Source organism: Vanellus vanellus, assembly GCF_965231255.1.
Source record: "Vanellus vanellus genome assembly, chromosome: 1".
Classification (NCBI taxonomy): Eukaryota; Metazoa; Chordata; class Aves; order Charadriiformes; family Charadriidae; genus Vanellus; species Vanellus vanellus.
In genome coordinates, this window is record NC_138905.1 from 67,670,538 (window position 1) to 67,904,544 (window position 234,007).

General features: G+C 45.1%; 2 protein-coding genes across 2 annotated transcripts; both read left to right on the plus strand.

Moving 5' to 3' along the window:
* Nucleotides 1-11,889: 11,889 nt before the first annotated feature.
* TMTC1 (transmembrane O-mannosyltransferase targeting cadherins 1) lies at nt 11,890-155,413 on the plus strand (the record flags this gene model as incomplete). Its single annotated transcript, XM_082490141.1, has 20 exons — nt 11,890-12,230; nt 24,638-24,815; nt 26,536-26,609; nt 27,807-27,983; nt 30,033-30,239; nt 68,456-68,537; nt 69,544-69,647; nt 82,297-82,486; nt 95,833-95,954; nt 110,529-110,693; nt 118,833-118,946; nt 135,329-135,472; nt 142,744-142,852; nt 148,095-148,197; nt 151,218-151,353; nt 152,107-152,251; nt 152,662-152,799; nt 153,190-153,312; nt 154,406-154,483; nt 155,230-155,413. The coding sequence occupies 20 exons, from the start codon at nt 11,890-11,892 to the stop codon at nt 155,368-155,370; spliced, it is 2,871 nt and encodes a 956-aa protein (XP_082346267.1). The 3' UTR covers nt 155,371-155,413.
* A 6,947-nt stretch (nt 155,414-162,360) lies between these two features.
* OVCH1 (ovochymase 1) lies at nt 162,361-199,728 on the plus strand (the record flags this gene model as incomplete). The annotated part of the gene is given in 34 exon segments (XM_082479492.1): nt 162,361-162,412; nt 163,898-164,023; nt 164,985-165,083; nt 165,086-165,102; nt 168,692-168,776; nt 170,260-170,345; nt 174,379-174,494; nt 174,559-174,692; nt 175,867-175,994; nt 177,024-177,120; nt 179,129-179,178; nt 179,181-179,262; nt 180,290-180,470; nt 180,888-180,960; nt 181,631-181,747; nt 182,013-182,056; nt 182,058-182,088; nt 182,995-183,095; nt 186,910-186,974; nt 188,112-188,333; nt 191,458-191,554; nt 192,764-192,903; nt 193,864-193,998; nt 195,104-195,139; nt 195,685-195,722; nt 195,724-195,836; nt 195,838-195,863; nt 196,660-196,798; nt 198,356-198,371; nt 198,375-198,439; nt 198,572-198,630; nt 198,832-198,884; nt 199,196-199,355; nt 199,616-199,728. Coding segments are annotated over 34 exon segments (3,096 nt in total).
* Nucleotides 199,729-234,007: the final 34,279 nt, after the last annotated feature.

Consider the following 234,007-nt stretch of genomic DNA (forward strand, 5'->3'; position numbering starts at 1 on the left):
CGCGCACATCCTTGCCCCACAGACCAAGCAGGAGCCACATCATCGGTGCAGCCAAAGTTCCTTCAAAAAACTGATGGAGAAAGATAGGTGGGAATGAATGAGACCTCTGCGCTGTGCCTTAAAACTTCTGAGTGTGGTATTGGTTTGGGTGATGGTGATGTTTAAGTACCAATTTGCACATCACACATCAGCACCGAGTATCTAAAAGAAGAGACCTAGGTCTTCCATTTGCACATCTGTTTGATTAGGTTTTGTGCTCGTAGCATCTTCTTCCTGAGCTGCAGTATTACAACTGGACACTAGAGAGCTCCTTTTACCAAAGACAGCTCCCCGAGAGGTGTCTTCCAAGCATTCCCCCTTTTTTAGAGGATTTTTACTCATTTTTCATTTTTATGTTAAAAATTAATATTCTCAAGGGAAAGCTATCTTTGCCAGAGCTATGGCTGCAGCTGCAACTCCACATCTCCTACCCCCAACAAAGCAGAGATTTCGCCGGAGTTGTAACTTGGGAACTAATTATACAATTTCAGAGAGAGCAAAATGTAAATCAAATGCTGCCAGCTTGGAAATTATAATTAAGTTTTCCTCGTAATAACAAACACACTCAATATGTGATTTATTATGACTATTACTGTATTAATAATAGTAATAGCCTATGTCATGCACCTATGCAGAGTACATGTTTTCGTCTAAATTGCTGGATTACAGTCACAGATGCGGGATGAATTCTAACTAGCTCTCTGCAGTCACTCTGCTGATAACCTTAAGCCTTACAACACACAAGCTATTGCCAAACACTACTCTATTAGCGAGCGATATAACAGGATGACGAGTGGGTCTACTTTTTTCGTTAGCTGTGTTTGGCCTGTTCCCCCCAGTTGCCTTTACCCTATCAATCATTTATTCAAAACCAAACCAAAATCTCCTATGCTGTCACTGTAAGGTCATATGCATTTCTGCTTCCCAGACGCAAGCACCGGCCGCTGCAAGATGCTATAGCGGTGTGACGTCCTCTCGTATTCCCCGTTAGGGATTTTGCTCTAGGATTTGTTTACAGATAACCGTGTCCTGAGGTCAGTGGTGGGAGGGCATGGCATTTTGCCTCCTAAGCAAGGTCCCATCCCGGTCCTATCTCAAAATCCCAAAGTACCAAGACTGAAAAAATCTATACGACAACTTCAAAAATGTCGGGGAAAGCCTTGTTCCAACCTCTCCTGCGTACTGCAGCAGTGCTGGGCCAGGGCGGAGAAATAGCTGGCTCTGTGAAGGAAGACCTGTAACAACAGCTGCTACTGAAGCTCTTCCCAGAGGCACCAGCACGCTGATGCCCACTTTCCTCACTCCCACCTCCTCGTCCCGGTGTGAACCAGAGGCAGTGAAATCCAGAGCGGAGAGCCTTTGCGCTGTGTCCCTTCCCAGTCCTTGTGTGCCCTGAGGGGCAGAAGATGGCCTCGAAGTCAGTAGATGTGTTTCCACCTCCTGCCTGTATTTCCTGCCTGAATTCCTTTCTAGCTTTCGACACATCTGTTAGCCTTCCGATACCTCTGTTGCTTCAACGATGAAGCCAAGACTTGCTTACTTCCACCATTTTGCCTTGTTCCCCTGCCCGGATTGGGACTTGGGGGCTTTCACTGGGCAGGTCTGAGGGACCGCAGCTCTGTGGGCAGTTGTGGTAAGGGCCAGGCCTGGCAGTAGGTGCCTCTCGCATCCTGGCGGGAGGTCAGTGTCTGTGCGGCTGATGGCACTGCTGGGAGACCAGGCTGGCACAGCTGGCGGGGTGGTCCACAAAGTTGGAGGCTCGCTGTTGCAGTTGCTTAGTGACGCTTTCAGCTGGCTGGACCCATTCATTGTGAATCAAAATGTTCCGGATCTGATTAGATTACTTGCAGGCAGCCTGACAAGGTGAAAATATTTATTGTTGTCTTTGCCTGGATGTTGAGGAGGATATTCTGCAGGAGGGAGTCAGGTCTGATCAGGTTTACTTAGAAAAGCCAAGGAAAGAGTACTGAGTTTTGAGAAAGCTTCTCTTCCAGGACAGCCCAAATGTGTTAATGACAGCCAGCTGAAATGTGGCACGAACATCTCGTCACTTGGTTTCCAAAACCAGCATGCAACAGTGACAGCTGAAAGATGAACCCTAACGTTTCTTTCTTTCTTCTTTCCAACCCACAGTCCTCTGAAAATGTATGGATAGATGGAAAGAGAGAGGGGTTTCAGCGTAGGGTAGCTCCAAAGAAGGTCAGTGTGGGAGGGGAGAGGCCACCTTTTGATTCATCTGAAATTCTTCTCTCTTCCGAGCTGCTCCATGTGGCCGTGTCACTATGCGACCCATACACTGGCTCCCACACGTGCAGAGCAAGTCCCCAGCACGGCACTCAGCAACTCTCTTCGTAAAGGACCTTGAGCTATGCAGAAGGTCTTCTCCTACCTTTGAGAACGCAGGAGTCCTAATGATAGAGAATGTCCCAAAATCCAGCCATAACTTGCTGAGCTGCAGCTAGCAAAGTGAAAGGGTGTGGTGAAGTCAGGGCTAGCGTGTCCCTTTGGAAAACCCCGTTTCTCAGAAATTTGCGGTTTATTGTTTCCAGCCCTGGGAGCTCGCATTACACCCTGGCCCAACCTAGCAGGGCTCTGTCATTCATCAGTCAGTGTTACGGCACGACAGGAGTCTGCAAAGTTAGAAGCTGGTGAAACAAATTAAAAAAAAAAAAAATTTAATGGGATCCTCTGACCGCGTCTTGCAAAAGAAAAAAGGAAATGCCTTGGGATATCTTTTCCTCTTAGGGAGGATCGTATGGGCGCCCAAAAGGCAACAACAGCAAGGTGGCCACTGGAGACAGAGGAAAGCTTGCAAAATTTTATGAAGGAAATGAAAATGTGATTCCTGTCAAGTCACTCCTCATGAGCCCGTCTTTTCTCATCAACATTTCAGACCATGTGATATTCCGAAAAAATGAAAATGCTAGCTGTGGCTGTGAACTACTTTCCCCCTCTAATTTTATTTTGCTTCAACTGTCCAGAGAGCAAATCTTTTGGGAGGTATCCAAGACCTCAGTGTCTGAGGAACTCTTTCTAGCAACTAAATATAATAGCTCTGCCAATTTAGCTGACAGATGTGGTTATTTCAGTGACAAAGCACCCTGGGACCTTCTAATCCCCTTCTCAAAAAAAAAAAAAATTAAAAAAAAATCCCCCACTATCACTTTATTCATCTCCCCAAAATATTTTGGTATGTGGTCTTAGGAAAAATGGCTCATTTAATATAATTTTTATAAACCGTTATTGAATGGATGGTGATCCATGGGCTATTCTTTTCATCAAGTTGTCACCCACTGTCAAGTCTGACTAATAAGACTTTATAGACCAGCAGTGAGCATAAGCGGTCTCAGTGACACGAATACAAACTCCGCAGCTCAGCTTACTGCAGCTTAGCATGGATTAATTTCCCATGGCAGATGCCAACCTCATGCCAAAAAAGACTAACCCCATCTTTGTGATTTTTCTCTTCTTCACAATTGCCGATCCATGTAAATACAGCGATAACTAGAAATAGGCACAAATTACAAAGCGTGGATCTCTGCGGCACTTCTTTGAAGTAGGGCTGTGCCTGAGTTTTCCTTCAGGCTCCTCTCTAGTCCTTTCCTTTATAAAACTATTTGGAGCAAGCTTGGTATGTTTTTACGCTTTTTATCAACAGGTCTGTTTAAAGCAGTAGTGATATAAACGATGTTGACTCTCAGGTAATTAATTTTGTTCTCTCCATCTTTTCCCAAGGAAGGATTAAGAGCACAGAGGCGTATTGTGGTTTGATAGAGTGGTTTGTTTGCTACTATTATCCTTTTTGTTTATACTGGAGGGTATGGGCCTTTTTGCACTGAGAAGAAGATGATGAGGGTCACAAAAATCCTTGGGTCTCACGGAGAATCGCTCGCTATTCTTGAAGCAGCTTCCAGGGAAGCTCTGTCTCAGCCTACGTGACCTCTAATCTACAAAAGAAAAGGTTGCCTTGTGCCTGAGGAACAGAGCCGTGGCGTGAACTTGGTAATAGTTAAGATATGCTGGGCCATGGCGCATCTCTGAAAGCCTCTAGACAGCCCGCAGGAAAAGCTAAGGAGGACCAAGAACATGGCAGTGAGGTCAGATGAATCTCAAGCCAGGCCCCTGAATTTGATGTGATGTCCCAGGGACGGAAGAAATGGGCAGGTGCAATGTGCTGGGACTGGTCTACCAGAGGTTACAGAAAACTTCATGGAGAGGTGCTGCTCAGCAGGTTTAGTAACAGCGAGCGCACTAGGTTTGCTCCCAAACTGTGGTTTGTTTTGATTCCTGCACCTTCCACACTCCGAATGCTGTCCCAAAAGCTTCCAGACTCCTACTGCTGGGATCCTAGGAGTGTTTCAGCTGAACTGCAGATGACTTTTGGCTTTGGGCTGAAGCCATGGGAAATTTTGTAAGCTCCACACCAGGCAGAGCTCAGTAATTTGTTTTTTAAATTGTTTAACAATAGAAATTCAAAGGTTACAAGTTCCTACTGACTGAGAAGAAAGCTGGAGTGGAATCGGGCAGGAGAAATCAGCTGAAACCCATGAAGGGAGTGTGAGTGGGCATAAGAAAGCAAGAGAGACTCATCTCCTTGGAGAGAGACTCTGAAAGGAGGGAGTCCTGTGGTCCCCATTAGCAGAAGGAGCTGAAAATCCTGAGCTCATACGTGCGCACTCATCTTGGGGAAACCAGAGAAAAACACACATATGTCTCCCCAGAGCATTTCAGGCAAGCCAAGAGTTGATGAGCCAGGTGCCATCTGCACCTACCATTCTCACAGCATTTCTTCTACTGGTCCTTCCGGTGCTTCCACACCTCGATAATCACTTTCTTTCAGAATGGTCTTAATATTTTTATTAAAAGTTCCTCGAGTATTGTAACACATTTTACCTGACCACAACAGACTTACAGTAGTGCAGATGAGTGCTGCTCCCACTGGGGAGGGTGCAATTTATCCTGGCACCAGTTTGAGGGTCACTTAGACGCATGGTCTACGGAAACAATGGAAAGGGAAAAGGGAACACTGAAAAGCTACTCCAGTCATTCCCAGCTGCTTCCTTCTCCATCCCCCTTCCTCCTGACACTGCCCTTCCCAATTGGGCTTTCAAGTTGTTTCCTTTGAGAAGCTGCACAGGGTTTTATGCGTTTAATTTTTAACTCATCTATTAGCTGTCTGTGAATTTCTCCAACACTTTGGGAAAAGAGCGGCCGGCACGTGGTGATGTTTGCAGGTGACAAGCAGACCTGCGTGATAGCTTTCCCGCTAGCGTAGCACTGGTGTTGGCTTAGGTGGTTGTAATTGTGCTTGAAAACTTATTTTTGCTTTAACACGGTTAGAGCTGCTCAGTACAACTTGGTGTAAGAGGACTAGTGAGAAGAAGCAGCGCCCAGAGCGGCTGACTGACGCGGTGTTTTCTCTGGAGTGTTTGTTCAACATAAACACTAGAAAGTTAAGCACCGTAAAACAAAACTGTAGCTTGCTTGCAAAAAGAAAATCCAAAAAAGTCACCCCCCCAAAAATATGTCGTATTCCTTTCTCAGTAGCTTTTATGGAAACTTTCACCCTCCTCAAATTACAATGACTCCATGTGGCTTATCCTAAAATATACCTTTTAATATTTTTTGCTAAAATTTATTCCAGCTGTTGCTAATCATTGAGATATGAAAAATATTATTATATAGAGAAAACCTTGACTGAACTTGGTGCAGATTTATTCATTTGTAATTTTTCCATCTTGAACCCAAATATTAAAAAATAGATGAAAGGAAAGAAAAGTAATTGTAACCACTTCACCATGATGAAATTGAGCTTGCTCGGTAATCAGAGAATAAATGTAGAGATTTCCTGATTTTATCCAACTGTCTGATTTTATCAGACCATTTGCAGTGACTGCGATTCAATCGAAACTAGGGATGCCAGAAGATCTTATACACAAATCAGTTACTTTTCGGAGAGAACTGCTACTGAGTTCCAGCTCAAAGACGCCCAGAAAACAAAACCAACTGAATCTGAATAAGGAACAGACTCGGGGTCTTTAATCTCTGTTCTGATTTTGTCACATAAACTTCCAAGAGACAATTACACTGAGGAACGTACAGCCAACTCTGAAGGCTGAGTATAGGGTCAAATTAAGCTGATTCAGATCAGTCCAAGCTGAAAATGCCTCCTTAGTCTTGCCAAAATCAGATTCTTCTGCAGAACCCAATGCCTTCCTGCAGGAGCAATATGAATCCCAATCACTAAATATTGATCAGAGTGCTGTGCCCAAACCTGTTTCTCATGCTGTGTTTGACTCCGGTGCCCTCAGCACCTCGGCATCCAACTTTACAGCCCCACGACAATTTACACGTGTCCTTGCACAGCCTCGTAGGAAGCGTATGGTGTCTGAGTTACTAATGTCCATTTCTCGGGAAAGTTATGCTTTTAAAACAACTTCTCTCTAGCGAGATCCCCACTTTAAACAGCCTCACGCCCATTCTGACCTGCTTGTACTCAGAAGCAACGTTCCAGGCAGAGCTAAAACGCAGTCCAGGGCTTTGCGTTGCAAGTGAAAAAAACTGTTGGGTCATCTAAGTCACTCATTCGCTCACCCAGAAACGGCCCTATCTTGAGCTGGGTTTTCCCTTTTTAATTTCGGTGGTTCTGAGCCATTAGCTGATTTCCCTGAAGTACATAAAAATTCAACTTACCCTGTCTTGTACTTAATCAACATTAAATAGATGAATGTTGCAAGCGATAACTTATGACTCAAGCCCCATAGGCTGCACTTTTCCCTTGCTCCAATGCCATAAAAAAGATCTTTCAGGCAAGGGCAAGACTGAGAACTCTCTTTGGCTTTGGGAAACCTCTGCAGTGCTTCTCGAGGAGGAAAAGTGGAGATCCATGCTCAATAAGGAAAGAAAAATGCTTTTTTTTCTTCTAGTCCCCATTCCATCGTGGGGTTCTGCACACCCAAATCAAGCACGCGAAAATTGAAAGTACTAATGGCCTCAGCCCATGTGTGAATCCGCTGGAGTGGACAACTTCAGCAGCCTATGCTATAGTCTGCCTCTGCTCTGTACGTGAAGAATCCTGTTATTCTCATTACTGGGACTTGTCCCGCCTTTGTATTGTCCCCGACCTTTAAACTGCAGCTACCAAACCCAAGTCACTCCATGCAGTTTGCTGGATGTCTCTCCCCTGTCAATCACGGATGTTCCACCCACTACGGGGGTTCCAAGACAAACCCTGTACAATCCTGCACATAGACTAAGGCTTAACCTGGGTCTCTTCAAAGGCAGAAAATGCATTTGTTGTATGAGCTGAAAAAGAGATTCCCTCTAATCCAGTAACAACTATGGCAAGCCTTTTCGCAGCTTGAAATCTCTCATTTTACACAAGCATATGAAACAGGTGACAAATGGATCTAAAAATGGGTCATGGAGGATTCTGCATTACTTGCCATCTGTGTCAGGGATGGGAAATGTGCATCCATGGGGATCCACCAAGCAGCGCTTACCCTGTGATATCTTCTTGTTTATACAGCTTTGTAAAAACTGAGGGGTTTGAATTTTCAGGGCTAATATTTAACGCGCTCCGTGACTGCCACAGGGAGAAGGTTTATTAGGGGGCTGTGGACTGGACTTGAAGTACTACATCCCTATCGAAAAGGAGAGGTCTTCCTGGGGATACTGGATTGCTCTGTCTCTTAAGGATCACAGGACCAGGGTACTAAGGGCAAGAAGTTTTCCTCTTGTGCTTGCAGTACTTCTGGCACTTGGCCACAGTTGAAAGTGAAAGCAAAAGCATAGGAAATTTCACTCTGCTTTAGGAAGAATTCACCAACGAGAAATTTTCTGTAGCCTGCAAAGACTTAGAAGCAATTTCGTAACCAGCAAAAAGGATCGCAAATAAGATTTCTCCAGCCCAGTCCAGCGCAGTGATTTCACTGCATGGTTGCAGTGCTCCCTGTAACTCCAAAGTTCAAGTCCTACTTGGCTAAACAGAATGGCGCCTGAGCTGAACACCTTGGAGGGGGTCTGGACCACAATGATCGTTCTCTGTCTCTCCAAAGCTCTTCCAGCACAGACAGCACACTGGATTAAAGATGCCAAACTTGGTTCCAGGTTTTGCAACACTCCTTCATTTAAGATGGCAATTTCCTTCAATAGCTAGCAGAACCCGGTGGCTGGCTCATTCTTTAATTTTAGGTTTTTTTGCTTTTAACCATATGAACATAATCTGTATCGGCCAAAGATTATATGTGTGGCAGATACAGAGTTTCATCCTGGGGCTACTGAAATGAATTGCAAAACCATTGAGTAACTGACTACAAGCAGCAATCAATTGTACCAGTTACCAAGTGACTTACCAAGTTTAAATGTAAAATTATTTGTTCAGACAGCAAGAAACTATTTACATGTGCTACTTTTGAAATTTACCTCTAGCTATGACCATATGGTAATTTAACTTTTAAATTGTATTTACCGCATTCTTATACTTTAATCAGTCAATGCAAAGCTAAACTCTTCAGAACTCCACATTTAAGCTTGAAACTCCAAACTTTTGCAGTCTCTCTCTGCCTTTGAGCAGTTGCCATCTTCAGATAATAACAGATCAATCAGTGCACAACCCCTTGAAGTGTAACCGTTCAAATGCGTCTGCTGCCTCGCATACCCTGCCGTGTGTTTTATGCCAAGTGGAGGCTAAACTTTCCTACTTCAGAAGTAATGAGCTCTGCTCAATTAGCAGAGCAAGTTTTTTGGGTTTTTTTTTGTGGGTTTTGGGTGGTTTTTTTTGAGCATCGCATGTAATTAGTTCCAAGGTCTCCAGTTTTAACAGCCGTTTGTTAACAATCTGTTTCGTATAGCTGGCATGGAACTTGTGATTCAAATGCAAGTAGGCAGTCAAATAGCTGGGGTGCTTCAGCTGCGCACACGATTCCACGTGGTCAGGCTTTTCTGGGAAGCAATTTGGCTTTCCGTTTCAGGAGCGATGACATGGCTGCTTTAGGGAGAGAAAGAATCAAGGCTTGCAGGGGGAAGAAATACCTCTTGTTAGACCAGAGGTTTTTTGGAAGTGGCAAAGCAGCCTTGGAGCAAACCATCCCATCTCTGGATTCTATTCCTTCTCTCTGTCTTTCCTCTCCCTCTATTTATATGACTGTGTATGTGTGTGCAGACTTAAGACCCAACATACAGCTGTGTTCAATGTGTGTTCTCCTGCTCTCTGAATTCTGCCTTTTTGCCGTTAGTTTCTCTATAGGTGGTCAGGACTTCCAGCGATAGACAGCATCTCAAATTCAGTCTGTGATGGTCACTGCTGCACGACGAGGTAATGTTTCCCTTTGTGGATCAAAACGAGAAGACTATCTGCTTGTATTTCAGCAGGTTCTGACGTGAAGAACAGGAGGTCTTCCTTTGTGGCTGACTAGCGCATTGTTTTATCTCTTTCAGATGTTCACTCGAGGGAAGAAAGGAAAGATCTGGTCTATCTTGGAGAAGTGAGAATAGATTTTCTTCTCATAAAAGAAACTTGACAAATCAGCGTTAACTACACTTTGTGCAAAACATTTCAATCAGCGCGTAAGAAAACAGATGAGAAAGTAAATAAGGTTTTTGTCCCTTGCAAAATCTAGGTTTCCATGCCAGATGAAAACCAATGGCTGGTATTGGTGCCCTCCTAAGGAGAGTGAGGGCAGCAGGAGTCCTGAATGAGAAAGGCTGTGCAGACCATGGGTGGTGGACCAGGGGTACGGGGTTCTGGTTGGGAGGGACAACCTGCCAAGACCCAGCTGGGCTGCCGGGTGTGTTGGGTTTGTTGGGGTCACATCAGCAGTGCTGCTGACCCCCTTTTTAGTCTGTCTAGCTCACCCACCCACACGCGGTACATCTGCCCTGGAGAATAGTTAGACCCTCTGCTGCCCATTTCAGAACTACAGGGGATTGCAGATTTTGTTTGGTGGAGAAATTTGGGATTTCAGATATTACCTGGAGTCTACTGTAAGGCAATTTCAATCTTTAAATCTTACACATGTTGTTTTTGCTTTCACCAACATTACAGTCCATCCTTCCCCTCATCACTCCTCCCAGTAACTGTCACCAATTTAATTTATGTCAACAAAAAGTCCTGATTTCACCTTTTAGGCATGTCTGCAATAGTGACTTTGTTTCCAGAGCTGCTGGGCACTTCTGGGCTTCGCTACTGGGCTGTTTCTCTTTCTGTGCCCATGCACAGACATTGGAGTCCAGCTTTATGTGCCCAAGCTTTGAAACTTTGATGAAAACAAATACCAACGCACCACCGCAAACGATCTGCCATCCTGGGGAAAGCTCGGGGGAGCTGACCGCCAAAATGTCATCAGCCACTTAAAGGGAAAGTTTGAGTGATGGCCCTGCTTCTGGTGGAGTTTCCTTCTGTCCCGGATATAAACAGGCTGTCCTAGTTGGAGTTAACTGTTATTTTTAGCTGTGACAAAAGTGCATCTGAAAAGCCTGTTCTGTTGCGCTTGGAAAATACCAGATCACTCGAAGTGCCAAATATGCCGGGGGGGAAAAACATTCCTGGAGAGGGCTCGCCTCGCCCCGGACAGTCTGCATGAACTCTTCACGGTTTCCGCTCCCTTCTTTTTCCCACACGCAGGCAGGCATGCTCACACACACACACACACACACACACACACAGCAGCTTGGAACTGCACGGGCTGGTGGTGAACCATGCTCAGTGTACCTTTTTTTCAAGAATAAATTCAAAGTGTGACCAGTATGTTCGTTCACCTACTTGAATCTAAGCTTCTTTGCAAAGTGGAGTTATTTCTTTGTTTGGTTATGAGGGGGTGGTTTTATTTAAATGGTAAAAAACATTAATAGAGTCCTTGTTTTTTCTGTTTTCTGAAAAAGCCATGGCCACGTACCTTTTATACGTGGCTGAATAGATGATCTGAACATGGCCTTTCCTTAAGCGAAAGTTATTGGGAGTTGTCACAAGCACAAGAAAGGTCGTGTATGGGGGATGGGCACACTGCAGTCATCAAAAAAATGCTTTGGAGAAGGCAGCTCTCGGGTTATTTTGGAGGAGGGACAGGTGATGGACCAGAGTAGAGAAAACAAGTTCCACGGTACCAAACCGCTGTCGCTGCCCACAGGACACGGTGGAGACTGTTTGGCACAGGCAGTGCTGCAGCATGGATGGTGGGGACCAGTATCGATGGTGCGGAGCAGCGTGGATGCTGTGGATGCCGTGGAGCAGCATGGATGCTGCGGAGCCGGCCGGGACATTCCCAATCCCCAGGTGACCGCGGCCCACGGGGAGGCTGGTCCCGGCGCGACCGGCCGTGGAGGGAGATGCCCGCGGGGGGGCGGAGGAGGCCCTGGCAGCGGGCAGGGCAGCCTGGCACCTTCTCTCCCACGAGTGACAGCGACCACCCGCCGCACCAGGGCTCCGCTCCCAGCCCCCGGTCTGGCGTGGCTGCTGCCGCGCCGTGCCGCGGGGCTCTCCCTCCCCGGTGTGCGGGGGCCACCCCGGGGCAGAGCTCACCCCGGCGGGCTGAAGTGGCGGCGGGGGTGACAGCGCGGCAAGGAGCATGCGTGCGGGGGGGGGGAGGGAGGGAGGAGGAGAGGAGGAGGAGGAGGAGGAGGAGGAGGGATGGCGCGGGGAGGCGGCCGCTGTTTATTTGCAGCCGGGCAGGCTGCGCCTCGGCAGAGCGCGAGTGGCCGGCGGCGGCGGTCCCGCTGCCCGCCCCGCACCATGCGGCCGCCGCCGTCGCCGCTGCTGCTTCTCCGCGCCGCCGCGGCGGAGTCAGAGCCGGAGCCGGCGCCGAAACCGGGGCCGGTGGCGGGGCCGGGGCAGCCAGCGCGGCGCCCCGCACCATGGTGACGGGCTCGGCGCTGGGCTCCCGCAGCCGGGACCGAGCCGCGCCGCCCCCTTACCCGTCCCCGCCGCCGTCGCAGCCGCCGCCGTCGGCGGGCGGGCGGCGCGGCGGGGCGGCAGCGGTGGCGGCGGCGGTGCTGGCGGGGCTGTGCGCCCTCTGCTACGGCAACTCGCTGCGGGGCGAGTTCGTGCACGACGACGTTTGGGCCATCGTGAACAACCCCGACGTGCGGGCGGCCGCCCCCGTGGCTGCCGCCTTCGCCAACGACTTCTGGGGCAAGCGGATGGCCGAGAACACCAGCCACAAGTCCTACCGGCCCCTCTGCGTCCTCACCTTCAAGTAAGTGCCCGCCACCGGCGAGACGGCCGGTCACGGGTGGGGGTCAAGGGGAGCACTCCCCCCCCACCCACCCCCCGCCGCTTACCGGCACCGCCGGTCCCGCGGCTTCGTGATTCAGCATTTCCGCCCGGAGCGGTACGGGATGGGGTGAGCCCCGAGGGCGGCGGAGTGTGGGGGAGAGGCTTTACCGGCGGGCTGGTCCCGCGTCCCGGCCCGGTGGAAGTTCACGGGAAAAGAGGAATGATCGAGGAGGTGCCGCGCCGGGGCCGCCGGCCGCTCCCCCGACAGCCCCCCGCTTCCCCCCGCGGTTTGGGAACAGGTGGAGCCTCTTCCCCGGGCTGCCCTCGGGGAGAAAAGGGAAAACTGAAAGGTGTTCAGATGGAATTCCCGGTGAGTTCCTCCTTTTACTCATCCCCTCTGCCTTATCTCCGGTACTTTGCGATTGAACGGTCGTGTCGGAAACTTCCCCGGTGCTGTTTTGAAGCAGCCCCGCAGTCAGCCATCCCTCCCTGACTTTTTGTTTTTTAATTGTTGGGGTGGTTTTTTTTTTATTATTATTTATTTATTTATTTTAAATTACCGTCAAGCGGAGGGGTCTGTCGCACGGCTACCGGCAGCCGCCAACCTCTCGCGTCAGCCCCGGAGTTCCCCGCCAAACCCCGTCTGCTTCTAGACGTTCCCCGTGCACCGGGCGCAGTTGGTGAGGAGGAGTTTCGGTTTTACGGGAATAAAGAGGAGTCGGGTCGCAAAGTAACTGTCAGTTCCCATCGCTGAGCCTAGAAGGAAAACCCGGACGCCTCTCTCTCTCTCTCTCTCTCTCTCTTTTTCTCTGAGGAGAGTAATTTGTAGCAGCTCTGCTTAGTTACAGTTCGTGCAGTTTGCCATCCTTTCCCTTAGCTTGTTCTCCTCGTGTTGTGATGAAACATACGTGATAGCGCACGCTTGCCCCGTTTTAGGATTTAAAAACGATGCGGGTGTTATCGGGGAACTGCGCTGAATACCTGGTGGAGCTGGGTGGTGGTTAGCACGAGGGTCCTCTTTGCAGGTGATGGGTAGGTGCTTGTTACAAACCGATGGCAGGCATAAGGAACACGCTATATATGCCAGGAGGAGGTGTTACTGGAACCTTGTGACTGTGCTAATTGAGTAACTGTTCATTAAAATACCTGATTTATAACTAACACTTCACGAACTATGTGAAAATTGCCTGTTTCTGCGAGGCAAGAGCAGTTTTGGGGACTCTAGTGTAGTGGGAGGCGTCCCTGCCCATGGCAGGGAGGTTGGAACTAGTTGATCTGTAAAGTCCCTTCCAACCTAAACCATTTTATGATTCTATGAATGCAGCATCCTTTCAGCACTCCCACGGAGCAATTGCCGCCCTTCGGTTGCAAGGGTGGGCTTGGAGCCGAGAGCAGTCGGCATCAGCTCTCTGGGGAAGCAGGGCTGGATGGGCATGGGGTGGAGTATCCCCCATAAAGCAAAACCGTGAAGAGCACAGACCTATGTAGACTGGATTGCGTAGGACAGGTTTTCTACCTTCTCCTCAAAGGGGCTCTCGGCGGCTTTCTGTAGAGAGCAAAGGGGATGTAGGCAGCCACGGGCAGAGCCAGCTCTGTGCACGCAGAGTGCCTTCTCCATCGGGTGTCCGGCCAAACTGTTGCAGTTTGGGGAGTCATCTGATTAATCCATTCCTCCAGCAATGCATCTGCGGGTAATTTGAGAGATGAGTGAACCTGCATGTATTGCCACTGACCGCGTTGCGTGCGGTATCGGTGCCGGACTTGACCTCCTAGATCAGGTTGCAGGATTGAGGTTACATTATGCTAATTAGCAAAGGAATCTTAAACTTTAATAACGGAATGGAAACTACATGCTTTGGTTCCCATGTATATGTCTTGACTCTGAACTGGTTTTGCCTTTGCTACTTGAAGGGGGGGGGAGGGGTGGGTGGAAAAAGAAATAAAGAAAGAAAGAAAAGAAGGGCTGTTCCCATACAGTCCTTTTTGGAAATTAGTGAGACTAATTTTGTGAGCAAGATGTCATCCTGAAGTGCATATAATAACCATACAGCTAAGACATGGGGTCAAAAGCAGAGTCATTTGTTCACTGCTTGGCGTTGTGTTTGGAATGGGGAAGGAATCGTTTGTCTTCCCTGGCTGCGGAGAAAGATCATTTCCACCGCGTCCCAAATACCCTTCCCGCGCTCCAGTTTCCACATTCTTCCCATTTTGTTTCTACCAGTTGGAGGTCAGAGGAAGCTGTTAAGATCCAGATGGAGTGGATCTTCCAAACCCGGCGCTTCCGAAGAGGCTGCGGGGAGTTCTTGCCAGGCAGCACCGAGCCTGTGGTTGAGCCATGCTCTGCCTGCCCGAGCCACCCGCCCCTGCCTTGCCCAGCAGGAGGTTGCTGGTCGCCTTCTGTCCTCCTGCAGAAGGAAAAAGGATTTACCCTGGTGCTTGTAAAACGCTGAGCAGAAATGGACTTTTACCAGGATAGAAATGAATGTTGTTTGTTAATACTTTTGTTAGAATTTACTGCATCCGCTTAGGATAGCATCCACTTAGGATACTTGAGAAAACTGCACAATGTGTGCTTTGCAGGATCTTGCTGAAGAAAGGAAGGGAGGACCAAAGTATTCTGGTCTCTATTTTATTTTTTTATTTGCTTGTTTTATTTTATCTCCTTTCTTGAGCTAATTTAATCAAATCCGAGGTATTTTAATAGCAACATGATTCTTTATACCTGCCTGGTGGCTCTGCTTCTGTTGCATGAAACTTTCATCTGGAAAGGCTTGGTTTGAGTCTTGCTGTACTAAGATTAAAAATCTGGGAGATCTCCAAACTGCATGTACAGAACAGATGTGAAGGGTGGGCTGAAATTTATATCTACAGATCCATCAATCTACAGAAACTTTGTCTCAGTCTCTTTTCTGTCCTTCATGGCTGTGAAAGTAAGAGGAAGGACTCATGATGCCCTGTGGACTTTTCATTAGGCTGAACATGTCCTACATGTATGCTACATATTCCTGAAATGATCTCAATTAAAAAAATTTATCACCCGTCTGTCAGAAAAATCTTAAGCAGACACTGCTGAAATTTTGTAACAGTCCCTGATGAACGAAGTGACAGTCCTCATTCCAGTAGACTAATGCTCTGGAGCCAAACAGTGAAAAGAGCTCAAGTATTTGACACTATTCACAGCAGATCTGTCATTATGAATGATCGCAGGAAAATAAGAGTGGTCCATATTACTGGAACCATCAAGCAAAACTTAAAATATTCACAGAATTGCTGCATTGTTTTGTGTGGGTTAACATCAGAAGGGGGGGGGGGGAAGCCTGTGCGTGGACTGTTGAATTAAATAATGTTTGCTTTGCGTCTTTGAACTTCTCTCACCTTTTCTCTTGACTTCAATAAAGTAAAGGATTGTTAAAACTAGTTCATTCAGAAACATTCCTATTACATGTGGGTAACTGTTAGGTGAGAGGTATTGCACGACTCATCTGCACAGGAGTTGAGATGGTAGGCAATAGTTTTGCTTAGTCCTTGGGAAGAACTTACTTTGTGCGCTCTTCTGCAGTTGCTGTCACTCAGAGATGTTTACCTGCAGCTATTTTCTTCTCCAAGAAGTGATTCAATATACTTCTTTCTAAAAAAGGCGGCTTTTTGGACTCGGGATATACTATTTCTTGGTGTCTTCCCTATAAAATGTTAAGATGAAGGGGGGGGGGGGGGAAAAGAACTGCCAGTTCTGTAATTCACTCAGGATTTTATATTTAAACTGGGTGCTTTCTGTCTTACACCTTGTCTCCACTGACAGAAGTTTAGTGAATCATTTATTCCCTCAGTAGCACTTAAGTTATTCCCTGGTTCTGGTGGTTTTGCAAAAATGTTTCTCAACTGTTGAAGCAGAAAGTGCAATCCTCAGTGCTGTCTCCTTCCCTCTGTCTCTTCTTGTCTGCCAAATCCCCATTTAGATAGATTTTTCAGCCCAGAAATGAAGAGGTGATGGAGGTTTGATGTAGTCGGCAACACAGCAGACTTAGCCTGAAGGTGTGCAGTGTAGGAAACTGTGAGAATGAATCCTTTTGGAGGAAAAAAAAAAAACAAAAACAAACAAACAAAAAAAACAACCCAAAACCCGAATCCAAGATTTAAAGACTCTTAGTCAGAGATGAGCCTCCTGGCTTTGCAGGCGGTGAAGTGAAGGCCCTGCCTGCTCAGCCTCTTTGGTAGTGGGATGGAGGGCATGGCCAAGGCAGATGCTGGTGAGGGAGGTGCCTCAAGTTCACCAGGGCCAAAAGACTGGGTTGACAAGGAAAAGGTAGTGACAGGTCTAGGCAACACAGCCATGACGGAGACGCAGGAGGATGACACTGGGCAGAGAAGTGCAGGAGATAACCTGATCCTCCTTGAAGGAGGTGGCTGTTCACTGGGAACACGCCTGGCTCCCTGGGAAAGGTGTAAGAGCGTCCACTCCAGCTGCTGCTGGGTGGCCCGGGAGGAGAGGAGCTCAGGTGTGAAAAGGAATGCAGCTCTCCCACCAGAAAAGACATAGACGCATCCTGCTAGTACACTGGCTGGAAAAAATGGGGAAAAAAGATAAATTAAAAAGTCCGGGCTGTGCTCAGCTGCTGACTGCAGAACAGATGACCCACCAGCTCTGCCCACTGAGGCTGCGAGCCAGTGATGGCTTGGGTACCTACGTGCCTAGGAAGTAAATGGGACCCTTCAGCAACGGTTCAGTATTCTGTGTGGGCACTGAGAGCCTAATGCAAGACTACTGGTGGCTTTGGATCAAAGCCTTAAGTGACTGTGAGCTTGAGTTAGATGTAAATACATAGCCAAAGAGAGAATTAATTCAATAATTCACTGCCAACCTTCTGATCTATCTAGTTGCTTACAGCTGATCTTTCTATTTTTCCAGCTGTATCAGTGGTGTGAGTTTCAAGGACAGGGAGCTTAAGAAAACGAAAACAATCCAAGGAAGAAAAGAAAAAAAAAGCTTAGATTGTATTTGTTCTTGATTTAATGCTGTATTACAGTTTGACATCACAGGGTAATATAGTGGAGCTATAATGCGTCAGGTTAAATATACAATGCACAAGTATTTTCTTCACTCTGCACATCTATACTAGGGCAATATCACAATGTTTAAGATTGTGTCAGTATTTCTCCTGTACAGCTTAGTCTAATATTTCTACCCCAGCTATGGCAATCACTCTCCGTACTGATACTGTGATACCTGCCATGGAATTGATGTAGTACCGCTGTCGCCACACTGGGCGAGGTGGAGTTCGTGAAGAGAGGCAGTTGCTTTTATTAGAACCGGTTGTGTTATAGTTGGATTATTCGGACACGTTTCTAGGCATATGAACTTTTCTTCTGATCTGGAGCGGAGTGCCTTTGTGGCCATTTCAGGTCTGGGAGAGAGTGCATGTGCCTCAAAGCTTGTTTTTCGCCTCCCCCCCCCCCCAGTTCCAGGGGCACAGAAGTCCTGTCCTCCCCTCCTTGAATGTAATTTTTGCAGCGGGTGTCTGATGTTTTTTTGGTTGTAGGTCTGGGCTGTGTTTCTGTAGGGGGACCGGCAGGGTGGGGTGCCCTCGCTGGAGAGAGGACAGGGCTCCTGGGGAGGTTTGGGGGGAGGGAAGGTGCAGACCTGGCTGGGTTTGGGGTCCCTGCCACCACGCCGCTTGCAGCCAAGCCCGGAGGTGAGGATCTGCCCAGGAGGAGAGAGGTGTACAAAACATGTACGACTTCTGCCTAGTCGCAATTTTTTCTCAGTCCTTAATAAAATTTGTCTGTCTCTTGAATTAAAAGCCTTTTATCTTGAGGGGAAGAGTTCACTAAAAGGTCCAGGCAGATTCTCCTTGAAAGACTTGACTGACGTAAATCCAGTTGTGCCTGTGTTTCCTCCTTGCTTCAGTGGTGTTTTGTCTCTATTTAACACCTACCAATTCCTGGGGATTTTCTCTCATCTGGCATCCTATTCCTCTTGCACCAATGTCACCTTTAATTTTCTTTTGTCTTTTTTCACCTAAAAGGCTCAGCTTTGGACCAGCCTTCTTCCCCACAGGAGCATCCCTGTCAATACTCCTTAGAGTCCATGAAAAATAAAGTGCTCTGGCTGCTGCTGGTTAGCTAAAGGCATTTCTCTGCATTTACTCACTCTGTTCCTGACTGCTTTCCTAGGCTTTCTCATTTATTGTCTCTCAGATTTAAAAGGAAAAAAAAAAAAAGGCTGTTCTCTTTTCACTCACTATACTTGGGTTTTTTCTTTGCTTCTGTAGAGATTAAAATGACGCTTCCTCCGTGGTCTGCAGCTCGAGCTGAAGGATTACCAAACTTATTTTAAAGTGAAAAAACTCTTACTCCATTTGAAATATTCTCTTCGTTAGGTGTAATAACTTTAGACTAGATTTCAGTTAGTGTTGTTTTCTCTTCTTGATGCACTACTGTCCCAGCTTGGTTCTTGATCATGTCCCATCTCTTACTCTCTGCCCTCAGAATAGGACCGCTTGATGGCTGCTAAAAAGTTTTGCGAGATGTTCATTTCCTTTAGTGCACTGCTCTTGCCGAGACAATACTCAAGAATAATGCTGAAGACAAACTCTTTTCTTCAAAATCTGGGTAAAATGACACCTGCTTTGTCAGTTTGTAAATTGCCATTGTCTGGCTTTTTTTTTTTTTTTTTTAATTTTCCAAAGCCATTTGTGGAGGCAAATCTAAAGCCGCGCGAATGATGCTTTTGGTAGTCTTAACACAGGAATGATCATCAAACCACACTTTCTAGGGTTTCACGAGCAATTTCTGCCCTGGAGTATTTGCCGCTTCCAAGGTGCTGCCGCTTCCCAGTCTAACAGTGATTTCTGTTTTCTTTTCCTAACCGTGCTGGGAAGCAATAACCTGCTTTGAATGCCAACGCTTAACTAGCGCTCTTGTAAGCGATGACTGTGCTCGAAGGGAATTGCAGTAGCTTGGGAATTGATAACGGCCTCTGTCTTCTTGCCCATCCCCGTTATAGCAAATCACGTAACAAACCATTTAAGCCTCATTGTCCATTTAATTCTGAGGCATTGTACTGTACTATGAAAAGATTATCAGCACAAATCAGTGCAAAGCGCAGTTGGACTGTAGTGGAAACTCTGCCCTGCCTGTGCTGGCCATTGCACAAACACTGCTGCAAAGGCGGCTTTTTTCTTTTTTTTTTTTTTTTTTTTTTTTTTTTTTTGTACTGCTACAGGTTTTTCATTAATCTTGGGGTTGTTTCCACATAGAGCTTTAACCATTATTGCAACTGATGCAGCTGCACCATTTTTTTTGGAGTGCAAACGCTCATTTTCCTGGCACGCAGTAGATGCATCTGTGGAGTTTATACGCAGATTCCACCATGCGCTGGAATCGGGCATTAGCTTGCATAAAGTTTGCTATATATAGTACACAATTCCAAAAGGAAGGGAAGATCACAGGAAACTTAATCCATCCTTGTATGTTAGATTAATTTATATAAATCTGCATGTGAGCCTTCCTCCATAAAAACCGTGGGGGTTTTATGAGGTGTGGGATGCTCTGAGACTTTCCATTGAGTGTTACTTGCTATGACAAATTACCATTATTATCCTGTACATTTCTATTTCATAACATGTCGTGTTTTTTTGTTAGTCTTTTGAAAATAATAAAACAGATTAAACTAAACAAGAGCTGCCCAGGGATGATAATAAAGTCTATAAAAAGAGAAACTCTCCAATTATGGTTTACAATATTATTAAATCATAAGAGGCCTTAAAAAAGGTTGAATGAGTCTTCATGCATACAAGTGGATAAAAAGCTGGGTACATATGGGATTTGTCTGCGAGCCTGTACTCTTGCTGCATAGACCCCTCTGGTTTTGGGTCTGTGAGGATGAAGTCACTGAATCCCACTTGATTTCCGGGCCCTCTGTATGGGGAATTTCTTATCCAAGGAGATGTGTCCCTACCTGATGGCTTATCCAGAGGAGGAGTAAGTGCCCGTGGCTTGAGGGTAGCGTGGTGCACGGTTCCTGCTCTGCAAATGCCATTCTTCAAACGAGGCGGCTGTGTTGGGAGGAGGGAGGACGAGTGGTTAAGTGGCAGTGCTGATAGATCTTGCTTATTCTTTTAAGAGCAAGAGTGATTTGCTTTCTTCTGGAGAGCTCTCTTAGAAACTCTACTCAGTGGACCCTCAACAGCTGGTGCCTGTGAAAGTCTCTTTGTGAGAGTGGAGCTATGTAATTCCTTTTCCTAGAGTGGACGGTGGAGGAATGGAAAAGCTGCTGTAGGTGGTAAGGCAAGTCACACGGCTGTTCCTGGAAAACGTCCATTAACCTTAATAAAATAAAGGGATTTCTTTGTTAGTGCATATACCTCTTATTTTAGTATACCTCCTGCTTGGGCATGTAGTTTTGGCAGTGCTCTGCCTTGTGTGTGACACACTGAACCACACATGCTGCAACGCTTGGACACAAAGACCAATGTCGGGACAAGAGTCTTTGCTTGAATACATGTTTCAGGGCAGCCTTCTCCGCTCTGACAGGGCATGTGATCGATGCTCTGATTTCTATAATGAGTTTTTATTTTGGTACTAGCTTGGGTGATGCTGACCAGCTCTATTAGAAGATACCTGTCAATGTCACCTAGTATTGAGAGGCTGCTCCTTGGTATGTGTTCTTCCCCTCCTTTTCCCCTGGGCCTTTTGAGGGCCTTTGCACTTGAACTGCCGTTTTCCACTTCTCAGGAGACTTAGCACACTCTTTGCCTCCAGGGACTCTTCCAGCAGAGGTGTTGAAGCAATGCAAAACTCTTCTCTGTGTTTCACGGGCAGCTCCCCTGAGGAAAGACTTCCTTGTCTGAGATGGTGGTATCTCCTCCTTCAAGTGTCTCCGTTTCTAGGAGCATGGTCACTTGCTTTATTCAGCCCTAAATCTTTAGAATGCTATTTCCAAAAACCTCTCTGGTTTGATGAGCAGTCAGTTCAAAAAGCCTGGACAGCCCAAAGCATCTGCTCTCCTAGCTGTGTGCTCTACCAAGGCCGTAACACGTCTCTCACAAGTTGTGCTTTTGCTCAGACAGATGTTATGACCTTCATGCAGAAGCAGCTAAGGTCTTCCAGCCCACATGATGCTGCAAATTAGAACTGATGGTAGTATTGCTGTCTTTGGGGCTTGCAACTTAAAAAACGAAATATTTTCCCCACTTGTGGGCTAGTTTAGATATGGACTTATAAGCTCTCCCTGGAGTATGGTTGTTGTCTGCCAGAACTTCTGTTCACGAACATTATCTTGAAGAAACACCACTTCTTACTTAATTTTGAAATTCCTATGTCTGTTTTACTTCCTTTGATTGCTGAGCCGTCTACCATGTATAATTACTACATGACTCTGTGATAATGATGTTGCCAGTAAACAAAGACAAGACTGAATCTCTGTAAGGGTATTAAAGTTTAAGAAGGGAGAAGTCATTTTTGATTTACTCATCCCCTCCTGCTCTCTTGCCCAGAAGTTGTTCCATAGTTGCTGTGCAGTGGAGCAAATTTGGCTTTCCATAGTAGGCTGCCTTTTTTCCCCATGGGTGTATGAGCGTGCTGGGGAGCTTTGCAAAGTTCTTGTGACTTGGATCAGAGCTGTTTGGAGCCCCAGATTTGCTCACCCGTGTGACGTACAATAAATTCAACCACTGCTAACCTTTCAAAATAATTCTGCTGGGATTGTTTCAGGACAAAAGAATGTTTCCTTCATTGCCGTGTGGCCTAATTTCTTATGACAAAGAGGTTTAGCAGCAAAAAAAACACTGCTGTGAATATAGCACCTGCACACATTCACATTTAGTGTTCATGGACCACCAAAGATGGTATTTAAGGCATACACTGAGGCATGCTTGCAGTCAGATTTTGCTGTTTCATGGAAGGCTTATCTGAATGCTGTAGTGGTGTTATGTTTGTGTTTTGTTTTGCCCCCGCCCCTCCCCCCAGGCTTTTTTTTTTTTTTTAAGAATACCCAGGGGAGTAGCCAAGCTGTGAGGCTGATGCTTTTACATCACTGTTTTCAATAACTTACATCAGCTAACTCACAGCTTACAACCTTGTTGACTTGATGTTCGCCCCAAGAAGGGGCGTGAAGAGCACACCCTGCCTTTGGGATAGGTGACCTGATAGCAGGAAGATCCCTCCCCTACAAGGTTCTGCCTCTCTTGCCAGTAGATCTGTTTTGCAGGGCGGGAAGTGATCCGACATGATCCATGGAGACTAATGAGAGATTTTTTTGAGGGCATTGTCAAGTGTCGTGTTTTTAGTGATTGATCCTCCCAACTTGGCCAAATAAATAAATGAGAATCTCTCACATTTTGGTGCATGGGTTCATTATCACCTGACAGCCCGAGCACTTGTTGTCCTCACTGTCCTCACCTGCTGTGTCTGCTTTCTCCAGAAATCAGGTTGCCAGAGCACACTTTGGTGGTTGAGGGGGAGTGGTGATGACTGTGCTCCATCCAGCTGATTTACAGACAGAAATGATTCATTTGTATAAAGAATGGGTCCTGCAGGTGGTCCGTGCCGTTGCACACATCTGCAGGCACCTCTGAGCAGGACCTTCGGCTCCTTTGGGGCAGGGTGGCCCTGTGCTGCCCCTTGTTCCCCGCAGCGTGCTGAAAACAAGATTTAGGCCTGGGGGTTCCCATTGCTGCAGCGGATTTACAGCTGAAACTCTGGCTGGGTGTCTGTTACTGCCATTTGCTGTGGTTTGTCATTTGGTGCTGGTAGAAATGAAGGAGAGTGATGTACACCGCTGCCCTGAAGTGGCTTGCAGGAGAAATGGGGGGGAAAAAAAACCCAAAACCAAAAAAGAACAAGCCCCAACTCTTCATGTATTCTTGAATCACACAGACTGATGTCTTGTCAGAATGTAGCTGCATCAACCCATGCTTCAAAGGGAAAGGTCAAGTCATGCTAAAATCTCACTTTTCCCAGACTTTCAGGGTTTCAGCTCTTGCCTCTGCAAAAGCTCCAGTGGGAGCGGAGTAGGAATGCACAAGTAAGACTCCTGGTCTGGTAAAGTTAGACTGGCCTGGAAAATGCAGCCCGGGACAGATAGCACTCTGTTGCTTATGAGTAAGGAATGTAGAGAGTATTTATAAAAAGCATATGTTTTCTGGCCCTCACAGTCACACCGCACCTCCTCTGTCTTACAAAAAAACTAAGGTGTTTTGCAGAGTAGCAACAACTCGGTGGCTTTGCTGTTGCGTCATTTATGTCATGGGAGACCTGGAGTCTGTTAGGAACAACAGGAAGGAGTACTGACCCTTCAGCATGTTTACAGCTACATGCAAAATATTTAGATTGAGTCGTCTTTTCACTGGGTGTCTTGTTGTGTGTGTGGTTTTTTTTTTTTTTTTTTTAATGTCCTTTAACATCAGTGCTTCCAAATTCCTTGTTTATATATGGAGTCTTCCCTAGATAGTGACACCGTGTGTGTGTATATATATTTGTCCAAATGTACAGATGCAGTTAATTCTAAAGAGAATTGAGTTATCTTCAACTGCATGTAAGGCAAAGCCTGTCAGCAGCTGTTAAGCAAGCTGGCTGTAAAAAACAGTGACCAGAAAAATGTGTTAATAACACGCTGTCAAACAAATGTCATAACAGCTTGTTATATTTTATGTTTTTTATGATCAACACAAACAATGAACCCTAATTGTCTCATTGAGTCCGGGGGGATGTTAGCTAACTTATCTTTATCATCAATGTCTTTATGAAAATGGTGCTAACTATGGGACCAGCTTCTTAGTGTAGTCCTGGTGTTCAGTAAAGCATTTAAATAAATGCTTAACCTTCAATATGTGAAAGTATTTTGAAAGTTAAATGGGAATAAAAGGACCTGTAATGCCAAGCAGATGCTCCAGCGCCTTCCAAAGTCCTTGTCTTGGCTGTTCCCAAGCAAAAGCATCTATTCCATCGTAGAAAATAACTACGCACATTGTAAAGCTGCCGTGTGGCTGAGGCAACCGCAGAAGGTGCCAACAGGGAAACAGGACAAGTGGTGTACTTCTGATGTTGGCCGGGTGTTACTCGCTGCTAAGGAAGCACAGACATCCTCTCGCTGCAGTAAACTGTACTGGGAGGGCACAAGCCTCGCCCCCATCGGTGTCAAGAAGGTTGCCAAGTGCAACCGCATATTTTGAAAATTGGGGAAGTGGTTTCTCTTTAATCAGATAAGCCAGAAGTAAAGGTTGATTTTTTTTTTTTTTTTTTTTTTTTTTTTTCCACTGGTCAGTTTAATAGCACTTACATTAGAAGACTGCAAATCAGGCAAAAAGCGTAACTTAGAGTATTTGAAAGATGTCCTGCTATTACAAGACGTCTCCAGTCTAGTAATGGTTCTGTTTTGTTTCCCTACAGGTTAAACATATTGCTGGCTGGTATGAACCCCTTCTATTTCCATGCAGTGAATGTAATTTTACACTGTCTAGTGACTCTTGTGCTGATGTACACTTGTGACAAAGCTGTGTTCAAGGACTGTCGACTTGCTTTTGTCACGGCGCTGTTCTTTGCTGTGCATCCCATTCACACCGAGGCTGTAAGTATGCAACACAAAAAAGAACGGTGACACAAAAGCTAAAAATAAATGCATGCTTTAAATTTATTTTTTTTTCTTTAAAGAAAGCTCTGAGTCATACAGAATATGGTACTTGTGATTTTTGCTGTGGAGGAGCAAAGGTGAGAATATACTATATTTAAAATAATTTGCAGGAGTCATTAAGAAAAAAGTGTATTCATAGTTGCCGTCTTTCTGCTCCGGCACTAAATTCTAATTGATGGTCCTAATCAGCGATGCTGGGAATAAATGGACAGTCATTCAGCTGATGAAAATGTCGAGCCTTCTGAAACCAAAGACCTCGGTGAGGCCACGCTCTCCTGCTGGGACATTGTTGCATGCCTTCAGTCATCTCCCATAGTCATCAATTTAAGGGAGAAAAAGTGAAGGGAGCATTAGTGTGTATTCTGGAGGGGATCGCTAAGATAGAGGTGATGTGACCCGTAGATTAATTTATATTGATTTCAATTAAAAGCCGGGAGTATCATCGTCAGAAAAAAACTTGTTAGCTTAGTAAACATCATGGTAAGTTTACAGAGCAACAGCTCCTGGTGGACGTTTTTTCTGCTTGTTATAAGGAAACATTAAAGACGTAGTCACGCTAAAACTGCGTTCTGTTAGCGTGGAGAGAGGTACTTCTGTAGATAAAATGAGTCTTGCCGTCTTTGAGGGGGAAATGTAACGCCTAGCTATCCCTACTTAAAAGAAGAAATGCACTCCTTAGCTGAGATACCGTTGACATCACACGCTCTCCTTACGAGCCTTTGTAAACGAGCGAGGGAAATACGGGTGCTGCAGCTGAGAACTTTTAAGGAGAGATTACCTTAGTAACAAAAAGCCACGAGCTTTACAGTTACTCCCTGTGCTGTCTCGTGTGAACTAATCAGCCAGGCTCCTTTTGATAACACAGCTTTATATTATAAGGGAGCTTTCAGAAGAGGCACTCTTTGAATTTATTTTTGTCTGGGTCAGAACTTAAAAAGGTTAAAATAAATGCCAGAGTGCTGAATATAGCTTAATTATGTAATCTCAAAAGGGGTGAAATTTCAAAGGGCCTTTTATTTGCTTTATGGGCAATTTTTAGATCCTTATGAAATGGAATATTGAAATAGTTTGTAAGATGAGTGTTTATACATTCTTCTTGAGTATTTCCTTTCTTATAAAAAGATTTGGTTAATCAATATGTAGAAAAAGATCTCATAAACTCGGATTATTCGGAAAGAGAATAAATGACATACCACTGTATCACTTTTTGTTGATAAAGTTCATTCAAATATTAATTATTAACTCATTCCTATATAATAAATCATCTTCAAAGAGTTGCTCTTTCATTAGTCTTTTTCTTTAACAAATCTCAGTTCTGGGAGTTGGATGCGCTTCTCATTTGAGCCTTATTATACAAAGTTAAAACAGATCCCTAAAACTGGCATTTCTCTATGAAACTTTATTAATATTTTAATAAGAAAGTAAAGAGTGACTTAACTGTTGGCTTGCTCATGTGTTTTGCCAAGTGAGAAGTACAGCAGACAAAACTGAGCATATCCTACTCTAACCAAGTAGCATTTTGGTATATTGAGGAATGATAACACTGATAAAAAGGTTAAAATAGTAGCCAGTTACCATGGATTGTTGAAACAGTCACTGAATGCACGTGCCTTTTTATATATATGCTCTTACACCTGTCTGTCTCTTTTTCTTTTAGGTAACAGGTATAGTAGGCAGAGCAGACGTCCTCGCCTGTCTACTCTTTCTGTTGGCTTTTCTCTCCTATAATAGGTATGGATCCTTCCTATCAGTTGCGATAATATTGTGAGATGCTCTAGTCTGAGGAGGAGACAAAGGGGAAACCTGTCAGTTTTCGGTTGCTGTTGGCAGAGGTGGTTCCTCCAGCACTGCCGTGTGGAAGTGCCCTGGCCCCTGCTTTCAGCCCCGGTGCCAAGTGCATGATGCTTGTGAGAACAAATAAACATCAAAAGAGAAGTTGACATTTAAGGTCCCCTCTTGCATTGGCATTACAGCTGACCATACACTAGAGCAGGGCTTGGAGAGCTAAAAATTGTAAAGAAATGTTTTCAACTGAAGGCAAATTGTATGTATGTAGAGTGAAGGAAAGCCGGACGCATGCCTGCCTTTGAAATACCTGCTGTGACTCTGAAATACCTGGTCTGGGAGAGTTAAGGATTTTGTATAGACCCTTAGTCATCCTTTTCAGATGAAAGCTTGGCACCGTTTGCTAGTCTGTGCCCTAAAACTGTGACTGAACAAGTATAAATAAAGAAATAGCTTTACTTGGATGGGGTTTCTGCCCCTTTTGCATTATTTCATTTAGGAATAGCACCATGTCACTATGGCCATGTGCAAAAGCTGCTTATATCCATCCCTCTTGGGCTGTTTGCTACAAATCCGCACCGCTCTTTTTTTCATCAGAAGGTTTCAAAGGCATAAAACTGGTAGTGACCCCGCAGGAAAACCCTGCTTGTTTGATTTTTGGTTCTTTCTTACCTTCTTCCCTCTCATACCGGCTTCCTGCCCAGTCTAGTAATGATTAGGACACATCTTTGATTCCAAGGGAGTGTGGGTGGGATGGAGGAATTTTTGCTCGCATTGTGCATTTTGTCACATAAGGAGAATTAAGCATGTGTATTCGAGATGACGGAAAGCAGATGTTTTTCTGCCCTTTCTGTCTTTGTACTTACTCTGCCTTCCTCTGACTGTTTCAAGTCCACTTTATCTTGCTGCTTGTCTCTTCTCCCCATCTCTGCTCAGATTCTTGGTGCGCCTTTCAATATTTTCGTTTTCCCTTCCTGTCCTGTGTCTAAACCTTTCCTCATTTCAGTGAACAGTGTAGATGGTTCATGTCACTTATTACTGGCATCTTAAGAAATTATGTAAAAGCGTCTCAGTATTCGTGTGAAGTAGTAAACATGAAAATAAGTGAGAAGCTAAAATACTTACGTCAAATCTATTTTTCAGGAGTGTGGATCAGCTTTATGTTGGGGAACATTTCCCTCCCACTGCCTCCCCATTCTTTTTGCTGCTTAGTTTATTCCTTGGGACGTGTGCAATGCTGGTGAAAGAAACTGGAGTCACTGTGTTTGGTGTGTGCTTGGTTTATGACTTCTTTTCCCTCTCCTGCAACGGACTCAAACTGTAAGTAACTTGCTATGCTCGCTGTGCTTCTCAAGTGTTGCCACCTGTGTCTGTAAAATATATGTGATTATATACAGCACTGTGGGAGATGGACTTGCCCCACTGAATTAGATGGCACACATTTGACAGATTTGGAGGGCACCAAGGTTTAATTCTGTTTGTTGGTTGTTTTTTTTTTGTGTGTGTGTTTTTTGTTTCTTTGTTTGTTTGTTTGTTACTCTATTGCTGCCTGATAACTTTTCCTGGGTAGATAGACCAGACGTGAAGAACAGATCTCCAGAATGCTCTATTCACTCTGGCGAGACTAACATTTATTTTTTCTGTGGGAGTTCTGACTGAGGCGTCAACATCTTCAAATTTCTCTGGTGTAACTCCTCCCATTAGCAATGTCTGCTTGATTATTCAGTCACAATGTCATGGTTGTAGAAATACCATATGAAGCTTAGTAGTAAAATCGGGTTCAATCCTTTCTGTCCTTACAGAATGGAAAAAGATGGAAAATATCCAGCTGCTTCTGGAATAATTGGAATAATTAGCAGCTCTCAGCAGTCACTGGAGAAAAAATCAAAATACTTTGAAGTTTGTATGCCTCACCCACTTAGTGCCACAAATAACTACGCTATTCTGTATCTTCACTAAAAGGCAGTAGTCTTTTGTTTGATAGAAGCTGGTTTTTATCCATTTCTCTCCCAAACCATACCTGGTGCAGATCTATCGACGAGTGAGTGTAAGAGCTTACCGCCACTGAGAATGGGAGGTCTTGCTCCTGCCATTGCTTCTCTTCTTCCCACCCGTGCTGCCCTACAGGCTCCGGAGCCTGTCACACCCCTGCGTGAGCTAGTGTATTTAGGTTTAAAAAAGGACACCGAATTCACGTGTCTGCAGTCGTGAATTAAATCAGTTCCCAGAAGGGTTTAGGGAGTGCCAGAGCTGGCACAATGCAAGAGTGGCAAATGCAGGGAGGAGAAGAGGGATGCTCCTCTTTCAGGAGCATCCTGGCTTCCCTCCGGTTTCAGCCCTTCCTCTAGGCCCTGATGGGGGATGGACCACGTTTCAGGCCCACCTGCCCTCCCTCCGGCCCCTCTAGCCGCACTCGCAGTCAGAGGGAAGGTAGGATGGATTGGCAGAGAATTTGTCCTATTTTGACCAGATAAATGATTTTTAACAGTGTAACCGGTGGACAAGTAGCCAGTGAGGAGTTTTCTGGGGTCTGACAGCAAGCATGCTTGTTAACACTGGCGTTTACAGTCTGTCAGGCGTGTTCCAGGAGCTGCCTGGCTAAAGGTAACACAAATGTTAATTAATCAAGGGGAAATCTGTGCCCTTCTCCTTCCCCCTCCCCTATATCTCCCCATTCCTGTAGGTTCACATTCCAGTGGCCTCTTCAGGTTATTTCTTTGTCTCAGTGGCATCCAGTTGCCCAGATGCGGCAGTTATTTGGCTTGCAGGAATGAAGCTGTGTAGTCCAGATGTGCTGCATTTTCATATTTGGTCTGGCTGCATGTATTGTGCACTTTTCTGTCTGTTTGTGGCGCTCAGGATTTTATGACTGTATTTGCCTTTTTTAGGAGGCAGCAGATAAACAGCAGCCCTTCTACACGCTGCTGAAACTCATCTCCTCCTGCTCCTTCCTCCAACCTGCACAGATTTGTTTGCTGTTTAAACGAGGCAGAACACCAATTATTTTCTGCAGCAAAAAATTAGGAATGGCACCATATTCTTCCTCACAGTGCTTCCCATCTTACCAGAGGTCCAGAGAACACCTTGATACAGGAGTGCTCATCTTCTATTGCTGTTGGGTTTCTTCCTCTACATCTAGTTAGGAACTAATAAATCCCGTCCTCCCAGGACGTAAAGGCTTTGTATGTTGGATAAAATAAAATGTCGTCTCTTGTAGTTAGATATCATGTTGTGCTGTTTTCATAATGTTCAACCTTTTGATAAGTAAACATGAAAAATAAAAATCTTTAAATCCTTTTCTTTCCCCATTCACCTCTTTTTTTTTTTTTTTTTTCTTCTTCCCCCTTTTTTCTCTGCATGCGTAATCAGGAGAAATGGGGGGATCCACCCGAGACCTGCCCGGCAGCCTGCTGCTTCTCCCTCTGCCTCGCTGCATGTCCCTCCGGCTGGCCGGGAGAACGGGAAGCATCGCTTTCCTCACCGGGGCACCTGGAGCTCCTGCCACCCGGCGTCAGCCGAGCATCAGCGGAGCAGTGGCCTTTCTGTGCCCAGCAAAGCCATGTGGGCCATTCGGAGGTACTGCCGCTGTGCTGTGGTTTAGTTTGCAACTGGATCCTACCTTAAAATGTCAAGTCATTCACTTTGTTTTAGCCGTTTTTATCCTGAAATGTGCTGAGGGAAGAGAGAAGGTGGAAGGAGGGTTAAGGGAAGAAAGAGGAGGGAATCGAAAAGCACATTTCTTCCGCTTGGGAAGAGGAGAATATCTGAGGACTGTCCATGTCCTGAGACTTTCTATCCTAATATGGTATTGGTAGTCAGTGCTCTCCTTCACGGCTCCTCCATGGAGAAAGCTAAAACTGTAATGTTGGTTTGAATGGGACGAGGGGGAATATGTGCATGTATACAATAATGCCTGTAGTGAGGTGAGTGGAGCATGAGCAGGGCGTTATGTGATATTGCTATATACCTATATGTGCCTGTGTGTCTAACTTCTGCATGTGAGTATACACACAGAGGGGGGTGTGTGTGTATACATATTTATGTAAATATATGAAAGCAGGGGTGATGGCCGCTTTTGCTTTATGCCTAAGAATGTACATATAAAGGCGAGGGTTGGGCTCGGGCAGTAACAGAAGGATTTTTACTGGTTGCATCCGGTGTTCTCGGCATGTGCATCGTGCACCTCACTGGGGAAGGAAGGGCTCGGCAATAACTCAGGGCCACGCGCGGGCACGGCACCAGCGCTTGTCACCATTATTCCTGTGGAACAGCACGGAGTTACTAAGAGTGTTTAAGGGGGTGTCACTCAGCAGCCGCCCCAGGGGTCTGTGCCAGCGTGTGAGGTTTTCTTTATTCTCTTTAACCTTGACCTTTGTACAGCCTCCCTGGTAGGCCTTGCCCAGCTTGCCCTTTGTTGCTGACTTTTGGTTTTAACTGCAAAACACTCACAGCGTGATTTAATTTGGAGACCCGTAATAATGAATTGCCCCGCACTACCTATTCCTAAGGAGCGTTTTGCTCCTTAAATAGATCAGGAATTACCTGCTGCAGTTCTGCGATCATTTAATGGTTGGCACCTGAACAGGCCCCATGCAGCACTCCTGAAACCTCGGAGGGGGAGTGCTTTCCCATATAACACCCTTCATTAATCAGTTCAGTAGGAGCTGTTTGTTTGTTGTGGGTTTTTTTGTTGTTTGTTTGTTTTAAATAATCGTCTTGCATCCGTATTGATGGTATATAGGCATGACGTGAGATCTGTAACTTCTCAGATCAGAGTCTGTTGCCTTTACCTGTAGTTTAAATGCTTGAACCCACTTGAGAGCTTCTGCCCTGCAGGTGTTTTGTCCGATTGGTCTGACTTAAGGATGCTTGGGGTTTTGGTTTTGGTTTTAGCACGGAGGGGAGTGGGTTTAGTCGTGTTGCCGCTCCGTGTGGGACTCTGTGACACAAAACTGGTAAGGAAGTCAAGGCTTTTTGGAGTGGGTAAGTGCTAACTGCTGCAGCACGGAGACTTTTCTGGCTTGTGGGTACAGCTTCTAAGAATTTATTTCTTCTCCTGTATCCTCAAATGAATAGCACAGTTATAAAGTGTGGGTGACCCTGGTTCCTTCTGATACACCAGGCCAGAATGGGCTGTCCAAAAGCCTCATTTAACGTCTTGCCTCTAATGTTTAAGACCTGGTGGGGAGGAATAACCTGAGCACAAAGCTGGTGTAGCTGCTGTTCCTGGCCTTTGCTCTCTCCACGTTTCTTTCAATGCTTTAGTTCTCTTTTATGGCAGGGGGGTTGAAACTCGATGATCTTCAAGCTCCTTTCCAACTTAAACCATTCTATGATTCGTTTCCATTTTCCCTGATGGATACTATGGTGGAGGGTATCAATATAAAATATGTCTCCTGTCTTGCTGCATCTTCTTCTTCCTTGTTTCTTTTACCACTGTTTCTTTCTTTCTTCCTACTGCTCCTTTTCCCCCTCCTTTACTTTGTACTTTTTCCAGACACCCTCGCTCTGCCCCCGCTTTTGGGAACGTCCCTCGCTTACGCCGAGGGAAAGCCTCTTGTTTTCCAGCCTCTGCAGGAGAGGCTGCAGGAGTTGTGTTGGAGAGACCGTGCACGTGGGATGGCTTCAGAGGGAACTCGTCCACGCTGCCAACTGGCATTTGCTGTTCAGCAGCTGCCTCTTCAAGTGTTGTAAAGGATTTCTGTACGTGGCAAATCAAGCTCTGCGTGTACATAGCTGCTTTTTTTTTTTTTTTTTAAAAAAAAAAGGGATTCTCGTGGTGTAAGCTGCTCAGCTTCTCTTTTCAAGTGACTGACTGTGTGCAATGCACTTGCAACAGCCTGTTGTGTGTTGGTTCGCTGTGGGATGGCCAAAGTAGAGCTGGCTTGGTCCCAGTGGCTGAGAGGGAAGCCTGCTGCCGTACATCTGTGTGAGAGTTGTGCCCAAGAACCGTGGGGGAAAGCCTGGGATGGGTTAATGGATGCTGCTTTGAAAGAAACTTCTCTAAAACACCATTGGCAACCTTCTTTGCTAGCTTTTTCCTTGCTCTGAATTCCTGTTTCTTCGGAAGGTGGGATAAGGTTGGATAATTTCTTGTTGCATGGAATGACAGCCTCATACATAGAGCCTGGGCAATTTGACCATTGCCTGCTTGTCTAGTGTCAAAGTTTGCTAGTCACTGTAAAGAACTAATGTGCTGCTACAGTATTTGTAGTTTCAAGAGATCTCGGTTCTCAACCACGTGGAGCGTGCCTGCAGTAGTATGGAACAGCAAGATTAAATGTATAGCAGCTCACTGACTCTCAAAATGATGCTCGCATCACCTGGAAGTCTGTGGACCACTGCCTGATTGTATGACTGCAGTTTTACCCTTACTCCCATTTGCTGACTGCTCTCACAGGACAAATTAAAATAGTTAAAATACTTTCTGTACACAGTCCTTCTCTAGTGCTATTGGCATATTATATGATTTGAAGTAGGAAGAACTCAAGGCAATTTCTCTATTAAAATACAATCCATCTTTAAAAAAAAAAAGTAAATCCTTGCTGTAGCTGAAAAAAGTATGGAGAAAAAAAAATTGAAGTTGCTGTCAAATATACAAAATTAATTACACAATTTCTCCTCTGTAATCAGTGTTTCTCTGACTCATGTAGGTCTCTTCTATGGCAAAAGGGAGGGGAAAAGATTTTAAATATTCCAAAAACTCCAAAGTTGGAGGGCAGATTGGGCATAGTGAAGTAGCTTCAGGTACCTTATCTAGTGCACCAGGTTGCTAGTTGCAAGGTCTTCATTAGAATAGAATGCACTGCTTAATCTGTACTTTTAAGTGCTTGTAATGTGATTAATTAGGTTTCTATTTAATAATAATTTATTATGTACACTGTTACTAGAGCTAACTGGAAAATGCAGGAAAATGTAATGGAGGAGTTAAGGGAATCAGTCTAATTAGCAGTAACTGGAGCTAGTTATGTAAATTCTTGGTGCAGAGAGATTTCTGTTCTTTATTGGCACTTGCTCTTATCTTCAGCTATCCAGTGAGTGTGTGGGTTGCAGTCCTAGGTGCCTTCAGGAGTAAGGAATGAGTGAGTCTGTATAAAATTCTAGGTTTTATCACCACGATTTATTGCAAATTTGGGGCATGCTGGCATATACTACTGAAACAAAGTAACTAGGATCTCTTATGAGTTTGATCCATCTCCCTGAGTTTTAAGACCTGAAAGAGCCTTGTGACCGTATGTGCCCTCCCATGTGACACAAATGGAGAAAGGCAGACAGGAACTTTCATGTCAGGCCTGTACTTCTGTTTGGGGTAAGGCCAGAGCTTCAGTGCTTTCGCTATGATGACACATATACGTGTCCTATTAAAAAGCAATATCAGTGCCAACTCCTCATTGCTCACCACAGCAATACTCTGTTAAATCCATGAATACGTTTAACAAGGATGATAAATGTAAAACAAGTTGTCACAGACCCTCGTGCAAGCTGTGTCCATAGTTATTGTTGCTCATTCTCTTTTTCTTGATTTGCTGAACCCGCTGAAAACGGAGATCTATTGTTTTGATCTTTTTTTTTTAAATTCCAAAGCCACATAGAGTTGGAGTCATGCCACGTCATTCGTGCCTCACACTCAGCACTCAGCTAAATGCTGTCCAGCCTGTGACCTCCCCCTCATACCACCTTGTCACCCTGATGCTTTCGAGCTTTGTCAATGAGCCTGGGATGGGCCCACAGTCTAAGCTTTAGGCATTCTCGAAAAACAAGACTCCTCAATAGCTTGAATACTTTTGAAACTGAAATCTTTGTTCTCTTTGGTGACCTAGAAACTTATTTTTATTGCATCTGCTCTTGGTGGTTTAGCTGGTGAGACTCTTCCCTTAGAATGGACAACAGACCAGTGTTTAATGCTGCCATTTTTCCATCTACATGAACCATTGTATTAGTTGGTTTTGTGTGTGTGGTTTTTTGTTTTTTTTTTTTTTTATTTTTTTTGCCAAGTGACAGAATGAGAGAAGATGCAGGTGTACTTGGAGCTGTGCCCAACAGCATCGCTTTAAATCTCTGTGTACATGCAAAAGAGAGTGAGGGAGCTCACTACTTGTTACCGCTGTGGGATCCAGGCACAAAACCCCATTGATCCAAAATTCAATGAAATCCTCAAGGCTATAGCAGGGATAAATGTGATCTGATGACTAAAGCAGCAGCAACGTTGCTTCCTTTTGCAGGAGCAGTGGAGGGAAAATGGAAATGCTCTGCAGAACGCGGTGCATTCCAGGGATGGCTGTGCTGGCCCTAAGGCTGATATACTATGAAGGAAAGTATGTTGAGGTCATAACGTATCTTCCCTGTGTCCCCACACAGCATGCGTGCTCAGTGTTTGAGCTGAAACAGATGCTGTTCTCCAGCATGAAGGAAGAACAGAGGGAGGGGTGGGAGAAAAGCGCCGGAGCACGTAACCTGCAACGACGCAGCAATTGCTTGGGTGTTGATTTGGCTTTTTCTCACTACGTGCTTCTATTTCCCATTCTTGTGTAGCAATGATTTTTTTTTTTTTTTAACTAATTTGACAGTATAGCATATCTCTGCTTTAATGTGAAATTCCTGTTCAAAAAGCAGAAGTTTCAGCTGCGTTTCTAGCGCCTCCCCTCGCCACACAGTGTAACGCCACTTCTTAGATTCACAACTGACATAGGCAGAACAGTGTGACTGGTTTCCCAGATGTGGTATTTCATGCGTGCAAACTTTTCTTGAATTTGTTAGAGGGAGTTTTTTAGCAAGGCGTGGCTCAGAGTATGAAACTGCCTGGGTTATAGAAGGAGGAGGAAGGCATTTTCTATTAGATTTCGTACAGCTTAAACTTCTGTAAGTTGTTCTTAGTTGCACTAGCCCTGAAGGTCAGTGGTGGTGACGTTCATAGAGAGAGTACAGCAGTAAAAAGCACTGCATGCCTCTGAGAAAACACCAAGGTAACTATTATTAATGTATTATTTTGGTATGGAGCAAACATACAACAAAAGAAAAACATGGATACTTGACACAGGCCTAAAAGAGCATTAAGCAATGGAGCCAGCCTAGGCTTTGCCCGCCCTTCCTCTCTCACTGGTGATCTCCTGAGGGTTGTGGGGTTTTGAAAATAAAGGAGCGAGCTCCTAGCCTGTGATGCTCTGAGCAAAGATTGGTGTTGGATTGCCTCCCTGTGAAAGGAGAGAAAAGGAATTGTCACTAGCTGTAAGCTGATTTTTTGGGGAATTGATGTTTAAAGCTGAACTGATGACACAATTTCACCCCAAAAGACAAGTAGGACCCTGAGTCCCAAGGCCTAGGAAGGCACAGTGTGTGCTGAAAGATGATGGGTCAGATAAGTGTCATCCTGGTAACTGTGGGGTGCTGCTTCTATGGTGTTGCAAGCTTTATTTAATTGTGGCCTATTTGCTAAGGCTCTGCCATTCCTGCTCTTTAGTGAGCTTAAGTTATGAATGAAGTTCAGCCCTCTTTGGGATGGTGTATTGCAGAGGTGGTTTTGTCCTGTGGTTTTCTATTCTCTGAGCTAAGTTCTTTCGACCATTTTTCCATTGTGAGTCTGAGCAATAGCTCTAGCTACTGCTGTGTCAGTGTCCTGTCTTTTCAGGAAATGTTCACTAGCAGTAATGCATGAATCTTCTCCTTCGCCTGCCGTCAGTGATAATATTTATTGTCATGCTCAGATGGTACCTGAGGCTGCTAGAAGGCTCTGCTAGAGTCTACAAACACACGAGAGGTGGATGCCCCTGTGCTTAAAAAGCCTTGGATTCAGCCAAGGATTTATGCGCTCTGGCCTGTGACTGTCTTCCAGAGAACCCTTGTGTAATCTTGGGAAAATAATTACATCTCGCTGTTCCCACGGCGTGTGCTCAAAGAGGAAGCGCAGTAATGCATGCTTCTTTTCCACCTCCATTTGTGTGATGTGGTGGTGGTTTTAAGACTCCCCCCCCCCCCAAAAAAAAAACCAAACAAAAAAAAAAAAAAGCTGAGGACTGTCTCTCTTATGTGTGCTGGTGGTGTTATGTGTCTTAACCTTTGAAATCTGCGAGTTCTGTTTCAGTACAAGTAACTGAACTTACTGCTTGCTCACTAAAGTTTATTTAAAAACAGCACTGCTTTGGTATGGTGATGACTAATGTTGCATGCACACACAAAAAGACATGTTTAGACATCATTAGGTTGCAACATTATGCGCTCACCAGGTAAGAAAGGCCTGATTTAATTTTGGCCCTGTTGTGTGTTTGTGTTATGACAGTCTTTATTTACACTATCAGATACCATTTTTTCTGCATGATTCCTGCTCTCTTCATTACCCAGAATGGATGGTGGTCACTTGATGAGCAACTACTCTTTTTTTTTTTTTTTTTTTTTCCTTGTCCAGAGCATTGCCCCATGCCCTATTTACTTCAGTGTTCAGGTCCTGCTCTGAGACAGATTAACTTCTTCTCGATAATTTCTCTGTGTACAAACTACCAAGTGCTGGTATTTCCTTGCAGTTTGTTGCTTCAGTCTGTAATCTTCTAAAGTACTTTTGGCATAGTTTCTGGATGTGTAATTTCCTTGCTTTTCAAAACGAGGAAGGTGAATAGCCAGAAACTTCAGAGTGGGGAGCCACAGGGCTGTGAACTGTTGGAATGAAACGTTTGGATCCACCTTATTGACGTCTGCCGCATGAGGCAGCAGACTAGTTGGTGGCAGCAGTAGCCAGTGCTCTGTAGGAGTCAGTATTAAGAGACCGGGCACTTTCCCTTTAGATATTTGCTGACAGGGGAGGCATGATGACATGATGTTCCCTTCCAGGCTTGGAGAGGAATAAACCGCAGCCCGTGCAGCTTCTTCGGGCAGCCCCTTCCTTCCTCTCTCCCCAGTTTGTTGTCCTGCCCTGTCTACTCCAGCCTGCCCTCATGTCTTCTTCTGCTTGCTTCTCCTTAGGCATTTAATTGCTTCTAATCTTTGCTCCTCAGGCTTTGCCTTTTGCATCTTGTTGCTATCCCCAAAAGCGATAAACTCCTCCTCCCAGGGTCCCTCCTGTACTCCCAGCCCCAAAGTCCGTTCCCAGCCAGTTCAAGGGCCCCCACCTACATCCTTGTACTGTGTATGGCATTGTCCACGTGCTCTCCGCTCCTCCAGCTTCGCAGGTTCAGTCTCCTGCTGTGGGATCTGTGCCCAGCTAGGGTGCAGGTCCCTCCGGGGTTTTCCTCTTGGACCCCAGCTCTCAGCACTCGCTGTCTCTTTGTGCCCCTCTTCTTTCCTCCAGCTTTGTGGGTTCGGTTCTCCTCCGCCCCGTACTGACGTCGGGAGTCTTCCCTGTGCTTTGCTGCCTGGGTTTGGGGAGGAGGGAGCGTGGAGAGCCTGGCGGAAGGCAGGAGCCTGGTCTGCTCCGGTGCTCGGCGCGGCGCAGAGCCACGGTTGCCTGTGCTGTTGGCTTATCTGTGCATGGCAAAGCAGGTGCCTGTGCAGGCGGTTATTAGAACAGAAGAGGCTCAGGTTTAAATTTGACTTCCTTCGTTAGATTGGTTTAGCTGCTTTTCTGGGTAGTGTTTTTTTTTGGTCTTGAGGTACAGAAAAAAACACCTCTGTCCCTCTTTTGAAATCCTTCTAAAAAGGCAGTGGAAAGTAAATAATGTCCCCTGGACTATTAACGTGTGGCAGTATCAAGAGGACCTGTTTATTTCAGTAAGCAGCAAATAAACTTGAGTAGTTTGGCTTAATTTATATCAAATGTCAGAAAAAGGGGACAAAAATTAGTCTGATGTTGTTTTTCGTAGCTGATGATGACTTAACATGTTTTAGCTATTTTTTTGTTATTCTTTTTTTAGGGAAGACTTTTTAGTCTCTTAAAGATCCTTTAAACTTTCATTTAGACCATGACAATCCATTTTTGTGAATTCATAAGTGAAAACTATGCCTTGGACAATGAACCACACTGTGCAAAACAGAATCAGGAGGAAAAATTAACGCCTGTTTTTTGGTTTGTCTGATGATGACTTAACATGTTTTAGCTATTTTTTTGTTATTCTTTTTTTAGGGAAGACTTTTTAGTCTCTTAAAGATCCTTTAAACTTTCATTTAGACCATGACAATCCATTTTTGTGAATTCATAAGTGAAAACTATGCCTTGGACAATGAACCACACTGTGCAAAACAGAATCAGGAGGAAAAATTAACGCCTGTTTTTTGGTTTGTCTTCCCCCCTCGTCATCACCCCCCCATCTTGTGAAAGATGCTGATCGCTTATCCATTCATGTGCAGAGGAAGCGGGTTTTTTTTTCCTCTCATTATTAGGAGTTGTGTTTAAGCCTTGCAGTTGCCGTCACTTCATTGTACGTCTGCCTCTTCTGTTCCCTAAGTTGCTAATTGGAAATCCCTCATTTGTAGGTGAAGTCTGTGTGTCCCAGAGCTGACTCACAGGAGACTCTGTTCATTCCCTTTACTTCTCAGGACTGCCTTTCTATTCACAGTTCATGGCAGTCTCATTAAACCAGCGTTTGAAATAGCGGTGTGCCCGTGTTCATTGGCTTTCTCTGAAAGCCCTGTAAACCAGTGTCAAGGAATTAACTGTGGCTGAGAAACAGAAAAACTTCAGTGGCTTGCCAGGTCATTTTCCTTGCAGTAAATCTGGGTTGGTTTGACACAGAAGGGGATTTCAGTCACCCAGGAAATCAAAACGCAACAAAACACCTGAAGATAGATGATGCCCAGATTATTGCAGGTATTTCCCTGGAGCTAATCTAATTGAACAGTTTCGCTCTTACATCTTTGACTTCCAGGCACATTTTTGGACATCTAGCGGAAACCTTTAGACTGTGCTCAGGAGTGAAGGATTCAGCTGTAACTACCTACCTCATTAATGACTGATGCTTTCCGAGCTGGTCCATGTCTCCTTTGTGAACCTGGTAATCACAGCATGTATTAAGAGAAGGGCAACAGGCTCTCAGGACTAAGGTACATGGCTTTAGGTTTTCATAGGCTGATACAAGCAATCATTTGTTCAAAAACAGGAGGACGCTAACCTCAAATCAGGTTCAATCAAATACTACTTTAGGTGGATGGTTCCAGTTGTGTGATGAGTGTTACTTCGAATTTTTTTTTTTTTGATGTGAAGTAGCTGCTGAGATTTAATATTTGGTTTAAAAAAACAAAATCTGTTAGCATGTCTAATGCTTCTCCCATCCTTCCTGTATGCTTTCCAAGATGAATAGATCCTTCCCTGACTACAAACTTAATCTTCAACTTAATCTAAAGAAGAGGAGTAGTAAATCCACTTTCACATTTCTAATTCATTTATCCCAATATCCTTTTCCAACTAGTGCATTAGAAACCTTAATCCTCTACTTGGCTTGGAAATGCTGGAACGCACATTTCTCTCCCGCCTGCAGATCTTTGAAATGCAGATTTTTTTTGTTGCTATTCTTTTAAGCAATTTCCAGAATGTGAATGTCCAGGAAGCTGCAGCGCAGAAGGGACTCTTGTAAATGCATTCCATATTCCCAAACATCCGTGCTGAAATTCAGATACTGGCCGAAGCGAGCCTTGAAAGACAAGGGTTGCGCTTGGGCTGTTGGAACGCTGCTGTCGAGTGTTTGCTTCCCAGGTCTGACAGGTCTCGCAGCATCTGGCGACGCTCTGCTTTGCCTTATGAATTCTCATTACCTACTACAACTGACCGTGGAGCGGCTTAAATGAAAATCTTCTGCTGAAATATGTCGTGGTGGTGGTTGTTGTGTGGTGGGTTTTTTTTTTTGTGGTTTTTTTTTTTTTTTTTTAACCTCCTTTCTTAAAGTTAGGTTTGGTTGTCTTAAAGTATAGCTCTCCTGCTGTCTGGGTAACGCAGTTGTTGCCTCTGTTTAAAGCTTTGGTTGGCAGTGTGTTTGCCATAGGTCCTCTGTTTGGGCTGGGGGCTGAAAGCCTGTTCAAATCTCTCCTTTTGTGACCTACGAATCCCTTGTTTTTGCAAATCAGCTGTAGAATAAGGAAATATTGAGCGTAAAATTTGTACTTTGAAACTAACTAGGGTTGCACTTTAATTGTACTAGTACAGAAAATATGGAATAAAATACAGTTCCTGTTAATCTGTGAAAGATGCCAACAAACCTGCTGGGCATTCATTTTAGAAGAGGAGAATTAGAAGGAAAACAGCTCTCTTCTCTGTTTTCCATAGAGACTAGGACTTTATTGATTGTTCAAAATAAAGTCCAGGAAAAGAGTAATTATCAGTCAGGGGTGGAAAGGAGAGGGAACACTACATTTATTTCTCTCCCATAAAATGCAATTTCATCTGATCATACAAGACTGTTACAGGTATTGTTCTTGCAAGACCGTGCAAGGAACTTCTGCAGAGACAAAGCTGCTGTAAAATGATGGCTTTCCGTTCTCTTGCAGTATTTTGACATTGCTTGATTTAATTGCATTTACTGGAATCTCCGCCTAATCTCATGACAGCGGCTTGTAATCACTGCTGTGCCTGGGAGTTATCTGTAACTATTTGAAGCAGAGATGTTTCTTTTGTATTTTGGTAGTAAGCTCAATCAATTCAGTTGTTGTTGTTGGTCTCCCTCTTCTCCCCCTTCTCTCCGATGTTAATTATGTCCTGCCATTATTTCAGAAGATGAATTGCTTAGACTACAAACATTTTTGGTGGAAGCATCAGGAATTTTCATCTTAAGAAAGCTGTCACCTGGTCTGTGATCTAAATGGCTGCTAATGCCAGTCCTCTCTCCATTACAGATTAGCATTCCTTTGCTGATCTTGGCTGACTTGCTGTGGATTCACTATCATCACCCTGCTTATGATCCTGAATGGTATCTCCGTCATGGAATTACTCAGTATGGAAAACCAAATTCTTTCATTCATTGCCCATATAAACTTTTGGAGATGACGGATGACTTTCCACTCAGAAGGCGTTTGTTCATGCATTTGGTCTAATACTATGCATGAATATGAATATAGGAATTTCTGCATGATATTTCTTCAGGAGAAAAAAAAAAAAGAGCTCTTTTTACTTTATATTAGGATTTCTCTATTGAACTCATAACAGTATATCAATGTAATAGAAGAACACTGTGGGAACACTATCTCAAACCAGGGGTCCATCTAGTTCTAGTATCTGTTTTCTGACTGTGGTCATTACTAGATGCTTACAGAGAAGAAAAGAATGGGAACAGGGCCAGTACAGGGTTATCTTTCCTCACTGCGCATGCTGAATGTATGCCAGTCAGTGATTTAGAGTCTATGGATCTGGAAGCTTTATCTGGAGCACCGTGTTTAAGACTCTCCATGGACCTGTCCTCCATGGACTTGACTAATTCCCTTTTTAGAACCTTTCTCTCCTCCGACTTTGACAACATCTTGTTGCAATGAGTTCTGTGATTTAATTACACACCATAGGAAGAAGTCTTTGTCTTTGCTTGAAAACTGATAATTTCATTGGGAGCCCTTTGACTTTGTACGATAAGAGGCAGAAAGTAATTTTTCTGGTTTGCTTCCCTAAGCCCTTCATAATTTATCGTATCTTTATATGTATTCCTTTTTCAGGGTGGAGAGCCCTGTTCTGTTGAATATCTCCTCATGCAAAAGCTATTCCATGTGTCTGATGAGCCTTATTACCCTTTCCTGTACCTCTTCGATCTCCGTTAGATCCTTTGAAAACTGGGCAGAGGAAGGGGAGATCTCAGAATAACATGCAGTACTTGGATTTTTATTCAGTGTATTATTGCTTGTTGTTTCTGTTCTAAATGCGCTATTCAAAAGTTGTGTTTTTCCGTGGTGATTTATGGCATCACCCTTTTTTTAATAGTATTTATTCTGTTGTTCTGACTGCAGTCTGTGTAGGTAACTGAAATGTACAGTAAAAACCTGAATGGAATATCCGAGTATCTCTTATTAGTGTGTCTTGAATTGTGTGCACTAACTTTGGCTGAAGAGCATCCTGCGACTGCCTGGCCTGTTCCCTATTACAGGGGAAAGGCTGGAGCAAGATGCTGGACTCTAAGTTGGGCCAGGCTGATTTTGGGGCCAGAGAGGACACCATTAAACTCTGTATCTGCTGTTTCTGGGCCCCAGTTACTTAGATATGGGTTTACAATCTCTCCTCCCTTTCTTAAATGTTATGTGGGGGTGAGTAATAACTCCAAGTAACCTGGCTTGGGCAAAGCTTGTGGGCTTCCTCCGAAACCTGCTCATCAAACTGAGTCCTTCTCATTGCTTTTTCTCAACCTCAGCGGTTTTCTCTTCTCCTCTGCGCTGTGGTTACAGTGTGAAGGGGCTGCCCAGGACCCGCGGGGTGTGTGTGTCCTCTCTGTCTGAGTGTTTATGCTCCATCAGTGAGGAAGAAGCATTACCCCTCTAAACCAAAGGGTAGAAATTCCCAGTATTTGCCCAAATTCACAAACGAATTCTGACATAACGCAGAGACTTAATCCAGGATTTGCCAAATCTTAAGCAGATCGACCTCAGCACGCGTCTTCCTATTTTTGCCAGTAAGTTGACAATTTCTCTCTCAAAATTTGCTGAAAAGATAGAGCCCCCCTATCCTCCTCCCCTCTCCTACAAGCTGAAAGCGTCCAGATTTGTTGTTTTTAAGTATGAAGATGTAGACAGTGCAAGCCGTGATAGCTGCTGTCCCAGGGCATTCACGTCACTATTTGTTGCGTTATTTACTTTGATCTGATTTGGCCTCTTGACTCCATCAAAAGTGCCTTTTGATGTGAATTAATTAAGAGAACTATATTTTCTTCTTTCAATTGCCTTTAAAAGAGAAATGCTCCCAGATGGCATTGGGGAAGGAGGGAGTGTGGTGTAGGTTTTTTTTTTTTTTTTTTTTTTTTTTTTCTCTCTGCACAAGCCATGCTGCTGTTGTAGACCAAAGGCTTTCTCTGCCCTCCATTACTCTTTGGGAGTTTGCTGTTTTGATTGACTGAAGGTGCTTTCCCTGGGAATTTGGAGATGCCGGAACTGAATGAAACCCCCCAGTGTCATCCCAACCCAAATGAACAGCTTTCTAATAACGAAGATGAGTTTAATATTGCAGCATCCTGTCTCTGCAGAGCACTCAGTTAATTATGAGGTGTGAATAAGGAATATGTTTCACAGTGCCTTGGCAATTTTCTGAGTTCACTGATCCGTAAACAAGATTATTCCCTAATAGTCTTTCATCTCTGCCATTATTACACAAGGATGTTCAACTTTAAATTAAATTAAAAATGATCATCTTTAAAGTTTGTTGAGCCACGGCTAATCTTTAGAGAGTGTTTCTAGGATTAACTATTTTTAAATTGCTTAGTTATTTGGGGAGGTAGGAATTTTTTGTTGTTCCTGCTGTGCCATTTTTACAAAGACCACACAGTAGCACTCTCCGCAGGGACGTGGGAACTAGATCTGTTTTTCTTTCTTTCTTTTCAAAGTCCCTGACACTGTCAGGCAGCTGAAGTTTTGGGGGGAAAGCTGTTTCATCGAGGTACCTGGCATGTTTTTACAGTTCTTTCAGCTGCTGCCAACCCAGGAGCGAGGGACTAAATTCGGTACCTGAACGCCAGCTCTCCAGCCTGGCTCTGTCCCTGTCCCTCAGACAGTTTGTATGGGATGGAAATGACATGGGCTATTGGCACAAAACTGTTACACGGTATGCAGTCTTTCAGGGTTGTGCGGAGCTGCAACTCCGTGAAGATGGTTTTTGCCATTACAGGGAGCGTCACTGTAAATTTTTAAGGTCAAGAAGGACCATTTATGGTCATCTAATCTGAGCTGAAGCATGGCGCAAGAGACAGAGCTTCATCTAAGAATTACTGCACGAAGCCTGAACTTCTCTGAGCTGTGTCACACATCTGTCAGCCAGGCAGTGCAGCCCTGACTTTAAAGACTTGATGCGATGGAGTAGTTGAGGTATCCTTCGGTGGACAGCTGCCGTGATATGCTATTCTCCGGTTAAAAATGTGTGCCTATTTCTAGTCTGATTTATCTAATTTCAGCTTCCAAGCACTGCATCTCATTATGTCTTTTTTCCACTAGATTAAACGGGGCTCTCCTAGCTGAAAGTTTTGCAGTTTGTGATAGTCGTTTTATCTTTCTTCCAGACAGAGTGCAAGGCTGGGCTTCCACAGGGTATGTCTACCCAGCAATTGCTGTTGGGATGCAGTTTATGTGCTCGGATCTGAACAAGTCTCAGATTAGGTTTCTTGGGTCCTGCTAATAGTATGTCTGCAGTGGCATGAAGATCAGACTAGGTGAAGCAAGCTTTCTAAGCGTTCACCAATCTTTTTTTTTTATTTATTTATTTCCCTGTGTATGTCATGCTAAACTGTTTCAAAACAGTAAAATACAGGGTTTTTGTTTTTTTTTTTTTTTTCAGTGCAAAATTTACATATTGTAAAAGTCAGTACTTTGAGTAAAAACAAGTAGATTAGAGTAAAATTAGTGTGTCTTTGATAATAAATCCCTCTGGGGCAAGGATGAGATCTTCCCATGTGTTTGTTGTGTTTCCAGCACAACAGTGTTTCAATCTTAATTGGAAAATTAGTCATATGAGGAGGTGCACTTGATACTGCATCTGCACACACAGATGACATTTGGATAGCGCGTTGCTCTTGATCTTACAAGCATTGCCATGGAATCTTTAACAAACTGCAGTGTTCAGAGTCTGGAGTTGACATTTTGTCTGGAAGGGCTGTGAGTGAACACACTCGGTCTTGTAGATGCTGCACTGAGCCCTTGTCCACAGTAGTAAAGTTGGAGAAAAGAGGATGGAGAAAATTTGGATAGATCATCCTTTTTAACACAAGATTGTCCCTCACAATATAGTTCCTAGCAGGTTTTATATTGGATCTAACTTTGGAAACAAGAAAAGATAGAGATTGATGTCTTTATTTCACACTCAGTATGTTTTATAATCGGGAAGTATAATTTCAGAGGGGAAAAATGCCTTTGCTGAATTGCTGGCAGCCTCTCAGGGTGTGTGTGCAGGGACCTCTCAGGAAAGCAGGGATGTCACGTGTTGACCTACACTGATGATGCTTCATTTGTGAGATTTACTCAGATTAAAGCACAAAGTAATATGATTAATTTGGCTCCAGGTTCAGTGTTTAAGAATCCATAAGACAGAACATCATCATCATTCCTTTATACCAGCTGAGACTGTGACCCAGCCGGCAGACTACTCTCTGAGTCCCATTATCTTTTACGGAATAAGTTTCATATTCTCACATTTCATTTTTTTTTTTTTTTTTTTAAGCATCTGTCATTACCTCTTCAGAAACCCCTTACAAATCGGAGGTGCATCTTGCATAACTGAAGAGCAATTATTGTTCCATTACCAAGTAATGAAGTGCACACTTGTATGGAAAGAATGATGACTCCAAATATGATAAAGTTCAGCAAGATTCCCAAGGTAATTTCTAGAAGTGTTTTCTACCTTCAAAGCTTATATTTTTAATAGGTGGCAGATCTTATGTCCATTATCTTCTTTAAAAAACTATTAAGGAAGAAAACACATATCTGGGAGCTTGAAAAAGGGAGCTATTTCCACATCAAAGCCAAGGGAGATGTTTTGCATCATCATGAAAGATGCCTCCCTGCCGTGGCCCAGAGTTTGAGGTTACTGACTTTGATTTAGTGTGTTGGTTCATTGTGTTATTGGCCCTCAGGTAATTCTGCCAGGACACGGAGGAGGCTTCTGGGGAGGCAGGATTCCTGGGAATTCAGTATGGTGTGGTTATCACCCAAGTTATGTTTGAAGAAGACTTTTTGTTTTCTACAGGATAAAGTTGCAGGACTCTTGAGCGAGTCCAGGTGGTGGTGCTTCCAGGGCCTACTTTTGAGACATGGGATTCCCAACGCATTCACTTTAAGCAGTCATGCTCTCTACCAATTAGGACTTGTCTTCTCTTGGGCTCCCAAACATTGAGGTAGTTGAGCGGGAAATTATTTTGAACGTTTGGTCCTCACGTTTAATGCTTTTTTGAGTAAGGCTTAGTGTGATGATCATGACCTGCTAATCCCTCTAGCAGAGTCCTCCAGTAACTGGGACACATCATAATCATCATGATTACTGGGTCATTGCAGCCGAACAGCTGGTGTCGGTCGCTGTAGCTCTGTTTGTGTTTGGTACAGCTGAGGTTTCCACATCTCCGGTATCCTCATGGCAAGACCAGGGCCCCTGCAAGCTTAGTGAATGGGATGGCTAACAGTGCAGATCTGACCAGCTCGCTAAGCCTGCCTGTGGGATTCTTCTCACCTTCTTAAACTAGGCTTTGTGAATTTTAGACCATTAATTTTAAAAGCCTTTTCCAATCTGTTAATGCTTGTTTTTTTTAAATAGCTTCTCTCATGGGAGTTGCCATGGCTTTAGCAAGAAGAGAGAGATACTCTCCGATTCGGTAAAAGAAAAAAAAACAAACCCAAACCTAAAGAAATCAGCACAATCCAGAAGAGAGTCTGCAGGTGGTAACTTCTTAAGGTGCTCTTCTTCTGTCAAAAGGGACTACTCAAAGGTTCATCAGATGTAGTCCTCTATTACCACGCACAGCCAGTTATCTAATCCCTTTCACAGACTGGCTCACTGCTGCCTTTTGTCCGGTTGGATTGTCTCCATGGCTCTCCCTGGAAGGCTGCTCCACAGTCTGACAGCTTTGCCTGGAAAGCTTTGTTTTCCCAGCCTAAATGCCTCTATGGCCAGTTTATGCCCACTTAAACCCCAGTGTTTGTGCATTTCTTTTGTCTTCCTTCCTTTGTGTGCCTTCGGTGTTAATGTGTGAGCACACAAAACTAAAGAGACTGTTAAGTGAGGTACAGAACTGGTGTTAAAGTGGGAGAATCCAGCAGCAGTTCTTTATTTCTTAAGTGTTCCTGGGGAGGGGACACAGAGGATTGCCCTGGGTTGCTACTAAATAATGTAATAACCTTCTTACTGGCATTGTCTAGGCAAGCTTTGTGTAGTGACAGTGGTTAAGACTCTCCAAAGAAGCTGCCTTTACTTTTTCCAAGGAGAAGAGTATGTTTAGAGTGCTTGTTTTTATTTTTATTTATTTCCTTTGGTCAAGTGCCATGGAAATCTCAGCAGCTTGAGAAACTTACACTTCTCATTCTGACTCACAGCCATTTTGAGAAAGCACAGAAGAAAAAACATCAGCAACTGCAAATGTGTGGGATAACAAACATACCACCAGTATCCCCACCAAATATGTATTAGGTCCCTTTATAGGGGAATGAAGCAGTAGAGAACCTCCACCTTTGTCGTGGCAACTGGCAAACTGGAAAAATGAAGTTGAGTTATTGTGGATAGAGGCTCGTGCTTATGCCCTGATGTGCACTAGTGCAAAACAAGTCTAAGTGAGGTGAGAACTGAAACTCAAGCTGGACCTGAAACTCAAATATCAATGCTTTCTCGTCATGTTAGTCAAGAAACTTGCTGCTTCCTGTTTTCTTCTGGACTCCCAGAGGCATTAGTTCTCTTTTTATCAGGCCTTCTGGAGACCTCAGGTCCCTTTTCGTGAGCATGTTGGGTAGGCTTCCTTTGCCATGCTGGTGGGGTGCTTCTTGCCCGTTCTGTCAGTCTGAATGATTGTGTGAAAATGACGTAGCCTGTAAACAAAGAATACAAATCATAGTTTAAGAAAAGGATGATTGTCTCTTCTTTCCTGTATTTCCCAGAGGGATGTCTGTCTTTTTTGTTGCCTTTGCCATGGATTTCCATCCACGAAGTCCCCTAGAAAGAGTGCCTTTTACTGAGCAGGAGTGACTTGCTGCTTTTTGGGTAGACAGTCTAAAAGGGCTGCGGGATCTCTAGGGGAAGGGCGTGCACTTCTATAACCTCTGTTTCCCTTGGAAGGTGTGTAGGCATGGTCAGCCCCGCGCCTGGCACAACCCCAGGGCTGACTGGCCTTTCTTCAGCCACCGGGTGAAGTTGGGGGCTTTCCTTGGCTACAGCTGGCCTCCATGGCCATGTGAGACGATACTGTAGCTGCTGTTTGATCGGTTGTAGCTTAGCTTGCTGCTGGGTGAGGGAAGTCCTCTATCGGCTGGGTTGTTCATCAGCTGTGGAGCAATGGTTTTGGAGTAATGGCTCTCCAGCTCTGCACTAAGAAGCACCCATCACTCAGCAATGGCGCCAGATCCTTTTTAGCTAAAGGAAATAAAGCTAAAGAGGAAATAAGCTGGAGCTGCATATATTAGTGGTCTGAAGTGTTTCTGGTTCAGAGGAGACAAAATAAACTTTCTGCATGAGCTTGGATGTGTGGCGCTCTGCTCCCTCACCTGACGGGAGTGTGAGGTGAAGGCATTTGACACCTTTCAATATTGGCATCAGGAAGAGAGGGAGGCTTCTCAACACCTCCCAGCAGCCCGGTAACTTTAATTTCCTGAGAGCAGAGGAAGGAATGTTGTCCTCCCCTCTCCCTGGCAAGCTTTGGGAGGTGAATTCCTTTGTTTTGGAAACAAATTTGAACTGAAAACATTCTTTTCCATAACAAAAATAGACTGTGTGGTACAGTCCCTAGACCTGATGTGAAGGCTGAGTGTTTCTGTTGTGAGGAGGTGCCTTTGGTGTCGGGTAGTACATGGCTCCACGCATGGATGTCACGGTACCTCCTCTGGGTAGCAGCCACGGTATCAGTTATGTACTGGGGTCTAAAGAGCTGAAAATGTTCGAGCGTGAGGGGTTTCAGGTTTCCTTTTTAGTCTTCTGTTTTTCTGGTTCAGTAAAATCTCTTATATGGAGCTATTACAAAACTAGCAAATGATGTCTGGCGTGAACAAGTCCCCTTTATTTTACTTTCTAGCCCTGCCATGGTGGTAAGGATATATTAATGGCTTTCCTAACCTTAGTTCACTTTGATGGAATAGTGTTTATGTACTATAAAGTAATAAATGTATGCTATTCAGTAGAAATTAAATTGTTGCTTTAGTTCTACTTTTCTTTTGTCCACGAATTTGTTAAGCAAATGGATGTATATTTATGGAATAGGTACCTGATGTAGGAAAACGTTCCCAGAAGACAGTAAGAAATTAATACACATAGACCATGTTGGAAATCGGTTTAAATAGCTGTTGCCTTCATTTTCCCACACTTGAGTGGGAAATCATGCTGCAGAGAGAAATAATGACTCTGTGATAAATCTTGAAAGAAGTACAGATGAAGCATCTTTATAATGAGATGCGATAATTAGCAACTGCTTTGTTTTGTATTTGGATGCGGCAATTGTGTAGGTGTGGTGAGAAAGCAGAGGATGGCAGGGATTAAGAAAACTGGCTCCTAAATCTCCGTTTTCAATCTCAACTGATCTCATATTGCATAGTGGAAGCATAGTCTAGTAAAAACACTGCTGAGATATAAGATGCTGGGTTTTACTCTTCCTCCCCCACCTCTCTCCTCTCCCAGTATCACCTCTCTGCCCTCCTGTGCAGCGTGTTTTCTTTGAGATGGTTGGTATGTTGTCAAATCATTTTGTCTTTTTTTTTTTTTTTTTTTTTTTGTAGTGGTGTTTTCCTTGCTGTGAAACAAAAGATCCAGCCGTACTCCCTTCTTTCTGTGTGAGTTTTAATTAATGTTTTTGCAAAGCATGTTAAGATCCTTGGATAGCAGAATTGTTTTGGCAGTGGTTCAGTCTCCTGGAGAAAAGCATATGCCTTAGAGCCTAGGAATAAAAATAATCTGACAGGTTTTTAGGGTTAGAAATAGACAGGTAAAAAAACAACTTAGTGGGGTTAAAAAAATTGCTTTTCTTTGACTCCTGCAATCTGAAAGTCTAGTGTCATAACAATATATTTTTTAGTAAATGGGGTGGGTTTTTTTCATCCTGGAGCTGGGAGTGTCCCTGTTGAAATCTTAGGAACAATGTTCATTTTGCACTGGTTTATCTCAAACAGTATTTCCTTACGCAGTCTTAACCTTCGCTTCTCTGTTCTTGTGATAGAAATGAAAAGTCAACTTTGAAATGGGTCAGCTGTTGTCTTAAAAAAGATGGAGTGCATCTTTTTTTTTTTTTTTTTTTTTTTTTTTTTTTTTTTTTTAGCAGTCAAAGAAACGAAAACCACAAAACCCTCTGGATTGTTGTCAGTCCACAGTGATCCTGAACGTATCCCGTATAAAGTATTCCAGGGCTGTCCGGCTGTCCGTAGCAGCTCTCTTTCTCAGTTGCCGACATCAATGCTTTGAAACAGGTCTCCGTTTCAGGCTGTTACCGCAGTGCTGCGTCGTAAAGTCAGCAGTGGGACAAAACTGGTGAAGTGGTCACCCACTTCTCAGTCTTAAGCCCAAATGTAAGAGCGGAGTTTGTAGTGCATTACGGGGAGGCTGTTGTGGTGTCCCGGAGTCTCTGACAGCCCTGGCTCCTGCAGTGCCCCACGGGGTGGGCATGTACACAGCAGATGCTGCAGATGTTGCAGAGCTGTGAAATAGACTTGCAAATTCCCTGTAACAGCATGGCTAGAGAAGTCCTCAAGAAACCCAGGTTGGGCAGGTGTTTGTGGCTTTGTTGTTGTTGTTTGGGTGTTTGGGGTTTTTTTTGTTGTTTTATGGGTTTTTTTTTTAAAGCTATCATTCTCATAAGAGTGTTGGTTTGGGTGTGTGGGAATCTTTTTGGTTTTTTTTTTTTTTTTTTGCATGGTCAACTTGCATGAAGTGACTGCTTACAAAATACACTTAAGGAAACCAGTGTTTGTGTTAGGAATGTTAGGAGTCACATCTGCAGTTTCTGTACAATGGTTAGCTTCATTTCGGGAACAGATCTACATTTTCCACATGCTTGCTCTGAAAAGTGGCCGTGAAGCAGCTTGAGGACATCTGGAAGGCTAGATAACTGGTACTTCTGCAGAAAGCAGGGAAGTAATTTGGGATGGAAAGTTGTACGTTAGTTTGACAAAAATATTTACTTGCTGGTGAAGATGCATTGCACCAAGCACACTCACTACCTCCTTTTTTTGAGAGCGCAAAGAATTCCCCATCCTATGTCCTCCTGCTTCCTTTCCAGTGGTGGTGATGTCACAGTCTTCTCCGTGCTAGGCATTGCAATAGATTGTTTGGTTTAATTCACTCTGCCATTCTGGAGGTGAAGTCCTTGAAACTTCTGTTGGGAAGTATGACCATGGGTTATACATTTCTGGAGAGCCTGATAGGTGTTGTAGTAGACTGTAGGGTGGGCAGCTTGCTTGCATACAAAGACACATGGGTAATAATAGTTACCAAGATTTTGTCTCTGAGGAGAAGTCCAGCAGTGCAGCTCGTGCTTGGTTCAGTGCTGGTTGTTGAGAGATGGACTCTGGTGTGATGCCGTGGCTGTGGGGCAGCCAGGTACTCCCCTCTTGGACACGAGGTGAGTGTGTGGTCCCAAAGAGCCTGTCCAAGTCCAGCATCCTGGGAACTGTTTGGTCTCTGGGTCTCGGCTGAAGAGGATGAACGAGGTATGATTGCATTGACACAAACAATCTGCAAGCCGTAAAGCAAATATCCCCACCTTGTTTTTCCAGAGTTGCCTCTGCCAAAGTGCTGTAAGACTGGCTGGCACTTGGGGCTCTGGATAAGCTCTCCTCTGGCCTTCTCATTACTGATTTTAAACATGTGTTACCATATCAACATTATTTGTAGTCGTCTTTTATATTTTTTTTTTTTTTTTTTGGCGAGAGACAGTCTGTCTATGTGCTGCCATTGTGAGATGACAGAAGCTTTTCCATTTATGCATCTGTCTTTTTGATCGACCCACAGAGCAGCAAAGAAAAAGCTAGCCCCATGCTTTCTGAGGCTCAGCAACATATTTTTCCATCAAAGCTGGCATCAGTTGCTGGGAGCTCAAAGGCAGGGTTGCCAAGAGGGTGAAAGTATCCTGCACTCTTTTGCTCAATAAATATCAGACCTAAAAGGTGTTTTTTTTTTTTTTCTCCAGCGGTAATTCTAATTATTTTTGTCAGAGCCTGAGCTGTGTCTGGACAGTATGGGTTTTGAGGGAAGTGAGGAGGTGAGCTCCCTCTGTAGCTGATGGAGAGAAAGAGGGTCCCCAGAGGGTGACTCAGAGGGAAGGACGGCTCTGCATCAGCCCTTCCCTTTCACTGCTGATCAAAAAGGGCGCGTGGGGAGGCTCATTTCCCTTGGCAAAAGTTAGCCTTTCTGAGTACCCCTCTGCTGCTGCTACTCTTCTTGCAGGGGTTTCCGACAGCTTTCACCAGGATTTAGTACGTGGCTTGGGGTGGTTTGTTTCGGGAGCGCAGATCTGTCAGACTCCCGGTGCATACTGTCTGCTGATAGCTGGAGGGGCAGAGGAAAGAGCGCCGGAGAGGGAGCGTGCCCTCCCAGCTGTGAGCGCGGCGATGGGCTCGGACGAGCGTTGTAAATCCCAAGCGGTGGGTTGGTTAGCGCCAGGAATGCTTGGCAGGACACGGATGAACAGCACCCGGTGGGGATTGTCTCATTCTTCAAGTGCTGGCCCTCTACCAAAAGTTGTTTTTTAAAAAAAGTAATAATGAAGAAGTGGAAAGTAGTTATGATTCCTGGTGTGAAATCAGCAAGAGGCGGCTGTTGACAGAAGCAAAAGTGGGATGGAGTCCATAGGGTTTCAGCTTCCTTTTCGGTAACTTGGTGGATGCCGATATTATTTATATCGGATGTGGCCTTGCGGAGTCAGTAAGAGAGGAGAAGAAGAAATAAACGGAATATCTGGTATGTTTGAGTTTGAACGTGAGTTTGCATGCAGTTGGGGGATAGGTGGCTGAGGTGAGGGGTGTGATCTGGAAGAACAGAGTCATTATTCTAGAGATGTTACCGAAGAGGCATACACAGGATCCCAATTACAGGGTTGAAACGCTTCCACGCGCACCTCTGTTTGCATCAGGTCAAAAAAACCCCATGGAATCAGCTGTAAGCCTTGCTCTGTGCCCAGGAGATGGGCTGAAGAGCACGGAGAGCCTCTGTGCAGCCAGTGGTGCTGTAACGTGTGCGGGAGGCAGCCGCTGCTGCCTGGGAGCTGCCAAAATCAGCGTGCAGTCTGTGCCAGCAAGGAACCAAAGGAGAGTGTGGCCTGCTGACCTTGGAGGAAGGAGGGAACAAGCATGAGCTCCTGTTGAGCCCCAACAGCATGAAAATTAATTTTTTAGATTCATCCTAATGGAGAAAAAAAACCTCCACCACTGGACATCCTAAAAAGCTTTACTTAAACCAAACTGGTTTTTATTAACCCTAACTATCTGCAAAAAAAAAAAAAAAAGGGCAGCCCAAAACAAAAAGGAAAGAAAAAGTATTTCTCAGTGAAAGTGAACAGCATGTTTTGTTTCTGTTCTGGACTTTTAGTAAATAAGAAATGTAGAAAAAGAGTTAGATTCAATAACAGTCACGCTTTTCCCAGGGGTGGGATAGAAAGAGGAGGCTATTAAGATGCTGCTCCTTGTCCACACCGGCCTGGATTGCTGAAGGTTGGTGAATGCAGTGCCGCTTGTTTTTTCTCGTGGAGCTTGCAAAAGTGCAGTGTGGGGCTGGCGAAGTTGCAAATCTGAGTTGAAATAACCAAAAAGTTTCACCTGAAACAAACACTCCTTCCTCTCCAAGCGTTTTGGAGATTTTAGTGCTTCCCTGCGAAACTATCAGTATGGCACCCATAATAGCTCAGCCTGTGTAATAAAGAGGAAAAGCCAAATGAATAAGGAAAAGTATCAGCTCCTGTTCCCTTTGGGAAGTGGTATTTCACCCAGCAGTAAAAGCCGCCTTTTGAGCCATGGCGGAGTGGGGTCAGTTCAGCACTTTCTGGGGGAATCTGAATTTACACCTCACCTGAGTGCCTGCCCGCTGTGCTCAGCGGAGCTCGGGGTAAATGGTGTTGCTCTCTCATCCTCTCATCTCTCTTGTTATTACTCATTTGCATAAGAGATTGCAGGAGACGTTCTGCTCCCTTAATCTGTGTTTACATATGCATGCAGTAACTTCCATTACTGTATTCCTCCTTCTTCCCCCTGTTCCCATCTCTACATTAAATGTTTGCGATACCTATAACACTCATGGCTGACCTTCAGGAGTTTTTTTTTTTTTTGTTCTTTGCCCCCCCTTCACTACACTTGTAAGGAAGCCAAATCATTTAAACCAGCTGGAAGATCCCCAGACTGCTACAGTTCTATAATCATTTCCCTCCCAGCTTATAAAACTGGCTCTCTCCAGTTTACTGCCAGGCCCTTTCATTGCAGATTGAAAAAATAAAGGTCTCCGAGGACTGTGTGCTTCTCAGCTCTCGGGGAGATCGATCGGATCAATTTGCCTCTGTGCGTTTCGATGTCTCTGTCCTAATTTTGGAGACAGCCGCTCTGGGATGCTGTCAGGTGGCTGTTTGCAAAGGGAGAGACTCCTGGATCAGCTCAGGGCACTAAAACAAGCTCATTAGAGGTTAAAAAACCCCCAACAAACAAAAAAGGGATCAGTGGGCTATTGCTCTGTAATAGGTACTTGGTGAATTGGGCAGAAGTTTTCTTTTTACCTGAGGCGAGCAGCCTACGGGGTAGTGTAGCACGTATGGTTTGGTCAAGACTTTAAACTGATGCAGGTGATTTGTAGTGATTTTTGTAATGTGAGTTTTATTAAGTTGCCCGAAGCACAGTATGTTCATCAACACTTCTCCTTGGTTCGCTCCATCCATCTTGTAAAATCCGTTTCTTTCTGGCCCTTGTGAAAAGTGCCCTTTTCTGCCTTCTCCATCATAGCCCTGAGCTATCAATTCAAGGAAACAAAACTGAAGCAGACGTAATAGCTTTGCTCAAGTGAAGTGCACTTGGGCGAGCTCGTGCTCTCTGGAGGAGGATTTGACAGGCAGCAGTCACTTAGAGGTGTGGCTGTCCTCTTCCAAAACGCCTGGCCTCTTCTCTCCATGGGAGATGGCAGCGTGCGGGACACCTCTCGCTTGCTTGGGATGTGGGATCTCGCTGGAGCGGTCCCCGATGTCCCCCCTCCATGGCTTCTGCCTCTGGCTCTTCGCCCTTGGCGAGTCTGACGGCCTTTGGTGAGGTTGTTGCTCTCTGTAGAGGTTTCTGGTGATCAAACCGCAACTGCTGAATCAGTACATTTGTTTGGTATTATTCTCACGCTCTTTTTTTTCTCAGAATAACTCTTCTTTCTTCAGGGTCTGAGGGCGAGAGTTTTACATAGTTAATTCAAGAATGTTTTTCTTCCCATCCATTTCACGGCTTAAAAAAATTTCAAAAGTAAACCAGGAAGCATAAAAAAGAAAGACAGTTTTCTGGAATAAGTAAAGCATTACTGTTTCAGAAGATTCTTCCTACTGAGACGTATTTTAGAAAAAGACCCTTTTCCATGTGTATAAATAACACACATACATGTAATTTGAAAGTTTTTACAATGCCTTATGAACAAGAGCTTGTATTGGCACTTCTAAAGGGTGGGTTGAAGGAGGATGGAGCCAGGCTCTTTTCAATGGTTCCCAGTGACAGGACGAGGGGCAATGGGCACAAGTTAGAACGCAGGAAGTTCTGTTCAAATACACGGAAAAACTTCTTTACGGTGAGGGTGACAGAGCACTGGCACAGGCTGCCCAGGGAGGTTGTGGAGTCCCCTTCTCTGGAGATTTTCAAGACCCGCCTGGATGCAGTCCCGAGTCATGTGCTCTAGGCAATCCTGCTTTAGCAGGGGAGTTGGACTAGATGATCTCTAGAGGTCCCTTCCAACTCTGAAAATTCTGTGATTCTGTGATTTTCATTTTTGAATTATGTTTTAAAAATCTTGCCTCTCTTTTTGCTCCACAGTTCAGGTTTCTGTGATTTGTTTTTGTTTAGCTTGTGGGTATATTGGATGCTTTACTTGTTTAATTGCATTTTAACCACAAGAGTGTATGTGATTGGCACTTGGAACAAGTCTTTATTTCTCTGGGAATGTTTGCAGAATAGCAATTCTCATTGCTGCTTTACGGATGTTACATTTAATCAATAACTCAAACACAGAAATAGCGGCAGCTCTCTGTCTTCAGTCTTGGTTGGCAATATTACCCACACTGGCTGGTACTTTCTTCTTAATTATTCAGAAAGGTCCTATTCATTGTGTTTAATAATAGGATCAAACATATGCAGTGTAAATGTTGGTTTTTTTCCTCGTTCTCCTTTAACAAAGAATCTGTTGGTTTAATGAAAATATCTGTTTCCTGTGAGCAAAGTTATGCAAGAGGCTTTAGATGGTTTTTGTTGCAGCATTGCTTGTCCTGGGGCGTCTTTACAAGTGAATTTGGGAGAACTGGTTCTCCTGCTTTAGCTGCAATGGGACTGCCACCAGGCTGCAGAGCAGAGGCTGTGCTGCTGTTCTTCCATAGCGACCCTTTTGGTGGCTTTTGAGGCTGAGGTCCTGGCTGTGTCTGCGCACCTGTGCAGCAGTGGTCCTGCAAGAGCTGCCACTGTCCTTTAAGAATGAGCAGACGTGTTTGTGGTAGTTCTGATACTGCTTCTCACCTTTCTCCTCCTCCATCACGTGTGCTTTCATGCCTGGTCATCTGCATCATTTTTGACCAGATCCCATCCCTGTCTGTAGTCCAGACAAGCACTGACCATAGGAATATCCTCTGAGGGACCTACAACCCTTCCCATGATGTGTGGCTCCTTCTCCTTGCCCACCAGGGCCTGTCTGCTCACACCCTCCTTTTGGTTGGCTTGTGGGACAGGTGTGATGCCAGAGGATGCTCCACATGGTAGCCAGAGTGGGTCTCCCTTTGGCAGTGTGGAGACGCGTTGCACAGTGGGGCTGTGGAAAGGAGGAGATGACCTTGTTAAACTGGTCTTGGTCATGGCTTACCAGAGCAACCCAGGCCACGGCTACGTCGGAGGGTGACAAAGCCTCGAACAAACTTCACCATGCGTTTTCATGGGTTTCCCTCAAGCCAAACGGGCGATGTGCGTTCCAGCGTGGGGTGTCCGGGGAAGAGAGGCTATCAGTTGTGTGGGAAGGTTTCGTTGTCCCTGCAAATACGCATCTGAGCGTTACCGAGTGTCAGCCCCAGCCCCACGCTGTAAAAATGTGATGCGGTTGGGGGGTGCATTACAAGCTGCTGCAAAATCCTCAGGGCAGAAGCTGCTCGTATTTTTGGCTGAGTGCAACATCCCCTAAGCTTTCCTGTGAGCAACTGTGCAGGATCTTTCATGCTTGCCAGGCTTTTAAATATCAGCATTTAAACCCACTTCTATGGAGATGGAGACTACAAAATGATGTCGTTTTCTTGCTACTGCTTATTTTTGGAAGTTGCCAATGCAGTTCAAAGCAAATATCTTAGTGACTTAAGACTTGGAATATTTGTGGTTATATTTTTCTGGCGATAGATGAGACTGAATTGTGGTCAAAATAGGATAAAATATAATTATTTCTTCTAATTCTGCCAAGTTTCAGAATTACTCTTTTATTGATGTGCTTTTGGCTTTTACCATTTATTATCTGTTTAGATGAGATATAAAGAATAGCTTTGCAGAGGAAATCCATTTAAAGCAAGTCACTAATCTTTACTGGCTATTGCGGATTTTAATTTTAATTTTTCACAGATGAACCCTATCATAACCGAACCATGAGTGCCTGTGATGAAAGAACCGGTCCATTTTTAATTTGAAGAATTTAAGGATTTGTGTGTAGATGATTGTGTGGAAAAGCAACAGAGATAAAAGTAGTTGGAAGTATAGTGTTTAGTATTTCATGCCAACAGTAATAGCACAGGCACAATTTACTTACAGGGCTGCTGACAAAAGAAGTCATTTGCTGCCAATTTTTGAATTGTTTTCTTTCAGATTCTTTCTGTGTTGCAGTATAACTTTGGCATTGAGTTGCATTTGATTGCAAACATCAAAAAGTTTCTCTGAAAGGATACCAGCTCTGAAGAATGTTATTTTGCTTCTCCGCTATATTGCTAACAGACTCGTGTCATTCATATTTAAAAAGAACAAGCTATTTTTGAGGATGTTAAAAATAACAGACGGTTTCCTTAGAAGAAAAGAGTGAGGAAGGGTTGTTGTTTTTTGTTTTTTTTTTTTTTTACCATTTATTTTGTATTTAGAGATGGCTGTGACATATTTACGAATCGCTTTATTTAATCTGACAGAAGCAAAGGGACATGCCAGATCAAATGTCAGATTAAGAATTTTCCGGAAAGGAAATACCTTCTTCCTGAAGTATTTACCATTGACATCCAGTAAACTGGTTTTTAAGTAGCTGATGCATGGGTTTCATTTTGAACGAAAAGTTTGTGGAAAACAGGCCAAGCTTCAGTTTGAGGACACTAGAGCTGAATTTAGTGTCTCTGCCAGTGGTGGCTTTTGACAGACAGTCTGGATCCAAACGAGGACCATCCCTTTCCCTTGTGTGAATTTGGGAAAATTCTCAGTGTAGTTGAATAGGTTATAACCTCTTTTAATTTAGAGGGCATTTTCAGGAGAATCCACTCGAGCTTTTTTGGCCTCTATTACCAGCTCTTATAAGCAAACTGTTGCTATTGCAGTAGTGCTCTTGCTCCCTCCTTGCTCGCTACCTGCTCCCACGAAGTCTGTGCTAACGTGGTCCTTTCACCCAGCCCCAGCCCTTAGAGCTCGCTGTCCTAAGGCAGAGGCAGTCAGAGGAGGAGAGAAGATTATCAAATGCATGAATGCCCCTCCCTGAATTTTGCCAATCACTTGTTTTCACTTATTTTCTCATTATCACTTGCTGTTTCTTTCTGTCTGTCCGTAAATTGTTTCTTGGACATTAAGTCTGGTTACCTGCCCCTACACGCTCTGTTTTACTGTCCTGAAGGTCCACAGTCCCCCTGCCCCATCATAGCAGCGTGATAACTGCTCCTCTTTCCATCTTCGTATCTCAAAGTCAAGGATTCAAACTGTGAATGTGTCCGTTTCCCCCCTCTCCAGTTAAGTGAAAAATGTAGGTTTAAATTGAATTTGACAAGTAGTTTTGGATTACAAGTTAATCATAGCTGAATTAAAAAACATTCAAAACAAATAGGTTTTGAAATAAAGCAATATTCTTCAGGCTATGTTTACAGGGGGGTTCAGGCACTTATTTCTTCCCTGCATTTCTCTGCAAATTGTGCCCATGTCTCATTCTGAAACCAGACTTTCACTTACCACTTTCACTTGATCTACCAGAAATGCTCACAACTAAAACATGATGTGCCTCTCACAGCATTGCAAAATGTTTCTTTTTGGGCTGACCCCAAACGATGACTTAAAAAATATAATTCGGTTCAGCAAGCCTATTTAAGAGAGAAACCACAACTGAGCATTTGCCCTGATTGAGAGCAGGCTCAGCTCTAAAAGTTTGCTTTCTGCCCCTCCTTCCTCAAGTCAAACTCTGTACCAGTAAGTTATTTAAATTCCTTACAGACTTGTTTCAGGAGCTGGGATTTGGACCAGCTGGCCCTTACCTACCCCTATGCTTCTCATCAATGCCTATCACTTTTTTTTTTTTTTTTTTTTTTTTTTTTTTTAGGGCTGATGTATGGAGAAGGGAGGAGGTGATGGGCCTTTTCTGGAGGGGAGCTCTTTGCTGCTTCTGTGTCACCCGATGGATGTGGTAGGGGCGAGCGCATCCATCCCCGCTTTGGGGCTGGGTGCCTGGGCTCTTGCCTTCGCTGGGCATGTTTACAGCTGGACTGTGCTCCTCGCTGCGTTTTCTGGGGGCTGGTTGCCTGCGTGGTGCCGTGTGTTTTGTCTGGGAGAAGTAGTAGGTAGCGTGCCTGAATACGGTGGCTTCTGTTTTGTCCCGTTCTTCATGTTGGTTGTTCTTTTTCTCCATTCCTCACTTGATCTTTTCGGTGCTGTATTTGAATCCAGGATGGTCTGCTGTTGCTAGCAGTGGTGTGCATTTCCTGCTTTCAGGTGTGTATCTTTCCCCTCCTGTGCTGAGCGCAGGAAGCTCATCGGGAAGAGACTGACAATCTCACAGACACTGATTTCTGTGCTCTTTCTCTGTCATATTTTAGTGATGGAAGGGATTTATGCCTCGCCTTCTGTCCTGTTGTAATCTTTTAAATTTATCTTTTTTTTATTATTATTATTATTAAGTTTGCTTACTGGGATCCCGAGCAAAAAACCTGGAGCCTTAATTCCCTAATTGCCCATATAGAGTTTTAGAGCCACCATGGTTCCTTCTCTAAATAGCAGACTGTTTGGACCAGTGCGTGTTTACTGACATGAAACGCTTTATGGAGAGCATCAAAGCAACGCAGGAGGCCTCCCCATCTTTTATGGTGTGTTTGTAAATTTTTACTGGGACACTGGATTCCCAGGGACACCTCAATGATTTCCACTCACAATAACGGAGCCTTGTGCATGAACGGAGGATAACCTCCTCCTCTCTTCACATAAAAGCTGGTGAGCGAGCTAGTTTCTTTTTGTGATTAGGGAGCGCGTTTTAGATACCTCGCAGACCACACGCTCCCCGCCTGTGCGCCAGCAGACCCCGTTACCAAGCCTGGCCCTCTGCGGAGCAAGTGTTGGCCATGAGCGCTGTGCTGCCTTTTGGAGGAGTCTGTATTCCAGAGCTGCCGGCGATTTTCTGTGCAAAGACACAAAGGCAGCAGGCAGTCTGTCGGAGCCCTGGCTGTCCTCTGTGGTTTTGGGTCCATCTGCTCCTGCTAGATGGGTTCGTGGAAAGCACAGCTGCTTTCCTAAGCTGAGCGGCTCTGGGGAAGGCTGGCTCTTTCCTGCCTCTGGTGCCGCAATCCAGCTCCTGAGTGCTCACTGGGGACACAAGCGAATGGAGCTCCAGTGGCAGCAGATTTCTTGGATACTGCCGCTGGATCTTTGAAAGCAGCAGAGGTCTGAGTATCTCCCTGTATCTCCCATCTTTCCCTTCCTTTCTCTCCAGTTGTGGCTCTTCTTTGCTCCCATCCCTTGGCTCCTTGTGCCTACCTTCCTTTCTTTCTCTTCTATGCCCTCTCCTCTTTGTAATACATACTCACGTAGCCTCTTCTTCAGCCACGAATTTTCAGTCCTCTGCAGTCCAAGCAAACGATCTCCTCCAGGTTGGACACAGGCATTGCAGGAGAGAGAATTGAGTATCTCAAAGGCTTTGCAGGAGTAATGCAAGGAGAGTCTGATGCTGTTCCTGCAGGTCCCTGCTAGATGGTGTTCGGTAGGGCTGGAGACCTTGGGGAATTGATTCAAAACTCTCATGAGCACTGCAAATGGAGACTTTTTTTCCCCGCAGTGGCTTGTCACGTGCCCAGAAGCAGAGTGAGTTGTTGCTGAAAGCAGCAACAGTTGCATCTCTGCAGTGCTTCTGCTAAATTTCAAATCCCTGCTCTGAAGTATGGAACCATCGAAGTTTTCCCAATAAAGTGGTTGCACAACTTTGTGGGTATGGGCAAATCCCTCTAATTGCATTTTCAGGGACAGCCTAACTGTTTAACCTGAGACTTTCAAGGAAGAAAACAGTAATTTCAGCTTGACACAAGCTCCTGGTAGGGAAAACTTTCAGCCTGAATGCAAAAATAAAGCTTGTCAAAAGAAAAAGCAGCTGAAAACAGGAGTTTGTAGTTGAATGTGTGGAGCAGCCAAAGCTATTATCAGTGCTGCTTTATAATGCAGTGACTTGAAACACCTCTATACCAGCCCTTAACTGGTATAGGACAAGGAATAATGAGCCTAACTGTGGATTTCAATGCCTCAGGTGTGTGATGCAGAGGAAATAAAATGGCTGAAATCGATGGAAGCTTTAAATTGCAGGCTTGGTACTTTGGTTTCCTGAGATCTGGTGGAAGGTGGCTGTGCTTTGATGAGGTCTTATTTTTCCTGTTAGCCCTGCTCCACCTTGTCTCCTTGTCGCGCCGGTGGAATGTCTGGTATGAAGGGAAGCCCTTTTTCATCTTCTTGGTCACATCTTTGATCCGTTAAGTGCATTTTGCTACTTTCCTTTTTTCTCTTTCTATTCCTGATCTCTTACTGTGCCTCTCTCTCCTCCTTTCCCTGTTCCTCCCAGTTTTCTTCCTCCACTTTCATCCCACACAGGATGAGGTATGTATTGCCTAAAAGAATAAGGAAAAGTCACGAGTGGGATCGCCTTCTCTGCCCTATATGGCAATGCAGTTATGCTGTGCTCTCCTTTTCCTGAAAAATCCAGTAAAGAGCAAGAACCCCCAAATTTGACATCACATCTGAAAATGCACGCAGAGAATACGTGCTGTTATCAGTGCGAATATGTTAAACCAGTTGTGACTTTCATAAAATCTCTCTATGGTCCCCTAAATAGTCTGTAAAACTGTTTCTGTTTGTGTGTGTTTATGCATCTGGGTCTGTGTGGGTAGTGGTGGCTGGGGTTTAGGGCTCTCCAGGGAGATAAGGAGCAAGGATGCCACACATGCTGCTGGAAATGTCAAGACTACTCATAAAGAGGGAAGACGGAGGGCTTGTCTTTCTCCCTTGCAAAACCTGCAGCTATGACTTACATTTTATTTCCCTGCATTGACAGGAATTTTAAGCAAGTTAAAAATCCAGACATGGCTGTAATATATTGGTTTTTCTTTTTTTATTCATTTTATTTTACTCCACGATGGATTTTTTACTCCTCTTTTCTCCCTGGGATACCACGTACACTTGGCCCTCAGTGGTTGTCCTCAAGGAGGAATATAGGCTGAGCTAGGTTGAAATGATACTTCTCCAATATAAGATATAGCTGGCTGGACAGATTATAAGGAGGTTATCTTTAGGTAGAAAAGGTGTGGTGGTCTCTATAGACAAAATATGGCTCCTGTCAGACTTGTGCATCCTCAGCAGGGGAGTCTGTCTAACTGGTTTGGAATAAGTTTTGCACCTACCAATGATCTGAAACTCTTGACATTGCTTAAAATAGCCCCTTCTAAGTTGAAAAATGTCTTGATTCGAGGTGTCTTAGTGTTATCAATAATTAAGAAGTTGTTAACAGTGTTGCTTTTATACTCATCCTTGTAATGTCGTCCTTTAGTATTAGGGTTTTGAATGTGTTAGTTCAAAACACTGGCGGTTGCTGGGAGTTGGATCTGTTTCCTGAGAAGAATACAAATGGGAGCAATGATCTTCTCACAGTGGAGGGACCTGGCCAAAACGGGCTCTTGAAATACCCAAGCTTGTTCTTCTGTGTACTTATCTTGGTCTTTTAGATGTCCCCAATGGGGAGCATCCATCATACATCTTAATTGTTTGTTTGCTTCCCTTGAGAAAGCCTTCAAAGAGAACACAAGAGTGAGTTCACGTTTTACAGCAAAGCTGAGTCAGCTGCAGCGTGGGATAAATGCGTTGCCGATACGCGTCTGCGATAGCTCACACAGCCGTGGCGATGAACGGCAGCTGAGGAGCTGCCCCGCTCCTTTCTGTAAACTCTAGATGCCTCCAATGGAACAGCCAAATTGAAAAAGCTGCCTGCTTCTCAGAGAAGTTTGTTTTGATTAACACAGAGTCCATCTGGTACCAGCGAAGTTTACATTCCTGTAAACTGCAGGGTATTGAGTTTTACTAGGCCACCTACCCTGCTGTCTTCAATTATGAAACCTCCGAGTGCCCTGATGATGTAATTGATTTCAGGATGAGCCGTGCTTTTCAGGAAGCCGGAGCTGCCAAATATCTGTCTTGGCCTCCGCTCGAACTCTGCGAGAGAAGTCCCTGCGTTATTAAGCATTTCTTGGATTTATTGTTTGTTGTGATTCTGGTTGCTTTAGGGAGTATTCCTGAAAGTCTTTTAAAAGATAGCAAGTAGGCAATTACATGCTGGTTTGCTTTGTGGGAAAGCTGGCACGAAGCAGAGGTGGAACCTCTGCCCAAATGGACTCTCTTCACACTCGTTTAGCAAACCAACCTGGCGATCTGGATTTCCTCCTCTAATTTCATTATGAAAAATTTTGTAATGAAAGTTTAGTTATGAAAATCTGGGAGACCCACACCTTGAAATGTTTGCCTGCTCCGGAGGTAGCGTTGTGCTGTGCAGAGCTGCCATCAAGTACAGTTTTCCTACATACGTCCCACGCCTGCTCTCATGTGGGAATGAGAGCGAGTGTGTTTTTTGGCATGGGGAGCCACATTACGCTGGTCGGGGTGGAGCAGGTGATAGGGAGTGGTTCCCATGAACAGTGGGATGTTTGGCAGCCTGGTGTGGTTGGCAAATGCATGGAAATCTGACCTGTAAATGACTTATACAAGGCAGCCCTTTAAAACAGGTATAAAGCAGTTAAACTGTTGTAATCGAAATTTCTTTGATTGTCCTAGCTAAAGACAAAATAAAGAGCTTTGGCTGATCTTAAGGTTATCTGAGCAAAGTTCAGCATAACTTTAGATGTGTTTGCAAGCTGCAATTTTACATGTAAAAAATGCTACTACATTTTACATGCCGTCTGTCACTGACATTTAGCAAACTTCCTTATCCAGCTTCATTTGATTTTAATACGTAAATTGTGTATTGTCCTTTGCCTGCACCAGATATGAGATGTTTTACTAGTCACCTTCCCTGAAAGAAGCAGTAGCCTGAGTAAGGTACTCTGGAAAACCACACGGTTCTTGTAAAGCTTTGATGCATTGAGCATAACCCATACGTGTCTGCCAGTCCCACAGGCTGATCTGATGGGCAGACAGCTGGATTACCAAGCAACAAACCATGTTATCTTTTGTGGTGTCCAGAGAGACATCATGACAGCACCTTTCTCAAAATGGAAAAGCTTTGCTTCTCCATTGAACTGTGGTGGAAAGAAACATTTCTTAACTGAAGCTGCGTAGTAGCAAAAGCATTTGAAGGAAGGATCGGACAGCTCAGGACCCTCTGAACTCTCTTGCTTCATCCATTCCCAGTTACCCACTGGGTTCGTTCTGGTTCCTTCTTGCTTGCTGCCCATCCTCCCTCCAACACAGGGTGGTGATTTGCAGTTGGTGTCAATGCAGGGGTTTCTGGGTTTTGTTTGTTTTTCTCCTGTATATGTTACTGCTCCACAACATAAACTGTGAGGGGCATGGCAGGATTTTCTGAAATGCTTTCCAAAGGCCTGCTCTGCAGTGGCCAGAGCTACCCCACAATTCGGTGGAGCACTTCAAGTTGACTTTGGCTTGTGGATAAACCCGTGCCGTGAAACTGTGTTTGGTAGCTTGCGTGGTGTTACGCTTGCCGCAAGGAAGGTGCGATGTGTGGGCAGCATTTTAGTTACTCGTAGGCAGACAAAAAAGTCAAAATCAAGATGCTTAAAGAGTAAGCATTCCTGCGCTGTACTGCCAAGGATGAAAAAGCAACTTACTGCCTTCCATTTACATCAATTTTCTGGCTTTAATTTTCTCTTCAGGCCAGGCTTGAGAGGGAACAGAGAGATGGTAATAATGAGGGTTCCTCTATGTTGGTCTCCATACCTAGATCAGTGTTTGTGAGGCCCTGAAGCACAGACGTGCTTTCCTGAGAGTCAGCAGCCTTAAAATGAAGTTTACCCTTCTTGCTGAAGGGCTGCCTTCACGAACAGCATGTTGTCCCTCGCAGTTGTTCCAGCTGGAACGTCTTTGACGCAAACTTGGTCTGTTAAAAGCCAGATCCCTGCCGAGCATGGCAAAGCAGCGGGCTCTGCATGCTCCCACCTCCCTGCAGGTGCTGCCCCCCCTGAGCTTGTAGCTTGCCTGACCACGGGTGGTTTGTTCTGGAGGGTGGCAAACACGTGGCCTGGAGATGATGGCCGCCTCCAGAGTTTTAGGTCACTGGTGTGAGGTGATGCAGTTTCTCAAGGATGAAGTTGGCAGACTTCTTGACACCGATAAAAGTGCTCCTCTGTCTCCAATTGAAGTCTGGGAGAAAAAGCTGTACTGTTCTGGCTGTTATTTTCCCCAAATAATTCCACCTAAAGCAAACATTTGTAATGGAAAATTTCTGCCCGGAGTGTTGCAGTTAGTTAAAACTACAATGGAGTGAAAACAGGTTCTTGAAAAGAGTCAGGCAGCGTGATTAATAGAGGGCTCTCCTCCCTCCACCCATAAAAATATAAACAAAATGCAACCCAACACTTCTGTTCCTGCTGCAAATCACGAGGGGTTTGAGTTTCATAAAAGGTTCCAGTAGGGAACAAAAGACGGGGGCTTGATCCAAATGCTGTTAAAGTCACCGAGAGTCTTCCCCTTTGGCTCTGGTGGGCTTTGGAGCAGGGCCATGGTGAACACTTGAAGGCCAACCTGACCTTTCATGGAGAGAGAAAGCTGAAGGCTTAGTTTCATCTCACTTGTACTTGCCGAAGCCTGATTAAAATCAGTGGGAGCTCAAAAAACTTTGCACTTTGCGGAGTTCAGCCCTTTAAGACTAGTCTGACATTTAATTCCGATTCGGTACTTAAATGTCAACATTTGTAAATAAGTAGACGCCGAAGACCGAAAGTCATCTGGCTTGCTTTACAATGTATGGTTTGGTTCCTAAGTTTTAGGCATGACACTTAGAGAAAGTTTTTTGTAGATGCGTTATTTTGTAGAGAGCACCCAGATGTACTTTTTTCTTTTTGTTAAATGCCGCCTCTGTTTCTCACTGGCTTTGCCCCTAGTGCTTTTGTCTGCAGTGTAATCTTTTTTTTCTCCATCTTGCCATGGTGACCAGGCTTGCAAACTTCCTACTATAGAAAATTTGAACAAAAAGCCAGATATTAAAGACTCTTGGCAACATTAGGAAGTGCTGCAATCCTGTTTTGAAAAAACTTGAAGGGTGGAAGCAGTCAGATGATAGACTGTCTTGAGGAATTTGGAGAGGAAATAAGATGCGTTTTATATGCTAGGTGTTCACAGGAGAAACGTGTGATGCTTTCATGCTTGGAAAGGTATCTTGCATGCAGGTGTTGTGATTCATGCTGCAGTTTTTGTAAATCATTTAAATAGAGTATCCTGATACTGATTGAATGTTGCACAGAGGAATCTGGAAATGCTTTCCTTCTGAATTTATTTTGTTTACTTGATATTAATAATGTCTTAAAATTATTGGTCATTTTTTCAATAGTTTGCTAGCTCCCATATGCTTAAAATATTCATGTTGTCTCTTCTGTATTTCTTGTTGTTCCTCATCGCTTTATTACAATGACGAAGCCTCTGTAAGTTCAATAGAAATTGAATTATCATTGAATTAATGCTATAGGTATGGCACCGTTTGTTACATTAAGAAAGCTCCTTAGAATTTGGCAAATGCTTCTACTCTATGTTAAAATAAATGTGTAGCTTTGGCTCCAGATACAGTTTAATTTTACTCATTGAGAAACAGGAAGGTTTTTATGAACGTTTCTACAACAATAAGCCACCTGTGTGTTTGTCTCTGCAGTTAATTATCATAACACCTTGTCAGCAGACTTGTAATGAAACTTAAGTGTGCAGAATGCACTTAAAAAAAAAAAAGTGCTTGAAATAAGTTCAGTTCTGCTAGACAGTTATTCCCATCTCTAGAGACTGAGTAGAGAGCTGGGAACAAGGAGTTTTTGCATTTTAATCACGGCCTAAAATTAAATTGCTCTGTTTGGGTGACCTTTTAAAAATGCATCTCGATGTAGTCTTCTGGGAGTCTGAAGGCAGCGATCTTAGTGAGACACACATGGGGGTTTTCTGAGGATTAAGGAGTTAATTGATGATTTGAAAAAAAACCCCACACCCTAAACCCAAAACACAACCAGATATTGATGGGGAAACTGCAATGTATTATAGTGTGTATTATTTGAAGTGGTCTCAACATTTTACTTAACTCATACGGAAAGAGCTTTGAAGGGTAAGAGTGATGTCATCAATTACTGCACATTAGGGTGGTTAAAACAACGTACAGCTTTTTTTCCAGTCTGAAAAATGAGTTAGTGCTTCAAAGTATTTCAACAAATACTTGTTTCCTTATATTTCAGCTACCTGACAGCAAATAACAACCAGAATTTCTTGTATACTGCAAGGCCTTTTTTGAAGAGAGCTGCTTTGGTGATAAGCTACGTAAGTACAAATGGATTTGCCCATGTATTTCTGTGTATGTGACGAGAATGAACATTGTGTGGTGGTATTCCAAAAGACCCGGAAAGCTTAGACGGTAGATCTTATACAAAGTTAGTCTTGGAAAATTGTCTAGAAAACTTCAGCTGGGCAGAGACAAGAATATTGCTGTGTTCTCAGCTCAAATTTTCTTTTAATTTATAGCAGTTGCCCTTAAAACTGTGTAATCATCTGCAAGTATTTCCTGCCCTAAATACAGGGGGGACCTCTCTGGCGCTGGGCTGACTTTTCGGTGGCACGCAGTTAGTTTCAGCGCGGGGCTCGCAAAGAGTCACAAGAAAAGCTCTGACTGCAAAGACGTGCGGCTTGGTGCGCTCCAAGCAGGACTTGGCGTGTTGAGAGAAAACCAGCAGCTCCACGGGGGTGTGCCGGCTGTGCCATTCCCGGTGCTGCTCTGGGAGCCAGATTCCCTCGCTCGTCCCTTGACAAGTGGCTCCCGGAAAGGTGGAGGAGTGCCAGCCCGCAGAAGTCCTTCCAGGGATTAGGATTACACAGCATGAGAAACGCTGATGGAACTTGTCCTTACACCTATGCCAGCATGAGTGAACAATAATAGCTTTTAAGACATCAGCCATGTTTTTCCCCTCTGTATTTAAGTAGAGGTCAATAGCCAAACTCTGCAGTCTGAGCCGCAGCAGGGTGATGGATTTGTCCTTCAAAATGCTGCCTTCGTTGTGGGTAGCAGAGATAAAGCCAGTGGCTGTCAGTAATGCACACATGGAAGTGTGTGTGTGGGGGGGGGGCACAACAACAGAGCGTGCTGTCTGTGCTGAGGGTTGGCACGTTTGTCAACCAGCACAGGGTGGCAAAATTGAATTTTGCCTAAACCGCTGAGCTGACTCACTTCTAGGCACAGAGCAGAGCACGGAGAGCTATCACAACAAAATATTTGCTGGAGGCTTAGTTCTTTTTAGTAGCGCCTTGCTAACCAAGATGTTCTTCTTTGAAGGTGATTCTCGTGTTGTATTTCCGCCTCTGGATAATGGGAGGATCCATGCCGATGTTTTCAGAGCAGGACAATCCAGCTTCATTCTCACCGTATTTGCTGACGAGGTACAATGCCACTAATCAAACAAAAGTTTTCAAAAGTGTAGTCTTGACGTTATTTTTTCCCTGCACTGAAATGTTTTACAGATGTCAAATGAGAAAACTTGTTTCGTGGTCTTAACTTAATTGCTTCTCCTTATTGCTTTGTGTAGAATAGAAAGCAACCAGGATTATTTGAACCCCCAAAGCATGTTCTGGGTCCTGTAGAGTTATCTTACAGATGCTTTCTTACCAAAAAATGTGAGCTTATTTTTACACAAAGCCCAAAGAATATAGTTCAACTGCCTGAGCACAGGACCAGACAGCCCAGTGACTGAAGCCTAACCCTAAACCTTAAAACTTGCTTCTCCTGAGGTATGGGATGCAAGGATTCAGAGTTTCAGCTTCAGCTGAAGTTTGTATAAAAAGGGGATGACCATGCCTGTTGGTGGAATATTGGTGGCTGATCAGTGAAGGTGGAAGGCAGGACCACAGTGGCACAGAGTACTGCACAGCTCTGGCTAGCCATAGGATGAGCTGCCATGGATTAATTAAAAACAATGAACCTGTAATTTGTGTTAACAGATTTTTGTTATTTTATCACTTTTAAAAAAAAAATATATGTAAATGCCTAAGTTTGGTAAAAGTGTTTTGTTTTTGTTTTGGTTTTTTCCTTACTTCGGACCTGGTGTGTGTTTAGGTGGGCTGATACCACGTCCCTCTGGCTCTGCTGGGCCAGACCAGCAAGGCAGTGGCAGTGGCAGTGGCAGCTGCAGCTTATCTCTTCCCTGCAGACCTAACCAGACCAGTAGTCCGAGAAGGTGGTAGAGAGTTGGTTTCCTATTAAGTCAGGACTGTGTGTATAACTGCTCTGGTTAGCTACTGAACTGGGGAAAGACACTTTGGAGGCTTCTGGAGGAATTTCGTGATGTCTCAAATGAAAATGGGAACAGTCCTCCTCTGTGTCGCTTTCTGGCCTTGCTGGCTCCTCATTCCAACAGTGGAATTGCAGCTGAAACACAGGTTAAGATCACGCAATCCTTATTCAACATCTGCTGCAGAGTCGGACTGGATCTCATTTGGGAGACCTTTATGATAATGCGACAACAGCTCCTATTACCATCAAGGCTAAAAGTGCTTCCAGGAAGCACGTTGTCTGACTTGGAAAGCTCTGATCTGTTCACAGCATTTCTGGCAGAGTCATTAATACCAGACTCCATGCGGCATGGCGTGAAGGATTTGCTGCTGTCCCTTTTTGATATGTTTATGCTGAGATGGGGGTCATCAAGTCATAAATGATCCCGGCCTGATTCCAATTATGTATTCTGTGCTGCAAATGTCTTTCTTGTGTTTGTCTCTTTACATCTTGTAATGACAGGGGAAGGTTTGTTTTAAACCTAAAAGCGAAGTCATTCTTGGAGTTTGAAACAGTGACTATTTTTACCATCGGCACTATGGATTTTAACAGCCTTATGAAAGACAAGTGAGAGTGCTGCTGGCTGAGGTCCTCCTTGGCCCCGGCACCAGCCCGGGCTTTACCTGCAGTCCAGCAACACCTACCTGCTCCAAACCAAATAAAGAAACCCTTGCCAGTAAAAACCAGTATTATTGTTCTAGGGGGATTCTAAAACCCTGTTGTTAGCCCAGCTCTTTCGCTTCTTCTGAACTTGATCTTAATCCTTACTTTAGCCAATTTACCCAGGAGCCTGTATCTTCCATCCGGAAAACCCATCCCTTCAGCAAGCCTGGATGCCAGCCGTTACATGGGTTTCTAATATGCGGAGTTAAATTTAGTTGGTTGGTTCCTTCTCTGCCGATCTAGCAGCCACCTCCCATGGATGATGCTCAGGCATGAGTCTTGACAACAGAAGCTGAAAAGTAGGTTTGTTGCTGAATCCTGGTCAAGATTCAGTCAGGAGACAGAACTGGAGGCAAGGCTGCAACACTGGCTCAGAGTCCATCCAGGAGAAAGGGCAAGAGACAGGAGTAGGGGGAAACAAGAGCATGTGTCTGAGGGCGTCCATCCAGCAGACAGGCTACCTACAGCCTGTTGAACCTACAAGTTGAATGTCCATCCAGGAGCCAGGGATGCGCTGAAATGAGGCTCCTAGAGCAATGGGCATTAGGTGTGGGGCCAGTTGAGGCTCGTCAGGGCCCTGACAGCATGTTTCCATAGTTCAGTACCTACCTCCCTGACGTGGATCTTGTTGCTGACCTGTGATAATCCTTGTCCTCACCCTTTGGGCATGGTAGGATATAGAAAGAAGCTCGGTCCTGAGCTTCTGTTAACCTTAACCGTAGTCTCCTGGCATGGGCTTTCATCTTAGATGTGAAGTGCCTGGAGAATATGTCTGTAAATTATTCTCTGCAATTCTAGTTTCTCTGAACTCAAACCTTAAGCTGACCACTACCTTCAACTTGCAACCAAACAACCTGAAAGAGGCCAAAACATGGCTATCCTGATCCCAGGCACCACCCTAAGCCTGCAGGATCCACCTCCCAGCATGTTAGGCTTGCTCAGCAACGCCTTCTTTCCTGACCCCAGACCCTAACCCTTCTCTTCAAATAGTCAGTGACCCCCGGACCACCTCAGAGCAAGCTATAGGCCCAGCTGCGCTGCTGGCAGTAGTCTTCATGTTAGACCTGTGGGATCCACCTACAAACAAGAAATTGGAGTTGAGTGCTGTTTTTTTAATTGTCGTATCTTGCCAGTCTCGCAGAGCTGTGGCAAGACTAATTAGTCAAAGTGGATGATATCTTAGCGTAAGTTTCTGGAGAGCTGGGGTGGCAAATTTTTGCTGAATGGGTGAGTGGTTGATCCTGCAAGGTAGGCAGAGACCTGATGACTGTCTCTGAACTGACAGCCCATGATGCACCCACTGACCACAGCCCTTATCTTGGCAACAAACCTTTTCCTTCCTCACCTCCTCTTTCCAGCTTGGACTTACAACTCTCACCTGAGACTTTATCTTACTATGGTCAGAGCTGAAGCTCTTGCTTTAGAACTGACATTGTGCCGGTTGTCATGTGCACAGGACTGGGATGTCGGATGGAGCCAGCAAGGTTGAGTGGCGTTGGCGGGGTTTCCTAGGAAGATCTGTGTGTCTGGCCAGCAGGAAGGCTAGACTGAGATGCAGGGCTCAGGTGCAAGAAAGAGGGAGGCTGAAGAGATAAGCCTGACATTTCCACAGGGTGGAAATAAGAAGTGGTATTAGCTGAGTAAATTGCTTGAGGGTGGATTTGGAGGTGATGCAAGTTGCTGGCTCCGGTGTTAGGGGTGACGTTAGGTTAGGGTCTAGGACATCAAGGCTAGAGGATATTCAACATCCAAGTAAGTGCTGGTGTGTGTGGATGCTTGCCCAACTGGTGGATGTCCAGTCACATGGGAGAGGTTGTGGTTATGGCCCAGCCTCAGAGAAGCTGCTAAGCAGTGTGTGTTCCTCAGCTGTGGACACCTACAGCAGCAGTGTATGAAGAGTTGGTGTGAGAAGCTTTTAACAAGGTTTTGAAGGCAGTAATTAGGTCACAGCACTGAATGTAAAGCCAATTTGCAATTTTGGGTTGAGTTGGGAGGAAGGGAGTGGAAGAGCTAAGTTTGGTGTGAAGACCAGAAGGGAGAAGCCCCATGAAACTAAAAGAAAGGCCAGTGTTGGGTGGTGGTCTTGAGGTGGTTACTAACACCTTAACGATGGCTGAAGCAAGGGTTAATGCTCAGGCAGTGGGCAAGTTGTTTTGTAACTCTCTGAAGATCATGCAGGGCACAAGTGGGAGTTTCTGTTTGCAAGCAGTCCTCTTTATTTGCACTGAGCTGGAAATGTGGTTATTGTGCATGTCTCACCAGGGTAAACGTTACAGTTTTCAACAGAGTTGAAAGTTATTGTAAGACTTGGCCAACTCTGTGGGGCTAGGAGGATGGCTGATGACAACAAGTGGAATGAAAAAAGAAAAACAGTAGCTTGGAAATGTGTGACAGTCTTTGTGCAATGCATAACGTTAGATCTGGAGTTTGAGTTCATCCTATGTCAGCCAAGACCCCAAGGAGTATTGCTAACTCTCACGAGGTTTCTGTGTCAGCTGGTGAGCTGTACGGGTGCAGTTTGTCTCGAGGCTGGTAAGCGTTATTGGAGTGTGGCTAAGATTAGGGGTAGGTGCAAGATAGGGATTTGAAAAAGTATTGAGTAATGAGGTGAGATTTTGTCAGCCCTTACAATGCTTGTAGTGTAAATTAGATGACTGAGGGAGTGAGAGAGGTCTGTGCATCCGTGATTGTGTGGAGGAGGGAAGTGTGTAGAAATTAAGGTGTATCAAATGAATCTAAGAGGAGACAGGTTCAAAGCAAGCCAAGGAGGTGGCTTGCAACAGGTAGTTGAGCCGCGGAGCTCCTTCCTGCAGGATGCTGTGGGTGTGCTGAAAGCTTATGCAGGCTTAAAGAGAGATTTGGCAAGTTAAAAAAAGAAATCCAGGCTACTAAATATGCAGAAATCACATCCAACTCTGGGACATCATGCTAGCTAGAAACTGGAAAAAATTATCATGTTCTTACGTGCTTTGCTTGGTATTAATTCTTGGTCACTGCTGGAGAGAGGATCCTGATCTAGACAGACCTTTGGTGTGGCTGTTTGGCCTTAGAACATGACTATCTGTTCTGTGTAACCTGTCTCCAATCCTGGACAACAAAAACTTACAAATTAAAATAGACAGATAATGATTTATTTAACCATTGGAAGATGAAATATGCTGAAATAGTGACAGTTTTTCAATCTTAAAAAAAAAAAAAAAATCATCTGTTCAGTACGCTTACTAAATTACTGTCCTTAAAATTACAAGTGAATGGGGATGCAAATAAATGCTTTGGAAGTCAGAATATGAATGCTTCAGTCCCTGCAAGATACTGGATTTTTCTAATATTCCCAAATACCTTAAAACTTACAGTGACATAAATGAAAGCCATGTTTCCACATCCTTCAGTGTGTTGCTTGGTAAGGGTGATCTGAGAAGATGAAATCTGTCCATCATTCCCTTTCTCAATGGAGGCAGAAGTGGAGGTGTTGGGAATCCTGCTATTCATAAGTCTTCCCATTAGAGCCTGTCCATATAGGCTGTTGTACACTGCAGAAAGGACGTACCTTCTCCCGTGACCTACCTTGAAGAACAGTTGTTGTGACAGATTTCCAGTTGTTGTGACTTGCCATCCCAAAATCTGCTATGGGTAAGCTGTTGCAATAGAAAAACCAATCGCAGACCTCTGTTAAAAACATTTTTGCCTTGTATTAGGTGAAAGTTGAGGAAGAATGCAATTGGAAAGGCTTGGAGAGCTACCCAGCTTTAGGTGAACAGCGTACTGAAGTGCAGCTGGAGTGTCAGCAGGACGCTGAGTGGTGGGCTGTCATGCTTCAGACGCTTTGCACAATGTTTCTTTCTTCTGCCTTTCTTGAGGGTAAAGAAGTAGGAGGCCTCTGGATAAACAGATTGTATTACTAACACCATGGTAAGACAAGGGAAAAGTCCATTGTACAGCATGTCTCAAGGTGTGTGAAACATTAAATCCTACCCGTAATTTCAAACTAAGAAAATGTTTTCGTAAACTCTATCTTCAGGAGTCAATTGATATTAAGTTCTGCTGGCATTTGGCTTGTGACGTCTCTTGGCTAATCATTCTTGGCGTGAAGCAGGCTTATTTGTGTTGTTGCATTAAATAGTTAATGCATTTCTGCTAAGACTGCCTTGAGATAACATTGTCCTGTGGTTGAACTGCGAGCTCTGTAAGCCGGCTTTCTGCCTTTCTTTGCAGTTTCAATCAGGTAAATGAGAATTCAGTGCCGCAGAAAGCTGAAGAAATGCTTACACGTAAAAAATGGCACATACTCCTTTTCATAGAGATTTGTGACTGTTTTCTGAGCAATGCATTTAATCATCCCAGTTGTGACTTCAAAGGGAATGAACTACCGAGAGGCACAGGACGGACCTGTGCTGGAGAAGTGGGTCCCCGTACCAGGCAGTTCTGCCAAGGCAATAGAAATCAACTGCAGCAACTACTCTGGTATGGGATTTTCACTGACCTCAGGGTAGGAAATGGCATTAAAATGGACCCCTATCACATATTGGTTCTTAACTAGCCAGGTTTGCACGTGGTTCCTGAGTGGAAAAGTTCTGCCTGTTTTGTCAGTGCCTTCTATTGTGTGCCTAAAGGTGCTTAACTTCAGCTCTACGTGTAATCTCTGTAGGCTCCCAGGATTCGGGACTCACTTCTAAACAAAAGAGTGAACAACATGTCGGTAAGAATTGCTATCGTGCCCACCTAGAGGCCGGACAGCCCATACATTAAATGTAAAATGTATTTTTTTTTTTATTCCAAGGGCTCCAGGTGTCAGGGGGAAGCTTATCTGGACGATGGTGCTACAAGGCCATCCTACAGCAGCAGGTTCCCAGAGGAAACTGCTTTCCCAGAACCATGTGAAAGATTTCAGCATCTCTCTCTGTTAAGTTTTCTTGGTTTAATGAGCAACCCAGGTAGGTAGCGCTGCTCTGGAAATCAGCTTGATAGGCATTTTTAACGGGTCATGGCGCTTGCTGCAAGCGCTGGTTACACAACAAGCCTTCCTGGCCAAAAGCCTACATATGGAGTGGAGGGGTGCAGCCAAAGCAGAGGCCATAAGCAATGCATTTTGCTTTTCAAAATACTTCCATGCAGTAGGGCCAGACCATGGCCAGTCTCTGAGGCAAAGCAGCGTGCCCAGGACATCCCTTTGGCTCCTGCCGGCGTGGGGTAGGTAACACTCTAGGGTACAATGGATCGTTTCTAGAAACGTTATCACAGCAGGTTTATGAGGTCTGTTTTTTTTAACTTCCTGAGGATCAACCACCAGTATCTCAGCAGCTGTCTAGAGGACCCTCCATCCCCTGCCGCCTCAGTGAGCCACTTCCGAAGCAATTGCCCACCGGTGGCTGGGAGGGTTTTGGCTGCATGACTTCTGGAGCGTGCGGCTGTCAGTGGCGAACGGAGGATCACGTTTGATCACAAGGCACGCTCTCACCCACAGCATGCAGGGGTTCGCGGACAGAAAACAGTACGACATCAATCTCAGTTTTTTTATCACTGAGGCTTTGGCAGCAGGCTTGGATTTCACTGGAAATTCACAGGCTCTTTGAAAGTCTTTACTCTCCAAGAATTGGATATTTTTCAGATCCTTAGCTACAGAGTTGAAACAACTGAGAGCGCGCCGTTCACTAGATCAAAGCTCTTCAGGCTGTGAAGCTATAGAGGACAATATAGTCTGCCTTTCCTCCCGTGCCCCTAGTGCACACAAACCCACCTTCCAGAGGAGTTACCTCGCTGTTCATCAATTTACAGCCGCCTGTTTATCCATATCTTGGTCTTTCCTACTCCTATCCTCTACTGACTGGCAGCTCTTTCCCCCAGATGCAAAAGTTTTGATGAAAGGGAATACACAGGCGCTTTTTCCAGTTAGAGTGTTTTCCGTCTAGCTGATACTTGCATTTGGATGTTAAATTGGAATTTGTTTGTCTGTTGCTTGTTTGTGTAGTCTTACTCCACCATCACCGAATGTGCTGGGTAGAGAGAGTGTGATTTTTCTTCTAAGCCTATGAAAAGAAAATGTTTAGGCTGACAATATACAGAGCAGGAAAATAAACTCATGTGGGAAGATATGACTGGACTGGCAGTCACCCAGGGGAAGCACAAATACATACAATTTTAAGACAATATCCTTAAATATCACCACCTGGTTATAATTGCAGCCACATGTGTCCTAGGAGGACATTATTGTGAAGTGTCTCATCAAACACATTTGGTTTTAGGGCTTTGTAGAGGATGAAGAGAGCCTTGAGCTGAAAGTAGTTCAGCTGTTAATGCAAGTGAGAAGCTCTTTTCCCTAATAAAGGAACCCTTTTCACCCTTACAGTGAACTGAAACCTCCCTGAGTCCCTGGTAGGGCACAGGTCATCATCTCAGAAGACCATTAAAAAGGTCTGTGACTTCTGAAAGGGCAACAACTATCTTCCTGTTTCTGTTTCAGATCCCCTTCTTCGAAGACCCCCTTCTTTTCCCAAATACCAGTTAAGTGCACTGTTATCACCTGTCTTCTAGAAAAGTCCCTTTTTTTCCCCAACCAGGGAATATTTTGCCTTTGCCTTGCTAAAATCGCCGGTGCAGGACAATCTTCCAGTTGCAGGTGGATACCCCGCTGGATCTTTGGGGGTAAGGTTGTTTGTCAGGAACAGGATGGGTTGTCCCAGGACTCTGTAGGTGGTAGGTTACACCACCGTGTGCAGCTGGAGAGAATAGGGTCACTGGCCCCCACTTTTCCATGCAGCTTTGGTGGGGCATGCTCCGAGTCTTGTGATCACTCGTGTAGCACAGTTTTAGAAAGAAATCTATAATCTCAGTCCCTGGAAGTTGGAGAAAAAAGCTTAAAATGCTCCAAAACCAGAAAGCAAATGAAATTCTTCATGCTTTTCTATAAATCTTGCATTTTTTTTTTAGCTAACCTCACAACCCTTATGTGCTTTGATTGCCTGGGTTTGGCAGAACTGAGATTAGGGGTTTTCCAAGCTTGTTAGTCTCTCTTACAACAAAGTGTAACAGACAATCCCTCAAGTATTTTTTCTGTTGTATTGTTTATGGCTTTAAGTAGCACCCTGTACTTTCATTTTTGCAGCAGAAGTAATCGGTTCAGATGGTTGTTTTCTGCAACAGGTTCTAGATATGAGTCATCCTGTATTTATCTCAAACAAAGGACGCAAGAGTACATTTAAACTAAAAAATTTAAACCTAAACAAACTGGATTGCCATGACAACACCTGCTACCTACTGGAGGAGCTGTGTTTTTCTGAACATGCCAGAGATGCTGAGAAGTGTAAAGAAACACTTGATACCAGCTGAAACTTGCATTTCCGTGTTCAATTTGCAAATAATAATAATAAAAAAGACTACTGTAATGCAAATGCTGTTAACCAGCCTGGGGGAAAACTGATTGCCAATTAAGAGCCAGATTCTTCCAATCACCTCACCAGTAATACTCTGTCATCCCTAGGATTAACTGATAGATAGGGAGATGTTACAGGCAGGGATTTTTCTCCCTTGGAATTCCAGCAGACGTGAACAGCAATATAGAGAAGATCATTAATTTAAAATGTAATTCACTTAGTCAACTAATTAATAGAAAATACTTTTGTTGCCATTTGCAGGTAGGCTGCTGAAATGTAATTAGCTCCTGGAATGATTCCATGAATCTTCAAGTCTTTTAAAAATTTGCAAATTATTTCCTTGCCATGTCAGCTTTGGTGAGAGGGTCCTTCCAAAGTTTTTCCTGCATGTAGCTTTCTTCCTGGTTAGGGACATGAGAGCCACGTGGATGTAAAAGAATATCGTGTGCTTTCAAGACCTATAAGTAAAAAGCAGCGCTGACTTGTCAGTGACTATTCTTAGCATCCTGTTATTTTTCTGCTCCCAGTACCTAGAATAGCGATAGTTTGTAATGCTTTACTTTATACAGCCATCCGTCACGTTCACAGAGAGGTTACCAATGCTGAGAGCATATCCAAACTTTTGCTTGGATCAGAGCTTGCTCAAGGCTTTCTTGCAGCTTACAAATGCCTCCTAAAATCAGGCAGTGCTCTCCTGCATCTCGCTTCTGTGCCCGCTGGTGGCACATGCATGTTCAATGAGGGCGTTCAGCCTTGGTGATGAGAGACGTGGCCAAGGGTTCTCCAATAGGGTGTCTGGAGAGGCGTCTGGTTAGTCGACCATACATAGATGGTAATGACTGTCACAGGCTTTAAAATAGTTTGCTGATGTTGGCAGAGCATATTTAAGACACTAATTATTGCCGTAATGGGACGGAGTGATCGTCCGTCTCCTCTGGGATCTGCCTCTGGCAGCGAGTTGTGCATGTGGCTCCCAAGGAAGATGGAAGCCCCACAAGCGCATGGAAGGAGAGACTTGTTTACAAAGTGCTCCTGATCAGTGCGTGTCCTGGAGCGTGTCTTCTCGTCTTCAACAGCAGTTTGCCCTAACCTTCCAGCAGAAATGCATGAACGCACACTAGTCTGGCTACCCTGAATTCCTCTTAAAATTTGTTAAACGGATTCAGTTTGTTGTGGCAGCAAGCTGTGTTTGTTTATTCTGTGCTGCATAATGATTTATCAGCTCCTGCCTTATCAGTGAAGATGCAGAAAAGCAACTAGTCCATCTTTAAGTGCAATGTTGCAGTTTGCAAAGATCCCAAATGTTAGCTCGTTCTTTCCTACCCGGCAATCCAGTCTGAGTAAGGGGGGGAGGGTTTCTGGTGTGTGTTGTAGTTTGCATACAAAATTCTGTGAATATTGTGATGCTTACTGAAAATTTTAATATGCCAGGGCATAAAAGGGGGCACTCCCTCCGAAAACTGGGCTCTCCTAAGGCATCAAGTGCAAAACTAACTCAACGCTTCTGGAAAATCCTGTCTAATACGCAGTCTCGTAATGATACCATATGTGATGACATTATTCAGATTGACATAAATGGACATGCTTTTACTTTTAGTAAAAGTAAAGCTAGAAATGGGTCTCAGTTTGGCTTTTAAGTCAGTAGCTGTAAATAAACGCTGGCAGCCTTTTCTGAGCTGATGCTGTATTGAGGCTGATAGAGAAGTCCGGTTTGTACTGCAGCCAAGCAGAGGTGGGGGCCGGGCCAGACGTAACATCACGAGTGAGCGCCTTGGCGTGACTGAGCTCCACCAGATTTTGCGTTGCTCTGTTCCTCTGTGATGTGGGCCAGAAAAGATTGGCTTGGTGACTAGAAAAGATGTGTTTGTTTCTTTAGAAATAGTGAACAATCAAAATTGTAAGAAGAGTTTGAGTAAAATTAGATTACGTTTTTGAGGGATGCTTTCTTAAATAGAGACTGGCTTTTTAATCACTGCCTCTGTTAAGAGAGAAGATGGATTTTTCTCTCACTTTCCCCCTTCTTTACTCCCTCAGGGTGGGGAAGGGGGGGAAAATGGGGGGATGAAAGATAAATGTACCAAATGGCTGGAAATCTTAAAAATGTGGGAATATTCCATTTTCCATTAAAATTGGGAGCTTAGAAAGATTAGTGGGGAAAAGAGAATGTGCCTTTTTCACTGTTTACAATGAAACATGATTCCAGCTCTGTAAGCCTCCCTGCTTTTGGGTTGCTGTGTTGCTGGAGACGTTTGTTTTTTGGATGAGAAAAGAACCTGATATCTTAACTGTTTGTGGTTATTTAAAAATGTTTTCACAAAAATTGAGGTCTGTTTCATCCCCGTGTCTTGGCCCAACACCCATCTGGGAACTTCCGTCCTGCCTGCCTGGAGTCACATTTAGCTTCAGTATCTTACCCCTTCTGCCACAAATAAAATATGATGTTGTAAGTGCTGTTGTGAGGGGTGGCATTTTGACCCCAAAGAGGTATATTTGTAAGTGGCAAGTGAAACAATCCTCTGTCTACATGGCTTGACATCTCTTGGGCATCCTTTGTTATCATTTTAATAAACCTGCGAAGGTACCATGGCAACTGGGTGTGATAACAACCGCCAAAGCAGGCTCAGATAGAAGAAATGCTATGCAGGATGGAATATAACTTCATTTCTTTTTGAGTATTTGCTGTCTTTGATGCTGTGTACAATGTGGGTTTTTCCATTTGCGATCCAAGGACAGGTTTGTCTGTCCTAAGGCTGTCACAGTTTTGCTTGGTTGACTTCATGATTGCCGGAATAATCTCCGGCCCCTTGCATACAAAAATATTCAAACTTCGGTAAATGTGGTTTGAGGGGGATGCCCTTTTGGGCAAGTAGGTGCCAAGCAGCAAAAGGCTGGCAGGCAGAGCGGATGGTGGTTTGATTTTTAGTTTTTCTCTGGTGGTTTATTTTTCCCTCTCTTGTCTTCTTTAGCCCAGTCGCACACATGCTGTTCTTGTTCAGTCTTCTAAAAGCCCTGCATACTTCCCAGAGGGCAGCATGGTTCCCCATTTCCATTCCCCATTAATTTCCTCTCTATTGAGAATACCAATTAATGAAGATTACAACAATTTGAAAGGCTCCCTACTTCTCTATCACTTCTGTGGCCATCTCATGCAAGCTGTCACCAGCCCTAATAAGCTGTGATGGGATCAGCTGAGAATCACCTTGTGCTTCTTTTCTTCTGTATTTTCTCTCTGTGCCGGGATGCAAAGAGAAAAGACAGAGACGTCTGACTTTAATTGCTGAATATTGTGCACATAGGAGAAATCCTAAATTGTAAGTTAAACCCAGCTAGAAGGATATTTTGTGTTGCAGGAGTGAAGCAGTGAACTGTGAAACAGTTCAATATAGGTATGTACCTGCTTAGTTATTATGCGTTTATTGTTGAAGCTGGTAGAAAGTCACTTCAAAAATTTAACATTCAAATGGGAGATGAAGATTTCTTAGTTTTTCCAAAGGCTGATGCATAGAAACCACATAAACATTATTGATGTTATGTTATTTCTTTAAACGACCTGTTGAATTGCCCCTCACCTATGTTAGTATCTTTTTATTGACAGAGGTATACTATTGCCTGTGAGTGCAGAGCTAATTTTTTTTTCCTCCTCCCATATAGTATGTGGTAATTGCCAAAGGAAAATGTTTCATGTGTTGGCAGTCATTCCATGCGTTACGTTGCTTGTTTTCTTTCGCAGGTTTCTGACTTATTCCTACCTCCTGGCCTTCAATGCATGGCTTCTGCTGGCACCGATCACCCTGTGCTACGACTGGCAAGTCGGCAGCATCCCTTTGATCGAGTCCATCTGGGATGCAAGGAACTTAGCCACAGTGTTTCTGGTGCTGGTGATGACGTTACTCAGCCTGCACTGCATAGCTGCATTCAAGGTAACACCAAAAGACACAGAATACAATGGGTTTTTTTATAATTTTTTTGTGTCCTAATCTTCAGATGAAATGGTCAGTAAGCGCAAGTTTTCCTCTCAAATGCATTGGATTGAGGTGAAAAAAACATACTGCTATGTAGGTAATGCAGGCAAGCTTAACAGATGAAAATGTCCCTCTAGTTGAATGTCGGTCTCTAATTGGTCTGATTTGAGGGCAAAACTTGGCCTGGAGTCCTACATTCAATTACTGTTAATGATCCAAACCCCGCTGAAGTTGTTAAGTGTTTCTGCCTCTCCTATAGTCATTAGGCTCTTTGTCACTGCTTCAAACAGGACTGGGAACTGTCGTCTGCAGAGCCATTTGAAAATGAAATCAATTATTGTATTCATACCTTTACTGTGCTTCTAAAACCTACGTGTTGGATGTGGAAGATTTCCCATCAGCAAAGTAATGGAACGCAGGAAATTTGAAATGACTTGCAAATTGTTGTTTAGTGTAAATAACATAGTGGCAAGGCAAGCTTCACAATTCAGCATTTCACATCTACCACTAATCATACAGCAGAAATGAAAGTGAGGTTGTACTAGACTTGTCAGAGATCAGATATAAACTTAGACGGAAGAGGTGTCTTTGTGGATCATAGGGAGTTACAGGCAATTCCTTCTGCAGTTGTGTTGTGGAAGCTTCTTTAGGAAAGGTGTCGGTAATAATGTTTGAAATAGTACAAAAGTTTTTCTTCTTTAAACAGACATCTCACTCAAAAACATAGTAGGGGAGCAACAGGCTTTTAGTACTTCTGTTATGCTAAAATGTGCAGGTCATGTACATGTTTCAGTCTACCCTGGCAGTATTCTCAGCACTCCTCATAAGGAGATGGAAAACGAACCAGGTAGATACTGCAGAATCATTAATTTGGATTATGCATTGACAGATGCTATATGGGAAAATGCCCTATTAGATATTCACTAGTTCTACCTGCAGGTTGTACATCATCTTGTATTCCTCCTGCTTTCATTACTCACTGCTAGAGATATTCAGAAGTGTTTGTATTAGACCTAATCCTGTTCCCAGGGAAGCTAATGATAAAATTCTCATTAGCCCAGTACTGAACGCTTCTGAGAAAATTTATCCCATGTTCTTTGAAGTTTCGGTTGCTTTTTATTTCTTCTCCTGTTGTCGGAATTGGTACTATGTGTAAGAGTAATGTTGTTGGTTTGCTAGGAAAAAAAATCTTTCAGGATTATCTGAAGACATTTTGTGTTATTTTATTTTGGGTAAAATGGTAATCCAGAAGGATTCCTTTGGGTAACTGAATTGTGTGTCTTCCGTCAAACTGCAAAACAAAATGTTTCAAAACACTTTGTGCATTAAATTTCTAGATTTTATCACATTTTTATTCCTTCTGTTTTTTTCTTTAAGGTAAAACAATTCAGTCTGGGTTTATGAATACCACTGTTTGATTTGAAACTGCAGCTTCTATTTTTTTTGTGAGTAACTTCACTGCTTTGCCGTTAACCACTGTTGCGTTAAGCAACATGAATTTTGATCTCCAGGCATTTACTTACTGGCTGCTTTGAAGTTCATCTTGTACGTTCCCTTGTGTTTATTCTTCAAAACCCCAAACACGGAATAAGTTGTATCCTAAGTGAGCTGCTTTTGTGTCTAACCCAAGTAAAACCAGAACCATCATGTATTCTTCACAAAGTGCTGTAATCGGCCTCAGCTCACCAGCCTCCCAGCACACCCACTGTGAGCATGGAACCGGTAATGGTTCCTGGGGGTCAACTTGACGCGCTTTCCTCAGCCCTAGGTATTATTCGAGATGATAGCTGAAATATTCTGCTTTTCATGAAATTCTAAATTTCTGAAACTGTTTTCGATTTTCTTTTTAGCAACTCTCACAACCCAACTGCGATACTGCTGTTAAGTGGTACGGGGATGATTGTGTTGTGCTGAGTAATATGGATTATTGAGGAAAGCAAACAGTAGGAAGAGGCACATTTCCTGGAAATAAATTATCCTGTTTGGCTTTGTACACTGTCAGGAATGTCTTCTACAGTGAGGAGAGGGAAGTTCAGAACACACGAACTACAGGCACAATTCATTATATCAGGCTCTTAAGAAAGCTTCTTTCCAAATGCAACAGCGGTGGTCTTTCATATGACATTGCTCCGCCACCACATCCCCCCCCCAGGGAGGACCATCCTTCAGTCAAGCCCCAGACAGGTCACTTCTTGTTTTGCAGCTTGTAGGCAGCATGAGATGCGTCAGCTTATTTTTCTCATTTCATAAAGTGTAAGATGTTCTGCTTTCTTTTTGAAGCAGACACACAAAACTGTCTTAGCAGCCATTTTTCCCTCCTTGTTTGTTGCAAAGTCTGACCTGGATAGCTTGCAATTTTCGAAGGAATGGTTTTAGGGTGAACAGGCATGCAGTTTGTGCGCCTTACGTTTGAATGTGTAGGTGTGCAGGGGTAAGAGAGGACAAAACCTCGTATTCATTCTCATTGGCACTAACGCTTTCTGTGGCATGGAGAATGGAAATGCTGGAAAAGACTTTTGGCAGAGGTGACGACATTTGTGCAGTGAACAGTGAACCGATTTTCAGTGGAAGAGGCGATGAGTGTGCATCCACAAAACAAGCTCACAGGAGACTCACAGCATATATTACACGGACTGTAATTAGAGAATGCATGTATTGGATTTCTGCCTTTGTTGCCATTGAATTTTAAACAGGGCTAATTTGTTGTTGACGTTTGCGATTAGGGTAATAACCCTTTTGGCATGTATGTGTAGTGCTGATAAAGGACATCTAAGGCATGAAGCTTTCTTGTTCCATTTCATTTTGTGAACGTTGTTGTACCTCAGAAGGATAAGAATCAGTGCAAGATTTCTACCCGTAAGTGCTTTGCTTGGAACTTGCCTGTTACTAGAAGTGCTTTGCTTGGAACTTGCCTGTTACTAGAGGGTTGTTTTTTTTTTTTTTTTTTATGCTGAAAACTGCAGAAACAGAGAAAACAGCTCTCCAGTTTGTTATTGTTTGGAGAGAGAAGCCTCCCTCCTCGTGCACTTTCACTGTTTTCCTCCTTCTTACATAATGAGGAAGTCGCTTGAAAAATTGCTTCGTTAATTCCTTGTGTATAACTTCCATTAGCCGAGGTGTTTTATGTGCGTAGCGCTCATCCCTCTTGCTTGTCAGCCAAAGAGCTCCCGATGAGCAGCTCCCCAAGAAGGACTCATTGCTCTCCACGGTGTTTAGGTGCACAGCCATGCTTGTCTCTTGCTGCAGCCATCCCTATCACACGTGACAATTAATGCTGGTCTTCGGGAGGCCTGACGGGAGTAACAAAAAGTCCTGCTCCTTGGCGCACCTCCCACTGTGGGAGTAAAGGACCTTGTTGTCTCTGGTCAAGATTTTTTCATAGCGACTGAAGCGGCAAAGTTGCAGTCCATCGTTAAGCAGCTCTTTGAAGCCTTTTGAGACTTGATTTCTCACCACGCAGATGCCCAGTGTGCTCTGCAAATCGGCCTCTATTGAGCTGTTTTAGCCAAGGCACCAGGAGTCACCGGCAGGTCTTGAAATCCTCAGGTTCTCTTAGCAGTGAACTTCCTTGCCCAGTCTGGCTGGGCTTCGAGCAGCGTGCTGGGGGATGTGGCGGAGGCTGGGGATGCTATTGCAAATGTCTGCATCCCAGAGAAATAATGGCAGTTGGGAAAAGAGGATGAGATTTGTTTATTGTTTGTTTTCAAAGACAGCCTCGGCTGCAAGGAATGCATGCGGTCTGTCTTCCGGCTTTGGGACTGGGTAGATTATGAAGGTGCCAATGAAATAGCTGAAGCACTCTTTTTGGTTGCCAAGCATGCCTGTTACAAGGCCAGAGAGATAATCTGTCTGATGCTTCAAGTGGTCACTAGCATAGCCAAGGGCCCGTAGTGCTGTCTTTCTACGGTGACCACCTGGTGAACTAGAGAGAGGACAACAATTCTGGGTGTATTGTCAGGATGGCAGTTATTTCTTTGACATGTCATAATAATTCAATGAGCATGAAAGGAAAACCCTTCAGATGTTTGAAACGCCACTCTGCATGGCGTTTTTAGGTCACTGCTTAATTAGCAGCGTGATTAAAATGCAGCTGGTCCTGTAGTTGTAAACTTATGTACAGAGCACATGATGGATCAAATTCTACTTTCTATGTGGTACCTGATATATGGAGGGCTGATAGTGGGAAAACTCATGTGTGTGCGATGGGGTAATTCAGAGCAAGGTGATCCGGAAAACTAATTTAAAACAGTAGATTTTGTACCTGACCAGGCTGGGGGAACTACTGCACCTCATACTGCTTGGCCCTCGTCTTGCATTTATACTCATGACCAACGCTGTGGAGGTACCTTATGGTGGTTCATAGCATCTTCTTCTTGTTCAGCAGGAATACATAATGATATGCAACAGTTTGCTCGCGTCTGAAGAGGGAGTGCTACTTATAGAATCATAGAATGGTTTAGAGTTGGAAAGGACCTTGAAGATCATCGAGTTCCAACCCCGCTGCCATGGGCAGGGACACCTCCCACTAGACCAGGTTACCCAAGGCCACGTCCAGCCTGGCCTTGAACACCTCCAGGGGTAGGGTCTCAACAACCTCTCTGGGCAACCTGTTCCAGTGCCTTACCACCCTCAAAGTAAAAAAATTCTTCCCAATGTTTAATCTAAACCTCTCTAGTGTCCTCTAGGAGATATATCTTGCTACTGTGAGTGACGTGGCTACCTATGGTACAGGAAATAGTGATGATTTTCAGGTTATATTCATTACGTGCCACTGAGATGCATATTATTATCCTGTTCTTTCATATGCTACAATTGATTGGTTTTTACTTCAGGTCTAATTTTAAGGTACTGCTGCCTCTACATTTCTCTGCATACTGCTTCTTAGCCAAGACAAGGCATTTTATACCAAAATATTATGGCTTTAATTAGTGCTGTAATTGGCATCATATTGCCGTTTTTCCGGTGGTTTATATGTATGAATATCATCTAAACATATTCCTCAGTCATTCGCAGATTATATTTCTTAGCTGACAATGTTTAATACCATCAAGCAGAGGAACGCATTTGCATCTTCTCTTTTGTGTGCGTGTTTCTGTTGTTTTTGCTAGCACTCATTATGAGTATTCTGTCATGCTATGCACTCCTGAGACCTTTGCCTCGTTTCCCCAGGTTTGGCGTTTCATTAATAAATCACAGCTTATGGACCTTTCTGGGGAACAATTGCCTTTTATAACATTCTACAGTAGTATCAGCACAGTTAGAAAGTATGCCTAGCAAAATTCATATGCCACAACACTTCCAGAACAATACCTGCTTCAAAGGCACGGCAAGGTGAATAAGGCTATTTATCGACGGAGTCTATCTGACAGGCTGGAAACCACAGTCATTTTCATAAAAGGTCCATTTAAAATAAATCCTGCTTTCATTTTCCTGAGGGCCCACTTGAATTCCTTCCACACAGAGAGAAGGTCAGGACTGATGTTCTTAATCCTTAGCAGCGAGGTTTTTCTGTGCTGCTTCTGTTGTTAATGTTTGCTGTGGGGAGAGAGTAATAAGCCAGAAAGACTCTGTTTAGTGAAGGCTGGAGGGATGGGAGGGGGGGACCCCCTTGCGGGCGGCCAGCGTGCCTCGCTGGCTGTGTTTCTGCTCCGTTGAGTGCTGCAAGTGGATCAGCGGTGGGTCCCTGGTGGGGCTGGAAGAAACACAAAAGCCTTCCCAAGGTGATTGCTGTGCCAGCCAACAAACAAGCGAAAGAAGAAACCTCTCTCGGTCTGTCTGTATGCGATTGCCATTCTGAATTAAACAAGCAAACATGAGAACTGTCTAAATACTTTTTGCACCAGATTTTTCTTTTTTGTTTTTTTCTTGGTAGATGTTTGAAATAACAGGTTTGGAGTGTGGTACTCTGAGTAAATGCAGCCATAGCTGATGTAGTTCTGATTTGGCTCACCATGAATATATTCAGCATCTTGCCAAACAGGCTCTTAACTCCTGCAGGAATTTGTCACGCTAGGTAGGTAGTTTTCATAGGGGTAGGTAGTTCTGCCATTTTGAGCATATTAACACTGAATTACTATATTTTTCAAAGGTACTCTTTTTGTTTGCTACCATTTTCTTCTTTTGATTTGAGTTAATATTTCAAGGCTCACTCAGAACTGAAAGGTTTTGGCTTGCCCCAACGGTAGGGTGAGAAGGAGAGGGTAGGTGGAATGAGGACCAAGAAATTTGTAGCTGAGGGAGATGATGATGCTCATTGTTCCTAGCTGGTCTGAGTTAAACATTAGGGTGCCAAACTACTGCATGATTTTTATTAGGTTCCTCTTGTTCAGTGTTACCTCTTAAGAGCAAACTCGCCATGGATAGAGTTGCTTTTACAAAGACTGTGCTGGTACATACCACAAACAGTGCGTATGTGTTTGAATGTTACCTTTTTATCCCCCCCCCCCCGCCTTTTTTTTTTTTAACTCTCCATGTAGTGAAGCAGCCTTCAGTCACAAAATGAAAGGGAAGAGGGGAAAAACAACCTGAAGGTCAAAAGCATTTTTCTAATTCCTGGAGCGATTTGTTAACTTTCCTATTTCCTTTTGGAATGTTGCACTTCTCTTTTCAAAGACTCGTGTGATCCTGCATCCTGTTCAAATCGGCTCATCGGGCAGAATTAGAGGCTGCAGAGATTAAGGATTGGGAAAATTAATTTATATCTTCAGGGAACTTTAGAAACCTGGATAAGAAAGACCATAGATGCACAGCTGAATAGATGGGTAGCTGAGGTCTGCAGGGAAAAAGAAAATAGTCGATATAAATTTTTTACTTTAAGATACTAAAATAAAAAGGGAAATGTCAGTAGAATACACTTCTGTGCCCTGATGTGGGTTATGGGATTGGGAAAGGACTACTTTTTGCTTTTATTCTGTAATTTAGAGCTTGATTTCCAGAATGTTTGAGCATCTGCAGTTCCCATTGATGTAAACAGTGTTTTTAGGCACTTTCAGCATTCTGAAAAATAGGCTGTTTTACCTAGTGGTACAGACCAGGATGTGCTTCATTCTGGAAATGGAAAGTGAACAATTTCATTAAGGCAGTCTGAGATATGTGCCAAGGATTTATCTTCAGATAATCCCAGGTTAGGAAGCCAATGATGCTTTCAGAGGTTTTGACTCAGTTTCTGACTGGTGCATGTTTGCCTATACACCAGTTTCTGACTAGGTGGTGCTGCTGGTGAACTGCAAAGTAGTTTTTGTTGTTGCTGAATGCTGGAAATAGGATCAACGTGTCAGTTAATAAGCAGCAAGCGGTGGTGGTCAAAATAGTATTATACATCTCCATGGCTTTGGACTATCTGTGAGTATAAAATTTGCTTAATTCTAGCGAGTAGTAACTGTGGGTGATTATCTCAGAACTAGATGATCACCAAGGAAAACCGAGTTATTTTAGGAAGACAGTGAGTTGCTAAGCCTGGCTTTCAAGCAGCTGGTGCTACTGAAGATGCTGATTTTTTTTTTTTTTTTTTTTTTAATGAGATGAAAGAATAAAATGGATAAATTGTAGTGATTACAGAATTTGTGGCTCTTTTTGTAGGAGCAAGCTGATTGAGCCTGGTGTCTGAGCCAGATTTGAAGCTGGGCAGTTACCTTTCCCTTACCAAATGTTTGAGTTTTTCAGACCATCTGTTGACACCTGACTTCTGGCACTGTTTGCTCAGTTGTGGTGGCGCAGGCAGCAGAGAGAAACAGCCATAGCTCCACAGGGCCCTCCTGTTTGGCCACAGAAGATAAAGATGTATGTGTCCCATCCTGATTTCCACTGGTGACCTAAAGGAGACCATGCTGATGGTACATGGAGCAGGGCACAGCTCTGCCATGGCCTGTCTGTGCCTGCACCAGTGAGGTGGGACTGGGGGAGCACCCAGTGCTCGTTTCTGCAAGCTTTACATCAACAGAATTTTTTTTTTTTTTTTCCTGTGAAGGAATGAATGCTTAGGGTTGATTCCTAATTGGCTTAAGTTTGCTTTTTATCACCTTATGTGTGAATGCAGAGTGAATTTGACATGGTTCTACATTGTCCCTTTTATCTTTAATACTGCATATGTTGGAAGTGCAAGAGTGGGTGTTTGCAGATCCTGACCTCTTGTCAGGTGAGGTGCTGCCAGTGGTTTGGTGCAGGCCGGTGAGGAGTCATGTTGCCAAGCTGCTCGTGGCTTCGTGAGTGAATGTTTAAACAGGAATACGTGAACTAAGTTTGTCTAATTAAGTCTGCACTAAGGCCTTGCACAAATGGATGTTAGGAATAAACTGAAGATGTGTAATCCTCTGTCTGTGGTCTACAGTCGTGTAGCTTCTTTGAATCTCTGTGTCTCTTTTGATGGATAATGATGCACTTAACTCCTAGGCCTGCAAGCATTTGAAAATGTGTAATAGCATTCATGGCTTTTATACAGCCATGCAGTACCAACTTCCCTGGATACCAGCTTTTCCCTGCTTGCGGTCAGATGTTCCAAGCATAACATCTCACTGGCTGCAATGGACCATCCAGAGCTCACTTGCAGAGGGTGATTTATGCTTTTGGTAGGAAGGAAGTCTTTACTCCATGGAGCTGTTGGTTCTAAATGGTGGAGAGGTGACACTTGCCTCATTCTCAAAATAAACAGTTAGAGGAAGAAATTAAACCCATTTGATTGCCACCTTCCCATCAAACAGGCAAGCACGTATAAACACCTTCAGAAACATTCCAAGGTAGAACAGAATGGAATTTGCTTGGACTTATTTGCCCAGCTGCTGTCTTCCCCAAGGTGCAACTTTGTCCAGCTGGGAGGAAGGCTGTCCTCACGGCTCCACTTTCCAACACCTCAGCCCTTGGAGGTGCCAGGGGATGTGAACAGAAGTCCTGCCGTCACAGAGTGAGACTTAATGGATCTGGCACCTCAGACGATGCTTTCTCAATGGGAAAGATAGGGAATTTACAGTGGGCTTATGTAAATCCACAGTTTATGACAGATATGTTGAAGTAATCTGCATACCTCCTGCACTTGTACTTTGGGGGCTCTGGCTTGTAGAAGACTTGTGATTTAACAGTAGTCAGCAAATATTTATTTCTGGCTCAGGAATATGTCTTGTATGTAATATGGGAAGATCTCTTTCAGTTGTAAACTCAAGACTTTCTTCTTTTTCCCTCAAATTGCCAAGGAAACAATTTTTGAGATTTATTGCTGTGTTAATGGTTTTTGGCCTTGGAGTGATTCTTAGCTATTTTGTTTGAGACAGTGTGACAATTTTTTGCCTTGCCTTTGGGAGTTCTTTAGTTCTTTGGTGAGTCTATGAGACGTACCAGGTTAAAAAAATGTCTTTATTGGGTTTTGGTTTGTTGGTTTGTTTTGATTTTTTTTTTTTGTTATAATATAATGAAGTCCAAAGTGTAATTTGAGGTAGGTGTGAATTTTAAAACCCTCACCAAACTACCTGCTATAAGGAATACTATTTTGATTTAAAGTCGGCTTGTCTTTAACAAAAGGAATCATCTAAGGTTAATTCAAAGGTGCTCCCCCCGCACCCCGAGAGACCTCTGTGACCGATAGGAAGAGAAGTTTTATCGTTCCAAAAGAAAGCTCTGTCTTTGAGAGGAAAGGACCTGGCTCTCTGTAAAAGAAATTATAGGTCACTTCATTCCTAGTCCTAGCTTTTTTTATTTTAAGGAAAAAGGAAGACAAATAAAATTGCCTACTGCTCTTTAAAAGCTTTTACTACTGCTCCAGGCACCTGGAAGAAGCTGGTTCTGCCACCTTTAGCTCAGCTATCTCTTAAGTGGGCTCATTCGACCAGAGTAGTTGAACCGAATAAATGGTCTCAATATTTCCTTCCCCCCCACCTTGAAACTGTAACAAGCTAAAGGTTGGTTTTTGTTTTTGTGGGGTGTTTTTTTTTTTTTTTTTTTTTTTTTTTTTATTGGGCATCTCCTATGGCTTGTGTTGGATGGAAAATCCCACTGCCCTCTGTTCCTGCAGCCCTACAGTACGAGTCCCTGACGTTCTTGCACCATTCTGTCCTGCTTATCTACTCATTCATAAATCTGTCAGCCGCTCCTCCAGGGGAAGGAGGAATAAAAGATGAATCTACTAAGTAAATTTTGATAGGGAAAAAGATAAAGGACAATATGGTGTCGTATGAGACTTGTGCTGTTAGCTTTTAGCTGTCCACGGTTATCACCTGCACATGATCCTTTCAACACATCGTGGCTGCCTTTCTGTCCTTTTTTCTGTTTTCTCTGAGCTGTATAGCTGGGCAGATGTTAGCCCTTGCTGGGAAGGCAAGGACCGATAGTGCTGCTGTGCCTCCAGCTGCCGCAAGGCTGGGATAGAAGAATATTCAGTTCTTGGGTCAGGACAAAGCCAGGTTAGCTCAGAAGCTAAGTGGTCAGTAGAAATTACTTAGGGAAGTGGGAAATAAGATGTGAACAGAGTAACTTTTTCCTCCAGTAAAAATCCCAAATACGGGCAGCCAGTGATTTAGGAATTGCTTGCACCAGAGGCCTCATCCAGGTGGTCTCATTAATGGCCCCAGATGAGTTTCAGATGACCAGCAACCTCACCTGCTCTTCCTGCCCAGGGGCTTTCCCCAGCCTCTCCTCCCAGGCAGGACCCAGCTGCAGGGCCAGGGTGTCAAATACACAAAGTGCCTGTACAAATTTTGGAAAAGTTAATGGCTGGGTAGAGGAGAAGAAACCCAAACTGAGCTCTGGAGTGACCGCAGCACGAGCTCAGCAATTTGACCTGCCGGCTCGCAGGCAGGGACCACGCGTGGCAGAAAATCAGCCAAAGCCTGGCCTTCAAGGACCAGCTCTTCACAAAAGCCTCTGCCTGAACTGGATGCTTTAAAAACGGTGCTGCCAGATGTTTCTTGTTTCTGAAATACGTAGGACTGTGGAGGGCTCTGCTGCTCTGTGAGGCTGGTTTGTGAGTGATGGGCTCCCATCTCTGAGCCCTGCCCAAGGGACTGAGCTGGCAGCCCTCAATGGCATTAGTCTAGAGCTGTGACTTGTGGAGGGAGAAAGGGCACACAATACCATTTTCTCATTCAGCCAAGCTAATTCCTGCATTTTCCTCTTTCCCATTTTATGTACAGGTTTTATTTGTCTTTCTCCAGCATTGTTTCCTTTGCTTATCTGCAATGCTGCAGCCTTGAATAATGCTGTGTCCTTCCTAGAGATGTTAACTAGAGGTTGCTTTCCCAATTATTGCCTTAATGAACAACAACTGGAGAAATACTTGATGGTTGGTTCATTTGAAAGCAGGAGTGTGTCTTGGGGACAGAGAACATTTTATGCATTAGCAGTGCACTCCCTTTGGCCCAACATACCTTCTTGTGCCTCCAGGTCTCTGTTGTTAAAGCCCTGGCGTAGAGCGGTGGCAGCAAATGGGCACCATAGTTAGGCCAGACAAGGTGGGAAGGGAGTGTAAAATGGTAGGAGAGAAATGGAGTATATGTCCAGAGCTGGGTGAGAGGGAAGTTGGAGTTGAGCTAGGACTGATAATTTGCATTCAAAGTTGAGAAATCAGTTTTAATCCTTTCCCCTCCACCCCCCACCTATTCAGTTTTCTATTGTAATTACAAGCCAAAATGACCATTACTGGGGCACCTCTGCTCATCAGCTTTACGGATTGGTGTCAGCTTCAGCTCTGGGAATCATGTGGTTTAGGTGCTGCTGTTACTGCAAGAAGGTACTAGTAATTGTGATTCCAAGACACTGAAGAAGTGAATAATAGAAGCAAGTAACTGTAGTGCTGGTTAAAGCAGATATTGATAAAGTCTGGAGACATGAATTTGCCCTGCACTGCCTTGTGTTTCCTCTTTGAGCCAGGGGAAACCGGTGCACTTTTTTGTGATCCTGTAGTTCAGCTCCTCTAAAGCAACGTCAGAGCCTCCTGACACATACCCGTGCATTTGGTACCCATAGAAAATGTTCGTTGCCTTTCCCACGGAATAGGATGAATATACTTTAATACTGGGACTTCTGAATTTCAGCCACTGACTAGGCCCGTGGTAACTGACGTCGTGGTCTGTAGCTGTGCAAGAGCAAGACAGGTTGTACTGCTTGGCCCCGCATCATCGATTGGGCTCTGTTGCTCCACTCAAAAATCTTGTTCAACGTTTCTAAATTTAGATCCCTGCAGTAAAGAGAAGTCAATTTTCTCTCCAAAGTTGAGAAATCGCCCACGACAATTACCAAGTGCTGCAACCATTAAGTGATTCTGGTTGCATCTGTTTCTAAGCATGACAAAGCTTCTCCCAATGGCTGCAGAGGGGCACTGCAGCAGCTGATGAGGCAGCCGTATCACAGGGCAGGAAAGCACAGATGTCTGCCTGGGTGATTCAACAGACCTAATGCTACGCTTCTGCTAGCCTGATGTCATTCTTTGAGATCATCACTGGAAAGCAGGAGCTGATTCACCCTCTTGGGGTGGAGATAAATCTGAAACTCAACTTGCCTGAGGAGGCGTGGGTCTCTCCATGGCAGGAACGGTGGCTGCTGCTGATCAGAGCATCCTGAGATGCTCCTGTCGGCCGTGCGGATCACAGTTGTTTTGAATTTGCATGTGGCAATTCGATTTCTCCTCAAAGAGCGAGCCAAATTTAAAGGGGGCTCAAGTGAAGGGCATTAACTGAGCTCAAGTGAAAGACATTAATTCTAACATATAGCATGTCTCAGATTTCCAACTCTGTGTGAGCACGGAGACCTTGTGTGCAAAAGTATCGTTTCAAGTTAGATGTTGTCTCAAAAGGGATAAAATAACTGCATTAATGTGCCATTTGGGCCTAGTTTTCTTCACACAAAATGTGACTGACTGAACAGCTTTTTCCCAGTTATAAACATTTAGGATTGAACACAGCAGTCTATGTGTATGTGATATGCGTTTGTGTATTTACATGCAGCCACACTGTGGTAGACGTGCTAATATATACATTCACACTATTCTGTACACTTACGTATTACCAATATGAGGTATGTCTTAAGTACTACCTATGCCACCTCAAGAGAGCTGCGTACAATAGAGCTGACCTTGGAAAAGATACAAAAGGGTGGAAATACGTGCTGTGGTTAGTGTTTGTGCACTTTCTGGGCATATCAGAAGCACAAACAGTGCGTAAATATGGAAGCACAGTGTCTTGGAATAATTTCTTTTAAATGCAAAACATCAAACAATCTAAGTTGCTTTTTTTATGAATGAGAATCTCAAAAGGAAAGGGGACAGTTAGTGGTGAATTAAGTTGGATTTTTTTAGTTGATATTTGTTTAATTTTGTGTTATTGCAGAAACTGGAACACAAAGAAGTTTTGGTTGGCTTGTTGTTCCTGGTTTTCCCATTCATCCCAGCCAGCAACCTCTTCTTCAGGGTGGGATTTGTGGTGGCAGAGCGAGTCCTTTACATGCCGAGGTAACTATTGCAATTGAATTCCTTTCTAATGAGACCACCATCCCATTTTCTAAAAGCAGGCATGATTGCTTCTTCCCTTTTATAATACTTCAAACATTATATTGCTAGCCAGTCTGTTCTCTGCCTTTGAGTTTTGGTGTGATAGCATGAGAGATTTTATAGTTTGTTGAGAGCAGATTGTTTGGCAGGAGCAAAGATACCCAAAATCCCCCCCCCCCCCCTTTTTTTTTTTTTAACACAGATTTTTTTGGTGTGCTTGAAACAGCTCAATACAGAGATGAGGTGTTGTTTCTTGATGGTTGTCCTCCAAGACTCTTTTTCTTGGTAGCATTATCAACTTAAATAGTCCAATATTCCAATTTTCCAACCTAAACCATTCTATGATTCTATGTCCTTACTTTAATGACAGCAGCTGAAAAGTTAACCTGTCATATTTTATTGTGGTGTTGCTCAGCTTTCCCACTAGATTTGGTGGTCAGTAAAAACAGAGGTGGCTATTGCTGTCTTAAAAGGCTGCTGGCTTCACTTGTGGAATATACACGTGACCTCCTGCCTGTAAGCTATTGACTGCATACCCATCTGAAAGTGGAGGATATACAGTTGTTAAAGAGGATGAGGAAAATCCAGCCACTTCATCCTTCAGCCAATGCCCTTGGATTTCCCTCAGCTTCCAGCCTCTAATAATTGTCGCTTCAGCAGTCTGGATGCTTCCAATTGCATTTGTTCACTTCAGCAGTCTGGGTGCTTCCAGTTGCATTTATTCAAGGACAACGTTGAAGTGTTACTTTTGACATCTTCACAGTATCCAGACCAGAGGCTGCAGTGGTAATAGAGGACATTCATCCAAGATGTACCAGACCATTGCCTATTTCACAGAATCATAGGATGATTGAGATTGGAAAGGACCTCTGGAGGTCATCTGGTCCACACCACCTGCTCAGGCAGGGCCACCTACAGCCAGTTGTCTGGGACAGACAGCTTTTGAATATCTCCAAGGAGGGAGACTCCATAACCTCTCTGGGCAACCTGTGCAAGTGCAGTTTGTTCCAGCCATGAGCATAAATGGTCATTCTTGGATCCTGCGAGTCAGAAAGCCCGGTTCTACCCTTGGGTATGGAGGGTCAGCATCTGTTATCTCTAATGGCAGCTGCCATTGTGGAGCTGTTGACAAAGCACAAGTCCTCAATTTCACTCTGGATTACTTTGTGATAGCTGAAACAATAGTTCTATTCCACAAAATGTTTAAATTGTATTCCTCAGAAAATATGGATCCAAAAATCATAAGAAAAACACATGTAGGTGGTCTTTTGCAAAGCTGTATACATATTCTGATAGTCATTTGTATAAGCACTATCACAAAAGGGCTGCTCATTGGTGTAAAACAGGCTGTGTAGCAAAAGTTGCATTTATTACAAGCTTCTTACACAGTTAGGCTATGTCTCTGTGCTCTGCTATATACTGGCTTGCTTTTTGGGTCAAATCCTGCTGACTGTATTCACACTACTAGCCCTGCTTTGGTTTGCTGAGAGTATACCTGAAAGTATAGTGAGTGAAAGTTGTCCCTCTGAGTTATTTTGCAAATAATAACTCAACTCATGGATCTTGCATCATTTCAAATTAACTTGGAAATCAGATTGCTTTAAATTCATGTAACAGAAAATGAGGAAACACATGAAAGCGCAAAGCTATTAAGGAAACAGTCAGCTGAACACAGGGCTGTGTTGAGTGGTTGCATTTCTGAATCTCAAAAGAACAACTGTGGAAAATACTTCAGCCGTCAGCAGTTCCTCGTCCTCCTCCAGATGAGACTGCTGATATAATGAGAGGAGGGGCAATGAAGAAGAAAAAAAGGATGTGTTTGCGCAGAGAAAATTAATCAGCGTTAACATGTGTGCATATAGTTTGTATAATGCTTTTCATCTCCCCGAGGGCTTTGCAAATATGTGACCTACAAAGTAGGTAATTGATAGTTGCTGCTTTTTTTCAGGCAGGAAAACTGAGGCAGAAGGATTAAACGATTTCTCTGGAGTAAGTCTGTGTCGGAGTACCTGGATCTCATGCTTTGCTCAGATCACTCATGTCACGCTTAATGCAATATTTGGTTTTTGCACTTACCCCAGGCTGGCAGGCAGCTGGCGTGAAAAGGGAAGGCAAACCCTGGCACTTTGTGGGAGAGGTGGGCAGTTTCCAGCCAAAGGATCTGGAGAGAGTTGAGCTCTTGGCTTCAAGTTACCAAGAAATGAGCTCTCTTACATCCTCCGGGTGCAAAATGACATGAGTGGTGAGAGGGACTTCTGTGAACATTCATGACTATGGCAGAACCAAAATAACGTGGGGTTGTTTGTTTGGTTTTGTTTTTTTTTTTTTTTTTGTTTTTTTTTTTTTTTCCTTGGGAGCGTGGCAGTTTAATAACGATGGCTTTAGGAAGGGCTCGCGTTCTTTATTTAGAACAGCCTTTAGCAATTTTCTTACGTTACACCTTGAAAAGGGCTTTTCCTATCCTTTGCCATTCCTTCTCTAAAACTCAGCAACTCAGAGGTTGTCGTTCAGCTTTATTTAGACAAAAGTCCTCAATCAAATGGTGAGAACTCAATGATCTATATTTTTGGGCTTATGCTGGAAGGTGCTTTTTTATCTCTGTTTCAAGTAATAGCATTTTATTAATAGTTATGGATGTGGCAGTTGCATATGTGTATCACTGCCTGAAGTCCTAATTCAGTGTTGCTCAGTAGTTACCTGGGCAAAATGTCAAGCATTTTATTTTCAATAAAAGTTAAGCAAAGACCCAAGGGTTTATGTAAAAGATGTTGGAAATAGAAAGGAACAAGGAATAAGCCTTTTGCTCGGTGTCTAATTATATGGCTGGGCCTTGCCTTCTGGGGATTGATGGGTATTTGGAACAATTCCTCTTCTGTCTGCAGCCATGCCTCAGGGGAGAGGCATATAAGCTAAGTCAAAATGGTTGAATGTTTTCTTTAATTGGCTTTAGCAAACCAGAAATATTTGGAGAAAATATTTCTTGTATTTAGTTTTCCGTTGAGAGTCACAAGCACTTATTTGTTTAAATCAGGAATTTTTAATAATAGTATTACTTTAGCCTGAAAAATTTCATAGGAAAACAATTTATTGTCTTTCGACTTTTAATTTTAATTTTGTTGTTGTCGTCTTATCCTTATGAGGGGAAAACTTGTTTTAAGGAGGGCTAGGGGTATGAAATACTTATCTTAGGAGTGGTGGACAGGATACAACTCTGTAGACCACGGTTTTCAAATAGGCATCACAATAAATAGCTGGATCAGTGAAAGACTTAAACCAGTGCAGGTTTTTCCTTCATCAAAATGTAGATGTTATTATGCTTACTGCATATCTGCTAGTGCTGCTCTGAACATCAGACGGCCTAATTGTTTGAAAATCAAGAACAATGATGTGCATCCAGTTATTCTGAGCCATGAGCAATTTGTCTGAACTTAAACGGGAGCACTAGCTCTTGCTCTGTGTTGCCGTTCACATGGAGAAACTGGAGAGGCAATGCGAACTCTTGTGCTATCCAGGAGCTGCTTGCCCTACTGATGTACCAGCAGAGCTGGGGTTGCTCTCACATCTTAGAATCATAGAATGGCTTAGGTTGGAAGTGACCTTAAAGATCATCTGGTTCCAACCCCCCTGCCATGGGCAGGGACACCTCCCACTAGACCTTATCAGATGGGACGTTTCCTACCAGAGTATTTACCATTTTCCTCATCTTTCACTGCTACCCTGGTAGCAGTGGCTCCTGTCTGAGCTGCTGTATTATAGCTGGACAACTCCAGCTGTTTTCACAACTTCATATGAACCAACAAATCAACCAAAATGTTGCTACATGGCTTATTTCCAATTTGCTGAAAGCGATAGGCAATCCAGTGGTACCTGTGCCATTTTAATGGCAACTTGTTTGCGGTGGATATTGCAATGAGTGGGTCGCAGAGTGCACAGTTACTCTTTCCCAGCATAGGCAATTATGGGTGGCCGTCACTTTTTTTCACCAGCTCCTCACTATATCAAAAGTTGATGCTGCAACCCTAATTGTCAATACTAGAATTGAGATCACTGCTATATACAGGATGGCATTTGCTTCAGTGTCTATCTAAAAAGCTGCAAGAAAGCCAGCACCCAGAAAAAAGTGCACTTGTATTTTTTGGGAACTAAACACATCATGTTAAAGCTTTCCCCGTGCCATAGCAAAGCAGGGACCGTATGGAAGTTTTGCCTTTGCATAGAGCATGTTTTTGATCCTTCGTGGTAATGCATTCATTTCAATTAGTGTAATTCCATACATTACTAAATTTTGTAATTGAAAAAGAAAAATAACCTGGTAGGTAGTGGAATAAACTGTAATCTTTATGAACCTGAATATCCCTGAGCAGATGTCCCCTTTACTTACAAAGCAGCCACTTGAGGATGGGACTTAATGGTGCTTCTCTTTTTGGGGAGCATGTTATGCTCTCCACATTATCTTCATTTTCTTAAAGACCAGTTCTGAAAAGACAACACCATCCCTTTACATTTTACTTTCCCATCCCTTTCTTTAAGGTTATTTGAAGCTACAAGTTCACCAGGAGCTGAATTCCTATTTACCTTTTCAGTGTTCCTTCAGTATTAGATCAGATCCAGTAAGGGGTCACCTGATTTACAGAAGAAGCTTCTCTTTCCAGTTGGAGTGAAACCCCAACCCCAGTCAAGACAGCAGTGAAAATCCCATTGACTCTGTAGAACCAGTTTATCTGCTCCCTCAACTCAGTTCAGCAACATAATTAAGCTTTTTGCCTGCTTTCAAGTTATATCCACAATTTAGTTGGGATATGGAATCCAAATCACAGCTCTTCCATTTACTGAAATAAAGCATGATTTTAATGCCTTACTCTATTGCTGCTGTTCTTGCAAGGGCCATGGAGCACCCGAAATTCAGATAAGGAGTGAACTGGATTATGTCCACTGTTATTCAGCCGTGGACTTGAAAGCACTGGAAGGGGACTGGGAGGGCATTAGGAGATGGCAGTGGACCAGACCCCAGCCCCAGCCTGATCCCTTTTTACCTTGAGGGTTGCCTGTTCCTGCTCCAGGCTGTCAATTCGAGCAGTAGTCTGGCTCGTGGGTGGAGGCGAGGAGGTTGGAACCTTGGCTGAGGCGAGGGGCTTTGATTCTGCTTCCCCATCCCAGAGATAACGACTCCACTCTGCCCTTTGGAAGGGGGCAGAGAAAGTTCTCATCAGTTAATGAGAATTAACTCATTAACATCACTAATTAATTCTCATTAACATCAGTTTATGAGAATTAACTGATTGTAGAAAGGCTAAACTCTGCAAGCATCTACCTTTCAGATGCGTATCCAAACCTAAGCTCCTAGCTTTTGAAGGCTTGCCCACCCGTATTAAACACTTCTACGGAGAAATCAAAGCAGCCATCCTCTGTTAATGCGGTCAAGCAGTGCTGAGATGCTAGTGCCAGATATTTTGGCAAAAGGCAGTAAAAACATAAGAATAAAAGCCGAAATGATTCTGCAAAGCTGAAAAAGATTAGCTCATGGCGCGTTTGGTCTAGACTGCAGTCTTGCGTTATTTTAACTAAATTTAAAACATGCTTTTGAGAAACGTTGTGTTTTGGCCATGCACAATCGATTCACGAAAAAGCTAAATTTGTGTTGAGTGCGAGCATTAATGGCTACACCGGAAAGATTTTTGGTTTCATTGTGATATATTAGGTTAAAGGAAAATCTTCAAATGCATTTATTCCACTCCTGAAAATAATACAGATATGTAAGGATATTGCTTTTAGAAAACAGACATTAACTTAATTTATTACATCTTGTGCAAATAATCTACCTGGTCATGTTGATAAAAAGAGGCATTCTTATTTACAAGGGAATATGGTGCCCTTAGGAAGATGCCTCATGAAATTTAATAGAAAATAGTTTCTTACATGAAGTTTTTGGAGACTTCTGATGGAATTGAATGGGAAATTATATACCTACTATCATATTCCAGAAGTTATTACAATATTTTAATTAAAACTGTAGCATATAGACCCTTCCCCAGTAAAGTATGTAAGATTTAAGGAAATTTCTGTGGAATCCCTGTGGAATTATATCAGATTTTTCATTTACAAAATGTTCTCTTTCTCTAAGGCATATAGTAAGCAAAAGCCTGAAAAGTTTCTGTATTACCTGGAAATATTTCAGATAGGAATCTGCTGGAAGGAAAATCTTGGACTCAAACACTCTAATGAAGTGGATTTGTTTATCACGTGAGTTAATGGAAGGAAGGGAAGGGAAATGTGTCCAAATGTTAAATAGCCATTCAGAGGTTAGCGAAATCATTCATTTCTAGTCCATATTTTCTCTCTAATAAGGAAAATAAGAGTTCCTGCATTTTCTCTAATTACATCATGTTCTGACTAGAGGACCACATTGCTAGTGGAGGTAAATCATTTTGATGACTTAGTTGATCATGTCTAAGTGTCTTTAATATTGGCCTGCATAGCTTTTAATTTAGAGCCAAGGACAAAGTCTAACACTAACTCATACGGTAACTTTCCAAATTAGATGTATTCTGCCAGTGTTTATGTATTATGACTTGCAGACCTTATTCCAGGAAAAGGCCTCTTAATTCTCGTGAAAATCTGACATTTCATTCAGCAGACTTACTATTAAGTTAAGTACGCTGCCAGTTACTTGGTTGTCACACTGATATTTCTGAGCTGTGAGGTTTGTTTTTTTCCAATGGGATTTATTTTATTTGCTAAATATTATACCTTGATGGTAGTCCTGAAGTCTATTAAAACCTCTAGTAACCAAGGAAAAAAAAATAAGTATTAGTTCCATGTCATCATTACTGGGAGATGGGCAATTTAAATAACAGTTTTTCCTTTGTCCCCAAAACTCGGTATCAGTGAAGAAGCAGAGATGCATCTAGTGAATGCTGCTGGCTGTCCATGTGTGACAGAAACACATCCCACATCCTCCTTGCCTTTGGACATTTAGTCCAAAAACGTCACTGTTCCAACAGTTTTTTTTCCTCATAGTCCTGACTGGTTGAGAAACTTTTGATACAATATTTTCCCATGGGAAACACAAAATTTTAGTTAACCCAAAACTTTTTGCCAAGGTGTGCTGACTATGGTGAACCTTTAGATAGAAAGGTTGGAAACAAAAGACTTCTCCAACCCAAGATGGAGTTCATGGTGAAAAGGACACGGACAAGAGAAGTGGACAGTTGGATGGATGTGGCCCAGAACTGCCTCTTTGTGGAGGACGCTCATCTAAGAGTTGGGACATCAAGGTCCATCTGCCACACACCAGCATTTTTCCAGGATCATTGGTGCTGGATCTACACCCTATTGGATCACTCGGTGGTGGCAGCTTGATCCAGACCTGATGTAGGCCTGTGCTTGCACTCCTGTCAAATTGGCCGGCCTGTAACTTGCTGAATTTAGCCTGCCTTATACCCGCAGCGAGAGAAAATCTTGATCCAGCAGAAAGCTCGGCAGTACAAAGTAAACTTCTCAAAATTTCTGGAATACAGCGGAGTGTGGTTATTGCAGATCAGCACTTGGGCTTTGGTGGCTGGAGCATTTTGGGGACCCCAAACTCCAAGCCCTACAAGTGCTCTCACTTACTGCGTTCCCAGCTCTCAGCCTGGCCAGGTGCAGGGGTTTGAATCTGGTTGATCCGGGTCACAGGGAGCGCTCTGACTTCTGAGTTTCTGGCTGTTCTGGGTGACCTGGGTGCAAACGAGCATGCACATATGAATATACTGTTTTCCCAGATTAAAACATTTTTTAAAAGTCCAGATTTTATCCCGGCCCAGAACAGCTCCAGCCTCGGAAAACGTGACCTTTTTCATAAAACAGCATCTTTACTACACTTCCAGCACTGCTTGTCCCTGGGGCTCCATGCCTGAGAAAGCTTTTGGGGGCAGAAAGAGCCACCCTGGCCATGCTTGTTTTCGACAGCACTCCCTTCTGCATCGACTGCTGCGTAGTGAGGCAGGAGCAGCCCACGGTGCATGCCAAGCACACTTTTTGCAATCAATTACTCCCCATTAGAGAAGTGTGAGCAGAACCGATGAGTTTAACAGGGATGAACTGCCTTTTCTCCCCCTGCAGCAACAGCCCTGCCTGCAAGCTGCATTTCAGCTGACTTTTTTGGCTCTTCCTCTCGGCGTGTTTCCTCAGCTCAGGCCGCAGAGCTGGAGCGGCTTGAACCGGGAACGCGCAAAGCGTGTCATGCCAGGTAACGTGTGGAACTGGGGCTAGGAAGCTTGTGGGGAACTTAAAAAACAGAGAGAATCAAATATTTGTGTGCATTCAAACCTGGCAGCAGACATAGTCTTTCTCAGGGCTGCCCTCCCCTCTCTCTGAAGGGCAGCAGCGGAGTGTGCACTTAATTTGTCATGCACGCAAGGGTTAAACTTGTTTTAGAGGAGCTTGAAAGTGAGGGTTAGTTTTTATGGAGGGAAAGGGAGTCATCTTAAATAAGTGCTGGAAATCAAGAAGGAGGTTTGCAGCCCAGAAAGAGCCTCCGGGGTGAAATGTCAAAGCCAAGTGCGTTTTCTGGTCTCAGTATAGTTTTGAGATAATCCCTTTTGTTGTGTTAGCAGCCCCTGAACTGGGCAGTATTTCTTCCATCCTTTGACAGACTGCTTGTAGGCAGCTCTTTTCTTAACTGATATGCATGTATGTATGTATGCATGCATCTAGATTCTTATCTAGGCTGAGCTCTTAAATCTAGAGTAACTGCTTTGATGAAATCGATGGATTTACTCCAAGTTTATGTGCATGTAGTTGAGATTAAATCAATTTAAAAAAAAACCAAAACCCTAACTACTTCACAAGATTTGACATCCCCAAAATAACCATTACAAAGTGTGAGGAAGGCATCTTTTCTGCATAGTTTTTCCACCCTTTTTAACTCTTGACTTTACAGCCCTACCTGGGTGGATTAAAAAGGCTGGGGCTGCAGCGCTGGTGTCCGGGCTGGTTCCCTCTTGCGTGGTGCCTCCAAACTGCAGCACCCAGCCTGCTCTGCCCACGCACTCCTCCATGGAGCGGAAACCTGCGCTGTGCAGTCGCAACTTGGAAAATACAGTAAGATGCATGACTTGGAACATGCCTGGGTTTTCAGGAGCTTTCTGCAGCAGTAGGTCTCCAAGCAGTTTCTGGAGGAGGTAAGATAGTTTTTGATGCAGGCAGATTGCTGTAGCAGAACATCCTGATTATCTTGGGCTGTGGTACTAACCACATGTGTCTTTGATTAGATGCCATTGCCAAGAACATAATGCAGCGAAGCCATTCCTGACTTTTACTGAAAAGCGATAAACCTGATCCACAGAGGGAGAGAGGAGCTGTGTGTAAGCATTGTCAGCAACAGCCTCACCTCAGGAAAGGAGCCATAATGGCCAAAGGAAAAGTTGAAATTGTGACCTAATTACAGAAAAAGTGTTTGCAAATATTAAGTATCTGCTGTCTTGGCTCTTTTTTTCAATCAGGCGATATGTGGGAAATGGGGTCTGTGTGCCACCTCATTCCCATCTGCTTGTGCCTCCTCTCGCTTCACTTCCTTGCAGGTGGAACGTTATTAACAAACCATAGAAATTATAGATGAAAATTGTACAGCTCCCTGCATGCGATCTGCCAGAAACACATGGCAAGGGTGCAGGGTTTTGCCTGCTGGGTGCAGCCCTGCCCTTGCTGCAATTCAGGACATACCTGAGGTACCACTTTAATACTGCAGGAGTCTGAAACGTGAGGAATCGTGAAACCGTGGGCCTGTTGGTCCGTTTGCTGAGCTCTCCTGCAGCATCATTGAATTTCTGAAGCCACGGGTTGTCCTGTAATAAGCGCGCTCACTGTGAGACCACAGAAAAACTATTACCACGTTAACCTGTCAGGCTGTTCCTCAGGTTCTGCTTTGCATCTGACCCTGGGGGCCAAGCTGGCATGGACTTTCCACAGTGGGGAACAGTTGCTGCAGCAGGCTGTTGCTTATCCTGCTGAAGAAATAAAAAAAGCTTAGCAGTTTCACAGTAATTCAGTGGAAAATGGACTTTTAAAAAAATAATAGTGGGTTGGGGATTTTGCTTGTTTCCCGTTGTTTTATTTTGGCTGTTATAGAAAAGTGCTTGCAAGACTGGGGATGACAATGCCAAGAGAAAAGGCCTTCAGGAGAAGTGGTCCCCTCTCTCCCTCCGCTCCCTAGGAAGTTCTAGAGTTAACAAAAAACTTACACAAACCCTAAACCCACAACCCTGCAGCCTCCATACATATGCAGCTAGCTATGGAGATGTCTGGAATGTAGTATTTACAGTATTTTTTTCAAATGGCAAATGGGTTTTTGATGAAAGGTGCTTTTGAGACATTTTCATTTATTTTTCCTCTCAATGCGTGTGAGTAAAATCTGATTTCCTGGCGAATCTGATTTCCTGGTGAGCCAGCGCTTACGATTGATATGGAGTTGAGTCCCCCGGCACTCTGAGAAGGAAAGCTAACACATTTGAAACGTTCTCTGTGTTTGTAGGAAATGGCAGGGTCGCAGCAAAGGTAACCACAAAGGAAGTCTCTTAGAGTTACCTGGCAAGTTACTTTAATTAGATAAGTGCAGCCTCACCTGTGTGGGCTCTTCCCACCACAGTACCAGTCCTTGAGCTGCTCCTGACTCTCTGAAACTCAGCGCAGCATCAGGCAGCTTATCTGAAGCCTGGTGAGGTCGGGATCAAGGGGAAGGGGTTGAACTTGCATCTTGCAGGTGAAGCGCTGAGGGGGGGGGGTTTCTCCAGGTCCAGTGACTGTCGGGGCATGTTGCTGCTGCAGCAACTCCGTCTTAGCAAGCGTGGTGCTTTACTTGTTCCAAACTTCATGGTCTTGGTACTAAAGCTAATTTCTGTACTGGGACTGTTGAGTCTACTGTGAAGCAAGTGTATTGTAAGGTATGAGGGATTATACATTTTTGGGACTAGGAAACGACAGTAATATAATTATGTTTTTTTTCACAGGTGCTTAGTACATTGGTGTGGACACTTTTTTGTTTTGTTTAGAGCAGACCACAGGATCTGGAAGAGGGGTCTGGATTTACCTTGATTTCACCGTAATTATTTGGCCTTAGGTTAGAAATGTAAAGAGAGTTGCAAAAATTACTGAGGGTAATAGCTTTGGGGATGTTGCAGGGAGTTGTTGTTTTGCAAACAATTTGTGGCGTGAAATCACAAATGCACATGCTTTCCTGGCGGCAAAGGACATGTGAGTGCTTTCTGTGCTTTGGGAGTCCTTGGCCTGCAGAAGACCTGCAGCCAGGAATGTAACATCCGCCCTCAGCCAGGGGATGGGCTTGAAACGACCATGCAAAAAGATGTGGCTCCACCTGACATCTGTACGGAATGGTCCCTGACAAGATAACGCAGGCGTGTCCTCCCCACCCTTTCCTTGATGATCTCTGCGGCAGCAAACTGTCTGAAGTTTTAAGCCAAACTTACCAGGTTCTGAAAATAAAAGTAAAAGTACTCGCCTACTTCATGCTTTCTGATCCTTTTCCTTCTTTTCCTTTCTTTTGGGTTCCCGTGCTCTTTGTAGTGCAGGTACTTTGACTGCAGGCTAGTTAGGCTATAATTGTGACACAACTACAACTCAGTCCTAGCGTTGTCACAATTATCTTCTATCTTATTAAAGTGTAAATCATGCTTCAACCCTGCCCTCTTTAGCATCGCTCCTTTAACCTTGCCCTTAGCAGCTTTGCAGTTTGGGATTCTGGTATGTTCGCTACACGATTCCCTCCCAGCAGCCATTTGGGAGCCCGTTCCCCTCTGTATTCGTGCCTGCTGCTGAATCCTGTAGTCTTGCTGCCTCGCTGAGTGTGGGTGTAGAGCCTGCCTTTGGGTTACTTGCCTGTTTTATCTCTCGGGGAGTCCTGTGGGCTTTTCCGCAAGATACCTTGGTTTCCATTGCGCGCTCCCCTGTGTTGTGGGTAGAGCCCTGGACTGCGGCTTCGTTACCTACAAGTCCCCTGTCAGCAGCGCAAATCTCTTTATTGCCATATTTCAGGTTCGTGCTCTGCAAGAGGAAAATTGCAGCAGAGCTCCCTCAACAAAGGGCTTTGGGAGCCCTCAATGGAAAGTGCCACGCGGAGTTGAGCCCTGCTACCTACCCGCGCTGGGCCATTGCCAGTGCAGCTGGGGTGGGAGCTGCGGTCCTGAGACCAACCCTTACTCCTCTGTAGCACCCAGCGTCTCCCTGTAACCGTCCTGGCGATGCACTGCAGATGTTAGAGAATAACCCCTGGAAGCAGCACCTTTCCAGCGGCTGTGTAAGCTGTAATGCGGTGCTCTGGAGAAGCAGAGCGAGGGCTGCTGCTAAGGCAGAAATTCCCAACAGCTGGGGCAGGGTTTGACATAAATACCAAGACATTGACGTTTGCATTTTTTTTATTTTCTGGACACATTCACGATTCTGTTAGAAAAGGCCTGTTCTTGAAAGTGTGGAGGTGTAAGGAAATTCCTTTGAAAATGGCCTTGTGCTAAAGCAATTAAATAATGTTTATGTCAGATAATTAATTCCAAGGGAAGGGTGAAATTGCTGAAAGGCAAAATAACAGAGTGAAAACCGTCTGCAGGTTTTTGAGGCATTTCTTATTGGAAAGGGAGGGCTTATTACCAAGATTGGCTTTTCAGAGGTTTTAAAGTAGGGTTCAATAGCTATAAAGGCTGGATTGTTTGGCACCAGCATCTCAGTTTGTAGCTCTAAATGTCTGCTTGCAGTTAATGTAGGTGCAATAAATGTATGTGTGCGAAAGAATTCATGGAAAAAAACAGTGCAAGTGCCATAAGAAATGTGTTGCAGCAAAATGCGAGCATAGTTAAGTGAAAAAAAAAAAAAATACTGGTACCCACTTTTGAAAAATGGGAGAACTCTAAAACAGCAATGCAGAAGTTTTGAATGATCTCCAGATCTGATGTTGTCTCTGGATTTGCCCCCTATGTTGATACCTCTCTGTGTCATATACAGCACCCGTACTGTGCCACAGACACCACCACTGCCTGCTGCTGCCCCATACGTACAACAGAGGCTCTTTTTTCCTCAGTAAAAGCAAGAATTATTGTCCCTCTCCGCCCTTAGGAAGCCCAGACAATAGCAGTGTGCCCGGCCCTCCAAGAGGGCAGACAAACTGTACCAAGAAGCACACTCACAGCTCCTCGAAGATGGGGCATTTTTCTTTTTCTGATTTCCAGATTGACTTTCACCACGTCTTGTGTTTGTTTGCAAGGTCACCTCTGACAGGGGAATTGTGTTCTTAGTGTTTCTTATCTCATAGGAGTCTCATCGGGAAGTTGCTCGGATATCTTGGTACAGACCAGGAAAGCTGTAGATCTCTGGCTGGAGTGCCGGCAAGTGCGATAAGCTCTCTGCCTCCAGCCTGCCTGCGTTCAAGTGAGGGATTCAGCTGGGGTTCAAGGTGGGCCAGTGTCTGGGGAGGGCTCCTCTTTTGTCCCTGTGTGCTGGTCGTCTCCAAGTGTTATTCCAGATTCTTCTGCTCCCTTTTTTCTTCAGGCAGAGCTGCCTGGACTAAGATAGCTTTTAAGTCTAAAACTAAATCAGGTGCTAAGTAACTGCATAGGAGAGTTATAGATAAGCTAATGAAATTCCTCAGGCGATAGGAATTTAAATTCCTTTCTAAAAATGCCAAGAAGAATTAGCGGTGTACTAAGTACAGCAACCTAAAGCACTCCGTTTCCAACTCAGAGGGGCACCATTGGAAGAATTAACATAGCACTTGAATTAAGGTAAATAATTACTGAATTGATTGAAAGTTATACAGGAATAAGACCAGTTCAAAATGCGGTTTGCTTCACAGAAAATGCCTCAGTAGTTACGCGTGGAGAGCCATGGAAGCGCGTGGAGGCTGGACACTGGAGAAGACCGTGTGTGGTTTCATGGAAGGGCAATGAGGAAGCTCTGCTACTGCATCTCAGCTGTTCTGGACTGGGCAGTAGATGGGACAGGCTGGCCCCGATGTAGACATGCAAGACCAGAGCAGGGACTACTGCCTTTTGACGTGGCCTCTGCCACTCACTCCTGCTGTGCTGTTGGCTACAACACTTGCTCTCCAACCTCAGCTTCGCAATTTGTAAACTGGAATTAATAGCGGCCACCACTGCGGTTGTTTAGAGACTTCCCTGTGTTATAACGCTTTTCGCTTCCATTCTGCTCCAGGAGTGCTCAGTATTACTGTTATTACATGATAGTTTCTTAGCTTGCTGTTCAGAAAAGCAGCTGCCTTCTGCAGGCTGGTGTAAGCTACCATTATGCTGGGTGGTATTATGTACGCTACTGTACTTCTGGCGTCCCGGTCTATCATTTAGATTAATTTGGAAATTGTGTAGTGACTTGAGGAAAACTGCTGTTGAATTGGAGTTTGTTAGGCTGGAAAATGTAATTAGTCCCAAAACCCTATAATTGTGTAATAAATGCAATACTGAATGGTCTTGCATTATAAACCAGAGTACTGGAATATAACTTTTGGTACCTTTCCCTTTTCTTTTATTTTTTTTCCAGTATGGGGTACTGCATCCTTTTTGTCCATGGTCTACAAAAGCTGTCTACATGGTTAAATAAGTGGAGAATTACTGTTCTGACCCTCTTTGCTTTCCTGCTGCTGCTCTTCTCTTGGAAGACCGTGAAACAAAATGAAATCTGGCTGTCACGAGAATCCCTTTTCAGGTATGAGTGACCACAGAAGAATACTTGCAGTTTTGTATTGTTTAAAATAATTTTGTTACATGGAATAGTTTTGTTTAGCATGAGACCAGTTATTGATGCATTGCTGTGATTAGCATTTTGATTATTATAAAATAACACCTACTTTCTGTTTTCTGGCAACTGTGCAAAAACTGGTAACAGCACGTGATCTGCTTGTGCACAAACTTTGGTTTTGGCAATCACATTTTTAAGACACATTGTTTTTAACTAACTTCGGTTCTGTAGATTTACCAATAATGTAACACTTTCCTTTTTAAAGACATAGCGAAAGTTCATTGCAACCCTCCAGAACACCATAGTAACGCTATTGAATATATTGAATTTTCTTTAGCGATGTTCTTAATAACAAAAATGAAATGCCATGAAGTGCCAAGCTTAATGTATCATATTTCATTTTATTTGATTACTCTTTGCCAAACAGCTCTCTTTACAACCTCATTTATGTATTTTTTTTTGCACTGAAACAGACTGTTTCATTTTGTGTTTTGCTAGCAAATGTATTGCATTTGCCTCCAGCTGCTTTCAGCAGTTGTCTAATTGTGAAGTAATTGCAGAAACACAGGTGATCTGCACACGGGTTGCTTAGCTTTATTTTCTAACTTATTGGCCAGAGCAAAGATTAATTTACATAGCACTAAAGAGTATGAAATTATTTTTTATGTGTACCCTTTGGCCTTCAGGAAACACTATGGAAGTGGTCAGAGCTCTGTTAGTGGGATTTTTTAAAAAAAAATCTGGAATAGGGGTTTCTTCGCTCTGACATGATGCATTGTCCGTCTCCCTGAAACACTGTTTGCCATTCAAACAATGGCAGCCATGGTGACCGGTCTGGGCTCACGCAGTGATCCCTGTGAAGCGCACCTCCAGTCCAAACCCTTCTGGCTAATGGTGGCCGCTCGGAGGAAAGCTGGATGCTGTTCCAAGTTGGATGACTCTCTTGTTGAGAGAGGGGATGGGAAGATGGCAATTCCATACATCAAGTTGCAGGCATGATCTGGTATCGCTTTGTGTACAGTTGTGGTCACCCATGTTTAAGAACAATGAAGTTAAACTGCAGTGGATGACAGGAGGACATCTCCTCCCACTAAGGAGCACTCTTGGGATGATATGGAGTGCCAGTGGGTCTGTTGGAGAAGAAAAGGCTAAGGTTATGTCTGCTTAGTTGGACGCAAATGCACTTCTGTCCATCCTACTTCGGTTCAAAGCATGTTGGCCATCTACAAACCAGCTCACATTCAGAAACAATGCCACTGCTTCAGAGAAGCACTGAGCTGGAGCTAATGCACCTTGCCTCAAGGCAGGGATTTGGTGTTGCCCAGGTTAGTATGCAGGGCTTAATGGTTTGGGTCAAGCTGGCTTGCTCTTCAGCTCAGGTCTTTTGGGGACAATTCCAAGAGAGGGATCTGCCCTGGGGTTCTGAGGAGAAGACAAGAGCGTTCCTGCTGGGTCACCTTGTGTCATGGCCTGCCCCTGAGAGCAGTCGGCAGCAGATACCTAGAAAAGCAATGTAAGAACAGGGCCAGCAACAGTGATGCTTTCCCAGCTTGCAGTAATCTGCAGTTTAAAGACTTCCTGAGTCAGGAGTTAGTTGCTGTTTTTGCTTTTAACAGCCCCTGATGGACTTTTCTTCCATTAATGTCTCTGACTGCTTTTTCGAATCTATTTATAGTTTTGGCTTCCGCAGCATCCTGTGCGCTGGGCTCTGTTGTTAAATTACACAGTGCGCACACAAAGATTTCCCTTCTGTGTGCTGTGAGCCTTCTGCCTGATCATCTTGTTTGGTGTGCTGAATGAGTAGCGAGTAATCATCAGCTCATCACTTGTCTTCTGTCTTCCGTGCTTTTGCCCCCATGCCCTCACCCAAGGCTGTCTCTTTACACCGGCGTCTGCTGGTTTTGAACTCTCCTCATACGGAAACTGTTCTACATTTCTGATCCTGCTTGTCAGTCTTCCCTGGATGCTTTCAAACTCTAATCTCTCCTTTTGAGAAGGAGACCAAAATCACCTTTCAAGAGAGATGTGCAGCACATAGGACTGCTTTCTGGTTTTTGTTCTCTTCTCCTACTAATTCCTGAACTTCCACTTGCCCTCTGTGACCACTCCTAAGGACTGGGTGATATTTTCACAGAACTGTCCACACGAGCTCCAAGATATCTATTGTAAGTGGAAGTGTCTGATTTATAGACATCGGTCTGTGTGCTGATTTATGCAGATTTAAAGTATGTGTATACACAGTCCCTGATAGTTGTGCCTGTACCAGAATTGCATTTCATCTGCCATCTTCTTGCCCATGAGATCCTTCTGTAAATCTTTGTAGTTAGCTTTAATTCCTCAAGTGGGATTCACGTCGGTGTCATCAGGAAATGTGTTGCCTCCCTGCTTGCTCCCTTTTCAAGAACCTTTGTGAACACGTGAAGCAACTCAGACACCAGTGCATGTCTCTTGGGAACCCCGCCTGCAGTCTTCTCCAATTGTAAAAACCGTTCACATGCTTGTGCTCTTTGCTTGCTGTCTTTCAACTAGGTATTGATTCACAGGAGGACCTTCCCTCTTACTCCATGATGCCTTTAAGAAATTGGAAGCCTTTAGTGAGGGATTTTATCAAAAGCCTTTTTGAACGCTTAAGTGCACAACATTGATGTATGTAATTCAGACTGACTGGCCTATATTTGGATTTTCATAAAACCTTTACATAGTTTCGGTACCATGTACCTGTTGAGTCCATGAAAAAACAACAGATCTGTCTACCTAACTTCTTTCTGCAAAATACAAGGTTAATTCTTCTCTGTTGCATTATAGTTATCCAGAATTTTGCTAGAACTAGTCTTTATTACTGTTTTTTAACAAATTACCTGGAGTGGAACTCAGGCTTGCTGGTCTGGTGCCTCCCAGATCCCTCCCCTGAAGCCAAATGATGTCATGTTCATAGCCTCCCATTGCTCTAGTGCCGAGCCACATTTAAATGGTAGGTTACACACCGAAGCTAATAGCAGCTTCACGTTTGATTTCCTTTGGATGCATACTACCAGGCCCAATGGATTTATAACTGTTCTTGGTGTTGATTTGTTTTAAAGCCTCTTTTACTGCCACTTCATTTTGAGACAGTGCTCCGAACTTGCCTCTGTAAGGAAAGGCTCCCATGTGGCAACCTCCTTCAGTTCCCCAGTAGTGAGCACTGGTGCAGATAATCCATTTAGCTTTTCTGCCATGGCCTTTTCTTCTTCAAGCACTACTTTTAGACCTCCATCATCTATTTGCCTTAGGGGATCTTTGGCAGGTTTCCTATATCTGATGTACTCCATTATTAGCTTTGATGGCTTTAACAAGTTTTTCCTTAAATCTCTTTCAGTCTGCCTAATTACGGTTTATGTTTAACTTGCTGAAGTTTATACTCTGTTCCTTTTTCCTTCTGCAGCTGTGACGTTCACTTTTTAAAGTGTGTTTTTCGTTTCTCATAGCCTTCTTTACTGTACTGTTTAACCATTTGGCCTTTTTGTTGTCCTTTTAAGATCTTCTTTGATAGGTGTTATACATCAATTGTGAGTCTGTAATATGGTAGGGCTCTTCTTGTTGATGGGAAGGAGATGCAAAAGAAGAATAGTATAGCAAGAAGATAATGTCATCCAAGGAGTTGGGAGATCTCTTTGGGGCAGAAGGAGGAGGCTATATATAGGCTGATGAGGAGAGGAGGGAGAAGTGGATGGAGGCATGTGCAACAGCAATAAATTAGAAAGGACAGAGCAGGAGGAGATAAGGAACAGTAAAGAAGTATGAGGGAAAATAATAAGGACACAAAGCAAATCTATAGATGTGGGAAAGGAGACATAAATCAACCTACTTGGGATTCTTGTGTTTAATTTTTATATTTTTAAGAAGTATGTGCTGAGAGAATCTTTACTTCCATTCCTAGGTCTTCATTGTTCTTTCTCCAGTTGCTGCTTTAATTAATTACTGTTTTTTCCCTGCTCTTGCTTTTTCCCCCTTCACCTCTACTTTGCATCCCTCCATTTGCTTGGATGTGTTTCTTCAGGGCGATCTGTCTCAATTCCCTTGGCTAAGACCTGTTCTGCTATACAAGCTTGCTCTGCGCTGGTCCAGGAGATGTTTGTATGCTCAGTATGTTACCAGTTTTGTGCTTGTACCCCATTGTGTCCCATTCTGGAGGCTTACCCTGCTTTGGCATTGTGCAGTAGCAGTGTTGCTATCTCTGGGCCATCCTGACTCTTGGTCTCCTGTCCAGGGGCCAAATTTTCTGCATGTAGAAATCCCACCAGATCCTGGCTGAAAGGAGCGGTGTGCGGGAAGATGCTGCTGTCTGAGGAAATGATGCATCTCCACGTAGGTGCACAAGCATGTGTGCGAGAAGCAAATGAACCACAAGTAGAAGAAGTGGCCAAACATATAGAGATCTAGATATTTGAGGCATATTATTTCAACAGATCTCTAGAAGCCCCAAGCAGTTTGTCTTACTGTATTGGCAGGCGGGCAGGGAGGGCTTATATGTTAAATATTTAAGGAACTACCGTATAGAGCGAATGCACAGGCCAGGAGGTCGGGTTCCAAGCACAGTCAGTGTTAATGTCTGAAGCCAGGGAGAAGGAGGTGAGGGCTGTGGGCTAACCTCTGCATCCGCTGTACCAGCCTTTTCAAGGTTTGTGAAGCTGCCACGTTTCCTGTTGCTGCTGGAAAGTATCTGCATGCTCTGCCCAAGTTTGTGACAGTGCCTGGAAACAGTTGTAACCGGCAAAGGAACTGTATAAAAGTGACATTTTCTTTGTCAGCAGTTTTCCCTCCCAAGCCAGGTCTGCTGACTTCAGTAATTTGCAAAAACCAGCCCAGCCCCAAAGGTGGCATTTGCTGCTGCGTGCTTTTGTTAATTCTGAAAGCTGGCTCAGCTGAGGAGGGCAAGCCCTATTGCACTTGGTGCACCTTCTACAGAATAGCTTAATATGGCCCAACATTGATATCTGTGAAAATCAATACAAGGGTAGGAGGCCAAGGAAAGCGGTTGTTTGTATCATCCAGAGAATAATTTGCTGTAGAGAACCTTTATTGATGATAATGATTCCCAAAGCAGAGGAGACCCCATCGGTCTCCCAGGGCTCCTGCTGAGACAGGAGCGGCCTCATTTCCTTGTGAACTGAGCACTTTTCATACGGAACTCACAGAAAATCAGTGAAGCCCCTGCCCTGCACCCAGTCACTTTACAGAGCAGAACGAGCACTTAGGAAAAAGCAGAGGGGGTCACAAGAGACCTTTCCTAACTGCAGCGGGATTTGAGTAATGCTGGTATTTGAGGTTGGAAAATACCAGTGGTATTTTATTTCTCTGATTTACAGCTAATAGGCTTTTGCCTTTCCACGGAGAGGAAGTGTTACGTAAAAGGGTTTGCCTATTGTTTATTTTCCATTTATGTCACTTACTGCTGTCGTAGAAGTCAAAAGGGAAGGAAATCCTCTGAAGAAGTGACGTCCAATTTCGGGTGGGCTTGTTTCTGGCTGGAGCCAGATCGGTGCCATAGGTGTTCAGAAAGGCACGTGTGTGCCGGCCTGGGGAAGAGGGAAATAGGAGAGTTTGGAAAAGCACGTTGGAAAATTAGATTGAAATTGTGAGTGGCTGGGGCCTTGCGGGAAGCAGGAATGGAAGAACATTGTGTTCTGCTTTGTTATTTATACTCCACCCTTTCCTGCTTGGCTCTCATTGTGGACATTATTGTTTCCCTTGTTAACGAGCAAACAGCCTTCTGGGCTGGTCAAGAATCAATTAGCAGAAGTGTTTGCCTAAACTCTCCTAAAATATCCCCCCTGCCCTGTGTCCAGCGGGGTGTTTGCCACTACCTCCCATAGCACCGAGGCTCCAGGCAGCCTCAGTCATTGCTATGTGCATCTGCAAAATGAAACACCCCCTCCCTGCCCGTGCAAGGAGGATAAATGGGTCAGGGAGTGCGAGCGGGGTGATGCAGAAGAGAGCATCACAAGAGCCCGAACCGATTTCTGTCTTCCCTATGTCACCCCCACCCGAAGCACGCGGATGAAAGCAGCTTTATTCGTGACGTTTTAATAAATGGAACCAGCAGGATTAATAATAAATTCTACTTAAAGGGAAACAGTCCAGAATTAAAATATTTAAATATATGCATCTTACTTTTAAAACTGTATCTCATTAGAACTGAAGTACTTGTGCATGTATAATGTACTCCTCACCATTAACTCAGTTTGCTCTGTTTCAGCAGGGGCTGTAGCAGAGCCAGCAACTCATTGCACGTAGCTCTGAGATAGCAGCACTTTTGAGTGCCTGTCCATGTCTCCGCCTGTAACGCTGGCGCTGGTGTAATGAAACCCTCTCTGTATAAGAATTAATATTCCAGTAATGCCCAGAGGTTGTAAGTGTGTAGTTAATAGCTCCCAAGGCCAATGGAAATTAACACAGCCATAGCAGTCACACATTACTTGCTGCTGGTGCAGTATATCTTTGTGAAAACTAATATAGAAAATCATTCTCTTAAGAATAGCATCAATTAACTGATTTAATTCAGCGATTAGTCACAAAATGTCTTATTCCTGTAGTGCTCCCAGTAAGTAATTTGGAAATACCTGATGATTAGGAAGCCAAATGCAAGGTGTATTTTTAATTTCAGTAGGCAATCCGTGGCTGTGTTGTGCTGAACTCTGTAAGGCAGCCGTGGGCGAAGCTTTGGAAGCTCTCACAAGTAGGCATTAGTGACGCTTGATACCACTGGCTGCAGATAACCAAAAAGATATTGTATTTGCCACTACGATTCTCCAGCACTGTTTTACAATGAAATCCCCGACAAAGGGTTTCTGCAGCTGTGGGTGCATCCTCCCCACGGGAGAGGGTGTGCACCCCACTGTAGGGGCTGTGTGCAACCCCGTCTCGTTATGATTAACTTCCATGCCCTCCAAAGTTAAACAGGAGAGACAGACAAGGCAAAGCAATAAGACTTGGGAATTTCCTAATCCTTGCTTTTCCTACCTGAGGTAGGAGGGTCAGAGATGATGGGGGGAGAAAAGAGAACGGCTGGCAGGAATCTGCTTGTAGTCAAGAAACAGCGCTTTGTCTGGTTTTAAGTGAACAGTTTGATCCATCCTTATTTCCCATTACCTCAGAGAGCCCCTATTTATGTGCTGGAAAGGATTTTCCCATTAAACGGACTACCAACTTCTCTGGATTCTTGCAGGGGAAATGTTTCCGTGGTGTACGTGCTCCTGTCATTTCTTTCTCTCCTTAACCTTGAAACGGCATTTCCTCTAGCTGTGCAAGGTGTACCTTGCTTTCTGTGCTCTCAATTAAGTAAATAAGCATATGCTTGTTCTTCTCCTTTTGTCTGTGTGCCCTCATTATTAATTCCAAATGTTGAGTCCACTCTGCGCGGTGGGGGAGATGAAGGGGAGGGATGGGGTGGCTGTGCAGCCACATGCCCGCAGTCGTATGTTATAACGCGGGAGGGTACAACTTGCCAGCTAAGGGCGAGAGTCGCATTAGCCCTCACCTCCTGGCCAGACTCTGCCCAGCGCTGAGCGGTGCGTACATGCTGCCTGGGTACTCTGAGTATGCTGCACATCCCCTCTAGTGGCTGATGCGTACTGAAAAGATACCTTCAGTCTGGTACCTCCAGCCGACAGATTGAAATCCAGATTTTCATAAGGTGCTTTGTGACACTCGTGTTTAAGCAGGGAGCCTGTTATGGCTATATTACAGAAAGTACTACATACTTTCCCCTCTGAATATTAGCCTTTTTAGGGTCTTCCAATTTAATAATTCAGGTTTTGAAATAAAACAGCACCTGGCCACAGGGAGTGTTGCCGTGTTGGTGCTTGAGGTGCCCATGGTGACAGCAGCCAGGATGAGTTGAATTGCTGCCATGTGTTTATGTCCACCTGGGGCACATGGTGTGCTGGTGCGTGGGGCAAGCTTGGGGTTGTAACACGAGTTGTGTTGGCATGAGTGCACAGGAGGTGACAAAGCGCTCAAAATCCAAGTAAACTTTTCAGAAAAGGGACCATGAGAAGAAGGCAGACCTCGGGGAAGGTGGGGTAACACCACCGGCTAACAGCGTCCTGCTTCTGTTCCTCTTTGCAGCTCGGGAGTGAAGACCCTGCCCCACAATGCCAAGGTGCACTACAACTACGCCAATTTTCTGAAAGACCAGGGCCGTAACGTTGAAGCGATCTACCACTACAAAACTGCTCTCAAGTAAGTCCCTTGAGGGCCTGGTGTGGTTCAGGTTGTGTGGTGCAGCCTGCCATTAGCCCAGCCCTTCCCCACCAGGCATGGGGTGGGCTGCCTGCTCCTCAACCCCCGGCTGCTGTGGGACAGCTCAGCTTTCGGAGGCTGGGAAAGTTCCCTGGCTTGGTGTTTGCATGACATTAAATGAAGTAGCCTGGCTTCCCTCCAGCTCCGTGTGTGTGTGTTTGTGTGCACACTTCAGTATATGGGATAGAAATGTTACCATAGCTACACATTGAGCAATGAGGTGTCATTTACTTGGCTGAATGTATGCTGGTAAGCAGGAGGTAGTTGTCATAAATGCATTTTCAGGTTCCTGGGCCATTTATCTTAGTAAATTGTTAATGGTGCGTGCCTGGAAAATGCCAGTGCTGTAGCCATCTGAAGTGGAGTAATAATAATAGTACTTACTACTTGTATTGAGGCTTCTGTCCACAGAGCTTTGCATGAACACTAAACTAATTGATCCTGAAAATGCTCCTGTGCAGTAAGAGGGTAAATATCATTACTGTGGTTCTGTGCAAGGGGAAGCTGAAGCAGGAGGGTGAATTACCTTGCCCATAGATACATGGTAAATCCGGGCCTTAGGGTTGGGCTGTAATATGGGATGTCTCCTGTGGTATTTCTGAAGGACCCTCCTGAGCACATGCGGATGGGGTCACTCCCTGCGAGCAGCATCCCTCTGTTTGCCATTCCTGCCAGTGCTGTTAGTGCAGCTCAGATGGGCCCTTGGCTGCTCCCCACTGCCTGGGCAGCGCTCGCTGCAGCAAGCGGGTCACACCAGTTCCCAAAACCTCTCCCCTCTGGTCCTGGGGGCTTGGGAGAAGGGACAAACCCCTCAGGGGAATAAGTGCAGGGAAAAGGTGGGGAGTGGGGGTGGCAAGGGAAACCAGGCATAGAGGGTACAGATAATATCTTTGGGGGGAGAAAAAGCAAGTGTTTGAAGGACAGACAAGGAGTGGCTCTGCTGCACAGCAAGGGCAGAGCTGGCTCCATAGGGCATGTCAGGAGGTGCAAGAAATGTTCTTTCCTGACATGTCATGTGGCAGGAAGCTCCAGAAATTACATCTATGTTTTGTCCTCTGGCTAGCTGGCAGGGTTATACCAAAGGCTCTCCAAGGGCTCCTAACCCACCTGGGTTAAGCTGGGAGGACAGGAGTTTATTGTCACTAAGGAGGGCCTGAACCTGGATGAAGGTGATTTGTAGCTTTTTTGAGCAGCATCCTGTTCTGTTTTACCACACTGGGCATTTAGAAAGTCATTTAGAAAAACCTCCATCCTATTTTTTAACGTTTCCAGGAATGGAAAATCCAGCACAACCATTAATAAATTGTACTGAAGGTTAATTACCTTGGCTGTTGAAAATGTTCTCCTTTATTTTTAGTCCGATTTGTTTAACATCAGCTTCCACTCATTGGATTTGTTTACATCTTTAAACGCCACACTGCAGAGCCCATTACCAAAAGTCTGTTTTCTGTAGAGTGATCAGCTCCTCCCTTAACCTGCTGCTTGATACCACCCGCTGATGTAGCTACTGGTGTTTTCAGTGTTATGCGAGTTTTTGCAGTATTCCAATCATTCCTGTAGCTAGTCTCTGAACTTTCTTCAATTTACCGGAGAAGGCCATTGCAAGTTAAAAAGCAGAGAGACTAACAAATATTACCCAAGCCCTGCAAGTGAATGCGCAGGTACCAGTACACAGAGTAATGTAACTGCTTCCTGCTCCTACCGACATTGCCTCCGCTTGTGTAAATGAGATTTGCTGACAAAAGATTTTGCTCTTCTCTAACTCAGCAGTTCCCATTTATTATAATTATAATGCTGTCTTCTGCTCTGCAGTATTTCAATTATGGAAGAGTCTGTTTTGAGAACTGATTGCAAACATTTCCTCAACTTTATTACATAGCACAATTTGTGCTGATGGTATTATTATTTATAGAGCATCCAAAGCCTCTTCAGGGCTTGGAGCCACACAGAACCAACCAAGCTCTTCCCTGGGTGCTCAGTGTCTCAGTGGCACTGGTGCTAGTGCTCGAATTACTTCAGTAATTTCAGGATTAGTTGGCACTTTTGGAAAGCAAGGCCCTGTCCCCACCTTGCACATTCGCTATGTGACCCAGCAGTGCAGACCAAGAGTCAGGAGTCTCCTGCTGGCTCCATCACTAGGAAGCTGCATTACTGGGTCCCACCACCTCATCTCTCTGCACTTAAGCTTTCCTTATTTTTACCCCTTCTTCCCACTCCTGTCACAGGGAAATCATTTGGGGCCTGTGTATTAAGCAATAAACCAGTGTAACTAAAAAGTGTAGTGTGTACTCCTGTTGAGACATTCTGTGTTTTCCCCTCAGACGTACCCCTACTGAAATGGCTGAGGCTGTGTGTAGGCCTTGCAGCCTCCGTGAGGTGCCTGAGCATGATGGCTGTGTTGAAGCGGTGGAGAAGGTGATGGATGCGGGACAGGCAACATGATGGTGGGTGTAGTGAAAGACCTTAGATGGGTATTACAGACAAGAACAGATTTCATGTCCAAGCTGTTTACCCATCCTCACAGACTACAGCTGTGCAATTGCTGCTCGGATTGTAGACCAATTACTTTACAATTAGAGAGAACAAGGTAGTAGCTGTAATATCCTGACCAGATTTTGATGGTTCAGGGTATTTTTGGCCACTGGCCTGATCTGAAAATGGAAGAACAGCTGGGAAGCGGAAGCAGTGCTCATTCCGTGAATTTCCTCATCGGGGAGTATGCAGACCAGCAGCTCAGGTGCTAACACGACCAGCTTCCCTGACTTTCCCCCAGGTACCCCTCACCAGGTGTCTGCTCTCCGGGTGAGTCCGGGTGGATCCACGCTCCCCAAGTTCCGGAAAACATAAGCCCCTCAAGAGGCTTCACAGTCCAGCGGCAGCACCGTCAGAAGTAATGGGAGATCAAAATATCATATCTGTCTAGTGTGTACTGAGCAGATCAATAAGAAAATGGAGTCAATAAGGACACAGACTACCGCCACCTGGGAGCTCCTGGGAGGTAGGAGAGGGAGAGCAGCAGCACCCCGTACCGGCTCTGTCTGAGGCATGTGGGTGATGGCTCATCCATCATTCCAGCTCACTTCTAAAACTTGTGCCAAATTACAATGTAGGTCTGCTTGATCTCTGGTGAACGAGCCTAACTGTTTGCTAAACAAAAGCGATCCTGTCAGTCCGCACTCGGCTGCTTGAACTGCTCGCAATTACCATTCCACCAACGTAATGATGCGTTTCCAGTCCCTGCTTCTCTGCCAGAAGTGTCGGTTGCCATGTAGCTGTTCAGCGAAGCAACCCACTGCTCCTGTGAAGTAGGCAGGTGATGTTGTCTCTGTAGCTGTGGTAAAAGATGTTGAACTGCGTGCAGGTTACGTAGTGAAATAATAGCAATTGAGATTAAATCCTGGGAAAGTCAGTGCCTGGTGCTTTAGTCGCTTGCTCCCATTCCCGCATTGAAAGGCAGGTAGGATCCTCTGCTGGCACGTGTTGGTGTATCTCTTAACTTCAGGGCAGATAGATGGTGGAGTAGAAAAATGTGTTTTCTCTGACAGCAAAACTGCAGGGCAGGTTTCCAAGGCAAACTTGGCAATTGATCCCAACAACCACCTGTTGATGTCATTGCAGGTGGCCCATCAAAAAACTCATTCCTCACCCAGCCCAGGGGCCAATGACACAACATCCCTGATTTAGGCTTAGGTAATTAGTGCAATCTAACCATGCTGTCCGAGAGCGGGAGCAATGAAAACTGAAACGAAATGCAAAAATGGAGAACAACATTTGAATTGGAGAGGGGGAGAATGAAAAGAAAAAAAAGTTCTGTGTAGGTAGGAAAAGCTCCTGCTGTACGTTGGGTTCCTAAAAAGCGGAATGGAAGCAGAGCCCTTCAGAGATGCGAGATGAGTTACCCGTAACGCAGACCTGATGAACAGCTGGCATTCTGCAATTGTAGCAGTGGGTTATAAACCTTTCAGCTTACCTTCAATAACACAAGAAAAACACACTGCAGGAACAGACTACTTCACTGGTTTGCCTGACATATGGTAGTGACCCCAGGAGATACTTGTTAAGTTTTTTCCTGCAAAAAGTAAAGGCCAGAAATACTCCATCTGAGATGTGGGTTGACCATGGCTACTCTGAAAGCTGGCCTAATATTCTTGCTGCTGCTTCTGCTGCAGGTTTGTGGCTGTTGCGAGGAACTTCGGATACCCCCCTGCTGCTGGAGATCAAACACTGCTGGTCTTATCTGAAATAAAACTTGTCTCGCCACTCTCGTGTTTGTGAGTGAGAATATGAGGTCGTGCAACCTCATGCAAATATGAAGAACGACTCCGACGTGCTAACGAAGACACTTTTGCTGTTGTTGATAGTTACCAAGCTTTTGTCCTGCTTCTCCCCAGCCTTGTTTGCTTGATGTTGCTGTTGAGATTGTCTTATCGCTCCTCAGGAACGCGCATGAGCTGACATGCAGAGGGAGGAAAAACAGCAGAGCCTTAAAACCCATTTGATGAACATTCATTATGTCTTCAATAACCCTTTTAACAGTGAAGGGGAAAAAAAATTCACCTTCCCTGCTACAATCGCACTCAGTCAAAATTTTAATTCCCAGAGCAGCTCTGTCTTACCCTCTGTATCTCTGTGTTTGTTGCCAGGGCCATGCTTCCCATGGACGGCAGATCGATGTGAGCAGCAGCAGGTGGGGCTGAAGGAGGTTGCTGGGTTTCTTGCTGGAGTTGGGTGAATAAATGTGCTAATAATAATTCTGTGCTATTCAAGCTACATTTCTGTGTCCAGCAAAAGGTCAACATCTAAAATTTCATGTTTGCACTTTTGGACACAAAAACATATGGTGAGACCGCATCTGGAATATTGTGTCCAGTTCTGGGCCCCTCAGTTCAAGAAGGACAGAGAGCTGCTGGAGAGAGTCCAGCGTAGGGCAACTAAGATGATTAAGGGAGTGGAGCATCTCCCTTATGAGGAAAGACTGAGGGAGCTGGGTCTCTTTAGTTTGGAGAAGAGGAGACTGAGGGGTGATCTTATTAGCGTTTATAAATATATAAAGGGGGAATGTCATGAGGATGGAGCCAGGCTCTTCTCAGTAGCGACCAATGATAGGACAAGGGGTAATGGATTCAAGCTGGAACACAAGAGGTTCCACTTAAATTTGAGAAGAAACTTCTTCTCAGTGAGGGTGACAGAGCACTGGAACAGGCTGCCCAGGGAGGTTGTGGAGTCTCCTTCTCTGGAGACATTCAAAACTCGCCTGGACGCCTTCCTGTGCAACCTCATCTAGGTGTTCCTGCTCCGACAGGGAGATTGGACTAGATGATCTTTTGAGGTCCCTTCCAATCCCTAGCATACTGTGATACTGTGATACTGTGATATAAATTTGACCTTAATTAAAAAAATGTGAGTAGAGTATTCAGTTGAAAGATGCAGAAATGAAATGAGATTGGGGGACTAAAAAAGGAAAAGTTGCTGGAAAGAAAGAAATACCGGCAGTAAGACCAGGGGGGAGAGGGGTGGAGAGGGAGAGAGAGCGAGACTCAGGCTGGCCCTGCAAGCATCAGGCACCCTGGGGCAACCCGGAGCTGCTCCCTGCAGTGCTGCTCTTTCCAAAGGCAAGCATGGGCAAGTGTGGGAACGGACTCTTACCATCAGTGGAATATCCCATAGTGTAGAGTCCTACAGGAGGTGTCCACAATATGTGTAATACTGTGAGTTTATGCACATAAACGCACCAGTGGGTGTGTGTGAGAGTGCACACACCTTTGTAGTATGGCTGTATGTGGCTGTATGTGTCCATCAACAGGTTCATAGCCACAAGCTCCCCTTGGACTTTGCCTGCCAAATGCTGCTGACTGAACAGAGTGAGAAGGGGGGGGGCAACCTGCCATGAGCAGATCCATGCAGAAACCTCCGTTATCCCTTCTGGCAGCCTCCAGGCAGCGAGCAGGAACCCGCGGGCTGGCTTGCTTTGTGGCTGAGGGAGCTGCTCTGATGTTCAGCCTTGAGAGAGAGGAGAGAGTGGGCCAGGAGGCAGATGAACCAGTATGAAAACACTTGGTGCAGCAGTGTGTGCGGTCTGGCTCTTGCAGTTTGCAAATAATATGGCTTAGGGCATTGCTCACAGCACGGAAACTGGGAATACTGGTTTGAGGCATCAGAAAGTGTCATGAGATCATACTTATGTATACTTGGTACTCCAATGCAGGCTAGATGGGGGGGAGTGAGGAGGAAGCAGTGGGTGCCATATCCATATCCCTCACTGAGGGAATAAAATCAGTGTGTAACATCACTGGAATGGGTAGAAAAGGCGCAAGCGAGGCTGCTCTTTCTCCTCACTCCACTTTAGAAATAAAGCCCTAATGCTGTAAGGGAGACTCAGGTTTCTTCCTAAGCTTTCCCACACACCTTCCCACTGGGTTTTTATATATCTTAAATCAACATTATCTGGGGTTGTTTAAGTTCGGTTAAATTGCACTCTCCGTGCAGTAAAAAAATTGTGTTCATACAGCCCCTTTATGTGCGTGTGTGACTGTGTGTGTGCCTTGAAAATGGCTCTCAGCGTGGACTGCAGGTGGCCTTGGATACCATCTGTGATTTATTTCTGGAAAGAATTAAAATACCAGCACCATTTGTTAGCCTGTTTTTACAGTGAGTCAAAAATGTGCAGCACTTCTTTGCTGTGACTGCTAGGGCTGCATTTGCTCCCAAAACTGTGAGTGCCCTTCTGACACTTAATGTTACTTAGGTCGGGCCCTTGGAGCAAGCCCTCTGGTTAGGCATTTGATGAAACATCTTCGTAGAGACTTCACATAATACCCTGTGTTAGTGGATGCTACAGAGTCGAGGCAGATCACGTCGGAGCAGTCGGAAACATCTTCATGCGGTGCTCTTCTGAATTGCACTTTGACAATAGGCTTTTGGGGTAACTGGTGTTCTCATGTACCTATAAGGTGGCTGTCCTGAAGCTAGACAAAATTGTTGAGTGATTTAATAGTAATTGATGGCTGAAAAGGCTGCCTGATAATTTGAATCAGAGACTTAATGGCCTTTACAACACAGTGCATGGGATGATGGCCGAATTACTTCAACCAGTGTAATTTATTTTTGAACCTGTTCTCTATAAAGCACCAATCCCTGCCTGGTTTGGGGTGTACTCCACCTCTGCTCGGTTTTTCTGCTTTTTAGTGATCAAATATCAATCAGTCAAGGCACAGACTTTTATTTACTTAAAACCCGAAGTGGTGTAAGTGCAACTGCGAGCTCTGATATAGAGGCAGTGTGTGTGCAGTTTTAACTGCGTTGACAGTGATGGAAGCTGGATGTCCCTGCTGGGATGGACAGATATATGTATAACTCACCCCTGGACACTGGTATTTACAGGCAGGGTCGCTTCCTAGAGTATGGCTTCTGTCATGGGTGCAGGTCCTTCTACACTATCCTTCAGGGACTTGCTGGCTTTTCAAACACATCATCTTGGAGAAGAGCCCCCATCAGCTATGAGAATGACTGCTCCATAGCCTTCCTCAGACACTGCGTCCCTGCTCTGACTACTTACGTATTGGGGACTGATGCTAAAAATCTGAGGAATGGAAAATGCTTCCTTAATGAAGCTGCAAAGTTGCCTTATTGGAACAAGACATCTAATTTGATTTTTATGTGGGCTATGCAGAGAGAAACTTATGGCTGTATTTTGCTCGTGTTCAAGTCTGCTTTTCACTTTTGGCTAATGAGAACTTTAATTGAAGAGTTAATTACTTCTTCTGACAGCCATTTCTTTTTCTTTAGCATGCTGTCCTTTTCTTTGTGAAAACCTTGCTCAAAGAATGACCAGGTAGCGCTGATTATTGTTGCATTAAATCATCAGAGACTTGCCTTCACAGGTCCTTACCTACCGAGGGGCAGCAGAAAAATTGGTTCCCAGCACGCATCTGTCAAGGATAACCTTGAGAGTTTCTGTGAAGGCTTGGCAGGAGAAGCTGTGGAGCTCTGCTTACCCACAGACATTTGAATGGCCCCTTTGAGCAATTTGGGTGGTGCTGGATTGGAGTTGCTCTGATTTACACTGAAGATTGAGGCAACTCCCAGACATCTCGGAGACAGCCGTGATCACGGGTGGCAGTGTGGGGCTGTACAGCTTCCTCCAGCAACTGTTAACCCTGGGAGATGACAGGTGTGATTTCACCCCATCTGCTTAGACGAGATATATGTTGTTATTTCATCCCCTCATGTAATTTTGGTTGAAGAACTCACCCGATGGTCTCCTGTTTGCTGTGGTGTCCCTCTAGTTTCTGTGGGCTCTACGGAGGTGCCTGCACTGTTCATGCTGTCTGTAAGTCAGGTGTGTCATGAATTATTAGTCCTTTGTTGGGCTTGAGTGGTTTCTGGGATTTTCAGGACTTACATGGAACCTGCATAAATTCTTTATATGAGAGTATAAGCAGGCAGCCCAGTTTGATAACCTCATGTTGCCTCAGCATTGCAGGGAACATGTCAGCTTAGCAGGAGAGGGTTTATTTATTTATGTTTAGCTACGACATTGTTTGACTTAAAATCCTTTTTTTAACTCCTGAGTTCTAAATCTTAAGCTACTACCCCTGCCCAAGTTTGAAAATTTAATGAAAATTAATAAACTGTAATATTGTTTAAAGTGTTACAGGTTTGTTTTTCAATTGGCATGCTTCTGGATATGGTTTGTTTGGGTTTTTTAATGGATGCCAGGCCCAAAGAATTCATGGGGCTTTAGTCAATTTACAGATTAAATATATTCAGATTTTTTTTTTTTTCCCCCCACATTTCTGTCCTGGAGAAGTTTCCCTCGATATTAGGGTACAGCCTGGCTCCCATTCCCTGTGCTCTGCGCATCAGCCTCGGAGGCTTACCCTGCTGAAAGGGTTTGCCAGTGGCAGCTGGGCTGCCGGGCAGGAGGAGAAGCCGAACAGCCAGGACCTTTCTTCCTTCCACCGATCCCTGGCTGCAATTCAGCACTTACTGTTTATACTGAATTGGCCTCTGGAGGTCCCAGCTGAGATCAAGATCCTGCTGTGCTGGCCGCTGAACGTAGCTGGAGGTTGTCATCACTGCAGAGAGCTTGTGCTGTGAGCAGAGAGGCCGTACTATGAGGAAGTGAAGTTTTATTATTGTCCCTTTAGGGACAGGGCATGGAGATCCTGAGAGACAGACTTGTCCCAGGCCACATGTGAAATGTGGCAGAAGTGAGCACTGTCTTTCAGTGTCCACATTGTAGGTGCCCAGTGCCAAAACGTGGGTGATTTCTGCCCGCTAGAAGGTAGACGACATTTGAGGTGGGCTGGGGTACCCAAAGCATCTGGGGTACCTGCCCTTCAGCAGCAGCAGAGGGAAGGACACCCTGGGTGAGTGTCTGAAATAGTTGTAGGCACTGGTGATCAGGCACCCCCCATCCCCACTGACTTCTTCAGCGGGACCTCCATCAGGACCTGAGCTGATCCATGTAGCGCCAGTGAGGACCCTAACAGGACCTGCAGAGCTGCTCAGGGATGCTCTGAGAGCCCCTGGCACCATGCTGGGGTGGGACAGCTCACTCTCTTATTCCTAGCATTGTGTCAGGCCCTGAGCTGGACCACCTCATAGCTGAGTACGTGGAAATGGGCATGATGTAATAATACCCAGTGCTGGGCTGTGCTGCTTACAGCCATGAGACTGGCTGCTTTGTCATGCTTTCACTAAAGATTATGCCTGAGGCTTTCAAAGGAACCCAGAAGCGTTAGATCTCTCACTTGTCTGACTTTTAATAGGATTTCCATTAAAAAAAAAAAAAAAAAAGTAAAAAATCCCAGCCTGCCACAAACCTTCTGCCAAGCTGAAGGGTGTTACCTTTGAGGAAATATTGATGCAACTACTAAAATTCTTCAAGAGAAACCAGCTGCTGCTTAATATTGCAGGATCATCTCTCCTTCTATAAAAGGAATTCAAATGCTGCAAATTGAAAGTCTTTTTAAGAAGGACATAGGATCTGGTTCCGTGACCTACACATCTCCACATCATGTAGAGCAGCTCTCAGAACAAGGTGCCACGCTATTGTGAGGTCATGGCCTGAGTTGTTGCCAGCGCAGGATTGTTCCCAGTAGGATGACTGATCTCTGAATTACATCAAGTCAAGTTTTAATTCAACCTGACATAGAGCTTTATTGAGAACTTACGTAAATAAATACATGAAAATGAGTGTGATGTAATATTGAAATTGGAAAATTGGCTTGAAATAGTATACCAGAGTAAATACAGAACGGCAGTATAGAAATGAATGAAACATTATTCACGTAGCATTCTTACTTTTGTTGGCAAAATGATGCCAATAAAATATTATGGTATGTGTTGGAATGGGGCAAAACATGCGTTAAAAACAAGTTGCTGTGCTGCCAGCAAGTAATTGGGCTTGGGTAATTAAGGCCTGACTGTGTGTGCTTAATCTGGCTGAAGTGAACCTCGTGGCTGCTGAGCGTTGCGGCAGGGTTGAGCAGGCGCCAGGAGAACCAAGAGTGGGTGGCAGGGAGGCATCCTGCGGTACGGAGGACCGGTGAGGGGAGGTCTGTCCCAGAGCTCTTCAGCCCCTCTTCTCCTTCTACCACGAGAGAGGCAACACAACCTGTTTTCTCATGGTGGTGTGGCAGTGGTAATTAATCACAGCTGCTTCAAAGGTGGAACATTCCCTGTGATTGCTAAGCTTAAACGCATTCTTTAATCAAAAGGTGCATTAACAAAAAAGAGGCCTGCTAGGTCTCCCCAGCTGAACCAGTTGCTGAATTTTCTCTCTAGCAGAAATGAATACGCTTGGAGCTCCTTCAAATATGGTGCAAGATGATGCTGGCAGGTTTTTGCTTTCTGCTGCTGCTGCCATGGCATGGCTGTTAGGTTAATGATGGCCAGCGTTGCTTACAGCTTTTACAATGGCTTCAACGTCTGTTGCTTTAAGTCACTGAGAACGTGCTTTCAACAGGTTTATTATCAGTGCTTGGAGGGTGGCGAGGGGCTGAGTGCTGGGCTGGGGCATCAGGGAGAGTCACCCCAGTGCGTGACATCTCAGGGCTGTCCCAGCTCTGGGACAGCTGGTGGCTCTGGACTGCTTTCAGTAACCTCTTTTACCATGTGGTGGCTGCAGGGGGTTGCCCGGACCCCTGAAAGCCAACGTCGCAGCCTTTTCCCTGCTGTTTGGGGCAGTTTCCCAGGCTAATTGCATGTTAGTCTGGCCCCATCCCCTGTTGCTCTCTGCCCACCGCACGGGGATGGCTGAGCAAAAACCGCGTAACGCTCTTAAAAGCGAGTGGGGAGTTGTCACACTAATGCCTTTTGCCCCCTGAATACCACTGGCGCCAGCCCAAGGGCCATTTAAAGGCAGGACTGCGAGCAGAGCTTGCCAGTTAAGTGGTCTCTCTCTCGATCTGAATTAAAAGAATTAAAATTCTTGGTGGATTATAGGTTGTAGCCATGACAACAAATTCCCTCCCTTTCTCTTTTTTTCTGGAATTGTCTTGTAGTTCAGATATGTTGCCAAACAAAATTCCCTGATATTTTTTTTAAAAAAAGAAATGTTTCAGGTAATAGCAGCATTAAATTAAAAAGCAAAACAAATGGTCATCAGTGTTTTGACGACTGCATATGTTTTATGCCTGGTATCTTCTTGTGAAGCTGGAAATCTCTCGACTGTGCAAGTCAATAAGGCTTTTGTTCAGTAGTATTAGAGGGAATTTTGCTAGCCTAAAATAAGTGGGGATAATTACTAACAGGAGTTCTTGTGCAGTGTATACCTGTAATAGTTAAAGGGAAAGCTGCTTAAATTTATTCTGACAATTGCAGATACAGCACTGGAGGAATCATTTGAATTATTCATTCTGCAACAAGGAAACATCCCACTTGTCTTCTCTTTAGAAATTAAATCCCAGGCTGATTTAAAATATACTTTTATGGGTCGGTTTCCTTTTTTTTAAAGTAATTTTGCCATTTGAAGACTTGTATTATAATTACCTGTGAATGTAGGTTTTTAAAGAAATTTATTCTGATTTCTAAAAGAAAGGGGAAACTGATTTTTTTCCACCAACTGCTTCTTGCAGAATAAGTTTAATGAAATTCAGCTTTCTTTCATAAATAATGCAGCACTTGCATTTGATTAGGTGAAGCCTAGAGGAATTTCTACCTAATCAGATGCATAGCAAGAAGGATATTGCCTGCAGACTGTTAGCATTATCAGTGGTGGTGGCAAGGAAAATACAACTCGGTGTGTGTCCAGATAGAAGGCTTTGTTTCTTAAGAGAAGTTGCAAAACAAGGTATATATGTTCCAACAACTGATTCCTTGCATCTCAGAGTGTCCTGGCTATTTGTAAAACAAGGTCTGGGTACTGACTATTATCCTTATTGTGGCATGAAGAGACTTCAGGTTAACTGGAGACCTCCTTGTCCTGGTAATGGGTTTCTGAAATAAATACGTGTTGGGAAGAGACCGTCTTTGCTTCAGAGATCTTACAGTCAAAATAAGAAAGGTAGGCATCGGGAATCATTGGGACCAATTCCCAAAGTCTTGAAAAACAGTACAAACCTCCTGATAACATAAAAATGGAAGAAAAAAAAAAAAGTACGTGTGCCACCATTCATTAAAATAGTAGATAACATACAGCAAAAAGCAAATCAGTTTGCAAATGGTGTATCTGTAAGTTTTGCAGAAACATTTTGAAAGCTCTTGAGTAAATGTTGCTTTAATTACTCACCTGTGGTCAAGTTTTATGATGGTCTGTAAATCTGGCCACGAGACTTTGTTCTGCTTTGGTTTTATCCCCAGGAAGCTGCTATTAACAGCAGTGGGTATGCATGAGCAGAGAGAGGTTTGATTAGCGCCATTAGTCCTTTACTCATCATTCATATTAATAATAAAAAAGGGCCTGAGCCCCCTTCTCTGGCTCTAAGGCCAACTGGCGTAAATTGACCTGCAAGCATTCAGTAAGTGCTTGTATCCTCCGAGAGACAGTGGCTGAGCCCAAGCGGGTTTTGGGAGCAGACCCTGGTCTTGGGAGCTATTTGAGGGTGGTGTAAAACAGTTAGGGATCATGTTAGCAGTATAACAGCGTGGATGGTTGTGGCCTCAGGCTGTGGTTCTGGTTACTTTATTAGAAGTGATGCTCTCTTAGGGCTAGGTTTTGCTCGGGGCCGAACTCAGTTGAGTGGCGTCTTACTCTACCGCCATAATGAAGTAATATGCCAAATAAAAGCATAAAGAACTGAGCCCTAATGGCAAAGCTCAACAGCACTGCCTTATCTCACTGTGCTCAGATATTTCTGTTAACGTTTTTTCAGATACGTAAAATTGCAAACGTCGGAAATTCTTTGGGCCAGATGCTAAGCAGGTTTAAGCTCACAATTTGTGCTAGCTGAGGTTCTGGTTTTTCACTTACATTTCTTGGAAAGGGCAATGAGATGTAATGAATAAATGTAAAACACAAGAAATAGAGCCCAGGATACATGGGAGATGTGCTTGCATCCTGCGATAGGTTTTAGTGCTGATATCAGAAGTGTATTTATGGCACTGCTGGTCCGAACTGTGCAATTTAAAGGTGAAATCAGTTCTCTTTTTTTAATCTTGCATTTTCATGCCTCTCCAAATCGGTGCAAGCAAATCTCTTAGGCCTGAAATGTCATGGGGGCACTAGAGGCCAAGAACAGAATTAATTTCTGAAAGTTGGAGAGCAAAACCATCAGGTTTAGGGCTGTAAAATGTTAATCTGTTTCTGACTTTCCTGAGAATCGTCTGAAATACTTTTGCCCACTCATAACTCAGGCGACTTCTTGTCAGATATTAGAGCTGGTTTTATGTGTGAGTACTGACAGAAGTAGTGCACAGCTTTTGTCATAGCCAACTGGAAAAAAGCCTCAAAAATATAACTCCCAAACCTTTTTTTTTGGTCCAAAACAATGTCAAAATCCCATGGAAGAAATGGGAGACAAGGCCGAGCCCTTGGTCATTTGCCCTAAGGTAGATAGGACATTCTTCACTGAAGATGCTGGTCAAGGTGTTACACAGAACCGCATCCCAAGTGCTGAGGAACAAGCAAGCTTGGTCCTTTCCACTGCTCCCCTGCTGTTGCTGTGGAAAACATTTCTCCCAGCCTGCTTCAGATGGGAAGGCTTAGCCTTGATGACCAGTGGATTTTAGGGCCATGGTCAAGGCCTCAACACCATACCCTCATCACCCTCTTGTCCTTCGCTGATGCTTCTCCAAGCACAGGCATCCTCTCGCATCCCAAGACATGCAGGCTCACTGGATAGCTTCAGTGATGGAAAGTGATGCTGTTTCTGTGCCAACTGCAGCGTAGCCTTGGATTTCCTACTCTTTGCTCCTCTGTGACAAGATCAATGAGGGGACTCTTCAAAAATCAGTTGATCGGGGAGTGTAAGTAGCCGTGGGTGAAAGGACACTGGGCAACGCAGATGCCTGAGACACGTAAACTGCACCTGAGAGCTTGCAGTGGGAGAAGTGGTTACCTCTGAGAGACGGGAGCCTTATCTGTAGGTGAGGGATGTTGACAGAGACTGCAGTCATTAGTTACTGTGAGTGGTGGTCACTACATTCATCTTTTGTCAGTGTAATAGGTGAAGTTTTAAAAAACACATGTGGCTGCATCTTTGAACGCTCTCACCTCGACTTAGGTGGCTCTGCAATCGTTGTCCGCTCAGCTTGGTGTTGGGTGGAAAAAGGATTTGGGGGGCCTTCTGTTACTTAGTTGTAGGAAGCATCCTGCGTTTGTTACCGGTGCGTGTCCACTGCTCCTGGAGTTCCCTCCTGCGTTCCCAGCTTCACCCCCAAGTACGACTCTGCCAGAATCACTTATGTGCGGTGGAGCGAAAATGTGACTGATACAAATGTTGCAGCAGTGTATAAAATGCTAAATTATTCATGCGGCTTAAACCCAGAAAATCCCAGGGCTGAACTGACATAATGAAAAACTCCAGGCAAAGAAAACCCCACCATGGAAAGTCGTAGATTAAAAACAGTTGCAAACTTTAGGGTCAGACTGTATTATAGACTCTTGATCCCTTCTTCCTTTAAATGCCCCTCCTCGTGCTGTACCCTGGGCTATCATAGCCAACTACTTTTAAAGTCATTATCCACATCACTTTCCCATGGACGGGGACCTAAGGCAGAGAAATGTCAGATGACTTGTCCTGGTCGGAAACAGAAAATCTGTCGTGGCAGCAGGATTTGCAACTAGAGCTTCTCAAAACGAAGCCTTGCCTATCTTAACCTGCTTCCTCCCTATGAGGAATGAAGTGATCATCTGGAGGAGTTTGGTGGGCAAGCACAGGTGTGCACCATTTCATACCAGAGCATCGGACGTACTCACACAGCTGGTCACCCAGCTCACCTGGGACCTCTGTGGGCTACTGTCACAGATTTATTTCTTTATCATAATGAACCTCAGTTTTCACCCATCTATGACACAGAAGGCTCTGGGTGCTGAATCTTGCCCTGGATCGCTTTCACCTCTGGAGATTTCTGGTGAAAGACCTACAAACCAAAATATTCATGCAGGAGCACAACTTTGTCTGAGAATTTAGGCAGCTGAATGGACCACGATGTGCTTCTTAATTCATGGAGGATTTTAACAGAGATGCGCTGGGCCCGATATGTAGTGTTATAACTGAAACAGGTAGTTGTAAAGATCAACAGATCAGTTAAAAGGAGAAGTGAAACAAGTGGTAAAAAAAATACAACTAGAAGCTTAGGGAATTCAGACTGTTAGGCAGTCTGTTTCCAGATTTTTCTATCATTTTGCTTGGTCCTGAAAACATTGCTCAACAGCTGATTTCAGGTTTCCTTTTGCACTTTATTATCACTTTTATTGGGGAAAACTGATTTTAAAAAAAATCAAAAGAGAACAATTTAAACAGTGTTGTGTTGGGTTTTGTATATGTCAAAACATATTTCCATTGGAAACATGTTTTTGACAAAGCAGTTCTTGCTTGTTTGAAAAACATTTTGAATAAAGACGTTCGAGCTGCTTTAGTCACTTTGCCTTTTGCTTGGAGGGTAAAGTAGGCTTTCAAAGCTGTTGGGTGTTCCCTTTTGCCCTGGAGGCATACAGGAACTGCAGGAGAAGGATCTGATTTGCAATCTCATTGGGAGTTGAAAAGGTTCCTCAGGATCCCATCAGGACCTGCAGCAAATGAAGGAAAACCGTGTTTCCTAGCTGATATCCTTTGCTTTACAGACTGCTAAACAGCCGTGGTGGCAGCAGTAGGGACCCCAGCTTTATTTGTCAATTAATGAGTGTCTGCAACTTGATATTTCATTTTTCCTAGACTGTACCCTCGTCATGCAAGTGCTCTCAACAACTTGGGGACGTTGACCAAAGACGTGATGGAGGCAAAGGACTACTACAGACGGGCCCTTCAGTTAAACCCTCAGCACAATCGAGCTCTCTTCAATCTCGGCAACCTGCTCAAGTAAGTTGAATGCAGAACTGGCATCAAGGAAATTCACATTCTCCCTACATACATCACTGAAGTACTGTTTTCTGCCTGCTGGTGAAGGAATGGCGTTATTTCTTATTGCTAGCCAAGTGTGCCGGCACAAAGGTGAGGCTTGATTTGGATATACTTATGATGCTGTCTGCCACATCACTTCAGGTGCTGTTTACAATTGTGTTTCAGCTGGAGGGGATCCACTTGTTCCAAACCAGGCCTCAAAGCATGAGGTCCCTAAACCCAATTAGTGACGAGAGACTCCCATCTCAATGGAGAGGTGTAAGCCTTTTCAGTGGAGCAAGTTGTTCAAAGGCAGGCATCTGATGCAGATCTAATAAATAACACAGACCCAGCACATTCCTCACTGCAAGTTCCCGCTTCTCCTCATTAGCTGTATGGGAGGTCAATGCATAGTTTAGGCATAAGCATCTGAGGCGCTCAGAGCAGCAGAAGCTTCATCCCATTGCAGAGGGGTGGGTCTGGATTTGAGGGAAAGCTGGCTTACATCCCTATATGGTTACTCTGCTGAAAAAGAGAACAAGTTAATCAGCTCGTAATTTCACTCATTGTTATTTAAAGTGTCAGCCTTTAGCAAGGAGAATAGCAGACGATCATAAGAATGCAAATTAATTTGACTAACCGTATCTAAAGACTGAATGTAAATCTACACAAGAAGCTTTGCCAGTATGGTAAGATCTGCCAGGAGTAGAATTAAAAAAAAAAAAAAAAAAAAATCTCTATTCCTGCATTACTGTTTTACACCAGAAAAAAAAAAAAAAAACCAACTCGTTTTTGTGATGATAGCATGTTATTTGCTGACAGAACTGCATAAACTGCAGCAGTTAAAGTACATTTTTGCTGATATAAACTGCACCTATTTTGCTAGTAATAGGTCTCTGGTAAATCTTTTAGAGCAGATTGGGCTTTAGTGTTGGGCTGGTTTTAAAGTGGCACTGTCTCATCAAAATAGACTTTATCTCTATGGTTCTGAAATGTTACTTTGAGTGTGAGTTTATATGACAGATATTAAGTGTATTGATGAAGTTCTGCCTGGTCCATTCAGTAGTGGAGAAATTATCAGAATAGCATTACAAGTAAACCTGATGGTTTGGGGTTAGAATGTGGCAGCTGAGCAACTGTTAAATAGAAAGTAAGTGACTGCTTTACTGGAAATACTCACAAGAAAGGAAAATGGTAAAGACAGTCTTACTACAAAAGAAATGGAAGGTCTTTCTATTATTCATCAGATTTGGTTGATTGAAATTAATCTTAGGTGGCAATGCTGTTTAAAAATACATATTGTCCTTTTAATCCATCATGTTTGCCTTAGTTATTATTCTCTGTGATTTTTTTTTAAATATAAAATATTAATACAAAAAGATGTAAGCCACAAGCAGCACCAGGACATCCCATGTCAATGACACTTAAATCTGGCCTGTTGATGGGCTCTTATGACCCAGCAGATGGGTAGAAACCAGTTTTGTTGCACTGGCAAAGCACAAAGGAGACATGAGAAAATCTCTTAGAACTGCTGTTTGTTTTGTGTGTATGTCATGTTTTTTCTAATGTGATAGTTAAGATATTGTGTGTCCTTTTTGACTGTATGTGCTCTGCATCCTTCTGTGTTGCTCTATATTTGCAGTATGTTAAAGGTGGGTGATAGTTGTGCTAAACTCGTTAAAAGAAAGTGCTCAGGTTCCACCTTTCCTTTTCCCACATCCATTTGCTCCCATTTTCGAGACTTTTTTTAGGCTTCCAAAACAACCTGGTGCATCTGGACACACAAATAGCATTAATTATAATGGAAACTGGGTGTCCTCATCTCCCTATTCAGCTTTAAAAAACCTGCTAAAAAATAGGTATAGTTCATGGTGGAGGGATTAGCACAGGCAGATCCTATATGAATGTCTCCCCTAAAACACTAGCACAAACCCCTTTGTGAGGACCTTTCCTGGATCATCCATCAACTTAGCAGAGATCGTCAGCCATGCTGGAGCGTGAGGTGACTTGTGAGGTGACCAGACTGGAACAAGGTAGAGAATGCAAGCTCCCCCTTCCTACAACTTTGTCTCTATTTATGTTTCCTACCCGGCTCTCCAAATTATCCTTTCATATATATATATGTATATAGGGCAACCAGTGTTATGCAGACACTAAATGCTAGTATAATCTAGGTAATAAATGAAAATCTGCAGAATATTACAGGCAGATATTACTTTCTGGCTGTGCTATGAGACATTATGAAGAGTGTTTTGATTTTTAAACATACGGCAGAGAGAGGATAAATGGTCAAGCCATAAAAGCACTTTCTGTCCTCTTTGCAGAGGCTTCAGTGCGTGGTGCAGATCAGGAAGAGCCAGATCTGAGACACTTGAGGCATGTCCAGTGACAGCACTACTTGTACTGTGACACGTAACAAAACCGTCTGGCATGGAGAACTCCCAGTTGAATTCTGCCAAGTTCCTTATACCCACCCCTGCTCACAGTGTGGAAATCTGATAGCGGATATTAGATTTCACCACCTCTGGAGTGCTGAGAAAGGGTAACTCCAGGATTTTGGAAGGATGGGTTTGCTCTTCCCATAAGGGAATCTGCCTCTCGTTATTCCCTGTAAATAAGCTCTCTATTTAAGCATCCATTGCTTGTGATTTAAGCTTGAATGAAAATCTGTTTTGAGGACCACAGGGTGGAATTCTTAAGTTTTTTTTCCGTGGAAGTCCTAGAAGAAAAAAAATGTTTCCATTTTCTGTTTGCACATAATGAAGACAGCTATGTGCCAGAAGATGAATGTTCTCAGGAAGCATTGCAGAGTAATGGCTGAATAAGCCTCTGGTTTTGTTTACATATCCTAAAATAAAGTTGTATGTCATCATTTTCTTGCCTAATATAAATATTGGAGAGTAGATAATTAAACAATGCGAACAGATTTCTTAGTTAAAGTAGACCCAAAAGATGGCCTACCTAAAAGTGAGAAATCTCTTTCTTGGCTTTCGTGGTCCGTGATCAGTGACACAGATCAGCTAGATATGGCTTTCTTTTGTTTTGAAGTTTCCCATTATATAAATACTTAACTCCTCTATAGAGATTCAGTTTTATTGAGATACAGCTTGAAAAACTGAGCTAAATATCATTCAGAATATCTCACAAATTTATAGCCTTTGGGATATTCTGTAAAGAGACAAGAAGTAAAATATTAAGAACATTTGAAGTAAATATTTATCTCGGCTTTCTGTTGCAGGAAGAATGGGAGAGAACTTACTTGTGGTACCTAAAGCACTCCAATATTCAGTACACGATTTCTTAGGAAGAAAAGCCTCATAACTCTTATGTACTTTGAGAGTGTCATGGCTGCATTTTAAAGGGGAAAGTGAAATGCCTAGAAACAACACCCACTCAAATCTTGAGTTTATTCAAAGGACGGATTGTCTTCTGAATGTAGAGTAGCACAAAAGGTATCCTGTGTGTCTGTTACCATGATTTAGTCCACGTTTAGCAAACCCATCTATTCAGAGGAAGGAGGACTGTCTGCCCTCTCCGATACAGACTCCTGGATATGTGTGTACGTGAATGTGCTGACACAGGCTTGTGTAACTGTCTGAAGATGCTGAAAAACATCAGATAGATATTACGTATATTGAGATTTAAGATCTTTCAGAGCATGAAACGTTCCTCCCTTCCATTCAAAGAAGCAAACTGAGTGATAAATGCTCAGTGATACTGCATCTGGCTTTCTGGATGGTCTCTGATTAGGATACTCTGCATTGCATGAAGTGCTGTAGTTATCTGTCGGTATCACATAAACATTGTAGCCTGTTTATAAAAAAGACCCAGCCTCTGGCAGTGCCAAATTTACGGTAGATTAAAAAAGTAACGAGTTGGAACAGACCTCTGGAGATCATTTGGCCAAGCCTGCTGCTCAGAGCAAGTCTAATTGGATCAGGTTGCTCAGGGCTGCGTCCAGCTGAATCTTGAACACCTCCAGCACAGAGATGCCACCATCTCTCTGTGAAACCTATTCCAGTGTTTGATCACCCTCGTGGTGAAAAATATTTCTCCTTATATCTAATCAGAATTTCCCATGATGCAACTTGCATCTGTTGCCTCTTGTCCTGTCACCATGCACCTCTGAGAAGAGTTTGGCTATGGCTTCTCTGTGTCCTCCAACCAGGTAGATGCAGGCAGCACTGAAGTCACCCCTGAGCCTTCTCTTCTCCAGGCTCCACAGACACAGCTCACTCAGCTTCTCCTCAATGCAATGGGTGCTCTAGCCCTGATGTTCTTTAGTGGCCCTCTGTTGGGCTTCCTCCAGTAAGTCCATGCCTTCCTTGCACTGGGGAGCCCAACTCTGGACAGACGTTGCTCCAGATGTGGTCTCACAAGTATTGTATAAAGGAGAAGGATCACTTCCCTGAACCCACTGTTGGCTGCCTTTGCCACATAGGGTACATTGCTGACCCATGGTCAACTTGTTGTCAACCAGGACCCCAGTCATCCCCCAGTCTATGCTTGTGAGTGGGGTTATCCCACTGTGGGCGCAGGCGCAGGACTTGCATGTTCTTTTGTTGAACTTCATGAGGTTCCCATCAGACCTGGTCCCTCTGAAGAGCAGCCCTGCCTTGCAGTGTATTGCCCACTCCCCCACTTTGGTGTCATCCACGTAGTACAGCTAAATGGCAAAGGAGTGCATCTAAGTTATCTGAATCAGTTTTAAACCAGGGAGTCGAACAAGTTTAGAGGCTTCCTTTCAGACAGGCAGAGTTCGACAATGCAAGGTCCCCTTGGGTTACGGTGTGAAACCAAGATGAGATGTTCAGAACAGTTGTGGAGCCCTTGCTGAGTTCTGTGTTTCTGGCTTCAATGCAGTCAAACTACCTTCACAAAATAAAACAGATCTTGAAAGTTAAAAAGTCCTCTGGAGCACTAATTCCTAGGGTACTCTCTCTGTTGCAAATGAAATTTGCTCCAGCGCTAACAGCCCACACACGGCTCTGTGCATCGCCAGACTTTTGTGGGGTGGTTTAAGCTGCTGCTTCTCCAACTGTGGGGCACTTGCAAAAACATGGAAGAGATGCTCCTGGTGGAAAGAGCTGTTCTTTGTTCTGGGCTTGAGCACGCCGATTGTAGAGGGGAGGCTGGGAGCTTGAGAGGAAGAGAGAGTCAGAGGAGGGCATTGTAAGGCAAGGTAATTTGGGGAAAAATTGGATTAAGTGATCACAGACTTCTCGTGTCAGTTGAATTTGTTCCTCTCTCTGTCACAGCGAAGGTATACATTACCTAACTTTTCCTGCTCCAGATCCCCAGTTTATGGTAAATTAGTGTATCGGACAGTTCTTCCAATGCTCTGTGCTCTCCCAAATTGCAGGACATTTATATAAGCAACGATCTCGATCCTGCAAAGTGTTGGCCTTGATCCAGGAAAGCACTTCAGCCAGTAATTAATTTTCAACTTGCATACATAAAAGTTAAGTACGCGTTTAAGTGCTTGGCCAGAGTGCTTGGTATCTTGCAGGCCTGAGCCCTCTGAGAAACTACTGGATCTGCCTTTTTTAATGTAATTCGGTCTGTCACATAAAAAGATGCCATAATCTTTCCCTCTTTACACCCTCTTTCAGGAGACAAACATCGTTCTTGGATCAAACGAAAAAAAAAAGCCATTTTGAAAAAAAAAAAGAGTAATTAAGAGAGCTGCCCCATGTTCAGAGTGCATGCTTGTGGTTAATGGGAACTTTTATTGCTGCTGAGTGGATCACTTAATCCTTTTATTTCTGTAGCTGGCATTTCCTACATTTTTTTGCCAAACATCAATACCTTTATAAAGTAGTCATCTGTTTTTGATTTATAAAAATGTGTCATGGAACTCCAGCCAAGGGATCCAAAAGTTTTATAAATTGACAAGCTAGCTAGTCTTTAATTAGTGTAGGAGAAAAGTGGTTCTTTATTTGTTTTTGCTTCATTCGTGTAATTTATATGGAATACCACTGGAAGAAGAAAAAGACTAGCACAACTGGTTTTACTTAGCTTAATGCACAGGCAAAATATTCTTCCAGTTACACAACTAGAAAGGGAAAAAATCTGCAAAGCCACATACATTATCAGCTGAAATTTGCACCTTATAAACAAGATCCGGTTACTAGACCATGTCACTCAGATGAAATCTAAGGCCAAAGCAGCAAGGTGTTCACATATTTTCTGTGTCCAAGAGCCCTTTGTTTCTTTTTGTAAGCCCTGCTATTTGTATTCTTTGTACAGGCAGCACAAGGACAATGTTCTTCCAGTCCAGCTAAACATCCTTAGATGTTTGTTCAGGAAACCTTCTCAGTTTTCCAAGGAAAGCAATACAGAACGATACTGGAGAAATTGTAGCAGTATTTTAATTTCAAAGTATTAATTTAACTAAGTCATAAGTGGATCTGTAACAGCACTCGTTGGCTAGGAACATGCAAAGACTCTGTGGTTATTTTTAAGGAAATGCAAATGCTTTGGTGTCTCCAACCTACTGATGTGAGAGCAGGGTTGGTGAGAGCAAATGTCCTGTTCCCAGGTCAGTCAGTGCCTCAGTGATGTGACTGGGGACACATCTCCAGAAAGGACTGCAAATCCAGTGTTACCCCAACAGCATCCCGTCCCATAGGGCATGCGACTTCCTAAGGACATCTCTGGGAGGGTCTTGTACAGTACTTCATGCCTGCGGACACTTTTGCTGTCTTGGCCTTCATGTGTCTTCAACTCCTGATGGAATGAATGGGGCAGAATTTGATGTATTTGCCATAAAGAGAAATATTGAGAGGAGATGTACAGTAGGACGGGGGAAGTTTACAAAATCTATGACTCAACAGACAGAGCATGTGGCCTGTACTGCTTGCCTGATAGCCAAAATAAAGCTTTTTTGCTCTTCAGTGTGTGGGGTTGAGGGATGCACTGTTTTGGGGGTGTTTTGTCTTCTCTGGGATCATTGGTAGTGCTCCATATGACAGTCACCAGAATAGCAGACCAAACAGCAGATTCATTAAAGCCTATGTTCTCCCAGCTCCTGAGAATAACATATGGAAACGGTCACGGGCCGAGGAGATAGATGCTGGGTACACACACTGCGGAGAGGAGGCACGAGTGAATCATTTAGTCTTTGTTGAAAAGGTCAAGCCGGGGACTTTCACATCTCTTTAAAGCAGTTAATAGGTGGGATGACCTCAACATATGCTTACAGGAACGTTTCTTTTTTTTTTTTTTTCCCATCCTTCCCCATCCTGCAGATCCCAAGGGAAGAAGGAGGAAGCTGTAATCTTACTGCGGGACTCCATTAAGTATGGTCCAGAGTTCGCAGATGCTTACTCAAGCCTGGCCTCGCTGCTAGCCGAACAGGTAATGGGCATCGCTTGAGCTCTCGTGCCTTCTGTGTGTGTGCAAGCACCGCTGCTGCAGCCGCAACATCTCCTGCGCATCCCAATGGAGCACCCTCACCTCGCACGCATGCGGTGGCAGGCGTGGGTCAGTTGCTGTCTGCAGAGAGCTGTTGGGCTGCTTTAGAGATTACTTTTTCAAGATAGGAGGCAACTCATTTGCAGTGAGTAATTACACCCACATGATGGGGCTCTGAATTAAATCACTGTTGAAAGTTGTGAGTAAATATCCTCTCTGCAGCTCCCTGCATCTATGGCGAAGTCTTAATCCGTCGCACCTTGAATGTTGTGACAGCAGAATAGGCGAGTGCTTCCCCCTCAGACACACACGCCTACCTAGATGAGATTATACCTATTATGAGATTTCATAATAAATCACCCCAAAGCTAGGAAATGTCAGAAACCAGGTGGCCTCTGCAGCCCAAATTCTGCCCCTTGCTTGCACGCATCAGAATATGGCCCTTAATTACCATGGTAGGTGATCACGTATAGGAGGTGGGAAGGCTCGCTAGCTTTATGTTGCTCTTAATGAGCAGCTGTTCAATATTTTATTTAACCTCCTTGTTCAATATGTGCCCCCAGGCCTTATTTACTGCGCATGGCCCAGGCTGCTCTGGAGGCAGGATTACTCATTTCCTCTCGGGCTTGTTCCCCATGCTCATTACTCGGGGCTCTCCCTACTCTCTGTAGTTAGGTAATTTATTTCTACAAGGTCCCTGTGAGGTGGAATATTGTCCCCATGGAAGAAGAGGGAAATTAAGGCACAAAATGCTTGAGTTCAGAAGAAGCCACAGAGGGTAGGTGCCCACGTGGAGAACACCAAGCCCTGCTTTTCACCGTGTCTGCAGCAGCAGATGAGGGATGCTGTGCTTCAGGCGTTGCTCCCATCGACTGTGGCCACAACCAGTGGCCCCAGTCTGGGGCTACAGGGGTGGGTAACGAGGTCTTCATAACTGCACAGCTTCAGCACACCTCTGCAAACCTTTCGAAAACTGTTTTTTTTCTCCCCCAAGTTTCAGATCTAACTGTGCCGTAGCATGGGGTGCTAAAGCTTTTTTAAAAATGTTGCCAAATGCAAATACAGACAAAGCCAAAAAGTATCATCTTTCACTGTTTTCCGTTAATCTGGTTACTGAAATCTTCTCTCCGTACAGGAAGTGGATTAATTTCAGCAAAACTATAAGCAAAGGTCCTGTTCTGGTTTAGGCTTCTTTAGTGATGTAGGCACTCTGCAAAATTCACCTATGGTGTATATATGGGTTACTGAAAGGTGTGCTATTTTATTTTCCCTTTTAACTGACTGTAAAACATTAGAATATTATCAATATCAGCTGGAGGAACCTAGAAATATAGCATATGAATTAAAAGAAGAACCTTATTGAATGAGAACTGTGTTTTGAATAAGCCCATCAATGAAGTTTCCTGCAAGTATAGGAAATGAGTCCTCTGCAGTAATACCTGCTTTTAATATTAATTGAAATTATTAATTAGAACCATTGATTGTAAGGTCAACAGAGCAATAAAACCATTATAGAGTCCCGGGACCTTCTGCCCAAAGCAAATGCCATTAGTAAGTCCAGCAATAATTCATCTGCTTTTACATATAGATTATTCATCGTTTTGTGACTTGACTAAGTGGTAGGGAAAATAGATAGTTAATACAATTTCCTCAGACAACAGTGATTTCCTGCAGGCTTTTAACACCTTCTCATGTTCAGCCACAGCGGATAACAACCTGATCGTGCAGCTCCTGCCTCGCACACCCATCCTAGTGACCGCGATAGGGGCTGTCCTACAAATATGTGCTGCTGCCTGTGGCTGCGGGCTGCAGAATCACAGCCTAATGCTGTGTGCTTCCTGGAAGGGTATGGGCAGCAATTTTGGCATCTTCAGCCCAAAGGATGATGACAGGACCCCATTTTTCACTTTGGAGTTTTCCTTGTTGTCCAAGCAATAGTTTCCAGAATGGCTAAAAGTTACAAACCTGTTTTCCTGTCTACTTGTGGCCCACAGATGTTGAGGTATCTGTGATGCCAGGCAGTATGTGGTGGACTGCATGGACAGCATCGCTGTGGAGCTTTGGGGAAGGGAGCATGAACTGGTTTCTTCTCAATGGGATGTGATAGAAAGGGGCTGAAGTGCCAGAAGGGTCGCATTGAAATAACTTGCAGGAGGTGACCGTGCCCATGGCAAACTGCTGCTCCTCCAGCTTTGCGCTAAGGCTAAGGAGGAGGGAAACGTGTGGAAGCGGCTCAGTGAAATATTATGGGGGTTGCCTTGGTCAGTCCCACCCAGCCTGTTTCCCACTATCTTAAAGGCAGTGAATCCGACACAGGGCTTACGGGTCCTTTCGTCCCACAGCTGTAAAAAAATGCTCCTGAGAGGAATGTCTCATGTGCAGGGGAATTGGCCTGTAACTCAGTGTAATTGCTCTTTTCTCTCCTTGATAGTTGGTTCCAAAGCCAGAGCTGACATGGAAAAAACCACCGCCACGTTGTGTAAAACAGTTTGGCTTGTTTGTGCCTTTTATAAATGCTTGCCCTTCTTACTGCTCTTTCTGCATGGTATCATAACTTGTTCGCAATGGATTGTTTTCCATGATCACTGCAGTGGTGCTAATATCAGAAATAAAACATTTTTGTTTGCCATTCCCACACCACTCCTGTAGCACTGCTTCCCTGGGATTTGCTCTGATGCCCTCGAGCAGCACCTTCTTCCCAGCTCTTGCAGTTTCATCAGCCATCCTGTGTACTTGATGGCTCTTTTCAGGCCCTAGTTTCTGGATTCAAGTGATTTTGGGGGGGGGGGGGGGGGGGGGGGGGGGGTAATAATATCAGCCTACACTAAGAAGCAGAAGAAACTTTTTTAACCCGCATAGCTGCAGAGGAGAGCCTACTCAGGCATAACCGACTGAAAAACTGAGCCATAACAAAAACAGACTTAAAAACCCTAGAGTTCAACTGAGAGGTTCTCACATGCATAATTTTTTTAATATCCTAAAAATCTCATACATTTTTTAAGACAATCTTCTGAATTTTGTGAGGTTGATGAATGTTTCATGAAGGTCTGGGAGTGGCATTATTAACTGTTAATGAGAATCAAGCCTTGATGAACTTACAGCATTTCTCCCAGGAAGAGGAGAGGCTGTGAGGGAGAAAGCTCTGGCACAAAAAGCTGGGCCCACCCTTCCCAATTTCTGACTGTGCTTAATGCAAACACTTCGTTAGCGAAATCATCCCAGACTCTGCGCTAAACCTGAGGCATGCAGGGTCAGGATGTTAGGTGCCAAAAAAGCAGTGCAACCATGATAAAAATGCTAAAAGTGCTCAATGTTGGTGAGTGAGAATGTTTTGACATGGGACGCTGCTAATCCAGTTTAACACAGTCCTTCCTGGCTCTAAAGATCAGGTTTGTGATCAGTAAATAAAATGAAAAAACTGACATACGTGCACACAAAGCCACATTCCTTGGCTGAAATTTAAACTTAGAGGAAAAGAAATTAATACAGAAAGCTTTGAAAATGTGCTTGTTAATGTCTTGGTGACACAGATGCTTTCTCAAAAAAAATTGATCTTCGTTTTAGTCAGTTCTGACAGTCACTATACTTTTCCTGACCCTGCAGAATAATGATGTCAAATTCACATAAATATATCCAAAATGTCCGAAGTCGAGCGCTTTTTAAAAACGTGTTTCTGTGTTTTATCGCACGCTATCTTTACTGCTGGCTGACCTTTATCATGTAAATGTGAAAGCACTTAACCACAACAAACCTTGTGCTTTCATCAAGTCATAGTCTTCCAATGCGATTAATTCCAGCTCTCTAGCTCTGAAATAGGAGGTGAGAAAGAAGTCCACACATTTAAGCAGCTACAGAACAAAAGCTGCCATCAGGTGCACCCTTTAAATCCAGATAGAGCCCCGGAGTGTCCAGGATTTGCAGGACTTGGCGGAGAGGAGGGTCCCCAGCTGGGAATGGAGACACCTCTCATTTCAACGTGGATTCAACCCCCAAGCAGGAGGTCGGCATTGGTGGCTCCAGGCCTTCCTCAGTGGAGACCCAGGCAGCTGATTTCCCTTAGGAATGTGGTTAGGAGGCCGTGGGGTTTGTTGCCGTAGGGCTGTGGCGCTTCACGGAAGAGGAGGAGTTGGAAGAAGCGTCTTTGGTGCTTGAGGCTTGCCTGACACCCCTCTGCTCCGTGCTTGTCTCTGCTGTGCACAGCTTCCGTCCATAAATGCACCCAACAGCGAGGCTCTGAGGTTAGGGGGGAAGGATGACAGCGATACCCCGTGCTAGCGAGCGTGCAGGCAGTGGGCACACGCTGTCTGACTGCAGAGAAATGGAAACCTTATTAAGTCTCTATTTGATCCAAAAAAGACACCTTATTTTAATTTCAGGACCGGGCTGCCTGTAGCTCAGGCTAGACAGAGCTCAGCCAGTGGGGACACTTTCCATAGGCAGGGTGTTCCCAAAGAAAACATCTGTATTTTCTAGGAACGCTCAGCACCAACAAACCTCCTTGAAATCTGTGCAGAACGTAAGAGCTCAGCACAGCTGGGAATCAGTGCTGTGGCACGTCCCGTCAATCCCAGTGAGCTACATCTCGCATGTTGACAATGCCTGCTTTTTATCTGTATCTGTGAGATTTTCCCCACTCTTTCATTGCCCCCATCCTCCTCCAGCTTCCCCTCATGCCCCTACACGAGCTTCCCGCCCCCCAGCTGTCACGCACACCAAGCTTTCGTTCCTTGTATTTTTCCTGCTGCTTAGGAAACGAGTAGCAGAGCTCCAGAGGGGAAAAGTTAGCCAGCGAGATGCTCATTAAACAAATAAATTAAAATATATCAGCTCCCAGATGACAGATACTTCTCAATAGAACCACCACAACCCCCGGCGCTCTGGCTTCCCGACTGTATGCGTGCCCAGCTGGGGCTCGCTGATGTTGCACACAAGCCACCTTTTCCAGCTGTTATTTTTGTTTCATAGGTAGATCCAATTGGGAAGGTATGGGGGAAAGCTCTCTGAATTGCTGTGGGGTACCAGACAGCAGCTATATTGCATCCATGCCATGGGGTAAAATTTTGGCCTCCTAGAAGGCAGGGTGGGCTGATGCCCCGAGCTCCCCGTGTGTCACAAAATGCAGGTATGCGGCAAATGGTGCTGACACCCTTTCTGCCATGGCTAAGAAATCTCCTTCTCTTTTCAGGAACGGCTTAAGGAAGCAGAGGAGGTCTATAAGGCTGGCATAGAGAATTGTCCGGAGAGCTCCGATCTGCATAACAACTACGGTGTTTTCTTGGTTGATACTGGTAAGTGAGAAGGAGCCAGGGCTTTTCCCTCTATGCCTTATCTGCTTTGATTTGTTTTATTCACCAGTACGCATCTAAAAGGGTGTCAAAAGCTTCCAAAGCAATAGATGTGCCTCCTCCACTGTAGCTTGGAAGTAAATATCCCCACGCTGCTGAGATGGCACAGCATACTGAAATTTGTAATCACCGCAGGCAATATGTGGCAGTGGCATTTGGCCTGGCTGGCTCCTTCAGTGTTTCTCACCATCTTCGCACAGGCAGTTGTCCTCTTCAATTTGAGCTGGGCAGCACCCTGGCAATTCTCTGGGAAAGCATGGCCATGTCAAACCAAATCCGAGGCACACGAGTGGATCATCATGGTCTTTGGAGCACTTGCAGCTCTACTTGGTGATAAAGCAGCTCTTTGACTGTAAAGGTTGAGTGCCACCACTATAAAAACAAACATGGCTTTTAAACCACAATCATCTGTGAAAACAAATCCTAAGATACTGTGGGGTGAATTGATTTCTCAGGAGCTCCATAATTGCATCCAAAGCCTTTATTTTATGGGCTCCTGGTTCCCATCCAACTTCCCTGGACTCAGGCACTTCCTGGCATCCACATAACAACAACAAAAAAATGCCACTGCAATCGCTGCCTTTTATTGACAGCTTTATAAGCAAGGCCAAGTTTGACAAATGACTAGTGGAAACCAAAGTACTGTCACAGTCCAGTCCCTCCAGAACAGAGCTGAGACTCAGCAATGAAATATTGTAGGCTTAAAGCGTGTGGTTGCTACCCTTTCTGCCCCTGTCACACTGTGCCTAGCTCAGTGGTGCTTGGGATGAAAGGACGATGGTGTCCATCAGTCTGCAGCTGGCTGTCCTACCTCTGAGCTGATGCTCAGCCATCGCTGTTCTGTAGTACCAGTGCAAAATACATATGAAGCCAAAATGAGTGTTCATAATCAAAAAAAGGCATCGTGGCATTAGCAACAGAGGTTGACGTTCTGAATTTGTGCCCTGGCAAAATTCAAGCTTGCAAATAATAAAAATTCCCAGTAATTTCACTCTGACGTTGTACTCATCTTTGCTTCCCAACCCAGATAACTGCCCTATTCCTGCCAAAAACTGTGGTTCAAATGCAGTGCTGTGCCCTTTCTATTTTTTGCACTTGTGTATTCTGCCAAAGCCAAAACTAACTTTTCCTAGTTTACTCCGACACTGCCCTGCACACAAACAACAGGAAAAAAAAAAACACTGACTTTTGATACTTCAGGCATGATGTGCAAATAATCCTCCAGGAGAAATGACGAGGCGTGAAGGAAGCGGCTGGTAGCGAGCCCGTCGCAGGCTGCGCTCTTCCCCGGCGGACACAGGGAAATGCTGTGAAGCACCACTCCAATTAACTTGCAGGATTTCGTGTAACAAGCCTCCAGCAAGTGTCAGCTCTGGGGAGCCATAACTCTAGACAGCTCTGCAGTGGTCATAGACGCTCAGCGTTGCCTCCCTTAATGATGCGCATTACCCCCGTGTGTTGAGCAGGAAAGACACTGGTTGACTTACAGACTGAGGTGCGTGCCCAGCTGCTTCCCAGGATGGTTTGTAGATACGATTTCCAAAAACATCTGCCTGCTCAGTGGTGGGAGAAAGTCAAGGCTGCTGCTGGATGTTTTGAAAAAGTCCTGCCCCAAAACATACAGTCGTGAATCTTAAGTACTTCTGAATCTCCTGTCCCTCCTCTCTCCTGTAAAGGAGACGCCAACACGTGTCAGTGTTACTTTTATGTTGCACAGATAGTCTCAGGAAAACCAAACTAGAACTGAAAAGCTATGCAAAGAAAATTCCCACGACAGCATGTTCAGTGCCCCAACACGTGCAGGCTGTTTTCAAGGTCTGCTTTCTGGCTAGAAATGGAATTAAATACATTGTGAAGTGATTTGGCTTAAAAAATGCCAATACTCAAAAGCTTTGTTGGTGGACAAAGCTCCCTGAGTATTGGTTTTCATCAGGAGATTATCTGGTCCAGAGCGTGCAAACCAATTAAATGAGCACTGGCATTAAAAATATGATTTCACGTTGCTGAAATGTTGGAACTTTATAGCTGTGCCCCATTAACTTATTTAGTAGGTAGTCAGGAGGCCCTGCCTGAGGAAAGCACTGCAAGATGCTTGTTGGGGAAAGCCATTGTTTAGCTAAATAAAAATATACTATTGGAAATAGAGCTTTAGGCTTTGGGGCCTGTGGTCTGGCACCTTTGTTTTTGCACGGTGTTGTATTTTGTTGCGGTGCTCGGTGATGTCATGGACTGCGGGACCTTGCACGGGTAGACGTTTTCGCACAGCGGAGCAGTGCCACCCAATGGCTCCTCTGCAACACAGAGACGGTGCTTATGTGCTCCAAAATCGGCACCTCGACACCTCTGGTCTGGGATTTATTGCCCCGAGGTGGGAGTTAACTGGTCATTGGCAGCTACTCCCATTCCTCTTGAGCGACGCACGGCGACTGAGCCGGCCCAGTGTGACAGAGGTGGAGGGGACAGTCTCTGTCTGGAAAAAGCTAAAACTGTTTGCAGCTCTGGTGGGGTTGTGGGGAATACTGGGTGGCTTCTTCTCCGTTTCTCCGTTGCCCATGTCTCCAGCGGGCCAGGGTGGAAAGATGCTCTCCCGGGAGGTGAGACACACGCTGCAGCCCCCTCTCTGGGGTGACCTCTGTCCTCAGCATGGGGGTGCAGCCCCCACCCCGCAGCATGATAGGAGGGTGCTTTCAGTTGGCAGTTGTCTTCTGGCGACTGTACCCTTGACTTGCAAACCGCCCCCCTAGAAAAAACTGTTTCTGAGGATCGTGTCTGGATACTGGAGCTTAAATCTTAATTTGGATGGCAATTTTTTAATCTCTAGAAAGGCTGAGGTGGGATTTCTTTCTCAAGGTGGTTCCCACACACAGAGCAATGGCTAAAGGAACACCCAGAGCATTACTGCTCACTGAATTTGCAACGGGATTTTTCTGAGGCGACAGTCTAATGGTTGTTCTCCTCTCTAGGGGCTCCCGAGCGAGCCGCGTCCCACTACAGGCAGGCCATCCGCCTGAGTCCCGCTCACCATGTGGCCATGGTGAACCTGGGCAGGCTTCACCGCTCACTGGGACAAAACAAGGAGGCTGAAGTGTGGTACAAGCGGTAAGAATTTGGGATGGGAGACAGAGGTTTCCCTCCTCCCCCTGTACAGCTTGTGTCTCTAAAGCACCTCTGATACATGAATCTGTCAGTGCATGTTTGGGATTTCCCCCATTCCTTCTCCATCTTTTTGAAACCAGATTTACCATTGTTTATCTGGCTAGTTTTGGGGAATGCCCGGAGAGGCTGCATGGACTCAGGCAGTGTTGACTTCCCAAGCCCCCAGGATGGACACACTGCTGCTTTTGGCTAGGGCATACTCTAACAACAAAGCCAGAGGTTTCTCGGTGGCATGAGCAGGTTGTTAGCACTGATAGCGGCCATAACTGCTGCGCAGCCTAGCACCAAACCCTTGGCACCGTCAGGAACTCAAGCCCTTCCCAGTGATGTGCCAGCAGGCAGGCTCTGATTCACAATATGTAGTAGGGTGGACCGTCAAATTTTTTTTTGCCTCGTTTTTGGCATACTGATTTGCACTCACACTCCTGGGGGCTCTGCCGCCGTCAGCCATCCCCACCCCTGCTGCATGCTCACGTGCACTTTGGAGGTGGCCCTCTCTCCTCAGGTGGCCAGTGGGACTGCTGCTGTGGGCACATTCATCCCTCCCCAGGACGTTAAATTTGTGCTCCCCGGGGTGGGATGAACGTGCCATGCACAGGTCAGCGCTTCGCTGCGCCATCCCAGCACAAGCCACACCTCAGTCTTCTGCTTTGATCCCCGCATCACCTGGAAGCATCTCTTTTTCCCAAATTCCAGGGCACTGAAGGTATCCCGAAAGGCTGAAATCCTGTCCCCGCTGGGGGCTCTGTATTACAACACGGGGCGGTATGAAGAAGCGTTGCAGGTTTACAGAGAAGCGGCATCACTGCAGCCTTCAAACAAAGAGATCCGACTGGCGCTGGTGAGTGTGAAGCGAGCTCGGCCAGGGCAGGGCAGGACCTCAAAAGTGCAGCGGGATGGCTATGTTAGTGTGAATGTTGCCCAAGGCTCAGAGCTTGGTTCTATCTCTGCCCTGGCCATCCAGCAACCGTCTCTCCCATCCTCCTTGTTTCCTCCTCACCTCTCCTGACCTCAGACCTATGTCTCAGCCACTGCCTTCCCAGCGAAGCAGGACTTGGCGTAGAGAAAATCTGACCTGCCCCTTACTTGCTAGGAAGGGTGAGTCCTTCTGCCTTGTCTTGAGGTGCCTCTTAACACCACCAGCAGGAGAAGCAGGAGCCCAGCACCAGCTGAGCTGCTGGGTGCAGCATCATGTATTAAAAGAGGGCTGAGCTTTTTAAGATCATAACCCTTTATAACGTGGTTCTATAGGCTCAGGTTTTAGCGATGATGGGGCGGACGAAGGAAGCTGAAAAGATGACAAACCATATACTCAACGAGGATGCAGAGTGTCTGGAGTGCTACCGTCTTCTGTCAGCCATCTACAGCAAGCAGGAGCACTATCCCAAGGTACTGTGGCCATGGGTTACCCTTGTCCCAAGGACTTACACTCAGAGCTCAGGTTGAATTTTACATTCTGTCTCTCCAGAGACATGTCACATGCCTTAGTGCACATCCAGTAGATTTATTTTTTCACTAAACCCTTCTGTTTATTTAGGTACTGGGACTGAAACTAAGCAATGTGGTTTTCTTACCACTTAGTGCTCCTTCTGCTGTCAGACCCACTGCCCATCAGCCACAGGCATCTAAAATATGCATTTCCACAGGTGTTAACAATGTGGGACAGGCAAGGGTAGGAGAAAGATGACTGTTACGCTGGGAGGCCCTAGTGGTGAGGAGAGCATAAGAAGTGGAAAGGCGCAGAATACAGTAACGTGATGTCCTCTTGCTTTTTCACAGGCACTTGAAGCTATAGAAAAAGCTCTTCAGCTAAAACCAAAGGATCCAAAAGTCATATCAGAGCTCTTTTTCACTAAAGGAAACCAGCTAAGAGAACAGAATCTCCTTGACAAGGCTTTCGAGGTATGACTGCTCTAAGCCCTAGGGATAGTTTTGTAGGTATAAAGATAGCATTAGCTCATTGCATCTAACACTCCCTGATGCGTGCACCCTGGCTGTTGGCCTTGAGAGATCAGCAGTTCACCAGTGGTACAGCTTAAGCTATGGGGCAGCTAAGTCTGCCAGACGTAGTTGCAAGTTTTTTCCCTATTCTTGTATGGAAATACAGCTCCCTGCTCTGAGAGGTTAAGTACAGAGTCGTGGTGGGATTATGGAGGAGCCTAGGCCTCTTCTCATCGACCAGACCCTTGGTCCATCCAGCCCCAGCCCCTCTTCCTGGTGATGGCCAACTCCAGGTGGCTCAGCTGCAAGCTTGGGGACCTGTGAGAGCCCACCACATTGTTACATCTCACCTCATTACCTAATAGCTGAGAGATTAGCTTATCCTATGGAGCAGGAGGCTTGATAGCTCAGAAATTATGTTAGCGTTAAATAATCGCACAGAATATTGTTGTTGGGACAGGTCTGAATATTCTCAATAGCTCTAGAGGTGTCTAATCCTGGATTGAATCCTTTCCTGTCGTGCCAGCCTAAAAACGGTGCTGTTTGGCATAGTCCAGAGCATCCTCATTGCTGCTTCTCCCATGCACAGTGTCAGAAGCAGTGGGGAGGGATGGCACTGTCCTCAGGTCGTTGAAAAACCTCCACGCCGGTGGCTGTAGCAGCGCCAAATGAAAGCCTTGCAGATAAGGAGCTTCACAGCCCACACGTGGCTTGTGGGTGGCAGGCACCTGCCCAGGGAAATGACCCTGGTGTGCAGGAGACCTCAGTGGTGCAGGGTGGCAGGGATAGGGTCACAGGGGTTGGTGTGGCTCCTCGTTCCTCGCCGTGGGCAGGGAAAACCTGCGAGACGAGCTCAGCAGTGAAGCAGTATGTTATGTCACCTCTGCTGTAAAAAAAATGAAATTCAGTTTGTGCATTGTACATGAGAGGAATTGGAAAATATATTTTAAATGGATTCAGGGGGAGAGGGAAACTTAGTTTCTCTTTCCCCTCCAGCAGTGCTTTTGTTTGAAGATTCAGACACTTAACCTAAGAACGTTTCATATTTGTGTAGAGCTATAAACGGGCTGTGGAGCTCAACCCAGACCAAGCGCAGGCCTGGATGAATATGGGAGGCATTGAGCACATCAAGGTAAAGGCAATTTTGCTTTCCTTAAGCTGTCAACTGCAGAGACTGCTACTCAGGGCAGAAAGCTAGATTTGTTTCAGACTGCCAAGAGCTGCATGTTTGTGAACAGTGAGTGTCCCCGACATACTTTGTCCAAAAAGGAGGAATGTCTGTCCACCCCAACTAGAATTTCCCAGCCAGGTGTCTTGGGAATATGTATCCTGTAATGCAAATCCCGTATTTGTAAGAGGGCAGGCTGCAAGGAGCAACCTGTCCATCTCTAAAGTTTTCCTGCTTCAATTGTTGACCTACCTTAAAAAATGTCACCGTGTCACTTTTAAGATTCCTCTCTACCTAATTAATTTAATAAAGATGTCTAATGCAGAATACTGGCATGAAAATATGGAAATAGACAGCCCACCCTGTGTTTGCTTATCTTCTTGAATACTTTAGCATATCATTATGATTGGGGTCTTAAAGAGTCACATTGTGTGTGATATCCTCAAGCTATCCTATCACTGAGTAAAATTAACTCCTCTGTTACAACATAACAGAAAAATGTAAATCTATTTATTGCTGTGTGTGTTTGATCAAGTTTAGGCTAATGGCACTCAGAGATCCATCCCATAATGAAGAAATATTCCTGTTACCTAACAGTATCAAGGTTTATAAACTCTTTTTCCTTTGTATTACGGTCTTCACCGTTCCCAAGTAATTAACTTTCTATGTCAGGGAATGCGAATGAGATCTGTTACAAATTTTCTTTGCAGGGAAGCTACATCACTGCCCGTGGCTACTATGAGAAAGCCTTACAGCTGGTTCCAAACAGCAAGTTGCTGAAGGAGAATCTGGCCAAACTGGATCGCTTGGAGAAACGGTTTCAGGAAGTCCAGGAGAAAGACCAAACATAGCATTCAGTCACCAGTGGAAAGAAACTCATGCCCCTTGGAGAAAAGTATGGTGGAAGCCTATAGCTTGAAGCGATGCTGAAGGAACTTTGATAGGACCCGGAATTATGGAAGGCAGCTTATGAATGCATGCTTATGTTTGACCCAAGTTACAGGAGAAACTCGGCTCCTGTGGGACATGCTGGAGAGTGAATGAAAACCTTCCTTTAATCAAGATTTATGTTTAGGCTGAACCCATTTTAATCACACCAGGAGTGTGGGTGGGACACGTACCTTCAATATCTTGGTTATCACTGGGGAAACCATGGAGACAAAGCACTCATCCGTTGCGGTGAGGATGAAGTAGCACCTCCTGTTACTCAACACGCCCTCACCTCGTCCACGTAAAGTACCACTGAATGGGCTTCATTGCAAGTGCTGCCAGATCCTTCTGAGCTGGGAAAGATGATCATAGTGATCGCATAAGAAAGTTTCAAGTGGTTAATGCTGAGGAAATGGTGGCCACTTTTACAACTCTAAATGTGACTTGAAAAGTATTCTAAAGAAAAGGAAAACAGTATCTAAATATCAACCTAGAAAGATGATTCTACAAGTAGGACAAACGATCCTTTGAGGGAAAACCTCACCTGAATGTTTTGCTAATAAGATAGTAATTTTGTAATAATTCAGGTTCATGATGTCAGTATTGCCAAATATCATATGGCTTTACCCTTTGCCCTCTCCCTCTGGGCCAAATAATTATTACTCTGAAAAAAAATGGAAGCATCCAAAGGCAATGGGAAGCTCTAGGATTACTTGTCCTCTTGTCCAGTCCCTGGTAAAAAAAACTCAAACAACCGATCTGATCAATATAGGAGGTAAAGTAAAGCCACAGAGAGATTAGGGAAGATTTCCTAGGCTGGAAAGGTACTAAAGAGGCTTTTTTATTGTTGTACAGGGACAAAGCCCATTTATCATGGTGATAACACTGACAAAACTCTTTGTCAAAGTGTTCTCATCCCCTCCCCCAGAAGATACAGAAAATGACCTATAGATGATCAGTAATAAATCTATATTTTTAAATACTGAAGTGGGAAAAAAAAATCTCTTCAGAATTGGGGCTTTTATTTTTGAGCTTTATTTATTTAACTTATAGTAATCAAATAATTAATATATTTTCTCTGTTTTATACGAATTGGGCAGTATTCTTCACAGCTGGCCACATGGCTGGGCATTGTGATTTGTATGGTCTGAAGTTAGCAGGACCACTGAGGCGTGCTTGAATAACCCCCTAAGGATGCTCCTAAAGCAAATGGCTGCAGAGCAATTTGGACCAAACTGCCACTGCAGTAACAGCACTTCTGCTGCTTCCACCAGGGTTTGTACCAGCTCACAGAGAGCATTGGTGGGATCGTGCTTGGTGCCGCTGCCTTTGGGTTTGGACATAAGGGTACGTCATCAGTTTGTTCTTATTGCAGCAGGAAACTGCTGTAAAAGTTGTGATATTTGAGCTTGGTTGTGGCCAGTCCCCGCAGAAGGGCAGCCCGGGATTTGGCGTTATCAGTAAAGGACAATTCAGATGAGGTATGCGATGCCTTGATACACGTCTGTCAGGAAAAGCCTGTGTGGCAGCGACCCACATGGCACCCAGGCTCTGTTGGTGCTGGCCCTGGCACCTCAGCAAGCTCCAAATTTTTTCAGTGTGATGGGACAGCTGTGCGCTGGTGGCTCTGGTGGCTTTATTTAAAAAGCTCGCTGTCTAGCCATTACTGGTGGTCAAATTACCGACAAATTGTTAACATGACTCCAACTGCCTTTGGAGCTCAGAGGGAGTCCAGGCTGGTGCAGGTGTCTTCCCTGCCAGAGCTTCTGGACCCACTGGAGCCATGGCTGTGTGCCCACCAAGACAAGGCTGGACTTGGGAGATGCTGGTCCCCACTGGCCAAGGAGACCAGCCAGTGCCTACAGCTGGGCAGAGACTGGCTCCTAAGGTTGGTGACAGGGAGAGACCATTGGGAGGAGAAGGTGGTGACACACATTTCTGGGCTTTCTCCCTTCAAACCAGCTTCACTAGTCCCAAGGGAGCAGCAGGGACCAAGACCAAGCAAGTCTTTGGCGGGTGAATTTTCCCCTTTTCCCCCAGCCCAAGCAGCCCACTTTCCTCTCTGGGGCCAAGGATGGGTTTGAGGGCCTGGGGCTGGATCAGCAACCATTGTCTTGTCACACAACTTTTACGGCCATGGACATGCTGGCCTGATGTTTCTGCAGGTCCCCAGTGCAGGCGCTCTGCTGGATGCCATGCATGGAGGGAGTAGCTTTGCACAGCCCTGGCGCTGCCAGGATAGCTGGAAGGAGATTGGTTTGCACCAGCAGAGTCCCATGGGATGGGGAAACCTAAGCTTAAATGGCCTCTTGAGAGCAGTCGGTTCCCCACCACGTGTCGCGGAGTTGTAGATGGGTAGTCAGAGGTACCTGGACCATAAAGCTCTCTGGCTCTCCCCGAGGAGACCCTGTCTTGGGGGCACCTTCACCAAAGCCCCGTATGCCCAGGCTGGCTGCCTGCCTGCAGTTACCGCTGGGTGGTGGCAGGTTTGGGGGCAGGCAGAGCGGTGTTTGGTGCAGCCCCTGGCAGCGGCACTGTGCAAAGCCCACCAAAGCAGGGGTCTGCAGAGTGCTCCGACGGCGAGCCAGAGGGTGGGGGATAGGGGTGGGGTGGGGGAGACACGTCTCACTAAAAAATGTGTATCAGCTACAAACTTCGTCTCATAAAGATATATGAAATAAATACACTATATTCTACAAGCCCCACAGCAGTGTGGCTTTAAATTGTGGCCAACAAAACATATTTTTTCAAATATAAAAGAAGTTGTATTTTTTATAGCAGTGCTTTGTGAGGGGGATGACTTGGTTATGTGTTTTTAACTTAAAGCTTAGTTTGTCTTTCCTGAGAGACCCGATAGAAATGATTGTCTCGTTCTTGTCCTAGAACCTGATCAAAGTCATCTCGACCTCCTAAAACTGGTGCGCGTGTAAAAGTGCATATAGCTCTGGGTGCCCCCCCTCCCAGCTCCTGGAGAAGGATTGCCCTTTTGGCACCACTGCCTTACTTGCAGAATATCGTAGAAAGATGAGACCGTCCTCCCGGTGAGGGAGGCGATTTGGTTGGAAGGCACGGCGTATGTTCATCCGTTCGCCTTAATTAGGCAGGTAACATATCCACGGAGTTTAATCCCAGCTGAACCGGATGACATTTATATGCCGAAAGGCCGACTCTCTGCATTTTGGAGCTGGCTTTATGGTCGTTACAGAGAGAGGAGGGCTCAGTCACAAACCCCCCTTTCCTGAACCAGCATTTTACACCCCACCTGTGCAGGATGACGGTCTGCGAACTGGCAGCGTTTTTGGAGGACGATTCGGACCCTGAGCTACCAAAGCAGTTAGACCCTTGTGAAGTTTTGAGCTGACTCCCTGTCTCGTTGGCGTCCATGCTGAAACGCTGTGTTTGTTCAGGACATTAATCTTGTGAAAGGTTTATTGCAGGCGAAGAAGAAGAAGAATGGAGTATGATATGAAATGGGTTACCTCCACCAAAATGGAATGCTATTGTGGAAGATAAATAGAGCGACTTACCTTGTGATAAACTGGATATTATCCTAATTAATCATAGGAAATGTCCTCTTCCTCTAGCATTGCACAGCTTCTAAAATAATGAGTTATAAATACATTGCTTTCTGCCAACTCCAGTGCTCAGCATGGTTAGCAGAGATTACAAATTAATAAATGGCTGAAGCTCTACCTGGTAGGGGAGAGTTCACTCTCTCTCTGCAAGTTGCATTGGCAAAACCTCAGTGCTCGCCAATATTCAAGTGGAGAATTAACGGAAAGCTGGTTAGACAGGACTCTTGGGTACTCACTGTGCATTCTAATCCTAAATGAAAAACATAATAATTGTGTTGCTTTTTCCTTTCCCCATGAATAATATTTTCAGCTGATGGATTTTGGTTTATTTTATTGCTTATTTAAAGGCCAGCATTCTTGGCTTCCATTCCTTTTCCAGCCCCCGGGATAAATGATGGGGGTGGGGGTGGGGGTGTGCATTTTTTCTCTCTCAGAGACACCTTGGACTAGATTTTCCTATAAATGTGCAGGCAACTTGTTTTGGCCAAACAGTAAGTGAATGCAGCAGTGCAAATAGCCTTCATTTCAGAGATCTCGACGAGGACGGGGCAGGGGGGTGTGCATGTATGCACATGGGTGGAAGAAGTCTAAGTCAAAAAAATCCAAAATAAAGAGCCTAACTTGCAGGGGAGGCTGGACACACCTAAAATTATCTAAAAACTATGAAAGCTTCTCAACAGTTATAGAAACCAGGTCAGATATGGTGAAAGAAGATAATTATTCTAATTTTAATAATTTGGCAATTTAGAATATAGTTGTATGGTCTTTTGCCCACTTGTCCTCCAACTCAGTGAAACAGTTGGTATATGCTTAAGTCTCCTCAATCTGTATGTGATTAAGTTGACCAAGTGCTCAATTTCTATCTTTCATATATGCAATTATGCACAATCTTTGGAAAAAATTAGCCCTTAGAGGGTTTTTTTCCCCAACCTTCAGTCTTTTGCAGCAATTTTAAAATGCGCCATTTTGCTTTTATGTACACTTAAACCCAGCAGCAAAAAAAAAAAAAAAAAAAGAAAGAAAAAAGAAAAAAAAAAGAAAGAAAAAAGAAAAAAAAAGCGCTTGGCATTCACTAGTGTTTCAATGTGGCAAAGTTGCTTCAGGTAATCTTGATAACTTTGTGCAAAAGTTCATTGCCATGTTTGTACTGACTTGCTGAAAATTTTTTTCTTCTGGAAAATACCCCCAGTGGTATCCTCTGTAAAAGTTATGGCTTCTACAATTGTATTACTGTAGAAATCTTTGCCTGAAGTGGATGTCACGCTGCGTGTTCCTCTCATGCGGGAGTTGTTTGCATTGCCTGTTGTTCATATGGTTCTTATTTCTGTATCTTTTTTTAATCAGTTGTGCATATCTTAAAAAAAAAAAAAAAACCACAAAAACAAACAAGAAAACAGCCCATGGATCAGAAATCTTTAAAAAATAAATTCACACTTAGCAGCAGCTGGATGTATGTCAGTGGTACAGGAATTTGCAAAGTCTTTGCTTTTTTCACTGCGGGATTTATGGCTAGATTTCACATAAAGGAGTTATGCTCAAAGTCTTGCAAAAGAAAATGTATGTAAATGTCTATTTTATATAAAAAGTAAGAAAAGTAAGTGCTGTGTCTGGTTTTGTTCTCTTGGCTATGGAGTCAGTCTGTTCCTTAGGACCAACCATGAACAAGTTCTTCTGGAGCTGGAAGGGCCAAAGTTTCTTACTCCACTTGACTTAGGTTTTACTGCCCGAGGAGTCCCAGTTATTGGTCATGTAGGAGCAACTATGCAGCAGCACGTGTATTTGAGCCTGGCCATATAAAAATATTGGAGCAGGCATTTTTTGGAGCCCGAGCATGAGAAAGGATAAGGGCTGGTGCTTACACGGTCTTGATGATTGGACATGTTATACTGGCATAAGCTCTTCCTGTTCGGCTTTATACATGTCAGGAACGTGTCAGTTCTACAGAGTGCAAAGAGAAAAGCAGAACAGAAATTGAGAAAAAACTAATTTTGTTCTAATACCCTTCTTCCTGGCAGACATTCCCAGATGCTCCTGTGTGCTCCCAGGGCTTGGGTTCACTCAAGGGATCGTGATGGTGATAAACGCTTCCATTGAAAATGGGCCTCAAAGAGAATCAAAAGCCCTGAACACAAGCCACAGAGTTTGGTGTGTGCAAAACCCTCTGTAGCATGAAGGGGAATTGCACGCTCACTTTGAAGCCAGCCCGGACACCCTGAAGTTCTCCCGGATCCCAACAGTGCAGGGTTTCTTAATGGAGCTTGCTACCAATGTCCCCCTGCCCAGGTCCTCATTTGTACTTATGGAGAAGTAACATGCACAGCCAGATGACAGCCCGGATCCTGCCTCATGGAACAGCGTGCTGGTTTTGCACTTTCAGCTGAACAAGGAACACAGCATGGTGGTCTTGCCTCCCTCCATTGCCTACAGATATCGTTGGCATTGTTGTTATCCCAGGAGAGGGGCCTTCTCGCTGCCAGCTGGCCAACATGTTGGGCAGGCAGCGCCCATGGGGCTGGGTAGTGGCATGGCAAAAGGGGACAGGCTGGGCAGCGCTTGCCTCCTCCGGGCCACGCAGCCACCAGGCTGCTGAGCACCTCCCGAAGTGGGCTGGAGATGCCTGCTCTGCTGTGGGTGACACTGGAGCCCCATGTGCCTGGAACCACCGCAGCACCAGGGGGGCTTTGCAGTTCCTGGCCCCAAAGAAAAGGCAGTTCTGTGCCTTAGCTGCTCTAGCAGGGGGTGGATAGCAGCTCTCCCTGTAAAAAAGGTCAAATAATTCTCCTCCTTAGGGCAGCTACTTAAGCCTCTCCATAAACCCTATGTATTGCTTCAGAAATGAAAAGCTGCTAGAGGTGTCCAACTGTCTTGGTGTCCTGTGGGAAGGAAGAGGCAAACACCACCATGCCCCACAAACATGCTCCTCCCAGCTGGTCTGGGCAAGGAGAGACCACAGGGCGAGGAACTTGGCCGGACTCACCTTCGCCTGTGCTAACCCTCCTCTGCACGAGCAAGGAGATTTGTTTCAAACTTCAAGGGCTGAGGCAGCTCAGGGCTGGTAGGAATGGTGAGGAGGAACATAAGCTTCTGCTGCTGTCTCTGCACAAAGCAGGCAGAAAGCAACAAACAGGAAAACCCAGGGAGCTAATGGCCCCCAACAAGAGCTGGCTGGAGAGCCTCCAAACCCACCTGATTTATAGCTCTGGAGCCTCACCCGCCCAAACTAATTGGCCCCCTCATCTATTAAAGGTGTTCATTAGGTGGGGTGGAGGAGAGTTGTTTCTCTTGTGTCTAACACAGGCTAGGCCAGGCTCTGGCACTGGGTACTTTCCCAGGGCCATGGTGAATGCAGGGCTCTTCTTGATGCTGCTGTCCCATCTTGATCCATGTGGTGAGTCCTGTGCAGGGGCTGTGGGGAGATGTGCCCCGGTGTGGGGGTTACAGCAGTGAGCACTGGAGTTATCTGCTCTTTTAGGGAATCAAACAGGTGAATATAACCAGTCAGTTTTCATAAATTATGCTGGAATTTGATGCTCTTGCCTCAGTAAGTGACTTTGGGCTGCCCTTGCTGCAGCTCTGCTGGGACTGTAAGCCTTTCTTACCCTCTCCATCGAAGTGCTGCTTGCCACAGCCCTCTCCTGGCTGCTGTGGCAAGTCAGCCATTCTCCGTGCAGGCTGCTCAGCTGTGGTGTGGTCCCTTGGCTGCACAAGAAAGAGAAATGGCTTGGTCCTGCTGAGTTTGCTAGCTGGTGACCCTGGGGCAGTCAGGTCAGAAAAGTGTCTAGGAGAGCAATAAATGGGACCATGTTCTCAAATCTTTCTTATGCATCCTCCTGCGGTGGCTAATGTATTTATAACTCCCTGTCTGGCCTGCTCCCCCATCCATGTAAAAATTTCTTTCTTAGGGATGCCTATAGGTAAGAGAAGGAAATGGTAATGAAACTAGTGCTAAAAAGATCTGCCCAGGTGGGGTAAGAGATGGGATAACCATCTAACTGCCATCCCTCCTATCCTGCTCGAATATGATACCGGTCCTTCTGCTGTTCTTAATGCTATTTCTTTCCCCACCTAAGGGAACGGTGTTTTCTCCATCATTTACCTCTCTGATAAAGTCTATTTATTTTCTACTTCACTAGCAGACTTGCTGCTATAGCAATAATCACCACAGCCTCTTGTTGGAAAAGCTGGTGAGCAGCATGGGCTAGGGAGAGCTTGGTCCTGGTCAATGGCTTAGAAAATTGTGCCTGATTTTGTGACTGAGCTTTCTGCAGTAGTCAAATGCTTTGAGGCCAGAGGGTCTCCTGGGAATATGATAAAATTGTATTAGAAAAGGGAGGGAGAGAGATGCTGGGCTGAATGGGGCAGCAAGGAATGCAGCCCCTCTGCAGCCAGGAGTGCTGCAAGGATCCCCACAACCTTGTGGGGTGAGTCCCACTTTTGTTGCTGCTGAAGTCTTGGGGTGGTTGGCTGTCCGGGTAGAGGAGAAAGATATGGGCTCCTCAGCTCACTGGCACTTGGTGTAAGAGATTGGCGAGCTTTCTAATGCCTGCCAACCTGATGGGAAGGTTAAAACAGTAACATTGCCTTCAAGCCTACACAGAGGACATAGGACCCAAAGTTAGAGACGGCTGGAGGGGGTGTCGTTGTGGCAGTTGGTAACATTTTGGATCCACTGGTGATGCCAGTGAGTTGTTCCAGGCTCTCGCCAGGGCAAACACGATGCAAGTACCTCCTAAATCATGAGCATGGTATTGCTTATGTTTGCATGGCTGGGAACTGAACTCTTATCCCAGCCTTGGCTTGGGAGAGGCAGGGGACCCCTCCTATTGGCATGAGAGACGCATCGGACAGGAGTGATTAACAAAGTGATTTTTAGCTGGTGCAGGCACAGGCCAGCTGAAGGGAGTGGAGGAAGAGCTGCTGTCCTCTTCTCAGCAAAGCAGCCAGAATCTTGATGCTACCCCTCTCCTGAAACCACCCAGCCTAGAGAAGAAGACCTCCAGTATGAGGAGTTGCAATCGGTTCCTTTTCTTTGCGTCCCCGGTATTTGAGATCACCCCTCCTGTGTGAACTTTGCTGTGATGATCACGTTTTGGTGCTGACCCAGGGGAGCAGCACACCCTTTCCTTTTCCACCCAGCATGTGGTCCAGCAGGCCTGTCAGTGTGTGCATCCCTCCCTGCTGGATGAGGGCTGGCCGGCAGGGGGGAAGGGAGGTGTTCCCCGAGAACATAGATGTGATTGCCATGAATTTATCTCAAACTGCATAGTTCAGTGAAGCATCTAAAACTTAATCAGAGCCAGCCATCCCTGGCTGGACCCTGCTCCAAGTCAAACTTTCCCCGTGCTCGTTGTCCACGTTTCTGAGCCAAAATCGATGCCAAAAGTGATGTGAGAAAGCTCTGTCTCCTTCCGATGTATTTCAGACCAAAGCCAAGACGAAGTGCTGGGCCAGCAGAACTCTGTCAGTTCAGGGACAAGGTCTTTCATGACTTTACTTGCTCAGGTTAAGTGCCCCAGGGCGCTGAAGGTGTGGAAGCTTTGAAACAATAAACATTGAGTAAAGTCTGGTGGCATCATTGTAACCTGTCACACTTGTTACTTAACTTTGTAAGTCCCAGTTGCATTTCATTAAGAATAATTAGACTACTGGTTTAAGTCTAAATTTGCCTTTTTTTTTTTTTTTTTTTATAATGACTGTGCACACACATCATGAAAGTACCTCACAGGAGACCTCAGCTTTGCACACATCAGCTTCTTATCAAGAAATGCAATTTCTGTGTGTTTTCATTTACCCCCATATAATTGCCTTCAGCTTGGAGCTCAGGCTGGAGCCAGGAAAGCTGTGACACCTGGGATTTGTCCCATTAACTCCCTACCTGCCAGAAGAGCCAGAGGTGATGTGTTTGAGCATGTGGGGGGTTGTCTCACTGCAAAACACTCTTGTTTCTGTCTTCTGCGTAGGCCTGAAGCGTGGAGTTCATCCCATTGACCTGAAGAGCCCAGAGAATGCTCTGCCGCTGGGATTCTTCTCTCAGATCATTTCTGGGAGAGAATCAGTGCCTGGGGACAGCCCTGGCAGGTCTGTGTTGCAGTGTGCTGCCTTCCCCCTGGTGAAGGGGGAGAAGAGACAGGAGCATCTCTCTTTCACCCTCAAGTCATTGAACACTGCTCGCTCAGGAGTGGAAGTTGGACAAAAGGTCCTTCTCGCCCAGCTTCCCCGGCTGCCTCCCCTCCCACAGTGGGAGGGAATGAGCTGATCTAATAGTTGAGATGAGATCTCTGGCTGGTGTGAGCTAATGCAGCTGCAGAGCTTTTGTGGTGTGCACCATATGAGGATTTGCTGGGGTTTATGGTATAGAAAGAGGCTGTAGAGGTAGGAAAGGAGGGTGCTTAGCTGGTTTCCTGCTGCAGAGGAAAGTTACCTTGCCTGGTGGTTTGTGTTCACATAAGGAAAAGCACAGAGCAATGACTGATGATGCTTTATGAGTAACTGAGCAGGGCACGGTTCTATTTAGGAAAGTACTACTCGTTTGCATGTTGCCTGAGCAAACACTGGCACCTGTGGCAAACAGAATTTGCCACCTCCCTCTGCCCAAAACCCAGTCCCTGTGCATGCAGCAGCTTGAAAATGTATGCAGGTAGTAGCATGAAGGGCAGGAAGGCAAAGGAGAGGGTGGTGTAGGGAGAGGGTAGGATGCTGGGATCAGGGAGGTGGATCCTCTGGACCCCTGGCTAGCATCAAGCCCTAGAAGGTTGGGAAAGCAAGGAAGAGGAATGAGATTTGGCGTGCTCTGGGGTCTCGTTCCTCTCATGCACTACTGGGGCTGAAGGTGGCTGCCAAGGGTCAGCCAAGGCTTGGAAATTACTCCTCTGGGCTCCAGGCAGCTGGGCATCCCGCACACTAATACTGGAAGGAAAAAGTTGTTTTCCGGACTGGGCTGATCTTTGTTATTTCACATTTTGGGAGGAAACAGGAGTCACTTCATCTTAAAACGTACCTGACCCTTTCTTTGAAGGTGTCCTTCAAACCGGGCCATTTCTATTTCTGGGTGGTGGTCTGGTCTGAGAAGATGTGGTTATTACCACTGCTCAGAGTGTGGTCAACCTGGAGCAGTAAGTCAGCCTGACCTCCTCAATCACTCTTGACAGCTCTTTCAGCAGAAGTTCCTCTTGGGACAAGAGGTGCTCCTGGGCCCAGGTGTGAGGTCAGGGAGGGAAATGACCCCTCCCCCCCTCCCCAGGGCTGAGTGGGGCCAGCGCTCTGCCACAGCCAGATCTGCCATGGGTCCTCTAGCAACTCACGCACCCCCAGCACTCTGCTTGCTCCTGCTGGGTCTCCACGTGTTTCTCCTCATAGCCTGGGGAGGGGGCTCCTCCACACAGGGAGATTGCAAATCAAATTTAAATGTCCTGTTTGGCGCAAAGAGTGTTTCTGAAGCAGGAGGAGAAGCACTGCCGCTTCCTGGTAAAAACAGCCCGGGCAACTGTCCCATTACTCCTAGCAGTCACATTGGCCTTTGTACTTTTAATGCAATCCAGCTTTACAGGTCATGCTACAGACCTCTTAATGGGCAGGGAGAATGATATAAGTGGCCCCTTTGCCAGCCCTTTTATAATCCATTATAATGTAATTGCAGACCCGTCAGCTTCACATCCGTTTCTTGCTCAACTTGAGCATCATTTTTGAGGACTGATGTTGAATAATGAGAAAGTTGCTATGGTATAAAAATTTCAATGTGCAAGATTAACCTTGATAATGAGGCACCTCCTTGTTTCTCTATTCAGTGCAAAACTAGCTGGTGCTTTTACTCTCCAGCATTACGCTGCCAGTGCTGTTCCTATGTTGCCATTGCTGCAGTGTTTGCATTGTCAGGCAATCCTGGTGGCAGACATTGCTGGGAAGTGCGGGAACTTTCCAGGTCCAGTAAAGAGCCTCCTGGGATTAAAACTGAGCTGTGCCATTAGTGGGTCTGTTACTTATGGCTGACAGTGATTAGAAAATGAGAGGAAGGGTTTCCCTTAGTGGAAAAGAAATAATCTTAATTTACTAGAAAGCACTGTAGCAAAGGCTCAGGTTGAACCTCCCATACTTTTGAATCAAAACACTTGGGGCTGCACTTCAGGGCTGGCAGCCATGATAAAGTGTGTGCCTACCAGCTCCCTCGAGCCAGGCTGCCTGGACTCATCGCTCCCCAAGGCTGCATGGGTGAAATAGTGTGGTGGTAATTCCCAGCAGCCGGCCTTTCGTGAAGGGGTGCAGTCCCCCAGAGGATAGAGAAGACATTGATGGCAGGGGTTTAAAAAAAAGAAAAATCTATAAATCTACTGCAAATCAGTGCTAAATAGACCCCAAAGCTCTTGTCTGAGCACTGGGGTTTCTTGGACTGTCAAATGAACATATTCTGGAGTGAAAAGGCAGTTGCTTCAGGTCTGGGTTTTGTCCCATTTTGATAATAGTTCAGGCAGACCTTTAATCAGTCCTAATTGCGAAGATCTTGAGATGAGCTCGCTGCTGTGTTGCGCCCTGTGCTGTGAGAGTTGGTGACAGGAAACACTGACAGCCGAAACACAGATGAGTTGTGCAGCTGCTGTGGGTGGCTCTCACAGTGCCCGGTACCAGGCGGATCAATGAACGCAATTCACGTCTCCCATTGAGTGCAAAACTGTCCCACCCCACACCCCAGTGCGCTGGCTGGGTCTCTAGAGGAGAGTAAACTCCTTTGCAAAAAATCTGGTTTGCTGAAGATGGGATCTACTGCCCAACTATTTACTGGGCTGCTCTGATGGCACAGCTATCTACCTAGTCGCTAAAAGAAATACCGAAAGGGGTTTTGACTGTTGGAGTTGACTGCTCCAAGTTTAACTGTGATATTATATTGCTTATAAAAGATGCAGAAAAAAGATAATGGGCATACACTTGCCTAGCATTAATTTAAACTACACGTAGCTGCTTAAAATAATCGCAAAGCTCTCAAATGTGGGCCTCTGCTCATCTCCTAAATGCACTGATAACAACATTAGAAAGGAGGATTTATGGGGCCAAAATGACTCAGGCAGTCAGTTCCCGTTGCTTTTAAGGCTTCTCACGTGCCTTTTAGGATCCCAGACTGCAGGTAACAAAGGCTGAGCTTGATGTTTCAAGGCCAAAAATGGCATAGGGGTTCTGTGAGTCCCAAGGTGAAAGATAAACTGTCCTTTTCCCTGTACCAAGCTGGAGGCAATGAAATCTGCTGGCACCTTCCCTGGCCTTCTGGCAGCTCTGCGCTGCCCAGGTAAGAACAATGGCTTGATGGGTAACAGATGAAACAAGAAGCCTATTTATCCATTTAAAAGTGAGTCTTTCCAGCTGGAGCTCAGGGGATCCTCTGCATTGTTGTGATGTGAAATCAGCCCTGTTGAAAGTCCTGTTAGTGAAGGCCAGCCCCAGTTCCCGGGGCGGGAGCACGTTGTGGGGTTGCAGCCTCAGTGTCAGGGTGGGAACTCGCAGGAGAAGGTTTGCTTTGTGGCAGCAGCCCCTTCCCTCGTCAACCTGGCATTGTTTTTTTTCCATCACAAAACTCCTGAAGATCCCGGTGGTGACAGCGTGGGACAGTCATCTCCAGCATGCAGACAGGCAGGAGCAAAGCATCCCCTTCTCACATGTCATCGTCCGCTCCGCATTCGACCAGCTACACTACATGGATTGCGACGTGGCCCTGCTGCGCCCAGCCCAGTACGGTAAGCGGGACCCCAAGGGGATGAGCTGCTACTGTGGTAGGGTGCTTTACGCAGGCAAAGCCCTCATCTGATGTGCTGGTCCAGCAAAAACACTCTTCTTCCTTCCATTCTCATGTTCTCCGTGCTAAAGAAACGTCCCCTCAGTTATGCCTTTATTTGTTACTGAAGTAACACAATTGGGTTAATTCTTGTCCTAGGCTGTGATTAATTGTCGCAGAAGTTTGTCCCTCGGTCCAGTGTCTGTGCTCTGGCTATGCCCATGCTTTCTTCGTGCACCGGATTCCTGTGTGCCCTTGTGTTCCCCTCGTACACGTCGTACCAGCGGAGTTTCCTTCAGCCCCATTGTGCCAACGCTAGCTCCCAGCTAGCTGCTGGAGAACCATCGGCTTCCTGCTGGCCATAGCCCTGGGCTATCAGCTGGCAATGGGCTGCAAGGGTCCTGCTCACTGAGAAGCAGGCTGGGTTAAAACCTGCTCGCTCCCAGTACTTTGGCAGGCAAAGGCAAATCCTCTGGAGGTAATTTTAGGGTGGCGGAGTCGGGGAAGTGGCACAAGTCCCTAACTTCCTAGGATTTTCAAAGGCAGTTCCCCAAGTTGTATAGAGCTACGATGGGTTACAGCCAACTGGCCATGACTGCCTGTCACCATCAGATGGCAGATCAGCCAACATAAAATAACCTTCTGTCACTGTCGTGTCTCAAATCGCTGGTTCAGGCAGTGATAGCCTTATGGTTTGCCCATAATGGCAGGAATAAGGGAAATAAGGCCCAAGAAATGTTCATTTTGGGGCTCAGACATCCTGGCAGGCAGTGTAAGGAAAGCTGCTTGAGGGCTGCCTGTGTACCCGTACCCTGGGGCTAAACAGATGGGTCTCTAGCCATGAACCGGGCTTGACAGCATCTGAGCTGTATGGACAACCCTTGAGGAAACTCCAGAGCTCCCTGCTCAGCCCTTCTGAAGCCTGGGCACCGCCAACACCCCATCAAGGCAGCCAAGGAGAAGTGTGATCTGTTTTTTCCCCAATATCAAAGAAAAACTAACCAACATGAGTCTGGGTTGAACTGAGCCGAACCTTTTGAGTTTTTCATGTCCTGCATAACTCCTCCGGTCTGATTTGCACTGGTCTTTGGGGAGAATGACATAAAGACTTTCTCATGAGCACCAGCCTGTTCCCACACTATATGAGACCGACACAGAGGCAACCTGGTCTTCTCATCTCTGCCATGCTGTTCCTCCTCTTCTTTTGTCCCCTTCCCAAGTATCCTGCTTAAGTTAACAGTCACAGCTAGCTAACAATCTTCCTGATCTCTCTCTCCAAATTTGCCTCATGTAAAAATTCAATTACATGCGACTACCTTCAGATTGTATGTCACTTTATAGATACCCACATGTGACTGGTGTTTTGGGAAGGAGAGAAATGGAACGGTGTGATTTGAAGGACGCTGTTTGTACCTGTAAATCAGACGTGCTCCTGGAAGCATGGGGTTCATGTGCTCATTTGTGGACCCTTTCCTCTGCAGGGGATGAGGTTCAGCCCACCTGCCTTCCCCTCAGGGATGAAGACTTCCAGGCTGTGTGGCTAGTGGTTGGGGCAAGGTGTCTGAGGGTGAGTCAAATGGCAGGGCCTTCTGGTCACGGCTGCAGGAATAAAGGGTGACGGATAAGGGAAAGGAGCCACTTTCTTTCAGAAATAGAAATGTAAGAAAAGGTGACTCCTGCCAGGTGGAAAATTCAAGTACCCCTTTGCTCGTCAGGTCTCCTCTGTTTGTCAGAGAACCAGCCCCTGTAGGGATGTGCAGATCAGCATTTTCCTGCAGCGTGGGACCTTGGAGCACATTAGGGAAGGTTGCACTTCGCAGTGCTGCTGTGCATATTCATGTGTGCGTATCGGACTCCTGCCAGCACAGCCGTCCTTACAAGGTCTTACAAAAGTGGGAACAGTTCCTTTGTACGTAAAAACGTATACTCTTTTATACTCTCTCCTCTAGATATCACAAAACTGTGAATGTTGCTTTTGATTTTTACATCCCCGGTGGTTTGGGGCTCATTCACAGTAGAGGAGACAGAGAAGATTTCCCTGTCTCTCAACTCCCCAGCAGATCTCCCAGGAAAGAGCGCGCTGTCTCCCAGCCAGGGCTGGTCTCACGCTTGCAGCTCACTGGGAGCTTTGTTGTGGCCCCTGAAATTCTCCAGCCCTGTAGATAGGGTGCTTGAGAGAAGAAAGCAATATCTGTTGTCCAACCTGCAGGAGAATGACCTGGTCTGACCCTGTTTTGAGGCATCTTTCTCTGAGCTGGCTGAGGGCAAACCAATGCATCACCTGCCTAGCTGGCTGTGCTCTGTGATCCCAAACTGCCTCAAAATCAGGCAGGAAAATGGTGTGGGACCCCCTGGCCGCTCGTGGTGGGGAAGCGGTGGATGCGGCTCCCAGGCAACGGAGCTGTTGGCTATCATTCGGACAGAGGGTCGAGCTGTCTTGCAGATGCTGGACATGGGCTGGCTGATCCCACGGTGGCTGGGATGCTGGCTCCTGTCCTGCGGGAGGTGGAACTGCCCCTCATCAACAGCCAGACCTGCAGTGTGCTGATGAGGGGCAGGAACCTGCTACCTCTGCGGGGCTCCATGCTGTGCGCTGGCTTTCCCAACAGCGGGAGGGAACACGTGCAAGGTAACTGCTTGTCCACCCTGGCTCCTGCTGGGTAGCAGGCTTGTCCTGTCCACCCGAAAACCTCCTCTCCTGGGGAGAAAGGGAAGCACCATCACTGAGTGCTGTTGGTACTCTGCTGAGCAACAGCGTTACAAAGAACTTCAGGATAATGAAGGCCGGAGGAGTCTTTTGTGGGTGGGAGTATGGGTGCGGGCAGCAGATTGAAACATGATTGCCCCATTGCCTAGACCTGCCCTGGGCATTTGCTAACAGCAGGACCTCCATCTCTGCAGGCAAGTGCCACCACCTCTGCTAACAACAGGAGGCACCTTCAGTGGTGGGACCCCCGGCAATGGGCAAGGGAGCCTGGCATGGGCAATGCTACCAGGAGGTTGGCAAGAAGGCAGTTCCCACCTCTCCTTTGGTGTCCCCTCACACACACTCAAGCCTTCTGACACCTTCACTCAGACCCACTGGGCAATGGACTGCCATAGAGGAGTTTGCTCAGTGCCAAACTCTTCTCTGCTGGTCCTAACAATGTGAGTGGGCCCAGTCTTGCCCTGCCCTAGGGAAGGCTGCTGACCGAGCCATCACTAGTCTCCTTGGGGTGTACTTAAATGAGTATTTTTTTTTTTTTTTTTCAACCAAGCAGCAGCTGGGGAAGAAGGTCCCTGCCCTCTCTCAGACCTTGTGTGAAGATTTTCAAAGCAGAGCTGCAGCTGATGTTAGTGAAATGGCTCTCATTTTTACATTTTTCATGGGGAAAAAAAGGGGGTTGTGTACAGGGAGCAGCAGGTTGCCAAACTGCAAGTCAGATCAGGGGAGGGAAACAACAGATTGGTGTGTTTTAGATGAAACAAGCACAGCTGAATGAGCAGGGACGGTGCCAGGCCCCCGTGACTGGGGAGAAGCAAGCCAGGCTGTGTTGGCTTCTGTGGTAAAGCTGGCCAGTCATGCAACACCGTCAAAGGTCGATGCTGCTGGCACAGGAACAAATGGCACCTTTCCCTCCTAATGGAGTTCGGACAGGGTGACTCTGGAGGCCCTCTTGCTTGCCTGAGCACCGGCAGCACCTGGGCTCTGGCTGGTGGGATGTCCTGGGGGGTGGGTTGTGCCAGAGGATGGGATACCCTCAAGAGAAGCACCGTGGCCTAGGGCTCACCAGGCATCTTTTCCTGGGTGGCTGTGTTCGTGGACTTCATTGCCCAGCACGTGACACCCGGTAGGTGTGACTACTGGGAGGTTTTTTTCCCTCTCTCTTGTCTGTTTAGCACGATAGGGATCCAAACACTGCCCTGCTTTTGCTGTCCCCCCCCTCCCCTCCACCCACAGCAGTTCTGTTGAATTTCCTGCTGCTGCATCAGCAGCGAGGTACGTTATCTTATAATGTGGGATGGCAAAACCAAAAGTTTAAACAGATAAGTCCCCCTTCAGAAACCCAGTTATAATAGCAGGTCCGACCCTGAAGGAAAAGCAGAAGGCCACTCAAGTGGCCCTCTTTCTGGCTGAATGCAGCCCTTCTGGCTTGGCGAGGTGTCCCTCGAGCGCTGCCTACCAGCCCTGCTCTAATAAAAGCCTGCTTTGAGCGCTCGCCAGCTCGAGATCTGAACCGCTGTTGTGCTCCTGAAACGGCATGCAGGATTGATCGGGGGTTATCTCCTCATCAAAACCAACTGTGAGCGCATATGGGAAGAGGGGCACGGTATTAAGTGCTGAGGTTTTAGTGGCTTATCAGAAGTGCCTTTTGTAGCTAGGCGCAGGTCTAGCGACTCCCCGCCAGCCACTTGTATTTTTCTGTACAGATGATTAGAGGGCTAATACGAGTTATAAAGGAGACGGTGTTATTTCTGTCATAGCCATCAAAGTTGAGGTGTTGGTACTAACTAATACCCAACCTATTATGGCTTTGCTAGGGATCCTTAATGATTATGCTTTCAAAAGGGGACTGTCTGCAGCTAAGAAGGTGGCTCTTAATTGGGAGCAGTAACTGCAAGGAGCAGAAGCCACGTGGCTACAAAGTGGGTGCATTACCCTTTGTAAATCAGAGCTATCGGGATTCACACAGACAAAATGCCCATAGAAGATGAAGGGAAGGCCAAGATAAAAGTGGTGCTTCATTAAAAATGAGCTTGGAGTAGCCACGTCAGCTCTTAGCAGGCTGAGTGGATGTGAGCCCACTGTGTTGTTGGGACAACTCCTGAAAGTTTGGGGATTTTTAAGCAGGACTTTGGGAAAGAAATTCTGTGCTCTCATCTGAGGCTTCTCTCAGCTGCGTGTCAAGCGCTTTGTGTTTGAAACAACTGCAGTGCCGTAGCCTGTGCCTTGACCGATAGTACCTATACTGCAATATCCCATACAACCCTTTTCTCTCCATAGCTGCTGTGCCAAGCCCTCTCCCTGCGCCAGCGGAGTGTGCTTCCCAAGGCATCCTGCTCTTTGGAGAAAGCAGCCACATTCAGTACCCCCAGGCTTTGGAGGATAATTACCCTGACAACAGGTAACTGTAGTTTGGTTGTAGAAGTCAAAGACCGAATTTTCCTTGGGGCACCCACTGAAGTGTTTACCAGGGCTCAGAAGCCCCAACCACCGCTGGCCCAGGCACCACTCTCAGCAGCGTCCGGATGACAGCGGCTGTGTGTTCCCTGCAACAGCAGTCCCCAGCTACACTTGCTGGGCAGGATAACGCTGCGGGGGAAGGCAGGAAGGCACAAAGTCTATTTGTAATACAGATTCTGTACAAGCCGTGCTCACCAAACGGCTGTGGCTGGCTAGAGATCTGTTGTACCCTTTATCCTTTGGTCTGGCCGTATTGATGCCAGCTCACACAAAGAGGCTTTCAGCTCCTGCAGGAGGCAGGGAAATGTGATGGACCGGGCTGGTGGTGTGTCCGTTGTGCAACACAAAGCTATCGTTGCTGTAAGGAAGAGTCAGTCCCCACCTAGTGCTGAGCAAGTTCACAGCAGTCCTCTGCTATTGGTAACTCTCTTCCCAGATGGCTTATGCCAAAGGGGAAGATGGTAAAGTTTACCAGGTGGAGCTGGTGACCTCAGTTGTCAGCTTCTGGTGCATGCTTGCAAGAAAGCAGTCTCTGGAGACTCTCAGCCCATGGTGGGACTGACAAGGGCTAAGCTCAGCCATGCAGATACATGCCTTTACTATTGCTTACTTCTAGCCTGGGCACCTGGAATATAACACTGCCGGAGGACAAAATCATGTTGATGCACTTCATCAAATTAGGTGCAGAGTACCAAATGGGATGTGACCATGACTATATGGCCCTCTATTTGAACAAAAGAGAGCTGATCAGTAAGTCTGGGTACCTTCAAGTGAGGGTTACTGGGTGTAACTTCTTGTCATTCATTGTCATGAAGAACAGCAATTCTAGCTGACTTTTGAGAAGCCTTTTGTATTTTGCACTATGAATCTAAAGAGCTAGAGACAACACCCAAATGGAGCAGAGCAGGTGCGACTGAGGGACACGTTCCTATTTGTGCTGGCATCTAGTGCAGTGTGGCGGGCACTTCAAAAATGTCTGTCAGCTGTACATAATTCTGTGCCCCCTCTGCCTTGTCTCCAATATGCCTATTTTTACTCTTTACGGATCCTGGGTATCAAAGTAAACTGAGTGTTTAGCCTTGCTTAGCTGGTGCATGTCCAGACGAGTTTCCGATGTGTTAGCAAGGCCAGCGTCACGTGCGTTGGAAACACAGCTCAAAGGCTGGCTCTTCCTTGGTTCAAAATTGGTTCTGCAGTGCAACTCAGATTACTGAGTTGTACAGATGAGACTAAAAGAAAGGTGGCTTGTTGTTGTCCCTCTGTAAAGTGTGCTTAATACTGACTCGAGAGAGAACAAACATTTCCTGCAAATACTGGCTGCCTCTCCACTCTAACTTAGTACTAATGAGAGTGTGTTGATAATAATGTTAATCCTTAGTCCACACAATTCATCCTCTAGGAATATTTGGTTGTTTTGGATGAAGTCCCATCTCCTTAATTTCCCTGCACCGCCTCTAAATATTTTATAGGCAATGAAAGCCAAATAGTCTCTCCACTCAGCGCGAGAAGACACCTTCCCGATGGGATCTTGCCTAGTGAACCACTGCAAGATTTGCCTGAATAAATGTATGTTCAGCCTGCCCTTACCACCAACTCCTTGTCTCCCTCAGGTAAATCCTGTGGGGGTGTCTTCCCAGCCTCTCTGCTGCCAGTTGGACCAGGTCACCATTATATTTGTTTCTGACTGGAGCAACACTGGCCGCAGCTTCAAGCTCACTTTCATGGCTGCCTATAAGGACTCTGAAGGAGGTGACTGTGTTGATGCTGTAGAAACACCTTTTCTCTCCTTTCTGACCTCCTTAAAACAACAACTGTCCTTAGTGTGCCTGGGTTCCTTAAAAATCAAGTTGTTGATTTGGATTTATTAAAAGTACCGTATAATCCCATCTGTTAAATTGTCTCCTTTCTCGTTTGCGCGTTGTAGGTTCGGGCTGTGGGAGAGTCGCAATGTTAGTGGAAGAGAAGACTGATACCGCTAATTACCCTGGCTTGTATCCCAGGAACACGAAGTGCCACTGGCTCATTGAGGCTCCAGCAGAGTATGTTGTAAAGGTAATAAAAGGAGAAACTGCACTTAAACCTCTGCACTAAGAATTGTTCAGGTGAGCGATTCAATAAAATCTTGTCAGAAACATCTGTGACACGCAAGACTAAATTACAAGGTTTCCAGGTCACCGATTCTTTGCAGGGCATATTTTGTCAATTAGACATCACCTCCGAACTTATGTATGGAGGGGCTGTGACTGTCATAAGCGCTTGAAGTCTGTAGGCACCAATCTCATTTCAAGATAGCTTTACCTTGAAGTCCATCACAGGTTTGAGGGTAAAGGGAAGGTAGAGACTGTGTTGCAAACAATATAGTCAGCCTTTTCCTCAAGGCAGTGTCAAAACCACCCAAGCTACTCCTTATAAGAAAGTGTCTGCTTCTCATTGTGCATGGGCTGCCTGATAATAGTTCTCACTCGTAGCACCTGCATCTCTATTTTTATTGCCTGTTGCTGCTTGTGTGCAGCAAGCATCCCACCGAGCTCATCCCAGTCCACGAGGAGTCACGTTGCCATTTACATTGTTCAAAGCAGGAACATCTCTTCTCTCCCGCAGCCTTGGCTAACGGATGGACAACCAGCGTTAAACCGAGGGATGCTCGAGGGGATGCAGACCTATTGCTTGGGTTGCTGCTGCTCTTTTGGTCTGAGAACTTGCAGTCTGGTTTAAAAACAAAACAAAGGAAAAATCACCCGCTCTTCACGCTTGAAGGAAAAGCTCTTGGAAGGGCACTCCATGTGGGACGCTGACCGTTCAGAAGTACAAGGCGTTAAGTGTTGCAGTAAAGATGACAGTTGACATGCCTGAAGGCAAAGCTTAGGCCAGTCTCATCCTCTGCAGACCTCTCCGGAGCCCTGCACAGGAGGGAGCAGTCAGGCCAAGATTGCCAATGGATTGTTTTGATGCAAAATGCGACACATTCACGAAGAGAAGCTGCGCCCATATTCTTCTGAAATCTAGCTTTTCTCCAGCTCATGGTTAAGAGGGCTAAGTGTTTCAGTCTTGATGATTCCCTCTTGCTTGTCTGCTTTGCAGCTGGAGTTCGAAGACTTTGCTACGGAACTCAGCCCAGGCTGCAGTCATGATGCAGTTACTCTTTGCTGTGATGAAGAAGAAGAAAAAAAACAGTTGGGTGAGCACTAATTGTTTCAGACTTAAATTAGAAATCTCTGTGGAAACAGGCATATTTTATCACTGAAATATGCCCTCTCTGGTAACACGTAACAGGGTAGGTTTAGACTGAACTTTAGGAAAGAATTTTTCACAGAAAGAGTGGCCGGGCATTGGAATAGACTGCCCAGGGAGGTGGTTGAGTCACCCTCCCTGGATGTGTTTGAGACGTTTAGACGTGGTGTTGGGGGATATGGTGTAGGGGAGAACTTTGTAGGGCAGGGTAGATGGTTGGACTCGATGATCCCAAGGGTATCTTCCAACCTAGACAATTCTATGATTCTATGTTACTCGGTACCACTGAAAGGGCAATGTAAGGGCTTCTGCTGAAGCCTTGATTCTTGCCCAACATGGTGTGGCCAAGTGCACCATTGGCACAAGAGATACCACGTCCTGGCCCAAGGCCATGCTTTTTTTTTTTATGGAGGGCCAGCTGGCGTTGCAGGGCTGCATGTAGGACTGTGGCTCATGTTCTGCTTCAGAGCCAGCAGCTCACACAAGTGTATGCTGCTGGATCCGGCCTCTGCCCTATCAAAGGAAAGAGCAAAAGCAATTTTGCTCTAAGTGTCACTAAAGACAACAAATGTTCAAAGCAAGGCAGAGTGAAAGAGCAGTTGTTGATGGCTGTCTCATTCCACTGAAATGGATATGAATTCTTTATGAATTGAACTAATTCTGTTGGAATTTCATTAATGAAAAATTGCTAACCTGAGGCATTGCTTTCCCACGCTTTCAAAAGGAAATATTTTTTAATTCCTCACTTTAAATCTGTTTCAGTTTTATCAATATAAAAATCTTTAACTTTAGTGAAATAGACATTCTTAAATTTCCTTTTTTAAACATCTATATTTCCAGATGTTCCTTCTGCTTGGACAAAGTGAAAGCATGCTTTAACACCCCAGCTTTTTTTAAAAAACCACTTCCAGGCACCACACTCACTTTAGCCGAGCTTGATATCTGTTCTTAAGGTGAAAAGCAATCTGGTGCTCAGAAGCGAAGATACTTGAATTGAATTCTGGCTACCTCTCTACAGGCTCGTATGTGAACCAAAAGACAGAGTAGAGTGGTGAGGGGCTGGTGCTGCTCTTTACACCAAATAAGTTGGGTAGGAGACTTGAATTGTCCTGGGTTTGCCATTGACGAGTGATCTTTGGCAAACCACTTCCCCCTTCTCCCCCCGTCTATTTTGTGGTGATAATTTACTTGCATGTTTACCAAATGCTGAATAAGTATTAACACTAGTTTCCTTGAAAAGAAATCTGGTTTCCATTGGAAAGGAGTATTTAAGTGGGGGGAAGAAGGCTGACAAATTTGGATCTGGAATCTTTCAGGGGAGAGCTTTCAGCATCCCAGATGTTTCACTCGATGCTTTCCAGCACAGCTTTGCCATCACAAATTCAGACTCCTACAGGAAAGTTCCTCTGGAATAAAGTGCAAGCTTCCTATCCAGCTGCAATTATGGGACTTGCAGATGCTCCGCAAACTGAGTGCTCTCAACAGGAAGAAAAAGTCTAACAGCTGTTCTCTCGGTCCTCAACCTGTACATGTAAACCATTCAAGAGAGACTTTGCTTGCCCCCCTCAGTGGTGGCAAATACAATTCTCGAGTGTGGTTTGGGTTTGGTTTTTTTTTTTTTTTTTGTGCAATGAAGGGCATTCACATTGTCTGTTGAAGGTTACTTGTAATTCCACTATGAGAAAATTAAGATTACTTTTGTGTACCTGTAGCATAACTGTAGTAGATTAATTCTGGCTGCTATTGCTTACTGATGTCACTGATTAAAGTTGCTTTGCAGGTGCCTCTTCTGCAAAAGTTCTTATTTTAGTCAGAAAGCCACCAAAAGTCTATGGCTTTGGGTTTGGTTTTTTTTTTTTTTTTTTTTTTTAGAAACCTAGATTAGCTAAAGCCACAAGTGCTTACAGGATGACATTTCTCATCTTAGAAATACAGCTTCTTGTTCATTTCCACAGCTAATCTCTGTGGATTCTCAACTCCCAAACCAGTGCTGAGTCCAGGGAATGCTGTACCGTGCTGGTACATTTTGAAAGTGATGGGGAGAACAGCTTTAGAGGGTTCAAAGCCCGGTTCATTTTTGTTCTTTCAGGTTAGTAGAGATATGCTTGATGTGTCTAAAAGTGTCTGCATCATCTGCAGCTATTCTTAGACAACTGGGCTTATTTTTTAGGCTAATCCTGCTGCATTCTGTCAAGGTAACTTCAAAACAGAGTAGTTACTTGTGGCAGAGCTCTCTTCCCTGAATAAGGGAGATGAATCAATCAAGGGTGGGTTGGTTGTTTTTTTTCCTTGCTGAGAAATGAGATGAATAACTTCTGTTACCTGAAACAAGCAGCCTTGTTAATTCTGCCAGTCTGATATTCCCCTTGAAAATCTCATTATAGAGGAGAGTCTTGGTTCTGGGGTCTAGTCTGTTATTGTTGCTTTCTACTTTCATGAATGTGCGTGCCAGCTGCTGCTTGAGGGGACGAATAACTTCTCCCTTCCAGAGTGGAGACTCTTAGACTTTTTTTTTTTTTTTTTTGAGGAGACAAGCCAGAGCTATTGATGCAAGCCAGAGCTAACTCTTATTTCCTCTCCTGCAGAGGAGGAAGAGAAGGTTCAGGATTAACTACCACATCGATGCTGCCTCTGAAGGATGTCCCCTTAGGTAAAGAAACTAAATTCTCCTCTGTTGATCTCATCTGAGGAGCTTTCCTCCAACATTTAAGAGGATTATGCAGTGAGGCAGATGTTTTCTGACCTCAGGTCCCCTTTTGTGCACTTTTTGCCAGGATGAAATGATAGGCAGGTGCCCTATCTCCCATTTTCCATAGGTGTGGTACGTCCTCTCCACTCTGGTTGCGTGCACTGTCTATTGGGAGTGGGGATAGAGGGTAGAGGATGGGAGAAACCTACTTTCGGTGCCAGACCCTCATTTGCTCTCTGAAGGGCTCACCTCCTTAGGATTCAAGCTTTCATGTACCTGTTTTTCCTTCCCCCACCACTTCCAGACAGAACAGATGAGTTTGATGTCTCCTGAGTCTTTGGCCTTGCTGTATCCACTGTGTGAGGTTATCTAGGAAAAGAAGAAACTGGTCTGTGAAAGTATGACTAGTTTTCTGGCTCTTTTGCAGACACCGGTGGCTTTCCCCTGGTTACTCCCCAGTGGTTGCTCAAGTGTGTTAGTGGGGCTGAGGAGGCCTGTCCTCGCTGTTGGCCATGGCATGCCACCCCAAAGCTCCTTGGAGACTACCAGTGTGATGAGGCTGTCATCAGCCCCACGTGGCTGCTGACAGCCACTAACTGTGTGCAGCTGTGAGTGTGACCAGCACATCCCCGGGCCACCTCTGCTCCTCTCTCCATGCTGTGGGCTCCTCCTGCTCCTCCAGGCTGAGGCACAAACAGCTGGAGAGCTATAAACTATATTCACACCTTCATGTCCTCTATGCAACCTTCCTTCTGCCCTTCCTCCATGATCGTTGATTTTAGAGATGGCAACAGTTTGGTCTTGCTTGTAGGAGATCCGTTAAAGTTAATTGGACTATCTGCTATCAGAACTGTAGCAAAGCCAGAACTGATGCAACACATTTGTCGCGGTGAGAAGCTCTTGCTCAGCAGTCCTGGGAATAAGTGACTAATTAGAGAAGAGCCAGAAGGAATGTATGACTGCTGAATAAGGAAGCTGTATGGCTGACTGTAAGTAGCTCCAATATGTTTGCTTTCATTATACAGATCCAATAAACTCTTGCACTGGACTGTGACAAGAGGAGACCATGATAGAGCCCTGAGAGATTCAACAGAACAGGTGAAAACCAAGCAATGTAATTAAAAACGTTGACTTTGGTGTATTCGCCCCTACAGCACTTCTCAAAACAGATCTATCCGCACAGATAGAACAGTATTGACAGCAAGGCAAAATGACTGATATGTAGCACGGGTTGAGGAATGAGAAAGGGAATCCAGTAACTCTGGTGTCATTCAGCTAACTTGCAGTTTATAGAAGTATGTTTTATATCTGGTTCTTATTACTAGCAGTAAAAAGTCTTAAAATCTAACAGAGATGACTGAGTGTCCTCACCATCTTGCTCTCTTGGTGTTGAGCAATATATCTGTCTATAAAAAGCTTGCCGACTCTTCCTTCCTAATGGGGAGGAGGAAGAAATTCATGTGGAAAAGAAGCACAAGTGACACAGACTAGTCTTCTGCAAAACCTTAGTGGCTCGTGTTTGCACAGTGAAGCTGTCAGCCTTCACTCTGGGCTCAGGAGATCTACGTAATCTGTCCCAGCAATCTGCTCAACTGAAAAATGGAGAAGTGGGCAATTTGTCTTCCAAGTCCTTGCATCTTGTTTGTTTCTTTTCATGACTTATTTTGAGCTTGGTCATGGCTTGTGGGATTTTTGCCCTCTTCCTTTACAAGTATGCTTTCAGGATGCGCTTAGACAGCAGTTTGTTACTTTTCTGCCCTGGTCACAGGTGAGACAGATGAAAACCATTGTGGTGCATCCACACTTTGACATGCTGAGCTATGACTCTGATGTTGCCCTGATGCAGCTAGACATCCCTCTGGAGTACAACGCTGCTGGGAGGCAAGTGCGTCTGTCCAACAGCACAGAGATGTTCTCCTCCTCTTCCCTCTGCACTGCATCTGGACGGGGGAGTCATTGAAGAAGGTGGCTGTTCTGATTTTGCATGTTTGCCTATTATGAGCAGAACTTACATTTCCATCTCGTATTTTGTTCTTCTGCCCAGACCTAACTTCAAATTTATTTCCCAAGCAGATGAGAGCCGAGCTAGGCGGTTGCAGCAGACACAAGTGCTTGCACTTGAGAATGAAACCTATGAGAGAAGTTAGTAGTTTAGTCACCCTGGAGGGATCACAGCCAGGATGCTTTCTGTTGGCTGTTTCTGTGGGAAGCCAGGACTCCTGTCAGGTGAGGTAAAACTAAAGGTGGGTGCTCTTGAAGGTATTCTGCATATAGATGTCAGCAAACCATCTAGGGGAAGGGACTGGGGAGGACAGAGGGGAGAAGAGCATGTAGCAAGTCACATTTAAAAGCTCCAACAACTTGTTGTCCCTGGAGTGGACAGTACTTATAAGAGCAATAGACGCAGTCGATCTGTCTGGGATATACATGCAATGTGCAGTGTTGCTTGGAACTGGGACCACAGAGTTTAGTAATCTTTCTCTGGACTGTAATATTCATGAGACCTGCAGAGAAGGAGATGTTCTTCCCTTGCACTTCCCAAGTCCCATCTCTCATCCCAGTGAAACCCTTCCCATTGTATCTTGTTTGGAAACCCTTTCATAGCACTCTTTTGTTAAGATCAGCTACAAAGACTTCTACTGGTTTTATAAAACTCTTGTATTCAGAGCACTGATCAAGAACTAACTAGTCTCCCTGAAATCATGAAGTAAGCAGGTAAGAACAACTGAGTAAATAAAAGGCGAAGTGATTCTGACTGAGGCACTGTCAAGTTAAAATACGGGTTTTGCTCAATACTGCAATCTTATGGTGGACTCATAAATTATGTGTAACACTACAGAGCACTATTCAGTCATATTTTGTCTGCAGCCTGTGCTCAGTCTTCACTCCACGCTGATAAGCAAACCTTTAAATCAGTCTCTTCATTCCAGACAAGGGCTGAGTTGCACCAGCAGCTGCACCGCCTGTTCTTGCACCGAGGTTTTTTCTTGGGCAAATGCAATCTGCAGCAGCTCTCTTCTTAACTGCAGTACAGAGGCCAAATGAGAGACGAGTCCTCTCTCTCTTGGTTCCTAGGATGTTTCTGGTGGCCCCTTGGCTTGCAACAAGGAAGGTGGACCATTTACTCTTTAGAGTATTGTCAGCTGGGCTGTTGGCTGTGCCAGCCCAAAGAAACCGGGGGGTCTATTCAAGGGTGAGGATTTCCCTGGGCTGGATAAGACTGCTGATGAAAGGTGAGTTTTCTTTGCCTAAGTGAGGCGAGTCCTGAATATAACCCTTTTGCATAAAATATCTCAGGTGCATTGAGGTTTAATCTGGTAGACTTTTTGAAGCAACTTAAGAGGGAGGAGGAAAAAAAAAATATAATCCAGATGACTTCTTGCAGAAAGTCCCCACTTTCTCGTCTTCCTCATGCCTTTCCCCTAAACAAAGCTTACTGGGAATTGGGATGGGAGCTTCAGAAGCATAAGACTTGCTTTTAGCACTTCTGGCTCTCAAATTGAATATATAATCTTTGGACAGATACTTTTCTCACTAAAAGCCAACTGCTGATGAAAATGCCTACCAGCCCCAAACTTTGAGCAGAATAGTTTGGGACAAGACTGTGAACTGAACTTTTATGTATATCTAGGTATAATGAGCACCACATTCAGAAAGTCTGCAGGATAAATTTTGCCAGAGAAAGTGCTAGAGAAAGAGTAGCGTATCCTAGTGAATAAGCCTGATTACATGAAAGAGGTGGGTATCGTACAAAAGAAAGAGGCCCCTGTTCTTCAACTGGGGTGCTCTCATGCAGAGAAATGAGGGGAGCAAACCTGTTTGAGGTGCTCCATGTGAACCCAGCATTGGCATACTGTTCCCCTGCACCAGCTCTCTCTCTTTTCTTCTTTCCCGTAAGTTTCTTTCCCGCTGAGGCTCCTCAGGTCAAGGTGAATTTGGCTTTATAGTTTCATTGGCAAATGGAGAAATCCACTGCTTCAGCTTGTTTAATCTGACGGGATTTGAGAGGTTTCAAAGAGGCACCAGATAGCTTCAAGTCTCTTTTCCATGTTAAATAAACTGATTTGTCATTCTAGAGAAGTGTTTCACTTTGGCTCAAAGTAGTTGCACTGAGAAACTGCTGATGCAAAACTTTTGTCTTCCAGAGCTTTATCCCTCCTCCTTCCCTGCATGTGCACACGTACGGCCAAGTATGTAATTCTCCATTTAGTGAATAGCTGTGATTGTCCTACAGAATTTCTTGAGAAGGAGGAAAGAGCTAATCCTGGACAGAGTTTTCATGTTTCTTCCCAACCTATATTTTAGTTTGTTGTTGCCAGCAAAAAACGGAGGACTTCTGCTAACAGGAATAATTTTTTTTTTTTTTTCTGTATCCTGAATAAAGTGTGCTGCAGTTATAAGCAGGAAATTAAAGTATATATTAAAGAAAAGAGCACGTTGTGGTTAATGCTCCACTCTCAGGTCAGATGAGCACTTGGACTCTCCTGCTTTGTGCTGCAGCTGCTGGTCTTTCTCCCTTGTGGCATCATTCATAGTCCCACACTGACCTAACAGAAATGTTAGTACAGGTGCTGATTAAGGAAGAACTTTCTTCTAAACTAAAACCAGTTAACAAAACAAGTCATCGCTTGTATGGTAGCCAGGCCATCCCCACAGATAAGCTGGGAGCTGGCTGGAGATCTTCCATATCCTTGGATCTGACACAGCTGGCTGCTGACCACTGACTCTGAAGGCTGTAATGGCTTTCATGGATTTACGGTAGGTCAGGCAGTTTCTGCAGGGAATTGCTCAGCTCTGTAGCTGTAAATCTCTCCCAGAGGCGGAGGCTGTAGTATTGCATACAGCTTTTACATATGGCTTCATACAAAAGGTTCAAAGCCCTGAGGGGTCTTTGAGCCAGATACTGACCGTTGGCTCCGTTATCTGACTTCGCCTTCCTATGGCGGGAAGTGCTCGGCCGTGCTGACTGTTCCTGAGTTTTGTATTAAACTGTCTCTAAGCACGCTGTGCCTCTCCTCGGGTGCTGAACAGAGGGTGCTGCGGGGAAGTGGGGCTGCACCGGGGACCTCGGCACAGGAGCAGCCGGCGAAGCTGCCCCCAGCGCGGATGGGGATGGGGTGACCACAGGGTGACCGCAGAACGGTGCGGAGCTGTCGCGTGCCAGAGGCTGCAGCGCGTGGTTTGCAGAAGGTGGTGGGGCTGGTTCAGTTCGGGAGCAGCTCTGGGCAGTGCCCAAGCTTGAGTCCCCTAACATCTGGGTGCAAGTGGACGCAGCTGTCTGGATTTTGTCCTGGGAAAGAGCATGTGTGTGTACACACAGGGGAGAGGGGAGGGAGGGGGGCTGGTGAGCAGAGCTAAGGGAAGACAGACTCTGCTGTAGCCAGAAGCAGTGGGCTCACGCGGGGGAGCCAGGGGTCCGTTAACACTGATGCCGCGGGTTGGGTACGCGCTTGGGTACGTTGCTTAATCTGCTCTCTCTCCCTTACCGTCCTTGGAAGGTGGTATTGGTTTTTTACCTTCTGTGTTTTGCACAGAATTTGTTGGGGCAGGGAGGATTACTTAATCTCTTATGCATGTACTTTGCGTCAGCAGAGCCCTGGTCTCGGGTGAGGCGCTCTGTCAACCTGTTACTGCTTTTAAAGCACAACAAACAGCCCTGTCCTACTGATGTGCCTCCTCCTGCCTATTAAGCATTCAAATATTTCTCCACATCCAATACTGTGACAGCATTGGAGGAAGGCTGATGAAAAGGCTGAAGTACCCCTGAGTCACTGGGTGACACTACCTCTGCCAACAAATTGGAGAACGCTGTTTCTCATGGCTTTAAAAAGCAATCTGTTCAGGAGGGGATGTGCTACCGGCTCCGCTTGTGCTGTAGCCAGGCTGTTGGCACGCAGCCTGTGCTTTCCCCCCTCTTCCCACCGGCATCCTTGCCAGTGCGCCAAGACATCACACCATGGAGATGAAAATAGGTCCCCGCGAAGTGATAAGCAACAGGAGGCGGGGATGCTTTCTCTCCTCAGGAAAGTGCAGCCCAGCCAGCGGCGGTGGGGTCACCATTAGCAGAGCAGCTCCAGGGCTGGTTAGCAGGGGCTGGAAATTCACGCAAGGCTCTTTCCCGCACTGGAGCGGGGTTGTCTCAGCCCAGCCGCTCATCGCTGGGGGAGCTCAAAGTCACGGCAAGCGCATGGTGCTGTAATGACCTGCACTGGGGTGTCACTCTGAATGCAGAAACAATTTTTAAAAGGAACCCAGAGGCAAGCTTTTTTGGCTCAGCCTGCTGGGCTTTACCCCCTTCCACGCCTGCACGGCCATCCCCTGCTGTCCCCTCGTGCCAGCACAGGGCCCCTGTCCTCCAACAACGTGCAGGAGCCCTTGACTTGCCCTTGTGCAAAGCTATGTCATTAACTCCTTGCTTTTCAATCTAGACTGTGGTGGAAGAGGTTTGGTTTCTTTTTTTAAGGCCAGCTCCGCTGGAGGGAAGGTACCCTCCCCGGAACTCAGCGCTCTTCCACTGTGGGTTAAGCTGTGCTGTGCTTCCCTACATGTACCCTCTGACGGTCGCTGCTGCTGCGCAGTGCTGTTCACACCACAGCACCTTCCTCGTGAGACAAATGTTCCTCGTCTCCCTTTTGGATGTGAAGGATTCCTACCCGGCTGAGGGGCTCAGCTCTCCCCTTCTGTGCTCTCAGCATCCCGTGCAGGCACACAGAGACACGGTGTGGTGTCAGCATCCAATCTCAGCAGAGAGCTCATAAACGTTGATGTGGGAGGAAGCACACTTAAATGGAATTTAAGCTGCTCTACAGAGGGTACGACTTTAAAAATTGCTGCCTTGGGAGGCAGACAACCCTATTATGCTTGGTACTAAAGGGACATATAGTTTCTCATTAGTGATCTTGTTTTCTCCCCTCCTGCTCTGTTACAACCACTCAGATGCTTCCAAATATTTCCCTGTTGATTTGGTCTCTTATTTAACAAGTGTTGAACCTGACAGCACTGTGTGTGCATGCAGCTTACAGGCTAAGCCCGCTCTCCTCCTTTCAGTGGCCAGTCCAGCCCAAACCACGACATTCTGTCTTTCTGGACATCCAGAAAAGGCATAAACAAAAGTATACTATTTCATAACTCTTGTCAAAGGCTGGTCACAAGGTCAATTTAAAAAAAATATATATTTTTTCCTCAGCAGTGAGTGAATGTTTGAGCTTGGTAGGACTGTCAGCCTGGGTACTTGATCAACCTGGTCCTCCTTTTTTCTGCAAATGTGACCTGAAAGGCTGAGGCACTTGGGTCTTTTCAGTCTAGAAAAAAGAAGACCGAGGGGGGATATTATCAAGGCTTATAAATACTTAAAGGGAGGATGCCAGGTAGATGGGAACAGTCTTTTTCCAGGGGTGCCCAGTGATCGGACAAGAGGTAATGTGCACAAACTTGAACATAGGAAGTTCCATCTAAACATGAGGAGGGACTTCTTTCCTTTGAGGGTGGCAGAGCACTGGAACAGGCTGCCCAGAGAGGTTGTGGAGTCTCCCGCACTGGAGACATTCAAAATCTGCCTGGACGCCATCCTGTGCAACCTGCTGTGGGTGACCCTGCTCTGGCAGGGGGATTGGACTAGATGATCTCCAGAGGTCCCTTCCAACCCTGGCCATTCTGTGGTATCCTGGTGCCTGTTTATCTTTTTTTCCAGGCATTGATTCAAAGCGCAGCTCAGCGAATTTGCAAGCAAGTCTGCTTTCCTCTAAGGCCTGGCAGCTTACTTCGTGCTGCCTAGCTTGTGTCTGCTGCCTGGGTTTCGGAGGCCAAGGCAACAGGACTGCCTTGTGCCCACGTACGTTGAGAACTCCTGCAGGCTTATACCAGCCTGAATATTGGAGCCTAAGAAATGATCTAACTGATGGGACCGGGTTTTAAATGTATATGTGTGTATATATATATATATATATGCTCTATGTAGGGCCAAGCATTTTATCAGATCCGTTCATTTTGGCCAACTGAAAGTGTGCCTTTCCAGTGGCTGCGGTAGCTGTGCTCTTGCCAGTGACATCAGGACGTTCAAACTTCCAGCAAGGAACAGATTTAGAAAAAAAAAAAAGATAAAAACCCCTAAATATTGGAAAACCATTTCCCACTAACTTTATTGACCTGCCAGACTATCTTTAATCATGGGCAGAATTGGCAGGGTTCGTAGAAACCTCTTACTGTCTTTTCTTAATGCTTTTATCACTGAAGTGCACATTTATCCACAGAATGTGCGTCAGAAGTGGAGTTAGAAGAGCCTTGGGGGTTTATCTCTGCTCCTTCCTCATCAGGATACGCGGGAAGCACAGAGTGCTCTTGGATACTCCGACTGTCTCTGAAGGGCATGGCAAAGATTATAGTAAAGCATCTGTCAATAACATCATCACTGAACTGCCAAGAGGAGTTTCTTGGGATTTATGAAGAGAGCCAGCAAGGAAGAAAAGTGCTAGGTAACAACAAACGATCCAGCTGAGGACACTCAGTCCTACAAATTTTTCACTTTCACTTGGACTAGCTTCAGAGAGGGTTTCCAGCCCCGGTTGCATGGCTCCGATGTGTGGCAACTGAAGTTAAACTTCAGAGCGCAGGCTGAAAACTTGGCTGAAGACCTTCATCCCTGTGTCAGTGTGCTGCATTGACCCCCAGCAGGAGAAGAGCCCTCTTAGCACACTAAGAAATAAGCTGTGGTATTTGGGCAAATCCTTATGGACACTTGTCTATATAAGTGACTTATTCAAAGTCAGCCCCCCTTCCTACATACCTTTTGTGACAACAAAGTGAGATGCAACAACAGTACTTATTATTTGCCTCTTGGAGGTGGAATGGATGACACTGAAGCGTTAGCATCTGGGAAACAGGATTGTGGCTCTTTATACCAGAAAATATATTATCTCCCGTGCAGAGGGCTATGGTCTTCCTCACCCTGACCCTGCTGAAGTGCAATCCGGTCACTGAGACACTAGTCTAGATGAACACAATCCACAGAATTAAAAAAAAAAAAAAAAGGCTAAAATAAAATGAAAGCGAGAGCTTTAATGCTCTTTACCGGAAAGTTTAGGTTACTCCAGTGAGTTGGGCCATTTTGAAATGTGTGGAGGGAATGCTTTTTGCTTCCTGTTTTAAAGGCTCTGTACACAGAGTAGGTGCAAAAGTGGGAGAGAGAAGATGCAGGGCAGTAGCACGCTCCCCTATCTTCGAAATGGCAATTCAAATGCCAACTTTCTTGTCTGCTGTACAAGCTGTGTAGTATATAAACATTTTTATATATAAAGAAAATCAATCTCTGTCTCCACTGTTTTGAAGTCTTGGGACAGAAGGGAGAACCAGTATGCCTTTATGCACGCAAGTGATGGGCTTTAATTTAGTTACTATCACTGAAATACTGTAGAGTCACTGGAGCAGATTCATAGCCCTGAAAAATACAAAACAAGGTGTCAATGTCTGAAGGGGTAAAGAATAAAACATGCTGTACTGTACAAATCCGAGGAACCATTTTTTTTAATACTGTGTAGGGCTTTGATTTACTTCTTCCCACTCCTGCCCCCTGTCATTCTGGAAAGGATCTGGAAGTACAGAGGAGCCTGAGAGGTGTCCAGGGGTTGGTTTGGCTCTCTACACGGAGAAACTAAACCGGCTGGAAAAGATAATGGAGGAGAAATGCAATGGCTTTATAGACTGCTATGTATGGCACAGAAAGGTGACTAAGGAATGCTTAGTCACTAATTTTTGAAACATAAAGAGTAGGAACATCAAAGGCAAGTATCCGACAACAACTTGAAAGCAAAGGGAATTAATTGGAACTTGTCGGTCCAAAATGTAAATGGGGAGGGGGGAGTAATTTGGAAGGAGTTGGGGGGAAAACTCATGAAGGCTACAGCTTGCAGAGGTTTTATTGGGTGTGCTGAAGGATCTCTGACTTGTGAAGATGTTCCTTCTCCCATCATCCCCTCCCAGCTCTTCAATGTGTTTGTTTCTTCCCCTCCTGCATACCCCTTTGTTCTGCCTTTCTTTAAGTTTAATTTATGGTGATTACGGATGTTATGAATGAGTTACACAGAAGTACTTCTCCTGGGTATGTATCCATACTGATTTCCTAGTAGACTGAGTGTGGTGGAGAAATCCACCATCAGCCTTTGGGAGTCCTGTGGGTGAATTCTAGTGAATGTGTTCTCCAAATATTTTCAAAATTAAGCAACGCCTCTGGGGAAAGTTTTGGGATAATAGCTATTCTGTGTAGATCCTTGTCCTTTTACATCGCACTGGTGGTGATGGCTAACGCACTAGGGAAGAGGCTGTGTTTAACATCTGGGTGTAAGTGAGGGATATGTGCCCTCACATTAGGAAGATAAACTAGTTTTGAACAAGAATACCATTTTGTTACCAAATACATTAGTAATGCTTCCAGACAAAGACCTTTAGGGTAATGAGATAATTTTTTTTCATTAAAAAAAAAACCTCAAACCACCGACCAAATCTTGAGTTTAGCACATCAGTTAATTCTGAGTTGGAAGTGAAAGGACAGGAGAGGAGAAAGACAGAGGATGCGCTAAGGATCTCTTAGAGCACTCCACAGCTATCTTCCTTCAAGAACTTATTTATAAAAGCACACACAAAAATTCTAGAAGTATGTCTATTACAGCTGAGAATAACAGTTTAACTATCATAACTATTTATATGCAGGACAGAGGAAAATACTATCAGAAATGGGGCCATCAGTCAAACTTTTCCCTGAATAGGAGTCTAATAGATAGCTCCCTGGAGCGTCCTGCAGCACACAGACTCGCTGCTATGTAATAGCATTTGTTATGGCTGGCAGTTTTTCAAGGTTGGGTATATTAAACTAGATTCCTATGTCTATTTATATGCCAGCATATTGAAACAGCCTGGCTTTTTTTTTTTTTTTCCCCTTCCTTCTCTAGAGCCGGTGAGCAACAGAAACCAGTGGGTGCCTGTCTCTAAACCTAATTACTTTTACTGAGGAACCTAAAACGTAGACTTGGGCTTTAATGTCAGCATGAGCCATAACTTTAGGATGATGGTATGATGGAGGAAAAAGAGGCTGGAAATGTCAGAGAGCCAGGAAGTAACTCGAAAACAATTCATTGTGCTTGACAACTGAAAGTACCTATCAGTGGAGATGGAGCAATGGTAAAAATTCCCTGTCCCATCTCACTTACAATTTTAGTCCAAGAATGAACACTTAAGCAATCCAGCATTTTTTCAGGACAGAAAGCAAACAAATGCCTAGTCTACCTAGTCTGTAGGTAGACTTTGTGCAGCTGATACCATGCAATGGACTGAATAAATCCTTGCTGGTCAGCAGTGGGGCACTGGTTGCAGGACAGAGACTGGAGGTGCTGCTGCTGCCTCACCAGGAGACTGCATAGCAGCTACATTGCTGGCATCAAACATCTCTCAAATGTAAATAGTTCCCCACTTTTCTCCCTTGCCACAGAGTAACTTGATGACTTTTGCCTATGTTTCTCAAACGGTGTTTTTACAGCGGTGGTGGTGTGCTTGGATTTGCTTCTAGCTGTGCTGTGTGGTACCGTGCAGTCTCCTGGGGTCCTCCAGGTCCTTCACCTGTGGTGAAGAAGATGCTCCACTCCATTGGCCCTGCTGCTTTTGGCATTGAATACTTGATGCTCAGCATCCAAGGTACAGTCAAGCTGTACAACAGCTTCTCTCTAAAGAAGAACTCATGTGTTTGACCAAAGCTTCAAGAATGTACTTTTTTTCAAGATGTCTTTGGGGGCTTTCTGGAGACTTTCCATACGGATGTTCTGCAAACACATGTAAAAATAGAGCTCTCCTAAGCTTTAGCTTAGATAACACTGACTGATATGCAAAATGCTGAAGCTTGAAACAAGACTAACATGAGTGTGAGTTTTTGGGTCTGGCCTGGTATAAAAGGAATGTAGTAGCATTCCCAATTGGTTTGTCCTCTAATTGAACGCCTCTTTTTCCAGATGAACTTTTGAAATGAGCATTTCAATGTTCTTGCTCTCTGAATTGGCTCTCACCCATGGTACATTCTTTTCAATGTGGGTGTTATGTCATATAGGAATTGTCCTAGTCCCCACTGGAAGTCCATATAAAGCTTAATATTAAAAATTAATTTCATGCTTTACATTCTTATTCTTCCTAGGACAAAAAACTAGCAATGCCCCCCAAAATCCCAAGAGCTCAGAGCTGTCATGATGCACGGATGTCATCCTCACAGATCAGGAAGGGATGATAAACCATGTGATACACAAATGCCACCAGGTGAGCACCTGAGTTCTTCTGGCTTTTGGAACCCTCACACTAAAGTCTGCAAATATCTGTGGTGTGTTGGTTTTTTTTATGAAACCATAGTTATTTCAGGGCATTTTTGGAAAACTGGGCAAGTTTGTCAAAGAGATTTAGGAAATCTGGGGGGTACCAGTACCTTCTTTCCAGCAAACAGTAGACAAATATGACACCTCTGGGCAAAGCTGTCATCACAAATTATGTCTGAGGCCTGAACATGGTGTAACTGAATGTTTAACAATGGTGGTGCCAAACTTTGTCACTAAAAATCTTTTGGCACTTTCATCTGTTTCCTTTCTTCTTCCCCTTATTGTGCTTAGTTAGGGTAAGAGATAACTTTCCATTCATGTGGCAATAGCACAGACTTCTAAACTGTTTGAAAGCTTAACTTCAGAAGTAATGAATAATATGACCGAAATAGATTTGGACCAGTATCCCATCTTTGATTTCTTTTTTTTTCCTTTTCTCTTTTTAATGGGCATTACAATCCCTTTTGCCTTTGCTCACATTTTGATACTATCCCTAGGAAATAAGAGCCAATTGTAAAATATTCTGGCATTGTGACTTTGTTCTTTACTTTGTGCTGCAGCTGCCACTGGAGAATTGTAGCCCCATTAAAATCCATTATTCGGCTTGAAGTCCTGGACTTCTGGACTGAAAGAAATCTGTCTAATTGTCACGGCCAGCTGATGGTGTATGAAGGATTTGGACTAACCAAAGAGTTAATAGGTGAGAGAAAGCTCACCTTAATGCTGGGGTGAGAGAAACAGAGGAGCTGAACTAAGTTTCTTTTGCAGACAGACAAGGGAGTTTTACATGGCACACTTCCACACTCTGGGAGGGGTTTCTGATAACACTTGGAGCCACTTCAGCTAGCTCACTATCTTTCCCTTCCTAGAAATACTGTTGCAATCAAATGTATCGTACGTGAGGTCCTGATCGTGGCATGGCTTTGCTCTGGAACAGCATGAGTCTGTCTGGGTTGCTCTTTCCCAGGCTTGAACTTGCAGCGTGACAGCTTGCTGTGTGTGCCCGAAGTTGCGTGCCAAAGGCAGCAGGTCAAAGCAATAGAGCCAAGGGAAGAGAAGCTTTTCTTACTGCCCTGCTATGCCGGAGGAGGTACCTTCCCACCCTGACTAAGGAACTGTTGGCTTGGTTATGTAGGATAGTGCTGGGGAAACAAAGCTGCGCAAGTATCTTCTGTATCAATAAGAGAAAGCGTAGACGGGAAATTTAAACTGTTCAGGCGCTCATGGATACAGGGCTTTTCAGTTCCAGGTCTCAGTTACTCCCCTGGGGAATACGGATGTCCCACAGTCTTGTGGGTGTTGCATAGTGTCTTGCATAAAAGAGCCTGAGGTGGGGGCCGCCTGTCAGAGCAGGGATTTCTTCCAGTGAAAGTAGTCCAAACAGCGGGCACTTGCCACTAATGATTTGTAATGGTTATAATGGGCACTTCTAACTATTTTAGTTACCATTTAGTTACCGTTCTTGTTGCAAGTATAGCAAGCTATCTTCTGGACATGTCTGTAGTCCAATGCATGAGTTCAAATCTGAATGCCATCATTAAGAGGCTTTTGGAAAGGGAAATCTTTTCTGACACTGCATTTTGCAAGGCTGAGCCTTACAGCCCTCAAGAGAAAAAAGGGAAAGTGGAAGGTTTATGTCCCATGCTGGTCTATTTTGCAGGCAACTTCTGTGGTGATGCCTCCCTCTATCCCATAAAATCTCAAGGTTCACTGGTGACAGTGACCTTCACTTCCAGGGCTGAGGCAGCCATGAAAGGCTTTCTCCTGACTTACTCTGTCCATGATATATTATCTTGTAAGTCTATTAAGATTTTGGGGTGGAGGTAGAGAAGTAGAGGCCAAAGTATGGTTGTTATATATATATATATATAAAGAAGTATTATTTATGAACAAAAAAGCTTTCATGCTGTTTAGATGTTTTCTGAAGATGTTGAGTGATGTATTAAGCAGTCTCAGATCTAGCTTTTCTGAAGAGAAATGGCCATTAAGAATGAGAGATCTTGAGTGCTGGTGATTAAATGCATAAGTAGTGATCTAAGTCCTGTGCTTCCCACTATAAACCTGTAAAAAGGAGATAACTGACTCAGCTGTTGCTCTCTATGTGCCCCTTTCCATTCTGCTCCACAAAATCAGAATCCCCTGTCCCCACAGACTGCCTGTTATTACTTCAATAATCTCTCTTCTGCTTCTTCACCTAGTAGGCAAAACTGCTGTTGGGTGCTGCTGTTACCACTGCTCCCCCCCAAACCTCACCTCTGCTGCACGCCCAGGGAGCTACGCAGTTAATTGGGCTCTGAGCTTAAAGATCAAAGGAAACCTCCTGCACTTTCTTGCTTCCCAGGCCAGGGTTCAGCTGGTGACACGGGCAGACAGTTTTCTCTGTGAATAGCATTGCCCTGGCACCATTAAGCAAATTAGTACTTTGATGTCTCAGATTAAAGAAACTTGGAGCTGGAGAGGTGCGTCCAATCTGACTCTTCTGTTTTCGTGGAAGCAAACTGTTTTGCATTTCTAGGGACTCGAGCCACATCTAATCTCCTTCCTGCATCCCCCTTTCTCCTGTCTTACCTGTGCTCCTCACTGCTGGGTGAATGAGCACATCTGCTTCTCCGCTTATCAGGCAAATGCGTTTGGCTTCAGAAGTAAATCGCAGCAATTAAATGTCTCATATTAAAATTCGTCAGACTTACAGCACCATCAACAGAGCTCTGTCCACTTTTTCACGTGCACACGCATATTTCCAAGGAGCGCTCCAAGCCCTATCTCTGAAAACCAGGAGGTGCCTTTTCCACCTGCAGCCTAGCACAAAACTATTCTTGGCTCAGGCTCCCCTCCCTGGAATAGCCCTGTAACCTCCTCTGCGTTTGTGTGCTTCAGGTAAGGCAGTGCTTTCCTTTTAGGTCTGAAATGTGGAATAACCAAGGCTGCTGACAAAGGTAAGACTGGTTTTAAATTTCAAAAAAAAAAAGCAAAAAGCCTATTAAAACCAAACCAAAACAAAACAAAAAAACAAAAACAAAAAAAAAAAAACCAAAACAAACCCCCCAAAAAACCAAACCAAAACCCCACCAAAAAATCCCAAACCTTAGCTAATTCCAGCAATCTCCGATAGATTGGATCCAAGATCCTTGAACCTGTCTCTGCAGTTTGTATGAAAACTTGAACTTTAGCCAGGTTGACCAGCCCATTAGGAAAGGTTACTCCAAATGATCCTGTATGTAGGGTCTCGGTGTCTGGCCTCTAGATCACTCTTCAGAGTTCAAGTAATTTCCCAAGTCTGTAGCCCTTTTGCTGGTTTTCTGTGTAAATGGCATGTAGAACGCATGCTTTGAAGCCATGCAAACATTCACTTCAACAAACAGAACTTAAAATCCAACACTAAGATCTCTTCTTTCTCCAATATTAATAGGGCTGCTTAAGGAAATTCATGCAGAAAAGGGTTTTTCTTTGTGATATGATTGTTTAATCTTTTTCTTTTAAGAGTGCCCAGGCTTTGATCTAATTCCAGTTGGAGCCACTGGAAATAACATCCCTCAATTACCCTGGCATTTACCCTGACACACTGAACTGCACTTGGACAATTTATTCTACTTCAGGAAATAAGCTGAAGGTTGTACTTAACGATTTTGTAACTGAGGGATTGCATTTGGGATCATATGAGTGTTTATGATGATCCACATCTCTCTTCGAGGCTTCTGGGCAGGTTGAACTACATCTTCGTTTACTATCTTCCTCTTCTGACCCCTTTTATTGAGTGAAGGTGACAAAATTCCCTTCGGCTGTGGGGTGTGGGAGGCAGGGAGGAGGGCAACACTGTCTGATTAGTGCCTGTACGGCAGGGCCAAGTGGCTCTTTCTTCAGTAGAAGTGTCCTGGACTCGGCAGCTCTTGACTTCCAGCCTCATGGCTGTGTCTGAGAGGATATTTCTATCAATCTTTCTTTTAAACCCTTTTTTCCTTAACCCTTTGTATTTTGGTACTTGTCTCAGTCTGTGTCTGAAATAGTTTGAGCAGATGCTGCTGCGAGTACCGAAGCTGCGTTGTGCCATACAGACATCAAGATCTTTGAGTACCAAAATGTTCACTGAAATGGCTTCATGCTTTCCTCGTTCTCCCACTGTCTGCTCCCTTTTTCCTCCCATGTACGTAGACATTTTAGAGAACTGGTTATTGAAATAATCTCACTAAAGTATGAGATGCACTCATATAGAACACGAAAAACAATCTGGCCGTTGCACTAGACATCACCTCTTCACCCTGGGTAGGGAATGATATTGCATAGGCCACTAGACACGTGCCTCCTGAAAGACCTCAGAGACAGCCTGGCATCCACTAATACCTCTGAGTATCAAAAAGCTTGGATTAAAAAGTCTGTCCCTGGTTACAAGTGTAGGGGCTGTCTCTCAAACTACTTGGCAATGTCTACAATTGCACTATTTTCTTCTTCCTCTCACCAGCAAACTTATGCAGCCAGAAAATGTCTTGTAGCGTGTTCTCCAGCAGCAGCTTCCTGACCCTGGATTTTAAAACTGATGAATCTGTGGGATACAGAGACTTCAGAATCCTTTGTGGAGAGTTGTATCAGCAGCCAATGCAGTGAGCTGGAAGGCAGCAGCTGATGTAAGTAAGGCTCTGGGTCTTTCCCTGCCTATGCCTCAAAGCAATCCTGTTCTTAAAATAGTATTGAAGGTTACAGGCAGGGACATCCCTAATGTTTATTTGCTGAATGTGCTTCCTCGAAAGCTATTGTCTGAGATCATTTCAAGATACTCTTCCGTGCTCTGATGCATCCAAAACTGCAGCGAGTTAATTCAGCGCTCACCGCAGGCGCTTCACACGAGGTGGTAGCCCTCGTATCTCTGCTGTTCTCTCTGCCACCAACCCAAATACAGAAAAGTCCCTGAGGAATGACTGTTTATTTAAACTAGTTTTGGGGTCGGCTTGTTTTTGTTTAAAACAGATGCTTATTGGGAGGAACGATTAGTCTCAGCATGTAATTGACCTCTGATTAATTAATAACCACTGTCTGGAACCTGAGACTATAAACAAGAAGCAGAATGACAAACAGTTTAATCCATCTGTGTAAACTTTTGCTCGAGAGCTTCGCTTCTCTTACTAAAGGGTTATGCCTTTTCCTGGGGTGCACAAAAGGGATAGAAGGAGTCTGTTATAAAAAGGTTAGTTCCCGTGGTATGATCCAGACTGCCACCAAAACAGGGAGATGTGTTTTATCTCAGCCCTTAAAAATCTCAGTAGGTTTCTCCAAACCAACTCTACCAATTATAAGCTTTTAATGGGCTTACTTTCTGTTAAACCTCTTTTCCCCCTAGAATCATCCTCTGTATTACCAGTTTCTGAGGAAAGTAAATACTGTTTATTTCTAGTTTTGTTTCTTTCCTTTCTCATGCTAACACCTCTTGTGATCAGTGAAAGCTGGTGGTGGTGGGATACAGGTTATTTATGCGCTGTTTAATTCGCTGTTACTGGAGATGGTTGGGAACACTTTAGTGAACTAATTTTAGAAAATGGAGACTTATTGTAATAGAAATGCTTCATAAATACAGTTTTGACTAAAAAAAAAGGGGTCAGGAAATGCTTCTCACCTGCAGAATGTGACTTCCTGAAAAATCTGTGGAGAGCTGCTTACCCAGGACATTTTGCCAGCCTGCACACATCTGGGACATCAAGGTTCAAGTCCTTCCTCAATTGGTATTAGTTAAGGACTTTATTTTTTTTTTGGTATAGCATGTATGGACAACTTCTGTTCTTTTGAAGGGAAAATTAAAGCAAAGCATTCCCAACTCTCTCCAATACAGACATTTCAATCCCACCAGTGGGCTACTGTGGAACCTTTGATGTGGACACAGCTGTCCAGAATGATTCTGGTGCTTATTTGGTGTTGGAGCATACTAGCTCACCTGGCAATTTTATTTAACAAAAAAAAACCCAAACCAACAAAATCCAACAAACAAACAAACAAAAAATACCCCAACCAAAATACCCTCACTAACAGTGAGGAAATAATTCCAGAGAAATGCGAATTTCCAGTGGTGCATCCATTCCCTGTGCAATCGCTGGCAGACCCATGCGGGAAAGCCCATGATGGATGAAAGTGCCTGGCCAGCCCTGGTTGTCCTGTACCTGTCTGGCCAGCCTGCAGTATGAGGGTTAACACTTCTGTGGAGGCTTTCTGATTGATGAAAAATGGGTCCTGACAGCTGCATACTGCAACTTCAGGTGGGCAATGTCCTCCCTCGTCAGAGCACCGAGGGCTTGCTAGCTTCCGGACAGGACAGTTTCTAAGCCATCTTGTCAGTCCTGGCAAATAGAGATGGGCTTACTGTTTCCCACACGTCTACGTATATCCAGAGCTGCCCTCCAGCAGCTTAAACCTTCCTGTGTGGCTTTCTGTGCTGCTAGCAATGGTGGTAGTACAGATGAGGCATGGGCTTTGATGTGTCCCTGGTAATTAATTTATGCATGCGGTCCTGGGAGAGCTTGTCCTCTATCTCCCCAAAAAACTGCTGTTGCCTGCATTATGTGTCTGGACTCCCCTTATGTACTTACCGGCCTCAGTTAGGTTGAGGTACTACATGCTTCTGTTGAACCTTCATCTCTGTTGTATGTAGGCACCCATGGTGGTGGCATAGGTCTCGAATGTTTCATCAATGTTAGCTTCAGTGTAAGCTCCATCCGTGTTGGGGTCTGGCTCCTGAGAAGGTGAGCGACTGACTCGCCTCTGGACCCCCTGCGTTAATCGTAACAGCAGCAAACCTTTGGAGATACAAGTCAAAGTTCTCTGTCAGTACAGCACAAAAAGCACCGATACTTCAAGTGCGATTCCCAAAAGTGTCCCTGTGATGTAAGGTTACGAGTCTTGAAGCATGAGTATTGCTTGGCAGCAAACGTTACGAGTGAACTTTGAACTCTTCCTGTTGTCTGAACTATGGGATTTCTTAGACTGAAAAATTGTTTTCCTTCCTCCTTGCCCAGTGCCCAGACAAAACAGTTCTGGGGAAAAAATATTTGTTGCCAAATGTGAAATACGGCAACCCCATGCTTGTGAAAGCCATGCTCACGCACTATGGCTTTGGCGGGTTTCTTGTCAGAAATGACCTGGCACTCCTGGAGCTGCAGAAACCCATTGAGCCAGGTACTGCTTGGAGCCCCTCATATCCACCTGTGCTGGGCTTAATGGTTATGATAAGACTCTGACATGGGGCACAGTGTTTAGTATGTGTGTGGGGATGGGGGTGGGAGGGCATTGGTGTAAACACTAAGGAATGCTAAGAGTGAGATGAACAGCGAGCCTTCGGACAGGCTTGCCTCCTATTATCTGGTTAAAATACAGCATGGGGGTTAGGAATGCTTCTGCTGTTGTCAACAGGCTTTGAATCAGGCTCCTCCAAGCAGACCTGCCCGTGACCGTGAGGTATAAACGTAGGCCGGACATGATCCTGAGAATAGCAAAGATCACCTGTCCTACCTGTCTCCCCAACCTGTCACAGCTGTACTATGACCGGTGAAGTTAATGAGCCCAAAATAAGCATGCGTGTCCCAAGGGAGCTGTTCTTGTTTTTTTTCTCCATGAAGATTGGTATGCACAGTGCTAATATGATATGCACCTCTGTGCCGGTAGCAAAGTAACGTCTGAGATTGCAGGGGCTGAAATCTAAAGAAAAAGCTTTTCAGTTGCCTGTACCTTATTAGAGGAATATTTTGCTGCGGTGTATAATTTAGATTTTATACAATGAAGTGCAAAGCTTGGATAGAGCTGAGAGAAATTACTCCTTCCAGTTTGTTATGTGCAACTTGGGGCAGGACTTGGGAGAAGGAACAGGGAAGAACTGAAGCCAAATGTTAAGCAGTGGGGAAAAGTGATCTAAATGGAACCGGTGCACAAGAACAGAGCATGTGAATAAGGAGGCTACATAAGCACATGGATCCCGCTATGTCCTGTTAAAAGAAAATGCCACAGTCATTTCAAGAACTGCCTAACGACCCGCACTGATGATGGGAGGCTTCTGTACTCAAGGAGTAAGGTTCTGGGGCAAACTGGCCTGAGGACAGTGTCTTCCCTCACCCCCCCTGGATCCATGCCTCTTTGGAGGGCCTCCTCTCTCATCTTCTTAGAAACAGCCTTCAAAAGATGTTCAGTTTGACTGTGCTGTGGCCTCACAGTGGTATTAGGAGCAAGCCAGATTTGACTCATTAAAACAGTGCTCTCAGGCATCCAGCAAGTACAGCGAGGGAACATATACATTATTAAAGCTCTATCTCATCTGTTTTGCAGTCTGGTTGTGGGATATTTGGGAGGAGGGGGAAATGAAGCAGTGAGTTATGAGGCAAGAAAAGGAAGGGTCTGACCGAAGTAAGAGCAGGGAAGCTGTACCTGGTGTCGATGGGAATTTGCTCTCCGAAACAGGCAGTTCTGTGGCAACGACTTGCTCACCAGGCAGCAGGGAGGAAGCAAGCACTGCCGCAAGATGCTTAACAGTGGGGCGGGGAGAGATGGGAGCTGGCAGTGAGCACAGGTTACTCTGACATGAAAGAGCACCTATGACCTATCGAGGGCAGTGACAGCTCAGACTGGGGGCAGTGGCAGGAGAGACTGCCCCGTCTCCTTAAATGTCGCCTGCAGCACGTGAAACTCTTCCCAAATAGGAGCCAGTCTGCCTTTTCTGTCGGAAAGCTGCCACTTTGGGAAAGGCGGAGGCTAAGCGAATGGGAACAAATCCAAGGGAGATGAGGTCATTCTCCTGGTGTCTTAGTGCCTGGGGCCTCTGGCCTGTGTCACCCCTGCTGGTCGTCACATATTAATTGTTTATCAACCTTTTACTGGTGCTCATAATTCCTTATCTTGAAGCTGATTGGTGTAAAATGTCCTCATCTTCAATTAAGGGTTCAGCATCTCTTAATATTACTGCGCAGGCTCAGTGGGTGAGGGTCTTTAAGTGGAGGTGGGTATCCTAACTTCTAGATGAGTAGTTTTCATATTATAATTAGTCAAGTTCACCTAAAGGGCACATTTCATGCAGTATAGCCAAGTTTCTTGGGCAATCAGCCCACTCAAGTTTCTGGTACCTGGTTTTAGGTCCAATTGTTCTTTCTAACCCATTGTCTTGTCAAGAATCATTTACCCAAATGATTTACAGAGTTACAATCACTACAATCACAGAGGTTTCAATATCAATACCACCTCCTCGTTCAAAATGGCCACGGACCCCTCTGCCAGGAGACGTGGGGTATGTGTGCCTGAATGTAGCTGGCACAGAACTGGTCTGCATCCCATCTGACCGGTCCTTCACCAGAGTCTAGCGCAGACAGCAGCAGGGAAGCACGCTACTCTCTGGTTGGAGGTTAATCTGGGAAAGCTGGTGGGGTGATGACTGACTTGGGGATGCTGCCAGAAGGTTTGCAAGTGCTCATCTGTGCCCTGCAAGAGGCTTTTGCCGCCGGTGGTGTGCTGCCTTTGCTATCTCTTAGGGGCTTGCCCCAACCCTTCTGGTCTTTTGGTGACCCCTGCAAGAGACAAGGGAGAGGTATGGGGACTATAGGGCTTAATATATCATGCACACTTCCCGCAGGTGACTGCCACCCTGTTACTGTGCCTGGCTGATGGGCTTGGTTCCCCCTGCCAGCTGCACACCTCCCAGCTTCAGAGGGCCCCACTCCAAGCTCCACTGACTGCAAAAGCCAAGGTGGCTCCATACAACTGTCTGGAGAGAGAGACTCCTTCTCCTGAAGTGTATGAAATACTGTTTTATGCAACATTGGATAACGTACATGCAAAGAGAAGTAATCCCCAGATTGAGGTCCGCCCCCAGAAGCACATGAATGGCCACCAGGAGAGTTGCAGGGCAGTTAACGCAGCGTGACTCCTACCTCTGCAGCATCCCTGATGGTGCTGTTTTTCCCAGAGGAAGCACTGGCTGCTCCAACGAGCAGAGATCTCTCGCCTCTCACACGAGGCCTGTGCGAACTACCGGGGACAAAATATTGAAGAGGCCAACATCTGTGGGAGCACTGCGGGGGACAGCTTTTTGCACAGTATGTAACCGATGGGGTGGGAACACTGGGCTGCACATCACCAGGACTCAGAGCCGTCCCCTCCCCGAGCTCCCTGGACGTGAATGCTTTTGATGCTGTCGGCAGGTGAGAGCTCCTTGCTTGTGTCTTCTTTCCCCTTCCTCTTTTCCTTCTTTCAGGGACATTCTGGGTGGCTGCTGCGTGGCTGATGGGTGTTACAAGCTGGCTGGTATTGCAAGCTAGGGCAGTGACAAGTGCCATCCAGATTCACCAAGGATTCAACACCAGGGTTTCTGCCTAGGGACACTGGATTTCATCAGTCACGAACCAAAATGTTTGATTAACATGAACAGGAGGTTTTCAGGTTTTTGTGTATTTTTCCTCAATAAAGAGGTTGTGATGTATACTTGGTAAATGTTAGCCATTCAGGTCACCTTCCTGCAAACCCTTCCTCTTTGGAAATTCAAACTTGAGCACTCGGTTTCAGAAACCCTCTTTTTACTGCAGCAAAGCTTATGGTGCTACAGAGTTGATATAAATTCGGTTCCTGAAAGGTGCCTAGGAAATACTATCCTTCAGTGTTTGGGTACATGTCCTTCACACAGCTGGTACTCATCTGTCAAAATAAAATTGGTATCCCCTGTTCATCTCAGATAACCTGATTTACCAGAGGGAAGGGGCTGCTGCAGCAGCGTGGATAGCTAAGATGGACTGCTTCAGCTGCAGTGTTACTTCGCCAAAAAGGAAGCAATCTGGAATTTGGTGTGATGGCTCATCCATTGTAGGTATACCTTCAGGTTTCAGAGAGATTTATCTACGCCAAGCTTGTAGCCCTGTCTCTCATGTTAGGAAGGCCATACATTTGCCAGAAGCTTGGGGTTTTTGTTTGAAATGGAAGGATTAAAATATAGTTTCCTGGGGGAGGGAAAGGTGGTGTCTGACTTATCTCAAGCTTCCTATGAGCTGGTAGCTAAAAACTAGACTTGGAAGTAAAGTGTATTTGTGAAGATGGGTTTTAATGCTTAGCCCTATCGGTATGAATCAGTGAATTACAAGCCAGGAAACCTCTGCCTCCATCCATCTCCTCTGGTTTCAGCACTGTTGTGCACCACATATGCATCTGTCCTTTAAACAGAAGACACTAGGCTCTTTTCTGTCTCTGTGCTTTGTATTGCAGTCCACTTAAATATGGAAATACACACATTGGAGTCTTTGTGATGAAACAACTTGATGGCTGTTGTCTAGCCAAGTGAACTGGGCAACTGTATCTGCTGCCAAAATGGCTGAAGGACTACAGCCTGCCCTTACACCGCGTCATTCAGGTACAACAGTTTAATAATTCAACAGTTACACACATGATCTTTTGACTTATCAAATACTACTCTCTCCGTTGTTTGAAAGAAACCCTTCTCTCTCCTGTCCTCATCCCATGCTGCTTTTGGAAAGAAAACCTCATATTCTAGCACAATTCAGAAAACATCAGTCAATCTTTACAAAAATAATAGCTCCCCTGAACTAGCGGAGCTGTAAATTGCGGTATTTTGTCAGGCTGCTGTTGCTGATGACTGACTTGTTGTGTTATAACTAACTTTAAAAAACTGCCCTGCCATCACGACAGCAAATGTGGTGTTGGTTTTGGCTCAAAGATGTGATTTCCCCAACGTGTCTTCAGCTGTGCAAATAGAGCAGCTTAGGGTTTATAATTCAGTGCGGTATCGCAGGCCAGGGAGGCTTCCTATTGTGAAAATGTGCGTGGCATTAGGTGAATAACCTACTCACTGAAACCTTCAAAGATGTGGGGGTAGGATGGGTCACCATGCCTGCTCTTGATGGCAGGGAGACAGGGAGAAGAAAATCTGTTCCCAGGACTCCTGGCATGCCAGTAACCATTTTTTACATTTGGAAAGAGGATGTACTGCCCAGTGAAGTGACAGCCTCATTCCAGGCGTGGTGCTGCCCGTGCCCGAGCAGACTGGCGGAGCTGGCAGAGGTGAAACTGGTACTAAGGGGCATAATGACTGAACTGGTAAGGAAAGTGTCACCACGTGAAATAAGTTGTACTTCCAGTGCAGAGCTAGAATTGAAATGGACATGTAGGGTATCTGCTGTTTATGTTGTCCCTCCAGATCTGCTGGACACGATCCTTTTGGACCATCCCATCCAGAGGGACCTTAACAGACTTGAAAAGTGGGCCCGTGCAAACCTCATGAAATTCAACAAGGCCAAGTGCAAGGTCTGCATGTGAGTCAGGTCAATCCAAAGCACAAATCCAGGCTGGGAGGAGAATGGATTGAGAGCAGCCCTGAGGAGAAGGACTTGGGGGTGTTGGTGGATGAGAAGCTCGACATGAGCCAGCAATGTGCACTCGGAGCCCAGAAAGCCACCCATATCCTGGGCTGCATCAAAAGCAGCGTGGCCAGCAGGTCGAGGGAGCTGATTCTGCCCCTCTGCTCCACTCTCCTGAGAGCCCACCCAGAGTACTGCATCCAGCTCTGAAGCCCCCAACTGAAGAAGGACATGAAGCTGTTGGAGTGAGTCAAGAGAAGGGCCATGAAAATGATCAGAGGTCTGGAGCGCCTCTCCTATGAAGACAGGCTGAGAGAGTTGGGGTTGTTCAGCCTGGAGAAGAGAAGGCTCTGGGGAGACCTTATAGAAGCCTTCCAGTACCTAAAGGGGGCCTACAGGAAAGATGAGGAGGGACTCTTTAACAGGGAGCGTAGCGATAGGATGAGGGGTAATGGTTTTAAACTGAAAGAGGGTAGATTTAAGTTAGATATTAGGAAGAAATTCTTTCAGGGTGGTGAGACACTGGAACTTGTTGCCCAGGGAAGTTGTGGATGCCCCATCCCTGGAGGTGGTCAAGGCCAGGTTGGATGGGGCTTTGAGTAACCTGGTCTAGTGGGACATGGCCCATGGTAGGGGGGGTGGAAGTAGATGATCTTTAAAGTCCTTCCCAACTGAAACCATTCTATGATCTGTTTGATGCAGAGACATTTGGCAAGAGAAGAGAGAGCCCTGGTCCCGGGTGAGGTGCAGCACTTTGTACAGAGGAGTTTTTCCTCTACCCCTTTTTACAAGCAAGCCTGGCTCTCACATTATGGATATACTCACTGGGGGAAAGGCAACAGCAGAACCAATGATTATTTGCACCTTTTGCAGGAGGAGGCACTGAGATACTGAAGGAGGCATAGATGGTGGGGGTAAGTGGAGTTGCATAATTAGAGTGTGACAAGTAATTCCCAAAAGTGTGGACCCTAGTAAGCTCTTTCCTCTAGTTCTAGAATTGTTTGAAGCAAGAGAAGATCAAACATTGATCTACACAGCATTGTTTTTTGGGGGAATATTTCTGCTCTCCAGGACAACAGCTTCACCACGCTGCAAATGTTATTCCTCATTCATCCCTTCAGAAATACCTTGTGCACAAATCACACAGCACTGATGTTTTTCTGCTTAAAGAGGACAAGACAAGTGTATACTGCACCAGTTATAACTCTGCTGTGCCATCTGGCTATATTTTCAACAAAGGAATTCAAAATCAGGAGGAAGTTCTCCTGACCACCATCTCCTCCACTGGCCCCAGCTGCAGTTCAAGCTAACCTGGCTTTCTCGTTCCGTGGGCTCTGGGGTTTGTGTATGTTAAGGTCTGGAGGGAGAGGGAGGGCTGCTGCCTGGCGCAAGCTGGACGTGCTTGAATGCTGCGTGCGAGTTTTTTATGTCACAAGATATGGGGCTATGAAATCGCAAGTGGGCTTCTCATTAAAGTTTCCCAAGTAGGCAGGAACACAGCATGTCTTGATGCTGCTAGAAATGTCCTTCTATTAGCAGTTACTGCACGAAGCCGATTGTCCTATCAAAGAGGCATATTCTGCCTAATTGCAATGGAGATGTAATCCTGGTTCACTGTTCTCACTTTGTGATTTTTTTTTTTTTTTTTGCTTAAAAGTAGTTTAGCAAGAAACTACAAGCTGCTGATTTTATAATCAGGGTTCTTTTAAAATTTAGCAGCTGCTGAATTAATATGAGTGGTGTGAAGTTTTGTTTGGTTTTTCTTATGAAAATGGCCACAAACAAAAATCAAATTTTTTAATACTTTTTTTTTCCCAGAATAGCTCTGCTTAAAGGACGGGCTCAGATTTCTTCCTTTTAATGCTCTAAGTAGCCTGTCATATTTGTATATTGGCTGAAAGAACCTCCAGGATGAATCTGTAACATTTGACATAAGTAAAACTTACCAACTCAAATGCAAATCAGTATATCCTTGAAGAAAAATAGCCTGAACTGGCTGGAAGCTGCATTTTAGCATCTACATTTCTTTGCAAGAGCCAGTTCTTTGTGTGTACTTTTTCTTTGGATACAGAATGAATGCATCCATCCATAAATAAGGATCAGTTGCTACTTTTCTTCTCAATATACATAAAGGATTTCAGCTATGCTTGCTGTACTCTCTGCTCTCACTTCGTTTAGTGGCACCATTTATATAATTGCTGCTTTTTTGATTAAAGTGCACGAGTACAAGCTGAAATCTTGACACAAGACAGCCAACACTTTTTAATTACCTTTAGCTCAACTCAAGCTGAGGCACATCTCTCTGAATGCAGCTGACTTGCAAGAAAGTCTGGAAGAGAAACGATGCACTTTTTATTTATGATTTTTCTCCAGCAAAATTGCTCTGCGAATTTTTATTGCCTAATGGTTTCTCTGACACCTTTTAAACCTGTTTAGCCCTTCACCAAGAGACTATTTTATATGAGACTTGGGCCAGTAAACCATTTCTGTGATCTGGAAAATGCTATCCTTCCTTAACAGAGCAATCCATTTTGAAATTAGCTGGGCCTGCCTGCTCAAGAAGAACTCACAGTTGCTTGGCTTCTAGTCCTGAATAGAGCTATTAAATGCCATATTAAAAAAAAAAAAAAAAAAAAGAAAGAAAAAAAAAAGCAGCAAAAATCTATTGCTGACTAGCAGGTCCTGAAATTCATGTGTACCAAGGGTAGCATAAATAGTTTCAGTGTGTGATTTTTGAGAGAATAGCGGTCTCTGGCTTAGTAAATACTAACTTCTACCCAGTCTATTGAAAAAGGTGATTATATAAGGTGGAAATCAGCTGGGGCTTCAGCAGCGCCGGGAGGAGCTGGCTTCTCTTCTAGTCAAAATGACTTTTAAAATTGACAGCACCTAGTGATATGGCTGTTAATTGACTTGTCCTCTGTCAAGCTATGTCCAGCCTTGTTGACCTTCTCTTGTGTGATTCATGACCTTCTCCTGTGTGAAGCATGGCCTAAAGAACTAGGTCCTTTCTCTCCCTTGTCTAAGGCATCTCATAGAAATGCTATCACCCTTTATCACCCTCACTGATGTACGAGGGAGGTCTAGTCTGTGGCAACTGCTCCCTCTGAACAGCAAAGTGGAGTTTTGCTGGATTTAAGCACTTTCCTACTGGAAATCAACGTGTTATGGGTAGGTATCTGCTCACTGCAGCAAATGGTAACGGCAGGCTCCTGGCAAGTGACGTACTGCTTTCCACTGTTTCCAGGTAAATGCTTCCAGTAGACATCCTAAACTATATTTAGCTTGAATTTGTATATGAGCTTTAGTACCTAGAGAGGGACAGGAGACCTGGGGCACCAGAAGGTACAGTGAATAATCCCAGAGAAGAAGCCTGAGGAGGGAAACTGGTGTCGGGGCCTTTATTTTGTGATTGGTCTACTGTTGGCACTGCACGGGTCAGCCAAGGAGGTTATACCCCCTTGAGCACAGCACTGCTTGGGATATCTGGTAGTGAAACCAGTTGTAAGGCAGCTGGTCTCACTTTCTGATCAGGAAAACACTGAAATGGGGGGCAATTTGAGTTAAATTCCTTCATAATTGTTCTTCTCCTTGTCCTAGCAGTTTCTGAGGAAATACAGTTCCTCTGAAAAGCCAGAGGAGCACCTTACTCTATCACTCCCTTCTCTCTATCGGCTGATATTCAGTATATTTTTTGCACCAACGCAAAAGCACTAAATTTAGCAAAAGCGTGTGCTGTAGCCTACTCCTCCTTTGTAGCTCCCTGGGAGATCTGCTCAGAGGTGACCTGGCTGAAAATACCAGCACAGTCCAGTACCAGTTGGGAGTCTGGGGACTGTTGGGTGCCTTCTTTAGCTATTGGAGCTTTTCAGAGTGGTGGTCAGCAGAAAGGATGCACCCACCTGGCTTGCAAGAGGAAAAGCAGACCTGACTTTTAAAAAGGTGCAACAGACTCAGTTATACCAGGTATTTCTTAGAGTAGAAAGCCATGATTTAGTTGCTTGAGGGCTTTTCTGGTCTGCCTCTGTTTTTATTAAGCTCATTTTTCTTTATCCCTGACCTGTGACAGCTGAAACAGTCTTCCTGAAAGAGAGAAGATGAGTGTGTGCACACACATGGCAAGGAGCCAGGGAATAGCTATTGGACCAGCTTGCTGTGTGAAGGATGCCGTTCAGTTTGGGTTCAACATGGATCACCCTTGTCCTGTGGTTCCCACATAAGGCTGGGAGTCCAAGCAGGTCCCCCCACCTCCCCCCTCCCCCCCCCCCTTAGCATTTCCATCCTGTTTGACCAAAGGCAAGTGAACTGCAGGTTTCCTTAAAGCTGAGATTTTTATTTCCCAGATTTACTAGCAATAGTGAGAGACTTCTTACTGGTGGATGTGACGTTGCTAATGTAGATGGCAGGCTGGGCTATAGGGGAAAACCTCTGCCAGTTCTTGCTGCCCTCTACCTGCTCTTGCTGCTCTGTTTCCAGCTGATGAAATCCGCTCCTCACTTCTAGATGCTGCTGGGTGTTGAGAGAATCTTTGAGGCACAGGAAGGAAAACGTGTCTTTATGGTAGGTGGCATGATGTTCTGTAAGCTTAGACATCTGCTTTCCCTCTTTAGAGCTGCTTCCCTCCCGGACAGTGCCAGATGACAACCCGCTTGTCATTGAGAAGGTGTGTAGACTTCGGCTGGATTTGGATAGTCATGGATGCTCAGTGCATTAGCTCACAGTCCCAGTTTTGAAGATGCATAAACTTAAGAGTACACTTAACCAAGAAATACTCCAGCCCAGGTCACTAATGTTTATCTTCAGGTTTCCTATGGACGTCTTCTCACTTTCCTCCTCTGCTGCCACCACGTGGACACGTCTCTGTGTTCATTTAAGGTTTATAGTAATCTTTGAGAAGAATATGCTCCACCCTTGATTGAATTGCAGTTTTCAACTGTACACAATGTGTTTCTTCATTTGCCGTCCAATTCATCTGGGAGAAATCCCACACATTAAAATAACAAAACAAGGAGAGAGATTCTCCATCATGTTTTTCTTTCCCGTTTTTCTACTGAAAGACTTCCAAAGGGTGTTCATTTTTCACACTCTAGAAAAGATTATATAGAGTAACTGAGTGTGCACAGCAAGTTACAAATCTCAGACAGAAGTTTCACAGACATCTCAATCAAGAGCCGGGCTCAAGCCTGAGCAAAATTTTTCCAAAGGGCCATTTATGAGGCAATTATATGCAGAAGAATCTGTGTCACCGAGGGTTGATTGACTGGCTTTTACAGGCTATACATTCAGCTCTGAAAATTGCACTTGGGACTCGGCACCATTTATGCACTCCTGGAAATACTATTTTGAGAGCAGAACTCTATTAAAACTGCCAGCATGGAGTTCTGGAGAAGAAGAGGGACTAATGAAGATGTCTGGTGCAGCTCGTACAGTTTAATGACAGAACAGCATTGGTGCAGCGGTGCAACCTGGATCCTGTTCACCTTGGGGCTTACTCAGGCCAGAACCAAGTGAGTAACTGTATTTGAAATAGGACACAGACAAGGATGACCTAATTTTAGATCAAACTATAACTTATTTTCCTATATTTCTCCATCAATAACCTTCAGGATGAAATTCATCATTTATAATCTGCTGCTATATAAAAAAGCAGCATATAAATGTAACTCTCTAAGAAGCAATGGCATTAAGCTGGGACAGGTCCTGCAACCTTAGCTTTTGTGAGGTTAACTTGTTTCAATATTACATGTGAGCAAAACACTTAGCAAGTCCTTACTTTGCCTCCTGATAGGGTATCAGAAGGGAATAGAACACTACAGCAATGAAATGTTGAAAGCAATGGGTAGGTTGGGGGGGGGGGGGGGGGGCTGATCTTCTCCCCTGTCCCCTTTCGGTCCAGGATGCAGTTCAGGGGTAGTCGCTGGACGTCAATAACCACGAGTGCTTTCTCCTCACCTTGTGTTAGAGTACATCCTTGTGAATGGCTGGAGGGGTCTCATTTGTTCAATTTACAGCCTTGGTTGGGGACAAAAAGTTTAAATGAGACACAAACTTTAATGCATCAAATGCAGTTCTAGGTGAATGGAAATCTGTGCTGAGTCCAGTTGTTCACAGTGATATGTCAAGTGTCAGGACAGATTGCAACTGGACTCAGTCCTTGGTATTAGCCACACAGCAGGATGTTCTGTGTGGTTACAGTATCAAAAAGAATAACTAAATCTCATGCAGTTTTATCCATTACAATAGCTCTGACAGAGCAAGTTTGGCCCCAGGGCTGTGAAGTTCTGCTGCCAATATGAAAGAGAATTGTTGTTCAGCCTCAGACAATCAAGAATGACTCTCCTTCGATTTTCTCTCTCTTTCCTCCCTCTACTGGCCAATAGAATAAAATCATAAAGCATTTAGAGTTTTCTTTTGGTCTTCGGAAATATCCTAATTTAGAATTCAGCAAAACTTCCAGCTCTGACTCATCTTGAAGGCAGAATTAAGATGAGTAAAAATAGGTGCATCAAAGTCCTACCCAAGGTTTGTTCTGGGACTAACCTTGTTTTCAGCCCTGAGCTAGCATCTGTCGCAGGAATGCTCGAAAAAGGCCAATGTCCACTAGTGCCTTAGACAGAAAATGCCCTGAGAACGAGCCTGGTGCATCTGGCTACCTGCGGTCAAGCTGATCATTATCACTCCAGAACTGCAGAATTGCTGAGATGTGAAGGCACCTCTGGAGGTCTCCAGTGTAACCCCTGTCCAGAAGAGGGTCACCTATAGCAGGTTGCCAAGGGCTATGTCCAGTCAGGTTTTGAATATCTCCAAGGACGGAGACTCCACAACTCCTCTGGGCAGCCTGTTCCAGTGTCTAACCACCCTCAAAGTAAAAAAAGCTTTTTGTTATGTTTAATCCTGTATTTCTGTTTGTGCCCATTGCTTCTCAACCTTCCACTGGGCACCACCATAAAGTGCCTGGCTCTGTCTTCTTTACTCTCTCCTATCAGGTATTTATACACATGGATAAGGGCGCAGTGAGTCTTCCCTTCTCCAGACTATATTGGTGCATGAGGTTGAGCCTTCCCAGGTGCATGACTTTGAACTTCTCCTTGTTGAACTTCATGAGGTTCCTGTCAGCCCATTTCTCCAGCTTGTCAAGGTCTCTCTGGATGGCAGCATGACCCTTTGGCATATCAACCACTCCTCTCAATTTTGGAGACTCTGAGGGTGCCGTCTGCCTCCCTGTCCAGGTCATTAATAAATATGTTAAACGGTATTGGTCCCACTATCATCCCTGGGGTTTGTTGCTGGGGACTGGCCTCTAGCTGGAGAGGAAAAAGAAAAAAACAAAACACATCTTAGAAGCTGTGTGTTGTCCCATGTATTGCACAGATGAAGGAAAAGAAAATGCGTTTACTGTTGGTTTCCATACGTGAGTTGATGTGCATTTATGGAGCTGAAGGACAGGGATGGAGCCTGCCGAGTGACAAACAGCCCCATTGCTTCCCATCTGGGCGGGGAATTTGGCCAAAGGACAAAGCTTCCAACCCAGCTGGTGTGGGAGATTACGATGAACTCTTTCAAACTGGCTGTTTTCCTCAGATCTTGAGATCTTACTATGCAATGCACTGATAACATCGCTTGGAAACACGTCACAGCCTTTACTAGAGTCCACTTTTGTAATCTATGTCATAGCTGTTCCCTTGATATAACATTTTTTGGGCTAGAAGGGTCACTCTTCATGGGAATATAACCCGCGTCATTCTGTTCCTTCCAGAAGCTTTTGAGGACGCTAACAGCAAACCTTGCAAATATCCAGTATTGGAGTTAAATGCTTTTACACCCCAGAGTTTTAGACTTTACCTTCTACATTGCCTACTGGTTTATACCTTCTGAAAAGCAATCTCTGAGTATAAAATGAGATGATATAGCAACAAACGCTTTTTAAAGTCTCCTCCTGTTGAAAGCAAGCCTGTCCACGCTGCATTAAGAGAAATATGACCCTCTTAAAGGGGGCTGCTCACCCCCCCGGCAGAAGAAAGCTATATTCTGTTCTGCCTTAGACAATTTAGTAGCAGCCATTTCAAAAACAGCCTTCAGCATCTTAAAAGAAAACACGCTTTTGACAAGGCTGCTAAAAAAAAAGACCCTCGTAAAAAGCATGAGTAATAAAAGTTATTCTCTTAAAACAGCTGGTGAAATAATGGGACGTATACTGGACTAAAGTTAAATTTTGCTGTCTTTTTGATTACTGGCACTTCAATGAGTAGTTTTTTTTCTCTCTCCTGGTCTGTGTGGGAGTTATTTGGAACAGATCTGCTTTAGATTTAGTACACTCTTTAGACCAACAGTGAGAAAAGCCATCTTTAACCATCTCTTTCACCCTCAGGAGAGCTCTCCGTCTTTCTTCCCAGTTTCTTCTAAGTTTTTCATCTACAGCAGACTAGATGTTTCACAGCTTCTCTTCTGAGAGACTTAGAAGTAACCTGTGTATTGTGGTAAGATGCATTTCTTATAAGACTTTTTGAAATTCTCCGTATAGCAAGTTCACCCCACTATTGAAAACAGTTTTGAAGATGTAACCTATAATACCTTTGGCAATATTTTATATGGCCGTTTTAATATGGCAGTTAGTAGTCTCTACCTCTCCTGCTCCCCAAACTGCAGTTTGTCAAAGGACAATAACTCTGCTTCCATAGGTCACAGAAAGTCCTACATACTGAGGATACATCCAGGCTACACAATTGTTTAGGATCACCATAATTTTCACCATCTTGATTCTTGTTGGTCCGAGGTGTTTTGTTTTGTTTTGTTTTTAATTTCTGCGGAGGTTTGTGGGGATACAGTTGAATCATGACCTTGCCAAAAGAAAAATTAAATATCTCGGTTCTGATCTGAAATCATTGCAGTGAAGTGGTGCCAATAGGATGTTTACTTACATGAATGTAATGTGGATAGTCATAAGAAGTGGTAACAAATTTGTTGGCTGTTTTGTCCTGGATAAGTATCCAATGCAGATGGCCCCTCAGACACTGGTATTCTGCAGTGCCTGTTTATGGCTTCAAAAGGTTGAATCCTTTGGAAACATCTGCAGAAAAGGGAATACAAAGGATTTTGCAATGCAGTGGTTTCCATGGGATGACATGTGATGAAAAATGCCCAAGTGCTATCCAAAGCTTTCAGTTTAGTTTGTCTCCAAGCACATCATTCATCAGATGATGAGCTCAGAAATTATGGACTGCCATGTTAAACGTTGGAGAAGTAACCCCTGGAGGACTAAACAAAAGCCATGACTATTTCTTATCCATATAAGAGATTTCAAAAAATTGTGTTTTCCAGCCATAAGGCTGGTGTGTTTCCATTACACTTGCTTCCCAGGAGATCCAAGGGTGTAACTAACTGTACTGGAAAGGCAGATTTGACATTTTGTTGGAATACCCAGGTGCTGACTTTGCTGGGAAGACTGATGGAAACCTCCCTGTTTCATATTCATTCTGGAAAGTATCACATCTGAGATTTGCAGGCATGGGAAATACCCTCCCATGTGTGGGATTTAGGAAGCCATTCCAATCAACTCAGCAATAACCACTGCCTTATCCCCTTTCTGTTTCTAGAGGTACAACTCTTTCAGTCCAGCAAACATGCTGTTTGGCATGAGTGCTTTGTATTTCTTCAGAGTAAAAATAACGACGAATCACCCCACCTTTGTAGTCTTTTGTTTGATAAGTGATTCTCTGTGACAGGTTCATGCTTTCAGTCACTGTGAAAATGTCATCAGTGAACAACCATCCATAAACTTACTCGATGGTTTGTTTGGATTTAGATGCTTTCAGATGGTCCCTTTTCTTAAAAAGACAAAGCACCTCTTTTTTTAAAAACAAACAAACAACCAACTTCCCATCAATAGTTTCCCAAGTCTTCCGGGAGTACCAGGTAATCATGCCCTCAAGGCTGCTGTGTACATTTCTGGGAGAGCTTCAGTTAGGTCTGGTAGGTAAACCCTGCTAACACACCCATGTGGCAAGCAGTACTGTGGGTTGTAAAATACTTCTGCATCCTAACTTTTAAAGTGCTGTTAAATTGCTCTACAGCATCAGCTTTGACTTCATTGTTGGTAGCAAAGTGGTGAATAAGGTGTTTGAGCATTTTGTTTGAAGACTTGTTTACATTTTTTTTAATCCTAATGGAACCGTAACTCTGAGACATGCAAAAAAGCGGCCTGCCTAAGTAGTGGCAACTCAGTCTTCCATTTGGTCATTTAACAGCAGAGCTTGGCTTAGGCATATTTAAATGGAGCTGCTACCGCTGCTGTGATGGCCTGAGAACCGGCCAACCCAGCCTGCCGTTGTGCATCCGCATCTGAAACAATAACTCCGTTTCTCTTCAAATTTATTTGTGCCACCTAGGGACAAAGCTGTGAGAGCCCTGCTCCTGCCTGTCATTTTTCAAGACCTTAGTTTGTTTTTGGTTTCTTGGAAAAAGCACTTGCCCTTCCGGCAATATCAGGTTTGTAATACATTTTCTTTAGCAGTGGCACATTTAACCTTTCTCAGAACCATTACTATTATAGATATGTGGTGCTTTTCAAATATACAGTAAAAATCACCCTTTAAAACATTATTTATTAACCATGTGTGGACGCCCAATATTTTACAATAGTATTTTACTCTCTAGTTATTCAGAACTCTCCTCTTCTGGACAAGAACAGCACTGGGCTGCATACGATGCGCTTGGGGGCACGAGAGCCGACACTTGGCTCTCAGCAACTGAGGCCAAAAATCTGCCGGGCACAGGAACGGAAACCTAGGTCCTCCTAACAAAGCAAGAGCCAAGACCTTTTGAAGACTATCACCTTTAAGGTACAAAAGAAGAGCACCAGGTACTGAATGGCATCTGTATAACGCGACTCCAGTAGGAGAGAAGTTAATGAGGACACGTGTGACCTGCAAACCAAATAGGGTGTCTTGGTTGTGCACCAGGTGCTGTGTGCACATCTTGAGGGCTGCATGGCTTTGCTGGGAAATGGTGTGATGTCCTGGGTAAAACATGGAGCCTGGGATTCCTGCATCGTCCACCAGATCCTGCCTAAATGAGAATTTCTCAGAGAGAAGGAAGCGCGTTCAACACTGAGTGGGTTTAAGTCCGATTTCCAAAGGAAACAAAGCTTGTCCAAGCATGGCATTTTCCTCTGTCCTCATTTGCTGTCACTTTACCAGCTATTCCCTCATCATTTGTCAACTCGTTTACCAGTTTAGCCCGATTTGACTGGGGGAGTGTGGTGCAGAGGATACGAAGTTGCTGCATTTTTTGGTGGCTGGGTCAGGGGATGACATGATGATAGTGCTTCTGATAGGTCCAGATGAGTGCCACCACTGAGGGAAAGGCTTACATTTTGCTACTAGTCATTAGCCACTGATACATTAGCTGTACAGCCCAGCTCAAAGCACCCCCAAAGATGTGGTTTCCAGCCCAGGAAGGAAGGAAAGGCTAGAAGAATAGCAGGAAAGAGGAGGGAGCGAAGGGTGCTGTGAGGGACGTTAGGTGGTATGAGGGGGGTTAGAAGGAACATATGGGAAGAGAAAGGAATAGGAATTATGTGACTGAATGGGAAACACAGCTTCATTAGTTGTGCTCTCTCAGAGGTGCTTGCTGTTTGCGTTTGCCTTTGGGGTGCCGTTTCAGCTGACAGAAGTTGCTATGTTTCCAGAAGAAAGGAAGAGGACCAAACAATTTAGATTTATTGTCTATTTGTCCTGATCCACATTCTGGCATCTGCAAATCTAGGTTTTGCTTTAGGCTGCTTTTCTTGCCCTCATTTTCCTTTTATAATGGTCTGCAGAGCAACAGAGACCCTTCACTTGCAGTCAGTCATTTTCAGGGAAATTTCCTCCTGCTTTGTTGCTCTGAAATGTCACTATGTCCATTTTTGGGTATCTGTGCTACCTCCTGTCATTTTCCACCTGGCTTTTTTAAATGTGTTTGTTTCTTTTTTCTGTCTTTCTTCTCCTTTTCTATATTCTGTTGCTCCTTCACTTTACACGTGCCTTTTTTCTGCCTCTTGTCTTCCTGTCGTCTGCCACTTCCATTCTGAAATGTCATAGAATCATAGAATAATAGAATTGTCTAGGTTGGAAGAGACCCTTGGGATCATCGAGTCCAACCATCTACCCTACTCTACAAAGTTCTCCCCTACACCATATCCCCCAACACCACATCTAAACATCTCTAAATGTCTCTCTTCACCTACCAGCTAGAAGGGCAGGTCCAACTAGGTCAGGCTGCCAAACTGGTTTTTGAATTTCTCTAAGGACAGAGAGTCTCCAACATCTCTGGGCAACCTGCCGCAGTATCCAACCACCCTCATAGTGGTATTTTGCTTCCTTACATCTAAGCAGAACTTCCCATGTCACAACTTTGTCCATTGCCTCTCATCCTGTCGCCATGCACCTCTGAGAAGAGTCTGGCTCTGTCTTCTCTGTGTCCTCTGACCAGGTAGTTGCAGCCAGCACCAAAGTCACCCCTGAGCTTTCTCTTCTCCAGGCTGCACAGACATGGCTCACTCAGCCTCAGGTGCTCTAGCCCCCTGACCATCTTGGTAGCCCTGCATTGGACTTGGTAGGTACAGCTATGTTTTTCTTGCAATGAGGAGACCAAAACTGGACACAGTAACCAAGTGTGGTCTCGAAGGTATTGTACAGATGGGAAGGAGCCCACCTGCTGGCAAGGCTCTTCCTAACGCAGCCCAGGAGTCTGTTGGCCACCTTTGCTGCAAGAATGCACTGCTGGCTCATGGTCAGTTTGTCCACCAGGGCCCCCAGGGCCTTTTCTGCAGAGCTGCTCCCCAGAGAGTCCGCCCCAGCCTGTGCTAGTGCATGGGGTTACCCCTGTCCAGGTGTGGGACCTGAATTTGCTTTTGTTGAATTTCATGTGGTTCCTGATAAACTATTTCTCCAGCCTGAGAGATCCAGAGGTCCCTCTGAACGGCAGCCCTGCCCTCCTGGAGGGACTGTGCTACCACTAGTAATGGATCAGCAGCTCAGTTTTGGACCAAGTATCTTACTCCTTTGAGCACAGTGGCCCAGACAATTTCCCATTCAACTTACACTCTGCTTATCGAGGCCATATCTCACCAGTGTTGCTGTAAGGCTGCTGCAGAGGACCATTTTGAAAGCTTTGTTACAGTCAAGGAAACAGCATCAACCAGGCTCTATATCCACAGAAGCCGGTCACTGAATTGTAAGCAGCAGCCATAGACATGGTCAGGCTTTGGTAAGTCCGTGCTGTCTGCTTCTAATCATCTTATTATTCACGTGCTGGGATTTGCTTCGCAGCCTTCCCAGGGACAGAGGTTGGCTGACTGAGCTGTCTGTCCCTGGATCGTCCTTCCTGATCATCTTGAAGGTGAGTGTGACACTTGACTTTTTCCAGTCATTGGGAAATCTCCCCGATCTCCAAGATGTTTGATGGTGATGGGCTGGCCTCATAAAGATATTGGCCACCTCCCTCCTCATCCTGGGAAGCTGATCTTCCTTTTCTCCTCTTTTGCCCATTTTCTGCCTCCTTTTATTTTTTTTTTCCTATTTAAAATGTGTTTCTGTTATTTTTTCTCCTGTTCTTTTTTCTCCTTCATCTACACAATTTCCCTCTCTAACTTCTAATTTTCTCCTTTTTTTTGTTGTTCTTTTCTATTTTCTTTGTCCTTTCTTCAGGTGTAAGATGACATCCAGCCATTCAAAAAAGAACTCCTACAGAGAAGTCAGATTTAAAGCTTTTGCATAGGATTTTTTTCTCATACTGGGCACTACACTCAAATAGTTGTTCTTATTCTTAAATATGACCCCTCTTCCTCTCCAAGGAGCTATAACATGAAAAGATGCTTAAACAAACAGGCACCCACCTGAGCACCACTAACCTGGGCTTATCTCTTCACATCATACTTCTTTTTTAATGAAAACCTGCTGGCTGCCTCAAAAGATATTGTCTAAACAAGCACAGAACAACCCCTTAGAGAGATATCTCTCCAGTTTTATACACACAAATTTATTACTGCATCATACTTCTAAGAAAAGAGTTTTTCCTTATGCTTTTCTCTTCTGCAAAGCACTTTCCACAGATTATTTTAAAACTTTTGTTACAAAAATAAATAAAAAAATCTAGAAAGCTTAAGTAATAAAATGAAATTATCCTGATTTGGTCAGGTTAAGGAATGTGTTCAGTCTACACGAAATCTGATTTTGAACGTCTAGCCATGGTGTGAGCACTTCAGGAGATCACATAAAGATAGATGAAGCAAAAAAAGGCGAGTGAAGAGGTGCGTTTAAAAAGTTTAGGAAACACCATCCCAGGGAGACATCGGCTCAGCCATCTGGGGACTCTCCCATTGCCCCCGGTTTGAATGGATGACAGGGATTTTCCTTAAGACTGGCTGCTCTCAGGGTAAGTTTCGGGGATTCCCACGCATCCACAGTATTCTTGTAGCATCACCCCCCACCCATACTAATGCACTGCAGCCTCTAAGGACACTTTTGAGCTGCTCCTGCTCTCTCACCCAAATGGGAGAAAACAGAGTCCCAAAAGGAGCTCTTGGGTTTTACGGGCTGTCAGGCTGGCCTGGTGGTAGGTAATGTGCTTAGATGGAAAGTCAGCATTAAATCTTTCCTCACCTTTAAACTAGTTCACCTCTTCAGACAGCTTTATGCCTAGCCAGGAAAAAGAACTTGGGGATATTAAATATCTGCACTTTTAAACTTCATCAGCCATTTCCCCTAATTTATTACATTAAATTGCTGAGGGAGGGAAAAAATAGGATTTACCTGCATATACATGAAGAATATTTCTGCTACTACCTTTTGTGAACCTCTGAAGATTTGGCTCTCTTCCCTCTCTCTCTCTTTCCCTATCCTTTATCTGAAATCTGCCTTATTTCTCTCTGCATTGGCTTTGGTGTCTACACTCTCTCTTTCATCTTTCATTACAACAGTGTTGTTTTCCCTCACCAGCTGGTTATTTATTTTAACTTCCTTTGGAAGGAACTCCAGCACTGAGACATCCAGGAGCTCCTAATTATTAGGATCTACAACCCAGGTTTTTTTCCTGCTTCATCTAAAGACTTGCACCCTCCAAGAAAGCACTGCTCTTTTATGGGAATGCAACTCACTCAAATGTCCTACATCAGCAGTGAGAGGCCTTGGGTAAGTTAAAGAATGCATCAGTGTATATCTACTACCTTGTACCGAGAGAGCCATAAATATGAAAGGTAAGAGTTGAGACAGATTATGTTTGGGAAGTGCTGCCTTGGGTGTGAACTAGTCTTTATTAATGTTTCTGTTGGGCTTTTTTTAGGGATAAATTTGACTTTTCTTGTTGACACAAAAATCTGCCCACTTTATGGGAGCACGGGGCACCCACAATCCCTCCTCTCATGGTGCTTCCAGGAGGAGGAATGGGCCCTGGCAGCAACTAACAGAGGAGCCTCTCTGCAACACAGTGATGGTTGCATGTGCAGGAGCTACTGCTGCAGATGGGTGTGTTATGGTCCCTTCTCCTCACAGACTAGTGAGGAAAGAAAGGATAACAACATTGAACTGCAGAGCTCCTGTGAAGGTACCACATATGCTCTTCTGGCAGGTATATTTCCTTACTACTGTCTCGTGGCCTGCTTTTCCCCACCATTATGGTCTGTGAGCCGTCACGGAAACCTTTTCTCAAGGAGAAGACCTCACTTCCAGTTCCTCAGACTCCCTCACTTCTGCAGGTGTTTCCAAACTGTCTACATCCTCTCCCCTTTTGGTTTCTGTGAGCAGTGACTCCCTGAGGGCTGCCAAGGTCCACATGTGCTCTGCAGTGCTTTACTTTACTCCAGAGTCTGCCCAGATGTCCCTGGCTGCTGCAACATGGCTCCTCCTGGCACGGCTTTCTCCCTGGCCTGAGCGTCCTCATACTGTGAAGCATCACAGCCGGATGGATACAGGCACTGCAGGGAGAGGTGAGGGAGCGTGAGGGTGGTTGATGCTCTAACACAGGTAGGAATCGCTCTATGACAGCCCACCCTTCCCTGGGCTTCAGCAACAGACACAGACACGCAGCTTCTCCAGAAGGCACGAGCAGCACTGTGGGCACGCACACGCCTCCGTGCCAACCCCTTCCCCATGGCCTGTGTTTTGTTTTGCTCATCTCTCAGGCGTTGCAGCGAGAGACGGTGGACTCGGGACCTTTTGTAGCATACACCTCCTGGGAAAGCACGTGGCTTTGCGATGTCACCACAGGGCATCAGAGCATGGCAGGCTTGGCATTGCTCCCTCCTTTCAGAGTAAATTCCTCTTCTACCCAGCAGTATGTGCGTGTGTTCACTCCTCCTTCTCTTGCTCTGCTCTCCCACAGGCCGGATGACCTCTCGTCCCTCCTGGAACCCACTCCTTTTTTGCCATACTGCAGGTGACCCGTATCACTTTGGGCACGAAAGGGGCAGCAGGGTGGGTGCTGCCACCAATGCCATGCAGTCACAGGACAAAGGTCCCTGTGTACCCAGAGAGATCTGGTCTGCCTTCTTCTGGTAGCAGAGGGCAGAGGATAGTCAGCAAGCTGATGGGAGATGACTGCGAATCGGAACCTTAATTAAGGACGTGCAGCAGTAAAGGGCATCATTCTTTCCCTGCTTGCTTTCTGCAGGGTAAGTTCCAGCCACCACAAAGCTGTATGGAGTTCTTGCTCGGAGCAGCGCAAAGGCAGGGTGGGAATAAGTGTGTTTTGGGTAAAATATTGCTACACAACAGCGCTTGGCATGGCACCGCACGTGCTGACTGGGTACAGCGCTGCTGTTGGCACTGGAAGACCACCTGGGGATGGGCTTAGGTTGGATGGGAATGCAGACTTAGGGTGCTTGAAACATAAAGATGAGCTCCGGAGTTGTTTGGGATCTCTGCGCGGATGCAGCAGTTGGGAACTAAATCATGGATGGTTGCAATGCGCCTTGGCCAGGAACTCAGAAGAGCTGAATGTGCGTGTGCTTCTCTGTTTAAGACCAGGGTTAATACACTGCAAACTCTAATTTGGATTCCAGGAATGGATTTCAAGAATCTATCCTTGCACAGCCAGGATGGCTATTTGAGGCAAAAGTGAAATTGATTTTGGTTTAAAAGGGCTGTAAAGGAAGAGACGAGATACGAGTAAATATGGAGAAAAATAATCTAAAATTGACTAGAAAGGAGCCGTTACCCAGCAGGCAGTAAACCACTGAAGATAGGCCATTGAATAACCATGAAAAGAAAATGAGACTGCTCTGGTATATACAAATAAGAATCAGAACACTGCACTCCTGCAGTGGTATTTTTTGCTTTGGTCCATGTGTCTTTGGTGGTTTATGATTAGAAACCGCTGTGAAAGACTGGAGATGCACCCTGTAACTTGGAAAAAACCCTGGATCAGGATTGGTAACGATCAGAAGGATTTATACCAAAGTTCACCCTAGAAAGGCAGCAGTGGGGACGCATTCTGGGAGCTGAGAGTAAGCAGGATTTGTGTGTGAAATTACATCAGACATACAAAGCTGAAGGAAAAACGATGGATTTCATACTTGATGCTGGCATGGAAAGGGAAAATCTGGCTGTATACCTGCAATATCTGTAACGTGAAACTGTGGCAGTGGTTTTAATTACATAGATGGGACTTACTGATTATATCCATTTGGAAATTATAGAGGCATTCCCAATCAGTGGCCATATCGCAGACACCAAGTTACTATACAAATTTTGACCACGTTTTTACAACCATACAGTGGACTTTGAACCTTTAGTGATGTGTTCTGGGCATTTCTACTTCTAGTTTTCTGTTCAACCCAGATTTGACACTGTATGTAAGGCATATCTAACATGTGAATGAGAAAATAAAATTATTCATTCCGCTTTGTCCTTGGGAATTTATAGAAGTTGTATTACCAAATATACCTGTGAACTCCGTAGACTTATGGATTAGTTCCAAGACAGTGAAAAAATTAATGTCTCACCAAGCTATATATGAGACATAATTAAATATTATAAGAGTAAGAGCTTAACTGCTAGTTCAGTCATTCAACTTGGTAAGAGTTCAGATTTAGAATATCGTGTGCAATCTTAAATATCATTCACAGAATTCTTGACGGGAAGTGCTTTGAGGATAGTCCTCATAACAACCGGGTCACTAAGTTTAATCTCACAACCAGCTGTAATACCTATATTTCAAATAATTACATTAATTTTTACTGTTCCATAAATAAATTATATATCAGACCTGCAATGCCTTATAGAATGAATGGGTTTTTTTGAGATAAAGGTTTGGGAAAAGCAGTGCCTGAGATACTGCCACCCTACCCCAAGGGGTGGGTACGGCTCAGTGTTAGTTTGGACCCTGGTTGGTTAGACAGCGATCTAAGAGGCAGACACCACAAATGGTCCAAAAGTCAAGGGTTTTTACAGGACTCTCAAATAGACCTGTCTGTAACACCGTGGAGTGGTTTCTTAGGTGTTGTAAGTGGTCCACGTGAGAGTCTATAAGATATATAAGCCTGTGACTTCAGTCTTAAGAAAAGTGCATTCTCCATCAGCACAAGTCACGGACTGAACTTCTTGCAGACACTGGTGACTTCCATAGCATTCATGCCGCTGCTTGATAGAAATGTGCCACAGGTGGCTCCCACGTGTCTTACTGCATTGTAATAATTAAGCAATGAGTATCTGAATGTACAATTATAAACCTATATTCATAGCTGTTGTCTCAAAAAAAAAGCAATCTGGCTCGCAGCTGGATCCAACCTCTGCACCTCCCCTGTCCTGCATGTTCCCGTATCGGTCTTCTTCAGTCTGTGGAGATATGGTAAGTCTCTGAGGGGAACAGCTTTTCCCTATATAACGTCATGTGCTGCAGGGGGATCCGACTGAAGGAAAGGATGGCATTACAGGCAGCTGGTGGGGTGGGATGGAGAAGCAGTGCTTCTGTCTTTTAGGATTCTTTTTTTCTTGTGAGACCTTAGGCCTTCCTTCAGTCCTCTGTGTCTAAGATCCTGTGATTTTACACAAGAGTCTCAGCCTTCAGAAAAGGGAAAATTATGTTTTTATTCAATGTATATGCATATAGAGTTTCGAAGGGCCTTCATTTCTTGCCGGTACTGGGGACGAAGAGACTAAAAGGGCTGTAAAGAAGATGACATTACCTCTTTCAGAGGAGCAGTGAGAGTGGGTCCAAGCAAGTTGGGCACAGATATATATACTTGCCCTGGTCTTACACTCTTCATTATATATTTAGTTTATTATAGCTGCTGGAAACGAAGAGCCAATATTAGGTTTGAAAACATGACTTATACAAGATAAAGGAACCCAGAAATACAATGCACGTAAATATGAGAAAAGGGAATTGCTTGTTCTCTGAAATGTGGAATAAATTTGCAGAGGCACAGTAAAAGATGAGAGATTATAAAAAGGCATTAGGGCTGTCACTGTAAAGGAGTCAGGGAATTACACAGCAAGCTCACATTACCAATTCAAACTGGAGTTTGCCATAAAGAATGGCCTGGTCTTTAGAGGTAACAGAATAGCAGTGCAAAGTGCATCGAAATCTGATATTCTTTGGAGAATTCAGCAGGCTCATATGGGTACAGAAAAATGTAAATAGGAAGCATAAGCTGTGTACATGTAGCAGCTTCATAAAAACTCAGAGACAAAGAAAATTGTAAAAGTGAGTTATTTCTTCAAAATATCAACTTAGAAAAGAATAGAACTCTTGCTGATAGATCAGGACACATTACAGCCACGGTTTGAATTAAGTGTAGATATATTTGTACTTTGCTTTTCTGATAGAGACTACATTGCAGTGTTGGATCATTATTTGCATTTCCCTGTGGTTGTGCTATAGGGAATCTAGCATTAGAGCATCGCATAATGCCCATCATATCTGCATTTGCCAGGCAGACAATCACAGGAGGGGACTGAGTAATGAGCTGTGGTTCAAAGAACAGGATTTTCAACCATTTTCAAGGGCTGATGGGGGGAAATTCCACCATGTAACATCTAGTCACAGATATCCCATATTGAAAGGTCTACTGAAAAATGGAATTAAGATACTCGAGATTTCTTTAAAAAGCTACCGGTTCTAGAAGAGATTTTTCTGCTGCTGAGCTTGAGTGACTGCCTTTAAAACACAGTCAGTCTCCCTTTGTTTTAAGACGTGGTTGTGAACCAGACTTACTAGGACAGGACTAATCTGGGTGCTTATAAATACAGTTGAAGATATGCAAGAGCCATACTATTTCATGGGAAACAAGGATACTAAAGTGCAAGGAGACACAGCCTGCATACAAAACCAAGAATCTGTGGACTCACAGAGCACTGACTGCTGAGGAGATTGCTTCTTTCTCCTTCAGAGTGCAAATGCCGGAAGGACAAGCTTTGGGGAGACGAGAAGAATATGGAGAGGAAGCCTAGGGAAGCAGCGTCTGAAAAGACTCTACTGAAATCAAGCAGAGATCAGTAGGAGCTCCTGAAAGACATTCTGCATGCTGTTAGAGCAGCTAATGCCATTTTGGTTTTTATTCTTTATAAGAACCATAGCAGGAAAAAAAAAAGGAAGAGGGAGGTGTAATATATGCTATTATTAAGAGGATCGGTGAGAGCTGGCCTGAGAAGATCAGACTGGAAATAAACTGGGGCAGAGAGGCCCATTCTGGTACGTATACTTGCCTACTGTATTATGCACTATTATAACTTCCCCTACCGAAAACCCTACTTAAGGTCTGCTTCCAAATGAACACAAAATCCACTGAAACAGCATTTTGAACTTGCATGGTTGGATGCTCTTGGTCTGTTTTCTTTTTTTCTTGTTTATTCTAAGCTGTGGTTCAAGGGTTTATAGAGCAGCTAAAAGTAACTTTGCAAGTGTCTGCAAGCCTGCATCTTTCCACCCCTGCTAATGTCACTAACGCATCTCTAGCCACCGTGGTGAGCTCTTCAGCTGGCACACGCACTGTCTCCCCAGAGCTCCTGTCCTACCAGGTGGAGGACAACAGCTCCCAAGTGTCTGTTCCAGCAGATGCATGACCAGCTGACTATAAGCCCTGTTTCTCCAGCTGGAGTTTCACCATGCTCGTGAGCTCACATGAACTCATGAGCAAAGGCCCCAGACCTTTAGGAGCCACCAGTTGAGGATCCCTGGGTACCCTCTGCTGCTCCTACTGCCTGTTGTAGGGAAAGCCCACAGCACATTGATCTCCCCTGCCCAGAAGAGGGTGGTGGTTGCTTGGCAAACCCTTCAGCCAACCCCAACCACATCCCACCTCCACGGCCATCACCTGTTTCACCTCCTCTGGCTCATCATTCCTTCCCCGGCTGTTCCAACTTCCAGGACTCCCAGCTCTTTGCCTGTTCAGCAAAGGACTGACCCAGCACTCCAGCAAAAATGAGGCACTGCTGGGGGTGCCAGACCAAGCAGACATGGTGGGTAGACAAGCTCTGGAAGGAGCAGGTTGGGTTGGGTTGTGTACAGTGCAAGTGTGTTGTCCTGGTAAAACAAAAAGACCAAAAGGTTTTAGATTCTGTGGCAAGGCATTACAGTACAAAAGTCTTAGTAAACAGTCTGCTTACTATAATGCTGGGAACACATCTAAATTTAGCCCAATTTTGCTGTCTCATCTTTGGCTGTGACTGAATGGTGGCTTTGTTTATAGCACCTGTTTTCATGTACCAGTAAAGCAGCTCATGTGGAGGTGATGTTCAGGTGAGAAAGGGTGAATCTTTCTGTATAGGGGGGTAGAAGGAATTTGATGGGGATTATCATTGTCACAAAATCGAATGCTAAGTGTATATTGAACCTGGTGAGACTTCAGCAGCATCTCTGATCTTATTTCACTTTGGAGAACATATACAGAGAAAAGAAACTATATCCATTTGTACCAGACTATTTCGGGAAAAAACACTCAAAGGCTACCTTTGTTTGATAGTGCTGAGAGATGAACTCTGTGGCCACTGTGTTGTACTGGAACAATATGGGGGTAAATGGGTTTTCCGCTGCGTTCGATGTGAAACTCCAATAGAGTGTCCAACTCCCCTTTCCATCTTGTGACTTCTCTTCCTTAGCTTTGGAGTGCTTATGTTGCAATGCTGAGGGTACCCATCGTACCTCCATGTGGGGCCTCAGGAACTCAGCCTGCCTGCTTGTCAGTTTTGTAAAGCTTGTAAAAAAGCTTGTAAGCTTTTTTAGGGCAGCTGCATGTTACAGACATGAATACTCCAAAAGAAAGATTTTTTTTTCCCCCTCTTCCCTGCTGCTCTCTTGCACCTAATATTCTTCTGCAACACCTTTAGGAGACTTACAGCATTTACCTCTGTGTGTTGTATTCCTCCTACAAACAGCTTACTGACCGCTTGCCAGAGACAACATGCTTGGCTAGGTGGACCTTGGTGTTTGAGACTTGGCCTCACACCTTTTCATCATTATCTTAAAATTAAAGAAGACAAAAACAATTCTGTGGGTTACAGTTACACATGCATATAAATCACAGGTCTTTGGGCTTACTGCTTTCGTGTCGACAGATTGCCTTTCTGCACCAATTTCTCCCTCTTGTATGACTTCAGAGCCATGCATGTAGGTGGTCGCTAGGAGGAACTGCTGCCTTAGTTGGCTGCTGACACCTGTATAGTCAGGGATCCAGGGTCACCGAGCGGCAGAATATGAATGCCACATAGACAAGTCAGAGATTTACTTTTCTATTACTTGTGAAAGTAATGAGACTCTTCAGCTACACAAATGGAAGTTAGGAAAAACAAGCTTGTTTATTTTGCAGTTACGGAAAAAGAAACCTGATTTTCTCCCAGTCCTCAAAGCATTGCTTTGGGAGCAGACTAAAGTCTTTGGGAGACTTTTTACTATTTCAGAATGTCTTAATACTTTGTGTTCTTTGAAAGTTACCCGCAAAGAAACCGGTTTCTTGTTGTTTCTTCCATGTATCTCTTGGTTTTCTGAAAGTCTCTCAAGTAACATACCTATAATTACAAAGTCAGATCTTGATTGCTTTGAAAGTCTGTGCCTAATGGGCAAACAAGTAATTAAGATTTCCAGCCAACTGTAGCCAACTTTAGCCACAAAACTGTTTATTTCAGAGGGAGCTGGAATAATTGACTCAACTTTAGCCAGCTTGGAAAAACTTGATCAGTTGTTTCAGAATGTTGGCAAAAAAAGAAAATTAAATTGGGCTTACTGAATTGGGAATTGTTGATTCTGGTTCTAGGTTTGAGATTTTCTAGTTATTTAAGGTATTCCTTTCTAATATATAGTGGGCTGGGCTTTTTCACCTCTTAATTAACAAAGAAGATTTTTTTAAGGACTTGAGTCCTTAATGAAAGGAATATGCTCTTAAGATCTGTGAGACTGACAAAGATCATAACCATCAAGGAAACTAGAAAATAGTGATCCTATTACTTCTGAGATTAAAAAGAAAAAGAAAATGAGGGTGAGGACTTGTATGGCGAGACTGTGAAATACAATCTGAGGAGACTGATCTGGACATTTTTGTACAGTCGCGAAGAAGCAAAGTAAGGCTTGTTAACCTTTTCCATTGATTCCAATTTCCTTTAAATTTAAATTGGAATGTGTAATGTTTCCCTTTTTTTCATTACTATATAGTGTGATACAGTTGCTGTCGCTATTAACCTTCAGGCAGACAGAAAATCAGTGAAGGCTGATGTATGATACACTTTTGTCTGGAATTAATAGCCCTTGCCCTCCGTTTCAGAGAAAATATTGTAAAGCTTGATTTGTGATAAAGGTAGCGGGAATGAGAGGTAATGTGGCTCAGAAAAGCCATTTTCTGTTGTGTTACGGCAAACTTTACTTTTTTGGCCACAGCTGTCTCACAACGCAGAAGGAGTTAGAGAAAGCAGAGATAATTAAACGCCTACAAAAGCTTAATGTTCCATGAATGGCACGTGGGGAAAGCGCGAGGGTAGCAGCTCTCGAATCCCCAGTGAAGAAAAATCTCTGCCTGGTGCAACCAGCTGTTGCCTGTGCAGGGGATGGAACAGCAGAAGATTGATAAAGATGTCATGAGACCTGCTTTGTCGGGCTGCACTCCGGTGGGACCTGTGGTTATGTTCCCCCGGTGGGACTGCTGTCGGAAACGGTGTTGAAAAGATGTGGAAGCATCCTCTGCCCAAACAAGTGGCGAAATTTCTTTATTATGGAGTATTATGTTCATTTGTAAACAGCAGCAACTGTGGGGAAAGAGGTGAGGTTTCATGGGGCTAGTGAGTGGGATGAATTGTATTTTCACAATTTCTGCTTTCATGTATGCCTGCAGTGTTGTGCATTCATATGCAGAATGTCTGTGGGAGGGACCCACTATTCTGGGCTGCTGAAGGTACAGCTGCTAAAAAAATGGTGGAACTGATTTAGTATGAAACCAAGTTTAGAGGGCACACTGGGGCAACAGGTGAACTGTTAGAGGTAAGACCATCAGGTCTTTATATTAGGTTTAAAAATTGAGGTTTTCTGAGTGGTGTTTAAACTAGTCAAGGACATTTAGCTAATTCTCTGGTACTACTTTGAAAAATTCACCTGAAAGTCCTACTTAAGATGCAAGCCAGTCAGGTACAGGAGAGCCACTGAGGTATGCTCTCAGGAGGCAGAAAACAGCATGCCAATGAAAGGCAAAAATGTAGACAGGGTCTACAGAGGCCATAGGTGACAACTGGGCTCGGGCTCATAAATCACATGGCAAACTCTGATAATACCAATAGCTCTTACTGTGGAATACTGATTAGCACAAAGTAATAAGTGACAATTTAGCTCTTTCATAATTTGCTTTTGATACAAACTGTTGAAACAGATTTTTCCCATGTCCCTTTGAGTTTGTTATCAGAGCTGTGCTGCATGTGGCCTTTCGCAGCACTCCCTACAATAAAAGGCAGAGGAGATCTTGCTCTGCCTGTCTGTCAGAAATGCCTCCCCTTCCCTCCTTTACCTGTCACTATTTGGACCGATGTTTTTGTAGCTGGACCTTTTGCACAACTGTTTTGGTTTTTTGCTACTGGTGGTATTAGCTTTACTTGCCTATCCTACAACTGAGAGTCTCTTCTTCAAAAGAAAGGTGGAGGGAGCTGGGGCAGGGCTCACGAGACAGAATGGGCAATCTGTGCAAAGTCCTTCCCTCTGCAAAGGGAAGGCTGCAAAGTCTAGATTTGCTCAAGCTCCGTGTCTGCCTAACACCTTTGGAATCAGCAACCGCATTGCTCAGTCCAGACTTTGTATTTAGGAATAACCCCGCTCTCTATGCCCTTGGAAAAGTTGCAATCCATGGGTTGGAAGGGAAGACAGTTGGGCTCTTGTTAAGTTGAAGATAACAATCCTCTTTAGCGTTGCTGAAGGCAGTAAGAAATAAGGAAATGGCCCAGTATTTACCAAGTTCCTGAATCATAAAGTTAATTTTATTAACTTTAACTTTATTAATTTATTTTTACCTATGGGGCATGTCGTTGTTCTCTGCTTGTGTGATTAGTGCTTTTCTATCTCCCAAGAGCAGGAGACTTCTCCAGGGGTCAGCAAACCATCCACGGGCCACTGAGAAATCGGCTGCCCCCTGAAACATGATAAATGCTTTCTTCAGCTGCATGTGTGGAAGGGCTTGGTAAACACTTTCCCACCATTCTTCCCCAAATCCCATAGAAAATATTTCTGTCATTGCTAGAAACTCATTGTCACATACCTCAGCCCTTTACTGCTGTATCTCATTCAAAGGGAACAGCCATTCCTGCATTCCCCCGGGGGGAAAAAATACCCGGTGAAACGCCTGTGCATCATCAGCACTTGCAGGATGTGCAGGAACAGGTAAATTTTGCCTGGTGCGGATGGATCCTTTCCTGTGGCATAAGCTGTATGCGCGTATGCCCTGGGATGTTATGCTGTACCCAACCAGCTAAAGATGCTGCGGTGACCAGCACCGCAGAAGACCTTTAGGCACAGTAGCAGAGTGAAACCTCCACGCACCTGAAGGAAAGTGTCCCCAAGGAAGAAAATACCCTCCTGTCACCAAGAGTTTGTGCCAGAAAGCAGCTCTGGGCTTTAGCTTTAGCGTCGGTGCTTCCCCACCGGCCAGGGCCTGCAGGCAGGGTAAGACTGGCCATCAGTGCTGGGAAACATTGGCCAAAGGAGGAAAATTCAGGGGGCACGTTTCCTTGGGGCTCTTGTCTTGTTGCTGACTGCCGTATGTCTGGACAGGCAGGAGATGTGACCGGGAGATGTGTGTCCAGCGCGGGAGCCGACAACCCCCTCACCTCCGCAGCGCCCCTTCTACCGCGTAGGATGCGAACCCGCGTCCGCCCCCACCCACCTCCCTTCGCGGCTCTTGCACACCACCACCCCCGGCCACCGAGGCTGACAGTGACCCCACCGGGCCCCGCAGCCCCCCGTGTCCCCTCTCCGTTCCCCCGCATCGCGGATGCCTCCCGGGGGCGGCCCTGCGCGGGGCAGCGCCGTCCCCGCCGACCCCCCCTTCTCTTCTCCATCCCCATCCCCATCCCCGGGGGAGGCGGCGGGGCCGCGCCCGGCGCAGACAAGGGTTAACACCAGCGAGCGGGGCCGAGCGGAGCGCACCGCGCCGCCCCTCGCACAGCGGCCCCGCAGCGCCGCCGCCCGGCCCCGCCGCTGCCCCCCGCCGCTGCCCCCCTCGGCCCCGCCGCCGCCCCCGCCTCGGCCTCCGTCCTCCGCCGCGCACATGGCCCCGGTAAGTCCGCCGGGGGGGGGGGAAAGCGCGGCTCCTCCGCCCCGACAAAAGCCGGGGCGGTGGCGGAGGGGGCCGGGCCGAGCGAGACGCAGCCCCGCGAAGTAACGGGCCCGGGAGCGCGGGGGCTCTCCCGAGGCGGCCGCCGCGGTGGGGAAACGGGGTGACATTGTGGAGGCGGCCGGGAAGGGGCGGGGGAACGGGGGACGGGACGGAACGGGACGGGACGGGACGGACCCCGCGGGGCTTGCGGCGCTGGGTCGGGGCCGGCCGGGCGGGCAGGTGGCCGGGGCACCCCCCCCTCTCCGCCCCGGTGGCGCCCAGCGTGGGGGCACGGCCGGTGAGGAGCGGCGGGGGTGGGCGGGTCTCCGCGGCCTTCAGCCCCCGCCGTGCCGGTGGGGAGGGCAGCCGAAGGCGGGGGGGGGGGGGCCCGGGCCGGCGGCGCGGGGCCGTTGCATGGCGGAGGGCCTGGCAGGAGCCATCTGGTTAGGCAATCTCTAGCGTTCGTCCCCCCCCTCCTCCCCCGAAGCCAAATCTGGCCGCCCCACGCGTGTAGCAACCCACCGGACCCGAGAGTGGTGATGGCAAGCGAGGCTGCTGCAATGACTGCCCCGGCGGCGCCCCGCTGCGGGGTCTGGAGGAGCTGTCATTGTCGGAGGGGGCACGAAGCCCTGGTGCCTCGGGCAGGGATCCGGCAGCTTTGGGCTCTTTGTAGGGAGAAGAGACGGAGCTGGTGGGCCGGAGTGAGGCCGGGGCAGCCCGCGTTTTGCTGGGGAGCCCACCCAGTGAGGACTGTGCGCTGGGCAGTCCTCCCTGAAAGCAAGCGAGCGCTCTTGTTCAAGGGCTTGCGCCTTTCCCGTGTGTGACCTGCTTTCAGCCTTGGGACAGAGTACGCTTCCCAGGACAAACAGAGCACCTGTAATTTTGAGATCTTCTTCTAAGGGGCTCTTCTTCTAAGGACTTCCATCAATGGATAGAGGTAGAGCCTGTGCGGACCTGGTTATTTCACTCAGCTGTGTTTGTGTCACTTAGGCAAAGGGAAGGGAACGCAGACATCCCCAGCCCTCTCCATAGGGATGCGCTTGGTGTGGTGCATCTCCACGCAGAGCTGCCTTTGGGCCCTTTCTCCTCATAGCCCCCGGTGGAAGAGATTACAAGGCGGCCTGTGGGAGGAAGGGTGAGTAGGGGATTCTCTCTTTAAAGGAGGTCTCTTAAAAGCCAAAACCAACCACTGGAGTTTAGAGTAGGTTTGAGGTAGCTCTGAGTGGAGACGCAGAAAACCGGAGCTGGTTCCTGGCGAGTTTCCACTCTGTTTTTAGCAGCAAATGCTGGTTCCAGATGGCTTCACATGGTTTTACTTATAGGTATGTCTAGTGTCTAAAAAAGGAACGGCACTTCAGCCAAAGTTCCCATAAATCAGACTCTCTGATTTTCTGAGAGGATGAGAGGAGCTTCTTAATATGAATATTTATCCTGTGTGTTTCATAGCATCTATTTCAGAATTAGATGCCAACCATGTGCAAACACCAATACAAGGAGACCGCTAGCCCAGCAGCTCCCTTGCAGGGTAAGGCTTTCCTGCATTTAGAGGGCACCCCTTGTGTATATATGTACGTATATTCACACACATACTTCCAAAGAAGATTCTTCCCTTAATGCTTCTGAGCAGAAACACCTATGCTTGAGAAAGAAAGGCTAGCGTTCTCCCATGACGTTCGTTGAACAACACAACAAACCCCATCTCTCTGCCCAGGGCAGAGAGCTAGTGGTGGTGATACAACCCCAAGTGGGAAAAGTGAGTTATTTTTCCATCTTGCCTTGTTCAAGAATAGCCATCTCCCAAATGAAACAACAGCAGGTGAACAGTCTGTGTGGCAGAGGACAGTATCTCTTCAATGCAGTTATTGCTGAGAGGATAACATTGATCTCTTTGAATCCTAAGCAATACCATTTCACGTGCCTGGGTTTTCCCACGCACTCGGAAAACGCAGCTTTTCCCCTTGGTTCCCACACTGTTGGTGTGGGGAAGCACTGTCAACCTTGATGATGCCTCAGGCCTAGGAAGGAGGACTCCTTCTCTTGTTTCCATCTTCCCATATGTCCCTGAGACGGTGTGTCTGACTCGAGACCACGTAGAAGAGCCACAATGGCTGATCCTCCTTTGCTGCTCACTTCTCTCTCCTGTACCCTGTATCAGTGCTGGTTGCCTGCTGAGACACACTTACATTGTTCAGGGCCACCAGCAGCTTCAGGGCAGCAGCCTGCAACTCTTCCTCTCCCACTGCCTTCCCCATGGTCAACAACTGCTGAAGTGTCTGCATTGAACTCTGCACTTGGGTATCTTGTAGCCTCAGGAGGAGATCTTGGATGTCAGTGGTGGGCAGGTTGCCTTGCTGCTGGCCACTGGCTGTCACCTTTGCGGCACGTGGGTCAGAAGGATTTAGTTGCATTTTCCTTGACCATGGGGTGCTCTCAGGTAAGGAGGTGGGGATCACAGCTGTTTCTGTGTCAGGGATGGAGTGGGCTGGCTGGGCAGCTGTAGGAGATGTGGGAAATAGGGACTGGTGACTGAAGATGCTGGACAACATGTCATCATTGTTCATGATCATGCCGTTGAAGGCTGGTGTGCTGCCCAGCTCAGCTTTGGTCTCTCCTGGGCATGCAGTCCTCTGTAGAGGAGAAAACATATCTCTGTGGAGGCGGCAGGCCTGGGGAGCAGGCACCTAGCCACCCCCCCGGTTCTGTGGGGTTAACACTAAATGCACAATCCCATCTTT